At 45.9% G+C, this 288358-nt stretch overlaps 2 protein-coding genes across 2 annotated transcripts; one reads left to right on the plus strand and one right to left on the minus strand.

Annotated features, from left to right (window-relative positions):
* Window positions 1-6034: 6034 nt before the first annotated feature.
* Window positions 6035-219029, minus strand: LIAS (lipoic acid synthetase). Its single transcript, XM_069202039.1, has 11 exons — window positions 218818-219029; window positions 189030-189199; window positions 156727-156820; window positions 127301-127381; window positions 90632-90788; window positions 67439-67496; window positions 66978-67106; window positions 58064-58209; window positions 37454-37524; window positions 28620-28731; window positions 6035-6397 (listed from the first exon to the last, which is right to left on the minus strand). Exons 1-11 carry the CDS (start codon window positions 218905-218907, stop codon window positions 6345-6347), a joined length of 1161 nt encoding a protein of 386 aa, XP_069058140.1. The 5' UTR covers window positions 218908-219029; the 3' UTR covers window positions 6035-6344.
* A 114-nt stretch (window positions 219030-219143) lies between these two features.
* Window positions 219144-234449, plus strand: RPL9 (ribosomal protein L9). Its single transcript, XM_069202044.1, has 7 exons — window positions 219144-221712; window positions 221827-221942; window positions 224398-224493; window positions 225374-225506; window positions 232384-232464; window positions 232848-232959; window positions 234345-234449. Exons 1-6 carry the CDS (start codon window positions 221667-221669, stop codon window positions 232952-232954), a joined length of 579 nt encoding a protein of 192 aa, XP_069058145.1. The 5' UTR covers window positions 219144-221666; the 3' UTR covers window positions 232955-232959; window positions 234345-234449.
* Window positions 234450-288358: the final 53909 nt, after the last annotated feature.

Here is a 288358-nt window from a genome sequence, read left to right on the forward strand (position 1 = left end):
TGGTGCTATAATGTCCTTGACCATTAGAAGGTCCTTTCTGCTTTTAATGTCCTATCGGTGGCGAAGGGTTGTGAGGGGGGAGTCAAGGAGTTTGTGTATAGCCTTATGTATCCAAGTGATGAGATGGTCAGCAAACTTGTTGTCCACTCCCGGCAGGTAGTACACCAAGAGGTGGATCCTCTGGTGGAAAGCCCAGCGCCAGATGTACTGAGCTAACTGAGAAAGCTGAGGGGAGCGGGTAATCCCCCTGCTTCTGAATGTAGTACATGGCTGTCATGTTGGCTGTGGGTACTAGGACTACTTTGCCCACTGTGTGGGGCAGAAAGGCCTTGAAGGCTAGATGGACAGCTAGCAGCTCCAGATAGTTGATGTAGTGGTCTCTGTGAGTGGGACCCCACTGGTCCTGGACAGCCAGGTTTTGTAAGTGTGCCCCCACCCACTGAGGGATGCATCCATTATGACAGTGATCTGGAGAACTGGGTCAGGAAAAGGTCACCACCATAGCAGGTTCTTGGAGTTCTACCACTGCTGAGAGTGATGGGTGCAGGGGCTGATCAACACTAGATCTTCCCAATGAAACTCAGTTTGCGACCACTGCTGCATTAAGCATTCCTGCAGCCGAATAATGTGCAATCAGGCGTGTGGTACTATGGCAAAGCAGGAGGCCATTATCCCTAGCAGGCGCATGACTGTTATTACTCTGACCTGTTGGTTTGGCTGAAAAAGAGGCAGCAACGCTTGGAAAGACTGAAGTCTTGTCGAACTGGAATATGCATTGCGGACCTCTGCACTGAGAATAGCTCCAGATACAGTTGACCTTGAAGAGGCTGGAGAAGGGACTTTACAGCATTGATGGTGAAGCTCAATTTGTGCAGCAGGTCTATTGTAGCTTGAGTGTGTGCACAACACTGTAGATGTGTTATGCGCTTTATCAGCCAATCGTCCAGGTATGGAAATACATGTATGTCCTGTCTTTGCATGTGCACTGCTACTCCTGCAAGGGAGTTTGTAAAGACCCTAGGTGTGATGGGGACCCTGAAGGGCAACACTTTGTGCCAACCACTTCCAACGACCCAGAGGTAGCAGCAAATGAACCTGAATGTGGAAGTAGGCGCCTTTGAGGTTGAGTGCCACCTTGCTGCAACAGATGTATGACATCCTGAAGGGTGACTATATGGAAGTGTTCTGAGAGGATGTAATTGATTAGGGGTCTGAGGTTCAGAATGGGCCTAAAGGACCCAACCATTTTGGGAATGAGGAACTATAGGGAATACATCTCTGGTCCCTGCAGGTGTTGTGAGGCAGGCTCTATGGAACCCTTGGGGAGGAGCATTTGGACCTTTTCCTGAAGCAAACATTGGTGTTCCGAGGAGCGGGCATGTCTGCTGGGTGACATGTTGAGTAGTGAGGAGGTGAGCTCTAGGCAGTAACCATGTTGGATGATGTTTAACACCTACTGGTCTGAGGTGACATGTTACCAAGTGGGGAAGCACATTTATAGCATACCCCGACAGCTGTTGTGTCAGGGGAACAATTGGCAAGTTATTGCTTGGGGGAGCCACCTTTGCCTCTACCTTTGGCGCTATTCAACGATATGCACCTCTAAAATTGGCTGGGCAAGCTGGCACTGAAAGGACACAAAGGCTTCAGAGTACACAGTCTTGTAGCCTCTGCAATAAGTTGAGCGTCAAAAGGACCCCCGTGAGGAAGGTGACTGTAAGGCACCTATGACTTTCGCTCTTTTTGTATCTTTTTTTAATTTTCTCCAGCATCTAGTCAGCTAGAGGTTCAAAGAGATGTTCCCCATCGAAGGGCAGGTTGAGGAGATGCTGTTGAACGTCCAGCTTGAAACAAGAGACACAGAGTCAGGCATGTCTGTGGAGGGTGAGGCTTGAGTTAATCCACCAAGCAGCAGCATCAGCAGAATCTAGGGTGCATCTAATGGGTGTGTTAGAAATCAGTTTGCCCTCTGTGACCAACTCCCTATCCCTTACATGGTGCTCCTCTAGGAGGTTTTGGAGGAGCGCCTCCATTGTGTCCCAGTCGGCTGTCCTTATCTAGAGTAGACCAATAAAATTGGCGGTGCACCAATGGTTAGCAGACTGTGCCATGACTCCTTTACCAGCCACATCTATTCTTTTACTTTATTTTTACGGAGGAGGACCATCGCCAGTACATTGAGCATTTCCCTCTTAGGAGCTGTAAAAACCACTAGGGAATCTGGTGGGAGCCATTTTCTAATATATAGAGGGGCTAAAGGGGAGGCCTTTTATTTTTTATCAACCCATGGGGTGATAGCTCGGCCATTAACCAGCTCCTTGAGGATACGAGGGGATGGCTTGAGCATCCCGTTTACCATAGGCAGATACTGCATGGAGTGATGTGCCAAGGACAGTCTCTCAAAGAAGAAGTCCTCTTTAATGGGCTCCTTATGCATCTCTATGCTGTGTTCAGCAGCAATACATAGAACCTCATGGTGGGAGAAGGTATCAACAAGAGGAGAAGGTCAGGGAGGGTAGAGGCTAGGATCAGTTTCCGCAGGCAGATCTACATCATATGGGTTCCAAGGGTTTCCCAGTGGGGGTAGGGTACATCATAAATGTTCCCCCAGCATGTCTCCCTGTGTCAGAGTGTGGTGATCCCTGTGGAGTATGATAGTGGGTCAGGTAAAGAAGGTGGATGGGAAGGTGGTGGGAGTCTGGGTTTAGTTTAAGAGGGTGAGGACAGTCTGGTGTTCAGAAGAGGACTGGTGGTTTTATCTTGCTTTTTGTGCTGCTTTGAAAGAGGAGGGGGCTCCAGAGTTTCTTCAAAACTGGCCTAGAATCTGGTATCAAAGGCTGTGTGAGAATGTGGCCTGTTTGAGGGTGGATGACAATCTGTTATTGTCGGGAATCAAGCTGGTGTTGTAATTTCTGGAGGACTAGTTTCACTGGTTTGTGGGCTGGCCTCCTCACCAGCCGCCGAGGGCGACGGGCTTGGTTGTCTTGAAGGGTCTTCTTTGACCAAAAGGATCGACATGCGTAGCAAGAGGCATTATCATGCTTGGGTGAGAGGGGGACACTGCAGGCCTGGTGGAGATCGGTGGGGTATTTCACACAACACCAAAGGCAGTATTGAAAGGGCGGCTGTTCCATCACAGGTAAGACATGTTGTGAGCAGATCTCACCGGTTCCTCTGGGGGCCAGAGTCATCTGGCACACTGCTTTGAGTGATAACTGTAAACACCGGCCTGATACGCAAGAAAGGGGGAAAAAGGCGATTGTAAACATTACAGATGGAGAGATAAGGAACAAGAAAACTCAATAACACTCACTGTGTCAGGGTCGATCTGGAGTGCGGAAGCACGTCTGAACCCAATGGTGAAAAAATCATAAAACTAACAATCGAGTCTATGGCCATGCACATTGCAAGCAAGAGGTAGAGTCACCCTACCTCAACACTCAAGAAAAATTGTTTGAAGAAAAACAACTTGCATACATCAAAGTCCAACACTCGAAGGCAGGAATACGCACAGCATGTTTATTTTCAGTCACACATGCCTCAAACAGTAACATTTACCAATTTGGACACTACCATTGTTTTCTAGCACTTAATTGTACTGCACTTAGTAGACTGATCTCCTCTCTTCTAAAGAAAGAGGCCTATACCTATCCCTAGACAATCAAATTAATGTGAGCCACTAAGAGGTATGATGCTCAGTTGGGGGCTAATCATAAATTGCCTTTACATGCTGGACCTATTCTATGAGATTCTAAAGACCACTCTGTTGGTCTATTATTCTTGTTGGAAACAGACAAATTCAGATGTGGTGCCACAAACATGGCTTGAAGCCCCTTCCCTTTCATAGTCCTTACAAAATAAGAGCAACCCACTACCTTATCATGGGTATGAGAAGGGCAGACGTCAGATACATCCTCCCTGTGTCTGGTGCAGCGATTGGTGCTCCTTGCACTCTCCTTGCTCTTTGGCACTGGTGTGACTTAAAGCTTGTACCCTCTCTACACTCTTTGTTGGGTAGGTTGTAGTGGGGTTCTGTGTTCTAGTTTTTCAGTTGGTTTCTTGGTGTCTCTTTCTAGGGGAAGGAGGAGAGGGGGATCCATGTTCTGGGCTTGCTATGTCCTCTCTGGTGTCTGATTTGGTAGCTAGTTTGGCAGGAGAATGGTTCTTTACATGCAAGTAGTGTCAGTGTGGTAGGTCGTTTCACCATTAGTTTTGTCACTTTTGCAGCAGAACATCCTTTGAGTACTGAGGGCCTGATTTATGAAAAGTTAGCTCCGCCTTTAACTTTTCATAAATCAGGCCCTGAGTTTTATGAAAGGACTGCTTGCAACATCTTCATGCTGTAAGGACTGTGACACCGAACGTTGATTAGATGGTAATAACATCATTTCTTACTGGTAATTCTCACTAATCAGATTCACACTGTTCCTTGTCACAGTCATAAGTTCTTTCGAGCCCTAGACCAGACTGTTAAAAAGTATTGCTGGTCTAATGTTGTAAGTATAGGAAGGCTTCTTAGAAGAATATGAGAAAGGGAGGAGTTCTAAAAATCTCTACTATAATTTCTTTGAATTCTTTGATCGTTTTATTTTTATGAAGCAGTTTTGACTCCCTGCCCAAGGGGGCGGGTTTCAATCATTCTGAATTATATGGCATGCAGAAATCTGAGTAGTGATGGGCCAACACCACAATCAAACCATTCATCTGAAAAACAAATTGCATGCCTGCCTTCACATTGCTTAAGGACAGCACAGAATAAATCCCAATCAATAAATTTCCCTATGAACCTGCTTTTGACATTCAGGATGAGGGCATATTAGTAGACTCATAAATATAAGCTCAGAAATGTTTATGAATTTATCCATCTCTGCAGAAATTAGTCAGGTAGCCATCTCAACCATGACTTGGCATTGCCTCTATTGCAAAACTTCTTTGCGCATAAGCACTTGAGATGACACTTCCTTAGTGTAATCCATTCCAGTTTTCATTTTGAGCTGTACAGGACTCGTTGAATAGGTTACAGAAACTACTACTACTAACATGACAAACCTATTTGTCAAGCAGAGGAGCCCTAAGAGCCTGAGTTGGAGCCTGCAGGAGTGGAGAACTGCTGTAAATTAACAGTCCTGTGAAGCTGGAGTTCCCAAATTCGACTGCGAGTCAGAGGAAACACCAGGAGTGCCGCTAAGGGCTCCGTCAGTGTGGACCTCTTACCTGGAACACCATCAACCTGAGGGCAGTAATGTCTCATTAATTGTCGCCTTGGCCTATTGAAGGCAAAGTGAAAGTCACTAACTTTCCTTGCCCATGTCTGCCACAAAAGGCATGGCAGATATGGGGAAGGACAATGTAAAATGGCCTCCATGCGCAGAGAGAAAATTCCCTGCATGTCGGGCCTTTATTTTTGTATTAATTTCTATTGGGAGCTTATTTGTTTTTCAAAAAGATTTACCAAGTGATTGGTTTAAACAAGGCGCCCACTAACCAAAGCTTTAGTGCCTTTGAAGGAAACCACTACTGTGTCTGCCCCATTCACAGCACAGAGATCCATCAGGAAGGTGAGGATCTCTTAGTAGGGCGAATAGTCCTCCTCCACCTTGGTTGGCCATCTGCCCAGGTCTGACTGACACCACAGAAGTCTAAGGGTAAGCGAGACAGTGGACACTGGAATAACTTCTTCTTAGAAAAGGTGATGGGAAGTGGCCACTCAATCACAGTGAGTAAATGGGCAATTAGAAGTAGTTCAGCTCAAGGTGAATAAAGTGGGAGACACATTCCCTCAGAAAGATACAATGAGTGTATAGTGAGGGCTGGGACAAATAAACAGAAGCAAACCGACAACTTTGATGTGCTATTTATCTACCTACTGAGACCATGACTGGACAGCACTGTCGTCCTTTATTTCGTATAATAACTACAGATAACTATTTACAGTTAAAAAGTCGGGTCAAAATAGGAGACACTTGAAATAAGTTACCCACAAATCAACTGACAATAATAAAATAGTAAAAGTTCAAATAATAAAATAGCAACATTTCAAATAACTGTTTTATTACATACTATATCTATTACCACACAATTAGAGTTGTGTCTGAAAAACTGTCCAAAAGGGAAACCAAATAAAATACAGACTTAAAGTTGTATTCACCCTGAAAAGAGTGAAGTCACCGATTTTGTTATAGTCAAACCATTCACGTTTTATCCTGATTGAACTGTCCTTCGAGGTTTATATGATTTCTTGGCTTTGCAAATGGTAGCATACGATGCACAACAGTCAACTAGCATCTCTGCTGAACTGGTTGTAAAATCAAATATTGTTCACCAAGATGAGTGGATTTTCACTTTCAGATGGCTTTTGTTTTTCTTTTTTCAACTAAATTCTTCAAGAAAAATTCACCTATTAAAAAGGAACGTTATAGTGTTAGTCAGGGTTGTTAGATATGAATAAACATTCAAGTGCATGCAACACATTTTTCTATAACTCTGAACCCATGAATTTGAAATGCTAGATTTCGGTTTAATGTTCTGAATATCCAGTAAATGGAGTCTAAATGGTTATCAAATATTGTAATACAGTGTAAAACGGTGTAAAAAGTGTTCACAACAAAATTTGGGATACCCAGAATCATCACAATAATATGATGAGCAATAGTTTTTAACAACATTTCATACCGACAGTGACGACAAAAAAGTTTGAGTGCAAGATGGCAGCAGACGCTTAACTGCTGCAACACCCACTTCATCCTCCACTGAGTCCCCAGATACGAGCCTTGAAGCCCCAAGAGAATGCATAAGATTAGTTAAGATTACTGACGTAAAGATAAGGCCCTCCAGTGCCTAGGAAATGACAGACAGTGGGCTTTGAAGAGACCCAGAAGGCAATTTGTACATGAGGAGGACCCAGCGGCCAAGGCAGGACCGAAGACTGAATCCTTGAAAAGAGGATGCGAAGCAGTCAGAGGGCAGAGATGCTGCGTGCAGCAGATATCGTGGTTCCAGAAGATCATGGCTGAGGCGGGGAACAGTGGGCATAACACCACAGCACAGGGAGGGAACTCTCATTCATTTACTGAGGCCTGTCAGGAGGAGGAGGCACCCTGGAGGTGCAACTCACAATGGGGCCCATCAAATAGGCTGCAGTGACAAGGTAGGAGAGAGGAGAGCTGGGGCATTAGGGGTCTCGTCCCCCAGGTCATTAAGCACAGCACAAAAGGCAGTAACTAATGCATCTGCACGTCACAAGCACCAAACCCAAGGTCCTAGGAAAACCTGCTGAGGGCTGGTGTTCAACCTTGTGAGTTTTGGTATGGGGGAGGGGTGGAAACTGCAGAGTAAAGACACCAAGTGGAAAAGAAAGAGAAGTCTTTTGTGGCTTGGTGCCCCTCAGGACATATCAGGCAAGAGGCAAGACCCTGTCTAGACAAGTACTTGGGGGGGGTGATCCCCATAGCAGGAGCCTTATGTGTAACAGAATGTGGTGAGGAACAATCCTCCTCACAATAAGGCAGCTCTAGGGAATCAAGGAGACACTTCGGCATGCTTAAGGCACACGCTAGCTGGTGACAATCTATAACAGAGACAAGCTGTACACAAATGCAGTCCCAATAACATAGAGACACAAACAGACCTTCATGTTGGTGGCATTAAACTACAGATTTACTAGCAGATGCATTGGTTGAAAACTGAAGATAGGGAAGGAAACATATATGATGTGGGTCAAAGTAACTGAGAGAGACAACTTCCAGTTGCTGCAATTGGACCCCAATTGTAAATTCACATGTAATTCACTGCACAAGGGATCTGTGCAAAGAAGGTATGGCAGGCAATAGAAATTGAAGAGAAACGAACATTAAGCATATATTTCAGCAAGCGCCAGCCATGACAACAGGGATGCCATCTTGCCAAGTAGAGCAAAGAGACTTAGATGGTGGAAAACATAGAGAATTGCTTCGAGAGGGCAGTGGGATGGTAACCAAGAGCTTTATATAGCAATTCTTGTAAGATATAAAAGATAGAATAGGAGCTGTTTTAGGACCTAAAGGAGGCTCAATAAAGAAGTCACCAAACCAGAAGGCTGCATAGACTCTCTTGAGAAAGCCAGGGATGAGAGATCCCTTGAACTGTAAGAATACAGGGGAAGAATCCCGACTCCAGGTAAACAATTTATGGTGCTGGAAGAGAAGCATGAGGATCTTGAAACAAATCCCGGAGGAACAATGCCAGCATCAGAGGGGCAAAGAGTGGAAGCGAAAGACATTAAAAATCCACACAAGCTCTGTTCAACTGCACCATGGAGAAAGCAGGAATCTCACCCAAACAATTAACACCCCCCAACGCAGACATCTATGCATGCCTACACTACTTTGCTGAGATAGGACATATAATGCAGAGTTTGAGTAGCAGAGGGAAGGTCTCCTACAATGGCACATAGCTACAACGGTTTCTGGACTTTTGGCGATCACTTTGGTAAAAGGATGATCATTCAGACCAGTAAGTAACTTACTGAGAAAGCAAGGAATAAGATATAGATGGGGGTCTCCATTTTGCATCTTGTTCACCTGGAAGGACAAATGATGGATCCCAAAGTTCCCCTCTGAGGCCTGTGATAACCTGGGCATTGAACCGAGTAGGACTTCCTTGGAATATGACTAATGGAAAGATCTGCTGGTTAAAAAAGGCCCGGTATGGCAAACAGTAATTGGTGGAGTGTGTGACAATGTGGAAGTACACTAGGAACAGTGGATGCAACTGAACTGTAGTAAGTCACTGAAGCCAAGCACCAGGAAGGGTCAGCCACAAAGAAAGACTGATGAACACAATACTTCAGAGAAATTGGACAAGTTGGAAGATGGAGTTACGATGCAGAAGGGGAACAGGGGAGGGCAATGGCGGGAACCTTTTTTTCTGCTAGCAATAAAAGAATTCCCTGCATCAAGTTTATATAAATGGGTGGACAGTTAGGAAACTCACGTTTAAGGGGGATGGTAGAAAAAGTTTGATTGACTAAGGGCAGGAAAGATCAGTTCAAGAGGTTGTTGAAGGTGGAGAAAACAACCATGGGTGTGATCTTGCCCATTCCACTGAGCCTAATACACACTTTGTAGGAGATTTACAGACAGTTAGGCTGGGCTCCACCTTTCAGGTGCCACAGCCACACATACTGAGGGCCTGATGGGAGGGCTTGATAACACAACAAAGTGTGAAGGGATCCTACATGGACTGAGCCAACTGGTTACTGCTGTAGGTTTATTACAGGGAACTCATCTCCTGTGGCAGTCTCATCGTCACCCTAGGACACAAGATTATTCCACTCACTGCTTCTCATCAGAGAACATGAAGACCGCAGAGGTAGTGATATTACACCATCAGAATTTTGAGTTTAGCTTAGAGGGGCAGTCTAAAGGTAAGGGAGGCTGATGGGTGGTAATAGGATGCCTCTACCAGGGAACCCACTTGACTTTAGCATCAATCTACGTGCCAAACTAAGGAGAGGAAACATACCTGAGGGGGATGGTACAAGTTATTGCTGAGAGAGCAGTGGACCCCCTTACATTGAGTGACGACTTCAACATGGGTACTGAAACCGAGAAAACACAACACACATAGAGGGGCAGCAACTATTTCTACAACAGGGAAAGTATGGCTGGAGGAGACAGTACTGATAGACAGTTGGAGGTGTAGCCATCTGCTAAAACTCAACTTTTCACACTACTCCGCTGCAAACCTATACTTGCCTAGATTGCTTATTAATAGACAAAAGGCTGTTGACGGACATTAGGTCGTTGGAGAAAGGTCCCGTAAAGGTATCAAATCTTGGCTGCTTTTTGTGTGTAATCAAAGGTGAGGATCTCCTGCAGCCTTCAAGGCTCAAACCTCAATGGTGCCCTATTTAAATATTCAGTTGTTATAGAGAACATGACTACATGTCTGCATCGCAGACTACATGCCTGCAATTGATAATGGGAGGGTAGACCTAACCACAATACAGGACACTCAAAGAGGTCCTGAGGGGATACTTTATCGCCAAGGAAGCACAATCGAAGAGGATAAATCAGTCTCTGCTGGTGAAATTGAAAGGGGTCCTCAAGTTAGCAAAGGAGGCACATAAACAAGCACAGTCACAGCATATATGGTGAAAGATGACTTTTTGGAGGGACCGAATCCCAATACTTGGCTAAGCTCAATCGACATTTCTCCTAAGGAAGCAATAAGTCAGTGAAGCTTGTTAAGGGCCAAACAGATCTGCTTATATCACAGAAATAAAAAACTGAAGTGTTGAAACTACAGAGGGGTGTGCCTGTAGGGAGCAATAACAATAAATACAAAAACAAAATTAAAGACTCAAAGGGTGCTATCCACATGGTAAAAACAGGAAAAGAGGAATGCTTCTGCGATTTCTTTAACCATTGATATGCTAAGGCAGCCACACCTGCCGCAATTAGAAAGGATTGATTTGCAGGGGTGAACTTGCCTAACGTATTGGCAGTGATAGGACTAAGTTAGAGGAACCAATCACAAAACAGGAGATCCTTAGGACCATTAAGAACCTCCAGACATATAAAGTGTCAAGTCCAAATGGCTGTATGGCCTCTGTATATAAAATGTTTAGAGCCCAACTGCTTCTGGTTCTATACAGAGTCCTCCAAGCGATAATCAGAGAGGAACACATTACACCCACATTATCAGAGAGCACAGTCTCCCTCGTATGGAGGCCCAACAAAATTGCTTTTGACTGATCCTCTTACAGACCAATTCTGCTACTTAATACAGATGTAAAAATTGCAAAAATCATTCAAGATGCAAGAAGTCATGCCAACACTAGTCGACCTGGACCTAACAGGAACTGGACCTAACAGGACCAGGTCTCTGGCACTGTGGCATCCCAAAAATGAACCTCTAGCAGTCATAACAATACACCTACTGAACTAACAATACAAGTAAATTATTTTTAAAGTGTGTATGTTTATTAACGATTTGAAATGTTTGAAACTATTGACGCTAACTATGTCAGAACATTCTGTGTCTAACCTTTAAATATATCCTTTAATTCTAATCCTAGGTTGTCTACTGATTACAGCTGGTACAGGATTGTTGATTGTGGCAAATAGAATGGGTATTGTTTTTACCTAAAATTCCCTTTTGTCACAGAAAGATATATATGTAGAGGGACTGGAATTATACCTTGAAGAGTTACACATATTTTGATTCTAATTGTGCTTTTGGAGTAGCTACTAATATTCCTGGCTGGAAATGCATTTTTATGTATGGTTATTTATTGATGTTGATATTTGTAAATACCACATAGCACAGGTACTAATTATCCAAGTAGGAGCGGAATGGGCGCATTTATGGATGCAACTTTTACTAGATATGGAAGCCATTGATCGGCATGCCAGTATCTTGAATACTGAAAACCATTTACCAGCAGAGGATGTCCGATTTAGGGCGGAGGCCAGATCAAAATCTTCAAGATACAATTAATGTCCAATAAAACACTTTTATGGAGATATGCATTATTCTTTGCTATAGCTTTCAAATGCTAAATGTATTTATTTAGTTAACTGTTTCATATAGCTCTCTTTCCACCAGAATGGGTTAAAGGCGCTTTTCAAAGAACAATGAGCGATACACATAGAAGTATAGTAGTGCAACAGGTCATTTGTCACTTTACCAGGCACTACGAAGAGGGAAAAACAAAGACCTTAGTGATGCAACTGGGGGTATGGAGGGAAACAAGAGTGAAGAAAAGGATTACAGGGTCAGGGAGGGTCATCTGAATGAAGAAAGAGGGTACTTAAAGAGGTGAAACATGCTGTTCAATGCCACAAACATATTGGAAACTTATATTAGGCCCTAGATCTGCAAATTGTTCACCTTAAAACAACACTTATTTGGTCAAATTAGGAATTATATATATGTAGGAATTAACAGTTCCTACAGTTCTGGTGGGGGAAATGGAGAGGGTGCCATACTAGAGCTATTTTGGGGGATAATGGTGCTTGGGCCTTCTGGATAGAATCTAAATAGGCGACTTTAGTTCTTTTCTCAAAGGCAAGATGTTCTGTGCTATTCTAAGTTGAAGACAGAGCGAGTTCCATGCAACAGGGACAAAACCTGAAAAAAATTGTTTTAAGTCAACAGACAACTTGAATTTCGGCATTTCCGGAATGAGAGAGCTCTTACTCATGAGATAATCAGGACATCCTCTAGGAAGCTAGGTGTGCTATAGTGTAGCACTTTGTAGGTTAGAGAAGAAAATTAGGGCCAGATGTAGCAAAATTCCAAATTGCGAGTTGCAATTTGCGAGTCCCAGCGACTCGCAAATTGCAACTCGCAATTTGGAATGCAGAAAGTTGTCTCAGACACCTTCTGCGAGTCGCTATGGGGTCGCAAAGACCCACCTCATTAATATTAATGAGGTGGGTCGCAATTTGCGACCCCATAGCGATTCAGGGCACTCACGGGGATGGTGGCCTGCTGGGAACAGCAGACCACCATGTCCGTGACTGCTATTAAATAAAGGAGTTTTTTTTTTTCAAAGTGCAACCCGTTTTCCTTAAAGGAAAACGAGCTGCACTTTGAAAAAAAAACGAAACCTTTTGTTTCGGTATTTTTCAGGGCAGGTAGTGGTCCATTGGACCAATGCCTGCTCTGAAAAATTCTTTTTTGTGCCAGACACAAAGGGGAAGGGGTCCCATGGGGACCCCTTCCCGTTTGCGCCTGGGTTACCATCCACTTCAAGTGGATGGTAACTGCGCTTTCATTTGCGACCGCAATCGCGGTCGCAAATGAAAATGCATACCATTGCGACTCGCAAATAGGAAGGGAACACCCCTTCCTATTTGCGACTCGGAAATGCATTTTGCGAGTCGGTTCCGACTCGCAAAATGCATTTCAACATAGCAAAGACGCATTTGTGACCCGCAAACGGCGATTTTCGCCGTTTGCGAGTTGCAATGTCTTTGCTACATCTGGCCCTTAGTTACTTACCTGTAACTGTGGTTCTCCAGTATTGGTATCTTTAATAGATTCACATGCTTGAATCATCCCCGTCGTCGAAGTGGGAGTCTCATGATATCATAACAAAACAGAAGGTGAACTACCATAGGCCATAAAGGCAATGGACAGCACTGCCAAAGCCTACCTATGTCTTTTTTTTTTTTAAGTAACACACTTGAATCAGAATAACAAGAATACTCAAAATTATAATAGTAATCATAGTAATAATAATTATTATTATTAAATTATTAAATTATGATAATACTATTGATATTATGTTATTGTAGCATATATTTAGCAGATGGTGGGAAAAAAGAGAGAGGCTCACCTTAATGAAACAGATGTCTTAGCACTACCTGTCTAATTGCCGCATAAGTCTTATGCGCCTCGTCCAGACAATAATGCTTTGTAAATGTGTGTCTGCTGGACCATGTTGCTGCACGGAAGATATGCTGGATAAGTACCCCAGCAAAAAGAACTGTATACGTGGAAACAGCCTTGGTGGAATGGGTATTAACCTTGTCCTGTAATGGTGTCCCAGCTTGTGATTGCCAAAATTGTATACCTATTCTAATCGATCTGGCAATGGTCTGTTTGGATATTGGAAAACCTCTCCTGACACCACCACATGCTATAAACAGTTGGTCTGCTTTTCAGATCTGAAAGGTCCTGTGTAAATACAATTTCAGACATCTCTTCACATCTACAGAATGTAGTGATTTTTTTGCAACTGATTACAGGTTTGGGAAAAATGTTTGCAGGACCACTGGTTCGTTCAGATGAAAGTTCAATGGAACCTTTGGATAAAATCAGGAAGTGTAACGCAGTTTGATGGGAAATGAAGAAAAGGTTCTTTGATGGTAAAGGCATGAATGCCACTTACTCTTTTGGCAGACGTTAGAGCCACTAAGAGTGATGTCTTCCAAGTAAGGTATTTTAATGCTGCTTTGTGAATGGGCTAAAATGATGGTTTCATGAGCTGTCCTAATATTACACTGAGGTACCACAATGGTGGAGTCTTTCATACAGGAGTGAAAACTCTACAAAGACACTTGAAGAATTTTTTCACTATGCGACTAGACCATAAAGAAGGTGCATCATTGGAACATCTGAACCTGGAAATTGCAACCAGGTATACTCTTATGGACGAATGAGCTAATCCAGATTTCGCCAAATGAAGCATATATGGCAGTATCTGCTCTGGCGACGAAATGAGAGGGTGAATATTAGAATTTACACACCAGAGGCAGAAACCTTTCCATTTAAATGTATATGTTTTGATTCTCATGCTGGCAAGTATTTGTCTGCATTCTGACGGAATGTCTAACACGGAGGACTCATTGAATGTAGGAGACAGGCTGATAAGTGTAGCAATGTTGGGTCCGGATGCCTGATCTGGCCCTGGCTCATGTGTCAGCAACTCTGGCATTGGTTTGAGCTGGACATGCGGTTGCTCTGATAGGAGAAGGAGCTGTGTGAACCAGAATTGTCTGGGCCACTTGAGGGCTATGAGGAGGAGCTGGCAATGATCTCACTTCAATTTGTTGAGCACCTTGGGGATCAATGGAATCAGGGGACAAGCGTAAGCATACAATCCTGACCATCTCATGGAAAACGCATTCCCCTATGATCCTTTTTGGGGATGCCATCCTGCATGGAATAGGCTTTTTTTGTTATACTTCATGGCAAATAGATCGAAGTTCGGCGTGCGCCATCTGTGAAAGAGTTAGAAGAACTTGTTTTTCTAGCTCCCACTTGTGATACGGAATGCTTGTTCTGCTTAGCGAGTCTGCCAGGAGTTTGGACACTCCTGGAACATGTTCTGCTTTGAAAGAGATTTGATGTGGTAAAAATGTGCTGCGCTTCATGAGATAGTGCTAGTGATCGCATCCCTGCTTGTTTGTTGAGACAGAGCATACTGGTGGTATTGTCGGAGAGTATGAGGACTGCTGCTTGCTCTATCTTAGCTCTATCTAGCTCAATAGCTTTTAGCTCTAGTTGACTGATGTGAAGTTTTATTTCTGTTGGACTCCATTTGCCACTGATTTGCAAATCTTGGAGGTGGGTACCCCAACCGTCAAGTGAAGCATCTGTCATTTTGATAAATATGGGAATTTGTTGCAGATATGAGAGCCCCTTGGATAGATTTGATTGATGTGTCCACCAAAACATGGCTGTTTTCATTACTGATGTTATGTGAATGCGGTCCTCAAATGAACCGTGTGCCTGTAGCCATTGTTTGTGCGGTTCTTCCTGAAGCAGACGCATCTGTAGTCGGCAATTTTGGACAACAGGAATGCAGGAAGTAATCATTCCCATGAATGACTTGTACCGTCCGTACTGAAATGTACTTTTTTTGTAGAGGGCTTGTGAGCTAATTGACGAATATTCAACTGTCTGTCTTGGGAGGGAAATGCCTTGTTTTGTATCGTACCTAGAACAGCCTCCAAGGTCAACCTTGGTGTGGGCTGAAAATGTGATTTTTGATAGTTGATCATGAGGCCGAGGTTTTTGAATAGTGAGAGGCAGATGGACATGTCCGTGGCTGCTTGTTGGTGCGCTGAAGCTTTTATGAGCCAGTCGTCCAAGTATGGAAAGACTTGGATTCCCTGTTGTCTCAGATGAGCTGCTACCGAGGCAAGCATCTTGGTAAATATTCTGGGGGCTGACTTTAGTCCAAATGGTAGGACCTTAAATTGTAGGTGGGTACTGGCTACCTTGAAGCAGAGAAATTTGCGATGTTTTGAATATATTGAGATGTGGAAATATGCGTTTTGGAGGTGCAGTGACATCATATGGTCTCTGCTGTTTAAGAGGTGTAATTTATCCTGAGGTGTTACCATTCAAAATTATTGTTTCTTTAGAAACTTGTTTAATCTTCGCAGGTCTAGAATGGGACGACAAGGTCCAAAAGGTTTCTTTACTGGAAAGAAACAGGAGTAAAACACCAGACCCTTCTGAAGCACTGGAACAACTTTTATTGTCCCTTTTTTTAGCATGCTGGATATCTCTTTGAGGAGTTGTGTTAAATGCAGGGGGATAGTCCTGATGGAAGGGTGTTTGGAGATTTATGGATGAATTCCAGGATGTGTCCTCTGGAGATCACATCTAGAACTCACTTGTCTCATGGTATTATGGACCATTGATGGAAACAGTTTGTTATGCGACCTCCAATTCGGGTTGTAGGAGAGGGGAGGGTAGTCTGTACCTTTGTTTGGTCATTGCTTTCTAGTTGAATCTCTGCAGCGGGCAGGCAGATTCTCTCTTGTGGAGTGCTTATATGCCATAGCTGGTGGACATCTATACTGCTGCTGTTGTGCATATTGTGTGATGGTAAATTGTCTGGCCTGATTGAAATTGATGTCTGTAGGGCTGATAACCGCCTCTAAATTAATAAACTCCTCTTTCTCTAGCCCCGCGAAAGGGCTGCTTCCTGCATTGCAACTTCCCAAGAGATGTTGCTGTATCCGTGTCAGCCTTGATGGACTGCCAGACCTCATCCAAGTGTTTTCAAAACAATGGCACGACCAATATTTTACTTTTTATCTGTGGTCAGAAGAAAGTGGACTTCAATCAGACATGTCTGTGGAGAACCGCTACACCAGCAAGCTGTCTGAATCCAGTTGTCGATACATCGATGGTACAATCAATGATTTCTGCAGAAATCTGTTCTCCTTCCTGGAGAATTTTCTTAGCTTCCAGTTTGCCATCCTCTGGTAGCAAGCCTATATATGTGGATGTATCTGACCACACCTGGAGGTCGTAAATCAATCAATCAATCAGAAAATTTGTAAAACGCGCTACATACCTGTGAAGGTTTCAAGGCACTGGGGCTGGGGGGGTGCTGCTACTGCTCCAAGAGCCATGTCTTGAGGAGTTTTCTGAAGGAGAGAAGGTCCTGGGTCTGTCGTAGATCCGACAGGAGGGTGTTCCAGGTCTTAGCGGCGAGGTACGAGAATGATCTGCCGCCGGAAGATTTGCGCCGGATGTGGGTGATGGAGGCGAGGGCGAGTTTGGTGGAGCGGAGATGCCGGGTGGGGGTGTAGAAGCTGAGTCTGTTGTTCAGGTATGTTGGTACGGTGTTGTGGAGTGCATTGTGTGCGTGGGTGAGGAGCTTGAAGGTGATCCTCTTGTTGATGGGGAGCCAGTGAAGGTCTCTTAGGTGGGGGGTGATGTGGCAGTGGCGAGGGATGTTGAGGATGAGTCGGGCGGAGGCGTTTTGGATGCGTTGGAGGCGTTGTAGGAGTTTGGATGGGATACCGGTGTAGAGGGCTTTGCCATAGTCGAGTCTGCTGCTGACGAGGGCCTGGGTTACTGTTTTTCTTGTTTCTGTTGGGATCCATTTGTAAACTCTGCCAAGCATGCAGAGGGTGTTGTAGCAGGAGGAGGAGATGGCGCTGACCTGCTTTGACATGGAGAGTGAGGAGTCGAGGGTGAAGCATTGGTTTCGTGCGCTGTCGGTGGGTGTTGGTGGGGGACCCAGCGTGGTCGGCCACAATGATTTGTCCCAGGCGGAGGGGGTGCGCCTAAGGATGAGGACCTCTGTTTTGTCCAAGTTCAGTTTTAGCCGGCTGTCTCTCATCCAGTCGGCGATGGCTTTTAGTTCCTCGTGGAGGTTGGTTTGGCGCTGTGCGGGTCCTTGGTGAGGGAGAGGATGAGTTGGGTGTCGTCGGCGTAGGAGATGATGTTGAGGTTGTGCTGACGGGCCACTTGTGCGAGGGGGGCCATGTAGATGTTGAACAGCGTCGGGCTGAGGGATAAGCTCTGCGGTACGCCGCAGATGATGTTTAAGGCTTTGGATTGGTATGGGGGGATGCGGACTCTTTGGGTTCTGCCGGCGAGGAAGGATGCGGTCCATTCGAGGGCATGGTCCTGGAATCCTGCTGCGTGGAGGTGGGATTTTAGGGTGTGGTGACAGACGGTGTCAAAGGCGGCTGATCGGTCTAGGAGGATGAGGGCTGATGTTTCTCCATTGTCGAGGTGGCTTCTGATGTCGTCTGTGCCGGCGAGGAGGGCGGTTTCGGTGCTGTGGTTGCGTCTGAAGCCGGACTGGGAGGGGTCGAGGATGTTGTTGTATTCGAGGTACTGAGTGTTGACGATTTTCTCGATGACCTTTGCCGGGAAAGGGAGCAGAGAGATGGGCCAGAAGTTTTTCAGGTCCTTGGGGTCCGCCTTTGGTTTCTTGAGAAGGGCGTTGATTTTGGCGTGTTTCCAGCTTTCCGGGAATCTTGCAGTTTCGAAGGAGATGTTGATGGATTTCCGTAGGTGTGGTGCGATGGCTGTGTCTGCTTTGTTAAACATGTGGTGTGGGCAGGGGTCTGATGGTGATCCGGAGTGGATGGAGTTCATGGTCTTGCGGGTTTCGTTGTCGCTGATGCTGGTCCAGGAAGTCAGTCGGCTGGAGCGGGTGGAGTTCGTGGTGGGTGGGGTAGGAGCGTCCGGAGTGTGAGGGGAGTTGAAGCTGTCGTGGATGTCTGTGATTTTTCGGTGGAAGGCAGTTGCTAGGGCGTTGCATAGTTCTTGGGAGGGGGTGATGTCGTTGACGGTGGTGTTTGGGTTGGAGAGTTCTTTTACGATGCTGAAAAGTTCTTTGCAGTCGTGGGCGTTGTTTTCTAGGCGGGTTTTGAAGGAGGATCTTTTTGCTAGCCTGATGAGTTGGTGGTGTTTGCGTGTAGCTTTCTTGAGTGCCATGTGGTTGTCTGGAGTGCATTCGAGTAGCCATATTTGCTTGAGTTTTCGTCAGTGGCGTTTGGAGGGTTGGAGGTCATCGGTGAACCAGGTGGCTTTTTTGTTGATGTGGTTGTTGGAGGGTTTTCTGAGTGGAGCAAGGCGGTCGGCGCAGTCGTTGATCCATAGCTTGAGGTTGTGTGCGGCAATGTCTGGGTCGGTGGGGTTGACGGGCGGTTTCTGGGCTAGGGAGTTGGTTAGTTGAAGTTCGGTGACTTTGCCCCATCGTCAGCGGGGTGGTTGTTCGGTGAGGTGGTGTTCTGTCTGTTTCTTGAAGGTGAAGTGGATGCAGTGGTGGTTGGTCCAGTAGAGTTCGGTGGTATGGTTGAAGGTGACGTGGATGCTTGTGGAGGAGGTGAGGTCAAGGGTGTGACCGGCTGTGTGGGTGGGTGTGTTGACGAGCTGTGTGAAGCCGAGGTTGGCTAGGTTTTCGGTCAGGGTGGTGGAGTTGGTGTCATTGTTGTTTTCGAGGTGAAAGTTCAGGTCCCCGAGGAGGATGTAGTCCGTGGAGGCGAGTGCGTGGGTGCTGGCCAGGTCGGCGATGGTGTTGCTGAAAGGTGCCCTGGGTCCTGGGGGTCTATAGAGGAGTGTTCCTCTGAGCGTGGTGTTGGGGTCGGTGCAGACTTGGAAGTGAAGGAGTTTGGCGGCGCTGAAGGAGTCGTCCAGGGTGGTTTTGACTTCGAGGGTGGCTTTGTGGACGACGGCTATGCCTCCTCCGGTGCTGTTGGTGCGGTCTCGGCGCGCGTTTGTGTCCGTTCGGGATGGCTATGGCGATGTCGGGTGCGGAGGAGTCGTGCCACCAAGTTTCGGTTAGAAAGGTCATGCCGGGGAGGTGGAGTCAAGCAGGTCCCAGACTTCGATGGCGTGCTTGCGTGCTGAGCGGGTGTTGAGGAGTATGCAACGGAGGTGGTTGGTCTTGATCCTAGGAGGTTTGTGGGCTCTGTTGCAGGAGAAGAGTCCGTGCGTGCTCTTTGGAGAGGCCTGGAAGCAGGTGGTGTCTCAGCTGGTGTTGAGTGCGCGGAGGGTGTCGGCGTTATAGCGAATGCTGACGGGGTGGCTGTTGCCAGGGCTGGGCACGGTACAGGCGCGGACGGGCGCAGACGGGCTTGCCTTTGGCGCGCCAGCGGCACGGCCGCGCCAGCGGCACGGCCGCGCCGCGGCTGCCATAAAAGGAGGGCAGGGTGGGAGTGGCAGCTGGGAGGAGGGAGGGCTTGTCGAATGGGAAGGCTGGGGAGGTGGGGCCGCAGGGGACGAAGTGGCAGGGAAAAGCTCTGAGGAAAAGACAGGGAGGAGGAGGAGGGGGGAGGCGGGAGGGGACGCAGCGGCGGGGGAAAAAGGAAAGAAAAGAACGGAGTGGAGGTGGCGAGGAAGGCGGAGCAGGGAGCGACCTGCCTGCAGAAGCAGGGTCAAAGGCCCAATATGGGCAGAGAATTTGCTGCCCTCACCATTGTGACTACCATAGTAGTAAATATTTTCCCAATATTATCAAGCCTACGCCCATCACTGTCGAGAGGAAAGGAAATTGGTGTGTTTTTTTTAGTGACGCTGTGCTGCTTGTGACACTACAGAATCTGGTTTAGGTTGCCCGATCAGACAAGTTGGAGAATCTTCAAGAGCTTTATATTTTTTCTCCAATCGTGATATTTGTGCCAACACCGCAGCCGAGTTTTTCATGGCTTTAAGTCCTTCTTGAAACATGAAATCTATCATCAGGATAGCTCTCACAGATTGTTTTAGCAGGCTCTTTAAAGTCATAAAGAAAACAGTCTGTTTTCTTAGTGTGTAGTGGGAGCTCAAAATGCTTGGCCACTCTCTCCAATAAAATGTGGAATCCGCCTATGTCTTCTGTTGGAGAATTTAATGGTGCCGCTAGAAGTGGAGATGGAGTGGGAATAAGATAATCCTCCCACTCGTTTGGCTGTGAAGTAGCATCATGTATCTCTTCATTCTCTCCGTCTTCATCCGTAGATGAAGGATCTTTATCTGGGGGCTGTTATGACTGGCATAGGGGCAGTAGGCGTGCCAATAACTCTTGATGACACAGGCATAGAAGTTTGCAGGAACTGCACTGGTCTAGATGCTTGAGTGTTTCAGGAGTTGACTGTGGAAACTTGTGATAATAATCCTTGAGCATATCCTACAAGTTTGTTACTAGTGACACAGGCACTGGAATAGATGGTTCATGTTGGTGTTGTCCAGAATATTGGTAATGGTAAGGCTCTGGGTGCTCTCTCGGCTAATTGTATTCGTCCTGATACGAATCATTACCATCATCATCATCCCAGAAGTCCTGACATTTTACTTGTAGTTGGCATGGGGTACTAGCTACCCCAAAGGGCCCTCCGTCATCAGAGTCATCATCCTCATCCAAAAGATGCGTAGGGGGGTTGGGGTAAGGCCTTACTTGGAGAGGTACGTATGGGTAAAGTTTTTGTGGCAGATGATTTTTTTCCTTAGGGGAATCAAAGGCAAAGGAGGAAAAATGATTTTATCTCATGGTTTCTCTCCTGACTTAAAATGTTCAATTGAAGATGTTCTCTTCACTGACAGTAATGGTGTTGTCGACATCATCATCAACGATAACATCGTCAGCGGTATAAATGGCATGGTCATCAGTGGGGGTGTTAGCGATATTGTCGTTGACGAGGTTGGCCGCATCGATGGGACCATCGTCAACGGGACCATCGTTGATGGTACAGGCATCGTTGGCGGTACTTGTCAATGCATCAACGAGTACTGCATCGGTGACGGAATCTTCGTCACCGACAGAGTCTAGAAGGATGGCTGTCAACAGGGTCTTTGCTGACTGGTGTGTCACGATCCTTGTTGTGATGATCGTCGTCAATGATACTGGCAACAAAGAAATTATTATGGGAGACACCGCTGTGGTAAAGGTGGACGTGACCGTCGTTACCATGGATACGGTCGTCGACTATGATGTTGTTGATGTTGGCTTCGTCAAGGAAGGTACCTTTATTAACTCTAGTGGAGTTTTTGTTGCCTTTGTCGTCGATGATAAAAATTGAGAAGTACTTTTTGGAAGTGCTTCTTCCAGGGAAGGTGTTGTATGTTCTGAAGAAACCTTTGAGGCAGTTTTATGTTTTTTTGGAAGATGAAGGATGAGCTTCATGGCTCTTTGCATGCCCCTGAGAGGTGTGTTTTGATTTTTTTTGTAATCTTTGCAGGTGGTCCTGAGGAGATCTTTTCCTTAGATTTAGGCCTTTTAAGAGAATGTGGGGCCTGTGAAGAGTCATCACTTTCCTCAAATGAGGGGCACTCTCTCGTTTTTAGTTTCAATAGCCATGGTAGAAGTCTGCCTTCCATTGTCTTTTACAGTCTTGTGAAACAAGGTGCAACAGATCTCACAGTGTGCTCTGGATGGAGACAATATATGCATTTCTTATGTGGGTCATCAGAATGAAGCCTTTCCTTCCCGCAGGCACCCCAGGCTCTGAAAAGTCCTTTTTAGGGTCGAGCCTGCTTTGCATGCGCTCGCGCATGCCTATAGCAGGGAGACTCTTTTGTATTTATAAAAGGGCTCGGAGCCCTGTCAACTTCACGTCAGTGCTTTTTATTGGTTCGTGGGCTTCCCTAATTAAATCTGCTTGCTTTCATTAGTCGAAGGCACGCATATGGCATGCCTTTTCCGGTGGCAAGCCCTCCTCAAGCGCAGCGACCAAGTACAGAAAACATGCGAGGCTCGCTGTTTTCCATCGAGCTCGTGGACTTTTTTTTCTCTAATTTAGGAGCCCGATCTCGCTTGGCAGAAGTCGAGCGCTTTACCTACTTGATTTCACTTTTTCGGGTTACGTGCATAAATGCACTTTTGCCCGATAGGTGAAAAGTCGGGTTAGGAGTTTACAACGCGATCGGCTCTAACACGAGCAAACGCGAGACCCGATGCATTGTAAATGCTTGTTTGAGGTGTTGGGACATATTGTCTAGTCAAAATCTGAGAACAAATCTGAGGTGAATGTTCTGAGAAAAGTAGAGGTTTGAGCAGAGCTGAAAGGAGACTCCCTTCACACAACGTGCTGTAAAAATCTGAGGGAGTCAGCCTCTGCTGGGAGTGTTCCAGAGGGTGCTGTCGCCTAATTGGTTATATTTCAAGTTTGATTCTTTTTTTAAAAAAAGGACATATATAAGCTATGGCAATAACTGTCCATTGGGATTTTCCATACTTCATGTGATACCCTAATCGATAGATGTACAAACAGAAGCTCAAGATTGAAGCAACACTTGGACTGTTTACTCTTTGGAATCGTGTTGTTTTTGTGATTATTGAAAACAAGTGTTTAAACGTATGAAAAATTTTGAGCATTGGTAAACAAGTTTAGCTTGGTTCATTATTTTAGGGCATTGGTGTAGTGCGTTCTGAGACTATTCATGATTCCCCACTTTTAGCATGACTGCAAACATAAAAACAGCCTTGCACTCAGCGTGTTCAGTACTTTCTTGATTGCTAACAGCCCTTTTTAGCTCGCCACACCCATATTTTTGGACGAACACAATGTGTGAATTAGGGGTTAATCTGCCTTTGCCACTCAGATCCTGAATGCTCTAAAAAAGAAAATCTTTCTTCATGAGTGAATCTTCACAGATTGAAGATGGGACTTCCAGAACCCTCATCCGTGCTCCTCTCAGAAGGTTATCCAGAGTCTCAATCTTAGCCTAGCCAAAAGTCCCATAACAGATTCAATCATATAGTGCTGGAAGTTGTCAGCAGAATACACCTCCTTGCTCTGTTCCAAGGTATTCAGACGCATGTCTGCTACTCCAGACATGTTCGATCCCAAAGACTAGCTGTGTGAGATCTTCCAGCTTGGTCTCCACAACACTGATTGTGCTAGCAATGTTTTCCATTTTCTCTTAAAGATCAATGTTGGGAGCAGGGGCCTCTTGTGTTTTCCAACTCCTCTACAATGAGGGATCCTCTAAGGGCAATGCTTCATGCCCTTTGCAGGATGCAGTGCCACTGGGTCCGAGAAACTCCATGGGATCCTCTGGTTTTATCTGCAGTTCTGTAAACGAGGGGCAACAGTGCAAGAGGGATGTCACGTTAACAAGTCTAATCCTCATAGAAACTGTTCAGCTGAGAACAGGTAGTTTCAAGACTGCAATTTGTCATACCGGCTCCCATGCCTTCAGTAAAGAAATACCAAGGGTCCACCAGCATCTACTCACTTATGTGTTAGCCCACATCTCTCCTGCAGAATAGAAAACAACCTCTGGGCAGGAAATGAGTGTTCCTATAGGCCTGTGAGCCAAAACCGGGCCCTCTCACAATGCAGGTTCTATTCCAAGAAGTCGGGGACTTCATCCAACAAAGTAGAAATTGATTCCACCCAATTCTGCACTGCTGGCACTTGAGCAACCACACATGTATGTCTGTGTGGGTGGTGGGGAGTAGACAGTGATCTGGGCTTTCAGGTCTGCATATTGATCTCAGGATGGAAAAAGCACTGTAATGTCCTCTTCAATATTTGTGCCACCCATGAGCACCTTGCATATCTAAGGTGGCAAAGTGGGACAATCCATAGACCAGTTACTGTGAACCCACACTGTCTGCCATCTAGGGTGCTGACCATTTCTGGCCACTGACCAATTCTGTGAGAAAGCAGACAAAGCCTCCTGTCTTGTAACGTACTGTTTAAATTATAAATAACAATACAACTGTATTTGATCTATTGTGCCAAAAGATTCATTCTTTGGCCACAAATGCTAGCTTTTGGGCACCTTTACTGGATCTCACTTATTTTTATGCAGAGACCCTGTCTACTTCTATAGATGCACCTTGAGAACAACTGCACAAAATATCATGGTGGCTCCAATTAAACGTTTTCCTCAGGTCTACATTGTTCTGTATTTGGCTTTGGAGATGCATTCTTACAGATATGGGTGTATGCTATTTATTCTGACCCTGCCATGTGTGTTGTCATTATTGGATCATTTGTCACTCACTCTTGGACAAAGTTTGGACCTGAACAGGGTTGCTGGTATTACTTTATACCATGGCTACTGAACTGTTGGCTCAAATAATATAGCAGATAGATAATATCTAAGCCATAAGAAGTGTTAGCACCATACCACAATACATATTAATCAATACTGACAAAATGTTATTGTTTAGGACATGACTGCTTGTGTCCCTTCATTGCCCTATTTCACATGTGACAGCTCGGTCTGTTTTATGGCCACCTTCTGTGGACGGATGCCATTTCACGTACCTGTAAAATAATGTACTCAAACCTCTTGATTTCACTACAGATAGAAGTATGAAAGTCATCAAAGATATGACAGACTGTTCTCTCCCCTTGGCTTTATGGGTAGAAGTGATTCACTGAAAATTAATACTAAGCAAAAACTCCTATACTTATTTGTAATAGTTCCCAAGCCCTCTTACCACTCTCCTTCCAGGGCCTTGAGTGGCTTACAATGCTCTATTAGTCGATTTGCTTATAGAAATAAAAGGAAACAACTACTAGACTGTCTCTACTAAGAACACTCATACATTTGGCAGTCCCAGATTAACATATGACAGTGCAAATGTGATATGTGAAATGCTGGGTAGGACAGACTTATCTGGAAATTGAATCAGGAAGGCGTATATAAATCTCTTAAATTCAAAAGATTTGTAGCACACCTGTTAATATCACTCCTAACATCGGTGACATTGGTTCCTGGTGGACCCACTAAAAACATTGAGTAAAATGAGATTATTGTGAAGGCTACACGGTTTCTTCGACACCCAGCTCTTGCTTTTTTGTACCCAATTTGGACTGAAACTTTCAGCCAACATATTGATCAACATGGCAACATATGGTATTACATTATTTAATGGTGTGTTTAATTACAGGGGAGTTACTACTTACAAACAAGCGTACAAATATGATCAGTTTACTTTGCTGAAGGTTTCATCTAAGCAGAGGTTTTACATGATAAAATATATAGACCCTGATCACTGTGGGAGTAGTGACCATTACTCTATATGACTCACATCCGCGGGTCAAGGCTTTTTACTACCTAAACATCTCTGATAATCTGGAGCGTAAAAAGGTATTAGCAGGCCTTAGCAACTACTTGGCCAATGATCTTGAGGTGAATGTAGGTCTTCTCTCCAGACCTAATCAACAGTGTCTCATTTGCCACAAGAAACCAACAAACTACATCAAGGTGGACGTAAACACTCTGCCCTCAGATGGACAGTACCTGTCTTGGGGAGAATTGTGTAGTAAGAAAAACAGACTACTGTATGAAAAATATCAGTGTTGCTATGTTTTAAAAAGTTTTTTATTACTGTTTTTGGGAGGCGTACACGATATCTGGAGTTCATTCAGGCCTCTTGGAAAATTGGTGGACCTTTTGCTTTCTATTGCAATCTCTATTATTACTTCTAACTGGAAATCTTCGGAGAACATTACTCTCAGACAGTGGTGGAATTCTGTATGTTATCATCATAGACTTGACAGCTACAAGCTTGATTCAACAGGAACTTTCTTCAAACGTCATCAGCTATGGTTGCCATTAAGTAACTATCTCTCACGCACTGCGAAGGAAATTGATTTTTCTCCTCCTTTTTAAAAAATGTCAATATATTTCCTGTTTTTCTTCTTATATATACTTATTTCATCTTACATTCGCTGTAACTAATGCCTATTGCCTCTCTCTCCACATGGCTATCACTTGATTCCCTTTTCTACCCCTAAAGCTCTTCTCCCTCTCCCTCTTTCTTTCTTCTTTATTTATTCAAACTTGGAGTCTTTGATACTATATTGCTGTATATGCCTAATTCATGTACGTTTAAATATGCATTTACAAGTACAATATTCCTTATGCATATATATTCACAACTGCATATCTCTGTCCTGGCAATGTTATGTTAATGTTCTTGTATTTGACTCAATAAAAAACATCTTTTAAAAAAAGTTTTTTATTGAAGTTTCAGTTTCAAAAACAAAGCCAAGTCTGGCACAAAACATGTGGAATGGTACAAACAAATCTTTGCTATCATGACTCAAGTTTACTCTGAAGGTTTTGCATATAGGCCAGAAACACAATATACATGGAGCCACTGCTCGGAGAACTCAACATGGGATGGTCTTGGAGTGAAGCTCACTGTCCATGGACCAAGGCCTAGACTGACAGTGTTCAATTTGTATCCACCAGTGGTCAAGCCCAGTCTTTCCAGATTAGTATTGCTATCTAGAATTCTGTAGGCCAGACACCATGTTAAGACATGGACTTACCAGAATTCAGTCAGTAGTTGCTTTAGCGTCTCCTCTTCTGGTTGTCACTATGAAATGTAATTTATTAGTTCCAGAGCAGAGGTCTTCAACCTTTTCTGTGATAAGAGCTACTTATGTTCAATGAAAATCATCCTGAGCTACTAATATTATTAGAATTTTAATAGTGACCACATCACACAAGATTACATAGTGAAGAGATACAAGATTACCACACTTGATCACCTCGGTGCATCAGAGAGGGTTGCTAGCAGTAATGTAAAAATTATTTGTAAATGTGAATGCCTCTAAATGGGTAATACATAACAGCCAAAGCTTCAGTGCCCCTGGCACTAAGTTGATCATATCAGTAAATAAATCTCCCCAACACATGATGTATCACTTGACTATCAGCTGTAAATCTATTTTGAAATTCCATTTTTCTTTAAACTTCAGCTTACAAGTTCTGAAAAGTCTCAAATATACACTTTTCAATGTTGATATATGGATATTAATTCAACCTGGTAAAAACATTTAATTTAGTAGGCTGGGCTGTACATAGGAGAGCTACCTACGGGTAGATGGAGAGCGACCAGCAGCCCATTAGCTTCTCATTGGAGAAGCCTGTTCCAGACTGTACAAAAACTCTCATGGACACATACTGTACAAATTTCTTCAAACATATCTGCTAGAACAGTTTTCTCTGGAAGCTACATGAAATTAGTTCAGCTTAGACTAGCATCTTCACCTAATCAACAGAGGACCTTGCAGCAACGGTAACTACTGAGAAGTGGTTTCATAACCGAAATTCATTGCTTGTAATTACACTATACCCATTGCCTTACTACAGTCCGTCTCAAATTCATTTAACGTGCCAACAGCAAATGTCTAATGACATCTGTATTCTGAGATAAAGTGCTTGTAAGGCTATCACTGATACATTTTTACAAGGATATTTGCTCAAATGTAAAAGTATGACTAAAGAAAATGCATGCAAATGAGGGCCTTTTATCAAAAACAACTTTTACACAGTGGTCTAACCCTATTTTTATGCCAGGCTGGCACTTTCAGAAAAACTTTACAGCAATATATAAAAAAGTGAACTGTTTCCGCCTCAGTGGGACTGTAAAACAGTGCTTACAGAAAACTAGCATGAATGCCACCTAAAACCTTCTGAAAGAAATTAAAATGACCGGTGCTCTGTGTGGAGGTAAGCAAGTTGGCTGTGCTGACTTGGATATGCACAACAGTGCTATCAGGTGAAAAGAGGCATTTTGTCCAAGATGTGTAATGACTTTCCAAAACTGTCTGAGCTGCATCTTTTGATCCGGGGAAAATACTAGGCAAGCAAGATAGTGCTTGCCCCCAAGGAAAAGTATGTGTTTGCAATGCTACCATTATTGATCCACCAATCAATTCTGTTCTGTATTGACTCAGAAATTAAAACCTTTATCTGGGAGTGGGACAAAGCCAAGGTAGACGCGTGGTGAAATATACATATGCACACAATCCAGTGATCTGCGACTGCCACAAATGGCAGCCTATTATATGGCTTACCAACTGTCCTAGGTATCACAGTTTATGCCCCAGCTGAGCCTCCTGATATAAAGTGATTCATGTAGAAAAAGCATATTCCATTGTATTTGGTCTATGTAAAAATAATTCACAAACCTGCTTTGTAGGAGGAGCGCACCAGTGGTCCGCTGGCCGTATAAAGAAATCCCAATTCATTCCCTACAAGTTCCCAGTATTTAAACTTTTCTGGTGTAACGTACTCTTCAACCTAAAAAAGAGAAATAATATTAGTAATGCTTTAACATGAAAAATTAAACTAATCAAGATTAAAGACTTGAAGTCCTGTTACTTGCCTTTATATTAACGTACTGAACACAAAGGGTAATGCAGGGAACATTAATTTACAAATATTGGTGGACACTCGAAACTACACGTTTACTCAACAAAATTATTTATTTTTAAGAAACCAACATTTTAGTTTGATGTGTACATTTCATTTTTATTAGGCATGAATGAGTCTTACAATTGCACGAATCATTAAAAATATATTAAAGGCCAAGCTGGTTTTACTCTAGATTGTTGTGGACCCTACCTTTCAAGAGAAATAATTTGATTACTTATCTGTTGCCAGAAATCGTCATTAAAATGTTAATTGTTTCATCACAACTAAATTTACTTTAATAGTGGTGTCTAGTCCTACAAACGTCTTTTACGAAAGTTCTGGTTTTACAAAATCCTAAAAATATATTAGAACTATCGGGGATTTTGGACCAGAGCAAAGCGATTAAGAAATGATCCTGAGATGCTCACACTGTACTTCTTTTCTGGACTACAAAACACTACAAAGTGGCTATGCTGAGCACTCAGCCAAAACTGGCAGTTGTCGGAGAACCTGTGGCATTTGCAAAGGGTGAAAGGCAGGCGGAGGGTGTCTAAGAAAACTGGTAAATCGGGGCCTGAAGTAGTTGACAGCAGCAACCTAGAGGACAGATGGCAGTAATGCTCTAGATGCATGAAGGGGCAAAGGACACTACGGATCTGCCCATAATTATTACGGCGATGTGGCAGGTTCAATTCAGTGATACTCGCGAGGTATAGAGCCACCATTATGGAAACTCAAGAGCCCAACAGCATTGTAGTCACTGAGAAGTTGCTACAATCTTGCATAAACAGGAGAAAGTCGCTACAATCTTACATAAACAGGAGAAGCCTTATGACCTGGTTGCTTTCTGAGTCACCACAAATTAATGCTCTATAAGGAATTCATGAGGACACCTAGGAAAGCAAAATATGGGAAGACTTTGAGGTCAATTATTTGAACTTTGAACAGCAACTTGAGATAAGGAACCATGATAATCAAGCTGTGCCAAGTACACAGAATTATATGCCCTGACAATGTCAAAGAGCACACACAAGATTGTATAGAGTGAGATTTGCTCTATGAGCCATTACACAGACCAATAAACAAGAACCGGGTTGTGTGTTGGAAAGCAATACTAGCCACAGATTTGCTGCTACAATTCCACAACGAGCATGCACATTCTGATAAGACACATGTGAATGAAGTTCAAGTCACATTAGCCCTTTTGTTAAAGCCATTACACATTCCTGTGGTTTAACTAGTAAAAACATTGCACACATTATTTAAAACCAACAAAAACGAAAAACTGATTTTAGGCAATGCAGGGACTGTTGACAGTACGAATATGGAATAAAGCAGATATCAAGGCACTTGATGCCAAGCTCACAATGAGAGCCTTTGAGGACAAGAACTTTTTCTGCACCTAGAAATTTCTGGTTATAACCTCCCATGAGTTATTTACAGCTCCGCGAGAGCCCTGGGTTGGTGACATGGATGATCTATCGAAGGAAGGCTGGCAAAAGGTCCGTTATTACTCCCAAGGTTGATGGCCATATCAGCTCAGTAACACTTTTTTTCTTTGGATCTTTTAATTGCGTTTGTTGCATACAGTGTGTAGCACTAAAATTACTTTCTTTTGCTGACAATTAACATGAATGTGTTAAGTTGAAGATTCAATGTGTTGTGTGTAAACGATATAAAACAAGAAAAAATATAAGAATACAAAGATAAGAACCTCTAATGGGGAGCATCAACTAGGGGGTAGGGGTCCATGCCTTTATGGAAGAGGAGAGAAGGGCCAATGTATAATATTACTGAGAATTTGTCAGTTTGAGGGGTATACCAGCAGATAGCACTGAGAGGGAGGAGTGGGGGAGGAAAGCTTTCTGGGGAAGAGCATTAGGCAGATTAGGCTACAGGTCTAGGGTTGGTTGGGGCCTCTGCATCCTCTGGTGATGTGGGTGCCTCAGAGGGTGTGTCAATGGATGTTAATTCTGCCTGGAATCTGTCAGGATAGCTTCCCAGCTGGTTGCTAGCAGATATTTACGGGGGCCAGGAGTGTCTTCCCTGCACAAGGCCACGCCCTCTGCACGGGCCCAGGCTTGCATGGACAGTTCCCAAAGCAGAGACCGCCAGCGGTGTCGACAATCTCCACCCACTGGTGAGTAAGTGCTTGGCAAGGATCAGCCCCAGATCTATAAATGATATGGTGGCTCTATGCTTCCTGTCCTTGAAGGCCACCCGGGTATGGGGCACTGATCTCTCTGTGCAATCTGCTATCCAAGAGGTCACACCCAGCCAGTACTGATGAAGAGAGGTGCAGTCCCATAGCATGTGTACCAGACCAGCATTTGAGAGGGAGCAGCGGGGTGCAGACGGCGTCAGTGTGGTGATATTAGCAGTTCATCTTCGCAGGGGTAAGGTAAGTCCTATGTAATATGTATTGTTGAATAAGGCGAAAATGAGTGTTGCATGGAATAAGTGCAGGGTAATCTACTAAGGCCCAAAACTGTTTGTCTGTGAGGGGCAACCCAAATCTGCATCCCAACAGCTACGCGGCACGGTTAGTGGGATTGCAGCATGGGTACACAGCGACTCGGCAAACCACTGTGTCAGGAGTCAGCCTGTAACTATGACATGAAGGTATGAGATGGTGAGGTTCACTTGGCGTTCCTGCTGCACGCCACCCCAATATGCATCAAGTGCACTGATTATCAAGTTATAGAGGAGAACGTGGCCGGGTGGAAGACCCTCCTCTGTTAATAGGGTTTTGACTATAGGGATCACTCACAATAGAGGTCCCCTAGTGTGTGTGTAAGCCTACTTTATGCCAGGTAGTAAGTTCTCTCGCAGAGGTGATCCAGCCCCCCCAGGGGTGGCCAGTAGTGGGAGGGCAGGGACATATGGGTGTACTGCTTTGGTAATGAAGAGACAATGCTTAAAACAGCGATGTGCTAATTGTACTAGTGCTGGAGTTGGAGTCAGCTGTCTGGAGCAAGGCTGAAATAGGTGCAAAATGTGAAAAAGGCTCCAGGCTGGGGTGGCTGTGATTGTATCTGATAGTTGGAGTGCTGACAGCCACTTGGCCACCCATTGCAGCTGAGAGGCCAGGTAGTAATGTTCAAAGTTGGGACTGCTATTCCCATTTCAATGGTTGACAATTGAAGTTTGAGAAGGGCCACTCTACACCTTGCGTTGCGCCAAAGGTCTCTTGTGAGCTTGTCGAGCATATCAAAAAAGAGTTTAGGGACATACAGGGGGGAATAGGTGAAGTAATACAATAGATGGAGGAGCATGACCATCTTGATGGGAGCCACCCGCCCAGCAACGGAAAGTGGAAGAGCTTTCCAAAATGTTGATTGTGCGCATATTGAGGATACCGCTCGGGAGAGGTTACTGTCAAATAAGTAGACAGGGTCTGATAAATATGAATACCTAAATACCTGAATGTGCCAGGTTGCTATGTTAGGCAGGCACCCCAAGATGGAAAGCAGGGCCTGGGACATTGGCACTGAAGGAATAGAGACATGATTTATCCCAGTTAACTTCGAGTCCAGAAATCATTGCGAACCTGTGAAATATGTGTGCTACGTCTGGGGTAATCATGTGGACGTCTCAAAGGCAGAGGAGCAAGTCGGCAGTGTGATACGGAGTGCAGTCCATCCCCCATTGGTATTCCCCTGGCCTGTCCATGGCCATGAAGGGCAACTGCTAGTGGTTTAGTGGCCAATGCAAAGAGTAGAGGGGAGAGAGGGCAACTATGTGGACTGTAAATGGATAGGAAACCAAGGCACCAGTTTTCACTCCTGCCAGAGGCTGGGTACAGAGTAATTTCACCAGGTTGACAAACCTGAGGCCCAGACTGTAATGTGGCACCAAAACAGGAAATCACAATCAAGGGAATCAAATACCCTCTCCAGATCCAGGACCAGGCATCCAGATTGTGGCCAGTCCCAAGGCTGTTCTCCATAACCTTAAAAATCTCCCTAGATTCAATAAGGTATTCCGGGCTGGGACAAACCCATTTTGATCAGGGTGTATAAGTGTAGGTACCAGAGGGGCTGGACGGTCAGCTAGTAATTTGACAACTATTTTGTAATCTGTGTTAAGTAATGCGAGAGAGTGGTATGAACCCAGGAGAGAGGGGTCACAGTTCAGCTTGGGAAGAGGGTTAAGTAGTGGCTCGTGAACAAGGACGGCAGAGAGGTGGTTTGGAGGGCTATGTCATAGACCGTCTGGAGTCGGGGAGTCACAGCTACATATGCTTTATAGAATTTGGGCGGAAGACCGTCTGGTCCTGGGTCTTCCCTGTGCCTAGGACATTTATGGCCTCTTGGAACTCGAAGTGAGGTAATGGCTTTGTCTAGTTCGATTCACTGGTCCGGAGATATGGTGGGTAGGGGCGTCTAGGATTAAAAAAAAAAGAGTTAATGATGTCAAAGTCTGTAACTGTGGCCAACGCATACACAGAAGTGTTAGATCTCTTCATTTCAGCGTGAATCGCCGTCTGGATGTGTAGAAGGGTACCCTCAAGCGAGCATAGAAACAATATGGGGTGTCTGGGGTGTTCCTGGCGAATAAGCAATGCCAGAAGCGAGCCAGCTTTGTCTGCTTCAGCATGAGCCTCGACTGAAGGTGTTCTAATAGTGCCACATATTCACGTTGCACCAGGAGACGCCTCTAATTATGTGCCGGGGTCAAGGTAGCCTGTGATTCGTGGCCCTGAAGATCCGTTCAATGCAGGAGATTTACCTGTCTAGTGTCTGTCTCACATTCCATGTGTATCTTAAACAATGGCCCCCTGATGACTGTTTTAAAAGCAACCCATTCAAGCAAACAAGCGAAGGCGGTATTGGTGTTATGGGCGAAGTGGTCCCCTATGGCTGTCTCCAGTGAGGACCGGAAAGGAGGGTCTGCTGGTTGCAGTCACCATGTGAGGACTGGGGAGGTATTGTGCCCCAATTTAAGCATAGTGACGGAGATTGTGGCAGGAGTGGGTACGGCCTAAATAATCAATGTGTGATATTTGGGGAAGTATGTCTGGTGTCCCCACAAGACAATCTATCCGGTCGTGTAACTTGTGAGAACTTGAAAAGAAGGAGTAGGCCGTAGTGTCTGGATTTCGGAGTCTCCACGTGCCAGAGCATCCAGTGTTCAAGCCAGGTCAATGCCTGGGAGTTAGAGGTGGCGACAGTACAGGGAAGGTGAATCAGCCCGATAACACTTAATACAATGTATGTACCTCCATAGGATATATTACATGTAGAGGATGCTCTACATAATGGAAAGGAATTCCTCCTCTACATACATGAGGTGTCACATGGTACCATCTACTTTTCTCCACACAACCTGGGAATGCTCAATCATCCACGATTTCTGGTCAGGGGTTCTCAACAAACTGATACAGATATTGGGTTGGTCAATCCTCTATGGTCCAAAATTAACCCTCTTTTATATATTTGAGGAAGATACAAATCACCGTACAAAACCTTTACTACATTTAGGTCTGGTGACAACGAGATGTAGCCCAATACTAGAGAGCTGCTGATCAGCCCCTGTACTTGGGTACCCACCCATGGAGTGCAGGGCATGAATAAGTGCGGACTTCTTGAAAAACAAATATGAAGTGTGTCGATGTCCAAGCAAACAAAGTAAGATTTGGGATCAACTTTCAATCAGGTACAACACTTAGAATGAAGTGCCACATGTGCTAAATATTTTTACAGTTGCAAACAGTCTGAAACACTGCTTGCTATTGCAAAAAGCATTTTTCCAATACACTAAAGGCACTTTAGGGGTCAGTAAATGTTGCTGATTTTTAAAATGGATTTGGAACCCAACGCAGATCTGTTGTTTGGAAGGGGCATGTTGTAGGCATCCCTTAATAGTGAACTGGTATGAGAAATCGATCAGCATTTTGTGACCAAAATCCAACTGCAAAACATCAGAAAATGACAAACAACTGAGTTAGGGTGGTAAGCGCTTTGCAAAAGGGCATGGGTCTCGTTGAGATCCTTTCCACTTTGTGAATTTAAAATAGGAAAACTGTCTGAATGTAAAAATAAAATGTTTAATTTAAAGGAGATCACGGACATGGTGATTTGCTGACCCTGGCAGGATCTGTTTAATGTCCACCAATCACAGGGAGTCGCATTTTGCGACCTACCTCACTCATATTCATGAGAGGTTCCGATTACGACCCTCCGAATCAGAATTTTACAATCCGACCTATTAGTAAATAAGTTGGTCCATAAAATTCTTTATGGAGCGCAAAAATACTGGTCGCAAATTGCAGATGACCCCAAGTGCCTTGAGGTGTGATTGACCTATATATTTTGTATGCGCATATGAAAACGAGAGACAGTAACAGAGCCTGTAACAAACTGCAATAAAAGCCCATAGAAGACCAACAGGTAAGCTGATTAAGGGAAACATCAGACCGAGCGTGGCCTGGGAAAAAGTAAACTGGAGGGTAGCTGGAACCAGTCGGCTAGAGAAAAACAGAATGGAAGAAAACCATAACTGAAGTAATGAACAAAATATGTTACACCTGCACATAACAGTAAATATTCTGTCACTGCAACATATAAGTTTTACAAATGACACTGAAAAAAATGGAAAATAAAATACATTGACTTTTGCAATGCAGCTTTCTCTAATTTCTATTTTGTAAAAAGACATGAAACACACTCTTTACAGGGTGCTGACATTAGTTTCAGCCCTTAATAATGAAGTGTGTATTAACTCAAATTCTGCGAGTACACATCTCTCATCTCAGTTATATACTTGAGAGAGTAGGGAATCGGAGATCGCTGTCAGGGGAGTATAAAGATCCACAGAATCATGCATAAGGGAGGAGTGTTCAAGAGAAACTAATAGTGTACTATCTTAAAGCGTGGACAGTGGAAAATGAGAGAGGTAGGACTAAGTATGGCTCAACTGGACAGGCCGCACAGAGAGGAAGAGGGAGATGGAAATGGAAAATAATGTTCCAGGTAGGAATATCAGTGTTTGAAACATGCAAACTACCATATAACTTGCTTATAAGCAGTACCCTCAAACTTACACTTATTTTCTAAATAACTGTGCAGACATCAAATTACTTCCATGATGCTCCCTATTCATTTGGTGAACCATACTGCAAAATCTCTGTATGTTTTAAATAGAAGGAACTCCTCCTTTACTCACTATTATTGTACCTCCAGCTCCCCTCTAGGTCACTCAAATATACTTACCTCATCTTTCAATGCGCCGTGCAAAACCTGTGCACCCTGCGATGCGCCCTTTGTCAGGACAGGATAATGAGATCGTTGTCTATGCCAGAATGCCATAACTCCATGCTTACATTGCCAAATCTTCAATGAAATTCCCTCCGCTGAATCCCCTGCCCCAACCTTGATAGACATAGCTGCAGGTTTAAAGCACCTCCACCACACAAGAAAATACATTTGATAAAAATGTTCCTGGTAAATAAATGTTATACTTAAATGATACTGTACTCCCATTTCCTCCCCCTTATTGCATCCTAGCTTTTTCCCCATTTTCCCATTACCACCCACCTGTTGGTATACTCCATCTAGCACACTATGCTTTAGAAAGGTGATTGGTTTTCCTCAGGAGTGTTCTAAACTGTCATTATTGGTGTGTCTTCACTAAGTAAACCTACATTCCTAACATGAAGATTTCGTTTTCCAACTCTTTTGTTAACACAGTTAATATATCCACATTTCACTTGAAAACTAATAATAACCTATTTGTTATGTGGCAGAAGATTGATTGGCCATGTCTTTAGTTCTCTAGGTCTAAATGGCAAGCCTAGTCGTTTTGCCAGAAGGATTTTGCATATTAGATGAAAATGTGTAGACTTCTAATCAACATTTTGACGAGTTATATTACTCATTCTTTGTTGGACAATAAAGGGTGTTAAACCTAATCCAGTGGGGCAGCTGTGTAACCCTTGCTCTAGCTGTTTTTAAACTGTAGACGAGATGTATATTAACTTGGTCCAGCAACAGTTTCTTATCCTGGTACTTCGGTGAAGGGGAACATTCAAACCACACATCTCCACATATGTGTATGGAATTTCAGATCCTCCAGGTTGAAGTAGAGAGTGGTGTAAGGGCAGGGGAACAGGATGCAGTTGGAGAAGGGGCAAGAGGGTGCTTCTAAGATCTGCAAGTCCAACACATACACATTTAGAGGGTGAAGTGTGGGGGGTTTCATTGCTGTTTATGCAGAAGACTTTCATATGCATAGATCTACTCTGGAAGTCCACAAATCTCATTTTTTTGGGGATACACAGTTTTCAGGAGACTATTTTATGAGTCTGAAGTAATTGCCAGTGTGTTAAGGAAACAATGTTTCAGTTCACCAAATGCCCTACAGTGCAAACATCTGCCTAGGACATTCCCGAAAAGTAATATGAGGTGTGTGCTACTACTACCATACATCCGGCTCTTTCGGAAACTCTCTGTAATGCTCTGAGGATGGAAAAATGCAATTATGGACTATTACCGGGAAGTTTGACACGCCAGCGATGTGTAAATACTCTGATTTTAAGTATTTTCCTAAAAACAAATGCATCTAGCAGAGAACTATTGATTCTGTTAACATTGCCCCATATGCTTACCTTAAGGTGACGTTTTGTTGGCTGCATGTATTGACCAAACGTCAGGCAGTCCACGTCTGCTGCACGTAATGCTACAAAAGGAATATTGCATATAGTTAAGTAGCTAGAAAAACAAGGCCAGTGTATTCAAGTCTCCATGTCACATTTTATTTTATTTTTTTAATTCACACGACTTTGGGTTGAGGCTAGTTTAGTTTTTTTTTTATTTTCGGAATACATTTTATTGGTTTTAGTACACATACATGACCTAAACGGCCAAGAAAGATATGTAGCAGGAGGAATACTTAAAACATGTATTCAAAAAATAAGACTAATGTGCAATAAAGAAAGTGGAACCACAAACTTGCATAGGCCAGCTCTCCTCCCCATCCCCCTCCCCAATCGTCTGTACATATACCAGTGACTAGATATCTGTAGTCAGGCATCTGCCCCCATTATACATTATGTCTTCATCAGCCACAGAGTCATGCGAGTGCATTGGTTCCAGCACAATGCCCTGGTAGTCCGCCCATCTTTGCTAGATTTTACAACATTTCTAAGGGCAACCCCTAGATTGATAAACAGCCACCTCCAGCCACATACAGTAATCCATACCCCTTTTCCAAGCGGCGAGTAGGGGTGGGGCCTCGGCTTTCCAATGTCTAGCGATATTGCATTTGGAGAGGGTAAGATTTAGGAATAGCAGGCTTATTCCTATTTTCCCCAAAATACCCTCAGTGATGTGTAGAAAGACCACCTTAGGATCTCTTGGTGAGACCTATGAGCACACCGCACCCAAACAGGAGAGAACTCTCTGCCAAAATACATCTAGTGTTGTACAGCACCATACTGAATGTCAAAAAGTACTCTCTGCCACACCACAGCAGAGAAATTGCGTTGAGGTCACCAGACCCATAAATCATTAGCAGCGCTGTGCATAGTAGGCCCAATGTAAGTATTTAAATTGAATAAGGCGGAGGCGGGTCGATACTGCGGCCTCTCAAGATGCCCCCAGTGCCTACGTTCAGTCATCGTTGTCTAATGTTTCAAGATCCTGTTCCCAGGCAGCCTGCAGGGCAGGCATTGTATTAGTGCTGTTAGTTACCAGGGTTTGGTAGATTATAGTGATTTTTTGCGAGTCGAGGTCTCCCAGGAGGAGCTTGCCCTCGAGGTGGCTGAATTCAGGGAGGTCTGTGATGTGGCGTATTTTGGGTGTGAGGCCGGGATGGAGCTGGAGTTAGTTGTGGAATTTGCTCCAATGGAGTTAAAATTCCAGCTGAAGGTCTTGATATGATTTCAACACAGTGCCCTTCATACAGCACCCAGTGTGGAGATCCTGATGAGGTCAAAAACCCTCCAGCCAGGACACCTGAAGTAACAGGCGGCCCTGCCAAAGGGGCATCTGCTCTGTCAGTTGGCCCCACTACCCCATGCCCCTCAGAGCAATCCTCCAGAGTCGCAGGGCCACCTGAGCGACCGCTGGCAGGAATCCCACACCTCCCCCACTGCAGAGATAGGATGTCATAGGTGTTTCATTCATAGCCCACTTCTGCAATGCGTATGTATGGTCGTCCTGGGACCCATACCACCAGTCATTAAGGACCAAAAAGTGAGAGTCGGTGTAGTACGCATAAAAGTCAGCTGCAGCAATGTCTTCTCAATAGACTGATTGAAAACATGTCTTGAGAACGTCCCGGGCCGCTCCCCCCCATAAGAAGCCCCATAAGACAGAGTCTATCTGCCTGAACGAGGCCTAGGAAATAGGGTACGGGTTGTTCTGTAATTGGAACTGTAAATGTGGGCGACACCATATTTTTTTTTTTTTTATTGAGCATTTTTCGTTATAAAAAATACAACAAACAAACCAATTATCATCATTAGTGTGTTACATATAGTATGCATTTAGGTGTCCTACAAAAAGGAATATTACAGTAGTCATCATGTCCGTATCAATAGAGATTACAAGCACCTAGACTGGGCACAGGGGCTCAGAAAGGTCACAACATTCTGCCTTGGTGTTTAGAGAGGGCAGCCGCGGGAGAAAACAGGGGTAGCGATCAGGGTCATGCTAGTGTTAAAGGCATATCCTCCCTGATGTGAGAGGCGAGGAGTGTGATGTATCCCCACTGCCACCCCCCTCCCAGGGATCATTCACTTAGGGTGTCTCCCTCTGATTCCCGGCTCTGATGTTCCCGAGCCCAGCTCACAAACGGATCCCAGATGTCACGGGGTCTAGATGCAGCCGGCATTAACTCCCAGAATGTGGTTAGCTGCGTGTGCCCGTAAGTTACATCCGCCAGCCAATCCCTCACCGCGGGCACCCTCTGCCTACCCCAGTGGATCGCCACCCGTCGCTTAGCAAACAGTAAAAGTAATGCATGCAGCCTGCGCACTGCTGGCGGAGTGTCTCTGACATAACCTAGTAGCCCAATCAGAGGGGAAGGGACGTCAGAGCGGCCCACTATCTGGTTTACCGATACAAAAACCTGAGACCAATAACCCTTCAACCTCGGGCAGGACCACGCTATATGTAGAAAAGAGGCCAAGGCCGAACCACAACGCCAACATTCATCCGTCTCCCTAAGCCCCATTCTTTTCAGGCTGATGGGGGTTCTGTAGAACCTATGCAGGTATTTAAAATGTATTAAACGCAGCTTGTAATTTGGCGAAAGCTCAGCAAGCTGCCCACAGCAGAACTCCCACTGTTCCTCAGAAATGTCAGGCTGGAGCTCCTCGTTCCAATACAGCATAGATTTAGGCACTACCACTGGTGTCATGTTTTGCATATGGCGATAAATACGAGTTACTAGCTTTCGGGGAGAAGGGGAGCCCACCACCGCCTCCAAAGCTGTAAAGACCGGCGGCGCATCAGGGAACCCCCCGAATAGTGTCCGGCACGTCGCACGTAGTTTATGGTACAGAAATAATTCGGAAAAGGGCACCGCACCTCCCTCCTCCGGGTCGGGGGAGGCATAAACTTGCCATTGGGAAAAAGGTCAGCAAAGGTGCAGAGATTCATCCTGTCAATCAGGTGACCAGCTATTCCATCAGCCACACAGGGCAGCATCGGGTTATGCAACAGAGGGAGCGAGGAGCGATGGAGCATACAACAGTGGGACCCAAGCCCTCCTGCGCAACTCCTCCCATACCCACTGCAGCATCCTAGCCGTATCTACATCTTCTCTAGGACGCCTTGCCTTAGCGCATATCGCCACTCCAAGTGGAAGGGGCGCCACCACATCTCGTTCCACTGCCACGTGAGGTTGAAAAGGGACAGGGTGGGTCAATAAATGCAGGAACTGAGCCTGAGCGCAGAGGGCATACAGTTTTATATCTGGGGCACCCAAACCTCCCTGTCGCAGTGGCAGCGTCCCACGCTATCCTGGCCTGTCCACCCGCCCACACCAGCTCAACCAGGCATGACCTCAAAGTGGTGAAGAAGTGTGCTGTAAGCGGTATAGGTATATTGACGAATAGATAAAGGAATATGGGTAACACTATCATTTTTGTCAACGCATTAGTGATAGGGGCAGGGAAGCTCATAATTTCACTTTCTCGCTCAGCCACATCATAGCCCTGCCAAAGTTAAGGCCCCAAATCTCCTGAAGGTCACGACTTATCCAAATCCCCAGATATTTGACTTTTTCTGCCTCCCAGCGCAGGGGTATTCAGAGCACACCTCCGCAGTGCCGTCCGTGAGGGGAAAGATTACCGATTTAGACCAGTTGATGGAGATGCCCGCGAAACCCTCAAAGCGGACAAATTCCCGCAGGATGGGATCCAAGTTGTCCGCAGGATTGGTAAGATAAAGGGTCACATCGTCCGCGTATAGTGATATTAGAAGATTTCTAGAACTGAATCCTATACCTCTTGCAGTATGATGTTGCCTAATCCTCGCAGCCAGCGGCTCCATAGCTATGGCAAATAGCAGCGGGGAGAGAGGACAACCCTGCCTAGTACCACGCAATACAGGGAACGGCTCCGACACCAGACCATTCACCCGCACTCTAATCAGCAGCGTACTGAAACCCATCCTTTTTAATATATGGAATAAATATGGCCATTCAATTGTATCGAAGGCCTTAGTGGCATCTAAAAACACTACGGCAGCTCTAACTTCGGGGTGTAGGTAATGTAATGCAGCGAAGATCGTTCGCAGGTTGTGGGAGGTCGCCCTACCTGGTATGAAACTGGATTGGTCGGGGAGTGCGACCATCGACAGCATTGGTTGCACCCGGTTCGCGAGCAGTTTGGCTAAAATTTTCACATCTACATTAATCAGAGATAAGGGCCTATATGAGTTTAGATCGTCAGCAGGTTTATCCGGCTTCAGCAGCGTGATAATCAGCGCTTCGCGCATAGTGGCAGGCAACACCCCTTTCTCCAGGGCCTCCTCGTACACTGCCAGCAACCGGGGCGACAGCTCGTCTACGTATGCCTTATAGAAAGCTGTTGTGAGACCATCAGGTCCCGGCGCCTTATCAGGCGGCAGGCTCCTGATAACTTGTGCCACATCTCCGGCGTCTATTGGAAGGTCCATATATTCTCTGTGGTTATTATTGAGCCATACCAATGCAATGGAATCTAGATAGGATATAAGCCCCTCTGGGCATTCATCTTGAGTGTTGGTATATAAACGAGAATAAAACTTGGAGAATGCTCCTACAATGTTCTCCTTGTCATGAAGCAGTCCGCCATCAGTTGTGCGCAGTTCATGGATATATGTCGCGGAACGAGGCGGTCTAATCATATTTGCTAGGACCTTCCCCGGTCTCCCTCCTTCGCCGTAGCGCCTCGCCTCCGCATAGTTCCCCAGGAACTTGACCTCCCTCAACGCCTCCTCTTCATATTCCAATAATTTGGTTTTCAATAGCCCCGCCACTTCTGACTCCCCAGCCTCTAAGAAAGTGCTTTCGAGTCGTTTTATATCGGCTTCAAGTGCTACCAGAGTGCTCCGTATCGCCTTCAATACACCCGCCTGCCGGGCTATACATTGGCCTCTAATGACGACCTTGAAGGCCTCCCACAGAGTCGCCTCTGTGTCCACCGACCCCGCATTACGCTCAAAATAGTCAGTAATATCAGTCCGTATCTCCTCCCTGAATGCAACATCAAGTAGTGCCTGGGGTGGGAGTCGCCATGAGAATGCCGGGGAAGGACCCCCAGGGAGTAGTAACCTCAGCATACAGGGCGCATGGTCGGACCGTGTACGGGGCATGTGCTCTACCTGTGACGTCCACAGTGCAACATCTCGCGACACAAGCCAAAAGTCAAGACGAGACCACGCGCCGCTATAGGTCGATATACAGGTGCCTTCCCTCAGGTCCCCATGTCTACCTCGCCATACATCAACCAACGTGCCATCCAGCATTATTTCCCGTAGCGCGGAACCCGCCAACGGATTCAATGTGCGAGCTGCCCCCTTCCTATCTACTGTGTCATCAAGTACTGCATTGAAATCACCACCCCATACAATTGTATCGCATCCAGTGGCTTTCACCTGCCCCCAAAGCTTATGGAAGAAACCTGGAGAGTCTACATTAGGCCCATACACGGCCACGAATACTACCGAAACACTGCACACAATGCCCTGTACCCAAACATATCTCCCCTCTGGGTCACATTGAACAGCGCCCTCCCGCCAGTCCAACCCGCGTCTTAACAGTATAGCCACCCCTCGGGCATAGTTGGAGTAAATAGCTGAATAAACATGGCCCCATCTAGTGTGACGCAGTCTTTGGGCAGGGGCAGTGTTCAAATGCGTTTCCTGCAATAGGCAGACATCCACACCATGCCGCACCAAATATGCATGTACCAACCTAGCCTTCCTGTGGTCGTTGAGCCCCCTAACATTCCAGGTGAGATAGTTCAAGGTTTTATCCACTTTTGGCATTTCTCTCACACATCATGTAAAGTGCAGTAAGACATGTTGACAATGACCAGGCTGTACGTTCAAGACACCACACAGGTAGCATACAATAGATATTGGCAGTAAACAACAAGATAACAAACCCAACCCACCTCCCCCCACCCACTCCAACCCCCTAACCGGGTCGTAGATTAACCTTCCCCCTATTATCCCCAAAGAGACATTTTAATAAGCAAGGGAACATTCCCAAGGGGGCGTGGCGATGCCGGCTACTTCCCCGTGTGAAACAGGGTGGCCGGAAGATCTGCAGGGGAACCTCGCCGCACAAAACCTAATAATTAGATCTATCTAGAATAGCAGATGACAAGATTGAACAACAGGCATCACAAGTGCTTCTCCCCCTCCAGCGGGTAGAATTCACTTTTAACTAGGAGCAATTCCCCACAGGGTATATTAGGTTGGATCCACGTTTACTCATTGTCACAGAGCCTGCTAATCCCTGTCTTCACAGCATCCCTGGAACGTTGTGCGGATTTGCGTCCCACGTGTTTAGCGAACTTCATCGCCTCCTTGGCATCAGTGAATATGTGGGCAGACCCCTCGAAGGACACCTTTAATTTAGCCGGGTTGAGGAGGGAGTACGGGACCTGCGCCTGCAGAAGAAGTCGTTTTGCAGGCAGGAACTCACGGCGGGCAGTCTGGACAGCCGGGGTGAAGTCAGGGTAAAAGGAGATGTTATTTCCCTTGTGCGTGATGGATCCTCTCCCCCTCGCCAGTTTAAGGATCAAGTCTCTGTCTTGGTAGTTCAGGATTCTCGCAATTATAGGTCGGGGCGGCGCACCCACAGGGGGCCTCTGGCCCAGCGATCTATGCGCTCTCTCCACCGCAAACACCGCAGAGAGGTCAAACAGTTTGTGTAGGAGTTCAGTGATATATGTTTCCATCTTAGTTATGGCAGTGGTCTCCGGGATTCCTGTGATGCGTAGATTATTGCGCCGGGACCGTGCTTCCAAGTCCTCATTCTTTGCTTGGATTATTCCCAATAATTTGTCCATGTGTAGGAGTTGGTCCCTTGTTTCCACTTGATACTCATGACATTCAGACTGGCGAGCCTCAAGCGTGTCCAACCTCGTCTCGTGTGTGGCCACCTGGGTTTTCACAGAGTCTAACTGACTGGTGAGATTGTCCAGTTTAGTATCAATATTACGGAGGCTGGAGCGCATCTCGAGCATCAACGTGTGCAAATCTTCGCCCTGATCGTCTGCGGCCAGGTCGCGCCCCTCTGCCGCCCGGGGCCCTTGCTCCAACTCTCCCTGCCGCGTGGAGCGCTTATGATCAAAGTTCAGTTTCGGCTGCTTAGCATCATGCTTCCCCATGGCAGAGAGAGATCCACCCGGTCCTGTCGCGAGCTACCAGCTAAGTCCCAGAGCCACCTCCGCTCCCGCGTAGCCACAGCTGGGCACCCATATCTCCTTCACGGCGCTCTCGCTGACTGATTCCGCTCTAACAAGCCCCGTTGTCGCCGCCAGCACCACCACTGGGTTCCCTTAGATTGACTCTCCGCATTTGTCCAAAACAGTTGCCAGGGTGTAAGCCAATGTCCACTCTGCCATCCACTAGCTCAGGTCGGCGGGGGGGGGGAGGGCCTTCCGTTCACCCCCCCGCACTCACGAGGCAACCGGACAGGTCATAGCAGCACCTGTCCCTACTATCCACAATCCGCCTTCTGCCCAGCTGTGTTTGCTCACAGGCCCCCAGGCGCCTCACCTCTGCATCTTCGGAGCACGCCACTCGCGGCGCCGGGCAGATCAGACACTTCCACCTTCTCAAGAGCTCTAGTTTCCTCCACAGGGCGCCTTCGGCATGCGCGAGATTCCGCGCCGGTGCTCAGCCTCTCTACAGTCCACGCGCCACCTCACTCTGTCATCGGTATTTTTGGCCCCAAGATGGCGGCCGCCGCCTCTGAAATCTGTTATTCCGACCACCGCCTCAGGCTCAGCATTGATGTTCAGCGGGCTGCCTCCGTCCGTCGGAGTGCAGCTCAAATGTCACCCGTATAGTTTTTATTGGGGGTCCCGCATCTTTCCGGCTTCGTCCGCGCTTGCGAGCAGCGCCCCGAGCCCAGAGCCGCTGCCCGGCCACGCTGCTCCGAGAGCTTGCCTCCCAGGCAGCCCAGGGGCCGCCCCAGCACCACAGCGCCGGCAGGATCCCGGGGGCAGCTTTAACAATGCCGGGACCTTTCCGCGTCCCGGCGCTGCCTCAGCTCAGGCCCCGCCGCCAGCACAAGCCCCCGGCCCGAGTCGCGGTTCCTCCATCAGCGAGCTCCGTCAGACGCCACCGCCAGTTCCGCCCTCAGGCTGCGCTGTCCCCCAGCTCCTCACAGGCAATAAAAAATACGATTCTCCTGCCTCCACCTGCGTCGCACCGTCATCCGCACATTTTTTGTAGGTTTTGGCAGTTTGTGCTCGCCCCGATGTGCAGGATTATTGAAGGATTTCAATCCGGCCGGCAGAGCTCACTCAAAGAGCGGCCATCTCGCTGCTCAGCTGGCCACGCCCCCGTAGGCGACACCATTGACAGGGGAAGGTGAGACCAGGTCCCAACCTCATTCTTCACCAGAGCCAAGGCAGGGGACAGATTCCGATAGCACACCACAGTCTGATCCAGGGACACAAATACAGCCAGATACCTGAACCCTCCAGGTGTGTGTGCCAGGTCGAGGTCCACTCAGTGGCATGATAGCCATTGACTGGAAAAACTGGATTTAGAGTCACTCATGTAAAGGCCCGAGGTCTCCCTGAACACCAGCATGATTGGCACAAGGTGGGGTCCCGTGAGCTTTGGCTTGGTAAGGAAAAAGGTATGTCAGAGGCATAAAGAGCGATCCTATTGGAAAGTCCTACATCCCATTCAAATCCACACACTTGAGCATCCAGCCTGACCAATACAGCAAGTTTCACTAGTGCGAACAAGAGCGGGTAGAGGGGGCACCCCTGCCTCGTCCCCCTAGCAATCGAGAAGGGCTTCAACACCACACCCACCACTGTGACTGTTAGGGACAGGTATGCAGCAAGGAAACGTACATACGAGAGAAACTTGAGGCCGAAGTTTACCTCTACAGAATGACAAAGAGATAGTCCTATTGGACAGAGTCAAACACAGCCTGCTGATGCCGCTTTGGAGATCACTAACATCCAGCAGTTTGATTGAGGGCAGTTCAACTGTCTTCTGCAAGGAGGGTCCAGCTCTACTGGACAATGGCTGATCTGAGATCCTGCCAACAGGAGGGCGTCCACCACTCCATGTCTTACTTATTTCATGTTTTGGGGTTTGTTACAGTTCAAGGGGCAACAGATGCTTCCGAGGTACAAGCATGCAGTAGGGCAGTGGTTCCCAAACTTTTTCGATCCCCGGCTCCTTTGACCTATTGGCCGTGTTGGCCACGGCTCCCCATTATGTTACTTTTTTTTGGCGGGTGGGGGAACGTAATCCCAGCCTGTACCTGTACCTACACTATTTACAGTTTGACTTCTTAATTCTCTCGTTCAGGTTCCTGAAAACCATTTATTTTAAACTATTTCTTTTCTTTTGTCATAGGGATATTATTAATGGTACTCTGGCGCCCTCCGCTGGTCACAATAATTAATGCAGGGGGTTTTGTTTACAAAACCACGGTGAAAAGCTACCGATTAAAAGCACCTCCGAGTGGTTTCCAGACTGTGTGCGGCGCCCCTGGCTAATTTTGACTGCGCACCAAGGAGCCGCGGCGCACAGTTTGGGAACCACTGCAGTAGGGAGTTGTTGAGGGGGGGTTGTTTTTCTAGTTTTACTGTATCTGTAGCTTGTTTCTATACATTGTTCTGTGTTTGCCATTATGCCACACTAGCACACACATCAATTTCACCATGTCAACATATATTGCAGCAACAGTCCCCTTATCCCCAGTGCCAAATACGTGGTGCCCACACTCTGCCCTTTAATCTATATACCATGCAAACCTTCACAGATCCTATCTTGTGGTGTTAATGTACTGTTAAGCCGTACTAAGTGGTCCACAATCCTGTGTTACACCCACCACTTTCCCCCTGCAATTTTAATGTTTCAAGAGACACACTTGCTGGGTACCCCCTGTCTCTTCTTGCTCTGTGTAGGGTATCACAGTCTTCCACATTGGTTGTGCATGGAGCTCCAGGAAGGGGGGGGTGGAGGGGTGACAAATTTTTCTTCACGGCTCCTTCCCTATGGTAGCTAGCTGTGCCCTCCCTGATGCCCAAGGCCTTGTACTCAAGGGTGGGGTGGAGGGACAAGGCCTTAACTTGATGTGCATCTCGCCATCCTTTTGGCAACTGAGCCCTTTCTTCACATCCTCACAGGCCTTACCGTGGCGCTCCAGAGTGGTACCACAGTGGTGGAAGGAGATTTCAATGTCGTAGTAGACTCTTGTGCTGACTTTACAGGTATCCCATCCAGATCCAGTTACAGGTTTCAGAGGGCTCCCTAACTATCCAAATGGGTGGGCATCCTTGGTTTACGCGACACATGGCGATTACTTCCAAAATAATCAGGGAACAATGGAGTCCGCTGGCACCTTATGGTCGAAGGAGAAAAATAGATTCCAACGCGTGACTCGATTGGAGGCACAGGCCCTTCGACTAGAGGTGCAACTCCCTGATGACTCCCAGGGTGAGGTCTCCCAAGAGCTCGCAACTGCCTGCGCTGAAATTCGTCATGTTTCGCTAGAGGAGATGCGCCAAGTCTGGTGCGCCTTCACAGTGGGCGTATACGAATGGGGTGACAAAAATGGCAAGTTGCTCTCTTTGCCACTAGCTGCCTGTGTGATCCTCGATATGTTGGATGCTGATGGCACCCCCCTTTGCTCCACCCCAGCCATAGTCCAAGCATTTGCATACTGTAGGAAGCTGGCTCTCTATATAGTGCACTAAAATGAAGTACACTATGCAGAGAGTCCAGTGGATCCCCAATTGGTTTTGCAGAGGCAAAAGTAGACAGGACCAATGCTCTATTTTGTGGTAGTGTGGGTGAGCAGTTAGGCTTATCAGAGGGTAGTGCTAAGCATCTGTTTTACTCACAGAGGCAATAAATGAGACACACACTCAAAGAATAAATCTGAGACCAATTTAGAAAAATAACAATTCTTTTTTTATGTTTCAAACCCAAGAACTTCGTAATCAGGTAAGTAGACATTTCAAGCATAAATACTTTGTGATTTCCAAAATCAACAATTAGTGCAATCTTTGGAGTTCTCTCAATGTTATCCCATGGAGGAAGAACAATGTTTGTCAAACACAAGGTTAACGATGACATACGAGGCCGAGCTCAGGAAGCAAAGGTAAGTACTGGACACTGATCAGAGCCACACCAACAGGTTACACTGGGAGCACTGGGGCGGCCTGATATAGGGGTGCAGTAAGGCATCAGGTGCCAAATGATTGTCTATTGGAATTGGAGCTTGTGACAAACAGACTGCAGGCGCTGTCTAGGAAGCCAGTCAAGGACGACAAGCAGGTAGGTAGTAGATGTTGGGTACTCAGGAACATAGGTGCAACTTTGGTCGTTTTCTCCACGGCTCAGGGGCGACAAATGCAGGGGTGTCCTTAGAGGTTGGGTTTTCTCGTCCGAGAGCACTTGGGTCAGGTGTTCTGATGTGGTCAGGCTGCAGGTGTCATTGGGGTGTTCGGCAGGGGTGGACCCAGGGTGGACTCGAGCTCTTGGCACCAATGACCCACCTCAGATGGGGTCAGGGGTGACGTGTGCAGTGGTTGCTGGAGGTGTCAGGTTCTCCCTCACCACAAGGCTGCGGGAGAGGGAGCCTGTGTGCAGAGGCTGCATGCGTCTTGGGTGAGTCCAAGATGGGTGACATCACACTGGATGCGGTCTCTGGGCAACTGGGGACCTGTGTTGCCACCATTGGTTGGCTTCACCTCGAGTCGTGGATATCTGTGCAGTAGTCACTTTCGGTATCGGGCCTTTGGGGTTTCATTACCTGCAGAATCTTTTCCTTGAAGTTTCTTGTTGCATAGCAGTCCGCTACTCACGGGAGACTTGAGTCTTTATTAAACGCTTGACGAGTTGGCTTCTTGGGCAGAGTCTTTTGAGGTCAGCAGGCAATCCGGCATGGTCAGCTACTTCTTCTTTTCCTCTTCTGCAGGTGCAACTCTTCTTTGTCCTCGTCTTTTTAGGTCGTCAGGATCTGAGTTCTAGGGTTCGGGGTGCCACCTAAATACTTAATTTAGGGACGTTACAGGGAGTGCCAGGGTGACTACATCCTTCTTATGACCACTTCTGCTGGGAAGAGGGCATAACCCTCACCCTAATGGTCTAACTCCTCACAAACAAGATGAAGGAATTTGAAAAGTGATGTCCACTTCAGCTTGTCCATCCTAGAGGTGGGACTGGCATGAAGTGGGCACTCCTCCTAATTTAACAAATTTTCGTGCCAGTGCTTGCCGCCAAAGAGGGGTCAGGACAGGGGGGTTGGCCATCACCGTCATTTGGGGAGACCTGGGTTGCATTATAAAGGCAGCTAGGCCTTTGAAGCTTCCTACCCAGGAATGTCAATCCTGCCTGGGTGAGGTAATAACACCTCCGCCCAGTGCAGGCTTTTGTCTCAGGCCCTCGAGAGCGCAGGCTCTCTCACCTTGAGGGGCCAGAAACAAATCTATGGTGGCTGAACTGGTCAGGACCAGTCAATCAACACGCTAGTAGTTGGTAGGTGCCCCTGTGTCCACTTATTAATGAATCCATCACTGGGATCAGTGAGGGTTATTATTCTGAGATGTTAGATACCAAACATCCCAGGATTCAAAGAAGCCATCATGTAGCTAAGGAACTTGTAATGACTAGTGTCCAGCACATGCTTTTGAGGGGTCCCTGAGGGTAGCACAACTGGTGCTGCAGCCCTCAGAGACCTTCCTTAGTACCCCAGGTCCTAGGTACCAGGGGTATCATTTACTAGGGGCTTGCAGTGGTAGCTGAAGAGTTTGCCAACTGTGCAAAAAAATGGTACAGTTTGGTGGAAAGAGATCTGGGAAACGTGTTAGAAGGGACCTGTGCACTAACAGTTGAAGCCACATCTGAAACTAGGCAAAAAGTGGGGGCTAACCAGGTCAAAAAGGGGTGCTTTCCTACACAGACTATGAATTGAATGGGCCTCCCCACTATTAGGCTACATTCCATTGCCTAAAGTGTCACAAACTGAGAGACATGACTTAGAACAACCAATCACGGTTGCCATTTCCAGTCTGTCAACCGGTAAAACACTTGGCCCTGATGGTTACCCTACTAAATGATATCACACATATACAGCCATCCTCTCCCGCACCTGTTTGCACTTTATAATAAATCCACTAAAATAGGCCATTTACCCCCAGAACTTGATATGGCAACCACTGTGGTCATTCTGAAGTCGAGCACCCCTCCCCACTGACTGTGCGGCCTACTCGTCCATCTCGCTCAAAGGGGAAATTAAACTCTTTGCCACAACATTAACTAACTGACTGAAACCAGTCCTACCCCCCCCCCTTATACACCCAGACCAATATGGCTTTATGCTGGCTATGGGCATGAGACACTGCCTTAGACGACTCCATGTTACATTGACACGCCAACACCTACTGACAACATCCATAGCCCTGCTGCTAATCGATTTTGAAAAAGCATTTGAAATGGTGGACTGGACTTACCAGTCTCAGGTCCTGCAGAAGGCAGGATTGAGACACCATTCCTGTGGCTATGTCAAATTACTTTATTCCAATCCAACTGCACAGGTACAAAGCAACAGCATGATCTGTGACCCATTCCCTATTTGCCTCATTTTCCTGTCTAACCCACCGGAGACTGGCACACACTGCCTTCAACTTCTCCAGCTTTATGAAGAGGCTTCTGGCCTATGGGTTAATCATGCTAAATTGGCATTGGTCCTGCTCCATCCTTCTCGAGAATGTGTTGAATGGCAAATGCCTATCCCTGTGTGACACATGAGCCTTTGCTACCTGGGGATCATAATTGCGCTCCATCCTGAGCTAGAATAAAACCTTAGTTCTACCCTGTTGATTTGGAAAGTTAACACAGATCTGAAAAGATGGGATACCCTCCCACTAAATGTGATTGGGAGGACTGTTCTCTACAAAGTGATGATTCTGCAGAGGTTCTTATATCTTTTTTTAAATTTTGCACATATCGTGCTCGACAATGGTTCAGGAAAATTGACTCCTTGGTGACGTCCTTTCTCTGGCACAAATCCAGACCAAGAATGTCTCTTGGTAAATGTCAGCAGGCACCGTATGATGGGAGTTTAGGTATGGCCATCTAATATTTAGCATCCCAGTTCCTAGTTATAAACGACTGGTTCACAGGTGTGGAACGGACCCAGCATATAGAGTTGAACTGACCTCACTAAGCTTTGAGGTCACGTTGGGGATGCTTTCTGGTGCCTAAATCTCTAAGAATTTGCCTGAGGAGACCCACGTGGTTTTTCTTAGCTGGCGGGCTGCACTTATGTACACAGGTTGGAACTCCAAACCCACCCTACAGACCCTCTTATGGAGAGAGAAATGGCTGCACAATACAGTTGGCTTAGATGATAGGTATTTCCCTGCTGGGAAATGTCTGGTCTGGCACCCACATCCACTCCTTTCAGGAACTCCAATTGACTTATGCCATATCATACACGGAATTCCATAAATATCTTCAGCTGTGTCACGCCATGAGGATGCATATCTCCCCGGGCGCGGCACTCCCCAAATATAGTCCCCTGGAGGCTAAACTCTTGATCAGTGCGGTATTGAAAAGGGGAATCTCAAAAATCTAAACTTCCTTAATCAGAATGCCCCTGATTCATATAAACACCCATAGACCCAATGGGAAGAATGGGTGGGACAACTGAAGGACAATGATTGGGGGAAATGCCTGGATGGTCTCCATTTCATTACAATTTCCTCCAAGCTGCAACTGATACAGACATTCTATCTCCATTGTGCTTATCTCAGCCCTACATGTCTTCACAAGGCACACTTTCTCCCTAGCCACACATGTTTTAGGTGTTCACATGCTCCTGCGGACTTCTACCATATGGTCTGGATAGGTCCCCTATTCATAAGTTATTAGTGTGAGGTGACCCAGACGCTATCAGAGGTAGTGGGATGGTTGGTGGCGCTCTCACTGAAAATCATTCTGTTGGGAATCTCTGAGGGGATGGGAGGCACGAGTGCTGACGGAGCATTGATTGGGATGGCCACCACGGTCATGGCCTGTAGATGGATGTCTCCCACCCCACCCTCTCTAGCTCAATGGAGCAAAGCAGTAGACTGGTGTGTGCAGCAAGAAAAGCCAGTACAAGAAGCCCGAGGCTGTCCAAAAAAGCAGGCATAAATCTGGGGCAAATGGTGGGATTATTTTGGGCTTGACCCTTTAATGTAAATTGGTCGAGACGGTCTCCTAAGGAATTTGATGAAGAAGGCTTTAAATTGTTGACAATACTCTATGCTTTGTTTGAGATATCTATGATGGTGACCAGTAATGGCTGGCTGTGGTGTGGGTAACTGGGTCGCTGACATCGCAATAAAGTTGTTTATAAAATAAAAAAATAAAAAAATAGAAGAGACTGGTTCACTTTCTTAGAGTAAGGCTCTGGCCTGTTCTTTGCAATATGCTGTTTAGTTTTTCAAGGAAAAATAAAAAACCCTGCTAGATTTGGCAGAACAGTGCAGACATTGGCTATTTTCATTGCCACAGATGAAAATGCTCCAACCTTTTAGACCATGCTCTCAAGGAAGGAGGAGGCCGTCCTTGTCTAGTGGAACCAAGCAGGGAGGTAAAGAATTTCTGGATCTCTTTTAAGTAGCTACTGAGATGGCTGCTTGTGTTTTGATCGGTTTTAGAAGGCAAGCTGGAGTTATAATATGTCAGTCTGTATTTTTATCCACATTGTCAATGGCGGTCTTGCTTTTGGCTAGGTTACCCATGCAGGACAACCTTCCTCCCAGAGGTGACTGTAAGGGGATGACCCTGATTGACTTCCTCCACTTATCGCTGAAGTCTTAAAGGAAAAACATTTTCCCCATGAGTAAAGCTGGCAGATTGGATTTGTGAGATGCCATCTTGATGAGACTTTATAAACTACAAATATGAATATGGCGTGAATCTCTAGGTTGAGGGTCCAGGCTTGGCTGATCATCCATGGTGCAATAATTGAATTGAAACATTTTATCCGGAAGGACAAAGTTATCAAGATAATCATCACTTTGACCATGACCTGAAACATCAGAATCAGTTAGAATTTTTTTGGAAGCTCAGCCTTGTCTGGGGTGAGTCATGGCCATTTTGCTGAAGGCTCAGTAGGTAGTAAATCTTCAGGTAGTTGTGTTGCTATATTCTGAAGTGGAGGACAGAATTATTGGTAGTGGCTCCTGGTAAATTGGAGTACTAGATTGTGGAAGACCTAACTGTGGATCTGGTTTTAGCTAGTATGTACTACACAGCTGCTGGTTTTGAGTAGCAGCCAGAGGGTGGCAGTCGGCCACAGAAATTTTACACTACACCCTTCAAAGGCTCTAGGAATTTGGCTGGTGACTGAAGCATAGGATATTGTAGATATTCATATATATTCCTTGCTAGAGTTACTTTGAATGAGATGAATGTTTAGGTCATGGGGATCTGTAGCCTGATCGTCATACTCTTCATCAATAAGAGATATATCAGAACCTATAATGGATCCTCTTAAATCTGCAGTGGCAGCACTGATGTTATTGTGAATGAAGCATTATTCTGCATAAAATAGACTGGAAGCCAGAGATCTCTGAAGAGCCTCTGGAACAATGATAAAGGTGCCATCAATTATGGGACCATCGACAGAGGAATCGCCGACAAGGAGGTTGTCGACCTGACCCAAGAACACCAGTAAGTGTGTTCAACGATGCGGTCATCGGAGAAGTTAAAGCAGCTGTCATAGTCTATCAAGAAGTGGTTGCAGACAAAGCTGTTGGTGTCCCTGCCTAGGAGTATCAGCTTTGAAGGCTCTGTGGATGATGAGGTATGTGTTCTAGCACACAGTGACCACATACACATTGACTGGTTGTTACAAGAACTATGCTTTTTTGAAGGCAACATATTACCTGCTGTAGTTGACCAGGACTTTGTCCACATCAACAGTTAAAGAGGCATCTTTGATGTGGAAGGCTGAGGAGAAACGGGTACAGTGTCTTCGAACTCTTGTCCTTTTTCAGAAGCTTACTACTGACATCAGATATCTGCACTTTTGGGTTGAGAGGGTTTAGAGGTAGGGATTTTGAGAGTCTCTGTAGACGTGGCTTTGACTAGCCCCAACGTTTGCCTTTTACCCTTGGCAGGAGGCATACTTCCAACAGAAAACACACACAGTCCACTTAGAATGCATAAGGCTCTTGCCTTCCTATCTTCTTACGACTGAAGGTCTGAGAGATGTCTCCGAGTCTTGGCACATGGCCAGACTAATACCAATATAACAGGCGTTTCTTGTGGGAGTTGTCATGATAAATATCCCTGAACCTACCCAGAACTGGCATAATTTAAATAAGGTTCTGGACTTAGAAGGGGTCAGCCATCTTATCAGAGTTCAAAGGGCTCAGGCAGCCGAAGACGAAATGGCCAGGAAAGACTGCTTAACTTTCTGCGGATATTGGTGAGTGGGAACCCAAAGAAATCCAGTGAGCCCCCAAAAAAGAGACAAGTGTAAAGCAATAGAGATGAGCAGAACTTGAAGATTCCCATGCAGTCAACTTGACTGTGGTTCAAAATCTTAGCAACCAAGACTGTATAGAGATGGCACGCCAAGTCCTAGCAACTAACTGTCCAGAATCTGAGTCAAACAGTAAGGTCAATTGACTGCATATAGTCTATGATTGTTTTCTATGTTATTCAAGTGTATATACGTCAATAAGTCATACTGACTAGCAATGACGATGGCAAACATTCAAATGTAAATCTATGAAGGATTAGATGTTGGAGAAAACAGACACAAATTACATGTAATTTCTATAGTGGAATACCATAAATAAAACTGCTCTGCTAGAGGTCTCTACACCTATTTCAAGCCCTCGCTACGTTATCATTCTACATACAGAAACGGTAAATGATTTTAAATAAATGCTCATTCAATTTATTAATTTTAATACAGCTCTCAAAATAACTATTAACCTTGTAGGAGAGACAGATAAACTTAAATATGATTTAAGAACCCAGATGGATGTAGAAAAACCTACTCAACGGCTTAAAGATTTGGAAATACATCAACTTTACAAACTAAATGGGACACCCATGATTATAGAAATAATAAAGTATATGACTGGGTGGAAGTTTATAGTGCCTGACAAGCTAAAAAAACTATAGGCCACATTGTTTGCCAACAAGATACATTTTCGGCAAAGCACCAACTTGGAATCCGTAGATTGTATTCCCTATTTCTTTCACAATCAAAATAAGGATTTTCAGGTTATGTTGTGCCATTTGTCTTTATTGCCTCCCCTGGTTGTTTCTTATCAGGAGATGCTTCAGTTATCTTTGTCCTGTGCTGCTCCTTTTCCATGTTGTGTGTCAGACAGTACAAGTATCCCATACTTCCAACTCTCTCCACACTCCATCCCACAATAGACTTGGAACTACTCACCTCTTCAATGCAGGATGTCTCTGTTGCCCTCACCTTATAAATATTGTTAATTTGTGTGTGCCACATTAAGTTCTGAGATAAAGGAGTCGCATCCCTCGTCCTTTGTCGGGGGTCTCTGCTATAATTTAAAAACCCAAGCTTAGCTCTTATATTAGCTCCCTCGCTACCAATTCAATTATCAACCAGCCCTGCTGGCTCTTCTGCTTGTTTGTGAGACGCGTGCAAGCATTTCAAATACTATGTGACTGCTAGTCAGAGAGGGATATGAGAGTCCTGCTGGTGGTATCAGACTAGTACTCTTTCATGGAGTGCGAATGCCATCTGTAGTGTGTCACTACTAGCGTGTGAGAGTGCTTCTGGTAATATGACTACTACTCTGGTGGGTGTGGGAGTGCTGATGGGTTTGAGAGTGCTTTCCATAGTGTATGGCAGCCAGTCTGTGAGAGATGTGAGATTTCCATTGATATTAAGGGCATTCTGCCACTCAAGTTTTTGATGCAGCCATGACTTAAGACAAGCTGAGTGCTTTTAATTATGAAGGACTAATACTCTTGAAACAATATGCAGAAATTGACCCTAAGGGGATTCCTATTTTTCCACTTGTGGGCCTTGATGATATGCTTTTCATCTTCCTAGCTCAAAGAATGGCAGTAGGTGTTGTTAATGACCCAAGCTTATTTATTCAAGGGGTTGTTAATGACCCAATGTGGCAACTTATTTATTCACAAGAACCCTTGTCCAGTGACTGCTGGCAGGATGCCATGACTCATCAACCTGCACCCCCACATGGGAAGCACGCCACATCATGCACATAACCGGTTTAGTTTACTGGTGGCACCAAGTACCATTACATCAATGAAGAGAATCTCATCTCTTTTCTCCAGAACTCAGTGCTCGCAGATACTCATCTACTTGGGGATCTTGCCTGCAACCTCACATGAACAGTTTAGAAGTAGTATAGCAGCTGTGTTTCCATGGCCAACACCAGTACCAGTGAACCAATCCAAGCTCCTCTGCATCATTGCACAAAGAGAGCACAGTGCAGCAAAGTGGAGCATATGCAGTAGAGTGAGCTTGACGGGATCATCTGATTCACAATCAATCACTGCACAGATACTTCCATGTGCACAGAAGAGCTCTAGACTGGCACACTAGTTAAACCAACACAGACAGCACCCATTGCTGTCATTGTCCATTGAAGTGGGGGGAGGGAGATCTGGGGAATCAGCACAGCAGTAGTTAAAACAATATATAATGCGCCAGGAAGAGGACAACAAAAAAACGGATCAATTGGAATGCGGCCTGCCTAGTTACCAGTGGCTCAGATTAATGCAAGCATTACATCCATCACTTTTTTGTTCTTCTGAGTGAGATGCCCTATGTCCAAAAGGCATGCCCAGACATGGATAAGGTGTTCATTGTGCCACTGGCTCAAGTTGCACATCACTGACGGACTGTCCTGGAGGTGTGGACTGAGGTGGACCCCCTGTAGCAGGACCAAGCATAATGTGCATTGGACTGCTCTCTTTCTAGAGCGGCACAGTTGGCAAAATTCGATGGGACTAGATTGCGGCTCAAGGAAAGCCAGTAGCTGAGATTAATCTCCATAAAACACTGCAATATTTGGTTTGGAAGCAGCGGCCATTTTATGAGTAGGGAATCCACAGCACCTTATTCCACATTTTACTGGCAACTGACACTCTCGCCATGATGTGCTAGTGCTGTTTTTTCACTGGTGAGCGGTAGCACAGCTTTTGGAGCTTCTAGTGCCATAGCAGAGGACACTGGAGGAAGATGGACATGGACAGTGGCAAGGCTGGATTCTTCTGTGGGCAGATGCATCCGAATTGCAAATCATTTGGAAATGTGAGAATTGGTTCATGAGTGCAGAGCAATTTGGGGTTACTGGGCTACAATTGTGACGGCTGGAGTCCCTTAAATCCAAGACCCAAACAGAAGTATGGTGAAGATATCTAGTGCTCCTCTACCGATTAGTACTGACTTACATAAAAAATGTTAATATTCAAACACATTTGAAATTGGTGTTACCAGAGAAATCATGTTTATTCATCAATAAAGATGTGTTTTGAGGTTGACTGACCGGTCATTGTTGAGTACACTTGTTCATCTGTTTCCCCCAAACCCAGCATGATGGACGTCTTGGTAATGAGGTCTGGCTGTACAGTCTTGGCATGCTTTAATACTTTAAGAGATTGATCAAAATTGGCCCGAGGATCACGAACATGCCTATGAAAGAATGGATGGTTTAAAGACATTAAACACAGTTGAAGGTAAATTAACATAAATGGTACATATGGCAGGTATTTGTCGTATATTTGGAACTTACTAAGTTCCCTTCACTGAATATATGACTTGAGACGTCAAACTTTCAAAGGAATACTGTCTTAACTGTTCTGTTGCTATCCCAAGGCCACTGTGAAAACCACATATGTGTATGTCAAACAAGAGGCAAAAAATTGGAAAGTGTACCAGTGCGACAGGTTTTTGAGTGTCTAAAACTCAAGCAAGGGACAAGTATGAAAGGTGTGTTCTAAATCAAACACAATTTAACCATTACATAATCGCAGGCAAATATTCAAGTTTACTTCAATTTTCTTAAGTGTCAGGATAATTGCAAGCATACCATGGATGCAAAATCAATAACTCCTGTTGATAGATCACATGCCTGCTAATTATTTCTAGCATCACTGTTCACATCAATGGTTTTCTCTCTTTTTTGTTAATTATGACCCTGGTCACAGACATTACTTATGTTCTCATCAAAATTTTACTATACAGATGTCTGCAGACTGATCTACAAGGGGGTTGGGGTGTACATGCCTTGTCAATGAATGCAAGATATATAGGGGGTTATTCCAACTTTGGAGGAGGTGTTAATCCGTCCCAAAAGTGACGGAAAAGTGACGGATTTACCACCAGCCGTATTACGAGTCCATTATATCCTATGGAACTCGTAATACGGCTGGTGGTATATCCGTCACTTTACCGTCACTTTTGGGACGGATTAACACCTTCTCCAAAGTTGGAATAACCCCCAGAATGTTACCACAATGTCTCTGAGACAAAAGGGTTCTTTTGTGCCCTCTGCAGCTTAAGTGTAAGAAAAGTTGCTTATATGTAATCTGTATCTGTGATCCTAGTTTTCCTTCTGGGGAATTTCCACTGAAATCATAAGTTTTTAATTGTTTGCTCATGCAAGGCAGCCCAATGCGCTTTTATGAACTATATATATTAGAAACTTTAAGAGAAGACAATCTGTAAAAACATGTTTTTCATAACTCAGTTTATAATGCTGCTTAAAGAAATGTATCTTTGTATTCATGTTAGTGTGTAGCATGAGCCTCACCAAAAAGCACCTATGCTTGCAGTATAGACAAGTATAAAGTCAATGAACGATATGAGAGGTAGCTAGTTTGTAGACTGTTATTGCACCATGATAAAGTATTCTATAAAGAGGTAAGTCTTCAGCTTTTTCCAATACTGGAGTAATGTTCAGGCTGTCCTGATGGCTATGGGAATGTTGCTCCAGATCTTGGGTATATAGATGAAAAAAATATTTTGCCTTGTATTTTTCTTGATTGATCTTAGTCTGTGGCATCATGGTATCCCGGCTGTAGCTGTGCCGAGAACGACCTGAGATGATGAATCCACCTGCGATGGTGAGTTTTTTTACAAGATAGGTGGGGGTGCTGGTTGTAATTACTTTGTAAATGTTGCAGCTGAATCTGAAGATGGTGTGGGCTACAAAGGGGCTACAACAGAGTTTCTCCAAGATGACAATTATATCATCATATTGCTCCAGGTTCTGGATGAGAAGTGCTGCAGCATACAGGATTCTCATCAGGGGTGCCAGTGGGGAGTGTAGGAGGCCTTGGAGCAAGGCATTACAATCATCAGTCGTACTGGGGCTTAAACAGCAGTTCTGAAGTCACTTTCTGGAAAAAACATTTCACTACATTTGTAAGAGAGCTGCTCCCAGGCTGTCTTTGTATTTTTTGAATAATGTGTTCCGTGAGGGTGTGACTGGTTTCTAAGATAAATATAAGTGACTTCTCATGTAATCATTCAAACAGATCAGTGTATAAGGACAACAAATAGTAGCATTGCGTTTTCGGACAATCAGAAAGGTAAATGCTTGCAATATATTCTTACCTGCATTTATCTCTTTCTAGATTATTATACATTTATCAAATAATAAGCCAGTAACTAATTTGAGATTTTTTTTTAAATATGTTCTTCAGTCTCCCCCTTCCTATAGAGGTGATACTGTGCTCATTTTTTCCATATTTGTTAATGTTTTTGAGGGCTATACCAAACTTCCTAAACTGGAAGTTCAAGAATGCGGAAGGTGTGGACCCTGGTTTCACCTAGCAATACTCGAGACCTGCTTTCTTCCAATTTTGACCAATACCTAATTTTGACAGTACCTGCTCAAGATCCAGCAGGACTTTCTCACCCTATGTGAAGCATTGATCCTCCAAGATGTTCAGCGATGCCAGCTTCATAGTACAGTCAACATGATGACCCAGGACTTCCCACAATGTATCTGCTAAGACGTCCCAAATGGGGCGAATGATTATACATAACCAAATCATATAGAAGAAATTGCCTTCTTCAAACTTGAGGCAGGCATAGACACTGCAGGGTGAAATATATCTGGTTTGAATATTTAAATTGCATCAGGTAATACCTGGTGGAAATTACTAACTTCTTTGGTGCCAAGAGTGAGACTGTCCTTTCTTCGTCCTCTAAATGATCCTAATCTGTGTCTCAGTCTACTAAGTGTATCTGGAGTGTTTATGATGAGGAATCTATAAATCCTGGAGATTCTTCGTTTTTCTAACTGTTGTAACCTGGTCTGCCTTCTTTCCAGTGTGTTAAAGGCAAATGCTTCTTCAATAGTAGCAAAGTAGAAAGCAAGGGCATGTCTAAGTTGTAAAGTGTGGTAGACTTTTGAATACATTAATCAAAGTTCCTCTTAGAGCTCTGCAAATGATCCAAGCTGGTTAGAGTGCACCATAGCTTCCTCCCTGCCCCACCCTCTGAAGCTCTGAAGGGCAGACTCTTGGGACAGCCAATTTCCAAGCTGAAGTGGGGTTTCTCCAGTGCAGCCGTTCACCTATTCAATCAGTGAGAGAGAAGCCCACCATACAACACTATTTTGGTTGCTGAGGGGACTCTGGAAGGTGGGTTCTCACCACATAAACCGCAAATTTGAGAGACCTATACAGCTATAGTTAAATTTTGTATGTTGGGTCAGATGTCAAACCAAGGAGCCATTAATTGAACACAGCTAAGCGGGTAGCCTGCTAATATGATGTAAAGTCAGCCATGTCTAATCCTTCATGAAAGGTAGATTTGTAAAATATTTCCCAACGAAACCCTTGAGGTCCATTCATCCAGGGGAAGGACCTAATCAAAGAGGTGACATTCTTAATGAAAGCAGAAGAGATAGCCAGATACCTGACCCAAACCTACAGAACTCTTGCTCTGCAGTTACAATGTTGACTGACAAAGAGAGCTTCTGTAAGCAACGGAAAACTAGGTTTCTCTAACTTTGGTCTTTTTGGCTTTCTGAGCTTCTGAGAGATTTGATTAGTGCATGGAGACCCTACTTGGGTAGCTAGGTGCTTTATACATCAATAAAAAAGAAATAGAAATAGTTCTGCAAAACAAACAGCACCCTGGATAAGGTCACCATCTTGACCATGGTCACCCTTTCCTTCAATGCTAACAAAAGAGAAGATCAGTAAAGTTGGTCTAGCAAGGGTAGGATGAAAACACTGTATTTTCTTAGATTTTTAACGGACTATCATAACTGGGTGTTTATGACCTCACTGCTATCTTTTAGAGATTACTGGTGCATCCAGTTTCTTCCTCCCTGGGCTCAGCCAATGGAATAGGCCACGTTTTTTTTTAATTATTGCCCTAAACATATAGCCTACTTTGGGATGCAAGCCATATTTTTTTGAATTCAGAATTGGATTAGAAGTAAAGGTTGATGTAGTAATTTGAAAAAAATGTAATGCCTGGAGGTTTCCCTTACAGTTATCTTCTTGATATTTGTCTTCAGAATCTTGCACAATTGCCTCCAGGTGTACGTTTTTTAGCCTGACCCTGCTTAAAATGTGACACCATATTTATAACAGCCCATCAGTACAGCTATTTATGCTTCCCAACTGGTAATAAGAACGTCCTCATGTTGGTAAGGAAGCATTCAGTGTTTTTATTGCAGTTCTAGCATTAGGTTTGACTTGGTAAGCCACTGGGAGCAAAGCCACCATTGTTTAGCTCCTTCAAATCTTTAGCTGTATAGGGGCATGGTCTGAAAGGCTGCTAGGAAACCTAAATATGCTTATGGTCACCCCCTAATTCAGATGAGAAAACAATCTAAATGAAAATTGGATAGCAACGCCCCCTAAAAGAGGGTATATCCTCCTTCAGTGAGATGGAAGAGCCTCCATACATTGTATTACATAAGTGAATGCCTAAAGGCTGGTGTTGAGGATGGGCCTAGGCAGGTTGTAAAGCCAGGGGGCAGGGTTGGGGATCTCAACTACCTAAGTCAACATCCATTAGTCTGTTAAAGTCTTCCCCTATTATTGTCAGGCTTGGTGGGCTGTGAGCAGGGTGGATCCTATTAGCTGAAGGAAGAATTTCCAAAAGGGTGGTGGTGCATAGACTGTTTACAGTATTATAGAGCTGCCGTATAAAGACCTCATCTCCATATCATATCTACCTAGCCTAGCTATCCATATGCTGAATACCTGAATCACAACCCCTTAATTGCCTATTAAAGCTCACACGATAGGCTTCTGTGAATCAATATCTGCAGAGGCATATGCAATTGTTACCAAGTAGATATGTCCGTTATAGCATGAACATGTCAGCTCCATATTACTTGGAGACTTTGAGGACTGCTGCCCTTTCTACCATATTTAGCAATCATGTGAAGCATCTGAAAAGTACAGGATATTATCGAAGGGGATACCAGCCATCACGCATTTCTATGGGTGTAGGTGGGCATGGGAAGAGCTTGTTCTAGCAATTTGTGTCTAAAAAACATTTGAACACTCAACTGAGAAACTCCTGCCCATACAACTAAGAAGCAACTGTTGAGTAGTTGTGGATGGGAAGGCCACGTTCAAGCATAGAGTAAAACCAATGGTGATGTATTAAATATAGTTCAGCACACAATATGGTCTTGGTATGGGTATGCTAAGCACAAATAAAAAGACAGCTTGTTAGAAAAAAACTGTTTCTTGGTAAAAGTTACAGTATATCAGGACACAATGTCAGGAGACCCTTTCACAGATTTCCTCAGGCAGCAGCAGGCGGTTTGGGGGGCGGGGGGTGGGGGGGGGAAGGGTGTACAGAAACATCTTTCTGATTATGGGCATTCATTAAATCTAGGTGTAGACAACAATATCATGGAGGCCATGCGCCAGATAGTGGTCCAGGAACATATCAGATATAAATCTGGAATTATGTCTTTTCTGGTGCCTCCTATTCCATTCGCTCGGCTGGAAAGCCGTATTTGCAGAGTACTAATTTCTCTGATGAGGTGAGAGTAAATCTGACCCACTGACCAAACGTGATGCCTCTCCTTTACCCATTCCCATGCTACCTCCCATGTTTCTAAGAAGTTAGTGTGGGTTTGGAACAAGGCCTTAAGCTTTACTGTAAAGAGTAGAATGTAGTAAAAGTTCACTGCTTTGAGTTTCCTCTTGGCTTCCTTTAAATGATTGAGCATGGTGCTGCACCAGTATAATGTAGTCCAGAAATATTTTATGTAATATACCTCATACGCTATTAAATCGATCTCTCTCACTGTTCTAAGAATCTCAATCTCATCCCTCTCATTATAATTTAGGACATGTGAACCCAGGGGCTGCGATGGTGCATTTGAGGGTGGCTTTGGATAGTGCTGGGACACCAGATTGATAGCAAAGCATGTTGAGAGCTTTTCATTGGCATATCCAATGTGCACGGAAAATTTCAGGGAGTGGTATTCCTTTGCGCTCTTAGCATACTCAGCCCAATCCTCCAATGTTTTAAAGAACACTTATAAGCAAGACACGGTCACCCCCAGTGCTTTCAAAGAATCCTTCAGGTCAGAGACCGGTTTCTCAGCTACAGTGATTCTGCCCATTATGTTTCTAAGGTCGTGCTGCAGTACAGATACATGAAAGCCCACCTCTATGATTTTTGATTCCAACATTCCTGCAGGATGGCGGCTGGTGTCTCTACTTCACCTCCATTTCAGCTGGGCTTGACATGGAGAGGTAGCAAATCTCGCCGGTTTTGGCTTGTCAGAAGAATAAGGACACTTCAAGTGCAGACTTTATTTCATCATGTCTTGAATTCTACAATACTCGTGAAGGAATTATGGTATGAATTTCTGCTTCCACCTTTAAAGATTTAAGGTAGCGACTCACGCCTTCCATCCTTGGGCAGAAGTCCTCAAATATCAGACTAACTCTCCCTTGTTTCCGAGTAAAAGGAAGTTCAATGGTATTCTCTCACCTAAATGCGTTGAGACAGGATTGTCACCTGCTGAAAGGTAAATATGTATGCATTGTTGCTATTAATGATCTAACTGCATGTGCTCTCTGGTACTCTGACGTTTTGTGTTTCAGCTCATATGCTAACCAAGTATACACACACTGAGGCACAGGCCTGTTCTTTTACTAAAAAAAGGAACATCCTAAAGATTTTGGGGCCTCTGGCCAAACTTATTTTGGGGGCCCTGTTTTGAACAAATTTGAAGTTATGATTAAGTACAGCTCTTTCATGTTCTGTATGGTCAGGTCCCTGACAAACTGACAAGCACACTCATCCAAATACATTTATGTTCTGGGGGTAGTGGTGTATTAATTGGTGAGAAGTCAACAAGAGTGTCAACGGATGTGTTGTTGATCGGTCCAATATCTTCTGCACATGCTGTCACCGCACCTTCGTTGATGGGGTTTGTTGCAGTCATCGACTGGCTCATGGCCGATGGTAGGATTACTTTCAGATTTCTAACCAGCGGGGAGGACGGTGGCATTGATGTTGGCGAATGCCTCTTTTTCTTTTTTTTTTTTTTTGGTGGCGCGGGGAAAGACACACCTATTGACTTTTTAAGCATTTTTTGTTGGGGGGGGGGGGTGGGGGGAGTTTCTCACCTAAGGAAAGCTCTATAGGTTTGGACTTGAAGGATGAGCATTCACCTTCATCAGACTTTATTTTGTCTCCTTTATTCTCAGGTATTGCACAACTAGCTTCAATTTCATCCCCTAAAGAGTGGGGAGGGTGGGGTGCAAATGCTTTGTTCTTTTGAATTTATCCAAGAAGTCTTCCCTCGCTGTCACTGAATATCTCTGCAAAAAACGTTCTGCAGATCTTGCAATCGTTGGCTTTGTGGTGTAGGTAGAGGGGCAGTATATGCATCTCTTGCAAGAGTTATCACACAAAGAACCCTCATTTAGTCTGCCACAGGAATCACACGCATTAAAGACTCCTTTTGCATTTCTCCACTGACACCGTTTCTCAGATGTATAGTTAAGCCTAAGACTAGAAAAACTACAAAAAGATTTAAAAAACTAAAGACAATTTTTTTTTTAAAACCCTAAGAAAAAACTAACATATATAAGGGGTACACCTACAGCCCAAGAAAAAGGCTAAAAGTTCACTTCGCCACACTTGAAGAATAAAGTTCTGGAACACCCTTCCACATGACTTGCAGTGTGAATCTGAGGTTTAAGGTCCTCAGGGAGAAGTGAGTGAAAGAACACTCTCACCTCATTGGCTGAGGTTTGGGCACTATAGAACGAGCTAACAAAGAGGGAACTATTTATGGCTTTTACACCTGTCACAGTCTAGTACTGCTATTTTAAAGTTACAGAGGGGACTCCAACTTCAATGATGGGGAAGAATTAAAGCATGAAAATTTATTAAAGATCTAATGCTGGAGAACAAGCAATTTACTATTATGACGTTCCCACTTAATTAATAGTGACAGAGGCTTCTTTATCGGGTTGGGGTATGCATATGGATCATCTTGAGATTCAGGGAACGTTGGGCCTCATTTAGAGTTTGGCCGACAGGTTACTCCATCACAAACGTGACAGATATCCAGTCTGCCATATTACAATTCCCATAGCTTATAATGGGATTGGAATAGGGTAAATGAGATATCCGTCACATTTGTGAAGGAGTTACCCCATCCGCCAAACTCTAAATAAGGCCCTTTTTCCCAAAAAGAAAGGTCTTAGTATAGTCAAACTGCTAGAACTCCCAGCAGTCTATCTTGCTCTCAAATCTTTTCTCTGATCTCTCAAGACAAACTCCCGGCTTGTTCGAATGGATAATTCAACAAAAATATGATGTACTACTTCAAGAAGCAGGAGGAGGAGAAGAAGAGAGATGGCAGCTGATCAAAGATTCAAAAAGAAAATCAATGTAAAAAGGACAAGTAGCCTGCCATAAGGTCTCAAATACAAGTTATTATTATTTTTTAAATTGCTTTTTCTAAAGGGAAAGGCTATATATATATATATATTTGTTGTTGGTAAAAGTGCTCCGAGATCTAGGACAATGGCAGACAAAAGAGCTTTTGAGTGGCAATGCACATACCTTGAACAAGAACTATAGAGCCATCACTGATTGTATTTACATGTATGCATGTACATGGTTCTTGTATAGTATGAACCTAGCTAAAAGGCAGAGGAGTGCTGTACATCATATGACTGCTGTATCTCTGTAATAATAGGGACACCTGTGTGTAGTCATTGCAGGCTTGTTCAACTCAATATCATGACTGTTGCAGGAATTCACTTGTATGCACGGAGCCACTCAATTCCAGGAGTACCAATTTGATCTAAGTGAGCTGAAAAAAAGCAACTAGATTGGGTGTATATTTTTATCTAGACAGGATTATTGGTTGTTGGCAGTAAACTATGTAAGAAAGAACAGCAAACAATAAGCAATACAAAAGAATGTAATCTGATCACCTCTGTAACTCTGGGACAGTTTCCACATTGTGCGCATATACATCTAATCCAGACTGTGCTACCTTCATTACAGCGTTGAGATCACCCCGGAAATCGGGGGTTAGACATTCAACTAGAATTTTGGTGTTCCTAGAAAACAAAGAAAAACATAAGCAACTTGCTATTTATACTTGCGAAATTGTAAATGGGCTACGTGGACACAACTATAAAATTACTTTTCAAATAAACATTTAGAAATTCAGTAGCATATTTCGATCCAAATACTGTCTATGCTCTAATGAGGACATTAAATCCAGATGATGAGAATATCCTCACCATTCAATGGAAAGAATGTCCTGCATTTCATGCAACGTTCGAGAAGGACCCTTTAGAAATATCTGGGCAATCTCAAAAAACAAAATGAGCGGTTTAAAAAAAAAAAAGCGTTATGCTATTGTCAATACTAAATGTTAAAAACATACCTCTCCTTCAAATTTGACACTGTTTTGGCAAAGTGATCTGCTCCACCATCAGGTATATCTAAGAACAGGTACAAATATTTGAGTAAGATCAGGTCTTGCTCATATAAGCATAAATAAATAAATACTTTGCAAAAAGTCACGTTTTCCACAGTCCTTTATTTGGGGTTGTGTTTGTGTGTCCAGTGTGGATGGCAGGTGGGACACAGTTAAGCTGTAGGACTAGGCGAGCCACTGTAGTGTGAAAACTGTACTTACCTCTACATCAAAACAACTCTTTATTCAACTTGCATGTCAAGTTACCTGAGAAGGAACTTGCCACTAGAACTGCACTGACAGCCCTGATTGTGTGTGCACTCTTTTGACTTATTTGACGTACTTCCATTTACACGCCATTAGGAAGATATGGTTCTCCAGATAGGTATGTGAGCCAATTTAACATCTCGTGATAAAGTTTACGAGTGAAAACCAGTAATTATCAGAATTCTTATAGGCACCAATTAAAGTGATTTGTAGTATTCTACCAGAATACCACAATTGACAGGGTATGAAATATCTGTAGAAGAGAGGGTCAAACATTTGCTGCTGATCTCAGTGTTTGAACCAGAGTTTTTTTTAGCCAAGTACATAATCTCCAGGATTCCCTAAAGCAGACTCACGTTGGCGACCAGTGAAGATCTTGGGAACCAATCAGACAAGCTCAGCAACAGACACCCTTGCGGTGAAAACTAGACAGGGGACTCCGCATGAAAGACAGAAAGAGACGAAGGGTTACTACTTCGTTATTAAGGCTCATGGTGCTGTCTTAGGTGTTATACAATGTCTCAACTGCTTTACTGTAAGCAGATATTTATTAACACATTCAAAAATCGAAGCTCCCAATTGAAGAACAAGACTGCGGAAGAGGGATCTAGCTCTAGCCAAGACAAAGGTAAAAACTATTTTCCCCTGAAGACAAACATCTATTTATGGAAATTGACATCAAAACAGTCTACTCCTTGAGAAGCTTAGGTAAGGGGCAGATAAGATGATGTTCTGCTGCACTGAGTTCCATAAATGTACTGCAATCATACGTGAAGAAATGAGTGCGCACTTCCAACCTTCATGCCATAAAACAGTCATGTGATAAGGTTGCTAAATGTTCTGTTCTAACTGCCGATAGAAAAACACCTAAACTCCCATGGTATGTTGAGCAGCAGTTTTCAATCTATTGCAATAAAGTAGAGTAGCATGTCTGCTTTTTAAGAGACTGCACAACGCCCTTTATTAAGGAGTAGACAGACTTATGTCAAATCATTTTCTAAGTCTAACAAACTCTATGGTAGAGAGGTCATGTCTGGTGCACAACACAAAAACAAAACATTGATTTTTATTTAATAAATGTTTAATAATGGGCCATAAATTCCACCTGCTCACACGAAAAGAACCTTTTGAAAAAACAACATCTAGCAGTTCTTGCATCTAAGTCTTTTAGGTGTGGGTTCTAAGAGTTTTATGAAGGGTAATTCCTTAATATGTGTAATTAGTGATTCCTCTTCTACCTTAATTCCTCTTACTTGAGCCTCTGTCATAATGTTTCATCTTCCCAGTGTTCATAATTAAATTACAGGCTTCACTATATTATTGGGAACTATTACTAACCTTTGCAAGATCACTGAAGTTCAATCCATGACAGGGATGTGGAATTCCTATCGCCCGACGCCCGGGACATCTGGTTTGGGGTCAAGGGCAACAAGTTTTTATGTTTACTTTGTCCTTGGGACAAGTAGGCCCAACCCCCTGCAGCACAAACCCTTTGGCTGCCTGTTTACAGAGAGTAGAACTCTCTGTAGTTGAGGTAATGTGTTTCCAAAAGATAATGCTGTTCGAACTTGTATTTATGGTTCATTATTTGAAAGCCTTCATTATTAGGGTGAGTGCTGTAAATAAATTTTTTAAGGTCACACTTCACTACTGACGTTGGTTCCAGTACAAAAAAAAAAAAAAAAGTGTACACACATGTTTGAAAGGTTTAGACTAAGAGGCTAAGTATAATGCTCCCAGAATGCTCTCTGGTTATATGCAAATGAAGTGTCATTTAGTAAAATGTGTTGATGCATGCTAGTATTTCCCAAAAATATTTCTAATGGAAAATCAGTGTAACCATTTTCAGCACGATTATGGGAAGCATGAAAATAAACAAACACTGACAAAGCCAACTGATCTGACATATTTTTATAAGTCTTTTAGTTTCATCAATCCGTGTCTTGTTTGGACATGGCTTTTGTAATACTTTATTGTTGTGGGAGCTACCAGGCCCTCAACATTGTAACAAACACTGGCAAAACCCCCTAAAATGTTTTTGAACGCTAAAAGCACAAGTTGCCACCAGCGGCATAACAAAGGCCCCACAGCCGCCCTACAGGGGGCCCCTTCAGCACAGCATCTGCCCTGAGTGAGTCTGGAGAGGGGGCTCCTCCATGTTCTTTGCAAAGGGGCACCCTCCAGTTTCGTTACGTCACTGATTGCCACTGTAGTTCCCGACACTGAACAAAACTACTTTGTGTGGCAATATGCTCCTTGTGGAAGAGCAGAATGCGATCACTCACAGTAAAGCCAGCCGAAAGAGAGAGAAATAGAAGTTTAATAAAAACAAAATGTCTTTGTTAACACCAGACCTAATTAGGGACCAAGACCCACATGTAGGTAGCTTTTTGCATGTCGCAAACAGCGACTTTCGCTGTTTGCGACGTGCAAAAAGCACATTGCGATGCACAAGCCCAGTTTTGCGATTCAGTAACCTGGTTACCGAATCACTAAACGGGTTTGCGACTCGCAATTAGTAAGGGGTGTTCCCTTCCTAATTGCGACTCGCAGTGCAATGTAGGATTGTTTTGTGACCGCGAACGTGGGCGCAAACCAATCGCAGTTTGCACCCATTTCAAATGGGTGCTAACACTTTCGCAAAAGGGAAGGGATCCCCATGGGACCCCTTCCCCATTGTGAATGTCACTGCAAACATTTTCTCAGAGCAGGCAGTGGTCCTGTGGTCCTGTGGACCACTGCCTGCTCTGAAAAAGTTAAACGAAAACGTTTAATTTTTCGTTTTTGTTATGCATCTCGTTTTCCTTTAAGGAAAACGGGCTGCATTACAAAAAAAAAAAAACTGCTTTATTGAAAAGCAGTCACAGACATGGTGGTCTGCTGTCTCCAGCAGGCCACCATTCGCGAAGGGGTCGCAAATTGCGACCCACCTCATGATTATTCATGAGATGGGCATTTGTGAAGCCCTTGCGAATCACAGATGGTGTCAAGGACACCATCCTACATTCAGATTTGCGACTCGCAATTTGCAGGTCACAAATCTGAACCTACCTACATGTGGCCACAAATTCTTAAAGAAAGTCACAAAAGTGCACCCATGGTATATGTCGTACCCCTGTAAAATATTTGTGAACTGTATTTTAGCATGGGTAAATACGATGTGTAGATTTGCTCAATCTATTGAGCATTTGCAAGTTCATTTTCCCTCCAGCCACTTTCTTCCCAACCCTGGAAGAAGTTCTAATTCTGCCATTGTCAGGAGTAAATGTCCAACCTTTCTTATTGTGGGAAAATATTAGAGAGAAGCTGGTAAAAATCTTTAAAACATGCAGGTTAGTAGGTTTGCAGACTCAAAGGCATTCCAGCCCTGGAACTATTGCTTACTGCTTCCTCCAGCCCCAGTATGCAGATCTGCAGAAAGGTGGCAAAATAAGGAAATTGCTACAGTAGGGATTGAAACTGCAAGTATTCAAGCCCTACTATGGTAGTAGCCCTGGCATAATCAGAGAGGCTATTAATTGCGGCCATAATTTGTCGCCACACTACATGGCACCAAAGGGACAAGTAGATCTTTTTACAGGACAAGTAGATTTGAGAAGCAACCTGTCCCCTGGACAAGTAGATATTTTAATAAATTCCACACCCCTGCATGAAGATCTGATTGTCCACATAAGATAAGTGGAATAGATGGCCAAGCAGGGAGAGGAAAGAAACAACTTGTACCAAACTACTATAAAGCTAAGCCTGCTGTTTATAGTCTGAGCAAGCCAGGTGCCAACATGCACATTACTTGCTCTTACAATTGTCCTTGCCCTCTGCAGACAAGGTACTTTTAGTGTTTTTTTGCATCCTCACCCACGGTTCCAGGTGTAAAGCATTAATCATGTATAACAGAGCACTATCAGCACTCATAGATAGTAACTCATGCCATAGTATAGATCTGTTCACTTTGTCAAACATAGCATTAAAATTTACAAAACAATGATATTGCTTTTTATCAAGTTTATTGTTAGTGTATCATCAACACAATGAGCAAATTTGCATCAGATACAGAGTACCAACAGGTGACCAGGCAGTACGTTCAAAAGTTACCAAACCATCTCTGGGGACTTCTATCTATCGGGAGAACAAAGTAACAAATAAAAAACATAGGACATTTTCCAGGCTCCCGTCCCCCACATTGAGTATGCAGCATGTGTCTCTAAACAAAGATCCCCTCTGATGCCAGGGGTCAGCCGGGTGCCATCCCTTCTCTTATGTCCCTCCTCTCCCCTATATACCGACACATAGGCAGGCTTTGGTTCTCCTGATCATCAAAAGTGATGGTCATTCTATCATTACATGTTCTGCATTTCACAGGTGCCCCATAACCTTTTGAACTTCTTCAGGCATCCGCTTCCCTTATGTTTATATCTCTTTTTCCAGCTACGTTCTATTCCGGTTTCCCAGTTAGCATATTTGGGAGGGGATTAGTCCCTCCATTTTTGCCCTATGTCCCTTTTTGCAATCATGCAACCCAGACTGATCAGTGTTTTCTGACTCCTGGTAAAGCCCAATGTTCCCAGATATCCAACAAGGCAGTCAGGGGCTGCAAGTCCAATGGTGCCCCTGCTGCCTCTTCCAGCAATTGCCGTTTTTTTCCAAAAAGTGTCTAAATTTGGGAAATTTTCACAATGTGTCCTGTAATGTTCCCTCAAGTCCAGAATTTCTCAGGCATCGTGGATGTTCCACCCTTCCTATTTTATGGAGCAGTACCCTCATATAATATGTCCTGTGAACTATCTTGAGCTGTATCAGGCGGTAACTGCTTTTTGTTGCAACTTGGTGAGGAAACCCCAGTACGGTCAGCCAGTCTTCTTCATTCAATTGCCCAAGGTCTTGTTCCCAGCGTGCCTCTAAGTGTGCTAAGGGGTTCTGTGTGCTCCTCATTAGGGTGTGTATCTGAGTGACACTATTTTTTATGTGACCGTCTAGAAACCCACGCTCAAGGGGTGAGTCTTCCTGTTTTTCCTCTTCATGTAATATCCGTTTTTTTAATGTGCGTTTTAGGTGTCTATATCTTAGCCATTGTGTGTTGTTAACCTCATATACCTTCTGTAGGTGCTCAAATGGCACTATTCTATTTGCATCCCTCACATCTGCTAATGTCGAGAGTCCTTTTGCATCCCATTCCCCAGAGTCGATCCGCACTACGCACAGCTTCAGCTTAGTACCTTCCCATAGTGGCGTTCTGGGTGTCAGTTGGTTCTCCCATTTTCGGCCTCTGTTTAGTTTTTTACATGCATCAATCACTGTCTTTTTCGCCGGTCTTCCTTGTATCTCTAGATTCCCTCTGTATAATGCGTGTAGGTAACTCCTATTTCACATACTCTTTCTATCTAAGCAGAACGCCGGGTCCTCCCTTTCTTGATATGTCCAATCATTCACGACCCCTACTTGAGCTGCCTCATAATATTTTCAAATGTTTGGCAGTGATATACCTCCCTCAAATGTACTATGCTGAAGCAATTTCATGGCTATACAAGGCTGTCCTCCAGCCCATAACAGCATTCTGATCAGGGTGTCCACTTGGTTGAAGAAGTCGGCTGTAGAAAAGCACCTTTTTGACATGCTTAGCCCCCACTTTTCCCTGGTATCTGAGGTGATTTCGACTGGAAGTGCACTGGGTTCCTGCTAACCGGGACCCCAGTGCCAGATCTCTTTCCCCAAAACTGCACTGCTGTTCTTCACAACTGGCACACTCTTTAGCACCCTCTGTAAGTCCCTAGTAAACGGTACCCCTGATACCTAGGGTACTATGGAAAGTCCTGGAGGGCTGCAGGCACCAGCTGTGCCACCCCCAGGCACCCCTCACCAAACCCACACAGTGCTGCCATTGCAGACTGCGTTTGTTGGCGCAGGTAAAATTGAAAACATGACCTGTCACACACCCCTGTGTGCCAGGGCTTCTAACACTGCATGTGCTATGTGTAAGTCACCCCTAAAGCAGGGTGCATCAGGACACATGTGAGGGTATATATGCATGAGCAGATATGCCCCTGCTATGTCTCTGTTGATTCTTATACATAGTAAGCGAACAGGGAAGCCATTTGAAATACATGTGCTGCACACTGGTCACTAGAAGTTTCCCAGCTACGTGATGGCTTTTCTGAACCCAGGTGTAGGAAGGTAGCCTCTTTCTAGCCTTATTACCCACACTTTTGGCCTGTTTGTGAGTGTATGTCAGGGTGTTTTTACTGTCTCACTGGGATCCTGCTAGCCAGGGCCCAGTGCTCATAGTGAAAGCCCTATGTTGTCAGTGTGTTTGATATGTGTCATGGGGATCCTGCTAGCCAGGACCCCAGGGCTCATAAGTTTGTGGCCTGTATGTGTTCCCTGTGTGGTGCCTAACTCTATCACTGAGGCTCTGCTAACCAGAGCCTCAGTGTTTATGCTCTCTCTGCTCTCTAAAATTGTCACGGCAGGCTAGTGACTAATTTTACCAATTCTCATTGGCACACCGGAACACCCATATAATTCCCTTGTATATGGTACCTAGGTATCTAGGGTATTGGGGTTCCAGGAGAACCATATGGGCTGCAGCATTTCTTTTGCCACCCATAGGGAGCTCAGACAATTTTTACACAGGACTGCCACTGCAGCCTGACTGAAATGACGTTCACGTTATTTCACAGCCATTTTTCACTGCACATAAGTAACTTATAAGTCACCTATATGTCTAACCCTCACTTGGTGAAGGTTAGGTGCCAAGTTACTTAAGGTGTGGGCACCCTGGCACTAGCCAAGGTGTCCCCACATCGTTCAGGGCAAATTCCCCGAACTTTGTGAGAGCGTGGACACCATTACAAGCGTGCAGTATACATAGGTCACTACCTATGTGTAGCGTCACAATGGTAACTCCGAACATGGCCATGTAACATGTCTAAGATCATGGAATTGTCTCCCCAATACCATTCTGGTATTGGGGAGACAATTCCATGATCCCATGGGTCTCTAGCACAGAACCCGGGTACTGCCAAACTGCCTTTACGGGGTTTCCACTGCAGCTGCTGCTGCTAATCCCTCAGACAGGATTCTGCCCTCCTGGGGTCTGGGCAGCCCCGGCCCAGGAAGGCAGAACAAAGGATTTCCTCCGAGAGAGGGTGTTACACCCTCTCCCTTTGGAATTAGGTGTGAAGGGCTGGGGAGGAGTAGCCTCCCCCAGCCTCTGGAAATGCTTTGATGGGCACAGATGGTGCCCATCTCTGCATAAGCCAGTCTACACCGGTTCAGGGATCCCCCAGCCCTGCTCTGGCGCGAAACTGGACAAAGGAAAGGGGAGTAACCACTCCCCTGACCAGTACCTCCCAGGGGAGGTGCCCAGAGCTCTTCCAGTGTGTCCCAGACCTCTGCCATCCTGGATTCAGCAGTGTTGGGGGCACACTGGACTGCTCTGAGGGGCCAGTGCCAGCAGGTGACGTCAGAGACCCCCTCTGATTGGCTACCAAGAGAGGTAAGAGCCTATCATCCTTTCTTGGTAGCCAAACCACCTTTTCTGGCTATTTAGGGTCTCTCCTCTGGGGTGTTCTTCAGATAACGAATGCAAGAGCTCACCAGAGTTCCTCTGCACCTCCCTCTTCGACTTCTACCAAGGATCGATCGCTGACTGCTCCAGGACGCCTGCAAAACTGCTACAAAGTAGCAAGACGACTACCAGCAACATTGTAGCACCTCATCCTGCCGGCTTTCTCGACTGTTTCCTGGTGGTGCATGCTCTGGGGGCTGTCTGCCTTCACCCTGCACTGGAAGCCAAGAAGAAATCTCCCGTGGGTGGGCGGAATCTTCCCCCTGCTAATGCAGGCACCTAAAAACTGCATCACCGGTCCTCTGGGCCCCCTCTCATCCTGACGAGCGTGGTCCCTGGAACACAGGAGCTAGATCCAAGTGACCCTTCAGTCCAAACCTGTGTACTGCGTGATTTGCAGCTGCTCTGGCTTCTGTGCACTTCTCCAAGTATTCCTTGTGCACAGCCTAGCCTGGGTCCCCAGCACTCCGTCCTGCAGTGCTCAACGCTCTGAGTTGGACTCCGACGTCGTGGGACCCTCCTTTGGGACTCTGAGTCGACCGCTGTCCTCAGATCTTCCAAGTGCCTGCTCCGGTACTTCTGCGGGTGCTGCCTGCTTCTGTGGGGGCTCCCTGAGTTGCTGAGCGCCCCCTCTGTCTCCTCCTCCAAGGGGCGACATCCTGGTCCCCAACAGCATCCCAAAACCTCTACCGCGACCCTTGCAGCTAGCAAGGCTTGGTTGCGGTATTTCTGCGTGGAAATACTTCTGCAACATCCAGCACGCCGTGGGACATCTTGCATCCAAAGGAGAAGTTCCTAGCCCTTTTCGTTGTTGCAGAAGCTTTGGCTTCTTCCACCCAGAGGCAACTCTTTGCACCTTCATCCGGGGTTTCCTGGATTCCTGCCCCCCCGGACACTATCGCTTCTCTTGAACTTGATCCCCTTGCTTTGCAGGTCCTCAGATCCAGGAATCCATCTTCAGTGCTTTGCTGGTGTTTGTGGTTCTTGCAGAATCCCCCCTATCACGACTATTGTGTCCTTTTGGGGTAGTAGGGGAACTTTACTCCTACTTTTCAGGGTCTTGGGGTGGGGTATCTTGGACACCCTGACTGTTTTCTTACAGTCCCAGCGACCCTCTACAAGCTCCCATAGGTCTGGGGTCCATTTGTGATTCGCATTCCACTTTTGGAGTATATGGTTTGTGTTGCCCATAGACCTATGTTCACCTATTGCATCCTATTGTAATTCTACACTGTTTGCATTACTTTTCTTACTATTACTTACCTGTTTTGGGTTTGTGTACATATCACTTACCTTCTAGCTGAGGGTACTCACTGAGATACTTGTGGCATATTGTCATAAAAATAAAGTACCTTTATTTTTAGTAACTCTGAGTATTGTCTTTTCTTATGATATTGTGCTATATGATATAAGTGGTATAGTAGGAGCTTTGCATGTCTCCTAGTTCAGCCTAAGCTGCTTTGCCATAGCTACCTTCTATCAGCCTAAGCTGATAGAAACACCTCTATTCTACTAATAAGGGATAACTGGACCTGGCACAGGGTGTAAGTACCACAAGGTACCCACTATAAGACAGGCCAGTCTCCTACACCAGGGATGTTTGGTATCAAACATCTCAGATTAATAAACCCTCACTGATTCCAGTGAGGGATTTATTAATAAATGCACCCAGAGGGCACCTTAGGGTAACCCCCTGAAAACCTACCAGCTAATAGTGTGTTTACTGACTGGCCTTGACCAGTTCAGCCACCTTAGACACATTTCTGACCCTCCCCTCTACTGTAAGAGCCAGTGCTCTTGAGGACCATAGACAAAAGCCTGCACTGGACAGGGGTGTTAGCACCTCACCCAGACAGGAAGGACATTCCAGGATGGGAAGCTTCAAAGGCCTGGCCACCTTTGAAATGCAACCCAGGTCTCTCCATCTGTTTTCCTCCTACAGGTTAACATTGAAGAACTCTGAAATTGCACTGTCGATTTTATAAACTAAAAAGCATTTATGCTTGAAAATGTACTTAACTTATAACAATGTTATTGGGTTTAAAATATATATAAAAAAGTGTTATTATTCTAAATTGGTCTCAGATTTATTGTTTGAGTATGTGTTTAGGAAGTTGGCTCTGTATGTGCTATTTCAAAGTAAGGAATAGCATGCACAGAGTCCAAGGGTTCCCCTTAGAGGTAAGATAGTGTCAAAAAGAGATAATACCAATGCTCTATTTTGTGGTAGTGTGGTCGAGCAGTAGGCTTATCAAAGGAGTAGTGTTAAGCATTTGTTGTACATACACATAGGCAATAAATGAGGAACACACAGTCAGAGACAAATCCAGCCAATAGGTTTTGTTATAGAAAAATATCTTTTCTTAGTTTATTTTAAGAACCACAGGTTCAAATTCTACATGTAATATCTCATTTGAAAGGTATTGCAGGTAAGTACTTTAGGAACTTTGAATCATTACATTAGCATGTATACTTTTTACATAAAACACAATAAGCTGTTTTAAAAGTGGACACTTACTGCAATTTTCACAGTTCCTGGGGGAGGTAAAGTATTGTTAGGTTTCACAGGTAAGTAAGTCACTTACAGGTTTCAGTTCTTGGTCCAAGATAGCCCACCGTTGGGGGTTCAGAGCAACCCCAAAGTTACCACACCAGCAGCTCAGGGCCGGTCAGGTGCAGAGGTCAAAGAGGTGCCCAAAACACATAGGCTATAATGGAGAGAAGGGGGTGCCCCGGTTCCAGTCTGCCAGCAGGTAAGTACCCGTGTCTTCGGAGGGCAGACCAGGGGGGTTTTGTAGGGCACCGGGGGGGACAAAAGTCCACACAAAAAGTACACCCTCAGCAGCGCGGGGGCGGCCGGGTGCAGTGTGCAAACAAGCGTCGGGTTCTCTGTAGATTTCAATGGGAGACCAAGGGGTCTCTTCAGCGGTGCAGGCAGGCAAGGGGGGGCTCCTCGGGGTAGCCACCACCTGGGCAAGGGAGAGGGCCTCCTGGGGGTCACTCCTGCACAGAAGTTCCGTTCCTTCAGGTGCTGGGGGCTGCGGGTGCAGGGTTTTTTCCAGCCGTCGGGACTTTAGGTTCAGGCAGTCGCGGTCAGGGGGAGCCTCGGGATTCCCTCTGCAGGAGTCGCTGTGGGGGCTCAGGGGGGACAACTTTGGTTACTCACGGTCTCGGAGTCGCCGGAGGGTCCTCCCTGAGGTGTTGGTTCTCCACCAGTCGAGTCGGGGTCGCCGGGTGCAGTGTTGCAAGTCTCGCGCTTCTGGCGGGGATTTGCAGGGGTCTTTAAATCTGCTCCTCTGTAACAAAGTTGCAGTTCTTTTGGAGCAGTGCCGCTGTCCTCGGGAGTTTCTTGTCTTTCTTGAAGCAGGGCAGTCCTCTGAGGATTCAGAGGTCGCTGGTCCTTGGGAAAGCGTCGTTGGAGCAGGTTTCTTTGGAAGGTAGGAGACAGGCCGGTAAGTCTGGGGCCAAAGCAGTTGGTGTCTCCTGTTCTTCCTCTGCAGGGGTTTTTCAGCTCAGCAGTCCTCTTCTTCTTGTAGTTTCAGGAATCTAAATTCTTAGGTTCAGGGGAGCCCTTAAATACTAAATTTAAGGGCGTGTTTAGGTCTGGGGGGTTAGTAGCCAATGGCTACTAGCCCTGAGGGTGGCTACACCCTCTTTGTGCCTCCTCCCAAGGGGAGGGGGTCACATTCCTATCCCTATTGGGGGAATCCTCCTTCTACAAGATGGAGGATTTCTAAAAGTCAGAGTCACCTCAGCTCAGGACACCTTAGGGGCTGTCCTGACTGGCCAGTGACTCCTCCTTGTTTTTCTCATTATCTCTCCTGGACTTGCCGCCAAAAGTGGGGGCTGGGTCCAGGAGGCGGGCATCTCCACTAGCTGGAGTGCCCTGGGGCATTGTAACACGAAGCTTGAGCCTTTGAAGCTCACTGCTAGGTGTTACAGTTCCTGCAGGGGGGAGGTGTGAAGCACCTCCACCCAGAGCAGGCTTTGTTTCTGTCCTCAGAGAGCACAAAGGCTCTCACCGCATGGGGTCAGAAACTCGTCTCTCAGCAGCAGGCTGGCAGAGACCAGTCAGTCCTGCACTGAACAATTGGGTAAAATACAGGGGGCATCTCTAAGATGCACTCTGTGTGCATTTTTTAATAAATCCAACACTGGCATCAGTGTGGGTTCATTATTCTGAGAAGTTTGATAACAAACTTCCCAGTTTTCAGTGTAGCCATTATGGAGCTGTGGAGTTCGTTTTTGACAGACTCCCAACCCATATACTCTTATGGCTACCCTGCACTTACAATGTCTAAGGTTTTGCTTAGACACTGTAGGGGCATAGTGCTCATGCACACATGCCCTCACCTGTGGTATAGTGCACCCTGCCTTAGGGCTGTAAGGCCTGCTAGAGGGGTGACTCACCTATGCCACAGACAGTGTGAGGTTGGCATGACACCCTGAGGGGAGTGCCATGTCGACTTAGTCATTTTCTCCCCACCAGCACACACAAGCTGGCAAGCAGTGTGTCTGTGTTGAGTGAGGGGTCCCTAGGGTGGCATAAGACATGCTGCAGCCCTTAGAGACCTTCCCTGGCATCAGGGCCCTTGGTACCAGGGGAACCAGTTACAAGGGACTTACCTGGGTGCCAGGGTTGTGCCAATTGTGGAAACAATGGTACATTTTAGGTGAAAGAACACTGGTGCTGGGGCCTGGTTAGCAGGGTCCCAGCACACTTCTCAGTCAAGTCAGCATCAGTATCAAGCATAAAGTGGGGGGTAACTGCAACAGGAAGCCATTTCTTTACACAAGCCCCCCCCAGCCCACAGGCCAGGAGACTCAGCCAAAGCTGGGAGAGTCTTCCTAGTCTGTCAGGCGAGGAAGAGAAGAGGAAATAGGCTGGTTTGTTGCAGGGCCTACTCTGCCTTACATCCTCCTGTTCAGGTCTTTCCCTCTGGGGAACTGACCCACTTCCACAGTGATAGGACCTAGTCTGAATTGCCTCTTGTCTGTGCTTTTAATGTCTTCACCCATTCTCTCTATTTTGGGGTTAGAGGTATCCACCTCTGCTAATCTTATCTTAGCCAGGGTCACCCCTAGCTTACCCAAAGAGGTTACCCAGAGCTGGAGTAAACCCACCATGACCAACAGGGTCAGGGGGCCTAACTTGCTATTTGGCATGGGGTCAGACCACCATGCCAGGGATAGTGCAGCCATAAAGGCTAACACCCAGCAGAGGCCACTGACAGCTGTCAGTGCCCAGAACCACACCTTTAGCTCTTCACCTACAAGGGAATGGGCTAAGTTACAGGGTTCTTTGGGTTCAGGGTGCCTGTCTGCTGTATTAGAGTGGGGGGTTACCACATCTTGTAGTAAACACCCTTCTTCCACTCTTTCTTCTGTTAGCTGAGGAGCCACCCACTCAGGCTTAACAGTTGCCTGACTAGCCAGGACTTCTTGTGGGTCAGGTTGGACCTTACCAGTGCCACTTTCAGAGTTCTCCCTTACTGGAGCAGAATCTCCTTGGCTTGCTGGAACCTTGGCTAAAGGTTGTCCACCCTTCCTACACTGTTTTCTTTTCTTTTTCTTCTGGGGCCTACTTGCAGTTACTGCAGAGGCAGCACCTCCAGAATCCTTGGGAGAGGACTGGCCCTGGACCAGTTCCTCTCTTGGGCTCTGACTAACCTCTGGGTAGTCATTTCCAAGGAGACAATCAAGGGGGAGGTCTGTACTGACTACCACCCTTCTCCAGCTAAAAGTCCCACCCACTTCTATGGGCACAAAAGCCACAGGCCTATCAGTGACCCTGTCTGGGCTAACTCTTACTCTGGCCATCTCACCTGGGATGTACTGGTTTGAGAATACCAGCCTGTCATGCACAATAGTGTGACTGGCACAAGTGTCTCTCTGGGCAGTGGCTGGGATTCCATTCACCAGTAGGTGGTGGAAGTGTCTACTTCCCTCTGGAATCTCCAACTCACCTGTTGGGCCCTTTTTCCAGTTGAAGGCTATGAAGACCTCCTCATCTGAGGAGTCATCCCCAATGGCTACACTGGTTACCCCTGGGATTTTGCTAGGGGGTTTGTTTTTGGGACAAGAAGTGTCCTTGGTGTGGTGCCCTGTCTGTCTACAGTTATGGCACCATGCCTTAGTGGCATCCCAGTTCTTACCCTGGTACCCACCTTTGTTTTGGGTTGTGTCTTGGGGCCCACCCGCCTGTTCTGGTTTTTGGGGGCCTACAGAGGACTCTTTTTCTTTGTTTCTAGTGTCACCCACTTTCTCCTGGGGAGTCTTTGTAACCCCTTTCTTTTGGTCACCCCCAGTGGAAGTTTTGGTTACCCTAGTCTTGACCCAGTGGTCTGCCTTCTTTCCCAATTCTTGGGGAGAAATTGGACCTAGGTGTACCAGATACTGATGCAACTTTTAATTGAAGCAGTTACTTAAAATGTGTTCTTTCATAAACAAATTATAAAGGCCAACATAGTCATACACTTCATTTCCAGTTACCCAACCATCCAGTGTTTTCACTGAGTAGTCTACAAAATCAACCCAGGTCTGGCTCGAGGATTTTTGAGCCCCCCTGAATCTAATTCTATACTCCTCAGTGGAGAATCCAAAGCCCTCAATCAGGGTACCCTTCATGAGGTCATAAGATTCTGCATCTTTTCCAGAGAGTGTGAGGAATCTATCCCTACACTTTCCAGTGAACATTTCCCAAAGGAGAGCACCCCAGTGAGATCTGGTCACTTTTCTGGCTACACAAGCCCTCTCAAAAGCTGTGAACCATTTGGTGATGTCATCACCATCTTCATATTTAGTCACAACCCCTTTAGGGATTTTCAACATGTCAGGAGAATCTCTGACCCTATTTATGTTGCTGCCACCATTGATGGGTCCTAGGCCCATCTCTTGTCTTTCCCTTTCTATGGCTAGGATCTGTCTTTTCAAAGCCAATCTTTTGGCCATCCTGGCTAACTGGATGTCCTCTTCACTGGAGTTATCCTCAGTGATTTCAGAGATGTTGGTCCCTCCTGTGAGGGAGCCAGCATCTCTGACTATTATGTTTGGAGTCAGGGCTTGAGAGGCCCTGTTCTCCCTAGATAGGACTGGTGGGGGGGAATCACCCTCCAAGTCACTATCATCATCCTCTGTGTTGCCATCCTCAGAGGGGTTGGCTCTTTCAAACTCTGCCAACAGCTCCTGGAGCTGTAGTTTGGAAGGTCTGGAGCCCATTGTTATTTTCTTTAGTTTACAGAGTGACCTTAGCTCTCTCATCTGAAGATGGAGGTAAGGTGTGGTGTCGAGTTCCACCACATTCACATCTGTACTAGACATTATGCTTCTAAAAGTTGGAATACTTTTTAAGAATCTAAAAACTAGTTCTAGAATCTAATTCAAACTTTTACCAAACTTTTAAACTCTAAAAGAAATGCTAACAGGGACTAACACAAGGCCCTAGCAGGACTTTAAAGAATTTAGAAAAATTTCAAATTGCAAAAATCAATTTCTAATGACAATTTTAGGAATTTGTCGTGTGATCAGGTATTGGCTGAGTAGTCCAGCAAATGCAAAGTCTTGTACCCCACCACTGATCCACCAATGTAGGAAGTTGGCTCTGTATGTGCTATTTCAAAGTAAGGAATAGAATGCACAGAGTCCAAGGGTTCCCCTTAGAGGTAAGATAGTGGCAAAAAGAGATAATACCAATGCTCTATTTTGTGGTAGTGTGGTCGAGCAGTAGGCTTATCAAAGGAGTAGTGTTAAGCATTTGTTGTACATACACACAGGCAATAAATGAGGAACACACACTCAGAGACAAATCCAGCCAATAGGTTTTGTTATAGAAAAATATATTTTCTTAGTTTATTTTAAGAACCACAGGTTCAAATTCTACATGTAATATCTCATTTGAAAGGTATTGCAGGTAAGTACTTTAGGAACTTTGAATCATTACATTAGCATGTATACTTTGTACATAAAACACAATAAGCTGTTTTAAAAGTGGACACAGTGCAATTTTCACAGTTCCTGGGGGAGGTAAAGTATTGTTAGGTTTCACAGGTAAGTAAGTCACTTACAGGTTTCAGTTCTTGGTCCAATGTAGCCCACCGTTGGGGGCTCAGAGCAACCCCAAAGTTACCACACCAGCAGCTCAGGGCCGGTCAGGTGCAGAGGTCAAAGAGGTGCCCAAAACACATAGGCTATAATGGAGAGAAGGGGGTGCCCCGGTTCCAGTCTGCCAGCAGGTAAGTACCCGCGTCTTCGGAGGGCAGACCAGGGGGGTTTTGTAGGGCACCGGGGGGGACACAAGTCCACACAAAAAGTACACCCTCAGCAGCGCGGGGGCGGCCGGGTGCAGTGTGCAAACAAGCGTCGGGTTCTCTGTAGATTTCAATGGGAGACCAAGGGGTCTCTTCAGCGGTGCAGGCAGGCAAGGGGGGGGTCCTCGGGGTAGCCACCACCTGGGCAAGGGAGAGGGCCTCCTGGGGGTCACTCCTCCACAGAAGTTCTGTTCCTTCAGGTGCTGGGGGCTGCGGGTGCAGGGTCTTTTCCAGCCGTCGGGACTTTAGGTTCAGGCAGTCGCGGTCAGGGGGAGCCTCGGGATTCCCTCTGCAGGCGTCACTGTGGGGTATCAGGGGGGACAACTTTGGTTACTCACGGTCTCGGAGTCGCCAGAGGGTCCTCCCTGACGTATTGGTTGGTTCTCCACCAGTCGAGTCGGGGTCGCCGGGTGCAGTGTTGCAAGTCTCGCGCTTCTGGCGGGGATTTGCAGGGGTCTTTAAATCTGCTCCTCTGTAACAAAGTTGCAGTTCTTTTGGAGCAGTGCCGCTGTCCTCGGGAGTTTCTTGTCTTTCTTGAAGCAGGGCAGTCCTCTGAGGATTCAGAGGTCGCTGGTCCTTGGGAAAGCGTCGCTGGAGCAGGTTTCTTTGGAAGGCAGGAGACAGGCCGGTAAGTCTGGGGCCAAAGCAGTTGGTGTCTTCTGTTCTTCCTCTGCAGGGGTTTTTCAGCTCAGCAGTCCTCTTCTTCTTGTAGTTTCAGGAATCTAAATTTTTAGGTTCAGGGGAGCCCTTAAATACTAAATTTAAGGGCGTGTTTAGGTCTGGGGGGTTAGTAGCCAATGGCTACTAGCCCTGAGGGTGGGTACACCCTCTTTGTGCCTCCTCCCAAGGGGAGGGGGTCACATTCCTATCCCTATTGGGGGAATCCTCCTTCTACAAGATGGAGGATTTCTAAAAGTCAGAGTCACCTCAGCTCAGGACACCTTAGGGGCTGTCCTGACTGGCCAGTGACTCCTCCTTGTTTTTCTCATTATCTCTCCTGGACTTGCCGCCAAAAGTGGGGGCTGGGTCCAGGAGGCGGGCATCTCCACTAGCTGGAGTGCCCTGGGGCATTGTAACACGAAGCTTGAGCCTTTGAAGCTCGCTGCTAGGTGTTACAGTTCCTGCAGGGGGGAGGTGTGAAGCACCTCCACCCAGAGCAGGCTTTGTTTCTGTCCTCAGAGAGCACAAAGGCTCTCACCGCATGGGGTCAGAAACTCGTCTCTCAGCAGCAGGCTGGCAGAGACCAGTCAGTCCTGCACTGAACAATTGGGTAAAATACAGGGGGCATCTCTAAGATGCATTCTGTGTGCATTTTTTAATAAATCCAACACTGGCATCAGTGTGGGTTCATTATTCTGAGAAGTTTGATATCAAACTTCACAGTTTTCAGTGTAGCCATTATGGAGCTGTGGAGTTCGTTTTTGACAGACTCCCAGCCCATATACTCTTATGGCTACCCTGCACTTACAATGTCTAAGGTTTTGCTTAGACACTGTAGGGGCATAGTGCTCATGCACATATGCCCTCACCTGTGGTATAGTGCACCCTGCCTTAGGGCTGTAAGGCCTGCTAGAGGGGTGACTCACCTATGCCACAGACAGTGTGAGGTTGGCATGACACCCTGAGGGGAGTGCCATGTCGACTTAGTCATTTTCTCCCCACCAGCACACACAAGCTGGCAAGCAGTGTGTCTGTGCTGAGTGAGGGGTCCCTAGGGTGGCATAAGACATGCTGCAGCCCTTAGAGACCTTCCCTGGCATCAGGGCCCTTGGTACCAGGGGTATCAGTTACAAGGGACTTACCTGGGTGCCAGGGTTGTGCCAATTGTGGAAACCATGGTACATTTTAGGTGAAAGAACACTGGTGCTGGGGCCTGGTTAGAGGGGTCCCAGCACACTTCTCAGTCAAGTCAGCATCAGTATCAAGCCAAAAGTGGGGGGTAACTGCAACAGGAAGCCATTTCTTTACAATGTGTCTCATTTATTGCCTCTGGGAGTACAACAAATGCTTAGCGTTACCCTCTGATAAGCCTAACTGCTCGCCCGCACTACCACTACCACTTGAGAAATAGTTCTATCTACTTTTGGCTCTGCAAACCAATTGGGGATCCACTGGACTCTTTGCACAGTGTTCTTCTTTTTAGTGCACTATATAGAGAGCCAGCTTCCTACAGTGTCTGGTAATCTGTAGGGGGAATTTTGAAGTATGTAAAGTAACAGGGCAGCGCTATTATTCTAAACATGGCTGCCCAGCCCATAATTCACAATGGTAGCCTGCTCCAATGTTTTATGTAGCTCTTCAGCCTCTGGAGCAGAGGTAGAATGTTAGCCCCAAAATGGGCATTCACAGTTTTTGCAATCCAAATCCCCAGGTATTTAAACTATTGGGTTTCTAGTTGGAGTGGAAGTGGTATGTCTCTTTATTTTTCCCATCCCCCCCCCCCCACTTAGTATATTAGGGATTTGTCCCAGCTAATCCAGAATCCGGAGTGTCTGCCATAGTTCTCGAAGACACCTCTCAATGGGTCCAGTGATTGGTTCGAGTGCGTTAAGTATAGCAGGATATAATCCGTGTATAATGAAATGCACTCCTCATACCCCTGTGCACCGGGCCATTCCCATATTTGAGTGTCTACCCGCACCCACGCAGCCAGGGCCTCAATTTCCAGAGCAAACAACATTGGTGACAGGGGGCATCCCTGCCGAGTCCTCCTCTTCACTGGGAAGCTCTTAGATATCCTACCATTCAGCTTCACTCTGGCCCTGGGTGCTGTATATAGCATTTTAACCCATCTGATACAAATGGGCCCAAACCCCATTTTTTCTAAAATTCCAAACAGGTATGTCCATTCTATCAAGTTAAATTCTTTGTTTGAGTCAAGTGATACTATCACTCATTGGTCACCTAGTCTCTCCACCTCCGCAATATTGTTATGCAATCAGAGAAGACTGAGTTTGATAGAGCGTCAGGAATAAAAATTGTGATCTGGATGTACAAGATCAGTGACTACCCCTCGCAAAGTATTCACAATACTTTTGCTAGTATCTTGGTATCTGCGTTTAATAGCAATATAGGTCTAAATGACCCATATCTATTCCTGGGTTTACATGCTTTGGGTATTATCACAATCGTTTGGGTTCATTGGTCCTCAGACAGCATCCAGTCCCTAATGCCTCCAAGTAGGCCTCTTGCAATGGACCTGTGATTCTACAAGATAGTCTAAGGAAGATCTCTACAGGCAACCCGCTGGGTCCCAGGGCCATGCCTGCCAGAATTTGTACCACTGCCAGCGCTATTTCCTCTACAGTCATATCTGCCTCTAGTTCCATCCTCTGCTCCAACCGTAGGTGCTTTACAGGACAGCTCTCAATGAAGAACAGTTGTTGGAATTGGCCCTTTTGGTAGTGTCATCACCAAACTTTTTGCCTTCCTCCTATTTTTCTGACCCTCTTTATGTTGGCTTTAGGACTCTGAACACTTTATCACTGCTGATCAGTGCTAAAGTGCATGTGCTCTCCCTTCTAAACTTGGTACGAATGGCTTACTCCTGATTGGCTTACTTAATTTACCTGTAAGTTCCTTATACAGTGGTATCTCTATACCCAGGCCCTGTAAATTAAATGCTACTAGTGGGCCTGCAGCGCAGCTTGCGCTACCTGCATAAGTAGCCTTTAAAACCTGTCTCAGGCCTGCCACTGCAGGGCTTGCGTGCACAGATTACTGCCACATGGGCCTGGCATCTAAATTTACTTGCCAGGCCCGGAACTCCCCTTTTACTACATAAAAGTCACACCTAAGTAGGCCCTAGGTAGCCCAATAGGCAGGGTGCTGCGTAGGTAAGAGGTAGGACAGCTGCCTTTTTGTGTGGCCTGTTCTAGTAGTGACAAACAGCCTATTTGGTTTCTACCTGCTGCAAGAGCTGCCTCTCTCATAGGGGTGCATTGGAAATGCCCTTTCATATGGCTAGGTGGTATTTTCTGATCTATGAGGGGTGCCAGTGAGAAATGCTGCTTACTGGTGTATGTTTTCTTTTCCATTACTATTCTAAAAATGGCACTTTTAGAAACTGGGCATTTCTCTGTGCTTATGACACTTGTGTTTTTGTAGCTTGACTTCAATCCTGGTCTGGAGCAGAGTGACAGCTCCACTTGGTGCATACGTTCCAGACAGTCATCACACAGGAGGGGCTGGGTGTGCCAGAGAAGGAATCTGCATACGGAGTGGTCTTCCAGGGCTGGGAGAGGTAGAGGTGGGGTGCACTTACATTTGTATAGACTGTGTCCTGCCCTGACGCAAAGGGCTCCTTTACCCCCTACTGATGTTTGGACCCAGTGTGGCGGAGAAGGGGCATTCCTGGAACTGGTTAGAGCTGGACAGAACCTTATCCCCAATTCTAGAAGCTGGGCAAACCGAGTATAAGTATAGGGGTTGTTCTCCATGCTAAGACAAGAGAGAAAAGAACAGACACTGATGAACTGGACACTAGATTCTGCTGGAGGGACTGGCTAGGAACCGCTGGGGGACTGCTCTGCTGTTGGACTTACCTGAGACTTGCTAGGTTGCTAGAGGGACTGACACTGCTTCTTCTGGACCCTTGTGCTGGCTGCTTGCCTGGGCCCAGCAGCTTTATGCCTCTACAGCTGTCTCCAGGGGCTGGGTGGTGTGTCCCCTGTCGCCCCTGCATTCTGTTGCCCTGGTGCTCTTCAGCTGGGCACAATTGGGGTGTGCCCCTTGCGAATCACATGAAGAATGCCCTAGGGGCATCAGCGCGTGAAGAGCATTTGCATTTTTGCTCAGAGCTCTTTATCCTTTAAGAAAAGCGCATGAGGAGCGATTGATTTTTACTCCTTGCTGACTCGGGCACAAGAACAGCCTGTGGTGTGCACCCTTATCTCCCGGCGCTGCCTAGTGTTGTGAAGGGGCAGCGCATGAAGAGTGCTTCATTTTTTTTGGCTGCCTGGGCACAGGGAACGCCCCGTGTCACTGTGGCTCTCCCCTTACCTGACACAGGAGAGCTCGCAGATGAGCGTGCTTCCTGGAGTGCCCCCAGGGCACACTCAGGCACCTTCTTGCGAGGAATCACCACCGCGACCCTGGCAGAAACAAATAAGAGGAGCCGGTTAGCCCCGAAGATGCAAGGGGGCTCCCCCGGGCTGGGCCACCTCGTAGGGAGCAGTGCGGAAGGCCCTGGGGGGCCCCGGACACACCCCTCGGAGGAACACAGCTTAAAGGAAGCCGCCAGTGTTTCAAAGCCACCTCCAGGATGAAGATAGCTGCTGGTTGGTGGCTTAGTGTTTGCCTTTGCGCGGGGGGCCCAGAGAGAGGTCTCACTGCTGTGAGGAGAGCCACATTTGTCGCCCTGTGCTGGGGCATACTTTCTACGGGGCATGGCATTCTACCTCAAGTCATTAGCTGGACAGGATTGAACCTTCACGGGGTCCCCGTTCCCGCTAGGAGAGAATACTGCATTGTTAGGAATAGGAGTGCTGAAGCTCCTGCGCATCAGGAGAGTGTTTTGTCAACTACCATGCACCCATTAAAGGAAGTTAAGGTGCACTGCCACCCTTGTGAAGGAGATGTCTGTGGGGATTCACTGACTGCTGCATATCCCGCTCTGATACAAGTTGCTTTTATTTCCTTAGGTTGGCCAGGATAACAAATACGATCTCAGGGGCGGGATGATATGCACAGTAGGGCTCCTTTCATGATGTTCTAGTAATTCTTATGCATTCTGCATCTAGCTACTATATGTTGGGCCCTGATGTGATGATATCTTCAGAGGGATGGTAGTGTGTTATGATGTATGCAATATGAGAATGTTTCACTATATGTGCATTTATGGTAATAATGATGGCCTGACAACTGCTTGTTTAGCAGGTCATTACTGGTCTAATGATATTTTGTGCAATATGGTATATTTTTATATAACTGGTTGTGAAGTTTTTTTGTGGTGTATTTATTTCGTCACTGGTGTTGTGTGTGTTGTCCAAACGTTTTACACATTGCTTCTGGGATAAGTCTGACTGCTCGTGCAAAGCTACCAAGGGGGTGAGGAGGGGCTATCTTGGGTGTGTAGGTATTTTGCCCTGACTAGAGTGGTGGTCCCTGTCTTGCTGAGGTGCCTATCTTAGCCAAACAGGAACCTAATTTCTAACAACGGTATAGTTATTGCTTACATAAAAATTAATCTAACCAGAACTGAAGACAAATTACAGAGGGCCTTGTGCAAAGTGCTGTCATGCACACTGATCTACTCCCAGGGAAAGACCCCTTGAAGGCCAAAAACACACACTGGACTGCTATGACATCATAATGTGTATCCTTGTGATCAAACAACTGTTGTCCATGACTATGTATAATTCCAGTCGCCCACTAAATACACTGCATCAATGCGCTAAAATTATTTTTGTGCCCAAATACCACCTGTGTCCGTTTACTGTATATGTGCCATTTCAAAACTTTAATAAAAATTGCATTCAAAACCTTCATTTGTCATCACAAAGTACCTGAGGTACCCGTATAAGTGTTACTTGTTGCATTCCTTGTAAAAGTAAATGCAAAAGTAAATGTTTGGACCAAAGTAAATGTTTTTTTTATTCTCAATGCACCCTTTACTTGTGTTTGGTGTATGTACAAAAACATAACACTGGTAGTTCTTACAGGTCAAGAATTAGCACTGCTAGTTTGTAGCAGGATATGGGTGCTAGAGAGAATGCAGAAGTGAAAAAAAACAGAGAAAGCAATGCTAGAAATAGACATTCATGTGGGGCTGGCAATGCGATGATGCAAGAGTAATGATTTAGAATAAAAAAACATCTGAATATTTTAATTGTTAAGTTTAAAATTATGATTAACATTAACTTGTTTTTAAGAGTTGGTGCAGATTTCTGTTGTTGTACTTTAACTAAAGTCTGAGAGAACTGGATAATTGCAAATACAGGCTGAACAGGTTTGCTAATCAAATTGCAAACCAAGAGCATTCATGTTTTCTCCTTTTCAGTACAATAAGCTTCATACACTAACCATCTCTGTCCACTGACGTTAGAACAACGTAGTCTAAACCCCACTCAGCGATAGCCTTTGCAGTGTTGTATGGCTCATTGGGGTCCAGAGGGCCTGGATTTCTTGCGGTTTTAACTGAACAGAATCTGCAGCCTCTAGTGCATGTATCTCCCATTAGCTGAAAATAAAGAACACATTTTAGGAGATTTTACTTCAACATGCATCATGTAACATATCTAAAACAGACTGAATATTCCATCATTGTAAATACTCCATGGCTGCCAAATCTACTTGTACAGCTTTAAAAATACAAAAACTATAACACACAACTATGGTAATTTTGGTTTAACATTTAAAGTCAATGGAAAAATGGTGTGATATAATGTAATCACTATCATAAATGTTGCAGACACCCAGCTACAGGTTAATCATACAAAGTTGAACATTTTAAAGCATTTGTTAAACATATGGGCTAAATACTGACTTCAGAGAAAGCGGACAAGTGGATCGTATCAAAAGAAAAATATTGGTAGACAAATTGAAACCTTAAAATTCACATTTAGGACAAATTGTGGCTAATAAAAACACTGGATGCAATCCATACTACAAAAAAACAAGATAGCCTATTTTTAAAAAATTACCCCCAGGTAGAATGTAAAAGACAACAACACATACTGGGTGCCAGGGTGTGTTATACTTCCTTCATATGCCAGGTAAATGAATCTCCCATCAGATAACTCCCTAATGAAACAACCAAAATAATTTCAATGTCACTGAATGTCACATAATGAATTTCTGGGCCAGAGAAATAATATATTACATTCTCTGCATGTGAATGTCCTGTTACAGCAACTGCACTCGAGAACAAGCGAATAGTTTATTCTAGAGGATGTACACATCTGCAATGACAGACGACAAGTGAATTCAAGTCACGGGACCCAGACATTACACCAAATGGGAATGTAGCATTATGCTAATAGTTTTCCCCTTAAGCAATGCTGCATTACTGCTCCGAGGTTTTCAAGCTGCATTGTTTTTTGGGAGCCTCAGAAGGGAGACTGCTGAATAATGAAAGATTTCCGAGTTATTGTAAGGAAATGTTTCAATTCTATTAGGACACAGAGGCAAGGATTAGGTTGATCTTTCTTCACTTTGTTTTTAACCAACAGCCATTAAACGTACGTAATTGACTCAACATTGAACTACATTTCCCAAAAGACACTGGGAAAATATAAAAAAAAATTAAAAAACAGTTCATCCAATCCAAATGCAGAAACGCCTCTGAAGACTGTCTGCAGATGCTCTATCCTCCTTTTTCTTCTTGTGACAAGAGATGATTTTCCAAGACTCAATCACAAGCACGTAAGATGCAGTCCCCAGAGGATTCTACACAATATATGACATGCCAATTAAAGATGAAAGACAGAAATCCTGGATTCCTTGAATGAAATAGGAAACCATCAATAGCCAACAAGCAGATACTTACATGTAACACATTAACATCATCTCAATGAATGCTCATGGTGTTCTTCCTGTACTTAAGGTGGGTATAAAGATATAATTCTGAAGGGTGGGACTAATCCTCGCCTCCGTGTCCTTAATAAAATTGAAACTCTCCATTACAATAGTTAGGAAATTTTTCATTCTATGTCAGGACCGGAGGAGAGGATTAGGCTAGTTCAAAACTATTCCACTGCAGTCGATGCCACGTTTGGTACTGGTTTAAAATAAAACTTCTTCAATGTAGATTCTGAGGACCTATCTGCTGCATTAGGAATGCCCTCTAGCAGGCTCCCAAAGAAAAAGCTTTGGAGGCTGCAGCTCCTCCTACGGAATGCGCTCCAAAACGAGAAGTATCAATACAAGCTTCTTGCATGACTCATCCGACACACCTTGCAATGGTAGGGGAGGAAACAGCTCGGTGAGGTTTGGTGAAGGCAATGAGTAGTTGCTTTTCTTCCTGAGGATGAAGCTCCTCAGTCATGGATTCATAAGCTTTTATTGCTCTTACCACACACAGTTTTGGTACATCTGGAAACAGTGGATATGACACCATTTTAGAATTACATTTTGTTCTTCTGGAAACATGAAAGAAAGGTCACTCCATCCGGAGTGAATACTTTACTTGTTATGTCCAGGGCTCTCACATCTGAGACTGCAACAGGAAACCAGGCACAACAAGGTGGCTAATTTTGCCAACATTTGTTTCCTTGACCATCCCATAATGTAGACTATCTGGGTTCCGGAGGAACAGTCTAATGCTTATAAGAAACTTGCAGACCAAAGGATGTTCCCTTATAGGATACTCATCAATTGGGGAGTGGTGTGCTGAAATAGCTGATCTAAATGTGTTAATGAGCCTCTACGCCAGGCTGTTCAACACTAAAGTAGCAATAAAATGTAAGAAGCGGATACAGTCTACCCCCACTGGATCTAATTGCCATTGACGACACCAACCCAACCATCGAGACCAGGCTAAGCAATATTTCTTATTCGTGCTATCTGCCTATGCTCTGTTAAAACAATGAAGCACCTTCCTGTGAAATGCCTGTGTTTTTTCAATGTTCCCGGTAAACCTCCATGCCATGAGATAAAGGAAGCATGCTAGTACCAGGTGATCAGGGCTCCCCTGGGGATCCCAGAGGAGATCTAAAAACAGGGGTAGAGGGATTGGAAAATCCCTAGACAGTTCCATCAGAACTAGAAACATACTTGAGATCTCCAAATCGGGGTGATCATGACCAGGTCGGCCTTTTGCTTCCAAATTTGGGTGGACAATCTCATTATCATTGCAAAGGGTGGAAACGCGTATCCTTCCTCCTTGATCCAGACCTGGAGGCATGCATTGGCCGTCACTGCATTTGGATCCAGTCTCCAACTGCAATGTCTATCCAAATGATGATCCAGGTGAGAGGCAAACAGGTCCATCATAAAAGGACCCCACTGGGAGAGTATCTTCTGAAACACCGGTGGGTGTGACTTCCAGAGACTAACATCCTGCCAATGCAGGGAGTGCCAGTCCGTCACCTGGTTGGATTTCCCCAGACAATGTTCTGCTGACAACAAATCTGGTTGGCTAGACAGTAGGTCCAGAAACTCTGAGCCAAGTTGTAAAGAGTCTGAGTTTCAGAGCCTGAACTGACAAGAGCAGAAGAGTCAGCACACTCCTGCGGGCACACTGAAAACAACTAAGCACAACGTGACAACGCGCTCAAATGACAGAAACAGGGTATACATGATACTAAAGCAAAAATGCATAATCCTTAAGCAAACCCTGCTTAATAAACACCCTCAATAAGGCATATAACGTGAAATAAGCGGAGAAGTTAAAGACACTTAGCTGAGGCTGGTGGAACAACGAAAAAAGAGGAGGATAACACGCTTGTGGACAGTTTTCAGAGGAGTTGCAGCATTTGGATTGTATGAACTGTTTTTTAATGTTTTCCCAGTGTCTCTTGGGAAATTGGTTAAATGTTGATTCAATTACATAAGATTAATGGCTGCTGTTTATAAATATAGTAAAGAAAGATCAGCCGAATCCTTGCCTCTGTCCTGACAAAGAGTTAATCATGTAGGTCAAAGGTAATACAGAAGCTGCTGTGTTGTACGCACTACCACAAAGTCACTTAAATAGGACTTTAGTCAGAGAGAAACAAAATGCAATTTCAACAATACTCATGCATATTTTTTGACATAGCCAATGCATCTTTCTGGACAGGTGAGCTTCCGTCGCACTGTACTTATAACATGCACCCTGCCAATCAGCCATCACAGCTTCAGAAAAATGTCTCTTCTACCACACATTTGACTCTTTCACAACATACTGCCAATTTCTAAAGACCAGCTAGTAAGTGGGGCATAAAAAGTGTACACACAATATTTTGACGGAAAATAAAATGTACCGCCACAAATTCTGCCTCATACAAGCACTTCAATAAAGGGTTGCTTGTCAATGCATGAAAATGAAAACTAGGTTAAACCAAGTTGTCTTTAGAGAATATGATTAAACAGCAGCTGTCATTCAACACACCTCTCACTGTAAATTTCAAGGACTTATGTCAGGCAAAGAGTGTTAGAACAGATGTTGCCTTTGCCCAAATGCCATAAAAGTTGATTCACTGTGGAGAATGATGGAATCGAAAGGTTTGCAACTTTCGTGACCAAAAATTTTCAATTCAATTAAGGATATGGAGACGAAGATTATGCATTCTCCTCTTTGCTTTTATTTAACAGCAGCAATATAAACAAGAGTAAAAAAAGAGCTCCAGAGTTCCAACATAAACTACGCATCCCACAAACAGAATGTCCAATAACTAATCATAACGTATGTGGCTCTCTAAACAGGATGAGCAGTATAAGCACTGCCTCTTCTTGCTGCGATGACACCTTTTCCTTGGGGACGGAAACACATGGTTTAATTCTTGCTTTTGATCCGAAACTGAAAATAAAGAACTAAGGGCCATATGTACGAACACTTTTTCCATAGACACAGAATGGGTAAAAACCTTTGCTACATCTGGCCCTAAATCTCTATACTAGACAAGGGTGGGATAACTTGCAACAATACATAAATGACTGCAGTAAAGAAAAAACATCAACAGAATCAACATGACAGCAATTAGTTCAGTCATACAATTATCGGGTTGGATAATCTTTGCATCTGTGTCCTTAACAGAATTGAAAATTCTTGGACAAAAATGTTATAAAAATGTTCATATCTATGATGTTAGCAGAAAGCTTTAGATAATGCAAGTTTAATGCTTACCAAAATCACTGAAAAAGGCTTATTTATTTGTTTACGATAGAATTCTTTGAACATACAATCTGACAGCCAATCTGCCATTTTGATCATTTCTTCCATGCAAACTCCCACTGCAAATTCAAAGGCCATAGCACCTCTAAGAGAATGAGCTCAAACAACAGAGATCTTCATTCCGGCTTCAGCGACAACCCACCTAGCTAAGGAAGGACAAGAAAAAGAAGCATAAGGATGGAGCAATTGACCGTTAGCTCCTGATTGGAGCAGTGACCATCTAATACTGAGAGACATTGGACCACACCCAGAAGAGTAGGGAACATTACTTTTTTAGTTGCTCATTTGGCCCTCCTGGTAATAAAAAAAGTCAACCCCTCTGGGGTGAACGACCTATCTGCCAGGTCAAGGGTTAGGACATCTGAAAAAAGTTCACAGGAAACTAGGTAAAACAGAAGGGTCAGTTTGGCAGAAAGTTGTTTCCTTGATAGAAGGGAATCTCTGGCCAGGATTGCAGAAACTTGAGGACCAGGGAAACATCTCAAAGGCTGGAAAATTTAGGATGAGGAGCAGCAGAAAATCTATATCCTCTCAACAGTTTGAACACCAATAGATGTTCTAAGACAGGTTTGTTATCAACAGGAAGATAACTAGCAGAAAAAGCAAAGTTACAGATTGAAAATGTCACTTACCCAGTGTACATCTGTTCGTGGCATCAGTCGCAGTAGATTCGCATGTTCTGCAATAGCTCGCCATCTGGTGTTGGGCCGGAGTGTTACAAGTTGTTTTTCTTCGAAGAAGTCTTTCGAGTCACGGGACCGAGTGACTCCTCCTTTTGTCTCCATTGCGCATGGGCGTCGACTCCATCTTCGATTGTTTTTCCCCGCAGAGGGTGAGGTAGGAGTTGAATTGTAGTGATAGTGCCCATGAAATGGAGTGACTAAGTATGCACCTATTTAAGGTTGAGATGATACATATAGAAATAATTGAAGGTAACTTCCAAACTGCTACAGGCTCCCGGGGAGGCGGGTGGGCACATGCGAATCTACTGCGACTGATGCCACGAACAGATGTACACTGGGTAAGTGACATTTTCAGTTCGATGGCATCTGTCGCTGTAGATACGCATGTTCTGCATAGACTAGTAAGCAGTTATTTCCCCAAAAGCGGTGGATCAGCCTGTAGGAGTGGAAGTAGTCTGAAATAATGTCCTTAATACGGCTTGACCTACTGTGGCTTGTTGTGCGGATAACACGTCTACACAGTAGTGCTTGGTGAATGTGTGAGGCGTAGACCATGTGGCTGCCTTACATATTTCTTGCATTGGGATGTTTCCTAGAAAGGCCATGGTAGCACCTTTCTTTCTGGTTGAGTGTGCCCTTGGTGTAATGGGCAGCTGTCGTTTAGCTTTAAGGTAGCAGATTTGGATGCATTTAACTATCCATCTGGCTATACCTTGTTTTGAAATTGGGTTTCCTGCATGAGGTTTTTGAAATGCAATAAAGAGTTGTTTAGTCTTTCTGATGTTTTTTGTTCTGTCAATGTAATACATCAATGCTCTTTTGACATCTAATGTATGTAGTGCCCTTTCAGCTACGGTATCTGGCTGTGGAAAGAACACTGGAAGTTCCACTGTTTGATTTAGATGGAACGGTGAAATAACCTTTGGCAAAAATTTAGGATTGGTCCTTAGGACGACTTTATTTTTGTGTAGTTGTATAAAAGGTTCCTGTATAGTAAACGCCTGAATCTCGCTTACTCTTCTCAGGGAAGTAATGGCGATGAGAAATGCCACCTTCCAGGTTAGGAACTGTATATCGCAGGAGTGCATGGGTTCAAAAGGTGGACCCATAAGTCTAGTTAGGACAACATTTAGGTTCCATGAAGGAACAGGTAGTGTTCTTGGTGGTATAATTCTCCTAAGGCCCTCCATGAATGCTTTAATGACTGGTATTCTAAATAGGGAAGTTGAATAGGTAGTCTGCAGGTATGCAGATATTGCTGCAAGGTGAATCTTAATGGAAGAGAAAGCTAGGTTAGATTTTTGTAAGTGAAGCAAGTAACCCACTACATGTTCTGGAGTTGTGTGTAATGGTTGTATTTGATTAATATGGCAGTAGCAAACAAACCTCTTCCATTTACTTGCATAGCAGTGCCTGGTGGATGGCCTTCTTGCTTGTTTTATGACTTCCATACATTCTTGGGTAAGTTGTAAGTGCCCGAATTCTAGGATTTCAGGAGCCAGATTGCTAGATTCAGCGATGCTGGATCTGGGTGTCTGATCTTTTGGTTGTGCTGTGTCAACAGATCTGGCCTGTTGGGCAATTTGATGCAGGGTACCACTGATAGGTCTAGCAGCGTTGTGTACCAGGGTTGCCTTGCCCAAGTTGGTGCTATCAATATGAGTTTGAGTTTGCTTTGACTGAGTTTGTTTACCAGGTAAGGAAGGAGAGGGAGAGGAGGAAAAGCGTAAGCAAATATCCCTGACCAGTTCATCCATAGGGCATTGCCTTGGGATTGTTTGTGTGGGTACCTGGATGCGAAGTTTTGGCATTTTGCGTTCTCCCTTGTCGCAAACAAGTCTATCTGAGGTGTTCCCCAGAGTTTGAAATAAGTGTTCAGAATTTGGGGGTGAATTTCCCATTCGTGGACCTGTTGGTGATCTCGAGAGAGATTGTCTGCGAGTTGATTTTGTATCCCTGGTATAAACTGTGCAATTAGGCGAATTTGGTTGTGAATTGCCCAATGCCAAATTTTTTGTGCTAGCAGGCTTAACTGCGTGGAGTGCGTCCCTCCCTGCTTGTTTAGATAATACATTGTTGTCATGTTGTCTGTTTTGACGAGAATGTATTTGTGAACTATTATTGGTTGGAAAGCTTTTAGTGCTTGAAAAACTGCTAGAAGTTCTAGGTGATTGATATGCAGTTTTGTTTGATGTACGTTCCATTGTCCTTGTATGCTGTGTTGATCGAGGTGTGCTCCCCACCCTGTCATGGAAGCATCTGTTGTTATTACGTATTGTGGCACTGGGTCTTGGAAAGGCCGCCCCTTGTTTAAATTTATGTTGTTCCACCACAGAAGCGAGAGGTAAGTTTGGCGGTCTATTAACACCAGATCTAGAAGGTGACCCTGTGCTTGAGACCACTGTGATGCTAGGCATTGTTGTAAGGGCCTCATGTGCAGTCTTGCGTTTGGGACAATGGCTATGCATGATGACATCATGCCTAGGAGTTGTAATACCATCTTTGCCTGTATCTTTTGTGTTGGATACATGCGTTGTATGATGGTGTTTAAATTTTGAATTCTTTGTGGACTTGGAGTGGCTACTCCCTTTGATGTGTCTATTATGGCTCCCAGGTATTGTTGTACCTTGCGTGGCAGAATTTTGGATTTTGTGAAATTGACGGTGAACCCGAGTTTGAAGAGGGTTTGTATGATCTGATTTGTGTGATTTGAGCACTGTATGAACGAATGGGCCTTGATTAGCCAGTCGTCCAAATATGGGAACACATGTATTTGCTGCCTTCTTATGTGTGCAGCGACTACCGCTAGACATTTGGTAAAGACTCTTGGTGCGGTTGTTAATCCGAAAGGCAGTACCTTGAATTGGTAATGTATTCCTTTGAATACAAACCTTAGGTATTTCCTGTGAGATGGGTGTATTGGTATATGGAAATAAGCATCCTTGAGGTCTAAAGTTGCCATGTAGTCGTGTAGTTTTAGCAATGGCAATACTTCTTGTAGTGTGACCATGTGGAAGTGGTCTGATTTGATGAAAGTGTTCACTACTCTGAGGTCTAGGATTGGTCTCAGCGTTTTGTCCTTCTTTGGTATCAGAAAGTACAGTGAGTAAACTCCTGTGTTTATTTGTGTGTTTGGCACTAATTCGATTGCATTCTTTTGCAATAGTGCCTGCACTTCTATCTCCAGGAGATTGGAATGGTGTGTTGTTAAATTTTGTGCTTTTGGTGGTATGTTTGGAGGGAATTGTAGAAATTCTATGCAATAACCATGTTGGATAATTGCTAGAACCCAAGTGTCTGTAGTGATTTCCTCCCATGCTTTGTAATAATGACCTATTCTTCCCCCCACTGGTGTTGTGTGGAGGGGGTGAGTGACATGTGAGTCATTGTTTAGTAGTAGGGGTTTTGGGGCTTTGAAATCTCCCTCTATTTCTAGGGAATTGCCCTCCTCTATATTGTCCCCGAAAACCTCCTCTATACTGTCCCTGGTAAGTGGACGGTGTTGCTTGTGAGGTGCTGGCTTGTGTGCTTTGACCCCGAAACCCCCCTCGAAAGGGCGTTTTACGGAATGTGCTGTAATTCCCTCTGCTCTGCGGGGAGTAGAGTGCGCCCATGGCTTTGGCAGTGTCCGTATCTTTTTTGAGTTTCTCAATCGCTGTGTCCACTTCTGGACCGAACAGTTCTTTTTCATTAAAAGGCATATTGAGAACTGCTTGTTGAATCTCTGGTTTAAATCCAGACGTTCGGAGCCATGCATGCCGTCTGATAGTTACAGATGTATTAATTGTCCGTGCAGCTGTATCTGCAGCGTCCATGGAGGAACGTATCTGGTTGTTGGAGATGGTCTGTCCCTCCTCAACCACTTGTTTCGCCCTATTTTGGAAGTCCTTGGGCAGATGTTCAATGAGATGTTGCATCTCGTCCCAGTGGGCTCTGTCATAGCGCGCAAGTAGTGCCTGGGAGTTCGCGATGCGCCACTGGTTTGCAGCTTGTGCTGCGACTCTTTTACCAGCTGCATCGAACTTGCGGCTTTCTTTATCTGGGGGTGGTGCATCTCCAGATGTGTGAGAGTTGGCCCTTTTCCTAGCTGCTCCTACAACAACAGAGTCTGGTGGCAGCTGTGTAGTGATGAAAACCGGGTCCGTAGGAGGCGGCTTATACTTCTTTTCCACCCTTGGTGTGATTGCCCTACTTTTGACCGGCTCCTTAAATATGTCTTTTGCGTGCCGGAGCATACCAGGGAGCATAGGCAGGCTTTGGTAGGAGCTGTGGGTGGAGGAGAGTGTGTTGAACAAGAAATCATCCTCGACCTGTTCTGAGTGGAGGCTTACGTTATGAAATTGTGCTGCTCTAGCCACCACCTGAGAGTACGCGGTGCTGTCTTCTGGTGGAGATGGCTTTGTAGGGTAGGCCTCCGGGCTGTTATCTGACACTGGGGCGTCGTATAGGTCCCATGCGTCCTGATCTTGGTCACCCTGGCTCATGGTGGTGTGAGCTGGGGAGTGAGATGGAGTTTGTGCTGGTGAAACGTTAATCACGGGCGGAGGAGAGGGTGGTGGTGTAATTCTTTTAACCACTTTTGGTTGTGGTGCTTGTTCCGTCTGGAACTCCAACCTTCTCTTTCTCCTAATGGGGGGAAGGGTGCTTATTTTTCCTGTCCCCTGCTGAATGAAGATACGCTTTTGCGTATGGTCCACATCAGTTGCTTGTAGCTCTTCCTCAAACCTATGCTTTTGCATTTGGGAGGTTAGCGAGTGCTCTTCTGTATAAGAGCCTGAAGCTGGGTCGCTTGCAGTTTGTTTCGGCGTTGAAACTTTGTCTGCGTGTTTTTTCGGCTCCGAGGTGACTTTTTTCCTTTTCGGGGCCGAAACCTCTCGGCGTCGATCTGTTTCGGTGCCGCTGTCTCGGCGTCGAGCCGTGTCCACACCGGCATCTCGGTGTCGAGGCTTGTCTCCAGCACTTTCTCGGTCCCGAGAAGGCTGCGTGCCGGTGTCTCGACCGGAGTCGGACGATCTCGGCACTGTTTTGGCCTTTTTCGGTGCCGACGGTCGGTCACCGAATTTATGGGTCGAGCCATGGCCTGGTGGCAGTGGCGTCCCCTGGGCCTTGTAAATGTTTCTCTGTGTGGTTTTCGACGTCTTACTCACGGTTTGTGTATCGTCGAATCCTTCGGAGTCTGAGTCTTGGATCGAGAAGGTACCTTCTTCTTCCTGTTCCTCGAACTCCCGTTGGGCTGTCGGTGCGGACGCCATTTGAAGTCTTCTGGCTCGACGGTCTCGGAGTGTTTTTCGGGACCGGAACGCACGACAGGCCTCGCAGGTGTCTTCGCTGTGCTCAGGTGACAGGCACAGGTTGCAGACCAAGTGTTGGTCTGTGTAGGGGTATTTATTGTGGCATTTGGGGCAGAAACGAAACGGGGTCCGTTCCATCGGCGTTCTTCAGCACGCGGTCGGGCCGACCAGGCCCCGACGGAGGATCGAAAAACTACCCCGAAGGGCACCGGAGCTCTTCGATCTTCGATGCGGTGTGGAATCTAAGTACGCCGATCCCGAACGCAACAATACCGACGAAAATCTTCCGAAATTAGCTAATTTTCCGTTCCGAAACTCGGAGCGACAGGAACACGTCCGAACCCGATGGCGGAAAAAAAACAATCGAAGATGGAGTCGACGCCCATGCGCAATGGAGACAAAAGGAGGAGTCACTCGGTCCCGTGACTCGAAAGACTTCTTCGAAGAAAAACAACTTGTAACACTCCGGCCCAACACCAGATGGCGAGCTATTGCAGAACATGCGTATCTACAGCGACAGATGCCATCGAACATTTCGTTTTCTATAAGAGAGACTGTTGGAGAAAAGAGAAGCTAAAAAAAAATTGATGATGTGAACTACCGTCAGCTGCCATGGGATCCAAATTCCATTCAAAGCACCAACATGGCCATCTTTTACAAGTGACTTGTTTTCTCTTGTGAGTGCTGACTGCTCAAGCCTTGTTGATGACGTTGAAAGCTTGCTCCTAAAGTCAAGGCACCAGCCAATGTCTCTAGAGAGTCTCCAACCTATCAGTCTCAAGTGACGGGAAATGACAAGAGGGTGTTGCTGTGCCAGGGGGTCCAGGAGGAAATTCGAGAACAATGGGAATAGGAGGTGAAAATCGTAAGACAGTTCCAATGAAGTGAGAACCATGTTTGCATTCTTTAAGTGGGAAAATTAGAGCCAACTCTGTCAACTGTTGCCGGATTTGAAGGGTTACTCATAGGATCATCAAGAAAGGGGGAAAGGCATAGTTCAGTCCAATACACTTCTGCAAGAAGGCATCAGTCCCTGTGCTAAAGGATCCGGTCTCCAACTGAAGGATGGTTACTGCTAGGTCAGTCGAGATGCAAACAGATCTGTTTAAAATGGACCCCACACATGCATTGCCTTGTAGAGGATGGATGAACCAGTTTTCACTCTATGGAGTCTTTGAAGCAATGGGAATTCCAGTTGGCTGCTGACAATGTATTACTGTGCTGCTGAGACACTGTCCATCTTGAGCAAGATACAACATTGAAAAGTTGTGGGGAGAAGGACTGAATCGCAAAAGAACCAGCGAGTAATTCTATACAGTTGATGCGCATGGGCAGTTTTGTGTTTCACCTTCTGGTGCCAGTGGTCAGATTTCCACAATGAGCACCACAACCATGGAGACTGGCATCAGATTTGATCACAATGTGCAGAACAAAGCCAAAAATGGCCCTCCCCTTCCATGTCTTCTTGTGATCGAGCCACCATTGAAGTTCCTGGTGTACTTCTGGTGTCAATTGAATTTGATCGGAGTAAATAAGGCTCTTTTGCAAGTAAGAAATCTTGAGACGCTGGAGCGCTCGATAATGAAGTGGACCAGGAACGATTGTCTGAATGGAAGATGCCAAGAGACCAACCAGTCTTGCTAGCCAGTGGAGGGTCAAAGTTCTGCATATCTCTTTCTGGATTGTTCTGATCTGCCGGACAGGAAGAGCAATGATGGCTGTCACTATATCTATGGCAAAGCCCAGAAATATAGCCTGTTGGGATGGCATCAGGTCTGATTTCTTGTAATTGGTAACAAAACCCAAGGCTTTGAGGAGTGAAAGTGTCAGGTCTAAGTGCTGAATGAGTGTCTGGATTCTGTGCCATTAGTAGGAAATCCTTTAGATACACTATCAACATGGTGTCTCTCAGGTATTTCAGCTCCGATCTGAGCAGCTTGGTAAGCACCAAGGCCCCGAAGACAGTCTAAAGGGTATTGCACAAAATTGGTAGAAACTGTTCTTCCATTGAAAATGCAGAAATAGTCGGTGTGGTGGAAACATTGGAAGTGCAAGACAAGCATCTTTCAAGTTGAGACGGAACATGAAATCACCTTCTCTTAAAAGGTCTCTCAGCAAATGTATCCCACCCCATCTCAAAATGACAGTAGAGGATCTAGGGGCCAGATGTATGATTAAGGCCTTTTGCGAATCGGAAATAGCAATTTTTAAGAAATCGCTACTTCTGATTCGCAAAATGCAATGTAGCACATTTGCGATTCGGTAATAGCGATTTCTTAAAAATCACAAATGCTATTACCGAATCTCAAATTGCGATACAGCCCCCATTTGCACCTATGGGCCCGTCGGCCCATATTTGTGAATATTTTGCATGTCCCAGATTGCGAATTCCTAACTGGAATTCGCAATTTTGGGAAATGCAAAGTCCAGGGTTGCTGAGGGCCTAAGGCCCCCTCTGTTGCACCCCAAAAAATGTTTTACAACATGTAAGGTGCACACATGCCAAAAGGGCATGTGTGCTTTACATGTAAATTTTAAAAATGCATTTGAAATGCATTTTTAAAATGTGCACATGGTTACCACCAAGTTCAACTTGGTGGTAATAGCGATTCCTTAATGCCCAATTCGCATTAAGGAATTGCTTCTTACATATGCTTTAGAAATTGCAAATAAGGAATCCTTATTTGCGATTTCTTATTTAGAGAGTCGCTATTTTAGCGATTCCTTAAAATTGCATTCAGAATGCCTTTGATACATACTGAAATAGCTTTTTTGCATTCGCAAACGGGCATTCGCACTGTTTGCAAATGCAAAAGCTTTGATACATCTGGCCCCAAGTGTTGAAGTCTTTGATACTCATAAGATGAAAACCTTCACATTTTTTTCCACCAGAGAACTGTTGCTCATGCAACCATTAGGATGAGGCGCACATGGCACAATCACCTGCTTCCGAAGAAAGGAATGGATTTCCTGGTCTATCAATTTCCAAATTGCTGTTTGGGAAGTGAGAAAAGAAGGTGGAAAGACCTGGTCAGGTATGGCTGACCAGACATGACTCGCAGAAGCTCTCAGCGTGAAAGGGCTCTACCTTGTGGCACATAGGGGGTTATTACAACTTTGGAGGAGGTGTTAATCCGTCCCAAAAGTGACGGTAAAGTGACGGATATACCACCAGCCGTATTACGAGTCCATTATATCCTATGGAACTCGTAATACAGCTGGTGGTATATCCGTCACATTTGGGACGGATTAACACCTCCTCCAAAGTTGTAATAACCCCCATAGAGTTCCTGATATGCAGGAGCCCTACTGGTCAGAGCGCCTACACCAGCTGCCATTTGGGGTGCTGTTGTGCAAATTCATGAGCCCCCACAGCATTAAAAAGGTGAGAGAGGTGGAAGGTGGAGCTGACGTGGCTGTTGCTGGGCAGCCTAAGCTGACCCCAAGCAACAATCAGGCCTGAGTCCTACAAGGATCAGGAACCGGTGCTGAACTTGTTTTTAGCCACCCTCAACCCAGGAGGGGTGGCCCTGGGGGGCAAGGGGGGTAGTTGTTGGGTTTGGGTTACTAATAACAATAAAATGGCAAAAGAAGCTTTGCATAATACACGGAACGGGGGATGGAGCGGAAGAAAAGAGAGAGGAATGGAAAATAAGTAAAGAATGTTTGGGGCAGCGCAGGTGTGGTGGATTGAGCCCGTGCCCTCCTGTTCTCTTGCGCCAAGGACGGATACACTTTTGCTTATCTGGCACTCTCATTGGACTGTGGGCCCTTTAGATCTAGACAAGCCTGGGGTCCAATGGGAGATGGTCTGGTCTCCCACAGCTCTCCTGGACTGAATCTAGTATTTGCCTCACAGAGCCTAAAAGTTTGAGGTGCCCTGTGGCTACTGCACTTTGGAGGTGGCTAACGGAACTAAATCGGACCCTGTTGTTCATCCGACAACCCCGCCCCACTATTTTTTTCATTTATTTAGACTCCTTCATATACAAGCCTCACACAGGAGCCAGATCCTAATTGGGACTCCTGACTGACTTGATGTAAGAATGGATCTAAGCGGTCCGCCTGTGTGATACTGTAATGATATGTGAGTTTTGACCACTGACTCCATGTTGCACTTAGCCTAGCAGCACAGCGTCACATTAGTGACCACCAGCTTCATTTGGCCTATTGAGTTTATTTTGGCATTAGCCATTGCCACGTTAAAAGCTGCAAGTAGTTTTTCACATTGTACAATGTGCACATGTTTTTATTTTTTGTATTCTTTCCCACCAAGGTCTTAGGCTGATAAGAATGTACTCAAAACGGCAGGGAACGGTCTTGTTTTGAATTGGCACCTTGGGATTGTGGCCAAGTCCCGACATGTTATTTTCAAAGCTGGACTAAAGCAATCAGCATTTTTTTATAAATAAACTTCTGCAGTGAGGGGGAGGTTCTAAATTTTTTATCTCTTGTTTGTTCAAAGTATAAGAGGCCGAGACCAGATGGACCGGGGACAGAGAGTGTTTGCAGATCTCAGGCATATCCAAGACGTTCTAGGAACCTTGCGTAGTGAAATAATAAACGTCTTCTTTGGACTAAGAAGCGCATTCCAGAGATTTTTGTCAGTGCATGAGTGTTTCAGCTTGGTCATTAGTGAAGCAAAACATTTTGCTGTAGTCGGACAGTCTAAAGGGAAGTTGAAAGTGTACAATTTAAAAGTGAAAATATGTTTTTATTCAGAGAGTTAAAGGACGCACCGCAAACCTTTTCTGAAAATGCATGTGAAATTACAATGTCTTATGATGTCTTGGCAAATGTGTTTTCTTGTTTATCAGGACTTTCTAAAATTTGGGATGGGTGCTTAGATAAAACAGAATTAATAACTTTACTTATTTGTTTAAAAAACGTACTTTTTGAACGGAATGATGACCCTTTTGTTCTTGACAGGGGGGTTTGGATACTTTTGTCTGCTTACAAAAACATGCATGAGAAGTGTAAACAGTTGGAAGCTGAGAAAAAGAAATTACAGCAACAGCTTGTTTACACAAAAAATACTGTAACTATATTGTCTTGTAAGAATAAGTTATTACAAGATAAGGCTGATATCTACCAAGCCGTCACAGGGAAATCCAGTAATGAGAAGGTTAAAAAAGGTGGGGGCCAGTGTGAGCTCATAAGCAGAACATAGTTTGTGCACAGCCAATATTTGGATGAAAAACACAGAGTAGCCCACAGTTTGTGGCTGGAGTTGAAATGCATTCTTTAAAAGATTACACCCAGCAAGAAGTTAAGGATGTTAACGATATCTTCACAGAACTTTTGCAGAGTAAAATGTGGCCAGGACATAGAGGGATGTTGCTACAGGTAAAACAAACGATTCTAGAGTTTGCTACTTCTCGCACTAAGCAAGAGACACAGCGATTCATGTGATTGTTCGATTTTTGGAAACAGCATGACCCTCCTCTGAGTAAAATCTTAACCCCGTTGTACAAAGTGACATGAAAAAAACAGAGTTTGAATGGGGTGAGGAGAAGCAGTGTGCTTTTGATTTGGCAAAAGAAATAATTCAACAGGCTTTAAACTAGTGGACAGTGCAGGAAGGAGACATTGTGTTGCATGTAACTATCCGTGGATAATATGTAGATTGGAACAAGTGGCAAAGGCAGAGAAGAACAGGAGTGCCCCTGGGGTTCTGGACTAAAAAATTATCTAATGGGACTTTAAAAAACTGGAGAGAGCATTTAACTGAAGCCCTCCAGATTCTGAATAACAGACCATTACAAAATGCTGAAACTGCCCTGATGAAAATGTTAACTCCGATACAACCACATGTGACCATCAACACCACTGTGTACTGGGAAATAAAACCTGGAGCTCCAGCTCCTCACAGAGTCACGCCAGAATCTGCAGATCTTGACCTACATGCTTACAAAATTGCCCAACTTGTCATAAATCCAGTGTATGGAGGATTAGTGAGGAAGAGGACTTCCCCAGCCCTTCTGACAGTACAAGGAAAGTGATGTTTTGGTTCAACTGACAAAAACCCTGATGCTAGGGTGCGGGTCAAATCCCCAAATGGCCCTAGAGAACCTGCAAAAATTATAGCCAAGGGCCGTAATAATGTTCTGCTGTTCAGCTGACAAATCTTACTTGCAAGAAAGATCATACTTGTTTCTTTTACAGATCATACTGCGACTTGCCTCTGACCATGAGTGTGCTGTGTGGTCTCCTTTCGGGTGTGTGCGTGTGCGGTTGGGTGAGACAGCACCCCCAACCTGAACCCGATTGATCAATTATGTTGCGCAACACCCCTGCTGGTTTTTGAAGGACAATACCTATAGATCCATGTGGTACAAATAGTGCTTCACAGATCAAAGTTCTGCATGCGAATAATGCAGAGTGCCATGGATGTTCTATCAACCTGTTTGATTGCAATTCTAATGAAACAAACAACATGGCTTGTTATCGCCTGATGACTGTTGCCAGTCACATTAAGCATGTTTAAGTTGCCAGTTGGCTGACTATTCTTGTACGGGAACTTCACTTTTACTTACATTCCAGCAAACATTACAGGTGGACCGTGTACCTTTACATGATTAGGAATCATGAGTTTCCATCTAACTCTATACCAAGTTGTGAGAGATACTATTCAATCAGTTATTATCCCAATCAGAATATATAAGATTCAGTCTTTTTATTGTAGGTGTACCTGGTTTAACTGTTTATAATGTCAATAAGTTAATCCCACTTCCATTGCTTTATAGTGATTGCTCTTGTCATTTCATTATGTTGCTGTGTACAATACATACCTAATTTGCTTGTAATGCTTGTTTGTTTTTTTAAAGAAAAAAAAAGAGAAGTTGATTTTAGGACTATAGGGTATGAGTCATTGGTCAGAAGGGTGGAATGTAATTGTAAGGAAATGCCTCCTTGGCATGGTTACCCCCTAACTTTTTTTTTATTGAAAGTGTGCTGGGACCCTGCTAACCAGGCCCCAGCACCAGTGTTCTTTCCCTAAACTGTACCTTTGTCTCCACAACTGGCCCAACCCTGGCACTCAGGTAAGTCCCTTGTAACTGGTACCCCTGGTATCAAGGGCCCTGATGCCAGGGAAGGTCTCTAGGGGCTGCAGCATGTCTTATGCCACCCTGTGGACCCCTCACTCAGCACATGCACACTGCCTCACAGCTTGTGGGTGCTGGTGGGGAGAAAAAGACTAAGTCAACATGGCACTCCCCTCAGAGTGCCATGTCAACCCCACACTGCCTGTGGCATAGGTAAGTCACCCCTCTAGCAGGCCTCACAGCCCTAACGCAGGGTGCACTATACCACAGGTGAGGGCATATGAGCATGCGCACTATGCCCCTACAGTGTCTAAGCAAAACCTTAGACATTGCAAGGTCAGGGTAGCCATAAGAGTATATGGTCTAGGAGTTTGTCACACACGAACTCCACAGTTCCATAATGGCTACACTGAAATCTGGGAAGTTTGGTATCAAACTTCTCAGCACAATAAATGCACACTGATGCCAGTGTGTAATTTATTGTAACATACACCCAGAGGGCATCTTAGAGATGACCCCTGAATACCAATCCGACTTCTAGTGTAGGCTGACCAGTTTCTGTCAGCATGCCACACACCAGACATGTTGCTGGCCACATGGGGAGAGTGCCTTTGTCACTCTGTGGCCACAAACAAAGCCTATGCTGGGTGGAGGTGCTTCTCACCTCCCCCTGCAGGAACTGTAACACCTGGCGGTGAGCCTCAAAGGCTCACCCCTTTTGTTACAGCGCCCCAGGGCATCCCAGCTAGTGGAGATGCCCGCCCCTCCAGCCACTGCCCCCACTTTTGGCGGCAAGGCTGGAGGAGATAATGAGAAAAACAAGGAGGAGTCACCCACCAGTCAGGACAGCCCCTGAGGTGTCCTGAACTGAGGTGGCCCCTGCCTTGAGAAATCCTCCATCTTGAGTTTGGAGGATTCCCCCAATAGGATTAGGGATGTGCCCCTCTCCCCACAGGGAGGAGGCACAAAGAGGGTGTAGCCACCCTCAAAGACAGTAGCCATTGGCTACTGCCCTCCCAGACCTAAACACACCCCTAAATTCAGTATTTAGGAGGACCCCAGATCCCAGGAAATCAGATTACTGCAACCTGAAGAAACAAGAAGGACTGCTGACCTACAAGCCTGCAGAGAAGACGGATGACGACAACTGCTTTGGCCCCAGCCCTAACGGCCTGTCTCCAACTTCAAAAACCTGCAACCAGCGACGCATCTGACAGCGACCAGCAACCTCTGAAGCCTCAGAGGACTGCCCTGGACTAAAGGACCAAGAAACTCCTGTGAGCAGTGGCTCTGCTCGAAACCAGCTAATTCTTTGCAACAAAGAAGCAACTTCCATAGACTGCACGTTTCCTGCTGGAAGCGTGAGACTTCTCACTCTGCCCCCAACGCTTCCGGCTTGAGAATCAGAGAACCAACTCCTAAGGGAGGACTCCCCGGTGACTGTGAGTCCGTGAGTAACCAGAGTAACCCCCTTGATCCCCCACAGCGATGCCCGCAAAGAGAATCCAGGGGCTCCCCCGGACCGCGACTGCTTGTAACAAGGGACCCGACACCTGGAACTAGCACTGCACCTGCAGCCCCCAGGACCTGAAGGAACCGACCCTCAGTGCAGAAGTGACCCCCAGGCGACCTTCTGCCTAGCCCAGGTGGTGGCTGTTCTGAGAAGCCCCCCCTGTGCCTGTCTGCACCTCTAGAGTGACCCCCGGGTCCCTCCAATGTTTTCTACCTAAAACCCAACACCTGCTTTGCACACTGCACCCGGCCGCACCTGTGCCGTTGAGGGTGTGTTTTGTGTGCCTACTTGTGTCCCCCCCAGTGCTCTACAAAACCCTCCTGGTCTGCCCCCTGAGGATGCGCATAGTTACCTGCTAGCAGATTGGAACCGGAGCACCCCTGTTCTCCATAGGCGCCTATGTGTTTTGGGAACTGTTGATTTTTGCACTGTGTCCACTTTGAAAATAGCTTATTGCCATTTGTCCCCAAGACTGTATATGATATAGCTTTTATTCAAAGTTCCTAAAGTATCTAAGTGAAGTACCTTGCATATAAAGTGTTTATTGCAAATCTTGAACATGTGGTTCTTAAAATAAACTAAGAAAATATATTTTTCAATATAGAAACCTATTGGCCTGGAGTAAGTCTTTGAGTGTGTGTTCCTCATTTATTGCCTGTGTGTGTACAACAAATGCTTAACACTACCCTCTGATAAGCCTACTGCTCGACCACACTACCACAAAATAGTGCATTAGAATTATCTACTTTTGCCACTATCTTACTTCTAAGGGGAACCCTTGGACTCTGTGCACACTATTTCTTACTTTGAAATAGTATATACACAGAGCCAACTTCCTACAGTAATGATATGTGAGTTTTGACCACTGACTCCATGTTGCTGTTAGCCTAGCAGCACAAAATCACATTACTGACCACCAGCTTTATTAGGCCTAATGATTCTATTTTAGCATTAGCCACTGCCACGTTAAAAGCTGCAAGTAGTTTTCCACACTGTACAATGTGCACATGTTTTTATTTTTTGTGTTCTTTCCAACCAATGACTTATGCCAATAAGTATGCACTCAGGCGGCAGGGAACTGTCTTGTTTTGAACTGGCACCTTGCGATTGTGGCCAAGTCCCGACGTGTTATTTTCAAAGCTGGCCTAAAGCAATTAGCTTTTTTTGAATAAATAAACTTCTGCAGTGAGGGAGGTTCTAAATTTTCCTCTCGTTTGTTCAAAGTATAAGAGGCCGAGACCAGATGGACTGGGGACAGAGACTGTTTGCAGATCTCAGGCATATCCAGGATGCTGCAGTGTGTCATCCTTCCTGTAAGGATAATTGATCTCTCTCTCTCCTCGATCGATTCTGGGATCTGGCGATCTGATGCTAAATAGGAGGGAGATGAAGCAGTTTTGCCCTTGCCTCATGGTGATGCATATTTTTTAATTATTTATTTGCTTTGCATTATAATATAGATACACATATTTGCTGTGTATATTGCAGTGGAGAATCATTTGTACAAGTTTTCATTTCATTTCATTTCTGTGACCATTTTTAAACGTGTGCTTTCAGCATGCTAATCTCCTTTTAGGAACCTTGTGTAGTGAAATAATAAATGTCTTCTTCGGACTAAGAAGCACATTCCAGAGATTTTGCATGAGTGTTTCAGGTCGGTCATTAGTGAAGCAAAACAGATACTCAAGTAAACTCCTTCTTCACAGCCTAGGTCCTTGGTGGGATTTGTCCCTGGAGCTGCCTCCATGATGGGTAAGGAAAAGGGAGCTAAAGCAGCAGGATCAAACAAAATCGACACTATGCCAGGGCACCCCGCTGGAGACTGGGCAGGGTGAGGAATCCAACCAGGGGGCCAAGCTTCAGCCACAGCAGAGACTCTGGTGGCTAAACAGGATATACAAGCTGCACAGAAGACAAAAATAGACTCAATGGCCATTGAGGTCAACCTTCTCCGGCTAAACCTCCGGAATGTTGCTGACAAAGTTACTAACGCAGAGGATGATGCTGTCACCCTCAAGAAGGAAATCAAATCGCATCAGGCGACAATGTTGAGCATAAATGCAGTGCAACACAAATGGAGGAGCGTATTGAGGATGCTGAGGGGCGCTCCAAGAGAAACGTGCAGAGGGCCCCTCTGCCAAATTATCCCTAGAGGATTGGGTTGCCAGCACATTTAAACCTAAGCACCTCTCTAGCTTCTTCACAATTGAATGGGCAGACAGGGCGCTGGTGGTGAAGCGGCACCCAGGGATGCCTCCGAGACCCCCGATCGCCCACCTGTTCAATTAAGGAGATCAGGACATTATCCTGCAACATGTCCGTTCTCATAGCCCCACACATTATGAATATTATCAGATTATTTGAGTTCTGGAAAAACTTCATGCCGATCCAAAAACTGCTGAGAGAAAACAATATTAACTACAGTATGATGCCTCCTGCGAAACTCCGCATTCAATATGCGAGCAAGGTCCACTTTCTTGAATTTCAGCAACTGCATTTGACTGGCTGGAGGGGCTAGAACTACCCCGTGAACAACGGCCTTCAGAATGGCGAGAGTACGCCGCTCAAATAGGAACAAAATGGCAGCTCAAGATTCCTGGGGGCGCCTGCCAAGAATGGTGGAGGTCGAATTATGGTTTGTCAAGATGAGACCTTACAAGTCCAATCATCAGATGTTGTGTCGCAGAGCTTCTTCTCTCAAATACATACGGTCCCAAACACCCTGAGTGACAGACAGTACTGATGAGGGATAGGCTGCTGAAGATGTGACTCTTACAATATGATTTGTGCCTGCTCTTTCCTACGCCCGACAAGTGCTGATCTGGATCAGTCCTGTGGTCCCCTTTGTGGCGGAGGAGGTGACAGATCCCGATGGGTGTTACATATTTGTTAAAAGACGATTGGACGGTAGGCATCTCCTCGTCGGCAGTATGTATGACCCCCAACACTTATCTGGTACCATTCTTACACAGGCTATTTGAGGTGCTGTCCTGCTGGGATGGCCCCCCGTGACTGCTGAGAGGGGACTTCAGAAACTGACCTCGACCACACGTTACCCCCGCTGCCCTGCACTGCTGAATCCTTCAGTGCTCACTCCCTTAAGGACTGGTTACGGAGCTGGAGCTTGCTTAGCGTGTGGCGCTCCCATAACACTTTCTCCAAAATATACTCCTTCTACCTAGCCCGCCAAGCTGCCAGTGAGGAATGATAGATTGACCTGCATTGCAGACCTTACCCCGTCCATAACACACACTGACTACCTAGGTCACACCTACTCAAATCACAATCCCCAATATCTACACCTTGACCAGGATGATGGCCCTCCACCTGTCCCCACATAGCGCTTATTACATCCTGCAGGGTTTGAAGAACCCGCATTTCACACTTCTGTCAGCCAAGTGATATGCAACTACTTAGATCTGAACTGTTGCTTAGTGGACACGCACTCCATAGAACGGGATGCCTTTAAGGAGAACTTTCTCAGACACTGTCTGAGGTTGACCCGGAACATGTTGCGACAATTTAATATGGAGGTACTGCACGTGGAAAGTCAGCTGCTGCACCTTGAAAGCAGGGTGACCAATGATACTGACACAAATAGTAGACCACTGTTGGTTAAGGGCCAACGTGAGCATTCTGCACTTCTCGAAAGACTGCATTGCTTGAATTATGCGGCACACTCTGCCAAAACACAGGCCACAGCAGACAGAGCAGATAAGACAGGACCACCCCCACTTCCCCATCACAGTTCTGTGGTCAGCTGCAGGCCCCAAACTCTACATACAGTGTGAAATACATGCCGAACAAGTGCATCACTACACCATCCTGTATCATTCGGTCATGGAAGCCACCCCTGAGGACATTGATTCCTTCCTCTTTACGATACCCCCTCCCCTGGATTATGCCTGACCAACAGGCGGAGCTGGGTTAGCCTATCACCTCGTCTGAGATTCAAGAGGCCATCTGAGCCTTTGTCAGTGGGAAATGCGGTGACACACCAGCTATCCCACTGTCTGGACAGAAGCATCCTGTCCATTTGGGAAGCTTGCTGTAGTAAGCTGTGTTCTAGTTGTAGCACTCCCCCATTTTCTTGCCTGGAGTCAGTTTGTTTTGGACTGTAGTGCACTGGGATCCTGCTAACCAGGACCCCAGTGCCAGTGCCCTCTCTCCCCGAAATTTAGTAAAATGGTACTTTTACCTCCCACAATTGTCATACTGGTGCACCCATATAAGTCCCTAGTATATGGCACTTAGGTACCCAGGGCATTGGTACACGACAAGTCTCCCATGGGCTGCAGCATGTATTGTGCCACCCATGGGAGCCCATGCAAACTGTGTCTAAAGGCCTGCCATGGCAGCCTGCGTGCGTGCACCCTTTCACCACTAATATAAGGCTTGCATATATCCTGGTCACTGCACTAAGACAATGTAAGTCACCCCTCTAGTAGGCCCTTCAGCCCAAGGGCAGGGTGCATGTCCCTAAGTGTGTTGGTACCCTTGCATGAGCACAGTACCCCTACAAACCTCCGACTCCATTCCCTGGACTTTGTATGTGTGGGAAAACCATCTTAAGGTATGTAGTGGACACTGGTCAGCACGAGTGGTCCAACTACATAATGGCTTCTTTGAACCTAGGCATGTTTGGTATCAAACATGTTGGAATCACGCAACTACATCGATTCCAGTGCCAGTTGCATGATCCCTTGTACTCTGGGGGTTCCTTAGAAGATTCCCCCAGTTCTGTCTGTGCAGCCTTATGGGGTCTGGCTGCCAGCGCAAGCTGCTGTAGAACCCAGACACTGTTATGCCCTCCTGCTGGTGAGCCTGGCTCAGACAGAAAAAGGCAGAACAAAGGATTTCCTGCAAGGGAGAGGTGTGACCACCGCCTCCCGTGTATTACGTGTCTAAGGGGTGGGGTGGCCTCTGAGCGCCACCAGACCGATTTGAAGGGCACACTTGGTGCCCTCCGTGCATAATCTGGTTTGCACCAGTTCAGGAACTTCGGATTCCTGCTCTGGCGCGGAATTGCATAAAGGACAGGGGAGTGACCACCCCCTGTCCAGCTCATCCGCAAGGGAGGTGCACAGAGATCTGCCAGGTGGCCGGTTGATTCTGCCATCAAAATAAGGTCGCAGAGGCCCCTGGGAGGATCTGACTGGTTGGGCCAGGTAGATGACGTCCCTGACCCTCCCCGATAGCTAGGTCACTTCAGAGAGTGACCAACCCCTTTTACTTAAGGGGTACCCGAGGGTGGGTCCTCAGATTCATCGAGCAAGACTCTACAAGGAACGCTCTGCAAGACATCTTCTGTTCCTGGCCCCTGGAACTGCTGCTAGTCTGCTTTGGAACCAAAACAAGTCTGCTTCTGGTGGGAAGGATCCATTGCATTATTTCTCTGGATCCTGCAAGAATTCTCCAACATCCAAGGTTTTGCATCCTCCAGGGTCACAAGGACTCTGTTTGTACCTGGATGCACAAAGGAATTTCCCTTAGAGTGAAGGAGTCACTTCTCTGCATCTGCATACATATCAAGGCAACAACGACCAGCTGGTGGATCCTGCTGTCCCACGGACAAATTGAGGGTTCTGCTCACAGGTGGTGGTTCAGTGGTCCTCTTCGGGTCCCTCGTGTCTTCTGATCCATTTGGGAGTCTACGGGCACATGCTGAAGCCACTTGAACAGCACCCCGGTGCACTGCGACATGGGACGTCTGTTTTGCTGTGCTGCTGAGGCCTTCTTGTGACTCCCTGAGTCCAACGCCTGTGAGTCACCTGTAGGGGCTTCAACACATTCTGCTAGACTCCTTATGGGCAGAGGACCAGCCCTGACTCCCCCTCAATGGTAGAGGTTCCTGGAGCTTGCTGGTCCCAAAAAATCTGCAAATACATCTACAGCTCCTGCTTGCATTTGTCAGGGCTTGTTGGTGGCCACACTGGTCACTAACCCTCCTGCAATCCGGCGACCGATGTGGGACGTGGGTCAGCTCATAGGGGACTCCTATGATCTTCTGCATCTCCTAGACGCCGCAGCTGGACTTCTTTCACTGACCTGCAGGACCTTCACCTCCAGGAGGGTGAGGATTGCCACGTACACCATCTGGGCCCCTCCAAGAGTGCTGGACTCAGTTCCTTTCTGTAGGAGGTTGGCTCTGTATATACTATCTCAAAGTGAGAGATAGTGTGCATAGAGTCCAAGGGTTCCCCTTAGAGGTTGATAGTGGCAAAATTAGATAATACTAATGCTCTATTTTGTGGTAGTGTGGTCGAGCAGTAGGCTTATCGGAGGGTAGTGTTAAGCATTTGTTGTACACACACAGGCAATAAATGAGAACACACACTCAAAGACTTCACTCCAGACCAATAGGTTTTTGTGTAGAAAAATATTCTTTTTTAATTTACCTCTCACGTGGTTGTCATGGAATAGTTGTTACTGTACTCACCTGTATGAAATGGAGCGGTAATCTTGTAGTCCCCCTGACTACTACTTTAGCTTGGTTTTTCAGTTTGGTTAATATTGCTGTTTTTTACTGCACTGTTAAATAGGTCTCTGTTAACATGCATTACCTGAGCTACACATCGACACGCCATACTTGCAAATTTGCTTCCACTGGAACAGAACTTTTCTATATTCCAAGATCTGACGTCATTATTTTTAGGACTTATTTATTCTGCTCCCAACAGCATGTCATACCATGCTACAGACGTTATGTCTTTATCCCACATTATGTCATTTGTGGAATGTTAGATCTATCTATGTACTGATGCGTGTACTTCCTCATCTTGTCAGTATGCAAGCACTGGAAAGCAGTAAAATTAAAAATGCAATAAACAGATATTAAAAAAGTGTTTGTGCCTGCTCTTCTTTATTGTGTGTTTTGCTGTACATCAGATCTTTGAGAAGGGAACTGCACCTCATACTTAGTAAGATGGGGCTCCTTGATGTTACGAGCCTCCGGTAACTTCCTCCTCCTTTACAGACCATCACTTAGCAATTCTACATTCCCAGACACAATTCTAGACACAGTTTCAAACTTTCCAACACTATATTCCCACCTATGCATTTTTGGGGACCTAAACATTTGGTTTGCCAAACCCAATTTTCCCCATACAAAAGCTATAATCTCTGGCCTAGTCACATTGAACCTACATCAGATTGCACACAGTCCCACACACATCGCTGGGCATATCCTAGATGTTGCTTTCGCAAACCCAGAACTAGCTACCATTCAAGGCATCACACCAGTCACATGGTCAGACCACCATTTAGTAACACCACACATCAACACACCCATGACCACCATACATACATCCACCTATCGACCATGGAATAAACTCAATTTTGTACACTTAGAAACACAACTAACAGCCAACACAGATCTAGAAACAAATTCTGTTAAAAAAAACCTTACCAGTGGCTACAGAAGTTTTCAATATCCTAATACACCTAAGAAAAACAAAACAGGACAAAAAAAAACAAGCACCTTGGAGAAATACAGAACTGGAAAAGATAAAATAACAAATCAGAAGGCTGCAACCAACCTGTCTCACATCAAACAACATTCAAGACAAACTTCAGCTATGCAAACTTAACACAATATATTCAAATCAAGAATCAAAAAAGCTAAAATAAAGGCACTGCTCAGAGAGAATTCAAAATGCTGCAAATAAAGAATTTTATAAAATTCTCAACGAATTTCAAAAACCTAAATGCATGGAAGGAACTCATCCCATTACTTAACATTTTGCAGACAAACTGGCAACTCATTACACAACCAAGGCAGACACATTGGGCTCCTATTTAAAACAAAGGAAAACGACCAGCACCAACCTGTTTCCAATAATCCCCTCCAATAGTAAGCCAACCAGCCTCTGCACTCCAAACAAATATCACAAAATACATTTATGGATCTGGTCAAAGCAAGTAGGCCCTATGGCTGCCCTTCTGACCCTTGCCCACCACAAATCTTCAAGAATATTATTTTATCTACCTCTGCTGCCACACCAGTAAGAAGAATCATCAATAATTCTTTAACTAAATGAATCTTTCCTGATGACCTTAAAAAGGCATACATACACCCATTATTAAAGAAAACAAACCTTGACCCACATGACCCCAACAACTACAGACCAATTACAAATGGTCCTTTCCTGGACAAACTGATAGACAGAGCAGCTTGTGCCCAGAGGTCACAATTCATTGAAGATAACTCCATAGTTTCAGACCACCAAACTGGATTCCGCCCAGGAGAAGGCACTGAATCTGCCCTCATCACCATCTGGGACAATCTTAAAAACACAATAGACCGCCATGGAGTTGCTGCACTACTTCTCCTGGATCTCTCATCTGCCTTTGACAGAGTTGACCATGACACTCTAATACAAAGACTGTGAAGTCGGCATAGAGGGGACTGCTCTAGCCTCAAAATAGAACTAATGTCATTCATACTCTCCTTTCTTATCCAAGTGCTACTTCACAAAACCAGGGGTTTCTCAAGGCTCAATCATCTCACCCATGCTTTTCAACATCTACATGATGATGTAATTACCAACAATGATCAATGAATTTCAATTCACGTGCTACAACTATGCAGATGGCACACAAATACTTGTTAAACTGGAATGCCCCCAAAGAAACTGTAAACTCACAAATCTTCAGTTGCCTCAAAGTCATTGATCAGTGGATGACTTGGAGCCATCTCAAACTGAATGCTTCCAAAACAGAAATACTCACATGTGGTGATTGGAAAAATTATGATCCACTCTGCTCCTGGCCTGACAATCTGGGGCCACCTACTAAACTATCTAAGTAAGTAAGAAACCTTCGAATTACTATGGACTTCAAGTTAATAATGAATGCTCAACCAGGCAATTAACAAGATCAAGCTTCATCACCACGAAAACTCTGTGATGCATCTTCCTCCACCTCAGATTTCCACAAACAGTGCAGGCTACTATCTCTCTTGTACTATCTAAACTGGGTTACGCCAATAGTCTCTATCATGGATCATCTCTATCTACTATGAAAAAACTACAACGCATTCAGAACTCAGCTGCCAGACTACTCCTATATGTAAATCTACTAGCTCACATCTCCCCTGCCTTGAGGGCCCTACATTGGTTAGCAGCTGCCAGAAGATCCACCTTCAAGCTGCTTTGTATCACGCAAAAAGCAATACATGGAACAGGACCGCTTTTCTTCAGGAATAAAATCACCAAATACATTCAACAAAGAAACCTCTGCTCAAGATTGGTACCCTGCCTCAAAACATGACCGGACAAGAAAAAGACACCTTTCTCTCTTCAAGTGATCAAACTACGGAATTAATTATCCCCAAATATAAGATCCACTGCTAACTATCTTATCATCAGGAGACTACTCAAGAGGTATGTCTTTCCTACATAACCACCATACTCAAACGGCAATGGACTGTAAATCCTTGTATATGTAAACATGTTATAATTTGATTGTGTGTATATATCTAGATATTTGTATTTCTTCATACAAATACGTATAATAACTATTTTATCTTAAAATATATACATACTCTTTAGGTCTGTTTAACAAATGTATATTTCACTTAAATTGAATGTTTTTGTATGAGGAGGTGTACCTATGTTATGTATATACAACTGGCTCCTCGTTATCCGTGGCACGGTGGCACGCCGTCAACTCTACCAAAAATGCACATAAGGCAGCGATTTAGGTTACAGCATTTTTTTTATTATCTTGATTGTGCTGCAAGATTAAAACAGATAAGCGGCCAATGCGTTTCCGTGATATGCCTTCAACTGGGCCTCACAGACATCGGTGACAAACTTCATAAGTAAATATTATCTTAACTATTTATCCACAAGTATTTCACTATTGAAATATTGAGGAAAGAAAAAGTAATGTCATAAAAGTACACAAAGAAATTAACTTCAAATACTTCAATTAACTTCAGATACTGTAACTCAGGAAAGCCTGTGTTTATACAACTTTAAATCTCAATTTATTATATTCCTTACACATTTATTACCTTGATTATGTAATCATGTATCTATATATTTACTACTCTAATCCTCCTGTACGATAAAAAAAAAACATTTTACACTCTCAAAAGCTTTACTCTGTCTGACCATCACCCTATACCTCTATCAATCTATCCTCTATCTCCACTCTCTGACTCATCCCAAACCCATTCTACCTCTATGATCTCCAAAGTAACCCTTCCCAGACTCTTCCCTCCTCTATCCCTCCTGGCACACCCAAAACCTCAGTTCACGACAATGATCTCCTAAACAACCCTACTAAATTCTCACTCATTTATCGCTCCTTTGACTCATCCTAAACCCCATTAAAATACTATGATCTCCCTAGTCCCTTTTGACGGGCTCTTCCAACCCCCACCCCTCCTTTTCTCATCCCAAACCTCATCTTACTACTATGATCTCCCAGTTAATATTTCTGGATTCTTCCCTCTTCTATCCCTCCATTATTCTACTCAAACCAACTAACAGACTCACACGACCTCTGCTCAAATGAACTCATACCTCCCTATACTAATACTGCACTCATATTTCCCTATACTAATCCACCACTAATCCTTCTGGGTTCCAGAGTAGCGGGCTGCTCGCCGAAAAGCGATTTGACGCCTCATCAAAGGTAGTAAATGCTATAAAAATACAATTACCAATATATTGCTACCTACCTTTCTCATTACTTGGAAGGACTGAGGACCCTTCCTCTCCAGAATGGCTGAGCACCCACAGTGGGCTTGCAATTCGTGGAGGGCTTAGACACTCAGGACGTGTCTACTTTACAGTAGGTTAACCACTTTGATAGTTGAGTGTGGGAAGTGTGGGATATTGGGGTGGGGTTCAGTGCCCCTTTGGCCAGAGGTTGAGTCAGTAGGGGTGGGGTATGATCTGTCTGAGGAAGGGATTGGGCAGGGACCATTGGAATATGTTGCGTTTTGTTATTTTCTTTTATTGAGGTTGCTTCCACACACACTGCCAATGCTGCCTAATATTAAGTTGGTTACTGTTATATTTGAGGCAAGATATTCCCCACATTTGCAACATGTATGGCTGTCATGGGGAATAAATACAAATTCCTCACTTGGAATGTGAGAGGTTTAAATAATCCAGTGAAACAGCAGAGGGTGCATGCCTTTCTCTGGCAGTATGGGGTGGCCATAGCATTCCTCCAGGAAGTGTACCTGAGGGTGGGGAGAATTAAATTAAATGTCTCAAAAAAAAGTGGCAGGCAGATTTATGACACATCCTACTCCGGCCATGCCCGAGGGACCATGATCAGAGTCGCTCCCGGAGTCCCCTTTAAAAAGAAACATGTACTGACTGATGCAGATACACTAGACGCCCATGAGCTATGTCTTCTTTATATATCTCCCTAATACAGATGACGGAACATTCCTAAGTGCAATGCTGGCAGCAGGGCAGCAGCACAGGATTTCATTGGAGCAGTGGTGGTTCTGCGAGGAGACTTTAATCGAGTAATAGATGGTATGCTGGACAGAACCCGGCCACGCTGCGGTAATACACCCAATATGACATCAGCGCTCAAACAGACTAGGGCGATTATGAGACTAGTGTATGTATGGTGCACACAACAACCACAGACACTTGCTTCCTCCTGTTACACCTCTACGACAGGTACACATAGTAGAATAGATTACTTTTTGATACAGGCTGACGCAACACAGCGCATGACTGACTCAGTTTACCTAGCCCACTACACATCTGACCAAGCATCCTTGCTGGTAACATATACTCTTTACAGGGTGATACCCAGGGTGCTGCTTTGGTACCTCAGAATTGAGGCGCTGATGGTTTCAGTCTTTTGTGGTACATTCAAAGAGGCCATTGAACAATATTTTGAAGTAACTGGGACAGTGCGGGTGACCGAGCAGTGGAATAGGATGCCATGAAGGTGGTGATCTGGGGGGGTGTATGGCCACATCCAGGGGCATACTCCAATCACTTGAGAGGGACCTGGCATGCAGTGAAGCAGCTTTACAGACTCTTGAAAAAGAGCTGGTGTCCCACCCAGAGACCCTTTGGGACTGGGATCAAGCCAGGCACAAGATATATGGGCTCTGCACCACCTAGAAAAACATACCCAACAAACTCATCGGCAGTGGTTTAATACAGAGGGGACAGGGTGGGATGCCTCTTAGTGCAACTTATAAAATCTGAAACCTCAGGACAACCCATACTATCCCTGAGAGACCAAAGGGGGACCATTGTCTCTACCCAGCAGGCAATTATTGAAGTCTTTGCTGATCATCTCCGAGAGGTGTGCGATGCACCACAGCAGTCAGACATGCAGGGCCTTCCTGACTATCTGGCACAACAGCTCCTACCGGAGCTTAGGCAGGAAGATCAAGAGGGCCTTGGGGTCCCACTGACCCAGAATGAGCAGTCTAAAGCAGTAGACGTGTTGAAGACCACTAAATCTCGGGGGGAGAGACATATTATATGGAGAATTTTATAAAGCCTTCTCAGAGCCCTTGATAGACAAAATGCTGGCTGTCTATAATAAGGAGATCGAGACGGGTGTCTGCCCAGATTCCATGCAGGAGGCTCTGGCGGTGCTGATTATAAAAGTCGGGAAGGACCCTAAGGAGGCAAGCTCCTATCGTCAAATCTCCATGTTGAATGTAGACCAGAAGACCCTCAGTCATATGCTGGCAGCGAGACTGCCACCCCATCTCCCACAACAGATCCATATAGATCGGTAGGGATTTAGTCCACGATGGAATACGCAGAGCAACCTGTGCCACCTGACTCATGTTTTACACGATCCCAGTCTTGACACTGACCCGTAAGCTTTAGCTTTTTTAGATGCAGAACATACATTTGAGTCGGTCAGCTGGTGTTGTATCTGGCAGATATTGACCAGGAGAGGCCTCAGCCACCCTTACGTTAAATAGATGCATTTACTCTACAAAGGCTGACAGCAAGGGCTCGCACAGGGTGAAGTGTCTTAACCCGATATATCGCTAACGAGAGGCACCTGCCAGCGCTGCCCACTATCTCCCCTGATTTTTGCCCTGTCAATAGAGCCACTAGCATGCCTGCTCTTCTAGGTGCTGCGGGGACGGGGCATACGGGTCGGTCACACAATGTATGTTGTCTCTCTATATTCCGACAGTGCCATGCTCTATTTGCATAAACCGCACCTCTCAGTTCCAATCCTGCTTAATGTAATGCAAGAATTTGGAGACCTTTCGGGGCTCTGCCTTAAATCACTCAAAGTCAACCCTCTTCCCATTGGGCCTACTACATGAGCTTCCGGTGGAGCGTCTGCCTGCGTCAGGCTTACCCTGGACATTGGCTAATGTCAAATACTTGGGGATGTAGGTGGCACATGATATACAATAAATGTACGACCTGAACCTGGTTTGGGTGATCCACAACCTGCGACCCTCCATAGTCTTCTGGAACACACTAAACTTGCCCCTAATGGGGAACATAGCTCTCATAATAATGGTGGTACTGCCTCGATGTCTTTATGTCCTGCAGGGTGTGATGTATGAAATCCCTCAACGAGTCTGTATGGAATTGGACAGATTATTAATAAAACTAATTTGGGTGCAGAGGTGCTGTATGGTCAGCTTTTCTACCCTCAGGAGGGAATGGAACAATGATGGAATGGAGGTCCCCAAATTCGAGCTTTACTACTTGGAGTCACACCTCCTTCATGCCATCTACTGGCTCAACAGCAAAGACAACTGGCCAGTACCAATAAGGGTTATGCGTTGGGGTGCTTTTGATAAGAGGGATGGGTCCCAGACTCCCTACCCCACATGGTCAGGCTGTTATGGGAACTATGGGAGAGGGTGGCGCAGCGAATACTACGCAGATTGCCATACGCCCTGGACCTTGACTTCTGGATTGTGGGGCCCTCTGCACAGATAGCTCAGTCGATGGTGACTGGCAAGTTGCATGAGGGAGGGTGTATCATGTTGTCAGATCTGTACCCTGAGGGCCGCTTTGTCACCATGCAGGACATGTTTGACCCGTTTGGGCTGAGAAGGGGCCAATTCTTACAATACGCCAAGATTGTGGCTACGGCTCGTCAACTTTGGCCGTCATTTCCCGATGGTCCTGAGCCCACGCAGATGATGGTCACCCTGCTTTCCTTGGAGGGAGGTCGCAAACTAATTACAAACATTTATAGGGCACTACATGCGGATAGTCTCCGGATGCCCTTGTGGGTGGAGGATGTCTGGCAACGCGTTATTGAGGATCCCATTAGTACTAAAGACCGGCTAAAAATTCACAGTGGCCTGCGCAGAATGTCGATAAATGTGTGGTTTAAATTAGTGCAATATAACTTTGTTCAAATGGACTAGCTGTCCCTTAGGAGACTACATGCCATCTAACCTACAAGAGACCAGAGCTGCGCTACGTGGGGTGATGCTGTTGTGGTTTTCTCCATGTGGTATGGAGTTGTTCAGTAATTGGACTCTACAGGGTGGAGATTCTGGCCCAACTCTGAACTGCCACGGGAGGGGGCGTATCATTCAAGATTAACCAATGTCTGCTGGGCTTATTCCCGGACACTCCCCTCCCCCCAAAAAAATTGAGTAGGTGTTTTACGATACTGGGTGTCACAGTAGCGAAGATACGTATAGGTATCTGCTAGCTAAGTGCAAGGCTTCCCTGATTGTAAGACTGGAAGAAGGATTTTGTAGAACAGGCAGGTGGAGGAAGCCATATATGTAAGGTGCGCAGAGATGAGAAAGTAAAAAAGGATCTACTCTCCTGTGGAGCCATGATACAGGCCCTATCTGAGCCTGCAGTGTATAGTACTCCTAGATGAGTTCCCTATGCAAGAAAAGCGCAGGCCAGACTGGGGAGGTACCAGAGCATATAATCATGGGTAAAACCATTGCTATGACCATCCCAGGACAGGTTGCCCTGCTAGAGACTAACAGGCACAGTGGACATTTCCCCTATGACAATGTACCAGCAGATAGGTGGAAGCTTTGGGGGAAGGGAGGGTATGAGGGAGATGGGGATTTGAAGTAGTACAATGTTTGTTGAATTATTGTCAACCAATGATTATTACTCTCCTACTGTAGCTAGTGGGATATACTAGCAGGGTCGATAAAGAGTGAGGATACTGCTATGTAATACAATTTGTTGAAATGCCAATAAAGAACATATTAAAAAAAAACTCAGGTTAATACTTGTGATCAATTGCTGTTGCAGCTCTTTGACTGGGTGTCCAAGGGAAATTGCTTCAATAAGGGTGCCTCAAAGGTGGCATTATGCCGTTCCAGCAAAGCCCCTTGAGGAGCAATGACCTGGATTCCGGCAGGAGGAGACATGCCTCACTGAACGCGAGCTGGCCAGAGACTGGCAAGTATGTTGGAAGGGGAGGGACTGAAAGCAGCGAGATGCTGCAAGCGGTCAGGGAGGATGATCATGGCAGGAGAAAGAGAATGTGAGTCACTGCGACTGCCACCAAGGAGCACTGAACCAGACTTAATCAGGCCCTGCCTGGCCGAGTCCTGTTCTCCTGGATGCATCAGAATCAACTGATGTTCAATACCGATAAAACGGAAATACTCTTCTTTGGCATGGAAGCACCTCCTGTTTGGCCTGCTGGTCGGAGTGAGCGACTCCTCCGCTCCCTCAAAGAGAGGTGGTTAAGAGCCTAGGATTCAGTTTTATTGACCAGCTTTTGTACCAGCCTTAAGTTAGGTCTGTGGTAGGAGCTTCCTTCGGGCTCCTCTGCACATTGAAAACATTTCTGTTTTGTATGTCTGTTCCAGCCAATAAGACTACAATTCATATTACTTCTCGGCTGGACTACACCAATGCTTTGTACCTTGGAATGCAAAACTATGTTATCCATAGACTGGAGGTGGTCCAGAATGCAGCAGCTCCTCAATCCTCCTTTGAGAACCCAGGTTTCTACCGATCTGTATGGCCTGAATTGGCTCCTTGTGAGGAAATTAATTTTGTTTTAGACACTAGTTCTGATCTACTGAGCCTTACATCAGATAGACCCTAGATACCTGAGCACCAGAATTCACTTCAACTGTCCTTCTGGGAAGGTCCGGTCCTCCAATATGGCCCTAGCTACCGTCTCAAGAAGTCACTGTACAGGGGCTGACTCTTTCTCCTTTCTGGGTCTCTCTGAGTGGAATAACCTTCCCCCTTGACCTCCATCTCGTGAGTTCAGATCTTTAAAAAGAAGTTGAAAACATAGCTTTTCACTCAGTTGTAAAGGCATTATTGGTAGACTAGTGCTGGGACACTCCTTGGAGCATCTGTGCGGTTTACAAATCTCATTCATCATTATAATAGATGATAAAATGGTGGCAGTGCAGGGAGCGAGAGAGGAGTCTAACCAGCGGGGACAAGTAGGAAGGGAACAAATGCTGCTGACGAAGTCTGTGCATCGTGATAATAATTATAAACAATAACCTACAACAAATATGGACGTCACAATAGTAAAAACCAAGTCATTACAATGTAAAAAACACCAGTACATGAAAGAAAGAACAGTGAGGTACTTAACATGGCTGCCATGCAGAAAAGAGGTGGTGCTTACATTGCTTACCCTGTTTATAGAGCCACATGAGTTATGATTGGTTATCGGACATTCTGTTATGGGATGTGTAGTTTAGGTTGGAACTCTGGGATTTGTAGTTTTTCTTCTACAACTCTTTGTTTACTCTGTTGTTTATATAGCTTTTGTTGAATAAAATCAAAGAGGAGAACGCCTAATCTTAAGCCTCGGGTCCCGTCATAGAATCTGTTTTTGACATCATGTTATTCCTAGACTGGTAAAATGATGCTACCTGCATATGTGGTTTGAATAATTCATTTTAAAGCAGGAGAAGCTGACTGGGTGTAAAAGAAAGAGCGTCATTAGCAGGCATATAGAACCCTGCATAATACCTAGATCTGCAGCAAATCATAACAGTTTTGCATTATTGGTTAGATTTGGTCTAGTCAAACAACTGTGTGGAAATACCCCTAACCTTTCACTTTAGGTCTGAGTTTTTAGTAGTAAATAAATCGTGTGGCTGAAGCCAGTAACTCACTTTTTAGTGTGGATTTTATACATTCTCCGGATGTAAAGTCAAATAGCCACAATTTGAAAATGTGTGAGGAAAATAAATAATTACTATAGTCAACCATTTATTACCCAAAGCATTTGTGCTCCTGCATCTACCAAAATCAAGCCTTGGTAGAGTTTCGATTTGGTGTTAAGTGCTAAACAGCAATAGCACACTTTTTTATTCCATACCAACTCACAATACCTATTGTCAAAATCTATCTATCAGATTTTATTGGTGCCAGAGCGGGATCAAACTCACCATAATTGTTGCTGTAGCTGTAGCATATTCGCCTCCTCCCCAGCACTCGCCAATATTGGGACAACGTGCTTCTTCACAAACCTGCAAATGAAAAATATTTCAGTATGATAAGTCTATTTAAAATGTATATTTTTTCTTAATTCTATGGTCTCTGGTATGCAGTGCTATATACATAAAACTTAAGAGGTACTCTTTTATAAAAGTGTTCTAAAAACAAAATATCAAAGACAGCATGTCTATGGCAGATTATCAGGGTAGATGGATGTGAAAATAATTTGTTAAATGAACAGCTAACACTGATAGATTAAATATAAAAGAGATGAGGGGCGTTGTCGAAGCAGCCAAGATGGCGGGCACATCGTAATGGGGCTCCTCGTATCTCCTCCGCTATCCTGTGCCGTGGGCCAACTCCAAATTGCCGACACCATGTACATAGTCTCTAGGCGTCCTCACAGTAGATGTCAGATACCTTGACCCACGGGCCTGCTGCTGCGGGGATTACAAGTGTGGGTCCTGCTAGTGCAGACAACATGGGGGCCACCAGTGGGTCATAGTGTGAGCCCATCTCCAGCCTAGACAGCCTGCACATCCCCTTACACAGAGCACACACAGGCCGCAACTCGTCGGAGACACAGGGTGAAGACTGGAGGCGAGTCGTGAGCCCCAGTGCCTCTTCAGTGTGCTTGCTGGCTGGCGCCTGGCCCAGTCTTGGGTTGGTCATGCAGCCAGGGCCGCAGAGGCTGCCTGCGGCCAGCGAGGCATACACCAAACTCTGTGGCCCAAATCCAGTTTCCCCCGCAGCTGGGGCTGACCTCTACCCCATGGCGAGACAGAACTGTCGTTGGGTCTGCTGGGGCCCTGGAAGCTTGTGCACCCAACAGGGACTCCTCTCCGGGTGGTTGTGGGGGATTTCAGGGGGCCTATATGGCCTGCACCTGATAAACTTAGAACCCCAACTTTACTGCAGCAAGAACTTTGCAATTTAATTGGACTCCATAATTGGATGCCCTCGAAACGGGAATTGGGGAGCCTCTCTCCAGCCAGGCTGCTGACCTGACAGATACATCTGTTACCCCCCCACTGTAATGAATTTTGAGTGATGACTGCCCCCTCTGCCCACCTCCCGGCTGCCTCCACTGGAGCTCTGTGGTAAACAGACCAGGAGGCTGGTGCTGGCTGCCCTTTCGGGCCTGCTGAGGGGCCCTTCAACAGTGTGGCATATTGCTATATGGTGGCCCCACGGGGAGCGACTTGAGGAGAGCCTCCTATACAGACCTTGGATTAACACGCTGGGAGTGGGTTCCCTCGTGTCTGCTGACCTCCGCCTTGGCTGCTCGTGCTGCCTCTCTCTGAACTCTGAGGTGACAGGGTCGAGAAATGAGGCCTCCAACCCATCCATGGACCGACCGAGCTAAAGACTGTTCGACAGGGAGACAGACTTGTCGAGATTCATGTGACTTGGCTCTGCTGTGGCTTGCCCTCTTTCCCCCGTCCCCAACACAGTGATGTGACCTAGCTCAGCTGTGGCCTGCTTCTCCTCTCCCGCCCTCGACACCGTAGGACGCACTGTCCTGCCCCCTTTACATTACTATGGAGAAAGACAAGGTTCAAGTGGGGGCTCAATTCAAAATGAATAGGTACACTACTTGCCCCTCTGACTCTACTAGGCAACAGACGGCTGGTACCCAGGGTCAACATCCCCCAGCTGTCGAAGATGTGGCTCAAATTCTTCAAGCCATCCAAACTTCCTGGGAAGCCATCAAAACGAAGATTTGTGAGGTGGTAACTGATGTGGGTCTCCTCTGCCAGTACCTCAGCTGCATGGCGGGAAGGGTTGCCGAAGTTGAGGGATGAGTTCCTACCCTAGAGGATGACTCAACGGACCTCAAGACAAAAGTAACTGAATTAATCTCAACTGTTCGTACCCTGGGAGCCAGAGCAAAGGATGCCAAGGATAGCTCATGACGCAGTTACCTGCATTTTGGGGGGGTTTCCAGAAGGGCTTGAAACTCCACACCCAGAACCCTTCCCCAAAGACTGGATTAAATCATGTATCCTTGAGGGGGCTCTGTCCCCATTCGTGACTCAGTGAGCACACCGGTCTCTGATGCAACAAGCTCCTCTCCTGGGGCACCACCACTCTGTCACTTTCAAAATTCAGAACTTCCGTGATTGAGATATCATCCTCTGGCAAGCTTGTACCCATGGCAAACTGCACTTCCAATAAGCTCACATTATGATCTTCCCTGATTATACGAAATCCACCCAGAAACAATGCAAATCCTTTGACGCAGTCAAGCAGAAACTTATGGCAATGTCCCTCCAATATATGTTGCTCTTACCCACATGGCTGAAAGTAATTCATGGGTCTTTTTCCTACTTCTTTGACATCCCAGAGGAGGCGTGGGGTGGGCGGCAGAGAAGCAGGTCCTTAGACGATATGACCGCCCCAAATCTGAATACTGATGAAGGACATAATTCACTGCTCACAGCTACTGCCCAGGCTCGGAACTGCCTGCGCACTACATCCCGGGGAGGCAAGGCCAACTGAGACATTCCCATGAGCCCTCAGACACAGATCCTGATGGCCCCCAGAATGGAAGGGGATGCTCCCCACTTCCCTGACCCAGGAAGGTTCCTCGGGGTCCCTGAGAGCAGATACCGGACAGCAGATACCTCTGAATCAGGGGGTTCTTGACATGGTCTGCAGTAGAGACCAGCTACAGCTAGTACTCGACTACTGGCACTAGCCCCAGGGAATGACTTGATACCTAACAGAAGATCCTGCATAGGAGGAGGTCTACCTGGAACACCCTGTTGTATGCTCTATTTCAGTGGTTCCCAAACTGTGGTACGCGGACCCCTGGGTGTCCGCGAAGACTCCTCAGGGGGTCCGCAACTGCTTTGAAAATTTAATAATATTAACAGTAAAGGTCTCCAGCTTTCAGGAATGACTGAGTGTTGGGGGCCTGATCCTAATAATGAGTCAGTGGGGGGCCCTGGGTTCCAGTAATGATAAAGTGGGGGTCCACAGAAGTCAAAAGGTTGGGAACTACTGCTCTATTTACTCTGTTGAGGGATGGTTGGCAACAGATGGTTCTCGGGTAGAAGTGTGGAGTAGGAGATTGTTACTGTTGGGGGGGGGGGTTCAGATTTATGTTTCACTTATTATTTGTCAGTTGGTTGTGATTGCTTCCATTCACACCTTGTGCTGCCTACCACGTTTCCTCCAGCAGACATGCCTACATTTTATTGACCCTCCTCATCTGACTCATGGCTGAATTCAGTCTTTCCTCCTGGAATGTCAGCAGCTTTCTTGACCGCATCAAATGCTGTCAAGTTCCTCATGTGTCACTATCCAGGGGTTGCACTCTTGCAGGAGACTCATCTCATGGGTCCTCTATGCCCCCTTCTTACCCAGATTCAGCTATGATTAGGTATTTCATGTAGGGGCTCCAGATGGACAGTGATATTACTTCACAAACACTTTGCTTTGATTACGTAGCAGGGGGAGAGGGGTTGGGACACTGGAAGGGAAACCTTACAACATTCTGAATATCTATGTTCCCCCTCAGCTGCACAAACTCTTGGGGAGATCACAGGGGTGGTTGCTGCACTTCCATTTGGGGCACAGCACCTTTGGGGGAGACGTTAATGCTACCCTAAATCTGGACGTGGATGTCCCTGGATCCCCTTTGTACTGCAGTGGGAAGCTATCCGGGGTTCTTCTATCCCGGGAAGTCTCCCTGGGGCTATGCGATATCAGGCAGGTGTGGCATCCTCGGGAGAGGGCGTATACCCATACCTTTGCGCACACCATGTCCTGCAGTACCGACATATTCCTCCCTGCCGTGGACTTGACATCCACATTGGTTGTTAATATCCACCTCTGTGGGATATCCGACCATTGCCCCCTGCTACTTCAGTCTGGTTCCTCACAGATGATAATTTCCTTTACCACCTGTTGGGAGAACTGTGCTCCTACTCTGAAATTACCAAAGGGAAAGTCTAAGGAATGGGCACCCTATGGACAGCGAGTAAAACTATGAATTGGGGGGGCCAAAACATACCTTAAACACGCAGACTGGAACAGGTACTGTCACATAATGGAGCTCGAATCCTGTATACTCCATTTGGAGTCTGTGATGGCTGCAAAAGCAACTGAATCCCTCAGCCAGCAACTAGACATTGACAGGGCTTTCCTACGTCAACTCACATTTCAAGAGGTCTGCCAATGTGGGTGCACGTCCACTCAATGCATTTACGAGCACAGTGATAAAAGCAGTAAGCTTCTGTACCAACTGCCCACCAGAAATGCAAGCTTGCGGCTGATCCCTTCCATCGCTGACTCAACAGGAATCCCAGTCCATACCCCAGAAGTGACTGTGGGTGTATTTGCAGACTTTTATGAACAACTCTATGCCCAGCAGCCGAGACCCGCTGGTGAACTCACTCATACTGTACTGTCGGAGGTCCCTCTCCCTTGTCTTACCCAGGCCCAGCACACAGGTCTAGACTCTACCATTACTGATGACAAAGTATTGGCTGCAATTCAAGACCTGAACCCAGGGAAGACCCCTGGTCCAGGCGGTTTCACCCTTGATTATTACATTAGACTTGAGAAGTTGTTGCTTCACACCTGCTGCAACTGTACAAGGAAGCAGGGAAAATTTGTGCTTTTTCTTTAGACCTTGACCTGGCAACTATTGGTGGTCATCCCTAGATTGTACTACTCAGTGACCAACTGTGCCCCGAACTACCAGGGGCTACCCCAAACCACCTACAGATATCACAATCTATGCTAAGATTCTTGCCAATAGGCTGCAACGGGTCCTTGTCACTCTAGTTCACCCAGACCAACATGGGTTTATGCCTACTCATGCCACTAGACATTGTAGATGCCAGGGCCACACTGCCATAGTCAACGCCTGTGACATTGGAGAATTTGTAGCCTTGCTACTCGTGGACTTCGAAAAGTTCTCTGATACAGTGGACTGGGACTAACTTGATTCGGTGCTGGGCCACATAGGTCTTGAACCTCTTTTCTGCAACTTGGTTAAACTCTTCTACTCACAACCTTCAGCACAAGTCCTCAGTAACGCGGTGCTGCTATAGGTAGTTCCGATCAGACGAGCGACTCTTTCTGCTCCTCTTCGCCTTCGCCATAGAACCTTTGACTAGCATCATTTAGTATGACACCCAGATAAGGGGATGAAGAGAATTGCTCTCTATATGGACGATGTGCTTCTTTTTCTCGATGACTCCCCGACATGCGGTCTGTGCACGTTGACCATCATACGTCTCTTTGAGGAAGCCTCAGGGCTTCACATGAATCATGGAAATTTAATTTTGGTCCCCCCATGGTGGACTCAATGCGGTGCTTGAGTGGCAGTCTGATACACCAATCCATCTTCTCAGCTTCAAATATCTAGGGCTATACGTAGCCACAGTGCTGGAGTTCAAGCGCAGCCTTAACCTTCCTCCCCTCCTCCAGATGACTTAATCCAGCCTTAACGCCTGGGCAAATATTCCCCTTAACACTATGGGTCGAGATGCACTCATAAATGTGGTGCTACTTCCTCGCGGTCTATACACCTTACAAAATTTCCCTCTCCAGATCCCGAACACCTGGTTCGTTGAGGTAGCAGCAAAGCTCCAGTCCTTTCTTTGAGAGGTCAGCCCCCATGTATAGGGCTTGCCAAAAGTCCTCGTCCATTTACAACGGCGGCCTGGGAGCAGTGGATATCTAGTTGTACTACTGGGCATCCCAGCTCCTAGTTATTAATGACTGGCTGACTGGGGCTGGCGTGACCTGGCCTACCAACTTGCAGTAACTCACCTTGGACTGGACAGGATTATGCGCTACCTCTATAGCCGACCTCTTCCCCTCTGTCCCCTAGAGATCACAAGGGTAGTTTTCCTGGTGTGGTAGGCAGCTAAAAGATTTATAGGATGAGATAAAAAGATGACCTATCAAACTCCCATCTGGAGCCGGCTCCCTCTAGTCATGTCCCTTGTTCCCTTGCTGGAACAAGGGATATGACTAGAGGGATGCTGATATTGGGACTTGATATGGATTACAGCCCTGGGGATATATGGTGGGGCTCCTATATGTACTCCTTTCACGACTTGCAGGCCCACTTTAGGCTTTTTCACACTCATTTTCATAAGTATCTACAGCTAAGACATGCACTTGAGCAATAACAAACACATTTAACTGATGTACCTGACTTTAGTCCCCTGGAAGCAAAATTGCTGATGGGTGCCCTGGACCAGGGAAGGATATCCTAGCTCTACCGCTCTTTGGTCTGTAACACCCTTGACGCACTGAACCAGCTCTGGTGCAAACAGGCATGACGGGTGGGGTACCTGGTAGATGTAGAATGGCGAGAGGCATGCATGGCCCCTTAGGTGCTTGCTATCTCAGCACGGCTGAGAATGATACAGATACACTACCTCCATTTAACCCACATGACACTACAAAGGCTCTGGCATGCAAGCATTCTCCTCAAACCGGATTGTACTCTATGCTCTTCCCCTAGGGCCGACTTTTTTAACATGGTATGGCTGTGCCCTGCAATCACACATTACTGGGGACAGATTTGCAGAGCTCTAAGTAGAATCGAGGATAGGACCATCACCCTGACAACAAACTGTTTAAAAAAAAAAAAAAAACTGAAAAAATGCACTGCTCCTTTAGGGAGCCAGCACCTTGTATCTCCCAGCATGTCTTGGACTGGCACTTGAGGAATTCTTTTTCAGAAAAACGTTCTGAGTTGTAAATTGAATATGTATTTGCTGTTCAAAATTGGAAGGATGGGGGACAGTTACCATTTCAGGGAAGATACATATCAAGCACAATTAGAATTACAAGTAATGTTTTCTTTTGCAGTGTATAATCTTCATTGCAGAAAACAGCAAGCTCATTCCAAACAAAAAAAACACTGTGGTTGGCAATGTGAATGCCAAAACAATCTAGAAAATTATGAGGCTATCAGATCTCATCCAAAGAGAATTTTTAGAGCACCCATCTATAGTATCTGCTCTAGAGTCTGGGTTTAGGCAGTTTCACTTGTGACAGTATGAGCAAACATTCAAGTAGCTCCTCTATAAATATCGAGAACTGGTACATTTCTCAATCAGGTGGCTGCAGCTTCCTTTTCATGTGTGGAATGAGCCTTTAGTTTTCCAAGAAGATGTTTGTTGGCTAGTTGATAGCATAAGGAAATATAAGAGCCAATCCATTTGGAAATGAGGACCGCTTGTATGAAGCAAACCATTTCTCAGGGGACCACAGTTAACAAAGAGCTGGTCACATTTCCTTCTACCTTTTGTTCTAGCCAAATAAATCTTGGAGACTTTCCTCACATGCAAAGAATGAAGGGACCGCCTGCAGGATTTTTGAAGAAAATTGGCAAAGATATTGTATGATTGATATCGAAGCCAGAAACTACTTTCAGTAAGAGAGAGGGTTGCATTCTCATAACTGTAGTGTTTTAATAGAAGACGGTGTAAGTTTCAACTGGAGAACACACCTGAAGTTCACTCACCCTTCATGCTGATGTAATGGCCACTAGAAAAGTAACTTTCATGTTAGATACTATAATGATGCCTGATGCATGAGGTCAAAAGGAGATGCCATCAATACTGATTGGTCCACATTGACTTCCCATGACCATGGGGGATAAGACTGCTGTTTAGAAGGATATGTTTTCTTTAATCCCTTCAAGAAGTCCTTTATGACAGGGATTGTAAAGAAAGATCTTTCAGAAGGGCATTTCCTATACGCTGCAATAGCAGCCTAGTATACTGCAATGGAGTGAAACTGATGATTTGATTCTGTACAGTTACGTAGATATTGAATGATTACGTGCTCCTAGGAGGGCATCAGATCATAGTTATGACAGATATCATAGAAAAAACATTTCCATTCAAAGGAATAGGATACCCTTATTGGTGGTCTCTCTGCTTCTTTCAGAATGTTCATACATTCTTGAGGTAGATTTCTTTTTTTTTTTTTACAAACCAATTGTGATTGATTTTTCATAATGACACACTTCAAGGACAGTGCAAGCCTTATTCTGCATAGTAATCAAATCATAGACCGCACCCTTCATTATATGAATTACTCCAAACCATAGTAGCTTCACCACTTCCCCCACACTCTGCAGAATTTGTGGGGACAACCTCTTACCGTATAGATAGATTTCTCCTGCTCTGCACACCAGTCCATGACAGAGTGTCCCGTCACCAAAGATGGAGGGTCAGCAGAGTTCCATTTACATGCTATGTCTATTTCGGCAATCACAGTGCCCACACCAACCAAGGAGTGATCCCACTCAGCCCGCCCCCAAATCCTGGTCTTCCCAATGTTCCAACAATGCTATCTATGGTGAAGGGTCAACGGGCCTCCCCAGTATGTGAGATAGAGTGTTGAAAACAGCAGATCAGTATTTCATGATTACAGGGCATGACCACAGCATATGAAAGAAAACTCTAGTTTCCTATGGACAGTGAAAATATGAGGGTGTCTGGAGTGTGTGTGCTCGCTAGAGTAGCAGTGTCAGGTAAGTAATGTTTTAATTGTATGTTGTATGTATGGCTGTTCGAGCAGTAGTAGCCCCCCCTCAGCGCCCTGAGACCCTCAAAGGCGAGTAGTGCACTTTACAAATACTCTGATTGATTGATTGAATTGTATGAATGTATGACCTGGGGGTGTGAGCATATGACGAGTTGTTGTTGTGCTTTCTCCCGTCCCACCAGCCACTTTCTTCTAGGGGGGCCTAGCCATGTCTCCCATCTTTTCCTGAGCAAAACAAAAAGATCTCGGAAGTTTATGACTAGATATCTATGCACACGGGTTATATTTGGGGGGGTATCCGAGAGGGAGGCACAGTGAAGTAGTAAAGTGTGACTAAGCAGTAGGTATTTATAGAAGTGGGAGTTATGTTAACCTATGAGAGAGATAGGCCTTGCAACAGTGAAAACCGAATTTGGCAGTATTTCACTGACAGGACATGTAAAACACATCAGTACATGTCCCACCCTTAACATACACTGCACTCTGCCCCTGGGACTACCTAGGGCCTACCCTAGGAGTGTCTTACATGTACAAAAAGGGATGGTTTGGGCCTGGCAAGTGGGTACCCTTGCCAGATCGAATTGGCAGTTTAAACCTGCACACACAGACACTGCAGGGATAGGTATGAGTCATGTTTACAGGGTTACCCATGTGGGTGGCAGAACCAAATTTTCAGACCCACTAGTAGCATTTGATTTACAGGTCATGGGTACCTCTAGTGCACTTTACTAGGAACATACTAGTAAATCAAATAGGCAAACCATGGATAAACCAATCACCAATACAATTTACACAGACAGCATATGCACTTTAGCACTAGTTAACAGTGGTAAAGTGCCCAGAGTCCTAAAGCCAACAAAAACACGCCAGAAAAAAACAGGAGGAAGGAGGGAAAAAGTTTGGAAATTACCATGCAAAAAGGTTCAGGTCCAACACAAATGTTTTTTGTGAAGTTGATAAGCATAAGAGTGCAGGGGTCAGGAAGGCGATGTAGATGGGCCAATGCAGCATGGACCCTACAAATGCACTGCTGGGTGCTATGGCAAGGGATGAATCCACACTGGTCAGGGTGGATAAGGATGGAGGAGAAGACTGTTTGCTAGGACCTATTCGCTAGGACCCTAACATAAAGTTTACATTCCGTGTTTATGAGGGGAAATGGGTTGGCAGGATAAACAGTGGGCTGAAAGGTGACCCTGCTAGTTCAAGATGACAACAGTGAACAAAATCAAGTCATGCGCAGCCCAACTCAATAGTTTTGTTGTACATAGATAGTAAGGGTGGCAGAACACCTTTGTAAATTTCAGATAATATTCAACAGGAAACCTTTTGGGATCCGGTCCCTTAAAAGGATTTAAACCCTTCAGGGCATTCTCTGGTTCAAGCATATCAATCGGTTGGTCTAGGTCCATCCTGATGGATGCAGACACTGTGGGCAGATGTAAATCTGAGATAAGAGGCAGAGTAGCCTACCTTGGCAGTCTCTCACATTTTGCATAAAGGAATTAGTAGTATTCAACAAAGGTGTCTGCTATGGCGAGGGAACCCATGACACACCAGCTGCTGGAGCCAGTTATTTCCGGGATCAGGAGTCGGCAACCAGTATAAAAATTAGCCGGACTTGTGTCTCCACTCATACATCCTTCTGGTAAAAGCAATCCAACATTTTGTGCTTCACTAAGGCAGAATTGTTGCAGAGAAGCCCAATGGATGGTCAGTTGGTGGTTCACCTGGTCATATGGCCCTCACAGACCTTACATTCAAGCGCCACGAATTGGGATTCTAGGGTGGTTAACTGCTGCTGCTTCTCTCTCTCCCGGGCTCTTAGATACATCTTGGCAGTCCCCAGCATGCAGGTCTTTCTGGCAGCCCAAAGGGTGCTGAGTAAGTCTACTGGCTTCACACATGTGGCTTGTCTTCTGCTGGGGGGATGTTGTATTTGGGCACTTGCGCATCTACCGGGATAGGGACGAGCACAGCATGAGCACTTGGAGGTAGCAATAGGATTGTGTGGGAAAGCTGGTAAAGGTCCCTGAACTCCTGAAAAAACATCAATGTCAACCCTCGCTGAACATCATCCAAATAAGTAATCACTATTCTCTACCACTTTGTAAAACCCTGAAGGATTGACACCTACCTGATCCACAAACCCTGCCAAAATGGCGTAATTTCCGTAAGCCTACGATAACAATGAATAAAACATAGGTCTGACATCCAACAGAGTATTGTTATCCAATTGTAGTCAGGAAGAGTGTGCGGTATCATACCACAGAGTAGTCCGAGGAGACTGTCAAAACTCAGGAGATTTACTTTGATTCGATAGGCAAAGGCATCTCGGTCCCCATTAATCCAATAATTGATCTTTGCAGTTTGTGCAGCAAGGTAGTATCCATAAAGATTGGTCATTCCAAGACCCCCTGTCAAACGGGGATTTGCTCGCAAAGATGAAGGCCACCTGATGACACCCCCCTCAATCCCTCCACCCAGAAGAAGATGGTAATCTTCAACGTGGGTTTTTGGAACCATTTCTAGGGGAAAGGTTGCCAGGAGGTATAGGAAACGAGGAAATCACATCTTCAATAAGGCTATGAGCCCCATAAGGTTCAGAGGTAGAGGGCCCCACTTTCACAAATCCCTATTAAAGGCTATCATAAGGGGTTGAAAATTAAAGGTCCATGCCATGCCCGGAAGGCGTGAGATGTCAATCCCAAGGTACTTGAAGGAGAGATGCCATATCAGTACCTCAGGGCATGAGACGTTAACTCCCGCTTCACCCGTAACCAGTAGTGATTTGTTCATATTAATCTGCAGGCCAGGGTCTTCCCCATACAGCTGGAAGATTTCTATGCATCTGGGGCCCAAAGACTGTGGACTTCCCAGGAATAATAGAATATTGTCTGCTCCTCAGCGCTCTCCTCCCACTCCCATCCCCTAATCCAAGCGTTGCATCTGATCAGGCGTGCCAGAGGCTCTGCTACTAGGACAAACAGGAACGGAGACAAGGGACAGCCCTGACAAGAGCTCATGCGGATCGGGAAGGGCCGGGATAGGGCTCTGTTTACCTAGGCTGTTGGGTCATTATAAACCAGACCTATGAGTCTACAAATGTAAGGTCCAAAGCCGGCTCGCTGCAGCACTGAATCCTTTGAACGACTCAAAGGCCTTTTCAAAATCGATGAGGAAGAAGGCCAGGTGGCATGATTAAAAGAGGGTACTCGGCCAGGCATGAATCTGCACTGGTCCGAATGGATCAGATAACTTAAAGGCAGACACAATTTAGCCACAAGGACCTTCGCAAATGTTAACATTCATGAGGGAAACATATCTTTACGCTGAGCAGCGGTCTTAGGCTCGTTCTTCTTGGGTATCACCATGAGAGTGGCATTGACCTGGTTCAGGGGGGAGGGTCCACGCTCCGTCACCTCAGTACAGATGGCCAATAAGTGAGGTATCAAATGTATGTGAGAATGTTTAAAGAATTCCTATCTCCTACACTGTAATTGATTGGTGGCGGTCTCGGGCTAAGAAAGGATGGATCAAAAGCATGAGGGATATCCCGTGGCAGTGGGGAGGCCCTCCTGCAGGGGTACAAGGATTTCCCCATATAAGTGTAGATATTATCAGCGAAGAACTGCAATATCTCAGGCATGCCCTCGTGGAGGGCTCCAGAGGAGTCACAAATGACCTGCACTATCATATTTGAGACACTCTGGGACATCAGCTAGTATAGTAGTTTACTGTACTTATCCCCATACTAATAAACCCATTGGGTCGATGCTCTACAGCACTGACTCGCTTATCCTAGAGAAACCGGTTTCAGTGTAGTTCTCGCCAAAGCCAGCTGGCGCTCAGTGTCTCCAGGGGTCCTACCACAGGCCAGCTGCTTCAAATCGAGGATCTGAGCCTACAGCTCCATTACATGCGGCAAGTGGCATGTTCCTTCCTTCTCACATACCCTTTGATTAGAACCTGCTCACAGGGTCCCGGCAGAGGACAATGAGCTACAATCAAGTTTAAAAAAAGCCTGAAGTTCCTCCTCTACAAAGTCAGTGCAGCCCTGGTCCAACAAATGCCATACATTAAGACAACACATGCGAGTAAGGGAACCCCAATGGAGTCACGATTCTTAAAGGAGAGGCGTGTGATCAAAGATGCCACAGGGCAGGATCCGCACAGACTGCAACCCAAGGAGCTCGGTAGCCGGGAGCCAGATCTGGTCCATTCTGGAATCTCTTTTGTGTGCCCCAGAGACATGGGTATAGGACCTCTGCGAGGGGGTTCTCAGATTTCCAAGAGTCACACGGACCCACGGAATCCTCCCACAAAATTAGCTGGACAAAGCGCACTGCTTGGCCGAGGAATCTTGGAAATGTCTTGCATTGGGTCCTGGACTGCATTAAAATCTCCCCCTATCAGGGTGATCCTTAGGGGAAGGACCATCACAAGAGCTCGAAGTGCCTGCAGTGGTGAGTATAACATCTGCGGTGGGACGTAGGATGATATGAAATTGTAATGCCTGACTTCCAGATGGCCCTCAATCCCTATGAATCTTCCCTATGAGTCAGTGTGGGAGGAGGATACAGTTAATAGGAAGGCCTTGTGCAACGGGATCGTGACGCCCTGCCCCCGCTTGAACCTCTAGAGCAGATGGCATAAAAGAGTTGATCATACCAAAACCAGCCAAGGAAGGGGCTGTGGGAACCTAAAAGGTGTGCCATCTGGAGCACGACCACATCCAGCTAATATCGCTTTAGATAGTGCAGCACTGCTGATCTCTTGATATGATCAACTAGAGTGTTCACATTCCAGGAAACAACATTTGGAGGCAGGAATGAAAGTGGGGGACATGTTCTAGGTCCCACAGTCCTGGGAAGGAAAAGCTTGGCAGTATCATGGAGGCTAGTGTCGGTAGGTGAATGTCTGCGGTGAGAAATGTTCACGATGAGTGCCTATAGGAAAGTAGCCTCTTTTTAGCATGGTTACCCCCTGGGGATCCTGCTAACCAGGACCCCAGCGATTATGCTCTCTCTTTTCTTTTTTTTTTAAAGACTTTATTTATGAATATAGAATAACAACACATAAAACTGCACTGTTCATAGGATATATCGCAGCACCGCAGCTTTACATTCCAAATCAGCAATCATAAGTTTGCATCACATCTTCGGCAGAGTCACCAGAAATACAGGAGTGCAACCCATACAGAAAATTATAAATTGAACTAAGCAATATGGCTGCAAGAACAATTGCTGCTACACAAGCAATACAAGGGCTACGGAACAATATATCTCATGCACCAAATGTGCAATAATGTGGAGCACTTTACAGACAAACCAGCGTGCAAAACTGCCACCGAGTTCCTGTAGTACATCCGAATCAGGGGGGGAACTACAGATATGAGCTAGACCGCCCACCCTCCCCCCAACAGAACATACCATGGGGAGAACCACTCAGTACCACTATAGCTCTGCACCCATACAGGCAGACGGAGAGATGAAATCCACTCCTCAATGACAATCCCCTGGCGGGAGGGGGAAGGAAGGGTGGGAGCAGACAGAGGGGGAGGGGGGGAGAGCCCACTTACCCAATTATCGCAAAACATTGAAACAATCTACACACACGTTGCCAGCCATGAATGGCATCATCCCATCTCAGCAAGTAGCAGCCCCATCCGAGGAGTCCCCGTCAATCTCCACAGGGACCCCCAATAGGGTATCAATCATTCCCCTCCATCTCTCCAGGTCTCGCTCAGCATGCTCATCCATACGTACTTTTCGAAGCCGACACTCCTTCGCAGTCGCCCACTCAACAAGATCCGCCAACCAAGCCTCATGTGGAGGAGGGGACGGGCTCGCCCAATGTATCGCAATGCGCCACTTGGTGAGGTCATTTTACGACCTTTTTTGGGGCGAGGAATTAAACCAAGTAGGCAGTGTTTCCTAGTCGCCTCTACGTTAATCGCTGACACTTCTCTCAGTGTCCGCACTATTTGAAGCCAAAGGGGTTGAATCACACTGCATACCCATGTCATATGATCAAAATTAGCTGAAGCCCCATCACAGCGAGCACACGTGTCTGGGCGCGTTGGAAATATTCTATGGAGGCGGTGTGGTGTCAGGTAAGCCCGGTGAATGTAATAAAAGTGTGTCAGTTTAAATCTTGCTTTACTAGCGGCATCCCGCACCAAGGAACAAGTTCTAGACCATTCACTATCTGTAAGCGGACCATCCAGATCAGCATCCCAACTGTCTCTAGCCCCGTTAGGCTTATCTGTCTGTCTTGTTTGAGAGCCATATAGAGCCGGAAAATGAGACCACGGACACAACCTGGGTCAACAAGAGTCGCTGCAAGGCAGGATTCAATCGGTTCAGTAGGAAAAGAGGTCCAAATCTCACGTGACGACTTCGAGAGGCTAGCGTATTGCAGAAACTGACCTTGGTCAATTCTAAAAAGGGATTGCGCTTCTTGCCAAGTAATAAACACATTATTTTGGTAAAGATCACCAGCAGTATCACAACCGCCATCTTGCCACTTCCCGAAGTCTAGTGTTGCTGCAGCACTGGCGAAGGGGCGCAGCCACCACAGCCAAAGCAAGCACGCATATGGTGCTTTACCCAAGACCTTTCCAACAACCTGCTCCCAGATCCGCGACACCTGCGCAACTAGGAAGGGGATCCCCGGTGGCAACCGAGATCCCCTCATCAGCAAGCATGGTAAGCGAGACAGACAAACCGACGCATCTAACAGTTCTTTCTCCCAGTTAGAGCCGTCATCACACCACATGGCCGCATACTGCAGCCAGCATGCCGCATAGTATAAATACAAATCGGGTAGGCCCAGTCCTCTGCCAACCAGATCCAGCTTCAGCACCTCCAAGAGAAGTCTAGGCCACTTACCCACCCAAACTAGGGACAGAAGCAACTTATCGAGCTGACGAAAAAGAGGTGATGGCATTACACAGAACGAGTTCTGAAACATATACAGGCATCTTGGGAGGAGAATCATCTTGCAGAGTGCAACTCTGCCCATAACGGACAGTGGGAGGGAGGTCCAAAATTGGACCGAGGCACGGAGGCCATCTATCACTCTGACTATATTCAAGTCATATTGCAGTTGGGGAGAGTGTCACCCGCATGCCCAGATACTGAAACGACTCGGTCTCCCACTCCAAATCCATCTGCGTAACTCCGAAGTAGCCACTGCAGAGAGCCCCGCTATAGGGAACAGGTTAATTCGGAGTCCGATACCCTACCAAAATCGTCCATCAACGTCAATAAGAGAGGGACTGAGCTCTCCGGGTCTGTAACATACGCCAGGGCTTCATCAGCATGCAGCGATATGGTGTGTGTTGTTGCCCCAACCTGTATGCCCCAATTCCGTAGCCGTGTTCGCAGTTGTATAGCTAGGGGTTGAGCAAACAGTAGCGGGGATAGGGTGCAGCCCTGTTGAGTGCCTCGCTTTATGTCGAACGTCTTGGACACAAGCGCCCCAGTGCGGATCCGGCCCGCGGAGACGGGTAGAGCAGATGCACCTGTGACAAAAAATAAGGGCCCAAGCCCATCCTATACAGGACGGCCCATAAGTATTCCCAGGACAGAGTGTCAATCGCCTTTTCTATGTCCAAGGCAACCAGTGCAGCACGGTCAGGGAGCCCACGCGTCTCGTGCATAACATGTGATAGTCTCCACAGGTTCATGTGGGTCCCTCTTCCAGGGATGAACCCACACTGATCCTTCCCCACCAGAGAGGTCACCACCCTGCCTAATCGCATTGCAAGGACTTTAGCGAGGAGTTTCACATCCACATTTAACATCAACAGTGGTCCATAGGAGCTCAGGTCGGCGGGATCTCTCCCAGCCTTAGGTAGCATAACGATCAACGCTTCTCTCATCTGCTGTGGCAGCAGGCTCCCTCCCCCCCCCCCTCGCACGCGTCTCTTGAAGTATTTCCAGTAGTTTAGGAAGCAGTGTTGCCGAGTATGCGAGGTAAAACTCGACTGGGAAGCCGTCGTGCCCCGGCACCCTCCCAGAGGCCATTCCACACAGGGCCCCCGAAAGGTCTTCAAGGGACAGCTCAGCCTCCAATTCAGTCGCCTGAGCGTCCGTGAGCCTGGGCAACAAAAGGCCAAGTATTCTCGTATCCAGGAGCTCACGTCACACTGCGGAGAGGAAAATATGGCCTCGAGGTGCTCCTGTAAATGTGCGTTCACGTGTGTTTGACCCAGAATCCTATCACCGGTGTGACCCCGGAGAGATAAGATGGAATGGGATGGGACGTTCACGTCGAAGCAGCCATGCGAGCAAACGCCCAGACCGATCACCCTCACAGTGCAATCGCGGTCTGAAATCTTTACGAACTTAACTCTCTAGTCTACTCCACAGGGCACCTATGCGACCACGCACCACTTGACTTTCGGCCTCCAGAGCGTCACCATTTTCAATTTGACGCTGCAGAACACCCAGGGCGTCCTCCTGCTGCGCTAATTCCTGGTCTAGTTTCTTCTGAATGCTGTATGTCTTAGTGAGGCTTTTGCCCAGTAGAACGACTTTAAGGGCCTCCCATTCTATGCTGCGACTCTGGGCTGTGGTCCAATTTCCGACAAAATAACCATTCAATGCCTCCTGAATGTCACATCCAAACTCAAGGTCACCCAATGATTCCGGCCTCATGCGCCAGAGGGGGAATCGCCTGTCTAGGCGTGTGGGTACCGCATTCTAACAGAAGAGGGGCATGATCTGACAGAAATCTGACCTGATAATCAGCCCGACGAATATCCAGGGTCCCATTGTTCGCAAGCAGAAATCTGTCTAAACGGCTATATGCTCCATGAGTGGGGGTGTTACAGGAAAAGGTTGTGTAAGTGGGATGCATCTCCTTCCATATATCCACCAAATGTAGATTCCCCATTAAACTGCGGAGCATGGAGGTCATATGAGGCTTAGTGCCCACCCTGGGTGGACTTCTATCCAAGATTCCGTCAAAAACACAATTAAAGTCACCCGCCCAAATGATGGGCATCCCGTGTAGGGCACCAAGTCACAGTAGAGCTTGCGGACTTCGCATCGTTGGAGTTTGGGGCATATATATTTAGGATGCAGAGCTCACGGCCATCTAACCCCCCATGCAGAAAGACATAGCGGCCTTGGATATCAGCGGTATAGCTCCTTAACTGAAAAGGGGTTCCGGGGGCCACCCAAACTGGCATAAGAGGAGTTACGTTGCTAAGTACAGCTGACCACGGCACTTCCTCTGTAATTTTTGCGTTTCATTTTCTAGCAAGTGTGTCGCCTGCAAGAGAGCAACATGAACCCCCAATCGCCTAAGATACGTGTGCAACCTATAACGTTTTACAAAGGAGTTCAGCCCTGCACATTCCATGTGACCATTCTAATCAATGTACCTGCCATGCTCTATGCCAAGCTGTCATCGCTCTCTCCATTCTAACTTGGTAACTTAGTTATTTTCACCCCACATTTGACATACTGGTGCCACCATGTAAGTAAGTAGTATATGGTACCGAGGTACCCAGGGCGCTGGGGTACCAGGGGATACCCATGGGCTGCAGCATTTACTATGTCACCCATGGGGAGCCCATGCACCCTTTTCACTACAGGTCACTGCACCAGATCACTGTAAGTCACCCTATGGCAGGCCCTCCTAGCCCAGAGGGCAGGGTGCAAGCACCTGTGTGTGAGGGCACCCCTGCACTAGCAGAGGTGCCCCCACAAACTCCAGTGCCATTTTATGGACTTCTTGAGAAGGGGGGACCACACTTTATGCGTGTACTGGACATAGGTCACTACCTATGTCCAGCTACATGATGGTAACTCCAAACATAGGCATGTTTGGTTTCAAACATGCCAGACTAATACCCCAATACTGTTGCCAGTATTGGAAGTATGATTCTATGCACTCTGGGGGCTCCTTAGAGGACCCCCAGCATTGCTCCTAACCAGCCTTCTAGGGTTTTCTGGGCAGCCCAAGCTGCGGCCAACCCTCAGACAGGTTTCTGCCCTCCTGCTGCTTGAACAGCTCAAGCCCAGGAAGGCAGAACAAAGGATTTTCTTTGGGAGAGGGCGGTAACACCCTCTTCCTTTTGGAAATAGGTGTTACATGGCTTGGGAGGGGTAGCCTCCCCAAGCCACTGGTATGCTTTGAAGGGCACATTTGGTGCCCTCTGTGCATAAACCAGTCTACACCGGTTCAGGGACCTCCTGCTCTGGTGAGAACCTGGACAATAGAAAGGGGAGTGATCTCTCTCCTGTTCATCACCACCCCAGGGGTGTTGCCCAGAGCTCCTCCAGAGGGTCCCTGGGTTCTGCCATCTTGAATCCAAGGTTGGCAGGGACCTCTGGGAGCATCTAAGTGTCCAGGTCAGGCAGGTGACATCAGCGCCCCCTCCTGATAAGTGGGCACCTGGCTAGATGACCGATCCCCCTTTCAGGGCTATTAAGGGTCTCTATTTTGGGTGGGTCCTCAGATTCGGCCTGCAAGATTCCAGCAGGCCTCCTCTGCAACCTCTACTTCGACTTCTAGCCACTGGAACGGTGACTGGACCCTCCAGGAACAGACAATCGGTATCCACAATGAAGACTCTGCTTGCAACACTGTTTCACTGCTTCTTCCACCTTTTGCAACATTTTCCCGACTGTGCATCCTCTGAGGGCGGCAAGTCTTCAGTCTGCATGAGAAGCAAGAAGGAATTTCCCTTGGAGTGAAGGAGTCACTCCACTGCATCCACAGGCACCAACTGCAACGCTGATCGGCTGTGTGGATCTCCTCTCATCCTGAGCTGCGTGGATCCTGCATCACAGGTGGTCATCCGGAGTAGTCCTCGTGGTCCTCTCTGCCAGCTGTACAACATTGGTGGAGGTAAGCCCTTGACTTCCTGTGCAGGACAGTACCCCCGTGTACCGCGTCTCTTCCAGCTGCCAAGGCTTGCTTGCATCTCCTCCAAGAGACCTTCAGGCTCCATGGAGCCCCAGCCGCTAGCACTCCTTCCTGTGACACACAGCTCTCTGTGTGCTTCTCCTGCGAAGTTGAACCATTCTTCAGTTAACTGCATGGGCTCCTCTGAGATTCCTGGTTCCTCGTCCAGTGGGTCCCCTGTGGGGGTTGCCTCTTCTTCTTTGGACTCTCTGCCTTGCTGAGGGTCCCCCTAGGACTCCCCCATGGGTTGAGTCCTCCTGGGCCTTGCTGGTCCCCAGCAGCTGCACTTTTGCGCCACTGCGACTTCTGCCTTTGCCAAGGCTTGTTGTGGCTTTTCCATGCCACTGACCGACTGCAACCATCCATCCAGCGTGGGACATGGACTACATCTTCCAGGAGCTCTTCACCTGCTCCACGGCTATATTTCTGGCCATCTTTGTCCTACCGTCGACCAACTCCTGCATCCACAGCTGAGTGGGTAGTAGCTCCTACTCCTCCTGGACTCTTTTGTGACTTCTGGACTTGGTCCCCTTCTTCCACAGGTCTTCCTCTTCAGGAATCCACCACTGGTTTCTTGCAGTCTTGTCTGTGTGCTGAATTTTCTTCCTTTTGGGTGGTTTGGAGAAAATCTAATAATTTACTCCTTTCCTCCTAGTCGCTAGGGGGCACTCTTATATTTAGCTTTGGGGTTTGCTAGTACCCCCAGCTCCCCTCTACACATTTCACTTACCTAGGTGGGGGTCCTGTGTTTGCATTTCATTTTTTTAGTTTGAGCTCCCCCTAGGGTCACTATCGTCTAACTGCATTTGCACTGTTTTCTATCACTTTCTATGCCCGTTTCTGAAAACTAGTGAACATACTTAGTGTTTTTACTTACCTCCTACTGGAGGGTTGCCTATCTAGTGTTTTGGTACTGTGTTGCTGTAATAAAGACCCTTTATTTTCGTAACACTGAGTGTTTTCCTTCATGTGTTTAAGTGCTGGGTGACTACAGTGGTACTGCATGAGCTTAGCATGTCTCCTAGATAAGCCTTGGCTGCTCATCCACAGCTACCTCCATACAGCCTGGCTTCTAGACACCGTCTACACTACACTAATAGGGGATACCTGGACCTTGTATAAGGTGTAAGTACCTTAGGTACCCACCACACACCAGGCCAGCTTCCTACAGTTCCCAGAAAGAAAACCCAGAACAACAAACCAAAACAAAACAGTAACCCCTCCCCGCCAACTCCCTTCCACCTCATACTTCCAACCTGAAGTGTCTGTCACACAATACGTAAATATAAATCAACAAGTAGGGGGTTCAAAATCCATTTGAGGATCCCAGTCGCCCATTGGAAGGATTCTGATGCCTGACAGCAAAATCTGGGTATTCAAGGAAGCAAGGTAGTAGCACACAAATCCAAGAAAAACATCCTGTGTGCCCCCTTTCCCCCACCCCACAGCGGAACATTTATAAATATTGCACCACCATTGAGAAGAATATCCGTAGCAGGTGACGGCTCACTATGACCAGGTCACTATGCATTACATCGTCCACCAGGGTTCAAGTGGGTGCGTCGGTTTCAGCATCCTGAGTCTGGAAGAGGGCCAGAGTATTACAGAGCGACACCTCAGGGTCCAGGGCCTCTGGCGTACTCCCTACGCAAGATGGGTTCAGAGATCCCCATACTCTGCGCCGGCTCAGTTGTCCTCTCTGGGAGTGGGTGCTTTTCGCCCGGGGTGCCTGGGCATTTTGGGCGCCCAGGACACGTCCCCTGTGGGAGGGTCTCTGAAAGGTGTTTATTGGAAGCCTCCAAAGCAAATGCATGATTATAAACATCAGCCAGTGTCAGCATTAATATCACTGGTGCATGATGGGAGAGCGTCCAAGAGAGATGTTCTACTTGGCTAGTTCATGCACTGATGTTTCTGGTGCCTAACCAGTAGTATAAATTACTGACCATGTATTACAAAAAGTAGTGATACATGCACCTTCTGAAATGAAGGGCTGGCTGTCGTACCAGATGTCCATCAACCCACTGCCCATAATAACAGACTGCAGCTGTGATCTAGCACTTCTGCTGCCCTTCTTACAGCTACTGTGAAAGAGGCACTTTCTTTCATTAATAGCCAAGGTGGGGAGCCCAATCTCCACAGACCTATCTAACCTGCTGGCATACTGGAAATATAGACACAGCCCATCATCTGTATAATGAGGTGAAAGTAGTCTGTCGGAGTCATCATTAGTGTCTTAGAGAACATTCTACATAACCTGAAATGGACTGCATCAGAGTTGAATGCCATTAAGGCATCTAGTCTCTGACAGTGCTGGCATCAAAGCAGAGACTGCATAGAAACTCCTGTTTCCAGCTCCTGAGCACATCACTTGGATATTCTTGCAACAGACCAGGGGACCACTGATGCATATTCTTGAGCCCAATATTATGCGATTCTAGATCCCATGGCGTCCCAAACATGCTTTATCCTCAACTATGTTAAATAATCAGCTAATTATAGATTGTTAATAGGATGGCCTACAGCTTATGATGAGCCTCATTGATCTCTATAAATACTAAGAAGCTGATGAAGGATAAGTATCAGATTTACAACAGCTGGATCGTTCCTCTGTTGCCCCCTTGATCCTAACTACCAAGTACAGATCACAGTTAGCGTGGGAATGCCCCATGCATGGTTAACAGATTATGTTCATCTGCCATGAGTGCCTAACTGCATTTATATTGAATCCAGATGTTTTGATTCTTGGCTCTGGCAACAGCTAATCATGAGTACTGCAGAGGCCCAGACCTCTCTTTGACTATTAGTGGTTTCTAGACTTATTCAGTGACGTGGAAGGTGCATCAGTCATGCCCTCACTTACTTACAGGGGGCTGGCTACCTGTTACTGTTGTGGGTTTAGCATGAAGGTGGTGGTGGCACCATAATATGTTTTGAGAATTAATAGGTTGAGCATACCTTTTTATGTAAGTAACTGGAGCGAAGGCCTATTGGCCCATTCATGCACGTTTCACTTCTACACACTTACCCAGGTGTCAGCACTTACATCATGAATGCATGTTAGGTGTGGTGATGTGTGTAGCCTGCATGGTATATGCATGTTGTGTGTGAGTAAAGTAGAGTAATGGAGTTAAGTGGGATCTCTTTTCAACACCCCTAGTTTAGCTTTGCATCAGATGGCGGTGAGGAGTACGCTCCCAGACAGTGGATGTGTATTGCACTCATTCCTGTAGCTGGAAGGAACAGACACACCACACAGACACTGAAATGAGGGCTGAGGAGACAGGGCTGCTCTTGATACTCTGTGAGGCATTTTATTAGCAAAGAGCAGCTAATTAGTCTTCCAGAAAACTGTATTTGGTTGATGGTAGAGGTGAGGGTTGGGTCTGCAGATTATTTTTGAAAGGTGAAAACACTTTCAGGTGGGGTTGCCATTTTGTCTTTCCTCTGATTACTACTTCAGTTGGTCTGGTGACAGCTATGCGCACCGCACAACTTTTTGTGCCCCTCTGTTGTGTGTGCCCTGGGATGGAGAACAAACTCCTGTGTAGGAGCATCACCCAGCACACAAAGGCTGTGTTTGAAGAATAGCCTAGAAAGGACACTTAAAAGGAGAACCATCATAAACTGGTGGGACCACACTAACCCATTTGCTCAAGCTCTAAGTCCTAAAGGGGTTCTCTGCAGACTACTCGTAGTGCTTTTGTGCAACCTGGGCTAGGGCCTGCCTGGCAGACAGTCTCCTATAGGTGAGGAACATCACCTAAATTTTGAATAGCTTGCTGGAAGATATGTATACCTGTACTGAAGTGCCAAGAAATCTGACTACCTGAGACAGTGAACAAGCCTGCACAGCCTTCAAAAGGAGAGACTGTCCAGGATGCAGCACAACACTGGTGGCTGTTGAGCACCCAGAGGAGCAGATGGCTAGAGATGATAAAGGGAGGACCTGCGTGTCAGAGGGGTCATGATCAAAACTGCAGTTCTACAAGCAGTGCCAATACTGTGGCCTAGTTGCAGCTGTAATTGCCAAAGACAATTCAGGCCATGTTGGTTGCAACTGGCGAAGCTGTGATCAGCCTGTCTGAGGCCACAACTACCAAAGATTGGACCAGCCCATTCAGGGCTACAACTGTCAAAGATGCAATTGGTCCATGTATGGTTGCATCAGCTAAAGCTTTGATTAGTCCACAAGGTGGCTGAATCTGCCAAGTGCCACCTGGCCCTGCTGGAGAATGTGTTCTGAACCCAATTGCCCAGCATTGGCCCATCAACATACCCAGAAGCCGAGGCCACTCCCAACTGGTCCAAATGGGACCATGCTGTTTCAGGACTGCTACATCCTGGAATTCAGAAGACTAGGAGTAGGCGCACTGCCGAACATTACCCAGCACGCAAGGCAAGCTACCTTTGTGGACTGCCTGCTGCTACGTGCCACCCATCAGAGGGAATGTTCAGACATGCCTTGACGAACCAGGGAGGCTGAGACCCACCTGTGAGAACTGATTCCATCCATCATGGGGTAAAAGACTAACACGACTGAGTGTGCATACTGTTTTGGGAGTGATTTAGACTGCACCTGCAGCAGATTAACACTGCTTCTGTAATGGTAATGCTCTAGAGCAGAACTGGGGAGAGAGCCTGGGGCAGTAAGGGATTGAGGTGGGTGCAGCACAATTTACACACTGCTGCTTCAGAACCTTCCTTCTTCGTCAATTCAAAGCCACCCAAATAGCTATTTTTTGGCCAGTTGTCACATTTGATTCTTCCATCCAGTCACAGAATACACCAAATCTGAGGAATTTACAACTGTGATTCTACCAAAGCATTGTGGTGATCTTGTCGATTAAAATACGAAGAAGGTATTTTAGTGAATGAGCTGTTCTCTGTATATATAGGAGACACCTTTGCTACCTCATCTTCTGGAAATGGTGAACTGTCTTGTGAAAATAACAATTGTTTTCAATTTTGGTTAGGGCAGCAAACCGGACTGGGGAGGAACCACAACCTAAAACCAGGACGTGTCTTCCATGCAAACAAGACATGTGTGCAGTAGCTTAGCCTGCCATCTCCCTTTACCTTTTTTAGGACTATGGGGGTTATTCCGACTCCCGCCGGCCGCGGTAACCGCGGTGCCGGCGGGAGCCGCCAGAATACCGCTACGCGGTCAGAAGACCGCTGCGGTTATTCTGTGTTTCCCGCTGGGCTGGCGGACGACCGCCAGAAGGCCGCCCGCCAGCCCAGCGGGAAACCCCATCCCACGAGGAAGCCGGCTCCGAATGGAGCCGGCAGAGTGGGAAGGGTGCGACGGGTGCAGTTGCACCCGTCGCGATTTTCAGTGTCTGCCTGGCAGACACTGAAAATCTTTGTGGGGCCCCCAGGGGCCCCACGACACCCCTCACCGCCATCCTGTTCCTGGCGGTCGAAACCGCCAGGAACAGGATGGCGGTGAGGGGGTCGGAATCCCCCATGGCGGATGGGGGATTCCTCAGGGCAGCGGAAAACCGGTGGGACACCGCCGGTTTTCCGTTTCTGACCGCGGCCATACCGCTGCGGTCAGAATGCCCTTAGGAGCACCGCCAGCCTGTTGCCGGTGCTCCCGCCGACCCCGGCCCTGGCGGTCAAGGACCGCCAGGGTCGGAATCACCCCCTATGTTTTCCTCTTTGTCTTTTATTACAAATAATTTAGCCCAAGTTCGCCCCCCAATAATAGCCTATTGGTTCCACCAGAATGCACCAAGAATTTTCACCGGCATTGAGGTGTGGTCATTGCAGTCACTCACATCTGTTTACAGTTGACGTCAGTTCCTTTGCACCTGGGGTGTTATAGGTTACACTGAGTCCTTGGGCGATACTTGCTTAGATCATAATTCCCAGGTGTTGAGCTGAATTGGTGCTGTACCAACCCTCCAACCACAAAATGACTGTTGCAGCCTTTACTGCTTGAGGGCTCAGCATTTCGTGTCACACTAGGCAATAAATTCATGGACTACTTTGACATAAACCATGGTTCTTCTTCCTCATGTGCTGTGGAGTGGGAGGCATTCAAAGTCACTATTAGAGGACAGTGCCTGGGCATGGTTGTTGGTGCTCGCAAAGCACTTGACCTAGATTACAGTGATAGTGTTTGCACTGCTGGTGCAGCAGAACCAGGCCATAACAGCAAGTGCTATCAACTGCCTTTGCCCAACACACTGCCTTATTTGAGCGACCTGGCTGCATTTACTTTGCTGTACACATGGAGAGAACACACACTGATGCTGATAAATCAGCTGCATTGCTTGCCTTGTCGATCAAGCAGGAGTATCCCCATCAACCCACCTATTCATCCAGCCGGCACCTGCCACTGCGCTATATGAGCAACAAGAATTACATGCAATTTTCACACAGCACTACAAAACACTGTAGAACACCTCACACAAATACCTAAGTACAGGCACTGTGGAATTCTTAGCAGATATCACACTGCTCCAGAAACTGAACACTGTGGTGACAGTGGCTGAAGTGAATTATGTGATTCGTTCTCTAGCAACTGGGGAAACTCCTGGCCCAGACAGGTTTCCTTGGGAATTCACACAACAAATTCTATTGTGACTCTTTGCTAAATGTCTATTTTTTGCACGAGGTGTCTAATAGATATAGCTGCCAAATAACTCTGTGTTGTTGAATGCCTGCTAAGTTCATCATTGACAACTTGTTTCATGTTCAATGCTGTTAGTATAAAAGTAATAAAGAAAATGAGGACTCAATCACAGTCTTACCAGTTAGGCCGTGCTACAGGTCCTCTTTCGCGCGACTAGTTGAATTTTGGTCTTGTAGTGGCCTTGTTTTAGGCACTGATTGTATCTTGCTCCCCACAACAAGATGTATTGGTATTCCTATAAGTTTAGACAGAAAGCTGTTTGCATCATAACCCTTGTATTACTGTTTATGTGTTTTTGTTGCAGGCAAAGATCTTTTGTGTGACTCATTGCTACTCACCCAGTGCACCTTCTGGCACCTTCAACCTTTGCCTGGAATATGTGGAATACGAGGCCCCTGCAGGACCCATTATGGGGCTCGGTGTAAAGCATCCTTGAAGGTCACAAAATATCAGAGCAGAGCGCAGGTGTACTAATACAGTGGAGAAAGCAATGGCATACAGCAGGGAAGATCAAGTGCAAACAGGGTAAAGGACAGTGAAAGGGCAGATAAGGCAAGGCACCCATAATGTGTACAAACACAAAAAGGAACCAACAACTGTCCAGACACATGAAGTTATCATAGGGATGTACATAGGTAAGTCTCAGAACTTCCACAGCAAAATAGAAACTCAGTGTTTTTGTGCAGACTATTATTACAAGTAGCCACTCTGCAAACCCTATAGAAAGCAGGCAGCAGACATGATTCACTTCCTGGATCCTAGGACACTAAAAGATATTGTACTTACATACACACAACAAGTCCCTAATGCTCCTTCTGGAAATACAGGGGATGTTCCTAAGAAAACAGCAATATCATGCGGTCACAGTTAAGGCACCTAAGACTACATGGAAAACAACACAAAAGATGGAGCAGTAACAACTTTCTGTAAACCAGGAGTCAACTTATGTACAAATGGGATAAACTTGTACACAGGAGACCCCTACTGTTTAAGATGCTTACCAGAAGAAGGTACGCTATTAGAACTGCTGTGAAAATTGCCCCAAAGTTAATAGACACTGGTGGAAATTATTTAGGAACTGAAAGACATCATCAAAGTAGACATCCCCAGGACATCCCAACTTGTTATACTGGAAATCTCTAATGATGCAGATATCCCCAGAGCACAACGTTTGTTTTTCATAGAGATGTGGCAAAACTGTGGGGCCAGGCAAATGCGCCAACAAAATGTACGTGGCAAGCAGGCATGAAAAGTTGTATGAAGGAAGAATGGGTGGTCTATGAGGGGAGAGGGTGTCCCAGGAAATTTGACAAAGTATGGGGGAAATTGCAGACATACTATGGCTTGAATGAAGAATCAGATGGCTACTTGGGTTCCAGCACTACCAGTTAGATTTTCTCTGAGACACCAACGAGGTGAATGGGATAGAATGAAATGCAGGATCAGACACCCTATTGCGCCAACAAATAGGAAGGGGTGGTACTACTGGGGGTTTCGCTGCTAAGACAACCATACCCTCATGTCACTGTAATGTGTGCATGTTCTGTCCCAAAACAAACAAAAAAAAAAATAGTTTAAAAAAGGAGGCACGCAGATAAATGTATTTGAAGGTCCCCTCATCCAATTTCAAAATTACATTAAGGAATCTCACTATGCAGGCTGCATTTAGCAAAAAGGAAAAAGATGTACAAATTAATGAAGACTAGACACGTCAGAAAAATCTCAATTTGGAGAGAAAGTGAGGCAATCATGTAAATACATTTCCAACTAAACTAGGACTGATGTTTCAGGCACCAAAATTACATTTTATCCACCTCATAAAAAAAAAGTGGTGGGCGGAATTTCATTACATGGAGTTCCACGGAATAACATTAAAATTCTGTGGAATTCTGTGGTGGGCGGAGAGGGAATTCTACGCTGTTTTCTTAGTGCAAAACGCACCCTCGCGTCCAAAACTCAATCAATCAATCAGTTTTTCCAAAGCACGGCTACTCACCTGTGAGGGTCTCAAGACGCAGAGTAAATAGGGTGTAGCTGCTGAGTGGTATGCAGTGGTTTCTAAACTTTAGAAACCAATGCATGTCACTCTGCAGTGCTTTAATCTGCAGTGATTTTTAAACATAGAGGGACTGCTCCCTCTCCTGCCCTCTAAGAAACAAATAAATTACTAAATATAAATTTTGCCAACGGAGCGTCGGAATTTAAAAGTAATTCTGTTTTATAAGAGTAACGCAGTCACTAGATGGATTCCGTACCAGATACGTGAACTTCAGTTCCAATTATTAACTATACCCAGAGCAGTGGTATGTAAAAATATGCCTGATCAAAATGTTTAGTAGTCAAATGTAGAGACAGATATTGTACCAGAATTATCTAACACAATATTTCAACTAGTGCTCAATTCTAAAATAAAGCGCTCCTTTAAATTAAAACTATTTTCCACACTATGATTTTTCAAGGAATACAAGTGCTCCTTTTACGATACTTATGAGTGACAATTAATCCCTTGAAACAATTACTGATATGGTACATGGCTTGTGTTCGACATGTGATGGGCAGAAGCTCATGTGACTTAGTAAGATCCATTACTATTACAGTGTAAGCTCCATTATTTAAGAATGTTTAAAAAAAAAAAAAGAAACAGCAATGGCAGGCACTGTACAAACAGTACTTCTCCCTTTTAGTGCTCTGGACAATGCAACTGAGCTATTTATTTATATGGAAAGGGTGGAGATGACCCAGAAACTCCTGTTTTTAATAAAAAATGCCATAATGCCTATTTATATATATGCTACTTGTAATACTGTTTTAGATTTAAACTGTTAGCATTTTGTTTCAAGCTCACGAGAGTTTTGTTTGAACAATTTTACTACCTTAATTATATAGGTTACTAGAACCAACATGTCTGAACTTAGTAGCCTGCAAGCCTGTTTTTAGACTCCTAAATTCTAGGTGAAATGTATAAGACCCCAAAAACACACTGTATTCTATAATAATAGATATGAAAGAAAAAGAGAAGGGCTCAATAACAGGCTAAATTAAATGGAATGTGTAGTTAATGTTATAAATCAAACTATGCACTGTGCCAGCATTGTTTACATACTTCCCCAGGACAGAAAGTTACAAACAAGACTACATCTTTGAGTGTGCTAAGAGGTAGTGAAAGAAAGTAACAACTTGTCAAGAGTTTATTAAGCTACTTCTAAAGAGGTCACACTTCCCATTTCTTATAGCATGCAAACATTTCTGAAAAACAATTAAAGAAATTCTACTTACAGTATGAAGATTTAAGTTACGCAATGTATTCTTTAGCTTGTTATAATTTTTCCCTATTGGGATTTCAGTTTTTAGCCATGGTGGAAGCCTTAGCCTGAGGAAGAGAAACATTTATAAAAAGGGTTAAGGTTGGCTGTGCATTATCTCTTCATATAATGTATCATGGGTAAAACAAGCCCATAGTTGACAGATCTTCATATCAAACAGCATTTCATTACAAAATGTATAAAATAAAAAATAAAATGCTACTTAACCAGTATGCTTCATTTCGTAGCGTTAGTGCAACAGCTTTACATGCTTAGCGTACCCCTGCCATCTAATGTGTCTACCGCGCATAGGCACAGACTATGGGGGTTATTACAACTTTGGAGGAGGTGTTAATCCGTCCCAAAAGTGACGGTAAAGTGACGGATATACCACCAGTCGTATTACCAGTCTATTATATCCTATGGAACTGGTAATACGGCTGGTGGTATATCCGTCACTTTACCGTCACTTTTGGGACGGATTAACACCTCCTCCAAAGTTGTAATAACCCCCTATATGTTATATTGTTTTTCGCACAGTTTTGCATTTTTTTCATACTATGTGTGGCTGTGGATTCACATGATCAGCACAGACTGTAAAGCAATGAATTCGTGAAAATGTTTATTGTATGATTACTTAAAACCATTACAAATAAAATTCACCATTCAACACTCCAGTTAGGTAGAAAAGCAGATGATCACGAATTGTTAAAATAGCAAGATAATAAGACAATTGGCCAATACATTCATCCTTTCATAATGGCATTTCTCTTCATTTGAAACATGTGAAAATAAAATAATACATAACAAACGATAACATTGATACCCTAAACAAGTGAGTTCAAAATTATTCAAATGATTGAGCTGATAAAAAAATTTCATTGAAGGGATAGAATTTGAACCCTTGCTGCTATGCACTGGTCTAATGACTGCTGAGATGCAGGGCATGGTACGGTGGTGCAGGCGAAGTGCCCGTCAGTTTGTTCTTTAGCAGTGACCCCGCATATATTTGCCAAACTTCACCATGTCTGATACAGTTTCCAACACAAATACGAGGTTTTGGGCCTCCATGACAGTTTGTATGCCGTGCTGTAAAAGAAATTGGCCTCAGGAATTTACAACATGCACTGTATAATGCTGGGCAACATAGCAGATGGGCCAGCGATTCCTTTTCATAGTTACACAGACTGCAATGTTCAGTGCTTCTGAGTCATATCCAACTGCCGTTCAGATCTCTTATGGGAAGAGGCACCAATCTTGCCCATAACATTAGCTTTAGGCTGCGTTTTCCCAGTGCTTGTTTTAGATGCTGGCAGTTTGGCTGAATTGTGTAAGATGGTTTTAGTGGAGCATGGAGAGATCTAATGTCAGCTTCTCATGAGCAGAGGCGAAGCTTCTCCACTGCCATCTGTAAATGAATTTGCCACAGATTGCCTTTGGTTGTGAAGATTATGCTTAGGACCTTCTTCATTGGGTTCTTAGGGGCAACTGCTGTCAGAAATATTGTGCCAATACAACCATATATTGACATTTTTGGCACACAAGATCAAATAAATTCTTGTCTGATTAATGTACTCCATGTGCAGGTAGGCAGTTGAAAAACAAGCTTATAGCACGTACAATGAAGCTTGCCCAGTTCGACCTCCAACATGCCAGGAAATGCTTGCTGTGCATAGTTGATAGAGGACATGAATTTTGCTGCGAGTACCCTACTGATGCCCGTGGTCGACAGGCAATTAAATGCGTTGTTTAATTTGAAGAAAGCATGGGTGATCATTTTCCCTTTGTTCTTCATTATTTGCAGGTGTTTAGTCGGTTTTTCCGATTTCACTTAACCATGCCCCCAGATAGTTGTAACTCTGCACACAGTTAGCCTCCATTTCATAACCCTTTTTTCAGGGTAGTGTCCAAAAATCACAACTTTGGTTTCACTCGGGTTGGCATTTAGTGTTGTAGGTGTTCAGTGCATTTAACACCCTCTGGAGGCCAACTCTGGTGTGATATAATAGGATAAGATCATCCGCATATTGCATGTGGGGAATTTTCTTTTCGCCAATCCTAGGGGTGGTTAGGTTTGCCTCTGATAAGGTCTGGCCCAAGTCGGCTTTATACACATTAAATAGAATTGGGGCGAGCACACTCTCCTGTTTCCGCCCTCTAGCTGTTGCGATTTTTGTTGTTGCTACGTCAACAGAAAAGTTTGACTCAGTCTGGTGTAGTGACATTATAGATTTTCATAGCTTAGAGAGGATGTTCCACTTCGCAAGCTTCTGCCAGAGGCTGTCACTGACTACATCGTCAAAAGCCGCAGAACAGTCAATAAAGCAGGTGAAGACGGGCAGCGTATTTTGTGTGATGGCTTGGTAGGCTATATAGGAGAAGGACACAAAGTTATTAACTTTTGAACCTCCCTCTCGGAATCCTGTTTGGTAGAAAGGGAGCAATCCCTCATCATATACCCATTTAGCTAGGTCCTGTAGTATATGGTGCTGGCATAGGCTTTCCCCTCAATATCTAATAAGGCGATTAACATGTAGTTTTTAGGCGTTGGTGTTATCCCCCTTCTTGAAGATCGGCTGAAATAGAGTCCCTCCTGAAATCGGGAACACCTTTGTATAATTTACACTCTGCATATAATGGCAGAAGGACTGACACCCAGAACTTCGGGTCCTTTCTGAAGAGCGAGCCAGGCAGACTATTTGGGCCAGGGCCCCGTCCTTTTGTATAAGCTTCAGGACCTTAGTTACTGCTTGCTTAACAACCACAGGCGATGCCAAGTACACAACATAAATCATATAAGTAGATGTAAGTCACTATACATAGTCTTCACAATAGTAACAATTATGGTGCATATATACAAGCAACATGTCAAATAATGTAGTGTCAATTACATTGTTCCATTCGTGGGAGGTGATGGGGGAGGGGGATTGTCATCCAAATAATGTATGAAGTTCAAGTGTTGTGTGTGCAGCATCTGGTCGCAGGTGGCGGGAATGGCATCCCTGATCGTGAGGTGAGGATGCGGGTGTAGGCTATTGATATCTCCCTCCTGTAAGACTGCGCAAGGCAGTGGGTGCATAGGCCAAATGTGTTCACTTTTGATAGGGTGCGTTTCTGTAGATCCCAACCATCATCCTCAAGGCGGCCGTGTGTCATTCTTTGCTTTAATGATTGTGATGTATATGTCCTGGTTCCCACCCACTCCTTTCCGCATGTGCCTACTACAAAAATGTATTCCATAATGTATTCAGCCATCTGCCAGTGTCCGGGGCCGCGGGTGCTTTCCATTGTATCGTGATCTGCCACCTAAAAAGGACAAATGCTAGGTCAATGAAGTGATGCAGGTGTTTATCTCATTTGGCCCTGGGATGAAGGCCAAGGAGGTAAGACTCAGGGCTGGGTGTCAGTGGCTGACAGGTCTGCCGTAATCTCAACCCACGTCTGTTGCAGAGGGGGACAGTTACCACACCATATGATAAAACCTGGACTCTGTCAGTTTGCATATCGGCCACTGCAGCACAGAAGTGGGGTACAGCCTCTTGATACGTTGGGGGTAGAGATATGCCTGCTACATATAATTAAATTGCACAAAACGGAATCAAGGATTCAGAGATACTTCTTTTAAGCTTTGGAGAGCTTGTGACCAGGCTTTGTCCGACAAAGGTTGAGGAAGTGCTTCATTCCATCAGGCCCGTGCTTTACTTACATCAGCCAGGTTGCTAGACAGCAGGGTCCTATATAGGAACGAGATGGCATGACGCACGCCGCTGTAAGTAAGGAGTACCTAGAGGAGAAGCGAGTCGAGCGGTTAGGCCTCCCCAGCCCCTCACGTGGGTCTCACAACATGTTTGATGGCCTGATATGTTAAAAATTGCCCTGCCGTTACATTGCTTGTTTTGATTATGGCTGTGAAGGACACCAGGAAGCCACCCTAGAAGACATCACCCAAAGAGTCGATCCAGCAATTCTTCATGGGGCTAGGTCATGTTGACCAGCCCCTGTACGCCTGGTAAGTGTTCCAGTGTGATCAGGGCCGAGTAGGGCATAACGGGCTTCCCAACATGTACAAACCGCCAGCAGCATATCTTTGCTGTCATCATAAGGCTCAAGCCCCTTGGGAGTGGGCAAGTGCGGTCTGGTAGGCAAGTACAGATGCTCACTGTGTCAAGCCTAGAGCAGACAGCAGTGTGCTCAGCGGTGAGGTGGTTGTCTTGCCAGTCCACAGGCCACTGCAGCTGGGCTGGCCCATAATATAATTCGAAATTAGGGGTGCTCTTTCCTCCTTCAAGCAGTGGGTGTTGTGCAATTTATAGTGCTACCCGTCAGCACCCCTCACCAAGTTTAAAAGAAGACCATGTAACTCCTGAAAGAAGTTCTTGGGAAGCACTACTGACAAAGCACAGAAAATTATATAATACACGGGGAAGGACTATCATTTTGGCAATCACCACTTGATCCATCAGACAAAAGGAGTGAACACCAAAGGGGGGGGGGCTGCTTCCCCAAGTTGCCCACCTCTAGGGCTCGATCAGTATGATAAATTTGGACACAGACGTATTTGAATGCATCTTGACACCACGGAAGACGGTGTTCTGGAGAGGTCTTTCTGTGAGGTTCTGGAATGGGCACCAGAGGGAACAAGCAAGATTTTGGCCAGTTGACAGTCAGGTCGGACACAGCCCCAAATTCGTCCAACAGGCGCATTAGTCCCAGCAACAAGACCTCAACGTCACACAAGTAGATAAGCGCATCATCTGCTTAGAGAGATATTATGTGCTGGATGTCGAATTTCGGGATTCCCCTATCCCATGCCCGCAGACGCAAGTGGCAAACCAGTGGCTCCATTGCAACTGCGAAAAGCAACAGAGACAGTGGGCAGCCTTGTCTCATGCCTCTCAGGGTAGGAAAGCTGTTGGATGTCAGTCCGCACTCTGGCCACTGGACCCGAGTACAAAGTGCATACCCATCCTATGCAACCCTCCCTGGAGTGAACCTGGTGCAGCATAGTTAACAAGAGGTCCCAGGCACATGGTGTCAAAGGCCTCCTCCATGTCGAGAGACACCACAACCCTGCTTTATGCCCCAGGTGGTGTACCATGTATAATCCGCAGGAGGCAACGGATATTAAGAAAGGTAGTGCGACCTGGTATAAAAACAGATGGCCCCTCAGGGGCCAAGGCAATGATCACAAGGAGCAACCTATTGGCGAGCACGTTGTCAAGAACTTTGCAGTCAAGGTTTAAAAGGGATAGTGGTCAGTAAGACTGTATGTACAAGGGATCTTGTCTCGGTTTGGGAAGAACAACTATTAATGCTTCACGTTGCGAGTCTGGCAGCCAGCTATGAGAGTGGGCCTCGTTGAGCTCCTCCAGGAGTGGCTGACTGAGCTGAGAATGTGGCATAATACTCGACAGGCAACCCATCTGTGCCTGGAGGACTGTTTCTGGCTATTTAGGCAATAGCCGTTTTGATCTCTTCAAGCTGAATGGGTTCTTCTGGATCTGCCTTCTGAAGTAGGGACAATGGGGGCAGTAAGATTCCTGACAAAAATCCCTGTAATAATTCATGGTTGGGTGGAGTCACTGCCCCTTATAGGGTGCTGTAATAGTGATGGAATATATCATTGATATCAGCCTGTGTCGTGGTCAATGAACCCTTGTCACGTCAAATAGCTCCGATTCGGGTGTGTTGCTGATTTTCCTTGACTAGCTACTCTAACAATCTACCTGAACAGTTGTCCTCTGAGTGCTGCCTGGTGAACCAATATTTATAGCCGTGTCTGCTCAGTCTCATCTCTGCCTCTCTGCACAGTGTGTGCATCGGCCTAAGCTTGCGCTTAGTTTGCCAAATACAACTCCTCTACACCCTCCACACCACACGAGCGAGACTCAACGGGCTACTCTCTGAATCCTTTCGGATTGTGCGTGGCAGAAAGCAGGGCTGCCCGTTATCGCTGCTTCTCTCTGCAGTGGCCATGGAGCCATTAGCTGCAAGATTTAGGCAGCAGCATCATCATACGCAGGGGCCTGGTAGTGTCAATGTATGCAGATGATGTTGCCCTGTATGTTCGCGATCAGTAAGAGAACTTAGAAACCCATCATGCGCAAGATACTGAGCCTTAATGTCCTATCAGGAGTAAAGATAAACTGGTCCAAATCTGTGCTACCCCCTCTCAAGGATAACACAAACCCCTCTAACACTGACAACCCATTAGCTTGTGTGGAGGGCCCGGTGCAATAACTGGGTGTCTGGTTAAGTTGCGATCTCAATGAACTATGGTGAGCAAACTATGGTAACCTGGTTAGAGCATAGGTTACCGGTATGGGCCAAGTTGCCACTATCGCTTGCCGGATGCACAGCAGTCGCAAAGATGGTGGTACTACCCAAATTTCTTTACCAATGCCTCAACATACCTATTCCACTCACAGTCCAATACTTCAAACACCTGAGAACCACCATAGTAACCTTAAATTGGGCTGGCAAAAAGCTACCCATGTTGTGGGATCCTGTTACACTCCTGCTTACTCAAGGAGGACTGGGGCCCCCAACATGAAGCTATGTGCACTGTGTGCTCAGGCTTAATGCCTACATTTCTAGTTTCATCCACTACCATTTCAGCCCCATGTTGCCGTAGAGAAGAACCGGGCAGCCCTGTGGCCCCTATCCACAGCACTTTACACACCATATAAGGCCCGAGTGGGGACACAGACATGGTGGAGATGGTGCATTGGGCTTGGGAGAGACTGAGAAAGAGAGCTAGACTAATATGTCTCTACCCCCCCCCCTCCATTCCACTTTGCAATAATCCACTCATACCACCTCTACAAGGTAAAGGTGCTAGGATGAGGGCCTGCAATATCACAACATACTCCCACCTATACCCAGAGAACCAGTTCCTTCCACCGCCCGACCCGGCATCATCTCCGACCCTTCCCATTCTAGATATGCTCCTCTATTACCAACTCTAAGCTACCTGCTGAGATTTACACAACACATTCCCAGTCACCCCCACGTCACTACCTGCACTGGAACACATGCTCACAACCACCTCGCTGTGCAACCTGGTAACACAACTTTACACTATCATGCAGTGAATGGTGCCTCGTGTCACATCTGTGGCACACGCACAGGATGGGAGGCTGACACAGACCCTCCCATCACCGAAAAACAATCGCTGTAATGCTGCAGTCAATTACAGGCACTTTCCCCAAACTACAGATTGAGCCTAAAGCACTTCAAATTTCTTCACAGACTATCACTCCTCCAAGCAGCTCTTCAGGATGGGGTTCGTTGCTGCCCCTCACTGCCTCAGATGCGCCTCACCCTAGGCCTTCTTTGTCCATCTTGACCTTCCCGAGGGTTGAGAATTTCTGGGAGGGTGTATTCTCGACTATTCACTCGATCATGGGTTATCAGCCCCACCGCACAACCCTAGTGGATATGCTGGGCAATGTACAAGACACACCACCTGGTGACCGACGAGTAATTGCTACGCTGCTCCACCCCGACCGTCCAGCTCTTTAGAAAGTGTCAGTTGTGGGTGCCATCCTAACAGCACCCCCGTGTAGACAGTCTTAACTTGCGCTACCCATTTTTCTGTGGAACTGAGTTGCCCAATTTGGTCTTCATGTGGCATATGCTGGAAACGTATTGCCAGAATTGTTGGTGTGTGTTCCCTGTAATTAAATCGAAAAGTTTTAACCACTCAGCCTTGTGCATTTTTGCTTTATATTCCCATATCAGGTGCCAGTGCTTCCTTGCTGCCTTTACTAGCTCCGACCTCAAGGTCATTGTTCACAGGTTGTTATTTACTCTTGCTATAACTCTTAGTTTCTGGGCACTCTTTTTAGTCTCTGGAACAAATCCCATTGTGCAGCTTTTCCCTTTAAAGGGTCTATGCTGGCTGTTTCCTTGCAGAAGGGTGCGCAATTCCGAGACCAGAAGTGGACAGCCATTGATGATGTCTATATTTAGTGGTGGAATTGACCAGCCCTCCCATTTACTTTTTTATCCCTCTATCCTAATTGCTGATGATGATGTCCATTTTACCCTACAAAGGAGTTTGTGTTGTTCCACACCCTTTGAGTAGCCTAGTATACGTACTTGTTCATGATTCCCTCCTGATAAGGTCAGTTGCACCATCAGAGCTGCGTAGTTACTCTCACCCTGTTAACTGACTTGGTAATCAGAAACAGCCAGTCTTTGGACCAGACTCAAAAATATGTAGTCAATGGTAGTTTGTTTATTTAAATTGTAAGGAAGACTTCAATGAGTTGGATGTCTTTGCTGTCCTCTGAACTGATTCCAACTTATGTGCTTGGAAGAATACATTAAAGCTTCGAGTTATTTCACTGGGAGCTGTTGGTTGCACAGGTCTCCCATCCCCTAGATTGTGTGTGTTAAACTCCCCCAGTAGAATCATTTTGCAGGCAGTACAACTGCTAATTAGCTGTTCCAACTGGTTAATAAACGTATCTGATTTTTCAAGTGTGTTTCTGCCTTGTGGATTAAAATAGACATTAATAATTAATATAGACTGTGCACCCCTGTAGCCTCTATAGCTACTGATTATTTCTGCTTGTATGATTTCTGAACCAGAGGTAATTTCCAGAATGGAAAGCTTTACTGAGTGCTTGAGGTATACTGTTACTCCTCCTCCAAAAAGGTTGATTTTTTTATTGGCTGAAAATATTCTGCATGTTCTGGTAGCAAGGTTGGCGTGAGTGACCATGTCTCTTGGAGGCAAATGACATCTGCATCACTCAAGAAAGATTGCAACCTTACTATGTAGGATGTTGGTAATGCCGGCCACATTCCAAGACACTATTTTAGCTGTTTCTGTCTAGGGTTTTGTGTACTCCTTTTCCGTGTGTACGATGTTAGGTGTGTCTCTGATTCTCTTGGTATAAGATAGAGGCGACCTAGTCCCAGTTGTATGTGTCCTTTCAGTGGTCGAGGGGTTGGTCCTGTGGTTTAATTAACCTTTTGTCTCCTTGCGATGCGTCTTGCTGGAACCGGCTATGGAGAATGGTGTAGCTGGGGTTGTTTTTCACGCTCACTTCGTCCCTTTGGAGCCCTTTCTTGGTGTTATTTTTTTGATGGTTGACTTTTCGACCCTTTCTTAGTGTTGTCTTTTTGGTAACTGACGGACTGATTGTTTAGAACATAGGGATATTTTTCATTTCCCTATGTTTGGACCTTTATTCCCCAGCTTGCTAACTGACCCTTTTAGTGGGCCATCTTTGTTGGCAGGCTTGCGTTGCTCCAAGTTATGACTATTGATTCCTAATCCATGTCCATTACTAAGTGACCAAATTGTAGGCTTATAGCTTAGCTCTTAATAAGACAGCTTAGGAAAGACCTGCACCAGTTTGAGAATTAGACCAGTTATGGACATCCATTGGACCATTAGATGTATACATAGCGGTCAATAATGTTTTGCACAGAACACCCCCACTTTCTACATTGTAAATGATCCCTCTACATGACTGTTGTCTTTCCCATGTTGCCTTTTCAGGTGCAAGCCTATTTATGGGCCTAGTACTTGCACAAGGAAAGCCTGTACCCGTGTTGACTTGTTCTACTTCCTTTGAGGAAAAGGCAGACCTAGTGCGCTCTAGCTCTACAAGAGTGGCCCTTTCGAAAGGCTTTATAGGGCCTTAACCATTTATCATTTCACTTGTTCCTGCGGGACTGTTACTGTTGTATTCTTTTGGAGCTATCGACCTCATGGTTTCTTCATGATAGGTTTATGTGTGGGAATTGGACTTCCTTAAGATTGCAGTAGTCACCAGTATTGTTTGGAGTGTTGCATGTGGACTATCAAATGTTGCTACTTGGTCCGAGTCAATAGTGTCTCCTTGGTTATGGGCCCCTCTGCTTATGCTTACTCAGAGGGTCTACTTGGGCCTGTGCTAATGCCAGTCGAGGCATGTTGTAGATGTCTGGTGTGTTTGGGCTTGTTGTTACTTTGTTGATATTACAGCCCAGCTGTTGGATGACCTGGGAGTAAGCTGCTTTATCAGTAGTGGCAAGGTGCATGTCCTGCTGCTTCTGGGATCCCATCTACCGCCTTCCTTTCCTTCGAAATATTGGCTATAGTGGCTTAGACGGGAGGGCGGAGACTGTCAATTGTGTTTTCAATGCGAGGTCTTTGAAGGATCCTAATGTGAATCATTTCCTTTGCTGTATTTTTAGAGACTTTTGGCGCTTCTTTAGGTTTTTTTTTTGCTCTCCATGTTAGTGGTGCGGTTCCATCCCACCATGCTTCTCCATTAAAGCCTTCACATAGTCGCTTTTGCTCTTTGCATTGGTTGTAAGTGCTTTAGTTTTTAGTGTGATTTAAATTGTGGGGATCCACTTCTTTCACGGATTCCATTTGACAAGATTGTTGTTGATTTTCGGACTTCAGAACCTGGTTGCTGGATTCGCATTTTTCTGCACCAGCCTCCCTGCTACCTTGTAGCTGAACAGGTGCCTTCAAGATCCTTCAGGGCGGAAACTAGTGTGACAAAAATGGTTGGCAACGTTGCCCAATTTTCCACTATATCAGGGCAGAGACAGCCTTGTGATGTAACCTTAACAATCTTGTCAATTTTTTTGATTTTGTTGGCCATTTCTGCCATGGTGTGCGCCATTATCTGTAACGATTCCATCTGGACCTCGAGTTTATGAGATTGCCATGTCAGGGTGTATGTGGCTGCCATCAGTGATAAATTGATGGACCTTAATAATTTGTCCTAATTATAAGACAGGTCCATGGGCACTTGAAAAGGATGTACTTTGTAAAGATACCGAAGGGTCGGGATGAGCAGACGCATCCATATCAAGCACAATGTTTTCACAATTTTTTTAATTTTGAGGCGAGGGATTCCAGTCTGAGTCTCCCATTAGACTTATGTTACTGGGGGATCCACTGAGAGATCTGGCTACCTCTGGGCCATGGCCGTGCTCCTAAATTGGGGGGGGGAGGTGGGTGTCTTCCTCATGTAATCTATTGTTCGCCCCTGGTCCCGTGTTTTGCAGGTGTAGTTTATCAAGGACTGTAGATGACAGCTCTATAACTGAGCTTATGTCCCCAAGCTTTGGGCTTAGGCTTATCTTTGTCCTGGGGTTATTTTACCATTTACACAGGCACATTATTTAGTTCTGGGTCTGAGGCCTGTGCCCTCTCACCTAGTTATGTTTTGCTTGTATTCCTTTTATTATTTTAGCAAAGCTTCATTTTAGTGAAGATGTTTTTTATTCTTTTATCAGTTGCCATTCCACACAGAATTTGTTATTCATTTCTTTGCACAACGTTCTCCTCCTGTGCTCAACCCAAGCCTGTACACAATATTTACCGGGTATTGCCAGTTCAAAGAGTACACTGTCTACCCTACACAGGAAAATACATGTTGTCACGTCAGGGCAGGTCTTAGACTAATAGATACATTATTATGAAACATCACACTGCCCACACCAGGTTAGAGGGGACATTCCAGCCAGATTGCCATCTCATGCTGCACATCGTCGCAGCTTCTGCAGAAACCCTCTGGTTCCTCTTCATGTGTGTGGGAGGACTTCTAGCAGACTAACAGACCTCTTCTTCACCTCTGAATGCCGGTATGGGGATGGGCTTCCTATCAAGGAACAGGAGGGTGGATTAGGGCTACCACTGCTATTTGTTCTCATGTAGAAACTTAGTGTAGGTAGGGATATTTTGGGACACTATTGTGACAATATGGTGGGACTCTTGTATTTCACTTTCCTGGTCAATGCTGTGATAATGCTGTGTTTCATTATCCTCATAATCGCAATTCATTCCTTTTTACATAGAACTCAGTTGTTTCAATAAAGTATATACTGAACAAAGATCCTGCTTCTGTTTGTCCTTGCCTGTATGAGACTTCTATAATTGAGAGAAAGGGGAACAATCTCCTCCACCACAACTTCCCTGAGGAGTCTGAGTGTCATGCAATAGGTTGCCACAAAAACTCTTGCCTTTGATATTGGTGAGGTGCTACTACCTAGCTGGAAGGGTTAGGCCGACAGCTGTCACGTGGTGTGGGATCAGACTCAGTCCGCCAGACTTGGTGGTGCTGCTGCCCAAAATCCAGCAGTCTCATTACTACAACATGGGTCTAGGACATGGCACCACCAACACTGGTTAGGCCCTGATTTTATTGATCTCCCAAGTATCTCAGTCTCATTTCATGCAAAAGCACCCTAACTACCTGATACAGAGACGTCCATGGTATTAAGGAATGTCCTCCTCAGCTAGATAGATAGAACCTATTTGAGGCTGTAGGTTATTCAAGCTTGAATTCTTCAAAAGGATTCATCAGTTGGTGTTTCTATCTCAGAACAATTACATTCCACTTAAAAAAATGGATATAATTCCAACGGTGTTGTCTGCCAAAATATAGCGCTTAAAAGCAGGGATCTGATCACCTTCAGCACAGAGGCTAGCAGAGGAAATTTTGGTGACTACCACAAGATATAAGAACAGTCCTGGATTGTTCTCAGCATGTGTAACATCCATGCTACACAACATTCATTGACCCTGAAGCGTTGTCCTATGTAGATGACATCTACCTGGCAGATGAAAACCTAGTCACACACCTAAGACATGTGGATCGCATTGTAGTGGGTTTCACTGAAATAAGCTTCAATTTGAATTTCAAGAAAACAAAAATCGCCTTTCTCAGTGTCCTTTTTTTGGAATATGAGTTATCAGATGAAGGAAAGAGCCTAGCGCCCCAGTTTCTAGAGAAGTGTGTGCAATTACTATCACCAAACACCATCAAAAAGCTAGAATCATTATTGGGCTTTTTCAATTTTGGCAGTACATACATTCCATTCAAGATTATGCACAACACATAAAACCACTTTATGGCTTGATATGTCCAGATTTTTCAACTAAATATTCGACAGTTTAACACATATGCATTCTTAGAGCATTACAACAGGACATGCTTGAAGCACACAAACACATGTGATAACAAAACAAACTTGGTCATCAGAGTAATTGCTGGTGCCATTGGGTTCACCTATTTAACATTCAATAAAAGTGATACCGTCCCTACAGCATACAAATCACATTTGTACTCATCAGCTGAACAACAATTTGCTCTCACTGAGAAAATTCTGATTGCTGTTCAGATGGCTGTCATCAAAGAGAGACCTGTGGCTCAGGGGAAGAAAACTGTTGTTGTGAACCCAATGCTGGCCTTAGAGACTGAGACAAAAGCCAGTGTTCCAAATGCAAAAGCATAACATCCACATTGGGTACAATGGCCCACCTCTCTAATTACCACTGATGTTAATTATATTTTTGATACAAAACTTCAGACACAAAAGTTCCTTCAATATGAACTTAAATACCCAACACATACATCAATATTGTTAGACCTGACGGCCTTTGCCTGCCTCTCTCCATTTTGCTGACACTGTTTTTGCTGGTGACCAGTGCTAAAGTGAATGTGCTCTCTTCCCTAAACATAGTAACGTTAGCTCCTACTCAATTGGACTATTTAATTTACTTGTAAGTCCCTAGTAAAGTGCACTAGAAGTGCCCAGCGCCTGTAAACTAAATGCTACTAGTGGGCCTGCAGCACTGATTGTGCCACCCACACAAGTACCCCTTAACCATGTCTCAGGCCTGCAATTGCAAGGCCTGTGTGTGCAGTTTCACTGCCACTTCAACCTGACATTACAAAACTAATTGCCAAGCCCCAAACTCCCCTTTTTCTACATTTCAGTCACCCACAAGGTAGGCCCTATGTAACCCATAGGGAAGGGTGCTGTGTAAGTAAAAGGCAGGACATGTAATTGTATGTTTTACATGTCCTAGTAGTGAAAAATTCACATATTTGTTTTTTACCACTCTGGGGCCTGCTCCTCTCATAGGCTAGCATTAGAACTGCCCTTACATACTTTTAAGTAGTAGATTCTGAACTGAAAGGAGTAGCCCTGTCATGCTTAGTATAGCCAAAACAGTAATAAAAAATCCTGCTTACTAGTAAAGTTAGATTTAACATTACTATTTTGGAAATTCCATTTTTAGACAGTGGGCATTTCTCTGCACTTGCTGCCATCTGTGCCTTACAGCATGTCTTTAAGCCACGTCTGGTCTGTGCTTGTTGATAGCTCCCGTTGTACATTCCACCCAGACAGCCATAAATATGCATCTGCATATTGGATGGGTCTCCCTGGGCAGGGGAGGATGAAGGGGGTCTCCCTTACACTTCAAAGGCCAGTGGCCTGCCCTCACACAAAGTACTGATACCTCCCCCCCCCCCGCAGGGATGGGATCCTGACAGACAGGACTGGGTTGAAAGGGGAACTTGTGCACTTCAAAACCACTCTAAGTTTCCCACTTCAAAGGCATTTTGGGGTATATATACTGGGTCTCTGACCCCACCAAATCACACACTTCTGGACCTGCAACTGGCCTCTGTCAGAGGGACTGCCTGGCTGTCCAAAGGACTCCTTTGGACTGTTTTGCTGAGAAGGACTGCTGCCCTGCTGGCCCCGGACTCTGCTGGAAGGACTCTTCCATCCCCACAAGTGCTCTCCAAGGGCTTAGATTGAGCTTGCCTCCTGTTCTGAAGTCTCAGGGCCACAAAGACTTCACCAAAGAGAAGAAAATCCCAGTGCATCGGAAAATCCACACAATGCCTGCAGAAATCGACACAGCACCTGCCTCATGGCTGAAAAATCACTGCATCGCCTACGGGATGGACGCAGTGCCTGCTCCTTCTTACTAGCGCATCAATGATTTTCAACACATCGTCCTTAGGCATCAAAATATCCGAACATCGCAGTCAAGAACCAAGGCTGCACTCCTACAAATTGACACATCACCTTGCAGCGTGGAAAGAAGTGACGCATCATCTGTGCTGATGCCAGAAAATCTGATGCAGCACCTTGTTTTTCAACGCATCACCTCCTCTGCGGCTTCTGTGCATCGTTATTTTTAGCACATACCAGGTACTGCGTGTTACAAGACTATAACCACTGATTCTTAAGGATTGAGACTCATTTAAACATTTAAAAAGTGACATCTCGAATTGTGCATATTGGATGCGTTATTGCACAAATACTTTACACATTGCCTTGTAAGTTAAGCCTGTCTGCTCTGTGCCAAGCTACCAGAGGGTGAGCACAGGATGATTTGGATTGTGTTGTGACTTAGCCTGACTAGGATTGTGGTACCTACTTGGACAAGGGTGTACACCTCTGCCAACTAGAGACCCAATTTCTAACAAATATCAAATGGTTATTTACACTAATGGTTCAGCACAACCAGCAGTAGGCACAAAATAACAATACTCTGCTGATTGCGCAGCTATGAGTAGATACATGAGGAATGGCAAGTTCCACCCCCAAAACATACATGCAGACCTTAGGGGACCGCACTGCACAATTGGTAGAGCTCAAGGCTCTAATATTGGCACTGGAAAACACAGATCCTAATCTCCTAACGCTGATTGTGTGAGATTTGTATTATTGTGTCTAGTTCTTTAATGAATATCTGCATTACTGGCACCAGAAAGGGTTCAGAGGTTCAAAAGGGAACACCATCCAACACAGACTCCGGTGGGGGAAAGTATCAGATCTAAAAGAGACACTACCAAATACCTATGTGGTACAACAATGTGCCATCAACATGTAGGAATATGCGTTGCAGGAAACACCTTGGCTGATGAGGCAGCAAGTCAGCAGTAGCACAGCTTCTGTTGCTGCAATTATTTGTTCCAAGACGAGGTTGGATGGTGAAACACTGGCTGCTATGAAATCTTCGACTGACAGCAAGTCCTTGCCAAAGGCGCATCCCGCCAAATATTTCTATCATTTAAGTGCCAAAAATGTTGCATTCAGTACAATACCAGGGGTGGGTGATTGTGTGATCCACCAACAAAGACCAGAGATTAGCTCTAATAAAAGCAGCACATGAAGGGGTTGCTTCTACCCATGCAGGTGTGACAGCTATAATTACATTTTTGCAAAAACCCTTTTGGTGGCCAGGCCTATACAAACAGACCCCACAGCATGTTCTTTGTTGTGAAATCTGCCAGCTAATAAGAGAGTTCCCCATTAACACCCACCACAGACAACCCTCCTAATTTCTAACAAACCACTACAGTGTGTGTACCTGGACCACTGTGGTCCCCTAACACCTGATGGTACATATAAATACATCTTAGTCGCTGTTGATTCTTGCTCCAGATTTCTATGGGTATGGCCACAACGATCAGCTGACGCTCAAACTGTTATTAAAGATTTGTATGTCTTTATTGGGATATATACAGTTGCACCTTTCCAATCGGACTAGGGCCCTGCCTTTGCCTCCAGGGCATTCAGGGACACCATGGTGACAATGGGGGTCCAACTACATTTCTCGTGTTGATATCATTCCCAGGGAAACATTGTTGGGGAGCGGAAGAACCGAGACTTAAAGCAATCCTTAACTGCTAGAGTACTAGGTTCAGGTCGTTGCTGGCTTAACACCCTGTATGGAGTCCAGTGAGCACTTAATAATCAGCCCAGAAGGTCCATGGGAGAGTGCACCCCATATAAGGTTATGTTTAGCATACCTATGTATGTCCCAGATCTTGATGGCCCTGGTGCAGTGGCAGAAGACAGACTTTCTGACATAAATGAACGTGTTACTGTCTTGAAGGAATTACAACAGTTCCTTGATGAAAACTCATCTGCATGTGCCACCACCTTGGGAATGAGGGATTCACCAACAACATCCATCAGCTGGATTTCAAAAGTTGGGGATCTAGTGCGTGAAAAGATTGCTGCCCATCATACTGAGCACACGTTCCAGTCCTGGGAACACACTGTATCAGAACGCTCTTTCTACCACTACTGCACATTTCCGAAGAAAACTGTTTTGTTTCAATTGACAATGTCAATTTACACCATGTGGCTGGTCCTACACAGTAGACCATGAGTACTCCTGAGCAGTTCCCGAACCCCTCTCACTGCTAATCGGAATTGTTTATTACGAACCACCAAGGGATATATCTGCCAGTTCTTTTTCTCCAACACCGGCTCCATTGTTTGCATGAACTGCTTCTGGATATTTTGCTGACATCAACAATTCTTTTTCAAACCCTTCAGCATCTTCAAATGCACCTGTAACAAGAGCACATTAGCTATTCAATTGGCCTAAAACGAACTATCCGATTTCTCCATGGAATTATCTATGGGTACAGTTAACTGTGCTTGCCTTCCTTCTTAGGATTGGTTTGTCACAGTTTTCTTTCTGATTAAACATGGTCATTATCTTCCTGAACCCTCTGCTGCTGAACTAGTGGATGAAGTTTTGAAGCCTCATCTGTCCTCACATGAGCTGCGCAGAGATTTGTCCCTAGTGAACCCTTCAGCTGTGCGACTCGTGATGGGATTGTTTGGGATAAAGTATCATTTGATATATTCAGACTAACGGAAATTATTCAAATTCCATATGTATTCAAAGTTTCTATAATAATGAGATAATAACACGTGGAGTGATTTCTGATAATTGGGATGTGAAAACAGTTGATTCTATGCTTTCGGACCTTCAATATTATACTGTTTGAAAGTGAAGATATTTACCAAACAGCAATTTATGGGGAAATGTCCTGTTACCGTCATTACGGAACCATTTTATACATAAAGCCAGCACCCTGAGAAATGCATACAAATACTCACAATAGGAACATTGTCAAACTCCATCAGTGAGGAGTTCTAAAACATATGTGGAAAGGTTTGCATATTTGTCTGGGCGCGATGTCACAAAGGCGGAGCCTTATTATTTTAAATTGCCTCCTATGAAATTTCAGAATGTCCTGTTAACAGATACCAAACTAATCTATTCTGATTCCTTTGCTTCCACGTTGGCTGTTGAACGCTATGATTATTGGTTGAAGTTGATTGACTTAAAGAGTGTGTGGGGAAATTGAAACTGGCAAATACAGGGGTGGGAAGCTTTGTTTAGATCAGGCCTTATTCAGTTGAAAATTAAATTCTTGAATTAAACAGTACAACAAACAACTTGTTTATGCTTAGCAAAGATTAAGTAATTGAGTGTGCCCAGTATTCTGTCACCGGCTAAATTTGACTAATGGCAAAAGATTTTAAATGTTACTGAAGAACAGCTCGATGGGTGGGTAAGAAATGGGACATTTAAGTCAACAGTTTCAGGTCCAAATGGGTGGTTATTGTGGCCAGTGGGCCCAAGCAGTTGTCATGCACGGTTTGTAAACTCCACAGAGGGTTTTATAGCGAGCCGGCATGACCCTCATTACATGTCATCACAACACTCTGATACAACTTAGTCTCCTGTCAGAAAACATGGACTTACAAGATTTGTTAGGTTCAATAAAACCACTCAAATTACGCACTATATAACAAAATATGGAAACTTTCACAAAAAGAAGCCAGCGCCCGGTTAAGGAAAATAGATCAAGAAAACCTACGAAAGTTCCAGCAGTTGTAGATAATGGTATGAACACTTTATCCAACCACATTTACACCCTAAATAACATTGTTTCATATGTAATTGACATCATACAATATGACGTCATTTTTACAACATGGAGAGAGTCAGCTTAGGCCCATTATGCGGTTTGGTTGGACATTACAAGTTCTGAAAAGTGATTGCGTGCCGTGGCAACACACCAGCTCCAGGAAATTGTTTGCCACGTTTAACCAGACATGACAGTAACAAATAATGGCTAAGAAAGAAGCAATATATATTTTAACATTGAAAAGTTGCCTTTCACTGTGGCGGAAATACCACCCGCAGTTTGTTTAATACAAAGGGTTGTTAATTTGCCCATTTCAACATTTTAATTCCCATAGTGTTTGAAGCACATTCCTGTTGGCAGATTTGAAAAGCTAGGAGATACTTACATCGAAGAGGTGTGGGAGCTACCCTTTACGTACAAATGTTTCAATGGCATGAAGGAGGTCTTTCTTAGCGGGAGAAAATGTGAGACTGCGGGAAGTCATTCAATGATTTGCAAACAGCTGACCTTGCATGGAGCATGTAATGCTTCAGCTGCAAATGTAGCCTGTTATCTGGAGGGGGTCCCTGTCCCTTTGATTCCTCTGGCATTCCAGGTGTTCTTGAATGGGAATTATGTGAGGCTGAACAAAATGAGCCGTTGTGGTATGCGAGATGGAATTGCCAATGTAGTTTTGGTCTCCCAAATTGTTACAGGTTGCAGAAATATGCTTTTTCCCCCCATGTGAGAGATAAAAGTAGCAGAAATTTGGCCTCATATTGCTACTTTAAATGTAAATTTTGACAAGTGGAGCAGACAGGCTCTTCTGTTTCAAAAAAATGTGGCGCTTACATCTGGCACTTTCTGCAGAAAGCTTTTGGCTCGTCTGCCTACTTGGGAGTACTCCTAGCAGACTAACAGACCTCTTCTTCACCTCTGAACACAGGTATGGTGGTTGGGCTTCCTACCCGGGACCAGCAGGATAGACTAGGGCTACCACTACTATTTGCTCTCATGTAAAAACGTAATAGTGTAGATAGGGATATTAGGGACACTATTGTGACAATATGGTGGGACTCTTCTTGTATTTCACTTTCCTAGTGACTGCTGTGATAGCGCAGTGTTTCATTATTCTCATAATCGCAATTCATGCCTTTTTACGTAGAACATAGTTGCTTCAGTAAAATATATATATCTATAACCAAGAGCCTGCTTCTGTTTGTCCTTGCATGTATGAGACTTGCATAACTGAAAGAAAGGGGTACGATCCATTCCACCACGACTTCCCTGAGGAGTCTGAGTGTCATGCAATAGGCTGCCACAAATCACTCTTACCTTTGGTATTGGTGAGGTGCTGCTAGCAAGCCGGAAGGGTTAGGCCAACAGCTGTCACCTGGTGGGGATCAGATTCAGTCCTCCATACTTGGTGGTCCTGCTGTCCAAAATCCAGCAGTCTTGTTACTACACCGGAAGTCTATGATGCTTTCTTCCATCACCAGTTCCACTGAGTTACTCTACTTCTGGGAGAACTGTTGAAGGTGGCTGAGTGGTCATAGCAGGATCTCCGATAGAAAGAATACCCTTCTCTTTTATCTGGAAATATGCAGTAATTTCCCCCGCAGCTTTTCTGCTGCTGTGTGTGATTTTGTCCTGTTGGGGGCTTGGCTAAGTCGGTAGGTCTTCGAGCCTCTAGGTGCGGCTTGTTCACCAAGAGCGTTTTGTCCCTTTCTCCATTTGTAATTGTGGGGTGTTTCCCTGTCTGTGAATTAGGCCGCTGTCGTTCATGAACCTTCCTCTTAGGCATGGCTATGGCTCTCCTGAAGAGAAAGACTTTGTGATAGTCTCCAGGTACTCCAGCGGATTCTTGTGTGGCTTTTTTGACTCGGTGCAAGACACTATTAGCTTTTGTCTTTTTTGTTTTTCTGTTCTAACACCAAATTAACTGCGGGTCCTCCAGATTTCTCATCTCGACTGAGGCGAGAACTCTCCCAAGGTGGTTCAGGTTGAGCAAACTTGCCCCTCTGTTTGGGGCCCTAACGGGTTTGAAATGTGTTTTTGTGGCCTTTACGTGGCCTTACAGTGCCAGTGAAACACAGTGTTTTGTGTACGTCTGTGTGCGTCCACTTTCTGTGCCAGAGGTCACTTACAGCTAATGAAGCGCCCGATCATCCCTGAGCGTATTTACAGTTGAGTTGTAATTGGGGCTGGCCAGGTAATTAGATGTTGGATATTTCAGAGGCTTTCCCCTTTCTGTTCACAGGCTCCAGCCCCCGACGTGTACTAGTGCTGATTAACAGTGGAATGGCTCTATTATTCTAAGAGGCTCAAGGAATCGGCCCCTTATCTCGTCTCTTTAAACTACTTTCCACACTGTGGCCAGATGTTAGAGACGTTAACTGATCCTTTACCCCTTTTCTGTGTTATCGCAAAGTTCCTGCAAGATTCCTGTTCAGGATACCTTACTTGTAGTGGTGATGCAGTGTCAGCCTTGATTGGTGCTTCCTCAGTGCATCCAGCCCTGCCCCCAAGCTCCAGATTCCGATTCCCTGTTTCCAATAGCTGTTTAATGTTTGGTTACTTTATGCTTTGTTCTTTCTCCTTTGGCCTTTGCTTTGAGGATTGAACCAGCAGTGGTACAGCAGTCACAGACAGGTGGGGTGAGGGTGGGAGCAGGGCAGACTGCTGCATGTTTGCATGCCACATTGGCCTAAAGCCGGCCACATCCACACAGTATGAGCTGTCTGTAGCCTATTGCTTTCTGCCCCCGATACCTGCTCTATGACTTGGAGACCTGCAGCCTCACCCTGTTAATTGTCGCAGCCCCCACAAGGTTGTCCTCTCTCCCTGCTTGCCACACTGCTCACCTGCAGAATTCCTTCTCGACCCCCTTGTGCTGCACCGTGCTGAGCTGTCGGAGGTTGTCGGGTGCCATAGTCTGTGCTGCAGGGTGGGGGAGAGCGGCAGGGAGGTAGAGGCTCGAAATTTCTGGGACGGTGTCTGGAGGCCAAAACAAACACCGAACGCTGGAGACACGTGGCTGGTAACACCAATACCCGATTAGCGATCAGTGTCTGTGCCGGAAGCTCGCGCCTGGCATAGTACGTCCCCTTCTGGGCCTACAGAGGAAAGACAACTGCTGTAAAGCAGTGCCCTCCACAAGTGATGGCTAGCAGGTTTATGATGCTGATGTCTGGAACCAGTTCCTTAACACAATTTGATCGACCATGGCCTGCTGACAGGGTAACAGGTCAAACAGTAAGGTTTGTTAGAGGTGTGTGGTGATGACCAGTTGGCTGCCTTGCAAAAAATTCGGTAGCAGGGTGTTTCCTAGGAAGTAACATACAAACACCAAAAATCCCTAGCCTAAGTATATTTATCTCAATTCAATTGTCATACATTCAGCACATAACACTCCACAGTGCCAACTTAACTCCAGAGAGGCTTAGCAGAATCTTCACATCAGCGGTTTCAACTTGCCCACAGTGCTCTACTTCATACGCAGACATCTGACATATGTTTTGGGGCTGCCAAAGTGCTCAGACTTTCTAGGGCACAGTATGCACCCCACTCTCAACTGCCGCTGGCCAACAAGAGTTGAACAAACTTGAGTGTAGCCTCCTGGGGTTCTACAGGCGTCCAAAAGCTGGGCGGGTAGTAATTAAAATCCTAGATTTGGTCTAACTCAGCACCCAAAAGTTGATCACAGTGCAATGAAAGGCTGGAGTGAGCAAAATGGCATATCAAGGTGCTCCAATGGGCAGAAGTAGAATAGTTAGCTTTCTGGCATGTAGGCTCACCGCTCCATTGCATCACTGTGGGATGAGGTTGATTTCTCCTTTAGTGGCTGCAAAAAAAAGACAAAACATCCATGCAGCTACACTTATCCATAGCCAGTCTCCATACTGATGTCCTACCCTGCTTCATGGACCTGCCACCCCTTGTTTCCCACCATGCTGTGGGGTGAACATACCACCAAGTATGATCTCACCAATAAGCACATTGCAAGGCACCCTCACTAAATCATACTAAACATCAGGCCCAGGCCTGCTGAAGTCACCTTTTATTTGTTTTGTTTTAGGAGTTCTTTATTCCTTTATTCACCACACAGATTGAAGATGTGATCACTTGCAGTCACTCACCAAAATACATCTGTTATTCGTCATCGACTAGACTATGTTGTACCTTGTTTCACCAACTACGTGTGGGCACAGTGTCCCTTTACTTTTTTTGACACACTGTGTTCACCCTGTCTGTATAAGAAATGAAAAACCTAATAATACAGGTTTACAACAAATCTTTATGTAATGGTTAATGTATACTGGGACTTCCTGTCAATCAGATTAAAGGACCTCCGTGACTATGGAGGTGGCAGGCTTCACTATCGGGCTCCTCCTGCCACTGGTCAAGTAGATCTAGGTGCATGCTACTGCCTCTAGTAGGGAGCTCCGAGAATATTTCTTGTGCAGCCAGGATAGAATTAGGTGCCTCCTGTGTGTGAAGAGCCACTGATGATGTGGGGCTATTACATATTGCGATCTCAAGGCTTTTTATTCTTCAGGGCTCGAAAAATCTACTCGACCACTCAACATGGTGAGTTTTATTTTAGGAGGTCAAACTATTTTTAGATTCCACTTCACCCTTGAGTGGACAAAGAAGAGGTGTGCTGTTCAGTCATAAACTGAATTAGCAATTAAGATGTCTTTAAATCCTATTCTTGTCACATTTGCTCTGTGTTCAGAGACAGAGGTCAAAAGTCATTTTATCTTCTTGCAATGCAAATACTTTTCCTTGTGACTGCAGAGTTCCGGGATTTTGTAAGGTGAACTGTCTGACCTATGTGAAATGAAAGGCTTTTGGTATCAGGTTTTTCCTAAGACACAACATTTATATAACTAAGTCAACTTTACAAACATTTCAAAAATATATTTCAGTAGCTATGAAAGACCATTTTTGTACTTCTGTGTGATAAAACAACATTTTAATAGGATGAAAAAAAAGTCAGAACACTTTACTTGGCGATGTGCAAATGATAAATGTTTTCTGAAACCCAATTTTCACAGATTATTGTAATACACTATATAGTTTTATCAGCAAAGCTGCAAATTAGTGGGAATGTTTTTGGACATTTCTTGGAAATTCACTGTCTGTAAATGGCAGTGCACTACCACATCATACTTTCGTAATATACATATTTAAAGTGTTTAACCATAAACTGAGAAACAATCCTGCCCTGATGGCAAAGCTATTAGTAAACTAAGAGGCAAGTCATGCATGGATCATGTGTACCTTATGTGTGGGCTAGATGTATTATACATGGAGCAAACTTTTAGTGTATTTAATCAAACGAAAGGGGATTTTGTTTTACAACAGAAATGCTGAACTCACATATTTGAAGGTGCACTCATATGTGAGAATGAAGAAAAAGGGGACAGTAAAATACAATATTTGCCTAGGAACACACGATTTGAGACCCGTTTCTGGGTCAAGTACATTACAGTTAGGTGGAGATGTTTATTCAAGCTAGTCGACCTGCAGGTCTAGTAACATTTTTATGATTTTTCGAGGCCTGCCTTTGTCATTCAATTTTACTGTATGTATCCCAGATGTTAATAAAGTGCTGTCTTCACAAGAAATCACAAATCTAACTGGCCAATCACATTTTACAACTGTACTAAGTATTTATTACATATACATCCACCACACCACCACCTTCTTTGCGTTAAGCCTTGATTGTTTGTCCACATCCTGCTGGAGATCAAGGGAGCCTGGGCAGTCAATTTTGCATCACAAAGCAAGTACCCAATGCCCTTGCAAGCGGTAAATGTCAGTGCTCTCACATTTCACATTGCCTAGCTGTTTCTTTGATACCAATAAAAGGGAAAATGCCTGACAAGTTTATTCTTCTCAACACTTCTGGTAGCTATTATGACCAATAGATGCGTAACTACTACATGAGTGACAAAGTGACATCTGTTCTTTCAGTTTTTCTGACTAGTTTTCTCTTAATTAATCAGAATAGTCAAATATGGAATGCAGTTGCAATGTCATGAATTCATCTAAAAGGGCAATATTGTATGTCATGTTACATAATACAGCAATCAAATAACAGTAGTTCTACCATTCTCCCCAAATCTTGTAATGTTTATGACAGCATTCAATGCCTTTGCCAGTAGATTCATCATTTTTTTCACACCAGTCCTTTGACTCCCCCCATTTAACAGTCAGAGGTGGGGCAGGGGATTTCCAGTATCAACCAAGGTCTTGTTTGGCTATCCTTGCCCCAACCAAGACACGTTCTCCTTTAAAAATGCCTGCATCGTCCAAGACACGCAAGAGTACATTGTGGAGAGAACAGTCAGTCGGCGGTCCTACTATTCTAGTGAGGGTAGAGAGCATGTCTGACCAGTACTTTACCTGGAGAGGACACCTCCAGATCAAAGGGAATAAATCACATTCACTAGCATTGCATAAGGAGCATAGGTGTGATAGAATTCTGCCCGCTCACCATAGCATCTTAGAAGTAAAGTTCTGCAGATAATTCTGATGTACTAGGCATAGCTGTGTGGAAATGGCCAGCTCGCGTGGGGCCACATTAGCATTACTCCAATCACTTCCAACCATGGACCCACCCAGAATTTCTTTTTTATTCCCTTTATTCCCTGTAAGAAGTTGGCTCTGTATGTGCTATTTCAAAGTAAGGAACAGCATGCACAGAGTCCAAGGGTTCCCCTTAAAGGTAAAATAGTGGTAAAAATAGATAATACTAATGCTCTATTTTGTGGTAGTGTGGTCGAGCAGTAGGCTTATCCAAGGAGTAGTGTTAAGCATTTGTTGTACATACACATAGACAATAAATGAGGTACACACACTCAGAGACAAATCTAGCCAATAGGTTTTGTATAGAAAAATATCTTTTCTTAGTTTATTTTAAGAACCACAGGTTCAAATTTAACATGTAATATCTTGTTTGAAAGGTATTGCAGGTAAGTACATTAGGAACTTTGAATCATTTCAATTGCATGTATACTTTTCAAGTTATTCACAAATAGCTATTTTAAAAGTGGACACAGTGCAATTTTCACAGTTCCTGGGGGAGGTAAGTTTTTGTTAGTTTTACCAGGTAAGTAAGACACTTACAGGGTTCAGTTCTTGGTCCAAGGTAGCCCACCGTTGGGGGTTCAGAGCAACCCCAAAGTTACCACACCAGCAGCTCAGGGCCGGTCAGGTGCAGAGTTCAAAGTGGTGCCCAAAACGCATAGGCTTCAATGGAGAGAAGGGGGTGCCCCGGTTCCAGTCTGCCAGCAGGTAAGTACCCGCGTCTTCGGAGGGCAGACCAGGGGGGTTTTGTAGGGCACCGGGGGGGGGACACAAGCCCACACAGAAATTTCACCCTCAGCGGTGCGGGGGCGGCCGGGTGCAGTGTTAGAACAAGCGTCGGGTTCGCAATGGAAGTCAATGAGAGATCAAGGGATCTCTTCAGCGCTGCAGGCAGGCAAGGGGGGGCTTCCTCGGGGAAACCTCCACTTGGGCAAGGGAGAGGGACTCCTGGGGGTCACTTCTGCAGTGAAAGTCCGGTCCTTCAGGTCCTGGGGGCTGCGGGTGCAGGGTCTTTTCCAGGCGTCGGGACTTAGGTTTCAGAGAGTCGCGGTCAGGGGAAGCCTCGGGATTCCCTCTGCAGGCGGCGCTGTGGGGGCTCAGGGGGGACAGGTTTTGGTACTCAGTCGTAGAGTAGTCCGGGGGTCCTCCCTGAGGTGTTGGTTCTCCACCAGCCGAGTCGGGGTCGCCGGGTGCAGTGTTGCAAGTCTCACGCCTCTTGCGGGGAGATTGCAGGGTTCTTTAAAGCTGCTCCTTTGGATAAAGTTGCAGTCTTTTTGGAGCAGGTCCGCTGTCCTCTGGAGTTTCTTGTCGTCGTCGAAGCAGGGCAGTCCTCAGAGGATTCAGAGGTCGCTGGTCCCTTTGGAAGGCGTCGCTGGAGCAGAGTTCTTTGGAAGGCAGGAGACAGGCCGGTGAGTTTCTGGAGCCAAGGCAGTTGTTGTCTTCTGGTCTTCCTCTGCAGGGGTTTTCAGCTAGGCAGTCCTTCTTCTTGTTGTTGCAGGAATCTAAATCTTTAGGTTCAGGGAAGCCCTTAAATACTAAATTTAAGGGCGTGTTTAGGTCTGGGGGGTTAGTAGCCAATGGCTACTAGCCCTGAGGGTGGGTACACCCTCTTTGTGCCTCCTCCCAAGGGGAGGGGGTCACATCCCTAATCCTATTGGGGGAATCCTCCATCTGCAAGATGGAGGATTTCTAAAAGTTAGAGTCACCTCAGCTCAGGACACCTTAGGGGCTGTCCTGACTGGCCAGTGACTCCTCCTTGTTATTCTCATTATTTTCTCCGGCCTTGCCGCCAAAAGTGGGGGCGGGGGCCGGAGGGGGCGGGCAACTCCACTAGCTGGAGTGTCCTGCGGTGCTGTGACAAAGGGGTGAGCCTTTGAGGCTCACCGCCAGGTGTTACAGCTCCTGCCTGGGGGAGGTGTTAGCATCTCCACCCAGTGCAGGCTTTGTTACTGGCCTCAGAGTGACAAAGGCACTCTCCCCATGGGGCCAGCAACATGTCTCTAGTGTGGCAGGCTGCTGGAACTAGTCAGCCTACACAGACAGTCGGTTAAGTTTCAGGGGGCACCTCTAAGGTGCCCTCTGGGGTGTATTTTGCAATAAAATGTACACTGGCATCAGTGTGCATTTATTGTGCTGAGAAGTTTGATACCAAACTTTCCAGTTTTCAGTGTAGCCATTATGGTGCTGTGGAGTTCGTGTAAAACAGACTCCCAGACCATATACTCTTATGGCTACCCTGCACTTACAATGTCTAAGGTTTTGCTTAGACACTGTAGGGGCACAGTGCTCATGCACTGGTACCCTCACCTATGGTATAGTGCACCCTGCCTTAGGGCTGTAAGGCCTGCTAGAGGGGTGTCTTACCTATACTGCATAGGCAGTGAGAGGCTGGCATGGCACCCTGAGGGGAGTGCCATGTCGACTTACTCATTTTGTTCTCACTAGCACACACAAGCTGGTAAGCAGTGTGTCTGTGCTGAGTGAGGGGTCTCTAGGGTGGCATAATACATGCTGCAGCCCTTAGAGACCTTCCCTGGCATCAGGGCCCTTGGTACCAGAGGTACCAGTTACAAGGGACTTATCTGGATGCCAGGGTGTGCCAATTGTGGAATCAAAAGTACAGGTTAGGGAAAGAACACTGGTGCTGGGGCCTGGTTAGCAGGCCTCAGCACACTTTCAATTCAAAACATAGCATCAGCAAAGGCAAAAAGTCAGGGGGTAACCATGCCAAGGAGGCATTTCCTTACATTCCCTTTATTCCCTTTATTCCCTTTATTCCCTTCCTTCCTTCCTTCCTTCCTACCTTCCTACCTTCCTACCTTCCTTCATTCTTACTGTCCTCCTTTCCTGCTCATAAATTCTCTTCTCTGTACCAGCTCCGTGAATTTGCTTTTACAAGCAACAATATTTTCCTTGCCTCCCTGCCATATCCCAGCACTTAAGCTTCTTTCCAGCAGCCCAGTCCCACCCCATGCCCTGGATGTGCAAGGATGGCGATATGATTCCACCTCATGAAGATTGGATTGCAGCATGTAAAAGATTAGTGGTAATCATTTGACACACCATACTGCTGCTCCATTCTTTGGGCTAATGATGAAGATCGAAAGAATGACATTTCCTACCTAGAACATGGACATGTATTGTGGGTGCTCAGTGCTCCATTATTTGACGCAGGCATCACACTACTCTTTTGCTTGATTCAAGCACCAAGAAACATCTGGGTTGAGAAATATTGATATTAATGTCAACCCAGGGCCTATTCCTGATCTACCCGGACATAGGGGAGAAGTCTGCTAAGGATTTAATATGGACACTATCAGCTATAGAGTCTTTGGTGACAGCAAATTCTACTGCTGAATTAGAAGAGAGACTTCAAAACCTACAGGATGCCTTGGGTTGTTTGGTTGTGAAATTTATTTGAAAGCCAAGGGTCACTAAGCATTGATTTATGCTAAGCATGTACCCCACTGATTATTTGAAAACAGGTCAGTGATTGTGCTTCTGCCACGCATATGTGACAGTTGCTAAAAGGACTTTACTTTACCTGTTCTAGTGCATTTTCCATCTTGAGAGAAAGAACGAGGACAGCTCAATAGGTTACCATTAAATATGGTCACCATGGTTTGTACAAATTATTTTTGCTTTGTTTCATCGCTTTAATTTCCACACTTCATTTCGATTAGGGGTGTGTAAGATATGCGTAATTTATCTTCGTGTAATATGAAATTGTGGCAAAACTATGCAAAATTATACGTAGTTAAGTGAAATGCGTATCCGTCATATTGCACTATGTTTAGCATGAAATGCATGCTCACATCATTTTTTGTATGAGCATGCATTTAAGCAAGATTACTGAAAATAACTTCTATTCTGAGTCTGTTGTTCCCATGTGCCTACGGTAAATATACTGCGAATTGCGCCATTCGCTGTTAAAAAGTTAAAGCGAATGGTGCATGATTATGCAAAATAGTGTACTTTGGGGAATTTCACTTAGCCAGCATAAAACAACATTCTCAAGATCATGCAAATTATGTCGACATAATCTAAATTTTGCACAGATCATATTTTGAAATAGAGGCAGTAAGAATGAAAGTTGAACTCATTGATCGTGTGGCTGCATCATGAACAACTTCAAGTATGCAGCCTCACAAAGGATCCATGCATCGGTTTTTGCTGAAACTGTAGGACTGTAGAACATACTAACACAGAGAGTAGTGGCTCCTTTGTCATGTTTCTGAGCAATACCGTCTGCAGCTCATACTATAACTTTTAGTTTTTCTCTTTTAATATATACCCTGGAAGCAGCACAGTTTCAGCAAAATCAGTGTTGACCCCTTCTGGGTTTGTGGCATTGTTGATCAAGATGTGTTTGATATTGTTCTTGTCCTTCTGTATGAGAGGATGTAGCTCCTATAGGCATGCTTTTCAGACCATCACAATGTAAAACAAATAACATGAGTGTTGGGTACAGAACTTAATTGAGGGACATTGATTTTACAGTAGTCTTAAGGTATAGTGACTTTTGTTGCCATAATCCTGATACTTGAGCTTTAAGGAAGCAAAGATCCACCTGCTCTCAGGAAGGAGGATGACATCATTGTGGTGCTCCTTGCCCTGGACTAAGCATTGTGCAGTGAACAGTGAGCTGAAGCCATATTAGGTGATCCATGCATCCAAAGTAGGAGTGGATGTTGGTGCATGAACTTTGTAGATGCTAAAAGGGCATTATCTGGCTTACCTTGGCCCAAGTGTGCATTAGCAGTAGTATCTTTTGCAGAAATGTGCTAAACAGTGGAGGTTGCATTAAACTGCCTTGACACCAGAGGGCAGCTGAAGAAGCAAAAGTGCTGCAAAAATCCATTGTTTGACAGTTTCTACTGAAAAGAAAATAGTAACTTCAGTAGTGTTTTATCAGTTTTAATCGAAAACCAGAAACCCTCTAGATGTCAAATATATCTCCTTTACTTATTGGGCCCATGGTGATTTTGGCTTCTATCTTGGAGCTTTATTATACCAACAGCTGATATCTCATAATCCTGAAAGCCCTTGCTATCTTTATATTTTACAGACCAGTCAGTTACCTGTATTAGTAGTGGTGATAATTAATAGAGAACCAGAACATGTTACTCGCCTAGCCCACCAAAAATCCTATATGAGCATCCTCAAAAGAGAACCACAATGCTCTCTTAAGCTTTTTAGCACTGGGGCTGGGGATGGGGGTGTATGTATTACCTTGTACAGGTGGGATTTCTTCTGCACACAAGACTTTTGATGCAAGAAAGTGAAGTTAACACAATGTTAGTTCCCTGGCACAAGCTTGCAACTTCAGGGTATCTGTATTTGTTTCTCTTCTCTTTTTTGGAATTCTGTATGAAAAATTAGATTTTTTTTTTTTAAAAGATCCAAATTTAGTTTGTTGAGACGAAAATCCTCGGCATGGCTTGGTAAAGCTGTGCCACCCTGTTTTGGAATGATTCAGCATAGCACTGCGTTTTGTCCCTCTGTGTGTGTAAAAAAAATATGTAAGCCCACTGAGTGTCCTCATGTTTTTAAAACTAGCAACATATGATCTTGGCTTTTACAAGAGGGCATCTAATGTGCACCACTCTTAAGGAGGCAGACTATTAACCCCATCTACCCGATGGCCATCTTAGTTTTTAATACTAATGTCCATCTCATATAAAGGGGCATGAGGGTATACCTCTGCTAGCGCCCTTCTTGAAACCGAGCCACAGAGTTTTCCCCAGATGACGCTTGCACAACACTAGAGTGGGCAGGCAAATTTCAGTAGAGTGCAGGGAAACCTATTTTATGTGGATGATGTTCTCTCACCTCTTCAAGCAACTGCAAGGGGCACTAAAGAAAGCAACAGAGAGGATGCAATATCCACCAATGACGAGGCAAGATTGGAGGGAAACATCTATGATGTGTAAGTCATACTAGGTGTACCAAATCACCAACATTGTCAGTTTATCGATCCATGCCTGCATACGCATAAAGCATACATAGCACCACAGAAAAAAACAGAGTCCTGGGGCACCAGTCAGACATTACAAGAGAGGGTCTCCAAGTAACCTCCCGAACAGTGGTGCAGGAAGGAGCCTAGTAATTATAATCTGCTGCGGCTCGCCCAGTCACATTACAGACTTATGAGAGTATAGTGCCACTCACCATTTAGCTTGGTATGAGGCAGTAGCCACCTTTAAAAAAGTGGGGGTACAGTTTGAGTTTAACTCCTTTCAGTAGAGCTATGTTCTGCTGTTTAGCTCTCAAATTGTCAGCCTCCCTGAGAGACAAACAAAACAGATCCGAATAGGGCAAGGAACACATATTTGCAGAGCGATGCAGACACCCACCACCCATAAATGTTTTGTACTAAGCATTCATTCTGGATACGGTAACATGTTTGTCAGTGGTGCAACGTCGGTATATAGCAGAGGGAATTTATAGGATTTTTATACTAAATGATGGGTAGGCAGATATTAATGGCATTCTTTCAGTGAGAGCATGCTTGGTGCCCTGTTGATGGGCTGGGGGGTTGTTTTTTTTATCCTACAGCATTTGCAGTCCATTTGGAAAGTATGTCAAGCCACATCTCTCCTGTATTTGCTACTTGTATTTATATACCTAATTTATAATGAGACACCCTTTCGGACCACATTTGCCTTTCAAGCTCTATTAGGTACCTTCTTCAGTTGAAATAAGGTAAGGCACAACTTAGAAGCAAGAAGGTATGTACAACACAGTCACAATTATATAAAATATAGCAACCAAATGTCATCCCATTCAATACATTATGTCTTATTTTCCTCATGCAAGGAACAAGCTGTTAATATCTCTTTCGGTATGGGACAAAATTCACATAAAACAAAATATCATTCTTTCTTATTTCTCCCCATGCAAGGAATGAGCCGTCACTATCTCTTTGGTTGTTGGTCAAGACTTGCCATGGTGGTCTTTCACAGGAGCAGGGAAAAACTGTTAAATGGTGCACTCATGGTCTCAACCTGATTATTTGAACCCAAGATGTCTGCTGATTAAAGGGACTAAAATGGGCAGATGTGGGGGGAGGGGGGGGATCGTCTACCTTCATATTCTCTCCAAGGGATCTGTAAAAAAAAAAACAATCTTCACAGGTTTTGATCAGCTGACAGTGTTTCCATAGCATATAGTGTAGTAGTGAATGTATGATTACCTTTCTCCTTTCTGGCGTTTTAAATGTCCTTTATACTCGCTCCATCTGCTCTTGTCAGATAGTTCACCAGATATGAAGTCTTGCAGATCAGGTCCATTCTGAATGATCTCTTTCTTGTCATCTGGAGATGTGCTGAACTGTCGGTGTTGCATCTGGGCATTATTTCCTGCCTTGAAATAAAAAAAGAACATTCAGTTGCTGGAATCCTTATGGCACCTCAAGTTGCTTTGCAAACTGGTCACACATGCAGTAAGTAACCTATGTTTTCACTACTGTACCATTCCACACAGGCCGTTTTTAACTAATTACTATCACTTAGATTGCTTTGGCCCTTCACAGTGCCTAGGTCCATAACAATTAAAATTGCAAAACCTCCTGCCACATCAATATGTTTCAGGCAGGAGTCTGTCTGAGACTCTGTGAATAGCTACAAAGAAGAGATGGCCTGCGAGGGACAGCAGATCGCACAACCTGCATTCACTTTCACTGAATGCTGAGTTTTGTTTCCTAAAGCAGCCTGTTGGGGGGAAATGTCCAGCATACTACAGTGACAGGGTTTTTAATGTTTTATACTTTCAGAATCAGAAAGGTTTTTTTAGGACTATCACTCCATATCAGATACTAGTCCCTAATACATTCCGCTTTTTCTTACATCAAAGTATCTGTGTCTTTTATTCTTTACAATTTTTCTTGGGGGCTGGAGGGGACTCAGTCCCTTGGCCCCAAAGAAGGCCACAATTCCCCTCTTAAGCATCTTGGAATTGCTTAAAGTGCATCTGTAAAAAAAAAAAAAAAAAAAAAACTCTTTCCAGGTTTTCCACTCTCCTACTCCATTCCACTTGCCTGCAAAAGAAAAAGAGGTGCAGGTCTATTTCCCCGCCCCATATACCTGAAGGAAATCTGATTTTACAGTATTTCCCTCTGTATGCTTCTTCCTCCTTGCTACCCTCCCCACAATGATTAGGTACAGATAAGGTTTGGGGTTAGCCCATTGGTAAATTTGAATTTTAGCCTCACCCAGCAATCTCTGTTTGATTTCCAATACTCCTCTCTTCTGCGCTCTCCACCAATGCCTGCCTGTCCTTTCACCCGATCTCCTTTTCGGATATCACAACCAGCTGCCTGGTCTGTTTCGGAGAGTGCGGGAGCTACCAACCCAGCATGCATTCCAGTCCCCATCAAAGTATGTACTCCCGCTTCTACCAACCAGTACATCAGTAGATGTGAACATGGCCTCAGCTTCCTCGTTTCCCGAGGCTGACCTTTTGACTGTTCCCATCACTTCAATACCTACAGATGTGTCTACACCCCCCGCATTCTTCAGCCACGTCCACCTTTAGTTCTGGGTGTTTGTTTGGGTCATTTGAAGACACTCTAGGCAAACAAAAAAACATACTGACATTGTAAAGACAGAAACCATCAGAGTATACTATGGTTTGAATCTTTGTTATGGGATAACCATGTCAGCAGTGTGTGACCTCCAGAAGAAAAGTTGTATCTCTAGCAAATAGTAAAGCCAATCTGACTGTCAGGAATTTTCTTTCTTTCTCAAGTGTCACATAATGACATTCATAGGGCAACATGTAGTGGCTAATATAAAGAGTAAGTTGTACCTCATCTCCAAATTTCTAGGATGAAATTACCCAACGACCTGTCCAAGAAGCATCCATTTGTAGGATAAATAGTTCTGTGAACTTAGGTGAAGGGTTCTTCCTTCCACAAGTGTTAGAAGAGACTCACTTTGGCAATTATTTCCCTAAAGTGAGGAGGGTTGGTTCCCAGCACTAAAGGTTGTGGCAAGCAGGGTAATATAGCTACCCCTGTATCCTTTAAAGCGTCCTTTAAAGCTGCAAATGTTTCTTCCTGATTCATTCCCCAGGGTACATGATCAAGTATGGTTTTCTTTAGCAAGGCAGTTATTTGGCCTGTCAGCTGTGAGGATTTTAGGATAAATCTCAGATTATAAACAATGAATCCAAGAAATGAGATTACCGCTCTCTTTGTTTGTTTTTGTGAGGCATTTCCTTTATGTTTTTGAGGGAGAAATAACACATTTTCCTAAGTACCTTATTTGCTGGCCTTCTAGAATATATTTGTCTGGATTCAGAGTCAACCCTGCTTCTCTTTTCGTTCTCTCATCTACATGCTATAGGAATATCTCCCAAGAGAGGCTGTAGATCACTATGTGACTGAGATGTATACTGCATACCACGAAGAGGTTGTAAAATTCTGTCCATCAAGCATTAAAAGGTAGCTGGAGGTCCATGTAAACCAAAGGGGAGCACTCTAAAATGAAAATGTTGTTTTATTTGGTCGGTCTCCTGTAATGCAACCTGCCAGTACTCCATAAAGTGGTCTGATGAGTTGATAAACTGTGCCTTGTCTAACTTTTTATTAGATTCATCAACTCTGGGCCAAGAGTAAGCTTCAATAGAAGTGATATTGTTGATCTGCCTTTAGTAAATACAGAATCAAATCGTACCATCTAGTTTGCGTACCAACACAATAGGAAATGGCCAGCTACTTTGGCAGGGTTCAATAACACCTAAATAAAACATAGCTTCTACTTCTTTTTGAATTGTGACTCTACGAGGCACAGGTATTTGATACGGTCATAACAAATTACTTTGTTTGGAGTAGTTTCAATTGTAAGTTTAATTAGAGTGGTTAGTATAAAAAGGGCTGGAAATCTTTTCACAATAATCCTAAGAAGCATGCATGAAAACTGACCTAGACATAATACTTTCAATTGGCAACTCCCCTTTTTCTTTTGAACGACTCTCTTTCTTTTCCATCCTTTGCATTCCCCCTCTCTGCACAAAGCCTTCTGTAAGTCACATGCATCTTTGCCTCATTTCCTATTATATTCCTGAAATTTGCTCACACCTCATTTCTAAGATCACAACCTCTCCTTTAAAATCAATACCCCTGCAGACTGACAATATCTAATATTCTGTAACTCCTCTATTAATATTGCCATTCAATGCATGAATTCACCGCCCGACCCTAAAGATCACACCCAACTCCTATTAATATAATTTACCACGTAAAAGCTGGAGTAACTGTAAAGCGTGGTTTCCTTAAGGGCACACAACTAATCCCAATAATGAACAATAAATCTACTATCCCTGGGTCCTTGAGCACCGTGCTGCCTGGTGTAAATCACTACATCACCTCGTCAGGGATAGTAAAGAGATATATGAATAAATTACTATTCAATACAATTTATAACCCACACAAATACCATAACACGCAGTTGTCCGACAGTCAATTATAGTTCATACAGGCAGCATAATAATTCCTCATTACTACATGCACACTTATACTCTTATAGGACAAAACTGTTAACCATCATGTTCTCCGCCAAGTATTGGACTAGTCCATAGCAATAAACCACCCTTTACTAACTGAATAGGAACGAAATAACTGAAGAGACTGTGGGATGATATTAACCAAGTCACTCTCAGTAGAGCTCTTCATTTTTCCCTTTAACAAATGTCTGCTCGGGACCACAAACTTTAAACAAAATAACTAAGAATGGACAAGAGCAGTAACCAGCTAAGTAGACTGAACATAAAAAAATACTATAAAGCAGAGGTCTTAAAACTTTTTTTGGTCTGAGCTCCCGTAAGCACAATGTTTTGAAGTTGGTGGCCCCCTCAAAAGCTTTATAGCAAGTATTGGAAGAGTAGGAGTGGCAGGAATGAGCGCAGGGTGCAGGTCTTGTGAAATCATTTTATGGGTACGTTGTCTCTAGTCCATAATCCACACTAATTTAATTTGTTTCAGCATCATGCCTTACAATATGTATAAAAAATGTTTTTTAAAAAAAAACACAATACATACAACAATAAAACTTAATTACATAAAATCGTTATTCATTCCTTAAAAGTTTAAAAAAAAGTTAACAGGGATCCGCGTCATCCAGACATGTCTAATCCCCATGAAGGAACCACATACACATGTACAATTGGATAATTTACAGTTACAGCCTCCTTATATATCTGGGGATAGAACATTTCCCGGCAATACCGACCTATACAAAAGGGCTCACAGCGATTAGTATTGGCAGCAGTGATTTTATTACGTTGTGGTATTAAAAGGTATTATATAAAAAAGGTAATGAATATACCTCATTTATATAGCGAAGGACCATATATCTCACAATAACAGATATGGCCCTGTAGATCTTATGGATCTGTTGGTCCAATCAGCCCTAGGTTAGTTGGTAGCTCTTTCAACCAGGGCCAAGTGTCCCATATGTATGAAGCTATCAATTTGTGTTCATTAATATTACCCGGTCTTGTACAAAGTGCTAATGCAGTTTTAGTGCAATTTGCTCCATTAGACAAAGAGAGGGCGGAGCCACCTACGCCTTGCTACATCAAATTTCTTACAAAACAGGGTGAAATGGACCACATTGTCTACTTCCCCAGGAGAACAGTCACAGTATTCGAGTCCTGCCGCCAGCCTACACATGCGTAACAAGTAACCGCTTAGGGGCAGCACACCCAGTCTACATTTAATGTAAAGAGACCACTTCAATTCAGGGTACAACAGATCCAAGTACTCTGGAGGGACTGGCTTGTAGACATTGGTAAAGTAATAGCTTGTGATTGAATCGGGCCTAATTTCCTGACACGTGCTCCTCTTATTAAAATCCTGATATCGCTCTTTTACCTTACCCGCAGTGTCCTGATTAACTCCACCCGGATCCTCCCAGAGAGCCTCTAGCCAGAGATTACCTTTGGTGTCTGAGTTCCACATGAGCGCCCTCCTGGTCCACCACTCGCAGTGAACTCTTCAAGGGGTTCTAAGTACACTGCTGCCCTAGGATTGAGAACTAACCATACCTAATATTGGCCTTAGAGCTGCTACCTCTGATATTGGCACCAAATGTAACTCTACAAAGAGGGCCTTCAGGGGAGTACCTGGCCCCAGCCCCAATAAAGATCTCAGGAAATTATTTTCAGCTATCTGTAGCACATTGATATCAGCATATCCCCAGAGTTCTGCTCCATAGAGTGCTGCAGCGACTGCTTTCCAGGCATACATTTCCAAAATGATTCTAATATTTCTCACTCCAATTTTGTGCTTAAACTTCAATATTGCCCCCGCCGCTTGCTTAAGGACTATGGCTGCCTTCCGAACTTGGCAGTCCCAGCTCAAATTCTCTAAAAACCGCACACCTGGGTAATCAAAGTGTTTAGTAGCCTCAATTGGTTTGTGGTTGATGGCTAGCTTCCGCCACAGACTGGGGGAGGGTCATAGGGTCATCCCCATGGTCTTCATACAATTGATAGTTAATGATTTTTCCTCACAAGATTTAACAAAATGGACTAGTAGCCTATGGGCCGCGTTCTTAGTGCGTGCCATAAGTACTGTGTCATCCGCGAAGAGTAATATTGGAACCCCCTACCAGCAACAACGGGGACATCTAGCTGTTCCTCTAACCACAACCACATTGTTCAAGAAAAGGTTAAAAGGCGCTAGGATACAGCCCTACCAAACACCCTTTTGTACCTGAAATGGGTCTGTGCACTCCCCGCCCATCCATATCTCACTCTGGCCATATTGTCTGTGTGCAATGCTGCAATGGCTTTCACTAGGGGGGCATCGACCCCTAGGTCCATCAATGACTTCCACAATTTGCCCCTAACTACTGAGTCAAAAGCGGCTTTCAGATCTATAAAGACCAAATACAGAGAGGACCTCCTGACTACTGTGAATTTATATGAGATCAAATAGAGGCGGATGATCTGGTCAATAGTTCCCACCGAGGCCAGAAGCCAGCTTGTACTTCTGTTATCATACCCAGGGCGTCAGCTCACACCTGTAGGCGGTGGAGTAAAACTTTTCAGAGAACCTTCCCGGCTCCATCTAGTAGGGAGATTGGCTGATAATTAGCTGATAATTAGCGGGTCAGCCTCGATTACTCTTCTTATAACTCGGGACAATAATAGCAGAGCACCAAGACTGCGGAACTGCATTATCCTTAAGGGCAGCATCGAACACCTTGGTAAGTATTTTATCCCAGTAATAGGGTGCCTCATGATAAAGATCCACCGGGGCCAGATCTGGGCCCAGGGCCTTATCCCCCTTCATTGCTCCCAATGCTCTAATCACTTCTGGGATTAAAATTCCTATTTCGCTGGTGATGGTGTAAAGGGCGCTGTGCCTCTGTCTAGGAGCCAAGGGATCAGCCACATGAGTTCTATACAATGTACTGAAGTGGTGAACCCAGCCAGCTGGGCCTATGTGAGTTTCAACAACATTCACTGTCCCCTTCCCCGCTCTAGCTACTAGTTCCCAGAATTTATTGGTGTTGTGGTAAGCTATGCTTGCTCTGAGTTCAGCCCACATTGCAATTTGGTACAGCCGTTCCTCAGTTGCTAGCAAGGACTTGTAATCTCTTCTGTATTCTTTAAATTTAATTTCACCAATTGAAGTACCATGACGCTGTGTTAAGGCAAACAAGACTCCTCTTTTTGCCTCTGCACACTCCTTGGCAAACCATCCATCATATCCTAGCAGCCCTTTTCCAATAACACCATCTGACTTAATCCATAATGGCTTAGACCACAGGGCCCCCAGCTCCCTTGTCATTTGGCCATAAGCAGCCAATATGAGACGGCTATCATTAACCGGGGCATCTACGACAGATTGTCCATAGATGGCCATTATGGGTTCTAGCTGCGGAAGTCCCTGTCGATACTTCTCACCATCCCATCGTATTGTTTTTCTGCAATTGGATAGCACAATCTCCCTCCTGTGCAGCCCCGGGGCCTATCCTGTTGTAATCCCAAGCCCCAGAGCGTTCATCCTCATAGCAAGGACAAATGGATTGTGATCACTTTCCACCCTGCAACCACAGCTATGTCCAAAAATAGACAATCATGCTTCCACGTTGGCAATAACAATCAATGATCGAGGAGGATTTACCATTATTGAAAGTTACGTTTGCAGCGCCATCCAACTTTGAACGCCCATTAACCAAGCGGAGACCATTGTTCAATAAAAGATCAGTAAAGGCCCCAGCTTTTTTGTAGACTTAAAGCGACTCATAGCTGTCTATGGGATCCCCATACTATGATCTTCCAGCAAGATTTCATGGCTGTTAATAGTGTCACAGACTGAGGAGTTAAAGTCACCACAAACCAGCATCACACTCCTGCCTTTTTCGCAGCTTTATCATCCATTGTGCTTCTTCTAACCTTTGACATATGTGGAGCATCCTCTCCAGAGTGCCTGAACCCCCGAAGACCACCCTGGCGGAATGTATAAGTTCAAGATATCAATACGACTTGACCTAAGTCTCATATGCTGGACCTAAGTCTCATATGCTGGATATTAGTAGAAGCCCTCAGGAGTGGTACATCAACTTGCTCTACTTTACACTCTAGCTTGCATGACATCCATATTGAGATGCCCCTAAAGGGCAACCCTTCCCTGCCCAAACAGCCAATGTATCAAAGCCCAAAAACCCATCAATGCATACTCCTTCAACAGGCCATGTTTCTTGGAAACAAACAATATCATGCAAACTGACATATTCTATTCAGTTGTTGTCTTCTAGTTTGCTAGCAAACCTGCTATTCCAGAACAGTATTCGCAAACAACCCCCCTCCAAGTTGTTGCGGGCAAGCGGTATTTGGGGGGAGAGCGTACAGAAGAAATAGCTGGATGAACAGAAGATTCCTTTACTAATCAGTCAGTTCTTGCTCTAGGGGATGCTCCTGTATTGCCAGCAAGTACGGCCGCTACCCATGACCAGTTCTCACAGTTGGGCCCTTTTTCCATCACATCACGGCTAGGAATCCGGATTGGTCTACTGTTTTTGTATGTGATAATAGTCAGTGATTCTCGCACTCTACTACCCTCGGCTATAGAACTCTTCTTATTTCGCCATGGTGCCAGACCATGCCTAGTAGGGCTGCCTTCCCTTAACATATCTGCGCTGTTCCCACATCCCTTGTTACCCATTAATTTTCTTTTGGTTGGTGGTAGAACAGGGCAGCACATCAACCCCCATTATATGGAAACAGTCTGCACGATTGAGGATTAATCTAGCTATCCCTGGTAGGGCGAATTCAACTAGAGCTGAGGGACAGGAGATAGCAAGATCGCCTTGGGGGTTGGTAGGATGAGTGTACCTCCTACCATAATCAAGCCACTGTTGCTTAGTTCCCAGCTTCACTAATTTCACATCACTGGAAGAGAGGACTCTCAGCTCAGGTACAGCGTAGAAAAGGCTTAATAATCTAGACCTATTTAGGGGTTGGCTCAAACCAACATCAGGGAAGAGATCGACAAATTCCAAATCCTGCCCGCTGTATCTTCCCTCTGGCACAATATCGCCAGAGCCATCAATTTTGTTGCAATGTGGGTCACTGGCATCCAGGCCATCTCTGTGTCTAAATCCTGAAAGCGCCATAAATGGTGAAACATCCGGGTTCAATCCCGGGAGCACCCTCAATTCTCCGGGAGTGCATAATACCTCCTGTTCAGGTTGTTCAACATGGGCTGCCACCATCTTGTGGGGACAAGGCAGGGAACTGTCAGTCTTAGCTACCTTCCTTGAACCTTTCCTTACTGCCCTTTTCTTTCCTTTATAGAGCCTTTCTTCTTATTCCTGGGCTTCCTTGCCTTTACTGGGCTTTCTTGGTAAGCTTCTCCTTCCACTAGACCGCCCCCCCACCTCGCTGTGATTATCCTCGCAGGATTGAAGTTAGGTGGATCATGGGAGTTCCGGTGCCCCCCTACAATTGGCAACTGGCCCAGGGGTGTTGTTGGGCGGGACAGCAGCTATATTACTGATGCAAATGTTCTCCTCACTTGGTGTACCCTTGTAACTGGCAGCTGGAGCTAGCCGCCTCTCTATGCTATTCTTATTGTAGGAGAATAAACATTTAAGGGAGTAAACTGGAAATGGTGTAGCCTGCTTCCCCTTTTCTTAAGCACATACCTTCTTCTTATTCGCAGTTGCCCCTATATCAACAGAGGCTCCATTCTGGAATCCATGAGCTCTCCTTTTACATTCCATGGTGCTAGCTGGTAGCTTCATTGGTTCAATGGTTGAGTTTTTTATTGCTGGGACTAGCCTTGTGCTCGTCTGCAGGGAGGCTACCCCCACTGTTGCAGTGGGCCCGGCACCCTCTCCATGGACATTGGCGCCTTCACTGCTGGGGTTACCCATACTTGTATTAATCTGTAATATACTCCCAGTTTGAGCAGGAATGGAATCTGCAGTTTGCATCTGTGTAGTACTCCTTATAAGATTTGAGGAATTAAGTTGGCTGTGACTAGCATACCAGGGGGTCTGTGGGGGTGGCACCTGGTTTGACCCAATTGTTCATTCATTCGAGACTAGGGCCTGTAGTATCATAGTTAATAATGATTCAATGTGCTCAGCCCCCCGAGAAATTTCTCAAATAGAGCAAAGATCGAGACTAGAACATTGTTTAATGCAGTCATAGCTCCGGAGATTATAAAACCTTGTGGGGTCTCCGCAGATGCAGGATTGTTCCTGGAGGACTGGCAAGCAGAAATATGCTGGCATATAGAGTCAGTCAAATAAAACCCTCCACTAGGGGAGGAGCTGTTGATGACAGGTTTGAAGCTAAACGAAGCCTCCACCGAGGCCGCAGGACCATCTTCAGCTACCGGCAAAGCCTTAGATGGCCCACAAGGTCCGGCTTTAGCTATTGGGCTACAGGGTACATCTGGTAGCGTATAATCCAGAAACATCAGGGAGCTATCATTAAGGCAGTCACTTTTCCCCTTTGGGGGTACCACTGCCCGGGACCCCTATGTCCCCCAGTTCGTTTCTGTCAGATGTACGCCACTAGGTCACCTGTGGTTTGAAGATTCCTGCAGAGGTTCTTGACCCACTCTTCTCTGGGGCCCTCTAAGTTCGCTCTCCATCCTCGGGCTCTCTAGTGCACTTTGTTGTCCCTTCAACGTACGGCAAGACTTCCTATAAAATTGCTCGTCCACCAGCACTGTCGTTGATGACCCAGCCAAGTCAGTTTTAACACTCTCAGCAGCTCTTATCTCGCTGTCTCTCTCTGAGCGTCTGGTGTAGGATTCTCCACCAACATCCTCCATCTCCGGGGCTGCCAGAACTGTCTCCTGCTCCTGATCCTGAGCTAGGGCAGCACCCTGCATCTCTAGCTGCAGCTCCAATTCTGTTTGCTTGTTGGTCTGTTTGTTGATCTGCTCAATGATCTGCTGTAGTCTTGTCCAGCCTTGTCCATCTTTTGACCCACCTTGTGGTAGAAACTAGTTATCAACCTATTTGGAAGGCCGGGATCAGCCTCTCTTGAGTTGCTAGCTAGCAGGAGTGTGACAGAAGCAGAATCAGGTCCTTTAGGCATTGATCCACAAGGGAGAGCAGTAGTCTTATATTCCTTCCAGCCACACCCCTTTGCTTTAGGTTGTACCAAGTGTAGGAAGTTAGCTCTGTATATATTATATCAAAATTAGATATAGTGTGCACAGAGTCTGGGGTTCGCCAAGAGGCTTGACAGAGGGAATAATAGATAATACTAATGCTCTATTTGTGGTAGTGTGGTCGAGCAGTTAGGCTTGTTAGAGGGTAGTCTTAAGCATTGGTTGTACACATGCAAGCAATAAATGAAAACACACACTCAATGACTTAACTCCAGGCCAATAGCTTTTTATATAGAAAAATATTATTTCCTTAATTTATTTTAGGACCACAAGATTCAAATTGCAGGTAAAAACATTAAATATAAGGTACTTCGCATAGGTATAGTTAGAACTTTGAACCAAAACAGTAATGTACACAGTTTTTCATAAAATGGCAATAAGCTATTTTAAAAGTGGACACAGTGCAAAATTCGACAGTTCCTGAGGGAGGTAAATACAGTTTGGTTAATACGGTAAGTAAAGTACTTACAAATTCAGTCTCCGGGGCATAGGCAGCCCACCGCTGGGGGTTCAAGTCAACCCAAAACACCCAGCACCAGCAACACTAGGCCAGTTAGGTGCAGAGGTCAAAGAGGAGCCAAAATAACATGGGCACCTATGGTGACATGGGGTGCTCCGGTTCCGGTCTGCTGGCAGGTAAGTACCCACATCCTCAGGAAGCAGACCTGGGGGGTTTAGTAGAGCACTGGGGAGGGCACACAAAGCACACCCTCAGCGGCACAGGGGCGGCCAGGTGCAGTGGGCAAGCAGGGCATCAGGTTTGTAATAGGATTCAATGGAGGGACCCAGGGGTCACTCAGACATTGCAGGCAGGGCACAGGGGGGCTTCTCGGGCCAGCCACCGACTGGGCAAGGGTGAGGGCCACCTGCTGGCCACAGCTGCACTGGTGGTCGGTTCTTCTCGGGCCTGGGGGCTGCGGGTGCAGTGCTTCTTCCAGGCATCAGATTTCTTTGTCCCGGGCAGTCGCGGTCAGGGGGGTCCTCGGGTTACCCTCTGCAGGCGGCGTTGTGGGGGTGAAGAGGTCAGCCCAGGCTGGACACATCGTCGGAGTCGCCTGGGCGTCCTCTCTGGGTCATTGGTTTCTCTGGACACGGGCTAGGGGTGTCGGGTGTAGAGTGGTGGGGACTCATGCTTCTGGAGTGAGGTGGAACTCCATTTAAAGATGATTTCTTCTTTCTTTGTTGGACAGTTCGCTGTCCACAAGAGATCTTGATCCTTCTTAGGTGCAGGGCAGTCCTCTGAGTCTGCAGAGGTCGCTGGGCCCGCAGGGTGCGTCGCAGGTGCAAGTTATTTAAATCAGGAGACAGGCCGGTAGGGCTGGGGCCAAAGCAGTTGTCGTCTTCCTTCTTCTCTGCAGGGTTTTTCAGCTAGTCAGTCCTTCTTCTTTGTAGGTCATCGGGAATCTGATTTCCTGGGTTCAGGGTCGCCCCTAAATACTACATTTAGGGGTGTGTTAGGGCTGGAGGGCAGTAGCCAATGGCTACTGTCCCTGAGGGTGGTTACACCCTCCTTATGCCTCCTCCCTTTGGGGAGGGAGGCACATTCCTATTCCTATTGTGCTAAATCCGCCAAGACAAGATGGAGGATTTTCTAAGGAAGGGGTCACCTCAGCTCTGGACACCTTAGGGGTGGTCCTGGCTGGCAGGGTGACTCCTCCTTGTTTTTCTCATTATCTCCCCCTGAACTTGCCGCCAAAAATGGGGCTTGTCTGGGGAGCGGCATCTCCACTGGCTGGAGTGCCCTGAGGCACGGTAACACTGGCCTGAGACTTTGAGGCTCACCGCCAGCTGTTACATTTCCTGCAGGGGGAGGTCAGAAGCACCTCCACCCAGGGCAGGTTTTGTTTCTGGGCACAGAGTGCACAAAGGCACTCATCCCATGTGGCCAGAAACTCGTCTGAAAGTGGCAGGCTGACACAGACCCGTCAGTCACACACTAGCAGAAGGGCTGGTATACAGGGGGCATCTCTAAGATGCCCTCTGTGTCAATTTTTCAATAAATCCCACACTGGCATCAGTGTGGGTTTATTGTGCTGAGAAGTTTGATACCAAACTTCCCAGTATTCAGTGTAGCCATTGTGGTGCTGTGGTGTTGGTAATGACAAACTCCCAGACCATATACTCTTTATGGCTACCCTGCACTTACAATGTCTAAGAATTGACTTAAAGAATGTAGGAGCATAGTGCTCATGCAGCTATGTCCTCACCTGTGATATAGTGCACCCTGCCTTAGGGCTGTAAGGCTGGCTAGAGGGGTGACTTACCTATGCCACAGGCAGTGGGTTGAGGGCATGGCACTCTGAGGGGAATGCCATGTCGACTTAAGGCAGTGGGTTGAGGGCATGGCACTCTGAGGGGAATGCCATGTCGACCTAGTCTTTTTTATCTCATCAGCACACACAAGCTGTGAGGTAGTGTGCATTTGCTGAGTAAGGGGTCCCTAGGGTGGCAGAATACATGCTGCAGCCTTTAGAGACCTTCCCTGGCCACAGGGCCCTTGGTACCAGGGGTAACTTTTACAAGGGACTTAACTGTGTGCCAGGGCTGTGCCATTTGTGGAAACAAAGGTACAGTTTTAGGGAACAAACACTGGTGCTGGGGCCTGGTTAGCAGGGCCCCATCACACTTCCAATCAAAGCTGGCATCAAAAAAAGGCAAAAAGATAGGGGGTAGCCATGCCAACAGTAGCATTTTCCTACACCATGATTAGTCCACTATATACTCTACTTGAGCGCCTCTGTACTGTTTGCCTAGCACTGGTGGTTTCTCTGTTTTTCAGTGTCATTTCCCTGTTACTTTCTGTCCACCACCGATGTCCAACAGAGACCAATGACCGACAGGGTTGTCAAGCACAGTCACGGGAGTGGGTGGGGGGGGGGGGGGGGATGTGTGTGTGTGTGTGTGTGTGTCCCCTCTTTCTAGCATGGTTACCTCCACTTTTGCCCTGTTTGTGAGTGTGTGTCAGTGTGTTTTTACTGTGTCACTGGGATGCTGTTAACCAGGACCCCAGTGCTCATACTGAAAACCCTATATGTCAGTGTGTTTTGCCTGTCTCACTAGGATCCTGCTAACCAGGACCCCAGTGCTCATAGTTTGTGGCTTAATATGTGTGTTGTCAGTAGTGCTTAACTGTGTCACCGAGGCTCTGCTAACCAGAGCCTCAGTGCTTATGCTCTCTCTGCTTCTAAATTTGTCACTATAGGCTAGTGACTTCATTTACCAATTCCAATTGGCACACTGGACCCCCCCCCCCTTATAAGTCCCTAGTATATGGTCCCCAGGAACCAAGGGCATTGGGGTTCCAGGAGATCCTTATGGGCTGCGGCATTTCTTTTGCCACCCTTAAGCAGCTCAGACAAACCCTTTTACAGGACTGCCATTGCAGCCCGCGTGAAATAGTGTGTGTACTATTTAACAGCCTTTTTCACTGCACTAAAGTAACTTATAAGTCACCTATATGTCTAACCTTCATTTACTGAAGGTTAGGTGCAAAGTTACTAAGGGTGAGGGCACCCTTGCATTAGCAAAGGTGCCCCCACGCAGTCCAGGGCCAATTCCCCGGACTTTGTGAGTGTGGGGAAGCCATTACACGTGTGCACTACATATAGGTCAATACCTATATGTAGCTTCAAAATGGTAACCCCGAATATGGCCAAGTAAGGTGTCTAAGATCAAGGAATTGTCCCCCCATTCCAAATCTGGTATTGGGGAGCCAATTCCATGCATCCTGGGGGTTCCGCTATGGTTCCAGAGTACTGCGAAACCAGCGCTCTGAGGCTTGCAATGCAGCTACAGCTGCTGCCACCTCACAGACAGGGTTCTGCCCTCCTGGGGTCTGAGCAGCTCAGTCCAGGAAGGCAGAACATAGCATTTCCTTTGGGAGGAGGGTGTTACACCCTTCTCCCTTTGGAAATATGTGTTACAGGATTGGGAGGAGTAGCCTCCCAGAGCCTCTGGAAATGCTTTGAAGGGCACAGTTTGTTCCCTCATTGCATAAGCCAGCCTACACCGGTTCAGGGATCCCCAGTCCCTGCTGTGGCGCGAAACTGGACACAGGAAAGGGGAGTGACCACTCCTCTGTCAATCACCACCCCAGGGGTAGTGTCCAGAGCTCCTCCAGTGTGTCCCAGACTTCAGCCATCTTGTGTTCCAAGGTGTGGGGTCACTCTGGAGGCCTTTTAGTGGCCAGTGCCAGCAGGTGACGTCAGAGACCCCCTCCTGATAGGTCCATACCTAATAAGGTAGCCAATCCCCCTCTCAGGGCTATTTAGGGTCTCCTCTGTGTGTTTCTCTTCAGATTCTACTTGCAAGTTTCCAGCAAGAATCCTCTGCAACTACTACTTCATCCTTGGATCGACCACAGACTGCTCCAGGAAGCACTGTAACAGCAGCAAAGTATCTAGAAGGGCTACTTTTCCTCTGCAACTTCAGCTCCAGCCAGCAACTGCAACAGTTTCCATGGTGTGCATGTTCTGGGGGCTCCCTGTCTTCACCCTGCACCAGAAGGACCGAAGAAATCTCCTGTGGAGTGACTGCGTCACTTCTCTGCTCCAGCAGGCACCTTCTAAGATGACAACTGGTTCTCTTGGACTCCTCTCCTGGCCACGAGCGTGTTCCTTGGAACACAGATGGTGGACCCCTTCGACACAGACTGTCCTAAGGTCCTGCTGTCCAAATTTGGAGCAGGTAAGAAGCTTGCCTTCACCATTTGCGAGAGTACCCCTGTGCACCGCATCATCTTCACCTCCTGAGGCCTCTGTGCACTATTTGCAAGAATCCTTCGTGCACAGCCTGGCCCAGGTCCCAAGCACTCTATTCTGCGACGCTCAACTCGCTGAGTTGTTCTCCGGTGCAATTTGCACCTTCTTTGTCCCTGTGTCCTGGGACCTCTGTGGGTGCTGCCTAGTCATTTGTGGGTTCCCTCCAGTGTTGGGAGCCCCCTCCGCCTCCTCAGTCCGAGTTGAGGTCCCCCGGTCCCTCCTGGGTCCAGGCAGCGCCACTTTGACAATATTCTCTACACACTACACTTGTCTAGGGGGGAATTCGTGATTCGCATTTCACTTTCTTAGTATATGGTTTGTTTTGCCCCTAGACCTATTGTCTCTTATTGCATTCTATAGCATCTCCTATTGTTTGCACTATCCTATGTCTAATTACCGTACCTTATTTTGGTGTCTGGTGTATATATTGTGCATAATACTTACCTCCAGAAGTAGTATTGCCTCGAAGATATTTTTGACCTTGTGTCTCTAAATAAACTACCTTTATTTTTGGTAACACCGAGTATTGTCTTTACTTGTGTATAAGTATTGTGTAACTATAGTGGTATTGCAGGAGCTATGCATGTCTCCTAGTTCAGTCTAAGCTGCTCTGCTACAGCTACCTCTATCAGCCTAAGCTGCTAGAATACTACTACATTTTATTAATAAGGGATAACTGGACCTGGTATAAGGTGTAAGTACCCAAGGTACCCACTGGCTCTAATGCCTCAGCCACGCACACCACACCAAGCCGCACCAGCTTTGCCTGGCCTGCTGCACTGACCGTTTTAGATCTCAATGTCTTGGCGCCTCAAAGTCACAGAATCACAGTATCTCTTATAAATCCTTGTTGCACAATCCTAATAAGGCAGTTACTCCAATTGGCGGAATACTCTCTCGCTGGTAGCAGGGCTAGGGGAAAGTGGTCAAAAAGTCATAGCTGTCAAGTGGATCATGCAGGGTTTAAGTAGCCCTTTTCCAGCCTTTTTTCCACCCTCATTTGTCCTTAGACCCTGGTGTCCTTTTCTTTCTATCCTTATGTCCCCATTTAATTACCCCCATGTTAGAACACAAGGGTGCAGGATGCATGGGGGCATGAGGGGCAGCAAAGTGGCAGACAAAGGATAGGTTGTGCGTAGATCAATAATAGTGGTAGACGGTTAATGACAGGTTCGAGTGAATCAAGCAGCAGTTTTCCACCCCCTCCCTTCTCCTGGCCCCTTCTCCTAGCCTTCGTCCACCTAGCACCTTTCAGAATGTTTGTGACAGAATTTTAAAATAATGACTTACATAATCAGAGTGCTTTCTGTCACAGGACACGACCCCATAACACTATAAGTACACAAGTCACTATTCCACACTGTGCCAACTAGGATTCCGTTCTGTGACTTTGCTTACTGCTATAAACAGACATCTGCTTTTTTTTTTTTATATCTGTTTTATTGTTTTCAGCACATGCATTCAACAATGAACATAAACAGCAAAACATCAGGATCACAACCATTGCATAATATCCTAACTTCAAAATAACAAACTAGATCTGGATCCATGTATTAGGATTTTCATCCTACGATAATCAATTACACAAGTGACTGCCGATACATTTACAATCGTTTCCATGGGATGGAGCTGTAAACCCCTTTCTCCAACCTCCGTGTATTAATAAACTGTAGTACAATAACATATCGTATAGTCCAAATATTTGTTTTCATGTCATGTGTGAGTTTCTCCTTGCTGTCTAACACACCCTTTATTGTGGTTGCATAACCCCATAATGATATGCGGTGTCATATGCCTCTATCGCAACTCTGCCCTCAGTCCTTGATTATATCCGCCCAAGCATCGGCCATCCTTTTTATATATTCCAGATAGTTTATGTGTTGCTATCCCATTACTCTCTAGAACGGTGAACAGTCCTCCCTCTCCGCGGCCCCCAATCCAGTGCACCGTTCAAAAGAAGGAGAAGAAAATTACAAAATGCAGCAATGAGAAGTGCAGCAGACATGTCCCCATTACTTCATGTGCGCCCTGTTCTATCAATTCCATGGCGGGCACTCATCATTCTTAACCTCTAATCTAGTGACAAACGTTTCCCAAGCATCATACTCCGTGTGCGTCTGACCTTTATCTCGTAATGTGCGTAGCACTTGAGTCTCCGTCTGTGCCCAGCGCAGCGGCACCGCTCGCCACGTCTGAATCTCTGGAGCCCTGGGGGCCTTCCAGTTCATGGCAAACAATTGTGTGTACATTATAAGAGCCAAGTCTGCAAATCTATGAATGTATATATGTTGTTTATTTCTAGTTCTAATACCCAATAAACAAGATCTTGGTTCTGGCAAGAGCAGATGTTCCGTAATATCAGATATAACTGCTACCAACTCCCGCCAGGCCTCCCCTAGAGGCCCATACTTCCAAACCATATGATAAAAAGGAGCCGTCAAGGAACCGCAGCAGGGACATAGCGGATTAGATGCAGGGAATATGCGCCCAATATGGGGCGGCGAAAGGTACGTCTGATGTATGAAATTGAATTGGGTGTAGCGAAATCTAGGATTCCGCGACACCCGCCGGACCTGACCAAGAGTAAGGGACCACTCCTCAGGAGATAACAGGATCGGGAGAACAGCGCTCAACCGCCCTTCCGCGTTCTCCAGCCCATTTCCAGGAACTCTATTCAAGGCTTTGTAAAGGTTTGTAATCAGCTTTGTATGGCCATCCTCCGATAACGTAGTGTAGTGTCGGGGAGATATCCGGTTCTTGGTCACCTTTCGCCCATGCTTTCTTTATTAAATGGCATATAGAGTAATATGATATAAATTGACCTGGACCCACTGACATGAGGTCTTTTATGTACTCAAATGCCATCAGAGTGCCGTCTTCAAAGCAATCACCCACTGTTAATATTCCTACCTCCACCCATTCGGCCACTGAATACGCTCTATTCAGTTCTGCGCTCCCGGGTATCTGCCCTAAGGGGATGAGGGGTGAGTATGGGGACCCCCTACACCCTTTTTGTATACATCATCTCCAGCAGGCATGAGCAGCTACCACTAAGGGATTGCCAGTGTCACCATCCACCATGCCATTCGACACTCTTGGGCACCTCAATAGGTAATGCTGCGAAGTAGTAAAGAAATCGTGGGAGCACCAGCATATTCGCCACCGCTACCCTACCCAGCGGCGACAAGGGGAGCGAGCACCAAAACCGCAGAGACCCCCTCATGGAGCTCAATGCTCGGCCCAAGTTACCATCCCTTAGGTCCTCGGATTTATGATATATGTGGACTCCCAGGTATTTGAACGTATCAAAGCACCACTTCAGATGTCCCTCAGGAATATTCTCTCTCACTCTCACGGGCAGCGCAGTCAGAGGAAATAAGCAAGATTTGTCCCAGTTGACTCTCAACCCCGATATCCCACCATAGGTATCTAGCAGGGACATCACCGAAGACATCACCTCACCCCCCCCCTTTCCAAGTAGATCAATGCATTGTCCGCATAAAGCGAAATAATGTGATATGTTCCCATTCTACATACCCCCCACTGTCTCTCCAGCACACATAATCTTGTCGCCAGTGGCTCCATCGCGATAGCAAACAGCAAGGGCGACAGGGGGCAGCCCTGCCTAGTTCCCCTGACATTGGGAAAGCTATCTGATATGACACCTCACGTTTTCACTCTGGCCGTGGGTTCAGCATATAGGGTCTGAAACCAGCGTACGAAGCCTGGGCCAAACCCCATGTCATGCATAGTAACAAACAGAAAATCCCAACCCAGTGTGTCGAATGCCTTCTCGATGTCTAGTGACATCGCCATATTATCATGTGCCACAGTCGAAGTGTCACAGATAATGCTAAGCAATCTGCGAACATTCAAAAACATGTTGCGTTTCGGTATAAAGCCATTCTGATCTTCGTGAATTAAAGTGTGTATTATGGGGGCGAGCCTATTTTCCAACACTTTACCCACATTTTTGCAGTCTAGATTAAGTAAAGAGAGCGGTCTGTCCGACCTCACATCCGTGGGATCCCAGCCTTGCTTGGGAAGGACCACTATCAACGCCTCTCTTTACGATGGTGGAAGCAATCCATGCCTCTTCAAACGCTGCTAACAAGTGGCTTTTCAGGTGTTGTGCGTAAGTAGTATAGTTCTCTATTGGCAGGCCATCCATTCCTGGTGCTTTATTACGGGATATTTGAACCATGGCAACCTCCATGGCTCCTAGGGTAGCCTCCAGAGCTACCCTATCTGGTGTTGACAACCATGCCAGAGATCCCCCCCCCCCCACCAGGCAGGTCCTAAATTGCTGAGTATCACATGTTGTTTGCCCACAATACAATCCTGTATAATATTCTTTAAACACTTTATTGATCACATCCTGTGTAGTAGCTAAAGTTCCGTTGCCTGAGCATATAGCTCCTATAGGAGTCTGCTGGCGGTCCTCCCTTAAAAGCTATGCAAGCAATCTCCCTGACCTGTCACTTTCCGTTTGTAATTGCATATGGTGGTGATTATAGTCATGCCGACGGAGACGTTGGTCCGCCTCCTCATGAATCAACTGCTGAGCCTGAAGTGTTGCAAACAGTACCTTGTTTTGAGCCACTGCCACCTCCAAGATTCTCAATTCTTTTTCCAACTTACTGACTTCAGTGTGAAGTGTACGACGCACTCCCCAAGAGGCCGAGAGACAGTGACCCCTCACCACAACCTTATGGGCATCCCACTCCATCGCTCTCTATCCCATAGAACCCTTATCTAGTTCCCAGTATTGCTTTATTAATGTATTTAATTCTTCCCTGTAGAGTTGATCCAATAGTGCCTCCCCCTGCAATCACCAGACAGGGACCGCGGAGCGCCCTCTTCCCCACTGCAATGTCACCAACAACGGGGAATGGTTAGAAAGTGTCTTGGCTAAGTAACCAGAATCTTTAACTAGAGAACATACAGCTGGGATCGCCCTCATAATGTCTATTGTAGTGTGTACCCTGTGAGACGCAGAGTAAAACGAGTACTCCCTATGTGCCGGGTGGCCGACACGCCAAATATCATGTAATCCTATGTCCCCTGCCCAGGTCGCCAGCAGACTAGAGCCGCGCCTACTCGCTGCCCCCGTGGAGGCGATGTCGAGCGATCCATCGATCCATCTGAAATGCAGTTGAAGTCCCCACCCCAAACAGCAGGCGCAGCAGGGTCCATCAGCAGCGCCGGGGTCATTTTCCGGAGAAAATCAGACAGCGCGCTATTGGGGGCATAAATCCCTATTATCGTGAACGGTTTACCGTCAAGCTGCCCCTCTAGCACTACATATCTGCCTCCCTCGTCTATCTTGTGTGCATGTTGAACATAGGGTACCCCTTGGTTCTATCCACACTAGTACTCCTCTCGCATAAGCCGAGAATGACGTGCCAAAGATCTGTCCCTGCCAACGCTTCCTTAGTGCCTGTAAATCAGCTTCCAACAAGTGTGTTTCCTGTAAAATAGCAAAGTGTGTTCTCTGACGCTTAAGATAGGCATATATCCGGTGTCTCTTACACCCTGAGTGGCCATACCATGCACATTCCATGTAATTATGTTATACTCCTGCATAGTGTATAATACTCAGTGAACCATGTCATAATACACAGTATTTTTACCTTTGCTATGCTTCGAGTCTCAACTCCCTTTAAATTTATATAGCAATATTTCTGAAGATAGCAACAAACCAGCAGCTGTGAAGATTTACATTGCGATCCAGTTAAACATAATAAACATAATCCCGCCCTCCCACCCAACACCCATTTAAGCCCCCAAAAACAGTGGCATAATTGCAATTCTCTAACTACCATCCATATTAGCAAAAGACACAGCACACTTATATCAGAGAACTGTATCCATATGGATACCAGCTGGGGGGCCATGGTAATTATTGATGGAAGTCCTTAGAAGGGGCCCCATCACTTAAACAAAAAGAAAAATAAATATATCGATGCTGCCAAGGGTTATAGCCACATTATCACACAGGTCCTAAATCAACATATTGCAAATAAAAAAGGAATATCAGACAGTTGCCAGCGTTCAAAGGCAGTTCAATTCCGAGACTATTCGAACCCATGTACCAGACCAAGACCAAGGAGGGAGTCTTGCGGATATCACAGCTCATCTGCGGATCTACACAGAGTGAGGCCCCCTTACCAGAACAATTTTTGCTTCTACAAAATATAAATGTCAAGAATTCAAGTGAGTACAGTTCAGATCAAATAAGTCAAAATCCAAGTGAGTGAATTCAAAGGAATACAAACAAGAAATTTCCCATCAATCATTATAAAGTCCAATCCAGTTCAGAAATTTAATAGGTCGCAATATCAAAATTTGCTACAGCAACATCCATGAAGATACACTCCGAGCCAACACGTGTTTCGTCATGGGGAATTCTTCTAATCCCCAGCGACTTCTTCAGGGCTCTATATTGTAAATAAATAGTTGGTATTAGAAACCAAAATGCTCAGACTCTATGATGAAGAATATATACAAAAATATATATATATAGAACTGGAGAAAGGTCACATTTATGCTCAAAGAAAACAAAGTCACTAGAGAGATGAGAGGAACGTGAAAGGAAAATTAATAAAAACCAATGTTGAACCAAACTAGGTTTAAATCCCTAAAACACCACCTACGTAGAGAGAACAGGTGCTACCAGTCACCCTAAAAATACATGTTCACCGCTAATTGAATTCACAACTAGTGTAATACCCCGTTCACCGAAATCACTCCTTATTGATAACAAAGCACCCTGTAAGTGTTATTCAGGCATCCAAATGAATGAAACTATTCGTGAAAAGTTACAGCTAGTCTACCAATGACAGTGTTGTCGTTACAATACCTTGTGAGTTTCCGGTTTTAAAGATTATTGAAAGTCTCTCCAATTTTGAAAATACGGCCTTAACTTTTTTGACTTTAAAAAAATGTGTCACGGTTGGTTAACGGGATGTACATATTCGATCCCCTTTTTGTATTTTATCTTTATAGCCTAGAATGAAACGGCCTCTTCAATTTTACTGAAGACATACATTAACTTGGATTTTACGTAAGACATGGAATAACCACTTATCGATCTATTTTCAAAATTGCGGTTGTAAGCAATATATTTATTGGTATTTTTGTGCTTTCTTTTGGCTAAATTAGATATGTTGTTTATCGAGTGGTTACTTTTGAAACAGTACTCACCTGTTGGAGAGACTTTCAATAATCTTTAAAACCGGAAACTCACAAGGTATTGTAACGACAACACTGTCATTGGTAGACTAGCTGTAACTTTTCACGAATAGTTTCATTCATTTGGATGCCTGAATAACACTTACAGGGTGCTTTGTTATCAATAAGGAGTGATTTCGGTAAACGGGGTATTACACTAGTTGTGAATTCAATTAGCGGTGAACATGTATTTTTAGGGTGACTGGTAGCACCTGTTCTCTCTACGTAGGTGGTGTTTTAGGGATTTAAACCTAGTTTGGTTCAACATTGGTTTTTATTAATTTTCCTTTCACGTTCCTCTCATCTCTCTAGTGACTTTGTTTTCTTTGAGCATAAATGTGACCTTTCTCCAGTTCTATATATATATATTTTTTTATATATTCTTCATCATAGAGTCTGAGCATTTTGGTTTCTAATACCAACTATTTATTTACAATATAGAGCCCTGAAGAAGTCGCTGGGGATTAGAAGAATTCCCCATGACGAAACACGTGTTGGCTCGGAGTGTATCTTCATGGATGTTGCTGTAGCAAATTTTTATATTGCGACCTATTAAATTTCTGAACTGATTGGACTTTATAATGATTGATGGGAAATTTCTTGTTTGTATTCCTTTGAATTCACTCACTTGGATTTTGACTTATTTGATCTGAACTGTACTCACTTGAATTCTTGACATTTATATTTTGTAGAAGCAAAAATTGTTCTGGTAAGGGGGCCTCACTCTGTGCAAATCATTGTTGGGTTTATCTTGAACCCTTGAGGGATAGGTGTTTTTCCCTTGTGTAGGCTACCCCTTATGATTTAATTGGCCTATCAGTACCCTGAGCGCCATTCTTTCCCCTATCCTTGCACCCCATTTTCTTCATCTACGGATCTAGGTGTAATCGCCGGACCTTTTAGTGTTTCCATAACAGTCGAGTTGGAGCCGCCGGATTCCGAATCCGTGTGCTCACGGAGGGTGGGTTGCAACACTCCCAAAGAATTATGTGTGTGCAATGATGCTTCTTTCAACACTCTTGCCCTCTCTGCAGCCTCTTGTTTTTTGGTGGGTTGCGCCTTTGACCGTTTCCTGAGTCGCTTGCGTGCCGGCGAAGTTAGCCACTCACCTCCATCTCCTTCTTGTATTTGTCCTATGCCCTTGGCGTGCATCCATGTCCAAGCATCAGCCGGTGTGGGGAAAACGTGAGTGCGGTCATCCGCAATCACCCTGAGTTTAGCAGGAAACATCAAGGCATATTTAATATTATGGTCAGGGAGGCGTTGTTTAATTTTCATGTAGGAATATCGTTGACGGTGCACTTCTTGAGTAAAGTCTGGGTAGGCAGTTATAGAAGTCCCCTCATAGTGGATCGGGTCTTTACTGCGAAAGTATTGAAGTATTGCTTTGCGATCCCTATAGTTAAGGAATCTGGCAATCAACGGTCTAGGCGGCAGTCCCAGAGACACCCCCCCCCGGAGTTCTATGTGCTCTTTCCACTGAAAAGAACTTTGATGGGACACCGTTCAGCACCTCCTTGATCAGCCACTGCTCTAGGAACAGCTCCAAATTTTCCCCCTCCGTCCTCTCAGGGAATACCAGAAAGAGGACATTGTTACGGCACGATCTGCCCTCTGCATCCTCCACACGTCTCCGAAGGGCTTTTACCTCAGAGGCCAAGTGTTAAATTTGTTTCTGGCTTTCTGAGACATGGGGGTCCATGGCACCCAGCGCAGTCTCCACCGTTTCAACTCTCTCTACCAGTTTACGGTGATCCACTCTGAGCAAATTAAGATCCTGAGATACCGTGTCTATTCAGCTTTCAAGTGATGACTTAGTGTCCATTATCGCCTGTAGAATTTTTTCAAATTGGCCCGAGTGGGATTGTAGCATAGTTTCTAGGGACTTCAAACTAGGCGCAGTTTGGGGCCCTGCATGTTGTCCACTCAGGTGCGCACCTCTATATGTTGAGTTGTTTATCCAATGCGTGTGTTACATTCCGTGCTATGATAGGAAGAGTCATGCAATCCGCCATCAGCGATCAGCGATCAGCACATAGCCCGATCATTATTGAGTTAATTAATTGGGATCAGTCGCAGTCACCTTAGGGGGGAACAATGCGATCACCAGAAGCTGCCAACTCACAAATTAATAGCAATTAGTCGCAGGACCGGAAAGATTATTAAGCCAGACAAACCAACCACAATGTTGTTGTGCTGCACGGATCATCTCAGTGCACAACACTGTTAATCGCTTCTACTCCTCTGCCACTTCCATGTTTGGTTGTTTTTGCCACTGTTTGTCTGAGTGGTGTGATTTTGCTCGCTACCGTTAAGCTGGGTATCCTGCAAATGTGTTCCTTACACCATCAGTCTGCATGTTTTTGAGTCTGCAATAGGGGGGGGTCTCCCTTTAGCCAACTAAAACATATGTATTTTCTCGCTGGCAACAACTCGCTTTTTGAGTCTCCCTCCCACACGAAGTGCAGTGCCTCCGGTCCATAGATCAGTGCCGAGCACGGGGGTGGAGGGCCTCTAAGCAATTGACAGCCCCACTCATCAACACCCCCCGGCCACTCACCGCGCTCTCCGGTGCATAGCAGATCCGGCTTCAATGCCGTCGAGGACGCCGCCCGGCCACGCCTCCCAAGTATGCGAGCTCCCGCCTTCAGTGTCGGGGAGGCCCTTCATGTGTCGGAGGCTCGCAGGACTGTCTCCCCCGTTCCGCGCTTCAGCCACTTGTCCTAGACGCTTCCAGGGCGATTCCGTTGATTGGTTTATCTAGCTGACATCACCTCGGAGTGTCGAACAGGATATTTTAGCAGGCCCGTAGTGGACCTTTGTTTTAAGCGACCGTAGCGGCCGTCATCTTGACCACGCCCCCAACAGACATCTGCTTATGATCGCATCAACCAATTTAAAAGTCATAGTATAAAGGAGTGCATTTCCTAATGATTAATTAAACTGACATCTATTTTTTATTTCAATTGTGGGTGATTTTATACACAAATACCCCAGCAGAAAAAAAACAAAAGAGTAGTTACACAAAAAGTGCTCTCTTAGTCACTATTTTGAACCTGCCACCACACTTACTGATCACGTTTACCATAACACGCAGGATCAAAGTTTCCATACTTTTTTATATATACACTTCAGTTGTTGCTTGTAAGTAAAAACAGCCAAGGTAACGCAACAAACAAACACAATCATGCTTCCAGGCCTTCTTTATCTACAAGTACTTGCTGAAACATTTGCACCCCCTGGACAGTCAGCCATTAACCCCTGGAGGTGCACCCCACAGTTTGAATACCTCCGCAAAGGGACCTGCAGAGGTGCTTACTGAATACCTACTGCGCACCTTTTTCTCACATTATTATAATTAGGAATGCCATCTAGTTGGTCTTATTATTGGCGTTTTACAGTCTTGGAGCCCTGGAGAACAACAACGACGGCAACACCGCATCACTGGCCACCAACCTCTCCAACCTCGGACTCAGACAACTGGTCAACACACCCACCCACATCGTCGCCCACACTCTAGACCCACTCTTCACTGCAAGCAACCACATCTCCTTCAGCCACACCACTGAACTCCACTGGACCGACCACCACTGCGTCCACTTCACATTCAAGAAACACATCGAACACCACCGCACCCCACTCCCGCTGCACCGCCGCTGGGGCAAAGTCACCGAGGACCAACTAACCAGCACCCTCGCCAAGAACCCGCCGACCGACCCTACCGACCCGGACTCCGCCGCCATCAACCTCCAACAGTGGATCCTCAACTGCGCCAACACCCTCGCACCACTCAAGAGGCCCACCGTCAACCAAGAAAAGAAAAAAGCAGCCTGGTTCACAGACGAACTCATCACCTCCAAACGCACCTGCCAGAAACTTAAGAAAAAATGGCTTCTCGAGCGCACACCCGACAGCCTGGCATCCCACAAGGAAGCCATCTGCAAGCACCACCAACTTATCCGACTCGCCAAACGCTCCCACTTCACAGAACGCCTAAACAACAACGCACACGACAGCAAGGAGCTCTTCTGCATCGTGAAGGACCTCTCCAACCCCAGCGCCAACGCCAACGACGTCCCACCATCCCAGAAACTCTGCGACGCACTCTCCACCTTCTTTTACCAGAAAATCACCACCATCCACGACAGCCTCAACACCACACCTCCGCCAGACCCCACCCCCGACAACTCCTCCTACGCCGACCGCCTCACCACCTGGACCCACGTAGATGACGCCGAAACTTGAAAGACCATGAACTCCATCCACTCAGGATCCCCCTCAGACCCCTGCCCACACCACGTCTACAACAAAGCCGACTCCACCATCGCCCCCCAACTTCGCAAGATCATCAACATATCCTTCGATACTACGACCTTCCCGGGCAGCTGGAAGCACGCCGATATCCAAGCCCTCCTCAAGAAACCCAAGGCTGACCTCAACGACCTCAAAAACTTCCGCCCGATCTCCCTCTTCCCCTTCCCAGCGAAGGTCATCGAGAAGATCGTCAACGCCCAGCTCACCCACTACCTCGAGGACAACTCCATCCTAGACCCCTCCCAATCCGGATTCAGACTCAATCACAGCACCGAGACTGCGCTCCTCGCCGCCACAGATGACATCAGACAGCAAATGGACAACGGCGAAACTTCAGCCCTCATCCTCCTAGACATCTCCGCTGCCTTCGATACGGTCTGCCAACGCACCCTACTAACTCGTCTCCACGAAGCCGGAATTCAAGACAAAGCCCTCAACTGGATCTCCTCATTCCTCTCCGGCAGAACCCAGAGAGTCCGACTCTCACCCTTCCGCTCCAAAGCCACCAACCTCATCTGCGGCGTCCCCCAAGGCTCCTCGCTAAGCCCGATGCTGTTCAATGTCTACATGGCACCCCTCGCACAGCTGGCCCGTCAGCACAACCTCAGCATTCTCTCCTACGCCAACGACACCCAGCTCATCCTCTCCCTCACCAATGACCCACACACCGCCAAAGCCAACCTCCATGAGGGATTGAAATCCATTGCCGAGTGGGTGAGAAACAGCCGCCTGAAATTAAACTCCGACAAGACGGAAGTCCTCATCCTCAGACGCACCCCCTCGGCCTGGGATGACTCCTGGTGGCCCACCGCGCTGGGACCCCCCCCTACTCCAGCCAACCACGCACGCAACCTCTGCTTCATCCTCGACTCCGCCCTCACCATGTCCAAACAGGTCAACGCAGTCTCCTCCTCCTGCTTCAACATCCTTCGCATGCTCCGTAGAATCTACAAATGGATCCCGACGGAAACCAGAAAAACTGTGACCCAGGCCCTCGTCAGTAGCAGACTTGACTACGGCAACACACTCTACACAGGCATCCCAGCGAAAGACATCCAACGACTCCAACGCATCCAGAACGCATCCGCCAGCCTGATCCTTGACATACCCCGCCGATGCCACATCTCCCACCACCTGAAGGACCTCCACTGGCTCCCCGTGGACAAGAGGATCACCTTTAAACTCCTCACCCACGCGCACAAAGCACTACACAACGCCGGACCCGCCTACCTGAACAACAGACTCAACTTCTACATCCCCTCCTGCCAACTCCGCTCTGCCAACCTCTCCCTCACCATCGTTCCCCGATTCCAACGCAAAACCTCCGGCGGCAGATCCTTCTCCTACCTCGCCGCCAAGACCTGGAACTCCCTCCCGACCCCCCTGCGCCAGACCCAGGACCTCTTCACCTTCAGGAGACTCCTCAAGACCTGGCTCTTCGACCAATAGCAGTTGCCCCTCCCCCCACCCCCTCAGCGCCTTGAAACCCTAACGGGTACATAACGCGCTTTATAAATTTAATGATTGATTGATTGGCCGGTAAAAAAAAAAAAATACACCTTCAGCTGGTATTCTTTCCCTTATAAGATTATACTTTAAACATAAGAAAACATTTTAAAATGTGTTCTACAGGTGATCTAATAACCCCCCCCCGATAAAGTAACAAAGACATAAGAGGCATGTTAAAAATGAAAATGAATACAGACGATTTCATATAACGTTTTACTAAAGGATCAGGTCCAGGCCTTTGGAGAATCTTAAAACATGAACAGATGGACAGTATTTTTCTCTGCGAAAGGTCGCAACTCTAATCGCACTTCTAAGCTCAATGTCTAAACTACTGCAACCTGTGTTTTCCCTTTTAAGTCTGGGACGTTTACTCCTGTTTTATAATAGAAATAAGTAGCGGAAATAAGCAAGACTACAAGTACCAAAATCCAAAGGAAAAAACCTGGACACGAACAGCACATCACACATGGACCTGGAGAACTTGGCAGGGCTGTAAGTATTGTATTGTATTGTAATCGTATTTATATAGCGCTTACTACCCCTGACGAGGCGTCGAAGCGCTTTTCGATGAGTAGCACGCTACTCCGGAACCCAACAAGAATTAGTGATGGATTAGTATCATTTAATAATGAGTACAGTTTTAGTATTATTATGAGTTAATTTGAGCCGTGGATATGAGAGTTTGTTAGTTAGATTGACTGGAGTAATGGAGGGGTGGAGGAGGAAAGAAATCCAGAAGTGTTAATTGGGAGTATATCCTTCATTTACTCAATCCAAAGGCTTGGGATGAATAAAGGGGGGCAGAGGGGGGAAGAGTATGTGGAAGGGTTAGGGAGAGCATAGTAGCAGGGTGAGATGAAATGCAGGAGAATTTAGTAGGGTTGTGTGGGAGGTCACAGAGGTAGAGTGAGGTTTGGTGAGTTAGATGTGGAGGTGGAGGGAAGAGCTTAGGCAGAGATATTTAGGAGATGAAAGTGGTCGAAGGGATTTGGGATGAGTCAGAGTGATAATGGAGGATAGTTTGATAGAGACATGACATAAGAGTGATGAAAAATGAGAGCAGAAATTCATAGATATCTAGTTATAACAACCCAACAAAAAAAAAAAAAAAAGTGGTCATGCGACATGGAAACCTTTACAGGATCAAAACAAAAAACACTTTAGACGGTGTCACGTGCTAGCCTGTTTGCTTTAGCACCCCACATTGGGATTCTAAGCACTAAACAAATGTTGCAATCCAATACATGAAACCCATCAGCTCCTAAACACTGTTAAACGCAATTCAGCCATGTTGGGTGTAGCAAACCCAAGAACGTTCTAAAAGAGGGTAACAACATCCAGTAATTCCCTAAACCCAAGAATGCTGTAAAGGAGGGTAACATTCCTTCATTCCCAAGGCACTGAAACACTGCATCATCACCAATACATAACTAGCGGTAGGGGGGTAGCGTTCCAAGATGCCAGGTAAAAACCAAATGCTTCTATGCGAGTAACCAGTTTTTAAATTCTAGAACACTCACCCCATATGGCCTCCGCTGTCCCTGGACCGAGGTGAGCCGAGCGCACAGCCAGACAGCCACCCGCGCTGTCCCGCTCTGAATCTGTGCCATCTCCACACTCGGCTCAGGTATAATGATCGTTGCTGTCCGGCTGACAGCTGGTTCGGTAGTTGATTATTTTATTTTGTGCCTACTTTATGTAAACTCACTAGGAGTCATCACTGGCATAGAACTCAGTACTCGATTGGATTGGACTGGAGCTTTCAGGTTACGTTGTGATGTCAGAGCATTGCGGGACTACAATTGCGTGATGACGTTTGACGCTCTCTCTTTTCTCGGTCTCCTGCGAGGTGAGGGGACGCTGAATTCGGTTCCGACGTTGGAATCCACCGGCATCCGTTAAATACGATTATTTTCGGACGCCCCAGAGTGGTTCCGCGTGGACGTCTGGGTCGAGTTATAGTACTTGGGTTAAAATGGTCGCCGAGTTTCTTAGTATATACATTTAAATCTAGCCCGGCAGGGGCCGAAAGATAACCTTACCTACTTTCTGTTTGGTCCACCGCTCACTTACTTCTGGTCTGTTATGCTTTTCGTTTTGTGTCATAATTTTTGTGGCGTAGCGGTTGTTTTTCTGTTTTCTTCATATGCGCCCTTCCTGTACAAGCAGTCACTGAGGTAGCAAAGCTGGTTGTCTGCGCCTCAACTCGTCCGCCTATTCAGATTATTTTGGGGTTTTGTATAGTGAATAATCTTTACGAATCGGCTGATGGCTCTTCAAGTTTTTATGTGGCTTAATGAGGTACCCGAGTTTACGTAAAATAGCCGTCTGCCTTTTAACACTCGGGTAATTTCAAAGTGTGGCGACAGTTAAGACGGCGATATTTGTAGAACTCTTCAGATATTCATATGTTTTCTGGTGGTATGGTTGATTTAAGTTGCTGTGCTTTAGGTTCCTTTGTATTTATACATCATTATTTTATACATATCTGTGGGTACTTTGCAGACTCGTCACGGTTGTAGAAAAATATCCTGAAGACCGCTTTTGATTAATATTACCACTAGTCAGTCAGCAACATGTAACGTATAGCAAATTATTTCCTAACTTTTACCTCGTCTGAGTTTCCTTTTTCGTGAGTGAAACCATCGAGTATGTTATGGAAATCTGCCTGTTATGGGAGGTAGAGATACGCCATCACTGTAGTGGAGTGGATTAGCCCTATGGTTAACCGTGATGTCAGGAGAGGTGAGATGGGCTAAGTGCTGCACGAGGACCAAGGTAGTACAACTAGTGGTAATGGTAACCATGAACGGTGACCGCTCCATTTGTATGTATGGTTTACCTGTGCATCTGTCGCTAAACCTTGGACGATTGACAGTTTTCAGGAGTTCTGCTGAAAGTTTTTACCTCCTCCCTCAAACACGTTTTGTCTCGAGTACAGCATTTAATTGGGCAGAAGATACTTTTTGCTTTGTGGAAAAACTTAACACCTGATGCAGCATAAGTACCTTGGTTATAGTGTAAATGATCAAGGTAGTGAGTCTGATATGCTTATTAAACATACTATAGCATTTTGCAATGCCATCTGTAATTTTGTTCGTTCATTTGTAGCTTTATTCCTGTTGGGTCCTTGTGTGAGAGCTTGTGCTCAATACAGTAAGCTTGAATTGATTATGGTCACAAGCCAGCAGTGAAGACTAAAGACCGGAGTGGAGAGTGATGTTCGATGCCTTAAGCGTGATTTGATATGAAGTTGTAGCAAAGGAAGTGGCTCTAGCGTTGTTTGTGTAACACTTGATAAATCCAATAGGTTTTTTGCCTGGGTTGTTATCCTGCTGTTAAATGTTGTAGGCTGGTATCTTGTTACATGAACGTGCACAGACTAATGTCGAAGTCAGTTTTTTTTTGGGTGTTTATCACTCCAACAAACTGTGTGAGACAGCCCCACCAAGTATCACGCATTTCCATACTTGACCCTGCATTACCGCGTGTAAATGTTATGTCACGCATTCCAGAGCTCCTGACAGTAACTTACCACTATTTCAGTTCCTACACCAGAACAGTGTATTACCAAGGCCGAGTTTGGACTCTTTTATATTGAAACCCTAGTTTGCAGCAGTGCATAGGCAAAGCAAGGGTCGCCAGTGGCAAGGAGTCAAAAACAGTTACTATCCGTAGGCAGAATTTTTGCCCCTTTTAACTCTTTATATCTGGATCGGTACGAGTATTCTTTGCTGGCTTTCTGATTGCAGTGTCTCTCACGCTTACAAAACCCAGAGCACTGCTGTTCCAGCAAACTTTTTTTACACCTGCAGTTTAATTTTCATAAATGTTAACCCGCTGCAGCTGAGGCACGGAAAGGACCTGGTGTGATTGTCTCTGAGGTTAAGGCATGTCTGTCATCAAGTTAAACTTGGAGGCAGCAGGTCTAGTTATGTATCCCTCCTCTTCGTTGTTTGATGTTGCTTACATATTTTTAATTGCAATGTGCCTGAAGGCTTCCTTGTGGGAAGTCATGGCCAATTCAGTTGGTTTGAGCTGGGTACGAGTTGGTTATGATAATTAATAAAGGCTGCAGTTGGTTATTTGATCAATTTAATATGCCATATATATGATCAGCCTATTATGAAAACTCCTACCAGGCCATTAATCTTCCCTTTGTTATTAAACGTGTTAAAGCTAATAGGCTTCATGGGTGAATTGTTATGTTGAGTCTGCTAAGAAGTATTTAGTGACCTATCATCTCAGGTTATTTTAGTTGGGATTTGGTGCGGTCTCCATTTCGCCTGTGTCAAGCAGGTTTTTATGTCCTCGATGGTCATATTTGTAAAATGGTACATCCAAAATAAACATTTTTTCAATTTTCAGAATGAAGACCATTCTCAACAACCAGACTGTGGACATACCTGACAAGGGTAATTTCTTAACTGTTACATTTTTAAAACTTGTTCTTGGTGAGAATATTCTTTTTTTTTTTTGTGTATTTTTTTTTTTGTAATTTTTTTTTTTTTTTTTTTTTTCCCTCGCAGTGGACATCACCTTGAAAGGGCGCACTGTTATTGTGAAGGGTCCCAGGGGCAGTCTTCGCCGGAATTTCAACCACATTAATGTTGAACTTTGTCTCATGGGCAAGAAGCATAGGAAGGTGAGTTACATGAGGCGTGTTTCCAAGTAATGGGAGTCGATGCGGGTTTGGTCATCACGTAATTTTCAGCGTTGTTTGTATATGTAATAAAGGATTAATATTTTTTTACTTCGAAATATTAAAGGTTTATAGGGTAGTACTTGTTATGATTGCTACTTTCACCTTAAGAAAGGTGTTCATACACCCGGATTGTCTATGCAACTGGGAATGGAGAAGGATTTTTTGGTTTTACCTTTGAATGTCCTCAGGACTTTTTGGGCTCGTGACCAGAGGCAGTCTGCATCGCAGACTAGGGCATCGTTCCTACCAAATGTGTTAGTTTGTTTTTGTTAACTTGCATATTGAGAGGCGTTTAATACTTGAACCTGAAAGGGTTAAAGAGCAACACTATCTATAGCCTCGCTAAGTGTAATTTCAGATGGTTAAGCTGTTTTTTTTAAGTAAAGGGCCAGGTTTTGCTTGTGGTCCTGATGGGATGAGAGACCATGATGGGAAAAATACCACTAATTTTTAGTTGTGACAAATTTGATTGTCACAGTTCATAGCATGAGAAACTGCGATCTCTTTATGCACCCAACTGGTTAAAATATTGACTAGGATACTTAAGTAATTTGGCTTTAAGCCTGTGTCTTGCAGCGACTATAATGCTGTACCCTTCTTTGCTAGTGGGACTAGTTTTTTTTTTTAACAGGCAAAAATTCAGAGTAAAAACGTTTTAGGAATTACATTTGTTACTGTCTTCTGAATAAACCTTGTGCATTGATGCAAACTACTTGGAGTCCTTGACAGGGGTGTGAAATTCCTATAGCCCACTGCCTATTGTTTAGGGTAAAGGATAACCAGTTTTCGTGTTTCCACTTTGGACAAGTGGGCTCATCCCCTTACAGCATCAACCCTTTGGCTGCAAGTTTACAGTACCACAGTATGGATCACTGAAGGGCATTTGTGGTAATGTGTGTCCACATTTTAATGCTTTTCGAACTTTTATTTATGGTTCTGGTTTATTCACTAATGCCAAGCCTTTATTAGGAAATAATTTGCGAAACCATCTTTGTTTTGGAGGGGGGGGGGGGCACAATTTTTGTAAAAATGTGTTGATGCATGCTAGTATTACCAAAAAAGTGTAACCAATTATAACAAGATTATGGGAAACAAATATAAATAAGCATTGGCAATGCCAGTAGGCCTTGACATTGGTGGCCAGCCTTTTGGTTTTGTCAATTGTCAAATGTTGTGGGAGCTACTTGGGCCCTCCTCATCATAACAAACATTGGCAAAAATATTTTTTGGTCTCAAAAAGCACACTTTGCATTGGGGGGGGGGGGGGGGGGGGGGGGGGATTACATTGCCAAACAAGCATTGGCAATGCCAATTAGTCTCACCTTTTGAGACTGGCTCTGCCATTGCCTTTTGTTTATGCTGTCCAGTATGGGCATTTTACTCAAGCTGAATAGCAGCATGACTTAGGCATTTTCAATGCAACAGGTCTCGCATAAGCTCGAGTTAGAGCTATTAGTGTTGTAACGAGAGAGGGGGGTTGGTGGGGGAAGGGGGGACACAGCGCTATCATACTATGTAAAAAGCGGTGCGGTCGCGCTGCGTGGAAAATAAAGATAAATTAGTCCAGACACCAGGCTAAAAACATCGAGCCGTGTATGTTTTTAGTAGTTTACCGGTGCTGTGTAGGTGGGCTAAACACCAGAAAAGGCATGACGTATGCATGCCTTTCACAAATAAAAGCAAGCGGATTTTAAAAGGCAAGTCCACTGACCAATGTAAGTGACTGACGTGACATGGGTGTGGTTTGAAGCAGAAAGAGATTACCCAATGGGACGAAGCTCTTTGCGCTCGCCCATAAAAATGACTGGGCTGATTCCTGCAATTTTATTTCCTCATCTTAAAGTGCATTAGTACTAGATGCATCATATTGCTGTCTTGATTTTTAGCCACACTGCAGAGCATCTGCACTATAGTACGGGGTGGCTACAAAACATTGCCAATAGCAGTCTTCCTAGAGTGATCTTCCTGTTGCTTCATGGCCAATCCCCCCCCCCCCCTCCCCCCTGCATGGTACTTGGCTCTCCCCGTTACTTTGGGCACCCTGCCTCTGTGTTGAGGCGGCGCGCACACCACGCATTCAGTGTTGCTGTCACCAAGTATCTTTTTATCTGCCTTTATTCATTCTCTGCAGCTTTTACCCTTTGTGCATTTGCATAAGCCATACACAAAATTGAATTACAGAGGATAACTTAGTGGATTACAGCTATTCCTGTTCTACCCTGGTCCCCACACTTCAACTGTCCGTTTTAATTGTTCCATTGTTATGGAACAAGCTCTTCAAAAGTGTCTCTACACAGGAGTTGGACTTCAGACGGTGTATGGTACTTTCTGCTTGCTGCTAAGACTTGCGGTTTAAAATCCTTGAATGATCACACCTTTTTTTTTTTATTTATAGCTTCGTGTTGACAAATGGTGGGGCAATCGCAAAGAGCTGGCCACAGTGCGCACAATCTGCAGCCACGTCCAAAACATGATTAAGGGAGTCACATTGGTAAATATTAAATTTTTGTTTTTGAGTTGTGTGATCTGGCCGAGATGCATGCCATTGAGTGGTGCTATCTAGCATTAAGCATCTCATCAAATAGCTACACTTGTGTTCCCATTGTCGCAGGCATTCGGCTTTAAATTGTATTTGTAAAGCATGAGGGTGTCCTTGTGGACTCGAATATGTTTTTAGTGTTTGTAGTACTGATTAGAATCAATATAAACTTCCTGTTTTCTCCAAACAGTATCCTAAACCATTAATACCTTATCACTCAGCAATTTTTTTTTAAAAAAATTGCTTTTAGAGTTTAGGAAAATAAAGCAATCTCTAAGGGCTGCTTTTAGGCTAGTAGAAGAGAATTGGTGGGAGGTATGTTTCTATACTTGGAATCAGAATTGAGAGTGGAGGAATTCCTTCTTCCAGACTGTAAATGCTGAATGTGGCTTGTGTATGGGCATTGTCTGCTTGCAATAGAAAATGTCTTTGTAAGTAGTTGCGTCTTGATTAGTTTACTTTATCTGGTTTATCTGAAATGATTCCACAGTTTAAACTTGAAGGTTTGTACCTTGACCTTTTGACACGTCCTGCTTACTTGTTAACCTCATCCACTCTCAATTTTATGGGCTTGATCATTTATCACCTCCCTTTTTATATGACACAAGCCGGGCCCAGCCTCTTCTGTTTCCACCATCCTACTGTTTGCATAACATGTATGGCTGGACTCACTTCTATGGTGTACTGTAGGGGCTGCATAATTATCCTATTTCACTGAAAAAGTTTAGAACTGTTTCAGCATCAGTTTTCTTTGACAGTACTTTTCTAGTGTGAATTTGAACGGTTTGAGGATTATTCATTTTTTTGATTCTAACAATGTTCTCATTTGCAGGGCTTTCGGTACAAGATGAGGTCTGTGTACGCTCATTTCCCTATTAACGTAGTAATTCAGGAGAGTGGCTCGCTAGTAGAAATCCGTAACTTCTTGGGGGAGAAGTACATCCGAAGAGTACGAATGAGGCAAGGTATGCCATAGATCCTTATGTTAATTCAATCCAAAGCTTTAATGTTTGTGCTGGCCATATGCCATCTCCTTTAAATGCCAGAGGCAGAATGATCTCAACAAAGGTGTTTTTGTGTGTGTGTGTGTTCGTAGCCATCTTGCTGGCGATCACCAGTAAGTAATTGGGACCGGTTTCCATGGGAAGTTTTTTTTTGTATGTTTGTGTTATTGTATTTTTTTTCTTTATTTTGTCTAACTTGTGCGCAGCTTGACTAATCTTGACAATTTTCAAAACTGAACAGTCAAGGCCCTGTGGACTATCCCTGCCGCACAAGGCCAAAGGCTGTGCGTGGGGTTGGGTGGTTAGAGGGATTGCCATAGGGCCTGGTCACAGCCAGGCCCTGCGGCCAACCACCACAGCGCATGACTGAAGGCCTTGTGGGGCGTGGTTGTATTAACGTAGAGTAAATTTAAATTACTCTGTAAAAAAAAATAAAAAAAAATAACTCCAATAAATTCTCTTAACAAAACCAAAGGGTGCGGGGACATTCTAATTGGGTTCTGAATTTACTTGCAGAAAACCATAGAAATCCATCAGTTAGCTCCCAAGTATAACTCGTGCCCTTGCCATACACTGCTAATTACCCCAGATATTACAGCACTACGACATTTTATAACATCATTAAAAATTTCAATGTAACCATAGCAGTCAAATTATTGAAGATAATACTGTGCATGGCGGGGGCATAAGTTGTTACCTTATGGGAAGAGTTATATTTACTTGGGATACCCCTAACTGTTACTACTGAATTTCTATGGTTTTGTTAATAACTTCAGAATTTAACTATAATGTCCCTGTAACCTCTGGCTTTTAAAGTGAATATATATACTTCCATTCCTGCACTGCTAATGAACTTTGTGATTGATACTCTGCCTGTTTTGGTTTTAATACCTTAATCTCTGCATGTTGCCAGCTCGGTCACTGGCAGACTTTCTCACCTTTTGCCCTGAACCTGTCTCGTGGAACCACAACATAGCTTGTGGACATACTTAAGATCTGCAGTCGGCACTCACTGAGTGGGTTTGAGATCCAGACCCTTATGCTCCACTCCTCATCAGTCTTCCATACTTAAGTGCTGCTTGTACTTTCTTCGTTGTTACTATAGGGTGCTTCCAACAGTCTTGGCTTTGGTCTTGTGACCAAAGCACTGTTTTCAGTGATGTGCCCAGCATTGCCAAGTAGTTAGTGTAGAAAAGGGGTAGTTGTGTGTGTGGTATTACTTGTAAATACAATTCTGTTCCATGCCGACTGACCCTGGATTAGAAAGTGAATAGTTGACCTCTCTGGTGTGGTCCCATCCCCCCCTTAACTACTTTAATTTCTACCCTATTTTCCCTCTTTTGGTATTCAAGATACGTCCCAAAAATTGGCCACATCATACCTATCAATCACCACTTCTGCCCAGATCCTATGCACTTTAAAAAAGTTATTTAAGTAGATGTTAGTTCTGGATGTGTGTGATGCCATTTATGTATATCACAGTAAACCATGATAGATTTTCTCTTGCTAAGACTTCCCCCATGCAACGCTAAAACTGTTTTTTTACATTTGGGAGGCCACACTTAAACCATCAATTTCTTTTGCTTTGTAAACCATATCCTTGGCACTTTTCACATTTCCTCCTATTTTGAGAATTAAAAAGGTAGCTAGGTTAAGGAGATGCTGAAGATACAGTTGTGAACCCAGCCATGACATCGATAAATCAAGTTTCATGAAGGCTTCACTTGGGTTGATTGCTTAAGGTTATCCCCCTAGCAAACATAAGTTTAGAAAATGGTGAATGCAAATAAGACATTGTTGATATTCCACAGAACGTCTTAGATGTGTAGCTTTGTCCAAAAGTATGTAATACCCAGAGCCAGTAGTCGCTGAAATTGGGTCTAGCTGAAAATTGCAATTTATATTGTACCCAATAATCTGAATTAGGTAATGGCTATCGTTAGTGCAATTGCAAATTCTGTAGTGAATATAGTGCCAGAATTGTGATGGACTGTTAACGTCCTTTTAAAGGGCCAAGTCAGCATTAAGAAGTATGTAACCAACACCCTGCCGTACAATATTTCAGCACATTATGAAACCTATGCTCAGCTTACTGAATATGACTTAAGGGTCTAAACTAGGAACATAACGGCAGGCATGAGTTGTAGTAGAAAATTCCCAGGAGAGGAGGGCTGCAGTATAGAAACTGAACACATCAAGGTCAGGTTGCCTCCCCTGCAACCATATAAACCCTGCAACACTACAGTTCATTCACTGGCTAGCCTCTGCTGTCCAGCATTCCGGTTTAAACATAAAGCACACCCACATGCTAGGTATTCTGGGTGTACAGTTTTCATTGTGGGGATAGTGGCAGAACATAGGATGGCAATGAGGTTTGAGTTGTAGCGAGTGATAAAGCATACTATGGGGATGTGGTTGGAAGTCTTTGCTTTGAGTGTATGTGGGGAGCGTTTTTGTGTTGTGCATGACTGAGGAGCTTTTTTGAGACGGGGCAGTTTATTGTAAGGGGTCTGCAGTGTGCGGGGAAGTAGTTTGCCAGTTGTACTTCTCTACAAGGATTGTGTATAAATTATCCACAATAAGGTCATGAATGCTGCATTCAAAACAAGCATTTGCAATGCTATGTGTCTCACATTTGCGTGAGTTAGAGCTATTGGAATTGTAAACTTATACCTCGACTTTTCTTGCCACATAAATTGGTCAACCTGCCTCATTCTTTTCCTGCCATGTAATTCCAATGGCCCTGCATATAACTAAATCACTTCAATTTACCTTCTTCCTTCCGTATCTTCAGCCAAAATGAAGATATTGCCATTTAGCATCCTAATTTAAATCTGCCGTGCTAATTCCAATAGAATACCACTTTCACCGCCCCACCGTCAGAGTTGCTGGCTGGCTAACACAATTCCCCAAAAAGACACAAGACAGTCACATAAGAGAAATAAACTAGACGGGTCACCTAAGCATTTAAAGGGTGTTCAAACAGTCAGTGTAATAAGGATGTTAAGTTGGCCTGAATCATGGTCCTAATTGTAATAATGAGATTATTTAAACATACGAATATCATATAGGCCTTTATCAGAAGTAAACTTTTGTCATTAGACTCTAATGCTTAAAACAGCCCCTAGAGGGCACAATAACAAATATAATTCGTTAGAAACGTGGTCATGGAACCATATTGTTAGCCCCTAGAAGGCATAACCACATAAAGACAAAATAGGAGAAAGTGAATGCAGTGTAACCATAAACTTTGCCCCTAGAGGGCTTTTTTAGGTGTAGCACGCCTACTGCAATGATATAATACAAACAAGGCCTTTAAAACAAAACTTCTTCCAGCTGTAAAACAACCGTTCTAGCCATGAGAAAGCTTAAGACAGTGGTGGGAGGGGTTATTTTGGGGTCCCCACTAATCTGGTGTGCAGGCCCAGAGATGTAGACAGCATTTTGAAGGTGGTCCCATTGACCTACGACAACCACAGCCTGAGTTACGAGCAAAACAACTTGTAAAAGTAATACCCTGCAAAGCATTATGGGGAGGGTTTTCATGCTGTGAATATTATAGTATGTTGGCCTCAATGCTCCGAACAGCCCGTAGAGAGAACCACAATAAAAATAGCATTTGGAAGAAACGTGGTCATGTAATCAGTCACCCTTAGAGCATAACCGTATGAAAAATAATTCAGTGTAACCATATATTTATCTCCTAGAAGGCATAGTGCCGTACACATTTTCAAGGCTAGCAGGCATACTGCAATATTACTAACGAGGCCCATAGAACATAACTTCTCCCAGCAGTAAAACAAAAGTTCCAGCCATGAGAGAGCTTAAAAAGATAATGGGGATAGGGGTTATTTTGGAGTCTCCACTAACACTGTAAGGACCCAGAGCTGTAGACAGAGTACATTGTGGTGAATGTTTTGAAGGTTGTCCCATTGTCCTAGGACCACCACAGGCTGAGTTATGTGCAAAAATGTTTTGTAAAAGTAATGCCTTGTAAAGCATTATGGGATGAATTTCCAGAGTACAGTGAATATTGTAGTATCAGCTGTACTGGGAGAGCCACTTTCGCTTTGAGGATTTCTGTTTTACATAAAGCATGTACCAATTTCAAGTGTTTTAAGGGGAGAGCCACAAGAAGTAACTGAACAATGTTACCAGTGCTCCAATAACGCCGATCAAGTTCGTGTAGTTGTGTTGCTGCATGGCCGCCATGCAGCACAAAGGGGAGAGAGGGTGAGACGAAAGGAAAAAATAATTCTCCCACGGTAAAGAATATCTGCAATCTTGCAATAATTATGTAATGGGGGCAGTCTGCAAGACATGAGAAACAAATGTAAAGCATTTACCAATTACATCAAGTGTGGCTTTTTGTTTTTTCTTTGTTTTTCTCTCCTCTAAGGCAAGCCCTGGGACACAATACTTAAAACAGGTCAAAGCGCTTGCACACTCTGCCTCAAAATGAATGCTATTTAGAGATACCTAAGTGCATTATTTATAGATCTATTATACCAGGACTTGGTAACCTTGATGTGACTGACAACTAGTAAAGTGTAGCTGGACGTTGTCTGCATGTAGCTGTTGTCTTGATGTTTGTGATCTTGGTCTTTTGGTGAATGCATGCCTGTAGTGATTATGTTGAGTGTCTGAGGAGTTGTGGATAATGCATAAATATTGAAGGTGGGTGTGTAAACCCCAGTCTGCAGGATGGTAGATGGGCATGGATGGTCCATTTATTTATATATATATATATTATTTATATATTACCCAGTATGATTGTGGTTTGTGTTAATGTTTGTAGTAGATGCTTTGAGCTCACCTGCTGTTGATCTAATGCTATGCGTATTCCAGTTTGGGTGTTACTGGGCTCAAGTGCAACCCATGTCCATATTTGCAAGATCCTTCAAGGTGCACATATAAATAACTTCGATTTCATTACCTATACAAAATTCAGATCGGCGATCTTCCTAATCCTAAGAGCCAAGAGTTCCCTATTGGGTCTAAAATACACCCCAACAGCAGTTTAAAATGGATTTGCCTGTAGTGCTACTACTACCCCAAGTAATGGATGAGAGTAATAGAGGACAATCTTTATGTAACTTTCCCTTACAGGCCTGTAGCTTTTTCAGGTGTCTGGAACATGCTTCCTCTGTATGTGAAGTCGGCATTGATTTGTCAGCTATAAATCTCCTAGTCTTGTCGCTCTCACCAATTTGTCCAGGGCATGCATTTGTCATGCCTCTTCCTGTCTTTACTCCTCCTTGAGAGCAGGGATCTAGTACACTATCCCATATTTTAGGACCAATTTAGGAACTTTTTTTCTTCGTTTAGAAACCTTCAGGAGCAGTGTTGTTTTTGCTCTGGTGCTTTTGTTTTTTTTTCTTTTTTCCCCCTCTCGGCTGCTTCAGGGTACTTCCCCCCTCTGTAGCTAATTGTAGATCAAGAACTCAAGCCCCTTCTGTGCAGGGCCTCAGTGAGGTTTCTTTAGAGTACCCCCTGAGACCCAAGCTCACACTACCAGTATTTTATTTTTTTAATTTACAACACCCTGTGTTTCTCTTACATGCGTCCTGTGGCTCATAGGGATCATCCATCACGGGGCAGGAGCCTTGCACATGGAACCCTTCAACTGCGTACACAATCCTAGTACTACTTCCATATATCCTTTCACTTCCTCCCCATCCCTTTTAGTGTATTCACAGCAGTCATCCATAAATTTTCCTGCAATCACCAACTCTCATACCCCTTTCCAATACTCACCTGTTCCTCCTTAACCCCACACAATGTGTTTTTTTTTTTTTTCTTCACCTTTTCGTTCCCCTTTCGGGCATCCCACTGCCAGAAACATTCAGTTAACACAAATCCCAATTCCTCCCTTATGCATTTTTATTGCACTTACTACCATAAATTATGGAGCATCCATAAAAAACAGATTGGGTAAGATCCCTGGTTTTGATTGTAGCATTTACAGGGACCAAAGGAGGGAGTAACAATAGCATGGTAGATAATGCATCACGTTTTCCCTTGAAACCTATTGTGGTGTGTTTAGACAAAGCTGCCGGCGATGTATACAGTGACTTATTCTTTCATCAGTACAGAGTTCCAGTGAAATGTTGCAGCGCTCAAGCTGCCGGAGCATTGCTTTCAACAGCTGGTGGGCTGTGGGCTGATGCTGTCTGGCTTGGTTTAATTTATTTTCAGTTTCTATAGCGCGGCTTTACCTAAATGGAGTTAGTGCGCTTTGCACATAGAAATGAAAGGTAATGAAAGTAATATACTGAGTTTCTGAAGTGAATTAAACATTTTCTTGTTTCCACGTTTAATAGAGGTCCAATATTTAAAATAAACACATTTGTTGCGCCATGCGAAGTTATTTTAATTTACATATTTGCTAGCCTTTGTGCTTTGCCTGCTCTAAGTGTGAAGGAAACACATGGAGATTTAGGCAACTCGTGTATTATCACATTTCCGGTGCGAAAGTGTTCAAATTTATTAGCTTTTTTCAGCTATTTCTTAAATGAGTTTTTTTTCCAGCGCCCAAATCCCATTGTGCCTTGCCCAAAGGCTTCTTACCTGCTGCCTTCGTTGTACAAACTACTGTTCATTTATGCCTATAATGCAATGAAGTTTTATGCTCCATTGAAATACATACACGTTTATAAAGACGCCTGAATACCCTTGGCTGCCACTCCTAATAGTGTTCAAACCTGTTCTTGTCAATGCCAGGTTTTACTTCTCAATCTATTTGTCTATTGGGGGCTTAAGTTGGGTTTGTCTTAAAATGCACCGTCGGGTTTCATAATGAAATGACGCAATTTCATTTTTTAAACTCTATTGTCAGGTGTTAACTGTGCAGTTTCTCAAGCTCAAAAGGACGAGTTGATTCTTGAAGGAAATGACATCGAATTGGTTTCAAATTCAGGTTTGTTGCACAGACTGCAAATTTAGTTAAGACCCCACAGTTTATAATTTCAAAATGGTTCTATTGCTTTATTTTCCTTTATCTACCCTTCAGTATCTGCTCTATAACTTTCTCTACCAAATGCATCTGCAAAAACAAAATGGTTTGCATTTTTAGCAAATACATACTATTTGCAGTACTCAAAGTTGGTAATTTTAGTTGAAAAAAATAAATGGAAGTAGGAACGTTTTCAGTTAGTGTTTCCTAAGGCTATTAAGTTTAGTTGAACGAGCTGGTATATTGCAATACGGCATTGTTTGGTAACCTACCTGTACACTGATGTAGTGGCATTACATGAAATTGTGCTAAAGTTACGTTTTTCTGATCTTCTGTTTACCCTTTAGCTGCCTTGATCCAGCAAGCCACTACTGTAAAGAACAAGGATATCCGAAAGTTCTTGGATGGTATCTATGTTTCAGAGAAGGGTACTGTCCAGCAGATGGAAGAATAAGCTTGGTGAGTAGAAAGCCATATAGTCTTTGAAAACTTAGATCTCACATTTAATCTTCTGTGGAGGTGGACTATAAAGTGTATCGTTAAGACAACGTGGCACTCGTATGCCATCAGGTGGTAGTTCTATACGTTTCGTCTATTGCTTGTACAGGCGACTCTGAACTCTTGCGGCAGTGCCGCCATACTATATAGAATGCTGCTTGGAAACGAAACCTTTTGCATGATGTGTGAAAAATCCTAGTAGTTTGACTTGTATTTTCCAGTAGCCTGTGGTTTCTGGTTAAATGTGCATGGTAACACGCAAATCTGTTTTTGGCTCACTGTGCACTGTTGATTCCCTTAAACTTAATTTTCCCTTTTGACATACATGCTTTTGTGTGGAAGGGTCTTTCATGCTACATTTACTGCTTTGATAATACTCTTTTAATCTGGTTAGTAAACTGAGTGATCATTGCCCTGTCCCACACGTGTCCAATTTTATTACTCCAGAATGTACTCTTCCCAGCACATACTTTCCACGAGACTCTTGTATGCTGAGTGCCTCTCAACCAAACTTCTACCCATCAACGTACTCCCACACTCTTACCCTTCATGGGCTAAAACTATCTCTAACCTACCTCATACCTCTGTCCGTCCAATACTCTTGATTTCAACGGCATTCGAAACGGGTATGCCTTGCTTGGTATTCACAATCGATTTGCAATTAAACATATCAATTAAACTTCTTCCTATTTTTATCTTGGATAAACCTGAGGATACTGATCCCAGATTCCCCCAAGCCACTTCACCCTGCCGCCAACCCCCTTCCCGTCCTGTGATGGGCATAGGTATCACTGCTATGCACAATATTGACGTATGATCAACAAATGCCAACACGCATATGTTGTTCACGCCATTAAAGTTGCTGTAGGTTTCATCCATCTCCAGGATAGAGCCCCAGACCTTGTAATTTTTGGTGCGTTCTTTAGTTGGGTTGAAGCCTACTCTCTTCCCTCCCCCCCCCCCCCCCCACCACCACCACCTATTTTTATCTTGGATAAATCTGAGGATACTGATCCCAGATTCCCCCAAGCCACTTCACCCTGCCGCCAACCCCCTTCCCGTCCTGTGATGGGCATAGGTATCACTGCTATGCACAATATTGACGTATGATCAACAAATGCCAACACGCATATGTTGTTCACGCCATTAAAGTTGCTGTAGGTTTCATCCATCTCCAGGATAGAGCCCCAGACCTTGTAATTTTTGGTGCGTTCTTTAGTTGGGTTGAAGCCTACTCTCTTCCCTCCCCTCCCCCCCCCCCACCACCACCACCAATATGATCTATTAAATATGAACTGTGGTTTGTAGTCTATTGGCTTAACGTTTTTTTTTTCTTCCTTTGGCAGGTGTCTATGCCACCAACTGAAGTGTTCCTGTAAATATCAATGGTCTGCCGAAGTAGCATCAAAGATCTGTGGTGCAAAATTGAAATAAATATTCTTACTTCGTTGGCTGCTTAGTTTTTGTACACTTCATTGTGAAATGGTACTAGCTAAAGGCCTCTGGCATGGTAGTTATCTTCACTTGAAGCATAATCAGTAGACAAAGACGGTTTGGTATTCGAGAGCTGTAATATAAACTGTTGCCTGCATGGCCATCAGACTAATCTTGAAGGTTTTGTGAATACAACTTTTAGCGGGCTATAGATGCTGTACTCTCTTAAAGGTACCAAATGTTTTTCAGCTGTATGGATTTCGACATTGCAAAGCTTGCAACTTGCATCTGGCCACCTCCCTATCTTAGATAGTTGTGCAGACAGGTAAATGTTGAGTGGGTATAACCAGCTGTGTGTGATGCAGAAGACCAGGATCTGTATTAGAATAAAAACAGATAATGAAGTTGAGATGAGTCTGGTTACAAATTTGCAGAGAGTTACAAATTTTCCATGTTTGGGCTCAAACAGGTGTAAGCAGAAGCAAATGAAGATTGCTTCGGTGAAAGTAATGCTCCTGTTGCTCAGAGGCACTAGACCCCCTGCATGTGTCTTAAAATGGACTAGGTCTTTTTTTAGATTCTTGGCCTGAGAAGGATGAATCTGTATGCCCGCCCACGCCAATTTATTTTTAATTGGCAGTGGGGGGGGGTTAACAGTGCAGCAAATTCAGAAGTGAAATCTATCTTGCTGGCATGCTTTTTACCCAGGTAACCAGGCACCTTTTGTTGGTGGTTGCCTTAATGGGAGGTATTTGGCCCATGATAACCTAGTGACTAGCTTTTAACAGAACAAGGGCTTGGACGCCATATTTTTTAGATGTTTTAGGAACAGGTTTTTACACTTTTGGGGTACTCCTAAGTTGTAATTGGCAGGTTTTTGCAGCATTTCACAACGAGAAGCTGAAGTGTTGTCGTTCACACACATACTGTACCACTGTAATGGAACCATCTAGTCATTAATCAGAACCACAAAGATTTCTTAACACAATTGAAACGTACAGCCCATTAAAAAAAACACAATGTGTAGAAAAATGCTGAAACAGATTTTTTGATAGCAAGCATTCTATGGCCATCTCCATGAACTGATTTCAAAAATTGAAAAAGATAGAAAGCTATTAAAAGAACAAAACTAAGATGGCCACCAATCTTAATCACAAAGTGTCTTCTCTGAAAAACAATTCTACAATATTGGCACCAGCAGGATCACCTTCAGATCCCAGCTACCCAAAATTCTTCAGAGAATATCTTTCAGTCTGTCCATGGGAAGTTCGCTAGAAGGTAAGTCTTACAACTAGAATTGTTCCTGAACAAAATAATCTTTAGGCTACTAAAGAGATCTCACTCCATGCAATCCAGTGAACTGGTCAATGTCCAGTGACTCATTCCTAGGTAGATTATTTGAAAGCAATTTTACTTGTCTCTGATTTCCTGGGCTGCAAGCCATATCTTTTTGGCGTTGTCTAGGTGTGGTGTGTGGTTTTTTTTTTTTTTTTTTTTTTTTTTTTTTTTTTTAAATGATTCAGTAGTGCCTGGGTTAACTGAAGGTTTTTCTGTCATGTATTCCCTTGGTGGTGTCCCTGAACCCTTGGTTCTTGATCAGTGGTTTTTCCTGCATGTTCATAAGTGAAATACTGCATCAGTGACTAGGCAGCTGGCGTGGGGTGGGGACCTGAGATACTTACACCTTATTCCAGATATCCCTATTAGTGTAGTGTAGGCAGTGTCTAGAAGACAGGCTCTCTAGAGGTAGCTGTGGATGAGCAGCCAAGGCTTATCTAGGAGACATGCAAAGCTCATGAAAATACCACTATAGTCACACATCACTTACACACATGAAAGAAACTACTCAGTGTTAAAAACATCCTTTATTTTAGTGATGCAATACCAAAAAATACTAGAGGCAACCCTCCTATAGGAGGTAACACATCAAATATATACACTAGTTACCAGAAATGAGCGTAGAAAGTGATGGAAACTGTGTAAATGAAGTCAGACAATAGTGACCCGGGGTGGGCGGATATATATATATATACTCAATGGCATGTGTAGCTGCAGATACACATGCAGTGCACATCCTGCCATCTGGTGTTGGGCTCAGAGTGTTACAAGTTGTTTTTCTTCGAAGAAGTCTTTTTGAGTCACGAGATCGAGGGACTCCTCCCATTTCGGTTCCATTGCGCATGGGCGTCGACTCCATCTTAGATTGTTTTTTTTCCGCCATCGGGTTCGGACGTGTTCCTTTTCGCTCCGTGTTTCGGGTCGGAAAGTTAGTTAGAATCTTGGAAAAATCGTTGGTATTGTTTGCGTTCGGTATCGGGTTAGTTACAACAGACCGACACCGACTTTTGAAGAGCTCCGGTGGCCCTTTGGTTTTTTTTCGATTCCACCATCGGGGCCTGGTCGGCCCGGCCACGTGTCTCTTCATGGCTGATGGAACGGACCCCATTCCGCTTCTGGCCAAAATGCCATAACAAGTATCCATATACAGATCAGCATCTGGTCTGTAACTTGTGTTTGTCGCCAGAACACAAGGAAGATTATTGTGAAGCCTGTCGAGCGTTTCGGTCCAGGAAGACACTAAGAGACCGAAGAGCAAGAAGACTGCAAATGGCGCCGACCGGACAAGAGCGTTTCGAGGAGGAGGAAGAAACCTTCTCCGTCCAAGAAACTGACTCGGATGAGGTCGATCCCGAAGAAACACTGAAAACCGTGAGTAAGACGTCGAAACAAAAAACTCACGAAAAGAGCACAAAAGCCCAGGGGACGCCACAGCCAACAGGCCATGGCTTAACCCAAAAAAATAGGTGACCGAACATCGGCACCGAAAAAGGGCATGCTGGTGTCGAAGTCATCTGACTCCGGTCGCGATACTGCCACACAGCAATCTTGGGCCCGAGATAGCAGCTCCGAGCAAGTTCGGCACCGAAATGAGTCGGCACCGAGACGACGCCGAAAACAAAAAAGGTTTCGTGGGAACCAAAAAAGGTAGCCGAAAAGGTTTTGATATTGAAACATCCAGCTTCGGAACCGAAATAAAGTTCCTACACAGAGGAACAAGGACTGTCCTCACAAATGAAAATACATAGATTTGGACAGGAATTAGTCAATGGAGCCAGATTACACCCAAAGAAGGCTCCACGTCCAAAAAGGAACGGGAAAGATCAGCACTCTCCCTCCTATTAGAATGAAACGCAAACTTGCCTTCCAGGAGAAAGACAAGCAACCACAGGGAAAGGTGGCTAAACAAGTAAGCCCGCCACAACGCTCGACGCAAACATCACCGGTAGCCACTCCACCTATGATGCAATCCGCAACCCACACAGGGATGAGTCAAGATGACCCTGATGCATGGGACCTTTATGATGCACCAGTGTCAGATAATAGTCCTGTTATCCAGCTAGACCGTCGCCACCAGAAGATAGTACAGCCTACGCACAGGTGGTGTCGAGGGCAGCGGCATTTCATAATGTCAGCCTACATGCAGAGCCCATTGAAGACCACTTTCTATTTAATACACTGTCGTCCACACACAGCCAGTACCAGAGTCTTACCATGCTACCTGGGATGCTAAAACACTCCAAACAAGTATTTGAGGAGCCTGTAAAAGGAAGAGCCATTACTCCAAGAGTGGAGAAAAAATATAAACCGCCACCAGCAGACCCCGTGTACATCACACAACAGCTAACACCGGACTCAGTTGTAGTAGGGGCAGCTCGCAAGAGAGCAAACTCACATACTTCAGGAGATGCACCACCTCCAGATAAAGAAAGTCGCAAATTCGACGCAGCAGGCAAAAGGGTGGCGGCACAAGCAGCAAACCAGTGGCGTATTGCAAATTCTCAGGCTTTGTTGGCCAGATACGATAGGGCTCATTGGGACGAAATGCAACATTGTATAGAACATTTGCCCAAGGAGTTCCAAAAAAGAGCACAGCAAGTAGTAGAAGGACAGAGTATCTCCAACAATCAGATACGGTCAGCAATGAATGCTCCAGACACAGCTGCTAGAACTGTCAACACAGCAGTGACAATAAGGAGACCTGCATGGCTGCGTACATCGGGATTTAAACCAGAAATACAGCAAGCTGTGCTGAATATGCCATTTAACGATCAGCAGTTGTTTGGGCCGGAGGTGGACACTTGTGAGAAAGTAGCCTCTTTCTAGCCTTGTTACTCCCACTTTTGGCCTGTTTGTGAGTATATGTCAGGGTGTTTTTACTGTCTCACTGGGATCCTGCTAGCCAGGGCCCAGTGCTCATAGTGAAAACCCTATGTTTTCAGTATGTTTGTTATGTGTCACTGGGGCCCACCTAGTCAGGACCCCAGTGCTCATAAGTTTGTGGCCTATATGTATGTGTTCCCTGTGTGGTGCCTAACTGTCTCACTGAGGCTCTGCTAATCAGAACCTCAGTGGTTATGCTCTCATTTCTTTCTAAATTGTCACTAACAGGCTATTGACCAATTTTACCAATTTACATTGGCTTACTGGAACACCCTTATAATTCCCTAGTATATGGTACTGAGGTACCCAGGGTATTGGGGTTCCAGGAGATCCCGATGGGCTGCAGCATTTCTTTTGCCACCCATAGGGAGCTCTGACTATTCTTACACAGGCCTGCCACTGCAGCCTGAGTGAAATAACGTCCACGTTATTTCACAGCCATTTTACACTGCACTTAAGTAACTTATAAGTCACCTATATGTCTAACCTTTACCTGGTAAAGGTTAGGTGCAAAGTTACTTAGTGTGAGGGCACCCTGGCACTAGCCAAGGTGCCCCCACATTGTTCAGAGCCAATTCCCTGAACTTTGTGAGTGCGGGGACACCATTACACGCGTGCACTACATATAGGTCACTACCTATATGTAGCTTCACAATGGTAACTCCGAATATGGCCATGTAACATGTCTATGATCATGGAATTGCCCCCTCTATGCCATCCTGGCATAGTTGGCACAATCCCATGATCCCAGTGGTCTGTAGCACAGACCCTGGTACTGCCAAACTGCCTTTCCTGGGGTTTCACTGCAGCTGCTGCTGCTGCCAACCCCTCAGACAGGTTTCTGCCCTCCTGGGGTCAAGCCAGGCTTGTCCCAGGATGGCAGAACAAAGGACTTCCTCTGAGAGAGGGTGTTACACCCTCTCCCTTTGGAAAATGGTGTGAAGGCAGGGGATGAGTAGCCTCCCCCAGCCTCTGGAAATGCTTTCTTGGGCACAGATGTGCCCAATTCTGCATAAGCCAGTCTACACCAGTTCAGGGGACCCCTTAGCCCTGCTCTGGCGCGAAACTGGACAAAGGAAAGGGGAGTGACCACTCCCCTGACCTGCACCTCCCCTGGGAAGTGTCCAGAGCTCCTCCAGTGTGCTCCAGACCTCTGCCATCTTGGAAACAGAGGTGCTGCTGGCACACTTGACTGCTCTGAGTGGCCAGTACCACCAGGTGACGTCAGAGACTCCTTCTGATAGGCTCCTTCAGGTGTTAGTAGCCTATCCTCTCTCCTAAGTAGCCAAACCCTCTTTTCTGGCTATTTAGGGTCTCTGTCTCTGGGGAAACTTTAGATAACGAATGTAAGAGCTCATCAGAGTTCCTCTGCATCTCTCTTCACCTTCTGCCAAGGAATCGACTGCTGACCGCGCTGGAAGCCTGCAAAACTGCAACATAGTAGCAAATACGACTACTACAACTCTGTAACGCTGATCCTGCCGCCTTCTCGACTGTTTTCCTGGTAGTGCATGCTGTGGGGGTAGTTTGCCTCCTCTGCACTAGAAGCTCCGACGAAATCTCCCGTGGGTCAACGGAATCTTCCCCCTGCAACTGCAGGCTCCAAAAAGCTGCATTACCGGTCCCTTGGGTCTCCTCTCAGCACGACGAGCGATGTCCCTCGAATCCAGCAACTCTGTCCAAGTGACTCCCACAGTCCAGTGACTCTTCAGTCCAAGTTTGGTGGAGGTAAGTCCTTGCCTCACCTCGCTGGGCTGCATTGCCGGGAACCGCGACTTTTGCAGCTACTCCGGCCCCTGTGCACTTCCGGCGGAAATCCTTTGTGCACAGCCAAGCCTGGGTCCACGGCACTCTAACCTGCATTGCACGACTTTCTAAGTTGGTCTCCGGCGACTCCTTTGTGTAACTTCGGGTGAGCACCGTTTCACGCATCCTCGTAGTGCCTGTTTCTGGCACTTCTCCGGGTGCTACCTGCTGCTGAGAGGGCTCCTCGTCTTGCTCGACGTCCCCTCTCTCTCCTGGTCCAATTTGCGACCTCCTGGTCCCTCCAGGGCCACAGCAGTGTCCAAAAACGCTAACCGCACGATTTGCAGCTAGCAAAGCTTGTTGGCGTTCTTTCGGCGGGAAAACACTTCTGCACGACTCTCCACGGCGAGAGGGATCCGTCCACCAAAGGGGAAGTCTCTAGCCCTTTTCGTTCCTGCAGAAACCTCAGCTTCTTCTGTCCAGTAGAAGCTTCTTTGCATCCACAGCTGGCATTTCCTGGGCATATGCCCATCTCCGACTTGCTTGTGACTTTTGGACTTGGTCCCCTTGTTCCACAGGTACCCTAGATTGGAAATCCATTGTTGTTGCATTGTTGGTTTGTGTCTTTCCTGCATTATTCCTCTAACACGACTTCTTTGTCCTTAGGGGAACTTTAGTGCACTTTGCACTCACTTTTCAGGGTCTTGGGGAGGGTTATTTTTCTAACTCTCACTATTTTCTAATAGTCCCAGCGACCCTCTACAAGGTCACATAGGTTTGGGGTCCATTCGTGGTTCGCATTCCACTTTTGGAGTATATGGTTTGTGTTGCCCCTATCCCTATGTGTTCCCATTGCATCCTATTGTAACTATACATTGTTTGCACTGTTTTCTAAGACTATTACTGCATATTTTTGCTATTGTATATATATATCTTGTGTATATTTCCTATCCTCTCACTGAGGGTACACTCTAAGATACTTTGGCATATTGTCATAAAAATAAAGTACCTTTATTTTTAGTATAACTGTGTATTGTTTTCTTATGATATTGTGCAAGTGACACTTGTGGTACTGTAGTAGCTTCACACGTCTCCTAGTTCAGCCTAAGCTGCTCTGCTAAGCTACCATTATCTATCAGCCTAAGCTGCTAGACACCCTATACACTAATAAGGGATAACTGGGCCTGGTGCAAGGTGCAAGTACCCCTTGGTACTCACTACAAGCCAGTCCAGCCTCCTACAACACTGCCATTGAAAAACTTAAGGACACTGACACGCCCAAAGCCATGGGCGTGCTCTACTCCCCACAGAGCAGAGGCACATTTCGAAAGACGCAGTTCAGAGGGGGGTTTCGAGGGCAAAGCACAGAACCCTCAACCTCACAAACAAGACCCACTTACCAGAGCCAGTATCAGCGGGGAAGTTTTCGGGGACAATATAGAGGGGGACAATTCCAAAAGAATAGAGGGAAGTTCCAAAGTCCCAAAACTCCTCAAAACAAGCAGTGACTTCCACGTCACACAACACCTGTGTGGGGGGGGGGGAGGGGGGGGGGAGGGGGGGGGGGGGGGGGGGGGGGAGACTAACCAAATTTTACAAACATTGGGAGGAAATAACAGATACTTGGGTACTAGCAATTATCCAGCATGGTTATTGCATAGATTTTCTCAAATTCCCTCCACACCTCCCACCGAAAACACACAATATGTCAAAACAACATATAGATCTTCTAGGACTAGAAGTTCAGGCATTACTACAGAAAGAGGCAATAGAATTAGTACCAAACCAACAGAAAGGAACAGGAGTTTACTCTCTGTACTTTCTCATACCCAAAAAAGACAAGAGTCTGAGACCTATATTAGATCTCAGAACATTAAATACCTACATCAAATCAGATCACTTTCACATGGTGACATTACAGGACGTAATCCCACTGCTCAAACAAGACTACATGACAACACTAGACCCAAGGATGCATATTTCCATATACCGTTACATCCTTCACACAAAGTACTTAAGGTTTGTATTCCAAGGGGTACACTACCAATTCAAGGTGTTGCCATTCGGAATAACAACTGCGCCTAGAGTTTTTACAAAATGCCTAGCAGTCGTAGCTGCACATATCAGAAGGCAGCAAATACATGTGTTCCTGTACCTAGGCGATTGGTTAATCAAAACCAACACGCTAGAACGATGTTCACAACACACAAAGTATGTCATAGAAACCCTCCACAAACTAGGTTTCTCAATCAACTACACAAAGTCACACCTTCTGCTGTGTCAAACACAGCAATACTTAGGGGCGACAATCAACACAGCAAAAGGGATTGCCACTCCAAGCCCACAAAGAGTTCAGGCATTTCACAATGTAATACAGGCCTTGTATACAAAACAAAAAATACAAGTCAAAATGGTGATGAAACTCCTAGGCATGATGTCCTCATGCATAGCCATTGTCCCAAACGCAAGGTTGCACATGCGGCCCTTACAACAGTGCCTAGCATCACAATGGGCACAGGGTCAACTTCTAGATCTGGTGTTGGTAGACCGCCAAACATACATCTCGCTTCAATGGTGGAACAGTATAAATTTAAACCAAGGGCGGCCTTTCCAAGACCCAGTGCCACAATATGTAATAACAGATGCCTCCATGATAGGATGGGGAGCACACCTCAATCAACCCAGCATCCAAGGACAATGGAACACTCAGCAAAGACAGTTTCACATAAATCACTTAGAACTATTGGCAGTATTTCTAGCGCTGAAAGCCTTTCAACCCATAATAAGCCACAAACACATTCTTGTCAAAACAGACATGACAACGATGTATTACCTAAACAAACAAGGAGGGACACTCAACACAATTGTGTCTCCTAGCACACAAGATATGGCATTGGGCGATTCACAACCACATTCGCCTAATAGCACAATTTATTCCAGGAATTCAGAATCAGTTAGCAGACAATCTCTCACGGGATCACCAACAGATCCACGAAAGGGAGATTCACCCCCAAATACTGAACACTTACTTCCACAGTTGGGGGAACACCACAAATAGATCTATTTGCGACAAAGGAAAACTCAAAATGCCAAAACTTCGCATCCAGGTACCCACAAGATCAGTCTGGGGGGGAATGTGTTATGGGTGAGCTGGTCAGGGATATTTGCTTACGCTTTTCCCCCCTCTCCCACTCCTTCCATATCTGGTAAACAAGTTGAGTCAACTCAAACTCATTAATAGCGCCAACATGGGCAAGACAACCCTGGTACACAACACTACTAGACCTCTCAGTAGTGCCTCATGTCAAACTACCAAACATACCAGATCTGTTAACGCAACACAAACAACAGATCAGACCCCCAAATCCAGCATCGCTGAATCTAGCAATTTGGCTCCTGAAGTCTTGGAGTTCGGACACTTAGACCTTACACAGGAATGTATGGAGGTCATAAATCAAGCTAGGAAACCTACTAGACATTGCTATGCAAATAAGTGGAAAAGATTTGTTTATTACTGCCATAATAATCAAATTCAACCCTTACACGCATCTGCCAAAGACATCGTGAAATACTTACTGCATTTGCAAAAATCAAAGCTAGCTTTTTCTTCCATTAAGATACATCTTACCGCAATTTCAGCTTACCTGCAAATTACGCACTCAACTTCACTATTTAGGATACCAGACATAAAAGCATTTATGGAGGGCCTAAAGAGAATTATACCACCAAGAGCACCACCAGTTCCTTCATGGAACCTCTACATTGTCTTAACACGACTCGTGGGTCCACCTTTTGAGCCCATGCACTCTTGTAAAATGCAATACTTAACATGGAAAGTTGCATTTTTAATTGCCATTACATCTCTAAGAAGAGTAAGTGAGATTCAAGCATTTACCATACAGGAACCATTTATTCAAATACACAAGCATAAAGTAGTTCTACGGAAAATCCTATTTTGTTTTACCAAAAGTCATATCACCGTTCCACTTAAATCAAACAGTAGAATTACCAGTGTTCTTTCCACAGCCAGATTCTGTAGCTGAAAGAGCACTACATACAATAGACATCAAAAGAGCGTTAATGTACTACATTGACAGAACAAAACTTATTTGAAAGACAAAACAACTATTTATTGCTTTCCAAAAACCTCATACAGGAAATCCAATTTCTAAACAAGGCATTGCTAGATGGATAGTTAAGTGCATTCAAACCTGTTATCTTAAAGCAAAAAGAGAACTGCCTATTACACCAAAGGCACACTCAACTAGAAAGAAAGGTGCTACCATGGCCTTTCTAGGAAATATTCCAATGACCGAAATATGTAAAGGCAGCTACATGGTCTACGTCGCATACATTTACCAAACACTACTGTGTAGATGTGTTAACGGCACAACAAGCCACAGTAGGTCAAGCAGTACTACGAACATTGTTTCAAACAACTTCAACTTCTACAGGCTAAGCCACCGCTTTGGGGGAGATAACTGCTTACTAGTCTATGCACAGCATGTGTATCTGCAGCTACACATGCAATCGAACGGAAAATGTGTCTTACCCAGTGTACATCTGTTTGTGGCATTAGTCGCTGCAGATTCACATGCGCCCACCCGCCTTCCCGGGAGCCTGTAGCTGTTTAGAAGTTGATCTTGAACATTTGTAAATACATAACTTTAAACTACATTAGGTACATACATATTCACTCCATTGCATGGGCACTATTACTAGTATACACAACTCCTACCTCACCCTCTGTGGGGAAAACAATCTAAGATTGAGTCGACGCCCATGTGCAATGGAGCTGAAATGGGAGGAGTCCCTCGATCTCGTGACTCGAAGACTTCTTCGAAGAAAAACAACTTGTAACACTCCGAGCCCAACACCAGATGGCGGGATGTGCACAGCATGTGAATCTGCAGCGACTAATGCCACGAACAGATGTACACTGGGTAAGTGACATTTTCCATATATGTGTGTGTGTATGTTCGATGGCATGTGTAGCTGCAGATACACATGATGTGCATTATCGTGCCATCTAGTGTTGTTTTTCTTCAAAGAAGTCTTTTCAAGTCACGAGACCGTTGGACTCCTCCCTTTCGGCTCCATTGCGCATGGACGTCGACTCCATCTTAGATTGTTTTCTTTCCGCCATCAGGTTTGGACGTGTTCATCTTAGCTCCGTATTTTGATTCGGGAAAGTTAGTTATCGGAAAAATCGATGGTATTGTTCGCGCTCTGTACCGGTTTAGTGTTAGCACATCGGCACCGAAAAAAAGCGCTCCGGCGGCCCTTCGGGGCTTCCACTCCAGTGGGGCCTGGTCGGCCCGACCGCGTCCATCTTCAAACCTCATGGACCGGACCCCCTTCCACTTCTGCCCCAATTGCCACTCAAAGTATCCTTATACAGACCAACACTTGTAATCTGTTTATCTCCGGAACGCAGGGAGGATACTTGCGAGGCCTGTCTGGCATTACGATCCAAGAAAACACTACGAGATCGAAGACTCCAGATGGTGTCTACGCCGAGCGGGTCGAGGATGAGGAGAGATTCTCCATTCGAGATTCAGACTCAGAGTCCGAAAGTGAGCAGCCGAAGACACAGCAACAAACTGAGTAAACCAGCCCCGGCAAAGACTCACTCAAAAAATAATAAAGGCCAAGGGGATGCCACCGCCAACAGGCCATGGCTTAACCCAAAAACACGGTGACCAAACATCGGCACAGAAAAAGGCCTCCCAGCAGCCGAAGACATCCGACTCCGGTTGATCTACCAGCTCCGGACCATCTCTGCACCGAGAGTTCGGCACCCCTAAAGTCAAGAAGATTTCCTCGGAGCCGAAAAAGACTGTACAAAAAGCTTCGGAGCCGAAACCAGGCTCCTATACAGAAGAGCAAGGCCTTTCAAGTCAGTTGCAAGGGTAGATTTGAACAAGAACTGGGCATGGGAGAGCCAGACCATACCCAGAGGAGGCTGGACATACAAAAGGACAAAGGGAAAATCCAAACTCTTCCTCCAATAAAGATCAAGCGAAAGCTAGCATTCCAGGAGACGGAAATGCAGCCGAAAGTGGCTAAAGACAAAACACCACCAAGGTTCTCGCCACAGCAATCTCCATTGCATTCGCCACACCTGTCCCGGTAGCAACACCCCGAATTATGCAGTCGCCAATACAAACTGGGATGACACCAGATGACCCGGATGCATGGGACTTGTATGATGCACCGGTCTCGGACAATAGTCCCGATTGCTACCCGGCAAGGCTGTCACCACCTGAGGACAGCACTGCATATATGCAGGTAGTTTTAAGGGTAGCTACATTCCATAATGTAGCAATGCATGCAGAGCCCATAGAGGACGATTTTTTTGTTTAACACCTTGGCATCCACTCACAGCTCATACCAAAGTTTGCCAATGCTGCCAGGCATGTTAAAACACACCAAACAAGTGTTCCAGGACCCAGTAAAAGGCAGAGCCATCACGCCTAGGGTGGAGAAGAAATATAAACCTCCCCCAACGGACCCTGTATATATCACACAACAATGAACTCCTGATTCGGTGGTAGTGGGAGCAGCCCGAAAGAGGGCAAACTCCCAATCCTCAGACGCACCACCGCCCGACAAGAAATGTCAGAAATTCAATGCAGCAGGCAAGAGGGTGGCAGCACAGGCAGCCAATCAATGGCGGATTGCCAATTCTCAGGCTCTATGGGCTCGATACGACAGGGCACATTGGGATGAAATGTAACATCTCATTCAGCACCTTCCCAAGGAGTGCCAAAAACGTGCCCAACAGGTTGTTGAGGAAGGACAAACAATTTCTAACAACCAAATAAGGTTGGCTATGGACTCAGCAGATACGGTGGCAAGGACAGTGAACACTGCAGTAACCATTCGTAGGCACGCATGGTTACAGAGCTCCGGTTTTAAGCCAGAAATCCTGTAGGCTGTGCTGAATATGCTGTTCAACCAAGAACAATTGTTTGGGCCGGAGGTGGATACGGTAATAGAAAAACTCAAAAAGGACACAGACATTGCCAAAGCCATGGGCGCGCTCTACTCCCCACAGAGCAGAGGCACTTTTAGAAAGCTGCACTTTAGAGGGGGGTTTCGTTACCAAACCACAGAGCCTTCCACCTCACGAGTCAGACCCACATATCAGGGCCAGTATCAGAGGAGGTTTTCGAGGACAATATAGGGGTGGACAATGCCCTAAGGCAAGAGGGAAATTCCAGAGCCCAAAAACCCCACAAACCAAACAGTGACTTCAATGTCACAAACCCCCACCACTCAACACCAGTAGGGGGGAGACTTACTGCTTACTACCACAACTGGGAAAACATAACTACGGACGCATGGGTCCTAGCCATTATCCAACATAATTATTGCATAGAATTCCTACAATTGCCACCAGATGTGCCTCCAAGAGCACACAAATGTCCAAACAACACTTAGACCTGTTACAGCTAGAAGTCCAAACATTGTTATAAAAACAAGCAATAGAACTAGTACCCAACCATCAAAAAGGAACAGGTGTCTACTCCCTGTATTTTCTAATTCCAAAGAAAGACAAAACCCTGAGACCCATATTAGACCTCAGAACACTGAATCTTTACATCAAATCAGATCACTTTCACATGGTAACACTTCAAGACGTGATTCCATTGCTCAAAAAACAAGACTACATGTCAACATTACATTACTTGGTCCACATACCCATACATCCTTCCCACAGGAAATACTTAAGGTTTGTAATCCAAGGCGTGTATTACCAATTCAAAGCGTTACAATTCGGGATAACAGCCCCAAGGGTATTCACAAAATGCCTTGCAGTAGTAGCCGCTCACATCAGGAGACAGCACATGCACGTATTCCCTTACTTAGACGATTGGTTAATAAAAACCAGCACTCAGCAACAGTGTCTTCTACACACCCAATACGTCATAGAAACCCTACACAAACTAGGGTTATCGCTAGACTACCAAAAATCACATCTACAACAGTGCCAAATACAACAATATTTAGGAGCAAAAATCGACACACAAGGCGATTGCCACTCCAAGTCCACAAAGAGTACAAGCCTACCAAAATATAATGTTAACCATGTACCCAAACCAGCCCGATCAAGTGAGGTTTGTAATGAAACTTCTAGGCATGTGTAAGGAAATGCCTCCTTGGCATGGTTACCCCCCTGACCTTTTGCCTTTGAGGCCAAGTTATGATTTGAAAGTGTGCTGAGGCCTGCTAACCAGGCCCCAACACCAGTGTTCTTTCCCTAATCTGTACTTTTGTTTCCACAATTGGCACACCCTGGCATCCAGGTAAGTCCCTTGTAACTGGTACCAAGGGCCCTGATGCCAGGGAAGGTCTCTAAGGGCTGCAGCATATCTTATGCCACCCTGGGGACCCCTCACTCAGCACAGACACTACTTGCCAGCTTGTGTGTGCTAGTGGGGATAAAAAGACTAAGTCGACATGGCACTCCCCTCAGGGTGCCATGCCAACCTCACACTGCCTATAGGTATAGATAAGTCACCCCTCTAGCAGGCCTTACAGCCCTAAGGCAGGGTGCACTATACCATAGGTGAGGGCATAAGTGCATGAGCACTATACCCCTACAGTGTCTAAGCAAAACGGTAGACATTGTAAATGCAGGGTAGCGATAAGAGTATATGGTCTGGGAGTCTGTCATGCACGAACTTCACAGCACCATAATGGCTACACTGAAAATTGTGAAGTTTGGTATCAAACTTCTCAGCACACTGATGCGAGTGTACATTTTATTGTAACATACACCCCAGCGGGCACCTTAGAGGTGCTCCCTGAAACCTTAACTGACTACCAGTGTAGGCTGACTAGTTTTAGCAGTCTGCCACACACCAGACATGTTGCTGGCCACATGGAGAGAGTGCCTTTGTCACTCTGTGGCTAGTAACAAAGCCTGTACTGGGTGGAGGTGCTTCTCACCCCCCCCCCCCCCCCCCCCCCCCTTGCAGGAACTGTAACACCTGGCGGTGAGCCTCAAAGGATCACCCCCTTTGTTACAACACCCCAGGGCACTCCAGCTAGTGGAGTTGCCCGCCCCCTCCGGCCACGGCCCCACTTTTGGCGGCAAGGCCGGAGGAGATAATGACAAAAACAAGGAGTCATCACTGGCCAGTCAGGACAGCCCCTAAGGTGTCCTGAGGTGACTCTGACTTTTAGAAATCCTCTATCTTGCAGCTGGAGGATTCCCCCTATAGGGATAGGAATGTGCCCCCCCTCCCCTCAGTGAGGAGGCACAAAGAGGGTGCAGCCACCCTCAGGGCTAGTAGCCATTAGCTACTAACCCCCCAGACCTAAACACACCCCTAAATCGAGTATTTAGGGGCTCCCAGAACACAGCAAGAGAGATTCCTGCAACCTAAGACTAAGAAGGACTGCTGAGCTGAAAACCTGCAGAGAAGACGGAGACACCAACTGCTTTGGCCCCAGCTCTACCAGCCTGTCTCCCCACTTCTAAAGAACTGCTCCAGCGACGCGTTCCAAAGGGTCCAGTAACCTCTGAAGCCTCAGGACTACCCTGCATCTAAAAGGACCAAGAACTCCAGAGGACAGCGACTCTGCTCCACAAAGACTGCAACTTTGCAACAAAGAAGCAACTTTGAAAGAACACACGTTTCCTGCCGGAAGCGTGAGACTTTGCATGCTGCACCCGACGCCCCCGGCTCGACTTGTGGAGAACAAACAGTACAGGGAGGACTCCCCGGTGACTGCGAGCCCGTGAGTAGCCAGAGTTGACCCCCCCCCGAGCCCCCACAGCGACGCCTGCAGAGGGAATCCCAAGGCTCCCCCTGACCGCGACTGCCTGCTTCAAAGACCCAACACCTGGTAAGGACACTGCACCCGCAGCCCCCAGGACCTGAAGGATCCGATCTCCAGTGCAGGAGCGACCCCCAGGTGGCCCTCTCCCTTGCCCAGGTGGTGGCTACCCCGAGGAGACCCCCCTCCCCCCTTTGCCTGCCTGCATCGCTGAAGAGACCCCTTTGTCTCCCATTGAAACCTATTGTGAACCCGACGCCTGTTGGCACACTGCACCCGGCCGCCCCGTGCAGCTGAGGGGGTGTACTTTTTGCCCTACAAAACCTCCCTGGTCTGCCCTCCGAATACAAGGACAGACTGCAACCGGGGCACCCCCTTCTCCATTGAAGCCTATGCTGAGCTGCTGGTGTGGTAACTTTGGGGTTGCCATGAACCCCCAACGGTGCGCTACCTTGGTCCCAAATTTGAACCCTGTAGGTGGTTTACTTACCTGCAAAACTAACAAACACCTCCCCAGGAACTGTTGAAAATTGCACTGTCTAGTTTTAAAATAGCTATTTGCCATTTGTGTGACAACTTTATATGCTATTTTGCTACTTCAAAGTTCCTAAGTGAAATACCTTTCATTTAAAGTATTGTTTGTGAATCTTGAACCTGTGGTTCTTAAAATAAACTAAAAACATATTTTTCTATACAAAAACCTATTGGCCTGGAATTGTCTGAGTGTGTGTTCCTCATTTATTGCCTGTGTGTGTACAACAAATGCTTAACACTACCCTCTGATAAGCCTACTGCTCGACCACACTACCACAAAATAGAGCATTAGAATTATCTCTTTTTGCCACTATCTTACCTCTGAGGGGAACCCTTGGACTCTGTGCATGCTATTTCTTACTTTGAAATAGTATATACAGAGCCAACTTCCTACAATAGGCTTGACAGTGTCAACCTTGCCCAGCTGTAAAATGACAAAAGCCATTTACCACTCCAGGCACAGTATTAGAGCTTTGGACTGGTAAAATACCATCCAAGCCAACCTGGAATAAGTAAAAGCAACCCCTGACACGTGTTTCGCTCATTTTCTAGCTCGGCGTGGATAGCACTGTGCTGATCCAATGCTTAAAAACTTTGCTAGATAAACCGACATTTGAAGTGAGCAAATCTAGAGTGTCGCTGGTGTTGCAGAGTGCTCCTTACTAGAGCTGCTCTCCACCTAAACTTGGGTACTACCCAGAGTTCTCTATTCTTTTTTGCATAATTTATGCATCACTCTAACCCTGAAAGGGATTTGTTTTGATATATATATATATATATGTGTGTGTGTAGCTGCAGATACACATGCTATGCATAGGTCCTGCCTTCCAGTGTTGGGCTCAGAGTGTTACAAGTTTTTCTTCGAAGAAGTGTTTTCGAGTCACAGGATTGAGCAACTCCTCTTTGGCTCCATTGCGCATGGGCATCGACTCCATCTTAGATTGTTTTGTTTCCACCATCAGGTTCGGACGTGTTTCTTTTCACTCCGGTAGTTTGAGTCAGAAAAGTGGTACAAACTTTCTAATTCGTCAGCATTGTTTTGATCGCGTACCATCTATCATCAACACTTCTGTACTGGCGGATCCAACTCCTTTACTTGCCCTTCGGGGCACCCGTGCCCAACTCGGGCCTGGTCGGGCCGACCAAAAGCCTCTTAGAAGCCTCATGGACCAGACCCAGTTTTGCTTCTGCCCTAGGTGCCATGCCAAGTTCCCATACACGGACCAACATCTTGTCTGTAACCTTGGTCTATCTTCAGACCACCGAGAGGATACTTGCGAGGCCTGCAGATCCTTCCGCTTGAAGAAGACTCTACGAGACAGAAGAGTGCGAAAGTTGGAAATGGCATTGAAGCACCGAACGTCTCGATGTGGAAGAAGAGATTATGCACACCGCAGTCTCCGTTCGGGGGTCTGACTCCAAGCAGGAGTCCGAGTAGTACAGACCAGTCACGGCAGGACAGCACGTGGGTACACCTGCCCCTGTCCAATCCAAGCCCAAACACAAGGCCTCTGGAACGCCACTGCCGGAAGACCATGGCTCCACCTGCAAAAAGACTTCCGGTGACCAAGCAACAACTTTGGCACCGAGAAAGGCCACACCACCAAAGCTTTCAGACTTGAGCCGAAGCACAGGCTCCGAAATAGTGAAACACCAACCCATCGAGTCAAAGCCTCAAATCCTTCTCGGAGCCAAGGCCAACATCTACTCCAGACCTTTTGATCTTGAGGAAACATGCTTCGGAGCCGAAAAGATCCCTATACACAGGAGCATGGACTTTCCAAGCAACTTAAAGAAAGCCATAGATTTTCTGAGGAACTCAAGCAAATGGAGAAATTTAATGAAAGGCAGGCCAGAATTCAGATTTCATAAAGACACTGTCAAGATCCTAACTGCACCTCCTCTAAAAACAAAGAGGAAGCTGGCCTTTCAAGGACAATTGGACACTGATCAGCCACCAGCTAAAGTGCCAAAACCCAAACCAAAAACTCCACCTCCTCAATTCTTACTTCATCAGTCTCCTCCTCCACCTCACCTGACTGTCTATCCACCTACTAACCCCACTGCACAGTCTCCAGTACACTCTGCAGATTCACACCAAAATAATGTTGACCCCTGGGACCTCTACGATGATCCCATTTCTGATAACAGTCCACACTGCTATCCTTCAAAACCATCACCCCCATAAGATAGCACCTAATACACTCAGGTTCTAGCTAGGGCAGCGTCCTGCCATAACGTAGCCATGCACACAGAACCTCTTGAGGATGATTTTCTCTTTAATACGTTATCCTCCACTCACATTAAATACCAGTCCCTTCCCATGCTTCCAGGCATGTTAAAACATGCACATCAGATTTTTCAAGAACCAGTTAAGGCAAGAGTCATCACTTCTAGGGTAGAAATGAAATATAAGCTGCCTCCTGATCCAGCTTTCATTACCCAGCAGCTATCTCCCGATTCCGTAGTTGTCAGTGCAGCAAGGAAAAGGGTTAACTCCCAGTCGTCTGGTGATGCACCGCCACCAGATAAAGAAAGCAAAAAATTTGATGCTGTTAGTAAGAGTAGCGTCATAAGCGGCTAATCAATGGAGAATAGCCAACACCCAAGCATTACTGGCTAGGTACGATAGGACCCACTGGGACGAGATGAAAGATATCATCCAGCATCTCCCCAAGGATCAACAAAAAGGAGCCCAGCAAATAGTCAAAGGGCAGGCTATTACAAATAACCAAATTAGGTCAGTTCTAGACTAGCAGCAAGAACAATCAATACTGCTGTCACCATTCGAAGACATGCATGGCTTCAGTCGTCAGGTTTTAAACTGGAAATCCAGCAGGCTGTCCTTAACATGCTATTTAATGAAAAACAGCTTTTTGGCACTCAGGTTGATACAGCCATTGAAAAACCACTAAAGCCAAGGGTGCTCTTTATTCTACACAGTACAGAGACTCATTTCTGAGAGCCCAAACATCTGAGGCATCCACCTCACAATCAAAACTGTCTTACCAGCCTCCGTACCAAAGAGCTGGATTTCCAGGGACTTACAGGGGCCAATTCCCCAGAGGTAGGGGAAAATACCAGCCATCAAAGCAAACCTCACACAAAACAGTGACTTGTTCCACATCTTCCCTCACCACCCTTTCCCTGTGGGAGGAAGACTGTGGAACTTTTGCAGACACTGGTTGCCCATTACAAGAGACAATTGGGTATTATCCATTATCCAAAATGGTTACTGCATAGAATTCGCACAAATTCCTCCAGTTATACCTCCAAAACCACACACACACTCCTCCCAACACATTTCCATGTTGCAAACAGAGGTACAGTCACTGTTACTCAAACAATCCATAGAGCTTGTACCACATCATCAAATAGGAACAGGGGTTTACTCCCTGTATTTCCTTATTCCCAAAAATGACGGAACATTGAGACCAATACTAGATCTCAGAAACCTCAATCTTTACATCCTATCAGAACACTTTCACATGGTAACACTACAGGATGTAGTCCCACTGTTACTACAACAACAGATATTATGACAACATTAGACTTCAAAGATGCGTATTTTCACATACCCATCCATCCAGCGCACAGGAAATCTCTCAGGTTTGTAATACAAGGAAAACATTACCAGTTCAAAGTGTTACCTTTCGGGATAACAGCTCCCAGAGTATTTACAAAATGCCTTGCCGTAGTCGCAGCCTACCTAAGAAGGCAACACATCCATGTCTTCCCAATCTCGACGACTGGCTAATAAAATCCAACAGCCAGACAGTGTCAACACCATACACATTATGTAGTACAAACCCTACACACTCTAGGGTTATCAATAAACTACCAAAAATCTCACGTACAACCAGCGCAAGTTCAACAGTATTTAGGAGCCACATTAAATACGCAAACAGCACTTGCAAGCCCAAGTCCACAACGGATACAATCATTCCACAATATTACAACAAATTCAGTCAAACCAACAGTATACAGTCAAGTTTGTCATGAAACTGTTGAGCATGATGGCATCATGCATCACCATTGTCCCAAATGCAAGACTAAACATGCGGCCCTTACAACACTGCCTTGCAAAACAATGGTCACAGGCACATGGTCAACTTCAAGATCTAGTGTTGATAGGCCGCCAAACACACATCTCGCTTCAGTGGTGGAATTCCAAAAATTTAAACAAAGGGTGGCCATTTCAAGACTCTGTGCCTCAAGCCACACAACAGATGCATCAATGATTGGATTGGGAGCACACATCAACATTCAGGGACAATGGGACACCAAACACTAACAACTTCACATAAATCACTTAGAATTGCTAGTCGTATTTCTAGCACTCAAAGCCTTTCAACCGCTTCTCGTTCACAAACACATTCTCATCAAAACAGACAACGTGACTACAGTGTACTACCTAAACAAACAAGGAGAAACCCATGCATCACAACTGTGCCTTCTAACACAAAAGATTTGGCATTGGGCAATACACAACAACATTCACCCTGTAGCACAATACATTCCAGGGATACACAATCAATTAGCAGATGTTCTCAGCCGAGATCATCAACAAATACACAAGTGGGAAATTCACCCCCCAAGTACTTCAACCATCCTTTCACCACTGGGGAGCACTAGACATAGATCTATTCGCCACCAGCGAAAACGCAAAATGCCAAAACTTTGCATCCAGGTTCCCACACCTTCTATCCAAGGGCAATGCTCTATGGATCAACTGGTCAGGGATATTTGCTTATGCTTTTCCCCCCTCTCCCGCTCATTCCATTTCTGGTTAACAAACTGTGTCAAAACAAACTCATAGCACCAATGTGGGCACGTCAACCATGGTACACAACATTGTTAGATCTGTCAGTAGTACCACACATAAAACTGCCAAACAGACCGGATCTGTTAACACAAAACAAACAACTGATCAAGCATCCAAATCCAGCAATATTCAATCTAGCGCTTTGGCCCCTGAAGTCTTAGAGTTTGGATATCTGCATCTTCCAACAGAATGTATGGAAGTAATTAAACAAGCAAAAAAAAACAATACCAGACAAACAAATGGAAAAGGTTTGTGTTTTACTGTCAATCCAAACAAATTACCCCTCTTTCCGCATCGCTACAAGACATTGTAGATTATTTACTTCATCTGCAAAAAGCAAATTAGGCTTTTTCATCCATCAAAATACATCTCACAGCTATTTCAGCATATTTGCAAAATATACAACACCGGTCTCTATTTAGAGTCCCTGTTATCAAAGCCTTCATGGAAGGGCTAAAACATATCATACCATCAAGAACACCTCCAGTGCCTTCATGGAATCTCAATATTGTACTCACACGACTCCTGGGTCCACCATTTGAACCCATGCATTCGTGTCGGATTCAATACCTAACATGGAAAGTAGCATTCCTCGTTGCAATCACTTCATTACGAAGAGTTAGTGAAATACAAGCATTCACTATTGAACAACCCTTCATGCAAGTACACAAACATAAAGTAGTACTTCGCACAAACCCAAAATTCCTACCTAAAGTGATCTCACAGTGGAACTTCCAGTCTTCTTCCCACAGCCAGACTCAGTAGCAGAAAGAGCAAAGCATACACTAGACATTAAAAGAGCTATAATGTATTACATTGACAGAACAAAATCATTTAGGAAAACTAAACCGTTATTTGTGGCATACCAAAAACCACATACTGGAAATCCAATCTCAAAACAAGGACTAGCTAGATGGATAGTAAAATGCATCCAAACGTGTTACCTAAAAGCCAAAAGGCAGCTATTAGTAACACCAAAAGCACATTCCAACAGTTAAAAAGGAGCAACAATGGCATTTTTAGGAAATATACCAATGACAGAAATTTGTAAAGCAGCCACCTGGTCAACACCCCATACATTTACCAAGCATTACTGTGTAGATGTGTTAGCAGCACAACAAGCAACAGTAGGACAGGCTGTACTAAACACTATTTCAAACAACTTCAACTCCTACAGGCTGACCACCGCTTATGGGAGGAAAACTGTTTTGTAGTCTATGCATAACATGTGTATCTGCAGCTACAGATGCCATTGAACGGAAAATGTCACTTTCCCAGTGTACATCTGTTTGTGGCATGTTCTGCTGCAGATTAGATTCACATGCACCCACCCGCCACCCTGGGAGTCTGTAGCCATTTAAGTTACAACAATTTGTACATATGTATATATATATATTTTAATTCCATTTGCATGGACATCTCTTTTCTTTATACTCTATCACTTCTACCTTACCCTCTGCGGGAAAACAATCTAAGATGGAGTCGATGCCCATGTGCAATGGAGCCGAAGAGGAGGAGTCACTCGATCTCGTGACTCGAAAACACTTCTTTGAGAAAAAAAAAAAACTTGTAACACTCCGAGCCCAACACTAGACTAGGCAGGACCTATGCATAGCATGTGAACCTGCAGCGGTACATGCCACGAACAGATGTACACTGGGTAAGTGACATTTCCCATATATATATATATATATATATATATATATATATATATATATATATATATATATATATATATATATATATATATACAGTATATATATAATATAATAATGCGAATACAGGACCCCCTCCCACCACCACCTCGGTGAGTGGAATGTGTAGAGGGGAGCTGGGGATACTAGGAAACCCCACAGGTAAGTACCACAGTGCCTCCTAGCGACCTTCTTCCCCAAACCTCCCTAAAGGAAGGAAATTAAGAGAATGCAACACTCAGACAAAACTGCAAGAAACCAGCAGTGGATTCCTGAAGAGGAAGACCTGTGGAAGGGGACAGAGTCCAGGAAGAGGAGAAGCTACTACTCACCCAGTTGTGGATGCAGGAATTAGCTGCAGGAATGAGTGCTGGGGGCTACAGCCTTGGAAGCTACAAGAGATGCTGTGCGGGGGGGGGGTGTAGTAACTGTCCTGTGTGGGAAGGCAAGGGCTTACCTCCACCAAAGTTGGACAGCTGGCAGAGGACTACTCTGGACCACCATCCGTGATGCATGATCCATACAACTCAAGATGAGGTGATCCACACAACCAGTCGTTGTAGTAGGTGCCTGCGGAACCAGGGGAGTGCCTCTTTCACTCCACGATATTCATTTTTCCTTCTAGTGCAGACTGAAGACTTGCTGCCCTCAGAAGAGTATGGACAGCTGAGGCTGGAAGGTGGATGGAGCTGTGGAAACAATGTTGCAGGAAGAGTCTTTGTCATGGATGCAGACTGTCTGTTCCTGGAGGGTCCAGTCGCAGTTCAGTGGCTTGAAGTTGCTGGAATCTTGGAAGCCGAGTCTGAGGACCCACCTAAGAGAGAGACCCTAAATAGTCCTGAAAGGGGGATTGGTCACCTAGCCAGGTGACCACCTATCAGGAGGGAGCTCTTATGTCATCTGCCTGGCCAATTAGATGCTACCAGAGGTCCCTGCCAACCTTGGATTCAAGATGGCAGAACCAAAGGACCCACTGGAGGAGCTCTGTGCACCACCCCTGGAGTGGTGATGGACAGGGGAGTGGTCACTCCCCTTTCCATTGTCCAGTTTCGCACCAGAGCAGGGACTTTGGGTTCTTGCACTATTGCAGACTGGCGCATTCATGGAGGGCACCAAATGTGCCCTTCAAAGCATACCAGTGGCTGGGGGAGGCTACCCCTCCCAAGCCATGTGTAGGAAGTTGGCTCTGTATGCACTATTTCAAAGTAAGGAATAGTATGCACAGAGTCCAAGGGTTCCCCTTAGAGGTAAGATAGTGGCAAAAAGAGTTAATACTAATGCTCTATTTTGTGGTAGTGTGGTCGAGCAGTAGGCTTATCCAAGGAGTAGTGTTAAGCATTTGTTGTACATACACATAGACAATAAATGAGGTACACACACTCAGAGACAAATCCAGCCAATAGGTTTTTATATAGAAAAATATATTTTCTTAGTTTATTTTAAGAACCACAGGTTCAAATTCTACATGTAATATCTCATTCGAAAGGTATTGCAGGTAAGTACTTTAGGAACTTCAAATCATCAAAATTGCATGTATACTTTTCAAGTTATTCACAAATAGCTGTTTTAAAAGTGGACACAGTGCAATTTTCACAGTTCCTAGGGGAGGTAAGTATTTGTTAGGTTAACCAGGTAAGTAAGACACTTACAGGGCTTAGTTCTTGGTCCAAGGTAGCCCACCGTTGGGGGTTCAGAGCAACCCCAAAGTCACCACACCAGCAGCTCAGGGCCGGTCAGGTGCAGAGTTCAAAGTGGTGCCCAAAACACATAGGCTAGAATGGAGAGAAGGGGGTGCCCCGGTTCCGGTCTGCTTGCAGGTAAGTACCCGCGTCTTCGGAGGGCAGACCAGGGGGGTTTTGTAGGGCACCGGGGGGGACACAAGTCCACACAGAAATTTCACCCTCAGCGGCGCGGGGGCGGCCGGGTGCAGTGTAGAAACAAGCGTCGGGTTCGCAATGTTAGTCTATGAGAGATCTCGGGATCTCTTCAGCGCTGCAGGCAGGCAAGGGGGGGGTTCCTCGGGGAAACCTCCACTTGGGCAAGGGAGAGGGACTCCTGGGGGTCACTCCTCCAGTGAAAGTCCGGTCCTTCAGGTCCTGGGGGCTGCGGGTGCAGGGTCTCTCCCAGGTGTCGGGACTTAGGATTCAAAGAGTTGCGGTCAGGGGAAGCCTCGGGATTCCCTCTGCAGGCGGCGCTGTGGGGGCTCAGGGGGGACAGGTTTTTGTACTCACAGTCTTAGAGTAGTCCTGGGGTCCCTCCTGAGGTGTTGGATCGCCACCAGCCGAGTCGGGGTCGCCGGGTGCAGTGTTGCAAGTCTCACGCTTCTTGCGGGGAGCTTGCAGGGATCTTTAAAGCTGCTGGAAACAAAGTTGCAGCTTTTCTTGGAGCAGGTCCGCTGTCCTCGGGAGTTTCTTGTCTTTTCGAAGCAGGGGCAGTCCTCAGAGGATGTCGAGGTCGCTGGTCCCTTTGGAAGGCGTCGCTGGAGCAGGATCTTTGGAAGGCAGGAGACAGGCCGGTGAGTTTCTGGAGCCAAGGCAGTTGTCGTCTTCTGGTCTTCCTCTGCAGGGGTTTTCAGCTAGGCAGTCCTTCTTCTTGTAGTTGCAGGAATCTAATTTTCTAGGGTTCAGGGTAGCCCTTAAATACTAAATTTAAGGGCGTGTTTAGGTCTGGGGGGTTAGTAGCCAATGGCTACTAGCCCTGAGGGTGGGTACACCCTCTTTGTGCCTCCTCCCAAGGGGAGGGGGTCACAATCCTAACCCTATTGGGGGAATCCTCCATCTGCAAGATGGAGGATTTCTAAAAGTTAGAGTCACTTCAGCTCAGGACACCTTAGGGGCTGTCCTGACTGGCCAGTGACTCCTCCTTGTTGCTTTCTTTGTTCCCTCCAGCCTTGCCGCCAAAAGTGGGGGCCGTGGCCGGAGGGGGCGGGCAACTCCACTAAGCTGGAGTGCCCTGCTGGGCTGTGACAAAGGGGTGAGCCTTTGAGGCTCACCGCCAGGTGTTACAGCTCCTGCCTGGGGGAGGTGTTAGCATCTCCACCCAGTGCAGGCTTTGTTACTGGCCTCAGAGTGACAAAGGCACTCTCCCCATGGGGCCAGCAACATGTCTCTAGTGTGGCAGGCTGCTGGAACTAGTCAGCCTACACAGACAGTCGGTTAAGTTTCAGGGGGCACCTCTAAGGTGCCCTCTGTGGTGTATTTTACAATAAAATGTACACTGGCATCAGTGTGCATTTATTGTGCTGAGAAGTTTGATACCAAACTTCCCAGTTTTCAGTGTAGCCATTATGGTGCTGTGGAGTTCGTGTTTGACAGACTCCCAGACCATATACTCTTATGGCTACCCTGCACTTACAATGTCTAAGGTTTTGTTTAGACACTGTAGGGGTACCATGCTCATGCACTGGTACCCTCACCTATGGTATAGTGCACCCTGCCTTAGGGCTGTAAGGCCTGCTAGAGGGGTGTCTTACCTATACTGCATAGGCAGTGAGAGGCTGGCATGGCACCCTGAGGGGAGTGCCATGTCGACTTACTCGTTTTGTCCTCACTAGCACACACAAGCTGGCAAGCAGTGTGTCTGTGCTGAGTGAGAGGTCTCCAGGGTGGCATAAGACATGCTGCAGCCCTTAGAGACCTTCCTTGGCATCAGGGCCCTTGGTACTAGAGGTACCAGTTACAAGGGACTTATCTGGATGCCAGGGTCTGCCAATTGTGGATACAAAAGTACAGGTTAGGGAAAGAACACTGGTGCTGGGGCCTGGTTAGCAGGCCTCAGCACACTTTCAATTGTAAACATAGCATCAGCAAAGGCAAAAAGTCAGGGGGCAACCATGCCAAGGAGGCATTTCCTTACACAACCCCCCCCCAAACGAAAGAGGATGAGACTAACCTTTCCCAAGAGAGTCTTCATTTTCTAAGTGGAAGAACCTGGAAAGGCCATCTGCATTGGCATGGGCAGTCCCAGGTCTGTGTTCCACTATAAAGTCCATTCCCTGTAGGGAGATGGACCACCTCAACAGTTTAGGATTTTCACCTTTCATTTGCATCAGCCATTTGAGAGGTCTGTGGTCAGTTTGAACTAGGAAGTGAGTCCCAAAGAGGTATGGTCTCAGCTTCTTCAGGGACCAAACCACAGCAAAGGCCTCCCTCTCAATGGCACTCCAACGCTGCTCCCTGGGGAGTAACCTCCTGCTAATGAAAGCAACAGGCTGGTCAAGGCCATCATCATTTGTTTGGGACAAAACTGCCCCTATCCCATGTTCAGAGGCATCAGTCTGCACAATGAACTGCTTAGAATAATCTGGAGCTTTGAGAACTGGTGCTGAGCACATTGCCTGTTTCAGGGTGTCAAAGGCCTGTTGGCATTCCACAGTCCAGTTCACTTTCTTGGGCATTTTCTTGGAGGTGAGTTCAGTGAGGGCTGTCACAATGGATCCATATCCCTTCACAAACCTCCTGTAATACCCAGTCAAGCCAAGGAATGCCCTGACTTGAGTCTGGGTTTTTGGAGCTACCCAGTCCAGAATAGTCTGGATCTTGGGTTTGAGTGGCTGAACTTGGCCTCCACCTACAAGGTGTCCCAAGTAAACCACAGTTCCCTGCCCTATCTGGCATTTGGATGCCTTGATAGAGAGGCCTGCAGATTGCAGAGCCTTCAAAACCTTCTTCAGGTGGACCAGGTGATCCTGCCAGGTGGAGCTGAAGACAGCAATATCATCAAGATAAGCTGTGCTAAAGGACTCCAAGCCAGCAAGGACTTGATTCACCAACCTTTGGAAGGTGGCAGGGGCATTCTTTAGACCAAAGGGCATAACAGTAAACTGATAATGCCCATCAGGTGTGGAGAATGCTGTCTTTTCTTTTGCTCCAGGTGCCATTTTTATTTGCCAGTACCCTGCTGTCAAGTCAAAGGTACTTAGGAATTTGGCAGCACCTAATTTATCAATGAGCTCATCAGCTCTTGGAATTGGATGGGCATCTGTCTTGGTGACAGAGTTGAGCCCTCTGTAGTCCACACAAAACCTCATTTCTTTCTTCCCATCTTTGGTGTGAGGTTTGGGGACTAAGACCACTGGGCTAGCCCAGGGGCTGTCAGAGCGCTCAATTACTCCCAATTCCAGCATCTTGTGGACTTCCACCTTGATGCTTTCCTTAACATGGTCAGACTGTCTAAAGATTTTGTTTTTGACAGGCATGCTGTCTCCTGTGTCCACATCATGGGTACACAGGTGTGTCTGACCAGGGGTTAAGGAGAAGAGTTCAGGAAACTGTTGTAGGACTCTCCTACAATCAGCTTGCTGTTGGCCAGAGAGGGTGTCTGAGTAGATCACTCCATCTACTGTGCCATCTTTTGGGTCTGATGACAGAAGATCAGGGAGAGGTTCACTCTCTGCCTCCTGATCCTCATCTGTTACCATCAACAGATTCACATCAGCCCTGTCATGGAAGAGCTTAAGGCGGTTCACATGGATCACCCTCTTGGGGCTCCTGCTTGTGCCCAGGTCCACCAGGTAGGTGACCTGACTCTTCCTCTCTAGCACTGGGTAAGGGCCACTCCATCTGTCCTGGAGTGCCCTGGGAGCCACAGGCTCCAGAACCCAGACTTTCTGCCCTGGTTGGAACTCAACCAGTGCAGCCTTTTGGTCATACCAAAACTTCTGGAGTTGTTGGCTGGCCTCAAGGTTTTTGGTTGCCTTTTCCATGTACTCTGCCATTCTAGAGCGAAGGCCAAGCACATAGTCCACTATGTCCTGTTTAGGCTCATGGAGAGGTCTCTCCCAGCCTTCTTTAACAAGAGCAAGTGGTCCCCTTACAGGATGACCAAACAGAAGTTCAAAGGGTGAGAATCCTACTCCCTTCTGTGGCACCTCTCTGTAAGCGAAAAGCAGACATGGTAAGAGGACATCCCATCTCCTTTTGAGTTTTTCTGGGAGCCCCATGATCATGCCTTTTAATGTCTTGTTGAATCTCTCAACTAAGCCATTAGTTTGTGGATGGTAGGGTGTAGTGAATTTATAAGTCACTCCACACTCATTCCACATGTGCTTTAGGTATGCTGACATGAAGTTGGTACCTCTGTCAGACACCACCTCCTTAGGGAAACCCACTCTGGTAAAAATACCAATGAGGGCCTTGGCTACTGCAGGGGCAGTAGTCGACCTAAGGGGAATAGCTTCAGGATACCTGGTAGCATGATCCACTACTACCAGGATATACAGATTTCCTGAGGCTGTGGGAGGTTCTAGTGGACCAACTATGTCCACACCCACTCTTTCAAAGGGAACCCCCACCACTGGAAGTGGAATGAGGGGGGCCTTTGGGTGCCCACCTGTCTTACCACTGGCTTGACAGGTGGGGCAGGAGAGGCAAAACTCCTTAACCATGTTGGACATATTGGGCCAGTAGAAGTGGTTGACTAACCTCTCCCACGTCTTGGTTTGTCCCAAATGTCCAGCAAGGGGAATGTCATGGGCCAATGTTAGGATGAACTCTCTGAACAGCTGAGGCACTACCACTCTCCTAGTGGCACCAGGTTTGGGGTCTCTGGCCTCAGTGTACAGGAGTCCATCTTCCCAATAGACCCTATGCGTTCCATTTTTCTTGCCTTTGGACTCTTCAGCAGCTTGCTGCCTAAGGCCTTCAAGAGAGGGACAGGTTTCTTGTCCCTTACACAGCTCCTCCCTTGAGGGTCCCCCTGGGCCTAAGAGCTCAACCTGATAAGGTTCAAGCTCCAAAGGCTCAGTTCCCTCAGAGGGCAGAACTTCTTCCTGAGAAGAGAGGTTCCCTTTCTTTTGCTGTGTTGCAGTTGGTTTCCCAACTGACTTTCCTTTCCTCTTGGTAGGCTGGGCCATTCTTCCAGACTCCAGCTCTACTTGTTCACCCTGTGCCTTGCATTGTGCTCTTGTTTTCACACACACCAGTTCAGGGATACCCAGCATTGCTGCATGGGTTTTTAGTTCTACCCCAGCCCATGCTGAGGACTCCAGGTCATTTCCAAGCAGACAGTCCACTGGGATATTTGAGGAGACCACCACCTGTTTCAGGCCCTTGACCCCTCCCCATTCTAAAGTAACCATTGCCATGGGATGTACTTTTCTCTGATTGTCAGCGTTGGTGACTGTGTAAGTTTTTCCAGTCAGGTATTGGCCAGGGGAAACCAGTTTCTCTGTCACCATGGTGACACTGGCACCTGTATCCCTCAGGCCCTCTATTCTAGTCCCATTAATTAAGAGTTGCTGTCTGTATTTTTGCATGTTAGGCGGCCAGACAGCTAGTGTGGCTAAATCCACCCCACCCTCAGAAACTAGAGTAGCTTCAGTGTGGACCCTGATTTGCTCTGGGCACACTGTTGATCCCACTTGGAGACTAGCCATACCAGTGTTACCTGGATGGGAGTTTGGAGTGGAACCTTTCTTGGGACAGGCCTTGTCTCCAGTTTGGTGTCCATGCTGTTTACAGCTATGACACCAGGCCTTTTTGGGATCAAAGTTTTTACCCTTGTACCCATTGTTTTGTGAAGAGGCTCTGGGCCCACCCTCCTGTGCAGGTTTTTGGGGGCCTGTAGAAGACTCTTTACTATTTTTAGTTTTGGTTGTCTCATCACCCTTCCCCTGGGGAGTCTTTGTGACCCCTTTCTTTTGGTCACCCCCTGTTGAAGTCTTGGACACCCTTGTCTTGACCCAATGGTCCGCCTTCTTTCCCAATTCTTGGGGAGAAATTGGTCCTAGGTCTACCAGATGCTGATGCAGTTTATCATTGAAACAATTACTTAACAGGTGTTCTTTCACAAATAAATTGTACAGCCCATCATAATTACTTACACCACTGCCTTGAATCCAACCATCTAGTGTTTTCACTGAGTAGTCAACAAAGTCAACCCAGGTCTGGCTCGAGGATTTTTGAGCCCCCCTGAACCTAATCCTGTACTCCTCAGTGGAGAATCCAAAGCCCTCAATCAGGGTACCCTTCATGAGGTCATAAGATTCTGCATCTTTTCCAGAGAGTGTGAGGAGTCTATCCCTACACTTTCCAGTGAACATTTCCCAAAGGAGAGCACCCCAGTGAGATCTGTTCACTTTTCTGGTTACACAAGCCCTCTCAAAAGCTGTGAACCACTTGGTGATGTCATCACCATCTTCAAATTTTGTCACAATCCCTTTGGGGATTTTTAACATGTCAGGAGAATCTCTGACCCTATTTATATTGCTGCCACCATTGATGGGTCCTAGGCCCATCTCTTGTCTTTCCCTTTCTATGGCTAGGAGCTGTCTCTCTAAAGCCAATCTTTTGGCCATCCTGGCTAACAGGAGGTCATCTTCACTGAGAGCATCCTCAGTAATTTCAGAAATGTGGGACCCTCCTGTGAGGGACTCACTATTTCTGACTAACACAGTTGGAGACAGGACTTGAGGGGTCCTGTTCTCCCTATTTAGGACTGGAGGAGGGACATTGGCCTCCAAGTCACTAATTTCTTCCTCTGTGAGGTCATCATCAGAGGGGTTGGCTTTTTCAAACTCTGCCAACAGCTCCTGGAGCTGAATTTTGGTAGGTCTGGAGCCAATGGTTATTTTTTTGATATTACAGAGAGACCTTAGCTCCCTCATCTTAAGATTGAGGTAAGGTGTGGTGTCAAGTTCCACCACATTCATCTCTGTATCAGACATTATTTTGCTAAAAGTTGGAAGACTTTTTAAAGAATCTAAAACTGTTTCTAGAATCTAATTTCAAACTTTTAACAAACTTTTAAACTCTAAAAGGCAATGCTAAACAGGGACTTAACACACAAGGCCCTAGCAGGACTTTTAAGGATTTAGAAAACTTTTTCAAATTGCAAAAATGAATTTCTAATGACAATTTTGGAATTTGTCGTGTGATCAGGTATTGGCTGAGTAGTCCAGCAAATGCAAAGTCTTGTACCCCACCGCTGATCCACCAATGTAGGAAGTTGGCTCTGTATGCACTATTTCAAAGTAAGGAATAGTATGCACAGAGTCCAAGGGTTCCCCTTAGAGGTAAGATAGTGGCAAAAAGAGATAATACTAATGCTCTATTTTGTGGTAGTGTGGTCGAGCAGTAGGCTTATCCAAGGAGTAGTGTTAAGAATTTGTTGTACATACACATAGACAATAAATGAGGTACACACACTCAGAGACAAATCCAGCCAATAGGTTTTTATATAAAAAAATATCTTTTCTTAGTTTATTTTAAGAACCACAGGTTCAAATTCTACATGTAATATCTCATTCGAAAGGTATTGCAGGTAAGTACTTTAGGAACTTCAAATCATCAAAATTACATGTATACTTTTCAAGTTATTCACAAATAGCTGTTTTAAAAGTGGACACAGTGCAATTTTCACAGTTCCTAGGGGAGGTAAGTATTTGTTAGGTTAACCAGGTAAGTAAGACACTTACAGGGCTTAGTTCTTGGTCCAAGGTAGCCCACCGTTGGGGGTTCAGAGCAACCCCAAAGTCACCACACCAGCAGCTCAGGGCCGGTCAGGTGCAGAGTTCAAAGTGGTGCCCAAAACACATAGGCTAGAATGGAGAGAAGGGGGTGCCCCGGTTCCGGTCTGCTTGCAGGTAAGTACCCGCGTCTTCGGAGGGCAGACCAGGGGGGTTTTGTAGGGCACCGGGGGGGACACAAGTCCACACAGAAATTTCACCCTCAGCGGCGCGGGGGCGGCCGGGTGCAGTGTAGAAACAAGCGTCGGGTTCGCAATGTTAGTCTATGAGAGATCTCGGGATCTCTTCAGCGCTGCAGGCAGGCAAGGGGGGGGTTCCTCGGGGAAACCTCCACTTGGGCAAGGGAGAGGGACTCCTGGGGGTCACTCCTCCAGTGAAAGTCCGGTCCTTCAGGTCCTGGGGGCTGCGGGTGCAGGGTCTCTCCCAGGTGTCGGGACTTAGGATTCAAAGAGTTGCGGTCAGGGGAAGCCTCGGGATTCCCTCTGCAGGCGGCGCTGTGGGGGCTCAGGGGGGACAGGTTTTTGTACTCACAGTCTTAGAGTAGTCCTGGGGTCCCTCCTGAGGTGTTGGATCGCCACCAGCCGAGTCGGGGTCGCCGGGTGCAGTGTTGCAAGTCTCACGCTTCTTGCGGGGAGCTTGCAGGGATCTTTAAAGCTGCTGGAAACAAAGTTGCAGCTTTTCTTGGAGCAGGTCCGCTGTCCTCGGGAGTTTCTTGTCTTTTCGAAGCAGGGGCAGTCCTCAGAGGATGTCGAGGTCGCTAGTCCCTTTGGAAGGCGTCGCTGGAGCAGGATCTTTGGAAGGCAGGAGACAGGCCGGTGAGTTTCTGGAGCCAAGGCAGTTGTCGTCTTCTGGTCTTCCTCTGCAGGGGTTTTCAGCTAGGCAGTCCTTCTTCTTGTAGTTGCAGGAATCTAATTTTCTAGGGTTCAGGGTAGCCCTTAAATACTAAATTTAAGGGCGTGTTTAGGTCTGGGGGGTTAGTAGCCAATGGCTACTAGCCCTGAGGGTGGGTACACCCTCTTTGTGCCTCCTCCCAAGGGGAGGGGGTCACAATCCTAACCCTATTGGGGGAATCCTCCATCTGCAAGATGGAGGATTTCTAAAAGTTAGAGTCACTTCAGCTCAGGACACCTTAGGGGCTGTCCTGACTGGCCAGTGACTCCTCCTTGTTGCTTTCTTTGTTCCCTCCAGCCTTGCCGCCAAAAGTGGGGGCCGTGGCCGGAGGGGGCGGGCAACTCCACTAAGCTGGAGTGCCCTGCTGGGCTGTGACAAAGGGGTGAGCCTTTGAGGCTCACCGCCAGGTGTTACAGCTCCTGCCTGGGGGAGGTGTTAGCATCTCCACCCAGTGCAGGCTTTGTTACTGGCCTCAGAGTGACAAAGGCACTCTCCCCATGGGGCCAGCAACATGTCTCTAGTGTGGCAGGCTGCTGGAACTAGTCAGCCTACACAGACAGTCGGTTAAGTTTCAGGGGGCACCTCTAAGGTGCCCTCTGTGGTGTATTTTACAATAAAATGTACACTGGCATCAGTGTGCATTTATTGTGCTGAGAAGTTTGATACCAAACTTCCCAGTTTTCAGTGTAGCCATTATGGTGCTGTGGAGTTCGTGTTTGACAGACTCCCAGACCATATACTCTTATGGCTACCCTGCACTTACAATGTCTAAGGTTTTGTTTAGACACTGTAGGGGTACCATGCTCATGCACTGGTACCCTCACCTATGGTATAGTGCACCCTGCCTTAGGGCTGTAAGGCCTGCTAGAGGGGTGTCTTACCTATACTGCATAGGCAGTGAGAGGCTGGCATGGCACCCTGAGGGGAGTGCCATGTCGACTTACTCGTTTTGTCCTCACTAGCACACACAAGCTGGCAAGCAGTGTGTCTGTGCTGAGTGAGAGGTCTCCAGGGTGGCATAAGACATGCTGCAGCCCTTAGAGACCTTCCTTGGCATCAGGGCCCTTGGTACTAGAGGTACCAGTTACAAGGGACTTATCTGGATGCCAGGGTCTGCCAATTGTGGATACAAAAGTACAGGTTAGGGAAAGAACACTGGTGCTGGGGCCTGGTTAGCAGGCCTCAGCACACTTTCAATTGTAAACATAGCATCAGCAAAGGCAAAAAGTCAGGGGGCAACCATGCCAAGGAGGCATTTCCTTACACCATGTAACACCTATTTCTAAAGGCAGAGGGTGTTACCCCTTCTCCCAAAGGAAATCCTTTGTTCTGCCTTCCTGAGCTTGAGCTGTTCATGCAGCAGGAGGGCAGAAACCTGTCTGAGGGGTGGCAGCAGCTTAGGCTGCCTGGAAAACCCTAGGAGGCTGTTAGGAGCAATGCTGGGGGTCCTTAAAGGAGCCCCCAGAGTGTATGAAATCATACTTCCAATACTAGCAACAGTATTGGGGTATGATTTGGACATGTTACATGCCTAGGTTTGGAGCTACCATTATGTTGCTGGGCATAGGTAATGACCCATGTCCAACACACGTAAAATGGTGCCACTTGCACTCACGACGTCCATGAAAATGGTACTGGAGTTCGTGGGGGCACCTCTGCTGGTGCAGGGGTGCCCTCACACAGGTACTTGCACCCTGCCCTCTTGGCTAGGAGGGCCTGCTCTACGGGTGACATAGTGATCTGGTGCATTGACCTATGGTGAAAAAGGGTGCATGCACCCTTTCATGCATGCTGCAGTGGCAGGCCTGCAGGACACTTTGCATGGGCTCGCCATGGGTGGCATAATGCATGCTGCAGCCCATGGGGATCCCCCTTGTACCCCAGTGCCCTGGGTATCATACTAGGGACATGGGGGGCACCGGTATGCCAAATGTGGGGTGAAAATGGTACAAGGTGCTCAGAAGGGAAATAGCATAATGACTGGGGTCCTGGTTAGCAGGATTCCAGTGAACAGTCAAACACACTGACAAATAGGCAAAAATGGGGGTAACCATGCAAAACATTTCTACAGTGACACATCCACCCTCTTATGACTGCTTTGTACACTTATCAGAGGATGGCTGCTTGAAAGTTCACCTTTTGTGTGTGGGAGGTGGCGGGTATTGTAAAGGTAACTTGTGTTCTTGGAATGAGTATCTAAAGTTTGACTGGCTTATTCCCTAGGACTTAGCCCCCAAGGTGAATGTGGGAAATTGCCTCCGACCTACATGCTAGTCTCATTACTAAACCTAGCTCTTGTAGGGTTTCCAGGCGATGTAGGGCCCGGGGTCACAAATGAAGTACACACACTCGATTAGGGTCTAAAGGGGAACTGCGTCAGCGCAGCCCCTTCGTTTATTACATCAGCTCGGTTCCGCTTTCGAACCGGACGCGCTGAACGTGATATAACACAAAGGAGAGCTCGGGTGGCTCTCTACATCCCTCCCATGTTTTACTTCACACAGAAGAGAAAGAAAATATACAGAAAAAAACTGAAACCGGCACAATGAGACGGAAACACACTACTAACAAAACAGAGCAACAAAAAGGATATAGAGTCCCTGGGACAACGCCCCTCTGACGAACAGGTAATGATGGTCCAACATTGTTTCCTAAGGACCCAGGGTACAGACAAAGTCTCTGAGCTGGCTGTTTGGCTCCGGGTTGGGGCGTAGATGATGACGTCCACCCCTGGTAAGTGATTCTTCCTGGCCGGTATTTTCACCTGGAGAGTGTCGTGCACTAGGCGCCACTACCTGAGCACCTTCAGTCTGTATCTCCGCAGCTGGGGGATCAACCATCAAATCATCTAGCTCTCCTTCTTCCTCAGATGTGGCCGAGACTCCTGCTCTCCTGATGTGTGATATATTCCTAGTTACTCTCTGCCTGCCTCGTGCGGCTGTTATCATGGGACCCGCACACTGACAACTTGCCAGGGTTCAGGCTCAAACGGAGTTCGAAATTTCCCGCCTGGCCGGCGGTTCTTCACTACCACCATATCTCCTTCCTGAAACCCTCAGTACCGACCACGCCGTCGTTCAGTAGCCTTTTGATTGGTGCGTTCTCTACGTTGCTGCGTGGCTTCGACATCCAGCTCTGGTGATGTCCACTGCGAACCAGCCGGGATGCAATCTCGAGGTGGAACTTTGAACATAAGAGCGGCCGGGGCACACCCCGTGGTACTATGGGGTGTCTGGCAGTAAGCACCCAGAAATTGTTGTAGACATTGCTCACTGTCGGCTCGTTGTTCAACACCTATTCTGAGGGCTTGGTTTAAAGTTCGCATGAACCTCTCGACATCTCCATTAGCCTGGGGCCAGTAGGGCATGACCTTGCGATGATGTATGGCAAACCCTTCCATGTAAGACCGAAACTCCTGCCCATTGAAAGGGGGACCAATGTCCGTTCGGATTTCGTCAGGGAGCCTAAACATAGCAAACGCCTTTTGAAGTACTGGCCTCACATTCTCGAACGCCGTGGACGATACCACGTCCACGACAGGGAACTTGGTGCAAGAGTCAATGAGGATGACAGTCAGCCGCCCATCTGGGAAACTCCCAAAATCCATACTCACTTTTGTCCAGGGTTTTGTGCTAGCCGGTTCAGTGACCACTGGACAGCAGGGTGGTTCCCCTGATGTGATGACGCATGAATGGCATTTTCCCACCAATTCGTCCACCTGACTATCCATGCCAGGGAACCACACTTTGGCCCGCAACCTTGCCTTGGTTTTCGCAGTGCCCTGATGGCCTTGATGTGCTAGTTCCACCACTCTGGCCCACAAACTCTGAGGCAGTACAATTCTTCTTCCTTGAAGAACCAGTCCTTGGCCATCTGTGGACAACTCGTCTCGCACCCTCCACATCCCTTGCATCGCTACTTTGCATTCGTGATTGGCCACTCTAGTCTTTTCCAAGAAAAGCTTCCACTTCCTATGACTCAACGTTTCTTTGACCTGATTGAGTACCATGTCCACTTTTGTAGCATCAACAATGTCTTTTACACTTAGGGCATTGGGACATGCCGATTGTACCACCATTTTGACGAACACCTCCGTACTCTCCACGTCGTTCTCTTGAGAGTCATCGGTCGTGATCGGGGATGGGTGGCGAGATAAGTAGTCTGCCGGGTTATTTGCTCCTGGTCGGTAAATGACGGTAAACCGGTAAGGTTGCAACAAGACAGTCCACCACTCTATTCTCAGGGGTGCCAAGCGAGGACACCTGGCAAACAGTGCAACCAGAGGCTTATGATCGGTCACCACCTGGAGTTCTTGGCCATACAAGTACAGGTGAAAATGTTTGCACGCCCACTGAATCGCCAGAGTTTCTCGTTCTATCTGGGCATATAGGGTCTCAACTGAAGACAATGCTCTGCTGGCATACGCAACTGGAACCCACTCCTGCGGGCTCTGCTCCTGGAGGAGAACAGCGCCAAGACCCACTGGACTTGCATCCACCACCACCTCGGTCCGTCTGTGAGGGTTAAAATAAGCCATTGTTGATTTGTCTAGTAGCGCGGCCTTAATGTCAGCAAACGCCCTGTCTGCCATAGAGCTCCACTCCCACCGATGACCAGCTTTGGTGAGCTGTCTGAGAGGCTCCGCCATGGTCGCAAGCTGCAGAATAAACCTTCCACAATAGGTTGCCATGCCCAAGAAGCTTCTCACTTTTGTGGGGCTTTTCGGAACTGGTGCTTGACGGATGGCATCAGCTTTACGAGGATCCACCTGTAGACCATCTTTTGAAAAAACATAACCAAAAAACTCCACCGACGTCTGATAGAAAACGCATTTCTTCTTGTGGAGTGTTAATCCTGCCTCCGACAACCTCTGTAGTGTAGCCCTTAGATATCGGTGATGTTCCTCTCTAGTTTTGGAATAAATGAGGATGTCATCACTCAAATTGATCACCCCATGCAGTCCGGACAGCGTCTCCCTAATCATGTTTTGAAATACTTTGGCAGCGGAAGACACCCCAAAGCTCAGTCTCTTATATCGCCGAAGCCCCACGTGCGTTGAAAAAGTAGTGATATTTCTACTATCGGGTTCCAGCTCCAGCTGATGATACCCAGCATTGAGGTCCAACTTTGAGAACCACTGTGCCCCGTTCAAATCAGCTATGATATCATCCATCGTAGGCGTTATGTGCCTCTCTCTTTTAATGGCCTTGTTGAGAATGCGCATGTCGACACAGAGACGGATGGCGCCAGGTTGCTTGGGCTTTGGCGCGATCACCAACGGCGATAACCATCGCGTAGGCCCTTCGACCTTCTCAATCGATCCTTGGTCTTCAAGTAGCTGTAGCTCCTTCTCCACTGCTGGTCGCAGATGGAACGGAACACGTCGGTGTCTGAGGGCAACGGGCGTAACCCGGTGATCTATGTGTAGCTTGACATGTTTTCCTTTAAGTCGCCCCAACCCTTCAAAGAGTTGTGGAAATTCGTTAACTAGGTGTTCAGCATGGGAGTCATACACTTGTCGCGCGAAGAACACTAGTTCTAGCTCTTCCGCTGTGTGGCACCCCAACAGAGTGCCTCGGTCTCCAGTCACCACATAGAACCTTGCCTGTGTTGACACCTGCCCACTGGACACTGCCACCTCCACCGTGCCCTTGAGGGGAAGCGGCTCTCGACCTCCATAATTGTATATTTTCGTGGTAGTTGGGGCAAGCGAGGGTGTTGGAGTCAATTGCTTGAATAGAGTCTCATCCATCACATTCACCGACGCTCCCGTGTCTGAGCACCGTCGCCGACCTGCCATTTATCTGGATATTACTCATGGGTGGTGGTCATTTTTTCTGCTGTCTACCACCGGTGAACGAGATCACAAAGATGTCTTCATCCTCATCTTCCTCGAAGACCGGATTTCTCTGAGCCGTGGTTTCACCAGCTTCATCGGTCTCTTTGGTTACACTTCTGACCTTGGTGTCCCTTCCTTTCTGGTTTCCTTCCCAGGCTTTTCCTGACCTGCATACCTTCGCAAAATGATTGTCTTTAACACACTTATCACACGTTTTCCCTTTTGCCGGGCACACCATTGGTGGTTTATGTTCATACCCACAGCTCCTACAGGTGCGTACGCTCTGTCTAGCAAAGTTTGCTTTTCGTCCCTGCGATTGCCGAGTCTGAATGACATCTACCTGCTCTTCTTTCACCTGGACCGGGCGTGTGGTTGACGCAGCGGCCAGTGATTGTCCTCTTACTGCTGCCATAGCATCCGCCCGCACTGCTGATAGTTCGTGTGAACGTGCTAAAACCAAAATGTCGTCGAGGGGCATGCCTTGCTGGCGTAGGATGAGCTTCCTTAGTGAGTTCGATCGGCACCCTTGAATAATCTGTGCTCTGATCTCCTCTTGTTGATTTAGGCCTACACATGAGCTTGCTAGCTTTCTTAGTCATGCATTAAACATGTCAATCGACTCAACATCTGTCTGCTGAGCCTGCCGGAGTTTGAAGCGTTCAAAATCTGAGTTCAGCTGTGGATCGAAATGCTTGTTCAGGGCTTCCACTGCTGCATTGAAATCCGACTTAACACCTGTGTTTGGGAGTGCGTCGAACAGTTCCTGCAGTTCATCACCACCCATGAGCAGCATAAGCGATCTGCGCACGGCCCCATCCGTCTCTCTTGTGGCGCAGAAGTAGTTTTCTCATCGGTTTAGCCATAGGTGCCATCTTAGCGAAGCTGTGGCCGGGTCAATCAGTTGACTGAATAGGGGCAACGCAGTGACTGAGGAGTGAGCACTAGCGCCCGCTTGCACAGGCAGCTGGGGGTTTTCTTGTGGTGGGGCGCTCATGATGTCTCGCGATCTGCGGGTACTTTGTTCTTTTGTTGCCTGTTTTTTTCTCACAGTTTTTCCTTAAAGTTCGTGGTATCTACGTTTTTTTTTTATTTTATTTTTTTTATATGCACTCCCCCTTTTCTTTCCTTCGAGGGCCAATGTTAGTTGTGGTTCATATTACCAAGAGAGGAAGAAAAGAAGAGAAGGAGAAGAAAAAACGAAACCTCTCCTCTTTTCTTTTCACTGTGTTTTTTATTCTTTATGCCACTTTGTTATGCTGTCTTTTATTCCACCTTCACCCCTTTTTTTTCCTCTCTCTCTTCACCAGGGCTTTTTAGGGCTAACTGCCCTGCCTCGTGTGCCTTTTATTTATTATTATTATTATTTTTTCTTTCTTTCTTTTACCAGGGCCTTTTAGGGCTAACTGCCCTTCCTCGTTTATTAAACGGGGCTCCTGCCCCTCGGGCTCTTGTGCTGCGTTCCCCACCCTGGGGAATGCAGCCTGAGTGTCACTGTTGAACTCTGGGGCGTGCGCGAGTATTTGTTTAAAAGCGCTCCGCCCCACGTGGTGCTGCAAGGCCTCCCGGGGAAAGACGGCCGTGGTTACCCAGCGCCGGAGGTGAGGCTATTTGTACTCTTCTCCTTGTGCGCGGGCCGCGGCGAAGATTTCCAGGGTGTGGCACACGGCCGGGGCATTCACCGGAGAGGGAGGCGGGGCACACCTTCTCTCGCAGGGCGCGCCTCCTCTCCAGGCCGAGCGCCGTCCTGGCCATGCGTTGTCCTTTCACAGCGAGCGGGCGCTGTGCCAATCGGTTTCTGTTTTTTTTGTCTTTTGTGTCTGGGGCAGCGCCTCCGCGACGCGGGAGTGTCGGGATCCCGCTCGTCGCCAATGTAGGGTTTCCAGGCGATGTAGTGCCCGGGGTCACAAATGAAGTACACACACTCGATTAGGGTCTAAAGGGAAACTGCGTCAGCGCAGCTCCTACGTTTATTACGTCAGCTCGGTTCCGCTTTCGAGCCAGACGCGCTGAATGTGATATAACACAAAGGAGCCAGGGTGGCTCTCTACATCTCTGACACCAGAATAGAGAAATTAGAATTATTTCTGTGATCTAGAAAAAGCATGCTAAAACCCTGCAGACTACTCTGTTATACATAGCTATCGCTAAATCCATTGAAGTCCCCTTCAGGGATCATTAGATGTAGGGGTGCCTCAAGCAAAGTATCCCCAATATAAATCCTGAGTGGATGATCCTGCTATATTGGGTGCCTATCAGTTACATACTTGCTAGTTATATCCACAAGCAGGTTAGCTGTAGATGGAATTCTGTCAGTCACGATTACGACCCCTCTTGAGCTATATCAAATCAAATCATTAACGTGTGGGTCTCAAGGCGCTAGGGGAAAAAGGGGGGGTTATCGCTGCTCGAACAGCCAGGTCTTCAGGAGTCTCCGGAAAGCGGCGTGGTCCTGGGTGGTCCTGAGGCTGGTGGGGAGGGAGTTCCAGGTCTTGGCCGCCAGGAAGGAGAAAGATCTCCCACCCACCGTGGAGCGGCGGATGCGAGGGACAGCAGCGAGTGCGAAGCCAGAGGAGCGGAGGAGGCGGAAGGGGACGTAGAAGCTGAGGCATCTGTTGAGGTATTCCGGTCCCTTGTCGTGGAGGGCTTTGTGTGTGTGGGTGAGAAGTCGGAAGGTGATCCTTTTGCTGACTGGGAGCCAGTGCAGGTGTCTCAGGTGTGCGGAGATGTGGCTGCTGCGGGGTATGTCGAGGATGAGACGGGCCGAGGCATTTTGAATGCGTTGCAGGCGATTTTGGAGTTTGGCTGTGGTCCCGGCGTAGAGGGTGTTGCCGTAGTCCAGGCGGCTCGTGACGAGGGCATGGGTCACGGTTTTTGTGGTGTCGGCGGGGATCCAGCGGAAGATCTTGCGGAGCATGCGGAGGGTGAGGAAGCAGGCTGAGGACACGGCGTTGACTTGCTTGGTCATGGTGAGAAGAGGGTCCAAGATGAAGCCGAGGTTGCGGGCGTGGTCTGTGGGGGTCGGTGCGGTGCCGAGGGCTGTGGGCCACCAGGAGTCGTCCCAGGCGGACGGGGTGTTACTGAGGATGAGGACGTCCGTTTTTTCAGAGTTCAGCTTTAGGCGGCTGAGCCTCATCCAATCTGCGACGTCCTTCATACCCTCTTGTAGGTTGGTCTTGGCGCTGGCGGGGTCCTTGGTGAGGGAGAGTATAAGTTGCGTGTCGTCGGCGTAGGAGGTGATGATGATGTCGTGCTTGCGTACGATGTTGGCGAGGGGGCTCATGTAGACATTGAAGAGTGTCGGGCTGAGTGATGAGCCTTGGGGTACGCCGCAGATGATCTCGGTGGGTTCTGAGCGAAACGGAGGGAGGTAAACTCTTTGGGAACGGTTTGAGAGGAAGGAGGCGATCCAGTCCAGGGCCTGGCCTTGGATTCCGGTGGAGCGGAGGGGGGTGATTAGGGTGCGGTGACAGACGGTGTCAAAGGCAGCTGAGAGGTCGAGCAGAATGAGGGCGACTGTTTCACCGTTGTCCATCAGGGTTCTGATGTCGTCAGTGACTGAGATGAGGGCGGTTTCCGTGCTGTGGTTGGTTCGGAATCCGGTTTGTGAGGGGTCGAGCAGGTTGTTGTCTTCCAGGAAGATGGTCAGCTGTTTGTTGACGGTCTTCTCTATTACTTTGGCTGGGAAAGGCAGAAGAGAGATGGGGCGGAAGTTTTTCAGGTAGCTAGCTATAGCTATAGATGCATTTGCAAGTACTGTTAAAAAGGTGTCTCCTGCAACATGAGCATACCTTCTCCATACTCTGAGGACTGTTTCTCTGTCTTGTTTGATCTGCTTACATTCCATCTGAGACATTTCAAGGGGTGTGTGAAATTGTGTAGGTGTCCACTTCTAAGTGTAAGAGCACCTAGTGCTAAGAAGATTCTTCGCTAACAAGATCTACAAGTTCCATACCCGCACAATGTACTTACTATTAAGCACACATTGCATGAACTTGAAAACAGAATATCACTGGGCAGGAGATGAGCTATCAGCTGTGCCCCAAACAAATTCCCTATAACAATGCAAACCTATATATAGGATGGGGGTTGCCACAGGATGTGTCTAGAGATCCTAAGACGTCTAGCAGAGGAAGGTGGGCTGGGGTACCTACTTTTCAACTATATGACCTGGTGGCTGAGCTGCAGTGGGTAGCCGGGTGGCTCGATGGGTCTAGAAGAGACTGGTTGAATCTCCTGGATTTGATGCCACATCAGGGACTGCCGATGGCCAAACTACAGCGTCCAATGTGGTAATCCAGCTCTCTATTATCACTGGTCCTGCAATGCTGGTGCTGTACCATGGTGCAGAACTGGAGGGCTCTGCCTTATGGCCCTGCCCTGCCTCTGGTAGGCCTCCGTCATGTGGACCCCATTGCTTGTTTTACTGCTGCTCAACTCTGACTGGATGGAGGCTGGCTTGAAGACTGTGTGCAAGTGCTACCAACTAGGGGTCCTCATGCCACTGGAAAACTTGACAGAACAACATGCTGTTCCCCAGAGGTAATTTATATTCTATGAGGCACTTGTGTCTACTTTCACTGATCTTCGGAATAGGGGAGCCTACAACACGTGCAGTATTCCTGCTTTTCATGGGTTCGACTAGGCACCTGGTGTCGTGGCTTTACAGGAGCCAGAAGAAAATGAGCAAAGACAATTGGTGAGACTGGGCTGCATGGAAAAGTATTGGGCAAAGAGGTCTCTGATCAGGAATGTTGTACTCTAACAGTATCCCGTAATACGAGACTGAAGTACACACAATTTAATTTTGTACACATGAAAACCTACCCTCCATTGGATACAACCAAGTGCCAATTATCTGATGTGGACTTTAGTCATATGATGTGGGGGTATCCTATTGTTCAAGACAGTGGTTGTTCTCTGATTGTGAACCACACTGGGCTGCACTCTCCCTCTTGGGGGTATTCATTAGACCTGAAACTGACAGGGTGGGTACTAGGTTCCTTGATCTAGCTCTCATGCTGGCTAAGCGTAGAATAGCTATGGCGTTGAAGTAAGGGACTGGACCTGTAATTGAGATCTGGGCCAGAGGTGTGGCCACCTGGGGCAGAGCAGAAGCAAGAGCCCTCATCAGAAAGGACGCCATGGGGATCAGGAGATAACCCATATCTGGTGCCTTGACAGAAGTCCTTGAAAACTGGGAGCACTCAGACTAAGATTCAAGAGGATGGGGAGGAGAGAAGCCACAAAAGTGAGCCATAAGAACCGAGGATAGACTTCCTTCAGACACATAGGTAGGTTAGCTACAAATGGGGAATTGCTTAGTGGCATGGGCACTACATGGAGTATCCCTACTGGTCGGCCTTGAGGGCTGGTATTTGGGCCCCACCTCTGGATGTGAAGTCCTTTTATGTAGGAGGCCATGAGAAATATACACCCAACCAATACACACTGACTCATTTCACTCCGGCTTATCCTCCTCTTCACCAGAGGGCTGACTACCCTGAGACATATTAGTTATACCTTTGCATTTCTTTAGTTTCCCTTTTACTTGGTCCCCTAGCTGGGGATATTAGATTTTTTCCCCCTAGTCCCCACCCCTTTTATACACTCTAGATAGTCATAGGGTGAGAGCGATTATGTTCAATATGAAGGAGGCCCTACGTTGGGGTGCTGTGGGTATCTAAGTAATTGCTTAAGTGAGACTGGTCAAGGCCATATTCTTAGAAGCATAGAAAATGGTTACTGAGGATGCATCCTTATTGACTAATATTTTTTCCCACTGACCTTGTTGTAACTTTATGGCTGCCATGAAAAAAGAAAACTGGACATGTATCTGTTTTACTGATTGCCTGACAGTATCCTTATCAAATACTAAAAATATAAAACAATGGAAACCGATAACGGAGGGTGTAAGGAAATGCCTCATTGGCATGGTTACCCCCTGACTTTTTCTCTTTGCTGATGCTAAGTTATGATTGAAAGTGTGCTGGGACCCTGCTAACCAGGCCCCGGCACCAGTGTAATTTCCCTAAACTGTACCTTTGCTTCCACAATTGGCACAGCCCTGCCATTCAGGTGAGTGCCTTGTAATTGGTACACCTGGTGCCAAGGGCCCTGAAGCCAGGGAAGGTCTCTAAGGGCTGCAGCATCTCTTATGCCACCCTGGGGACCCCTTACTCAGCACATGCACACTGCCTTACAGCTTGTGTGTGCTGGTGGGGAGAAAATGACTAAGTCGACATGGCATCCCCTCACAGTGCCATGCCAACCTCACACTGCCTGTGGCATAGGTAAGTCACCCCTCTAGCAGGCCTTACAACCCTAAGGTAGGGTGCACTATACCACAGGTGAGGGCATATGTGCATGAGCACTATGCCCCTACAGTGTCTAAGCCAAACCTTGGACATTGTAAGTGCAGGGTAGCCATAAGAGTATATGGTCTGGGAGTTTGTCAAACACTAACTCAGTTCCATAATGGCTACACTGAAATCTGGGAAGTTTGGTATCAAACTTCTCAGCACAATAAATGCATACTGATGCCAGTGTGGAATTTATTGTAACATGCACCCAGAGGGCATCTTAGAGATGCCCCCTGTAGGAAGTTGGCTCTGTATGTGCTATTTCAAAGTAAGGAATAGCATGCACAGAGTCCAAGGGTTCCCCTTAGAGGTAAAATAGTGGTAAAAAGAGATAATACTAATGCTCTATTTTGTGGTAGTGTGGTCGAGCAGTAGGCTTATCCAAGGAGTAGTGTTAAGCATTTGTTGTACATACACATAGACAATAAATGAGGTACACACACTCAGAGACAAATCCAGCCAATAGGTTTTGTTAGAGAAAAATATATTTTCTTAGTTTATTTTAAGAACCACAGGTTCAAATTTAACATGTAATATCTTGTTTGAAAGGTATTGCAGGTAAGTACATTAGGAACTTTGAATCATTTCAATTGCATGTATACTTTTCAAGTTATTCACAAATAGCTATTTTAAAAGTGGACACAGTGCAATTTTCACAGTTCCTGGGGGAGGTAAGTTTTTGTTAGTTTTACCAGGTAAGTAAGACACTTACAGGGTTCAGTTCTTGGTCCAAGGTAGCCCACCGTTGGGGGTTCAGAGCAACCCCAAAGTTACCACACCAGCAGCTCAGGGCCGGTCAGGTGCAGAGTTCAAAGTGGTGCCCAAAACGCATAGGCTTCAATGGAGAGAAGGGGGTGCCCCGGTTCCAGTCTGCCAGCAGGTAAGTACCCGCGTCTTCGGAGGGCAGACCAGGGGGGTTTTTTAGGGCACCGGGGGGGGGACACAAGCCCACACAGAAATTTCACCCTCAGCGGCGCGGGGGCGGCCGGGTGCAGTGTTAGAACAAGCGTTGGGTTCGCAATGGAAGTCAATGAGAGATCAAGGGATCTCTTCAGCGCTGCAGGCAGGCAAGGGGGGGCTTCCTCGGGGAAACCTCCACTTGGGCAAGGGAGAGGGACTCCTGGGGGTCACTTCTGCAGTGAAAGTCCGGTCCTTCAGGTCCTGGGGGCTGCGGGTGCAGGGTCTTTTCCAGGCGTCGGGACTTAGGTTTCAGAGAGTCGCGGTCAGGGGAAGCCTCGGGATTCCCTCTGCAGGCGGCGCTGTGGAGGCTCAGGGGGGACAGGTTTTGGTACTCAGTCGTAGAGTAGTCCGGGGGTCCTCCCTGAGGTGTTGGTTCTCCACCAGCCGAGTCGGGGTCGCCGGGTGCAGTGTTGCAAGTCTCACGCCTCTTGCGGGGAGATTGCAGGGTTCTTTAAAGCTGCTCCTTTGGATAAAGTTGCAGTCTTTTTGGAGCAGGTCCGCTGTCCTCGGGAGTTTCTTGTCGTCGTCGAAGCAGGGCAGTCCTCAGAGGATTCAGAGGTCGCTGGTCCCTTTGGAAGGCGTCGCTGGAGCAGAGTTCTTTGGAAGGCAGGAGACAGGCCGGTGAGTTTCTGGAGCCAAGGCAGTTGTTGTCTTCTGGTCTTCCTCTGCAGGGGTTTTCAGCTAGGCAGTCCTTCTTCTTGTTGTTGCAGGAATCTAAATCTTTAGGTTCAGGGAAGCCCTTAAATACTAAATTTAAGGGCGTGTTTAGGTCTGGGGGGTTAGTAGCCAATGGCTACTAGCCCTGAGGGTGGGTACACCCTCTTTGTGCCTCCTCCCAAGGGGAGGGGGTCACATCCCTAATCCTATTGGGGGAATCCTCCATCTGCAAGATGGAGGATTTCTAAAAGTTAGAGTCACCTCAGCTCAGGACACCTTAGGGGCTGTCCTGACTGGCCAGTGACTCCTCCTTGTTATTCTCATTATTTTCTCCGGCCTTGCCGCCAAAAGTGGGGGCCGGGGCCGGAGGGGGCGGGCAACTCCACTAGCTGGAGTGTCCTGCGGTGCTGTGACAAAGGGGTGAGCCTTTGAGGCTCACCGCCAGGTGTTACAGCTCCTGCCTGGGGGAGGTGTTAGCATCTCCACCCAGTGCAGGCTTTGTTACTGGCCTCAGAGTGACAAAGGCACTCTCCCCATGGGGCCAGCAACATGTCTCTAGTGTGGCAGGCTGCTGGAACTAGTCAGCCTACACAGACAGTCGGTTAAGTTTCAGGGGGCACCTCTAAGGTGCCCTCTGGGGTGTATTTTGCAATAAAATGTACACTGGCATCAGTGTGCATTTATTGTGCTGAGAAGTTTGATACCAAACTTCCCAGTTTTCAGTGTAGCCATTATGGTGCTGTGGAGTTCGTGTTTGACAAACTCCCAGACCATATACTCTTATGGCTACCCTGCACTTACAATGTCTAAGGTTTTGTTTAGACACTGTAGGGGTACCATGCTCATGCACTGGTACCCTCACCTATGGTATAGTGCACCCTGCCTTAGGGCTGTAAGGCCTGCTAGAGGGGTGACTGACCTATACTTGCATAGGCAGTGAGAGGCTGGCATGGCACCCTGAGGGGAGTGCCATGTCGACTTACTCATTTTGTTCTCACTAGCACACACAGGCTTGTAAGCAGTGTGTCTGTGCTGAGTGAGGGGTCTCTAGGGTGGCATAATACATGCTGCAGCCCTTAGAGACCTTCCCTGGCATCAGGGCCCTTGGTACCAGAGGTACCAGTTACAAGGGACTTATCTGGATGCCAGGGTGTGCCAATTGTGGAAACAATGGTACATTTTAGGTGAAAGAACACTGGTGCTGGGGCCTGGTTAGCAGGGTCCCAGCACACTTCTCAGTCAAGTCAGCATCAGTATCAGGCAAAAAGTGGGGGGTAACTGCAACAGGGAGCCATTTCTTTACACAAGCCCCCCACAGGCCAGGAGACTCAGCCAAAGCTGGGAGAGTCTTCCTAGTCTGTCAGGCGAGGAAGAGTAGAGGAAATAGGCTGGTTTGTTGCAGGGCCTACTCTGCCTTACATCCTCCTGTTCAGGTCATTCCCACTGGGGAACTGACCCACTTCCACAGTGATAGGACCTAGTCTGAACTGCCTCTTGTCTGTGCTTTTCATGTCTTCACCCATTCTCTCTATTTTGGGGTTAGAGGTATCCACCTCTGCTAATCTTATCTTAGCCAGGGTCACCCCTAGCTTACCCAAAGAGGTTACCCAGAGCTGGAGTAACCCCACCATGACCAACAGGGTCAGGGGGCCTAACTTGTTATTTGGCATGGGGTCAGACCACCATGCCAAGGATAGTGCAGCCATAAAGGCTAACACCCAGCAGAGGCCACTGACAGCTGTCAGTGCCCAGAACCACACCTTTAGCTCTTCACCTACAAGGGAAGGGGCTAAGTTACAGGCTTCTCTGGGTTCAGGGTGCCTGTCTGCTGTATTAGAGTGGGGGGTTACCACATCCTGTAGTAAACACCCTTCTTCCACTCTTTCTTCTGTTAGCTGAGGAGCCACCCACTCAGGCTTAACAGTTGCCTGACTAGCCAGGACTTCTTTTGGGTCAGGTTGGACTTTATCAGAGCCACTTTTGGAGTTCTCCTCGATTGGAGCAGAATCTCCTTGGCTTGCTGGAACCTTGGCTAAAGGTTGTCCACCTTTCCTACTCTGTTTCCTTTTCTTTTTCTTCTGGGGCCTACTTGCATTTACTGCAGAGGCAGGCACTCCAGAATCCTTGGGAGAGGACTGGCTCTGGACCAGTTCTTCTCTTAGGCTCTGACTAACCTCTGGGTAGTCATTTCCAAGGAGACAATCAAGGGGGAGGTCTGTACTGACTACCACCCTTCTCCAGCTAAAAGTGCCACCCACTTCTATGGGCACAAAAGCCACAGGCCTATTAGTGACCCTGTCTGGGCTAACTCTTACTGTGGCCATCTCACCTGGGATGTACTGGTTTGAGAACACCAGCCTGTCATGCACAATAGTGTGACTGGCACAAGTGTCTCTCAGGGCAGTGGCTGGGATCCCATTCACCAGTAGGTGGTGGAAGTGTCTACTTCCCTCTGGAATCTCCAACTCACCTGTTGGGCCCTTTTTCCAGTTGAAGGCTATGAAGACCTCCTCATCTGAGGAGTCATCCCCAATGGCTACACTGGTCACCCCTGGAATTTTGCTAGGGGGTTTGTTTTTGGGACAAGAAGTGTCCTTGGTGTGGTGCCCTGTCTGTTTACAGTTATGGCACCATGCCTTAGTGGCATCCCAGCTCTTACCCTGGTACCCACCTTTGTTTTGGGTTGTGTCTCTGGGCCCACCCACCTGGTCTGGTTTTTGGGGGCCTACAGGGGACTCTTTTTCTTTGTTTCTAGTGTCACCCACTTTCTCCTGGGGAGGCTTTGTAACCCCTTTCTTTTGGTCACCCCCAGTGGAAGTTTTGGTTACCCTAGTCTTGACCCAGTGGTCTGCCTTCTTTCCCAATTCTTGGGGAGAAATTGGACCTAGGTCTACCAGATACTGATGCAACTTTTCATTGAAGCAGTTACTTAAAATGTGTTCTTTCATAAACAAATTATAAAGCCCAACATAGTCATACACTTCATTTCCAGTTACCCAACCATCCAGTGTTTTCACTGAGTAGTCAACATAATCAACCCAGGTCTGGCTCGAGGATTTTTGAGCCCCCCTGAATCTAATTCTATACTCCTCAGTGGAGAATCCAAAGCCCTCAATCAGGGTACCCTTCATGAGGTCATAAGATTCTGCATCTTTTCCAGAGAGTGTGAGGAGTCTATCCCTACACTTTCCTGTGAACATTTCCCAAAGGAGAGCACCCCAGTGAGATTTGTTCACTTTTCTGGTTACACAAGCCCTCTCAAAAGCTGTGAACCATTTGGTGATGTCATCACCATCTTCATATTTTGTTACAATCCCTTTGGGGATTTTCAACATGTCAGGAGAATCTCTGACCCTATTTATGTTGCTGCCACCATTGATGGGTCCTAGGCCCATCTCTTTTCTTTCCCTTTCTATGGCTAGGATCTGTCTTTCCAAAGCCAATCTTTTGGCCATCCTGGCTAACTGGATGTCCTCTTCACTGGAGTTATCCTCAGTGATTTCAGAGTTGTTGGTCCCTCCTGTGAGGGAACCAGCATCTCTGACTATTATTTGTGGAGTCAGGGCTTGAGAGGCCCTGCTCTCCCTAAATAGGACTGGTAGGGGGGAATTTTCCTCCAAGTCACTATCTTCATCCTCTGTGTTGCCATCCTCAGAGGGGTTGGCCTTTGCAAACTCTGCCAACAGCTCCTGGAGCTGTAGTTTGGAAGGTCTGGGGCCCATTGTTATTTTCTTTATTTTACAGAGTGACCTTAGCTCCCTCATCTTAAGATGGAGGTAAGGTGTGGTGTCGAGTTCCACCACATTCACATCTGTACTAGACATTATGCTTCTAAAAGTTGGAATACTTTTTAAGAAACTAAAACTAGTTCTAGAATCTAATTCAAACTTTTAACAAACTTTTAAACTCTAAAAGAAATGCTAACAGGGACTAACACAAGGCCCTAGCAGGACTTTAAAGAATTTAGAAAACTTTTCAAATTGCAAAAATCAATTTCTAATGACAATTTTGGAATTTGTCGTGTGATCAGGTATTGGCTGAGTAGTCCAGCAAATGCAAAGTCTTGTACCCCACCGCTGATCCACCAATGTAGGAAGTTGGCTCTGTATGTGCTATTTCAAAGTAAGGAATAGCATGCACAGAGTCCAAGGGTTCCCCTTAGAGGTAAAATAGTGGTAAAAAGAGATAATACTAATGCTCTATTTTGTGGTAGTGTGGTCGAGCAGTAGGCTTATCCAAGGAGTAGTGTTAAGCATTTGTTGTACATACACATAGACAATAAATGAGGTACACACACTCAGAGACAAATCCAGCCAATAGGTTTTGTTAGAGAAAAATATATTTTCTTAGTTTATTTTAAGAACCACAGGTTCAAATTTAACATGTAATATCTTGTTTGAAAGGTATTGCAGGTAAGTACATTAGGAACTTTGAATCATTTCAATTGCATGTATACTTTTCAAGTTATTCACAAATAGCTATTTTAAAAGTGGACACAGTGCAATTTTCACAGTTCCTGGGGGAGGTAGGTTTTTGTTAGTTTTACCAGGTAAGTAAGACACTTACAGGATTCAGTTCTTGGTCCAAGGTAGCCCACCGTTGGGGGTTCAGAGCAACCCCAAAGTTACCACACCAGCAGCTCAGGGCCGGTCAGGTGCAGAGTTCAAAGTGGTGCCCAAAACGCATAGGCTTCAATGGAGAGAAGGGGGTGCCCCGGTTCCAGTCTGCCAGCAGGTAAGTACCCGCGTCTTCGGAGGGCAGACCAGGGGGGTTTTGTAGGGCACCGGGGGGGACACAAGCCCACACAGAAATTTCACCCTCAGCGGCGCGGGGGCGGCCGGGTGCAGTGTTAGAACAAGCGTCGGGTTCGCAATGGAAGTCAATGAGAGATCAAGGGATCTCTTCAGCGCTGCAGGCAGGCAAGGGGGGCTTCCTCGGGGAAACCTCCACTTGGGCAAGGGAGAGGGACTCCTGGGGGTCACTTCTGCAGTGAAAGTCCGGTCCTTCAGGTCCTGGGGGCTACGGGTGCAGGGTCTTTTCCAGGCGTCGGGACTTAGGTTTCAGAGAGTCGCGGTCAGGGGAAGCCTCGGGATTCCCTCTGCAGGCGGCGCTGTGGGGGCTCAGGGGGGACAGGTTTTGGTACTCACAGTCGTAGAGTAGTCCGGGGGTCCTCCCTGAGGTGTTGGTTCTCCACCAGCCGAGTCGGGGTCGCCGGGTGCAGTGTTGCAAGTCTCGCGCTTCTTGCGGGGAGATTGCAGGGTTCTTTAAAGCTGCTCCTTTGGGTAAAGTTGCAGTCTTTTTGGAGCAGGTCCGCTGTCCTCGGGAGTTTCTTGTCGTCGAAGCAGGGCAGTCCTCAGAGGATGCAGAGGTCGCTGGTCCCTTTGGAGGGCGTCGCTGGAGCAGAGTTCTTTGGAAGGCAGGAGACAGGCCGGTGAGTTTCTGGAGCCAAGGCAGTTGTTGTCTTCTGGTCTTCCTCTGCAGGGGTTTTCAGCTAGGCAGTCCTTCTTGTTGTTGTTGCAGGAATCTAGTTTCTAGGTTCAGGGAGAGCCCTTAAATACTAAATTTAAGGGCGTGTTTAGGTCTGGGGGGTTAGTAGCCAATGGCTACTAGCCCTGAGGGTGGGTACACCCTGTTTGTGCCTCCTCCCAAGGGGAGGGGGGTCACAATCCTAACCCTATTGGGGGAATCCTCCATCTGCAAGATGGAGGATTTCTAAAAGTTAGAGTCACCTCAGCTCAGGACACCTTAGGGGCTGTCCTGACTGGCTAGTGACTCCTCCTTGTTGCTTTCTTTGTTCCCTCCAGCCTTGCCGCCAAAAGTGGGGGCTGTGGCCGGAGGGGGCGGGCAACTCCACTAAGCTGGAGTGCCCTGCTGGGCTGTGACAAAGGGGTGAGCCTTTGAGGCTCACCGCCAGGTGTTACAGCTCCTGCCTGGGGGAGGTGTTAGCATCTCCACCCAGTGCAGGCTTTGTTACTGGCCTCAGAGTGACAAAGGCACTCTCCCCATGGGGCCAGCAACATGTCTCTAGTGTGGCAGGCTGCTGGAACTAGTCAGCCTACACAGACAGTCGGTTAAGTTTCAGGGGGCACCTCTAAGGTGCCCTCTGGGGTGTATTTTGCAATAAAATGTACACTGGCATCAGTGTGCATTTATTGTGCTGAGAAGTTTGATACCAAACTTCCCAGTTTTCAGTGTAGCCATTATGGTGCTGTGGAGTTCGTGTTTGACAAACTCCCAGACCATATACTCTTATGGCTACCCTGCACTTACAATGTCTAAGGTTTTGTTTAGACACTGTAGGGGTACCATGCTCATGCACTGGTACCCTCACCTATGGTATAGTGCACCCTGCCTTAGGGCTGTAAGGCCTGCTAGAGGGGTGACTGACCTATACTTGCATAGGCAGTGAGAGGCTGGCATGGCACCCTGAGGGGAGTGCCATGTCGACTTACTCATTTTGTTCTCACTAGCACACACAGGCTTGTAAGCAGTGTGTCTGTGCTGAGTGAGGGGTCTCTAGGGTGGCATAATACATGCTGCAGCCCTTAGAGACCTTCCCTGGCATCAGGGCCCTTGGTACCAGAGGTACCAGTTACAAGGGACTTATCTGGATGCCAGGGTGTGCCAATTGTGGAAACAATGGTACATTTTAGGTGAAAGAACACTGGTGCTGGGGCCTGGTTAGCAGGGTCCCAGCACACTTCTCAGTCAAGTCAGCATCAGTATCAGGCAAAAAGTGGGGGGTAACTGCAACAGGGAGCCATTTCTTTACACCCCCTGAATACCAATCCGACTTCTAGTGTGGGGCTGACCAGTTTCTGCCAGCCTGCCACAACCAGACGAGTTGCTGGCCACATGGGGAGAGTGCCTTTTTCACTCTCTGCCAGAAACAAAGCCTGTACTGGGTGGAGGTGCTTCACACCTCCCGCTGCAGGAACTATA

The sequence above is a fragment of the Pleurodeles waltl genome, chromosome 1_2 (genome assembly GCF_031143425.1).
Source record: "Pleurodeles waltl isolate 20211129_DDA chromosome 1_2, aPleWal1.hap1.20221129, whole genome shotgun sequence".
Taxonomy (NCBI): Eukaryota; Metazoa; Chordata; class Amphibia; order Caudata; family Salamandridae; genus Pleurodeles; species Pleurodeles waltl.

Bases quoted from the DNA above. Each gene is read 5' to 3' on its own strand.
- LIAS (XM_069202039.1), bottom strand. From the start codon at position 218,907: ATGGCACAGATTCAGAGCGGGACAGCGCGGGTGGCTGTCTGGCTGTGC. The intron at 189,200-218,817 runs GTGAGTGTTCTA...TTTTATTTCAAG, and splicing joins GACAGCGGAGGCCATATGGG to GCAGGAAATAATGCCCAGAT. The intron at 67,497-90,631 runs GTTAGTGTATGA...ACCTGTTCTTAG, and splicing joins AACGTCAGTGGACAGAGATG to ATATACCTGATGGTGGAGCA.
- RPL9 (XM_069202044.1), top strand. From the start codon at position 221,667: ATGAAGACCATTCTCAACAACCAGACTGTGGACATACCTGACAAGG. The intron at 224,494-225,373 runs GTAAATATTAAA...TCTCATTTGCAG, and splicing joins TGATTAAGGGAGTCACATTG to GGCTTTCGGTACAAGATGAG. The intron at 225,507-232,383 runs GTATGCCATAGA...CTCTATTGTCAG, and splicing joins AAGAGTACGAATGAGGCAAG to GTGTTAACTGTGCAGTTTCT.